Below are 288,358 nucleotides of genomic sequence, written 5' to 3' on the forward strand. Positions count from 1 at the left end.
GTTCCTGGCAGCTGCAGTTCCCAGCATGCCCTGAGGGAAGGAGAAGGCAGCATGTTCCCAAGCTTGCACAGCTTCTTGCAAGTGTCAGGCTGTTTCTCCCTCTGGATTCCTAGGCTCTGAGGGGGGAGAGGCGGGACAGGGATGGTTGTCTGGGCAAGGCAGGGTCCTGCAGCTGGGCTCTGTGAGGGAGGGGTTGCAGGTATCTGGGCTGTGGGGCGGGGGCACGGTTGGGCTCTGGAGAGGAGGTAGTTTAGGTCTATTGGCTGGGGGGCCCCTGCAGGTGAGCTTGGGAGGGGTAAAGAAACACGAACTGGGTTGTCATAGGGGTCTCTTTAAAGCTTTACTCCCTGGGGAATTTTTGTGTATCTGTATTGTTGCGGACATACTTGCTGGACAGGTATGTTGAAATAAATCACCAGAATAATTGAAACTGGCATGATTATGTAGTGTTATTTTGACAAATAAAATTTGAAGAATTTTTAATTTTTTGGCATAGAATGCCCCCAGGAGTATTCTTTGCATCCTGATTGAAGATCCTTCTCTCTCAGTATTGATTCTGAAATGGTACAAATCCGAAGGTTTGTTTCTGAGCAAAAGGCTGAAGGCCTGCCAGCAGTTCAGGGGTTTACAAGAGGTATACACATTGAAGTGGAAAATGTGTACGGCTTAAAGACCCATTTGGATTTCATTACATGTCTACAGGAAAACTGCTCGACTGACTTCATCTGTCAGTCTAGGTTACAGTATCCACATAGAGTTTATTTAGTTGCTAACTTCCAGCATTCCATGAAGCAGCTAAAGGTAAATCATGAGCTGCTTATTACATTTAAAACCTCTAATTAAAAAGCTCCATGTTTCATTGGATATGAATGTGGACATTTCACAAAACTCATGCAACCTCCTTCTGAGCCACTCTAATCTTGAGTTCAGATTTCCTGATGACCATGACTTCAGCTTCCAGAATGAGCGTCAGGATCTAGGAACACGCCCACTCTAAATTCTTTAAGAATTAGTGGTGCTCTGGCTTTGCATTTTCCTTTGTCACCTACATCCCAGACGACAGCCTTCATGCCATATCATCATTAGTTTCATAGTTCCAGTGGATGCTGGTGACTTGGATCTCCTGAGTAGGAATATATTCCTCAACAAAGTTCTTCCCCTGGCATCAGTGCCAGAGTATGATTTTCCCGTCCCCTCAGATAACAATTTTCATATTATGCTGGACCCCTTGGCAAACCTGCTCTGCATCCCTGGTTCATGGACTGCAGTCCTACAGGGATGTTCTTGTCTCTGACTGGAGCCTGGTCCAAGCCCACCAGCTTCTTTAGGGCTGGGAACATCTGCCATATCCCCCACCTTCCTGGAGGAGACAAACCTCTGTACAGCCTGTAGAAAAAGACCTGACAGAGACTCAACAGCAGCCTCGTCCAGGAGTGCTCCTGGAGGTGAGGGGACAGGTTACTGATGGAGCTGGCACATTTTTTTGTTATGGCAACGGGGTGGGGGGGGTGAATGCTGAATGTCCCAAGCAAAACACAGTCCTGTGCCCACTGAGGGAGGAATCTGCCCAAACCCAGCACCCTTGGGTTGGGCTCCCAGAACCTGCCTCCCTGCTCTGTGCTGCTAAGCAGGATGTGGGACTGCAGCGCAAGGCTTGGTCCCTCATAGCCTGAAGGGGGCAGAGGGGACTCTTCCCTGAGGGGATTCATCCTGTTCTCTTCCCAAAAGTGAGAATTCTGTCTTAACTAGTCAATCTCCCTGCCTATAACTTTTCCATATCCTTTCTGGTAATGTTCTCTTTCATAACCTTGTTGTAGAGAGGTTCCTAGTTTCTCTAGAGTAGACTAAAGATCTTTAGAACATCCATCCAGTGCTTTATTTTATAACCCTGGAGCAAAAGATCATGCTACAATCAACTGTCTTATTTTCCTTTAGCAGGCCTGCACCAGCAATATCACATTAAGATCCATTAGGTCCAAAGAATGTCTACTTACATAGCCAGCTTCAGATCAGTTCCGGTCCGGGAGATTTGTAGGGCAGCAACACAGACTGCTTACTATGCTTCTACAATATCCTTTTTTATTGCTGGGGCTCTGATATTTTGATTCCAGTTTCACTTATTACTATCACGGGGTCATTTCCTAAGTGTTTCTGAGAGTAACCGTTTACCTATTTTATTTGCATGGGCACGTCTTTGTGGGTTTTCTCCTCAACTTGTTCTTGGTAGAGGTATAATACTAACTTTGCTTAGATAATGTGGAGGGATTTTCTTTGAGACACCGAAAGACGAAGTATTGTCATCTTGAAGTTGCAGAATGTTTTAACTTCAGCCTCTGGCATCCAAGAGCTTCTTAGCAGATCCCAACTCTTGAAAACTGTGATATCCACTTCTAGAGCAAAGGAAATATTACGTGTAACTTTTGTTCTCTGGTGTATAGTCACAACAAATCTACCCACTTCCCCAAAGATTGGGAGGGTATTTTTTTAATGTTCAGATTTGATTTGCCACCTTTGACATTGCCACCTTTGACATTGAATAGGAAGTTAATTGACATTAGATATTTGTTGTCTTAATAAGAAAACCAGTCAGACTGTTAGCAGTGCAATCCCGTTTCTTTGGCCCTTACTGCTATCTTAATAAAATACGGTTTATCTATATGACAATAGCACCTAGAGGCCCCCAGGATTAGGGCCTCGTTTTGCTGGTCACTTCAGACACATAGTAAGAGACAGTCCCCTCCCCTATAGAATTTACAATCTAAACAGACATTTGGGTGGAAGAAAGGAATTACTATCCTCCATTTTACAGATGAAGAACTAAAGCGTATAGACTGAGTGACTTGCCCAAGCTCACAGACTGTCAGAGCTGGGAACAGAGTACAGATCTCCCAGTCTCCACACAGTCCTGAAGCACAAGACAGAGAGAGAAGTGCGTGTTGTCTGTGGGAACACCTCATCATCTGCTTCTTTTGTTTAGTTAGATCTGTCTGTAAAAAAAAGCAAAATCCTGTGTGTAGAGTATAGATAGTTTTTGGCAGTTTTGCAGAATGGTGAATACACACTTCTGCAAGACCTGCTTTTGAAAGCAAAGTATCACCACACAAGCTCATGCTGCAAAAACAAAAAACATGTTAGTCTGTGCCACAGGATTCTTTGTTGCTTCTTTTTGTTTGTTTTTTGAGGTGCGTAATAGCTTAATCTGGCTGTTTACTGCATGCCAGTTACTTTTCTATGAGAGGTAGTTTGGATTAGATTTGTACTGGGAAGCTTTCAAAAGAGCTGAGGTATTTGAAAGTGATGCCATATTATTTAACCTCAGCTGTACCAATACAGCCCTCCTTTAAATCTATTAAAGTTGTGCTAGATCTTTACTTAACATGCAAGTCATCTGGTATTCCGCAAACCTATTCATGTGATATGCCAGGGTGCTGTCATAATTCTGGGCCCAACCTAAAGCAAGGATGGTTATTTCCTCAGAAAAGTAGGGTGGCTTCCTGGCTGTACCAGAAGCTTCCTGCGTGACTGTGGGCAACCAGTTAACCTCTCTGTCTCAGAACATCTGAACTTGCTCTACTGATGTTAAACCAGTTAGTCCAGAGTTTCCACTGTGCCTCACACTCAGAATGCCACTCATGCTCAACCTGTGTTGTTTTGTCTCTGCCTAGGGGCTGTCAGAAACACTGTTTATAGCCTTAAAGCTTTGCCTCCCCCTCCACCCCATGTGTGTAGTCTGTAGAAATGGGCATGTTAACCTGTTCCAGCTGTGACTTGCTGCCCTCCTTTTCCAACCCTTATTCTGCGCTAGCTTCTCAGCTTCAGACTCTTGCGCTCTGTTCTTTTTTTGAGCTATGTAGTGCATTTTGTTTGCTCTGACTGATTAGGAGAGGTTGTAACTTCTCTAACTGAAATTTGTATCATTGGTACTTAAATACAATTACTAGAGAGTTCAAAACAAGCCTGAATTAGGTCTCTTTTTTCCCCGTTGCCATTTTCATTACCCTGCTGACTCAGTGTCACTTGTCACACTCTCCTGTACAAAAGAGTTCAGAAAGTGCTAGCACAAGTACAGGAGGCTTAAAAGTGAAACGTTTAGTTATTCTGTTTTTGCTTTTGTAGGCAAATGCCAGCAATTTAAAGAGCTTCCTTGCAGCAGTGAGGCTGGCTCACCGAGGCACCGATGTTGAAGCACTGCCGCTCTCAGTCTTGGTACCAGCAAAGACTTCAGAAGTTGAAAAACCTAAAACTAAGATGATCATTACATCGAGAAGAGACTATCCGCTAACCAAAAATTTCCCTTACTCCCTCGAACATCTGCAGGCCTCATACTGCAAACTCGCCCGCGTCGACATGCGAATGCTTTGTCTGAAAAAACTCCGAACACTAGATTTAAGCCACAATCATATCAAAAAGCTGCCAGAAACTATTGGTGACCTTGTCAGTCTTCAGGAGCTTAATCTGCACAACAATCACTTGGAGTCTTTCTGCGTAGCTCTGTGCAACTCCACGCTTCAGAAGTCTCTCCAGTTTTTGGACCTCAGCCAAAATAAAATCAAAGCACTTCCAGTTCAGTTTTGTCAACTGCAAGAACTCATTCACTTAAAGCTTGATGATAATGAGTTGATTAGGTTGCCATTCAAGATGGGCCAGCTAAGTCAACTACGCTTCCTGTCAGCAGCCCGTAATAAGCTTCCTTTTTTGCCCAGTGACTTCAGAAATCTCTCACTTGAGAAGTTAGATCTCTTTGGAAACCCTTTTGAACAGCCTAATCCTCTTGTGCCCAGCATACAGCTAAAAATACCATTAACTTTATTAGAATCTGCTGCAAGAGCAACAGTAAATTACAGGTAAGAATAGAATGATTGGTCTGTAGCTTTGAAAAAGAATGATAAACAACCTGGCAAGTGTTTAACTTTGACTTCTAACATGTGCAATTACAGTAAATTACAGGGTAGCAGAAAAGTTCCTTTAAACTCAATGTAAGTTCATCTCTCAAGGCTCAGTGTAATAATGGTGAGAAGCTGAGATTTTTAACTGTAACTTGAAGCTTTTGAAAGGGGAGGTCAGAGTGAAACCTGTAGACTGAAATCCTCTATCCACAGAACAGGTATAGTTTCAGTAACGAACATCTGCTCTCTCAAGTTATGAGAATACACCAGTTTCCATGAACATTGGTCTCTTCTGAAACTACCAGTGCAGGGTTTCTATTGTGGTGGAGTTTTCTCATGTGGGTATATCGCTGGTAAGTCTTGCCCACATGCTCAGGGTTTAACTGATTGCCATATTTGGGGTTGGGAAGGAATTTTCCTCCAGGGCAGATTGGCAGAAGCCCTGGGGGGTTTTCGCCTTTCTCTGCAGCATGGGGCACGGGTCACTTTTCTCTGCACCTTGAAGTCTTTAAACCATGATTTGAGGACTTCAATGGCTCAGACACAGGTTTGATACAGGAGTGGGTGGGTGAGATTCTGTGGCCTGCGTTGTGCGGGAGGTCAGACTAGATGATCATAATGGTCCCTTCTGACCTTAAAGTCTATGATTCTAAATTGGGTCCTATCCACTATGGCTTGAGGCTGCTTTCACACGTTGTTGCCACTCAACCTGTGTTCACACATCCATATTAGAAACCATGCTAAATATTTGCTAGTGGGTAGCTATTTTCTGCTGGTATGCTGATTTTTGAAAAGGACAAGAAATCCCTCCACACTGAAACTGCCAGCTGCAAGTGTGTTTGTACATTGTTCTGCTCTTTGTGTGGACAGGGCTTTAGAGACGATCTGAGCAGTGTTGGAAAGAGTTTGGGTAAATGTGAGGTGACTGCTTGGAAGGTAAATATCTAGCTGTAGCTACATCATTCCAATTGAGATCTCAATCTACCTTACCACTGGCTTTCTTGAACCACTGCAGCATCAGGATTGCTAACTGGCTTTAGGGATTAGGATGTGGAGCTTTTCACCTCTAACTTTGAAAGACCCAGCTCTGAGTAACAAAGTAATTACCATCGTATACTTGCAGGAAATAAGCAGCTTCCCTGCAAGGCCAGTGTCTGCCATCTGCACCCACCTGGGGCTACTACAATGTGCAACTCCTAAACGTTACTGCCTGTTGGTTTGTATAGAAACCAGCAGCTGTGTTAAGAGTGGAGCTGCCATGCCCAGTAACAGCTGCTAGGGGAGACAGGCAGAGGAAAAATGCGTAAGTCCCAAGCTGCAAGCCGTAAGAGCCTGCTGCTTCTGGACTACACAAGAAAATGGGGTTGGGATTAGGAGAGGTGTGAGGAAGGTGTAATATAGGATCCTGAGACAGAAGAAAAGGGAAATAAAATGTAGATTATCAAAATTCTGGAATGTTTCCCTAGTCCTTTCTCTAAAATATGAGCTGTAAAGTCCTGTCCACTTGTAACCTGTACTTCCAGACAAGTACGTACAGGTATTTGGGGCACTCTCATAATGTGAATTTATTGGCTAGCTCATATCTAGTTTATATTCTCACTGCCACTGACCGCCCCTTCTCAGGTGAGTTACTCAATACAGTCCTGATGAAGCTTTGTGAATACTTTTTTCCCCCACTTCCAAATACAAAGTACACTTGTGACAAGCTAAAAGTGCTCTCAAAGTGCTAAGCAACCTAAATATAGGGGTTGCTACCAGCTCCCTTTTAGTAGGGTATCTCTAGAGAATTTAATGCCAGTACACTAGCCAGTTAGATTTCAGGAAGGTTTATTTTAGTTAATATGCCAAGCATAATCATTTTAATACACTGCTGCTAATTGACTCCAAGGATGAGGGGAGATTGAGGGTTTGTCTACACTTACCAGGGGATGGATGCAATGGTGGTCGATTTAGTGGGTCTAGTGAAGACCTGCTAAATCAACCACAGACTGCTCTCCCGTTGACTCCTGCACTGCACCTGAACAAGAAGCACAAGAAGAGTCGGCAGGAGAGCGTCTCCCATTGACATAGCATAGTGTGGACCCGGTGGTAAGTAGATCTAAGTACATCAACTTCAGCTACATTATTCATGTAGCTGAAGTTGCGTAACTTAGATTGCTCTCCCCCCGTAGCGTAGACAAGGCCTCAGAAGGAGCCCTTCCCAAAATCCCTAAACTATATTTGGGATGTTTTTATACTTTGCAGCATTATAGTTTTCCATATGCAAAGTCAGAATTTGGATTATCTGTGGTTTCACTCCTCAAATTAGAGGGAACTAATTTGGGGGGCAGAGTCTCTTATGGTTGTTTAGAACAATAACTGCATGAGGGAGAATTCTTGGTTCTAGTTCTTGATCTGAAGTGATTCTTGAGTGTCATGACAGAGAAGGTAAGTAAGTCAGCAAGAAGCCGAGTTAAGATGTTTAGGACATGCTACCATTTTGTTTATTTCAAAGCAGTTTTTATAAATATCTAATTTATGCTATTTCCTGCTTACTCTTATAAGCATAAGTAATATCTGACATCATTGTCTCTTCTATGTCACAGGCTTTGAGATACTTTATGTATTATGAATGGATTGGAGGGAGGGATCATACAGAGCTCTTGCTCACCAGTGTTGGGGTTGGGGGGGGGAGGCAAATGTATGGTGTGATGGCTAAATTCTTGTTGCCCCTCTTTTTTTCTCCCTGCATCTGTCCTAGCACTGTAATGCTTTTTTATAACCAGCATGGCTCTCTGGCTCTTTTTCACTGTGTCTGTTTTGATCCAGGTTCCTGATCCTTAACAAAGCAACCAGGAACATGGCTGCACTTTGTTTACTTCCATCTTGGCTGGAATGCTAGTCTGGCATTGTAGATGATGAACAGACTCATTCAGACTTGTGTTTATTTCCTCTTACAAAGGGATATCTGTAGCACAATTGCTAGCAATGCATGCGTCAATCACTAAATTTGACTGGTATTGGTTACTGTTGCGGTATGTTCTCTCACACTCATCTTTTTCAACAGGATCCCTTATGGTTGTCATCTCCTTCCTTCTCACCTCTGTGAAGATCTGGAAGTAGCTAAAACATGTCAATGTGGAAGTGCCTGTCTAAGCTGCTTCATTCAGACAACAGTGACCATGAATCTCCACCATGTAGCTCATACTGTGGTCCTTGTAGATAACATGGGAGGTACAGAGGCACCCATTGTCTGTTACTTTTGCTCTCTAACTTGTTATTCCCAGTTTCTAGATAGATATCTGCAAAGTAATAGGTGATCTTAAGGGACAGCAAAGGCACTGTTGTGGGAAGTTTCATCCAGTGATGGAGGACTCCGAAATCAAATGTTGCTTGGCTGTCCTTGTCTGCTGTTATGAAATGGAGACAAACCATTGACTGTGCACTACAAATAGTTAATAATGTCAAACTTACAAAGCCTTCTCACTGTAAGCCTGATGTGGTGTGTCGGTGCTTTAAAGTTTCACTAAACTTAAGTAGCTAACAGAAAGAGAGATCGCTCCCAACTTGAGTCTTCTTAGTAAGAATGTATTTTAGCTTACTTATATTGCTGTAACTTTCTCCAAAGCTTCACTATTTTTTCTCTTTATGCTTTTTTATGGAATAGATGACCTCTTCTTGCCAGAAGGAGGGAGTTGAGTGAATTTCTGCTTGTTTCTGTTGTTAGTCTTGTACGCTGTCCCTTGCTTGATGCTCTGAATTCTATCAGCTAGAGAGTGGTAGACTTTTTTCGTAATCCAGAATCTACTATTCTCCTTCAGTAAGAGCACAGTGTGGTGCCTTTCCTGCTAGAGAGCAGGAGTCCTATGTCTATTCACTCACTTGTTTATTGTGGAGCAGCAAAGTAGTCTGCTGCCAGAGAGTATGACTAGTTCTAAAACACTCTTCAGGTATTTTCGGTTCCATAAACAATTCCATGTGTAGGGTGCTCACCTCAAACAGGAAACAGTATTATGATTTTTTTATCAGAACAAATGTTTGTGTTTTTTATAACTTTGTCATGTGAGAGAGAAATGACAGCTTCACATTCACAGCCTAAATTGTTTACTATTTCTAAGCATCATGTAAATTTTTAAGGTTCTTGGGATGTTCCTTATATGATTACTTCAGTTATTAAATGGTGAAATTCTTTTTCTTGCACATGTGAATTTATACAGATCTTGCTTTGGATTACAATTTCACTTGTCCATTATGATCATCTAATGCTTTCCGGTCACTAGTCCCAGTCTCTTATCTTGACCAAGATTCTGAAATGTTTGGAGAGCCTTTGCACTCCTAATTCATGTCTTGTCCGTGGCTTGATTATTCAGTAGAAGAGCTTCTGGGCAATCTTTAGACTGCCTGTGCCGAAGGAGCTTGGACACGTCAGAACGTGTTACAGCTTTGGAGAGGAAATGTAACATTGAAATCCCTTTTGTCTGTTTTTCTGGAGCCGCGTTACTAATTACCATAACATGGGCTGTACATTGCCCACCTTTCCAGGTTTCTGAGGCCAGGTCTACATTACAGACCTATATCGGTATAACTATGCACTCTAGGGAAAAATACTTTTCTTTAGGGAAAGGAACCTCCCAAAGCTAGTGAAAACAGTTTAGAAATGTTTAGGTACATGTTCACTAATACATTCTCTAACACTGGTAGCAAATGTCATGTGAGTTTATATACTGTGTTTTCATCATTATATAATGTTTGTGAAGCACTATATTAGTAAAGGGAACAATTGATTTTATTATTCTGTATTTATATAGCTGTTTAATTACTGAAATAATTCAAACCAGGAAGTTATATACACCTGTTTATTTAAAACTGATCTCAAGAAACCAAACAAATTAAATGTAAAACAGGTCCCACAGAAAGTCTGCTGTAAGGTGAATGAAACAGTGACTTAGCTGATTGAGGCAATCTTAACAGCTAAGGTATTGGTCACTAATTTACAAATGGAATTTTTATATGCACTGCATCATCTGTTTTCAAGACCGGGGTGGAACGGAGAGACAAAGGTATGGACTTTAAATATAGCAATAACAGTTGAGCAAGTCACTTCATGGGGAATTAATGATTGGTTGGGGGGTTAATGACCAATATATAGGGAGGAAAGTTGGTGTCGTCTTGAACAAAAGTTGGGCAGCTGACTCAAGGAGAGATTATTTTAATCTTGTTTTATATGGGGGACTCCTCCAGGATTCTTCAGTTGCCTGTCCTCACATATGCTTCCATTTTTCGCATCCAACATGTCTGCTCTTCCTGATGGGGAGGGTTGGATACAATTAATCAAATTGTCACAGAATTAACTTGGAAGGGATAGTAATTGTGACATGAAGCATCAGGAGTGAAATAGTGGGTGCCACAGATCCTCCCAAGTTGTGTGTAGGTTTTTGTACCAAGCTCATAACCATAGTATCCGAGCATCTTCCACTATTACATTAAGCATCATAACTAACATCTGTCATGTTCTCACTCTCTCCCCAGGTGAACTGTGTGCAGTGGAGTGTTTTTCAATTTATATTAGAGAAGGTGAAGGAAAAACATGTGCTATGCACGTGGAGTGGAAGGTGGGGAGGTTTGTGATGGTCTTGAATTCCTATGGGAATTGATTCCATAGGTTTGGGTGGGCCTCAGAGTTCTGTCTCCTATACAGATGAGCTTTACCCTTATTGTGGAAAATTCCATTGGGCCCAGAGGATCGAAGTTATCAACCACATCTTCATCCTGTAGCTGATCTTTTACATACCCTGGTCCTAGGCCATTGAACATCTTAAAGATAAGGACCAAGACTTTGAACTTGGTTCAGTATTCTATGGGAAGCCTGCGTAATGAGTGGCAAACAGGTCTGACGTGTTCAGTCACCAGTGGTGCTGAGGAGATGTGCTGCAGCATTCTGTGCTAGATGAAGTTTCCTAAGCACCGAGGGCTTCATGCCCAGATATGTTACGTTGCTGCAGTCCTGTCAAGAGGTAACGAAGGCATGAATAACTGAGGCCATGTCATTGTTCACCAGGATGGGAGAGCCTCCCCTAGCCAATCAGAGATGATAGCAGCATCTGTGAGTAACGCTTTCTTTGTGAGAGCTTAGTGTGAGAAACCAAGAGTCTCCTAAGCTACTTACTGAACTGACAAATTGTGGGTGTGAACCTTCAACCAAAGGAGACTGCAACTCCAAAGTCCATTCCTCTTGCCACCAGCACCACCTCTGCCTTGCTTGGGTTTAGCTTCAGCCAGCTGTTCTTTATCCATGAACTGATCTCATCCAAGCACTGGGCTATGTTGGTGGGAGTGATATGGTCGTATAGTGAAGAATAGGTAGAGCTGTGTGTCAGCCGCACATTGCTGGCACTCGAGTCCATGTCATTTGACTAGTTCACTTAGTGACCATGAAACACATGCACTTCCCAAAGGGAAGACATGAATAGGGGAAAAACTGATGTGTTTTCATAGAAGTCACTTGCATTTTTATTTAATGTGATTCTGGGAGAACTTCCTATGAACACTTATGTAATCAAAGGGAACATACAAATTAAAGTATTGGAATATTCCATGAAATACCTGATCCAACCTGAACAGAATGGGCGAGTTGACTTATTTTGGTATGTTATGGAGAGACCAACTTCTCTCTTAGAATTACGTAACTCCAATACTTTTAGCCCCAGTCCTTTTTAACTTTTGATTTGCAAATTTCCAGGTGTATTTTTAAAGCTAAAGAAAACTTTTTAACTTTTTAATACTATGAAGAAAATTGGTCAAGCTTGTTTTGGAGTTACAAATATTAAAATTTATCTTGAACATGGAAACACTCTGCATCAGCTCCTTAGTTAATGTTGTGACCAGAATTCCGTTATAAATCCCTATAATTTTGTACGGGGAAAGTATGTTGGGATTTACTCTGAATAGACTAGAATCTCTTTTGCAGATGTGAAGGCAATTGGTCAAATCATTTTAAAGTGAAGGATACTTTAACACGGGGTAGGCAACCTATGGCACGCGTGCGGAAGGCGGGACGCAAGCTGATTTTCAGTGGCACTCACACTGCTCGGGTACTGGCCATCAGTCTGGGGGACTCTGCATTTTAATTTAATTTTAAATGAAGCTTCTTAAACATTTTAAAAGTCTTATTTACTTTACATACAACAATAGTTTAGTTATATATTATATACTTATAGAAAGAGACCTTCTAAAACCGTTAAAATGTATTACCGGCACGCGAAACCTTAAATTAGAGTGAATAAATGAAGACTCGGCACACCACTTCTGAAAAGTTGCTGACCCCTGCTCTAACATGAGACTTCTTTGAAATGTAATTAGTACCCATCATTTAGCTTTCCACCTTAAAAAATAAACGAACTTGACTAGCACTGCAATTTTACATAGTTAAGTGCCATTGAAAACTAGGCTATGGGCTACCTTTTAAGTGGATTTACTTCATAAAATTAGCTTAGCGCTATCATACTCATGGTATCCATTATTGTAATATCCAAGTGACTCACTATCTTTAATGTGTTTATCGTCCCTGCACCCCATAAAAATTCCCAGAAATAGTCTCCAATTTGAATTTAAGATCGCTAATATGTAGCCTGATGAATGGTTTGTCTTCATTTAGCCACTAAACATTTACAAATATGGATATAAACAATGTTGTTAAAGTACCCTCTGATACAATAACTACAAACAACTGTACCTGTACAACTGTAAATACCACATTGCACAGAGGCAGTGACTAGGCAGCAGTAATCTGCCACAGAATTGATGAGGGCTGTGTATGTTTGTTCTAAATGGCAAGGATAGAGATTCACTTCAGGACCAGAGAAATATAAAGAAAACCAGGGAAACTGTTCATCTGAGGGAGAGATGATGAAATGCAGCACTTCCAGCATGGAAAGATGGAGACCTACAATAAAAACCTTCCTCCAGCTTCCAGAAACACGAGAGCAGTGGTTTTGTTCAACAGTAGTAATGATAGATAATGCTAGTAAAGATGGTGAAATAAAACCCTGACAAACATCTGGATTAGGTTTGTCTGCAGCTAAAGTCTTCAATTTGAAATTAACACACAGCTATTAGGTTTATAAACCTCTGAAGCATAGCTTGCACTAAAACAAAAATTCCCTTCTGTAACCACAATGTGGTGCTAGAATGCTCCAGCATTGTGTGATCCGATTTTCCTACTAATTTCTTTGAATTTATTCCCTATTGTTTAATTTCTAACATAATACCAGTAAAGTAAGCAATCCAAAGTCAATGGCTTTGTTCTGTCTGCATGCAGACAGGCTGGGTGTCCGTTGTAAGTGGGGAAAATTGTTAACAGAGGAAATGTGGTGAAGTTTTGGGCAGCCAAAAGAAATATGAATGAAAGCATGCACATGCTTGCCTGAGTTCCCTTTCCCTTCACTAGTGGTATCATCTATGCAGCTGGTGGGACTGGCATGACTTGACGGAGTTTCAAGTAGCTGGCTCGTGGCATGATTTGAGTTCCCTGGTGCTTCTTCCCCCTCTTCCTTACTATTCACAGCAGGGGACTCTGCAGCTGGCTCCTGTGAAGTGTTCACCGTCCTCTGCGGGCTCCTGGTGGGGTCACTGCCGAGTATGGCATGCAGTTTGTTGTAAAAATGGCAGGTTTGCAGAGCGGCACCAGATTTCTTGCTGCCCTCTCTCACCTGGTATCCCTGGCAAAGTTCCTTGGCTTGCATATGGCACTGCTGCTCCTCTGTGTTGTACTCCCATTTCAGCATCCCCTGTGCAATCTCTACGTAGATGTCTGTGTTTCTATGGTTGTTCTGTAGCTGGGCTTGCACAGCCTCTTGGATCCTCTTGGGCTGGGGGGAGAAGACATCTTGCCTGCTCCCAGCAGGAGCGTGTCTTGTAACTGTGTGGGTGGGGGAGGCAGTATGGTCAGATGCACGCAACAAAGGTGAGCTGGTAGGTGTGCTGGCGAAGGTGGGCATTCAGGAAAAGGCATTGATAAAACGTGATTTTTCAAAAGTAAGGAGGCGTGAGGGTTTCTGGTGTCTGTGACCCAGTGAAATTCAAGGCTGTGACTGAAGCAGCCACTGTTGTGGAGACTGGCGTTGTGGGACAGCTGCTGAAGGACTGTTAGGGTTGACTCAGTAATGTAGTGTTTGTGCTCTCACTGCATTGACCTAAGTAGATCAACAGTGGCTCTGAGTCGCTGTAATAAGGTACTTGTGTCAGCAGGAGACAAACTTTGGTGCAGACGTGCACAACTAGGTCAACTCAAGTCAACTTGTGTAGACTAGGCCTGAGAAATATTTCAGGCCCATCCTTGTAAATTCCTTCTCGGATTTTCTATCACCCTTGCTTTCAGTCAGAGTGCCTTTTACCATTTTGATAATTGCAGATACATTTAACAGTGTGATTTCCAAGTGTAGTACTCGGCTGTACACTGTCTCAGAGCATGTACATCTCACTAACTGAGGAGCTCTCAGGTAGCTGCTATGTTTATTTACGGCTAATAAGGACATATTACAAATTACAATATTGTGTTATATGTAAGGCCCTATCAAATTCATGGCCATGAAAAACGTGTCATGGACTGTGAAATCTGATCTTTGTTGTGCGTTTATCCTATACTTTACAGATTTCGCAGGGGAGACCAACATTTCTAAAATTGGGGGTCCTGACGCAAAAGGAAGTTGCAGGGGGGTCACAAGGTTATTTTATGGGGGATCGCAGTATTGCCACCCTTGCTTCTGCACTGCCTTCAGAGCTGGGCAGCTGGAGAGCGGTGGCTGTCGCCCGGGCGCCCAGCTCTGAAGGCAGCACCCTGCCAGCAGCAGCGCAGAAGTAAGGGTGGCAATACCACACCATGCCACCCTTACCTCTGGCACTGCTGCCTTCAGAGCTGGGCGGCCGGAGAGGGGTGGCTGCTGAGTGCCCAGCTCTGCAGGCAACAGCACAGAAATAAGGGTGGCAATACCATACCATGCCATCCTTACTTCTGCGCTGCTGCTGGCAGTGGGTCTCCCTTCAGAGCGAGGCTCCCGGCCAGCAGCCGCCGCTCTCCAGCTGCCCAGCTCTGAAGGCAGCGCTGCCGCCAGCAGCACTGCAGAAGTAAAGGTAGCAGTACCGCAACCCCCCCTATAATAACCTTGCGACCTCCCCCCCCAACTCCTTTTTGGGTCAGGACCCCTACAATTACAATACTGTGAAATTTAAGATTTAAATATCTGAAATCATGAAATTTATGATTTTTTAATTCCTATGACCATGACATTGCCCAAAATGGACCGTGAATTTGGTAGGGCCTTAGTTATATGGCTTATGTAACAGAACACGTGAGTGCTGTGATTTGTCCTCTCCACTGCTATTTAAAGAGCAGTGAGATCACTTGATGATTACCTGTTTTGTTCATTGGCCACTGTTGGAAGACAGGACACTGGGCTAGATGGACCTTTGATCTGACCCAGTGTGGCCGTTCTTATGTTCTTAGAATGCTTGAGGTGATCTCCTACCAGGCATGGAAGGTTAGAATCAGAAGATTCAGTGGCAATTGGAATGGAGGGAGTGTGGGAAACCTCAGGAAAGTGTTGTGGTGGGAGGAGCCTCTTGGGAGAGGGAAGGAGGACCGGAGTGGGCAAGGGGATTACTAAAAGCTGGATATTGTGTTAGGAGAAGGGTGAGGGGAATGAAGGTGGGTTGAAGAGGGAATGGGCATCACAAACAAGACCAATAGCAGCAGAGAGAAGAACAGTGAGGAAAGTACTTATATAGGTACAGCTCTCAGCAGGGAGGGTTTGAATTGCTGCCTTGCCCTGCCCTTTGTTTAAAAAAGAAGTAAAATATCTTTCCGTTGAATAAAATCTCCTCTATAACACAGCGGTACAAGCTGGTAACGGGCAGACGGGGGCGTTCAGTACTGCTCACTGGTACTGAGCTCCGCATATATTTGCTAACAAAAACACTGTTAATGCAGAGTTGAGGTGGCCTTGTGGCATCTCGTCCTTCCAGAATGTCAGGCTCTGCTGAACTCAAACTTCTGAAAACCAGGAAATACAGAGCTAGCATACACACCGCCTCTGCAACGCAACCTTAACTCTGTGTCCCTGGAGCCCCCAGAGCTGGCAATAACCACTGGGAATGGTTCAGCAAGTAGCAATGCCACAGTAAGTAGACATGAAGGACTGTGAGGTATCCTTGTGCTGTATTCCAGATTTGAATGCCACCTTTACCTACATGCACTCCAGGTGTACTCACTATTGGGGTGATGTATTGAATGGTGGAGGGATTAGTTGAAGCAGGTTGGAAGAGTTGTCACTGTGATATATTAGGAGAGGTGCACATTTACCTGGAGGGATGAAGTATGCCTCACTTCAGTCCTGAGTTCTGTAGGGTGCATCCATGCTGGTGTGCAGTGACCATGGGGATTGTCCATATGCTAGAGGTAGATACGACTGATCTCCAGGTCTCAGGAGGGGTAAGTGAAATTAATGTCTTAGAAGGAACCATAGGGGTAAGGGTGGAAGGGTGATAACATTTAGCAAGTGTAGCTCCTGACTGCTATCTGACCCTTATAGCCAAGTTTTGCCTTAGCAAAGAAGTGTTCAATTGCGTCATACAGTGTTTGTGTGCTCTATTTCCAGAGTGTTCTGCGGCATCTCTGGGTACATCTTTACTGTTTGTACAGGATCTTACCTGGGTGTTGCCCCTAAGACCCTTCCCATCCACCTACAGAAACCTCTTCTCCAGGTTAAGTGATGCTTTCAACTGGGGCTAGTTGGCCTGGTTTTGCTTTCACTTGGGCTAGTAACCCCTACACTTTGCAGTGACGATGCAGGTTAAACTACGTAGGTGCCAGTAGTCCTCCAGTGCCTTCCCACAATCCCCCATGTGCAGAAGGACATTCAGGTTCTCCCATAATTCAGCAGGAAAGAATCAAAGTGTCTCCTCATACTGCAGTACAAAGGAACCAGAGGATATGCCTTGAAGATGGGGGAAGTTCTGCAGCAGAGAGGATGTGGTGATTAGCTGCAGCAAAGAGCTATCTGCAAGGGTAGAGTAGTAGTGTGTGTGTTATGGGCATGATGGGGTACCACTCAACGAGGGCAGAATTGTGACTGTGTTGTGGGTGAGACACCACCAGGCAAGCTTAACACTCTGCATTAACTGGGTTGGTTTTTTGTTTTTTGTTTTATAGCTCTTCTGTTTAAAACACTAGGCAATTAGTAGTAGAGAGAGTTTTTAGTTAGGGAGGTATGGTTATCACAGGGGTTGGCAGCTGACCTGATGCTAGGGAAAAGATGCTACATGGTTCCTAAGTGGCTCTTCCCCTTCCTATGAACTTTGTTTATAGTCAAAGGATGCTGTGGAATTTTTGGGGTGTGAAGGTGTGAACAGAGTAAGGAGGGAAAACACAGACATGGTTATTTCATAGTATTTTGAAAGCTTTATTCCATGTAGGTTACACTAGCTCAGTGGTTTCCAAACTTTAACAACCTGTGAACCCCTTTCACTAAACTGTCAAGTCTCACGAGCCCCCCTCCTAAAAATGAATATTGCCAGGGATTTTCTCCTTTACCTGAGTATAAATTATAAAAACAGTGATCTTGGAAATATAAAATTTATTTTTATGACATGCTTATTATACACTATTAATTATTATTTATCATTACAGTATTTTTATTACATTATGAAAATGGCAACACTCTTCCAAGATCTCACTTTCATAGCTTGTATCACTTTAATTAAGCCTGTTATAAGACAAGGCTCCTATGTTTCATCAAGGAGTATCAAGTGAAACCAGCATGAAAGTACTTAAGAAGCCAACTCGAAGAGTTCCTCCTACACAAGCATTCAGGTCTTGAGCAGTCCAGGCAAACAACACATGTTACAACAAAGCTTAAACTTGTTCTTCATAATCATTTTAAAAACAATACTAGCTGCCTATTTAATTTTAAAAACAGCAAAAAATATCCACCTCCCTTTCCATTTCTTATAAGGAGTCCTGAAGTTTAAATCTCCTCAGTAGGGTGACCAGACAGCAAGTATAAAAAAATCAGGACAGGGGGTGGAGGGGTAATAGGTGCCTATGTAAGAAAAAGCCCCCAAAATCGGGACTGTCCCTATAAAATCGGGACATCTGGTCACCCTACTCCTCAGTGTGATGTGCTTGCTTTGATCTGCTTAGCTCTTGGAAGTCCAGGGGCTCTGGGCTGCTGGCCCCATGGTGCCCGGAGTTCCTAGGGACAGCTCTGTCCACCATTAGGGAATTTTTTCCTGAGAACCCCCTGTAACATTTCACGAACCCCAGTTTGGGAACCACTGCAGTAGCTTTAAACACCTAGGAGAAAACTGGTTCTCTTTCTCACCCCCTCTCATCACCCCACTATCCCCTGCAGGATATAGACCCCTCCAGCAGCACTTCCATTTTCCCCCCTCGCCCCCTTTCTTTTCCCATCTTCAGCTGACTCTTAGCAGTATAGGAGACTCAGAGAGGTGTGACATGGTCCAGTCATCTCAGTGTGCTCTTGTCAGCTGGAGAAGCCCCATGGAAATGAATGCAGCCTGAAACAATAGGTCTGAGCAGCATTCAGCTCCAGCTGAACTGTTCCAACCATCTCACTGGGTGTTCTCATTCCCCCCTGCCCCAACTCCTGCATTTACAGCAATTGTGGGCCTATTATGTGCATGGAGTATGCCTGTTCTCAGCTCCTCACCCTGCTCTCAACACTGTGGCTAAGTCTACACTATAGCAGCACAATTGCAGTTACGCTACTGTAGCATAGGCACTTTGTACTGTGCTGGAAAAGATTTTTGTGTTGCTGTAGTAAATCCACACCCTCAAGAGGCAGTAGCTAGGTTGACAGAAGAACTCTTCCATCACCTTAGTGGTATCTATACTGAGACCTAGGTCAGCTTAACTATGGCCTGACCTACCTCTAATAACTAGACTGACCTAGCTATGTCATTCAGGGCTGTGAGAAATGTCACTCCCTAAGTGCCATCGTTAAGTCAACCTACCTCCTCACTGTAGATGTAGCTAGGTTGATAGAATTCTCCTGTCAACCTAATCACTGCCTGCCAGAGAGGTGGATTAACTCCAGCAATAAAAACCCCTTCCATTGATGTAGGAAGGAGCATCTACAGTAGAGAAGCACAGCTGCAGTTCCATAGAGACACTCTCTCTTTCAGGGGTGTGCATTGTAGCGAGGTTGGCCTAAGTTTTAGGTGTGGACGACCAGGCCTGTGTGTATTGCACAGGTCGGTTCCCAGCTCCCAACTGCATTCTCCAGGCCGTATGTCAAACATCCCGATTTCACTGCTCGCTGGGGTCTCTGCTTGGTATGCCTGGACCCTGCGACAAGCATGCCTGTTCTTAGCTCCTCACCCCACCTCAGCCTGTACTATGTCCTGAATATGTTAATTCCCACCTCTCCAGCTCTCAGCACTGTGGGGACAGATTTGCACAGAGAGGTTTGAGGAAGCAGAGCTGACTCCCCCCTCCCTTGCTGCACAGCTCTGACCCACTTATTTTCTCTCCTGTTCTGACCTCCCCTTTCCCCCAGAAACTGTGTGGGGGTGGGAGGACACTGATGTTCCTTCCCCTCTGCTGGAGGCAGCATAAAGGAGGGGAATAACGGAAGGAAGGGGAGATCCTGAGCCCTCCTCTGTTGGCTTAGTAGAGCCCCGTGGAAGAATTGTGGGGATTATTTGTAGGGAAGGGCAACAGATGGCTCTATTTTCCTCTGCCCCAAAATATGTCACTGGAGGACATGCTCAGCTCCCACTTCCTCATGTTTCTGCTCTGTCAGTGCTTCTGAGCTCCCAATGAACAAAGATCCCTTTGAGGACGATCCCTTATGTAGTGAGAGACCACAGAGAAACTACTTTGTGAAAACCCAGATCTTTGTCAAAGCACTAGTCATCAAACTGGGTTTTCAGATGGAGTGTTTGGATGACCCCTTACCCTAATAAGGGTTGTTGTCCAGGGTTGTGCTGGCCCCTCACTAGCTGTGCCAGAGAACACCCATAAGCGGTGAAGGTTGACAAAGCGCCCACCCTGCACTGCTCCAACCCTCCCTCCCTGCTCTGATTCCCCCCACACATTTTCTCTAGCTCTGCACCAAACAATTATAAGAATCTGAAAATCTTATGAGCATCTTATGTTAGGGGGGGCGGGCTGTCTTTCTTTCTTTCTTTAGATCAGGCTCAGTTCTGTTCAGGAAAAGGTGAACCCTAGGAGTAGTCATTACATTACCCTAGCTGCTTAATAGTCTTTCCTTTGTTTAGTGTTAGTTTCCTTGGCACTACGTGTATAGTAAAAATCGGAGTCTGTAGGTGGATTTTAGAGCACTTTTAAAAGTACTGCTCTTAAATGAGAAATTTTGGTTTTGGGGCAAGACTTCCACAAGGAGCCCCTGCTGTGTGCAGGCAGAGAACAAGGAACTCACATAACACAGAGTATGCCTTGAACTGAGTGCATGGATGTCACTCAAGTTCAATTACTAAAAATAATAAAAAATACTGACTACAGTATGTCACCTAGAGCCATCCACTTATTGTGACACAGCCTGTCTGAAACCCTCTGGTTTCAGCAGAGCCCTTGTTTTGCTGCACACATGTACTTCACCCTTTCAGGCAGGTGCATCAGTTTAGCTTGTGCTGACCCAGACTTAGAATCTTTACTCATGATACATTTTTCTATACTGGTTCTCCAAAGGGCACTGGAAGCTGTGTGCTAACACAGCTAAATGCCGCGTGACCTGTCAGTTTGGGAAGTGTACACCTATTCTGAGCCCTAAGCATGTGAATTTTTTTTTTTTAGGAAGGCTATGTCTTGGGAATCCCTTGCTCAAATTACCCCAACTTTGGACCACTAAGTATATTCCACCTTCACATGAGGCACAGCAGTGTTCAAGGCAAACCAACTCAGGATGTAGATTTTAAAACTTAAAACTTTTCCATTTACACAGGAGGATGCTGGACGAGGATGCTCTGTGACTGTGGGGCCTATTTCCATTCCTGCCTAGTTTCACGCAGCCGGGCAGAGTTCCATGGGGCAGTGTCCACTGGCTCCCTCGACACCTTTGAGGAGCAGTGGGCGCTTTCTGGGCTACTCTGCTTGGTGTCCCCATCCAGTACCCTCGTTTTGAACCTATGACCTTCACCTCAGCCCCTGTTTTTCTCATTTGTTGTCCCCTGTATTCATTTGGTCCCTGGGTCCAAGGGTCCCTCCCGCTAGGCTGGGGGAAGGGCCTTTAGAAGTGGATGGGCTTGCGCTTGCCCACCTCCCGGGTTTTATAATAAGACTAGAAGTTGGTGTAATTTCTCCTCCTCTCTCTGATACTCTGTCTGCTCCCCCAGGGAAGGGAATGCCTCGAGCCTGGCCCTAGCCTGCAGCTGACACCCGTGGCAAAGGGCCATAATTTGAACGCAGGCAGAGGACAGTGCAAAGCCCTTGGGGGGCGGGTGTAGCAGAGGTAAAGTCCCCACCCACCCCACGGCTAGTCTGTGCAGGTGTTTGTGGTAACAGCGGCCGGGGGGCTGCAGGCCCGCGGGGCTCGCAGGGTAGCAGACGCGGGGTTAGTGAACCCTGGTTACGAACCCCGATAAGCTGCCGCCGGCTCCCCTAGGCCAGACCCGGCTTGTGTCACAGCGGCTCCGCCGACTCGTTTCCTTCGCGGCTGGCCCCGCCCGGCGCTCGCGCTGCGCTTCAGCCCCAGTCACGGGGCACGAGGCGGCGGCCCGGCTGGGCACCGGCTCCCTCTGCCCCAGGACAGGCCTGGGCCCTCGCGCCCGCCCGCCCGCGGCTGGGTTCCGCAGGCCCCGGCCCGGAGCGGGGTGCCCGGCCGCCCTATCCCCGCGGGGCTTGGCCAGCCGAGCCGCTCCCAACACGCCAGCCCTCGGGGGGCGGAAGGGGCGGGGTGCAAGGGGTGAGTGACAGCGCGTTTGACCAATGGCCCGGGCCCGCGTGCGGCGCGCGTCCTATGGCGTCCGGGGACGTGTCCGGGGTTGGGGGCGTCGCGCGCGCGCCGCCGCCGCCGTGACAGTTGGTGTCAGCCTCCCTCAGCGCCGGGCTGCGAGGAGCCGCCGGGGCCATGCGCGCGCCGCGGCGCTGATGCCGGAGGGGCGGCCCCGGCCGGGCGTCTCCTCCCCCTTCCGGGCTCGCTGCGGCCGCCGCCGCCTGGGGCCAGCGGGGAGCGCGATGAGCTAGGGGCGGGCCCGGCCCCGCCGAGCCGAGCCCGCCGAGCCCAGCCCCGCGGCAGGCCCCGCTTCCGCCCCGCGCCCCGGGACCATGCGGCTCCGCATCTACAAGCGCAAGGTGCTGCTGCTGCTGGCGCTGCTGGGGCCGCCTGCGGCCTGGCGCTCTGGGGCCGCCAGCGCAAGCCCGAGCCCGCGCGGGACCCCGGCGAGCCGCCCGCGCCCCGCGCCGCCAGCCGGGCGGCCGAGCTCGCCGCCTCCGCCGCCAGCCGCCGGGCCGCCAACGCCTCGGCGCCGCCGCCGCCCCCCGAGGCCGAGCCGGCCAACCGGACGCTGGGCTACCGCTCGCTCTTCTACCGGCGGAACTTCGACCAGCCCGTGCGCAACCTGGCGCGCTTCCCGCGCCGCCCGCCCGGCGAGCTGGTGCTGGTGGTGCAGGTGCACGAGCGGGCCGAGCACCTGCGGCTGCTGCTGGAGTCGCTGCGCCGGGCCCCGGGCGTGGAGAACGCGCTGCTGGTGCTGAGCCACGACCTGTGGTCGGAGGAGCTGAACCGGCTGGCGGCGCAGGTGGAGTTCTGCCAGGTGCTGCAGATCTTCTTCCCCTTCAGCACCCAGCTCTACCCACGCGAGTTCCCCGGCCACGACCCCCGCGACTGCCCGCGCGACATCGACAAGGCGGCGGCGCTGCGCCTGGGCTGCATCAACGCCGAGTACCCGGACTCCTTCGGCCACTACCGCGAGGCCAAGTTCTCCCAGACCAAGCACCACTGGTGGTGGAAGCTGCACTTCGTGTGGGAGCGGCTCCGGGCGCTGCGGGAGCACACGGGGCTGGTGCTCTTCCTGGAGGAGGATCACTACCTGGCCCCTGACTTCTACCACGTCCTCAAGCAGCTTTGGGCGCTGAAGCAGCAGGAGTGCCCGGAGTGCCAGGTCCTCTCCCTTGGCAGCTACAACGTGGTGCGGGGGGGCTTCTCCGGCAAAGCCGACAAGGTGGAGATGAAGACGTGGAAGTCCACCGAGCACAATATGGGCATGGCCTTCAGCAGAGACACGTACCAGCAACTGATCGAGTGCACAGATGCCTTCTGCACATACGACGACTACAACTGGGACTGGACGCTGCAGCATTTGACTATCTCTTGTCTTCCCAAATTCTGGAAAGTGCTAGTACCCGAAATCCCCAGGGTTTTTCATACAGGGGACTGTGGCATGCACCACAAGAAATCCTGCAGACCATCCACCCAGAGTGCCAAAATCGACTCACTCTTAAGCAGCAACCAACAGTACCTGTTTCCTGAAACAATGAGTGTCAGTAAAAGGTACTCCATGGCACCTCTCTCTCCTCACGTGAAAAACGGAGGGTGGGGAGATATTAGAGACCATGAACTCTGTAAAAGTTATCGCAGACTGCAGTGAAAATCAAACTCAAATAGCCTCTCTCTTGAATTATTCCATACTGTCTTATGGACAAAAGTGAATAAAAGGGTTTCTGCTTTAAGATGAATAAACATTCTTGTAAAAGGTGTCCCAAACTAGTAATCTTTCATGTTTCCCTGTTAAATTTTTTTAATGGGACAGGCTTTATGGCTGAGATCAGCTGGAAAACAAAATTTAAGCCCAGATACAGAAAGGGGCCATTATGCTGTGCTTACTGACAAGGCTAAACATTAAAATGCATCTCTTATCTATTACATTAGAGGGCTTTTCACTTTCAGAATCTCAAACTCCATGTAAAATACGTTTTGAAATGAGCAAATCCATGATACTCAAAGTACTGAGAAGAGTAAGGTGGAATGGCATAAGCTTGACTGAACACTAGTCAGTTCAGTCCAGCAGCCCTGTACTGTTTTAAATAACATTCTGATTGTTTAAATTCAGTGACATTAAAGTAAAATCATTCAGCATTTCACAAGCTTGTACTATTTTATTAGGCTTGCTTGAGATTTGGTGCATATCTGCAAGAGCATTCTCTTATTTGCTATGTATTTGATTATATGAAAAGGGACAAATCATTGCTCAGTTTAATGTAGAAATATACTTTTTTTAGTTCTGCCAAAATAAAATTCACATTTGTAATACCATGAAAGTCCTTGATTCTGAAAAAAAACAGTTTAAATCTTTCTTGCTATGACAAAATTCATTTTTTCTAATGCAAAGAGGGTTTAAAAACACACCAAATGTCATTACCCATTCAAAGAGTGTACATCTAACGTCGTTAAAAAAAAAATCAGTAATGGAGTTAAAATAGAGAAACACTATTACCTCATTTGAAAGAAAGTAATCACAACACTTAGCCTTCAAATTAGTCAGCCATATAAAAAGAATAAACATACTGTTTAATGAAAACATATGTTGAACTGGAACGGAAAGCCAGAAACAATACAAAACAATGCCATTTGTTAAAGTGAAATATGTCTATTCTAACTGTAGTGATGCATTTTTTTAAATGTCACTTACCACTGAAGTATAACAAACTTATCAATACTAGTTAAAGAAGTTTTGTGGAATAACCTTAAAACAGATTTCACTGAACGACCTAGACAAAGTACAGAGGGGGAATGTACGTGACAGCTGGAATACAGTCACTGTCTAAACATCAGCTAGTCCCCATAAACCATATCAAATACATACCAAGCTTGAAAAAATTGGGTGACAGGAATTATTCTAAAAATACTTTCATGTAGCTAGATGACTTACAGACATTAATAAAAAAAAGTGATTGGATAAATTTGTTACATTAAGGCTGAAGAAAAAACTACTGCACTTGTATTAAGATAATAGAGGGTCAGTGGCCTTTTGTTCCTGTCTAAAAATAATTATTGCTCAATGAAACTGCTTAACTTGTGTGCTGATAGATAAGACAACTTTCAACAAAACTCTGTTAATTTTCTCTCCTTTATGGGATGTGAATAAATTGCTTAAATGTATTCACTGGAGAGGAAACAACTGTTATGAAGCCATCTCAATATGTGGATGTTTATTACTTTAAAAAAAAAACAGAATGTGTGCCAAAACAAATTGTTCTCCTGGGTAATTTAACTGTCAAATTTTAGAGTTAGAGAAGATGGGTGAGGTAGTTTCTTTTACTGAACCAACTTCCTGTTGGTGAGAGAGATGCTTTCCTGCTTATGCAGAGCTCTTCTTCAGATTTGACTTGAAGAAAAGCTCCGTGTAAGTCTCTCTCACCAACAGGAAGTTGGTCCAATGAACGTTATTACCTTATCCACCTTGTGTCTCTAATATCCTGGAACCAACACAGTACGGTATATACATTTTAGAGTTGTCACAAGCAATAAAATTCAGTACTTGCGGTTGGCACAGCTATGTAAGCAACCTAATTTTATGGGAGATTTGAACTGTAAATCAAATTTAACCTAAGTTTGTTCAGAAGTACATTTTCTTCAGCATGTACAACAGTTTGTAAAGGAACTGGTTTTTGCTGTTTTTTGGAAAGTGACAGAAAAGGGATCTGAAAGTTTAATATCAAAGCTTAGAAGTCTGCTTGCTTATTGTTGCTCTTCCACTGTCATGCAATCCCAACAGGCAGCATATTTAAACCCCGGAAATTTATTTTGAGTGGTAGGAATAATTTAGACAAATTGACTCTATACTAGAAGACTATACATGAATAGATGCAGAGATGTTGGGAAATGCAGGTTTTAATACACTGGATAACAAAGAAACAAATTAGTTAAACATGGTTGCACTGGTGTATTTGGATACTGTATATCTGAAGGAAAGTAGTAGGATAAGATAGCAGTATAAACATTTATTTTAAGGAGACTAATTAAAAAGTGGGCTTCTCCCTGGAATGAAAAATTCTATTTGCCAAAAATCACTAGCAGTCTAACCTTACAATCCACAAAATGAGTATTGGCAAATATTTACTTCAAATGATGGGTATTGCTTGTCAGTAGGTTGAACAAAGATACCAAATCTGGAGAGAAGCATTACAAAAACACAGTACAGACACAAACATATAAAAAAACTTCAATAAATTAGAGAGATTACCCAACTAATCAAGATCCGAGTCCAAGTTCTTGAAGGGAAAGTAATCCACTGTTGCTGTTTATATGTTTTAATTTCTACTCAATTTAACATTTCTTTTGAAAATACTTTTATTTTAAAGAAAGTTTAAAACTTGTAAAAAATCAAAATTAACAAAAGTTGACTTGTAAACAAAACAATTAAATCAGTTCCTCTTACTGAAGCTGTCAGAATCAGGTTCAGATTTCTGGTTTCCATGCAATGATTTAAATGCCAAAAAACCCAGAAGCCTGAACTGCAGATGATAAACTGACCATTATAATTAAAATCCTGCCATAACTTAATCCAACTCATACAACAAAGAATTTTGAAAAATGAATGCACAGTGCGTTGTGTGATCTCTAACAATTTGCACACTTCCATCTTGCATATTAATTTCCTTTACAATTGGAGTACAGTTCAAATGATGTTGGTTCTCTTCTGCTGGCTCTGAAGACATGACCTCTTCATCCTTTCTTATTTTTGCCTGCTCTTCCAAATGAAGTAATTCTTGCTTTTCACAGTCTGAGGACGTGGCACTTTTGCCTGTTGTGAAAGCAAGTTCTAACTGTGGTTCATTTATCTGAGATTTCCCAGAAATTGCTAAACTAGTGTCAATAGGTTCAAGCTGCAAACAATGGCCTGGACTACAATCTACTACTCCTATTGTTTTATCAGTTGTAAAAGATCCAGAAGTCATGTCAGTTTCCATGCCATGTTCTCCAGCTGTGTCAGCTGCAATATGGTTGGCTTCTATATTTGTTTTGAAGTAGCTTCTATTCTCTTTTTCAACTTGATCTCTTCCTGAATTGTTAACTGTTTGTTCTTTTTCACCAAGTTCACACTGTTTACCCTCCTGTGACTGTTGAGAAAAAAACACAGGTAATTAATTGTACTTTGATACCTTAACACTTAATGTAGACTGAGCATTTTTGTGTGTTATCAAGGGGAGGCCTAGATACTGAATAACTCAGAATGCATTTATTTCTATGAGATCTACAATCTGTGTTAGTCTGTGCTTTCAGAAAGCTAAATCAGACCTATACTGAGGGTTTCCCAATACTGTAATCAAAATGCACATGGGAGTGTATTACAGATTGTTTTCCACCATAAGGTTTTACTCTGCTGTGGAAAGAGTTGCTGGACAGGACAGAGGCCAAATGGTAATGATGTACAACAGTTAATAGTGGAAGAAAGAGCAAATGATCACAGTTGGGTTATGCACACAGCCTTGCATTTTCCACAAATCCATGGCTGCAAAATTGGCCCTAGAATATAAACTTTCATTTGAGGAAATGCTCCTAGCCTGTAGGGTTGTGAAAACTATGTCCCTGTCACATGTGGAAAGTTTAACTAATGCAGTGTTGTCTTGAGTGTGCATAAAACAACGTCAGAGAACTGTTCTTGTTCATCTCACTAAGGTGAGTGCTCTGAAACCAGGTGACTGAATATCATAGATCAACATTCACTTTTTTGCTGTTGGTTATTTCAGCAGAAGCTTTTACATAATGTGTATCCATGGTTAGTAAATAGGGTGTGTCTGGCTGCGGTGGAGTGGCTCAATGTTGTCAAAGGCAGTTGCCTAGCTCCAGGAACTAGCAATTTCAAGATTCGTTACCCTTCCAAACCTTCTCTAGTCTACTCCCCACACCCCAAATGAGTTACTGTCACCCTGTCAACAAGAAAGTAAGAGAGATTCATTCCCTTACCAGAGACAAAAGTGTATCAACACCCCAAACTACCTTCCCTCTCTCCACTTCCTTGGTGCCAAAAGCCAAATCTGTTTATCCCAGTGGTTCTCAAACAGGGTCGGGACCACATTTTAATGGGGTCGCCAGGGCTGGCGTTAGATTTGCTGGGGCCCAGAGCTGAAGCTGAAGCCTGGCCCGAGGGCTTCAGCCCTGGGTGGTGGGGCTCAGATTACAGGCCCCTGGCATGGGGTTTGGCCCCCCTGCCTGGTGTGGTGGGGCTCACTCAGGCTTTGCGCTCCGCCCCCACCTCCCACAATGGCAGGGCTCGGGCTTGGGCTTTGGTCCCCCTGCCTGCAGCAGCGGGGCCTGGCAAGCTCAGGCTTTGCTCCCCGCTCCTGGGGCCATGTGGTCATTTCTGTTGTCAGGAGGAGGTCGCAGTGCAGTTTGAGAACCCCTGGCTTATTCAGTGTCCAAAATCTCCAGCTTTCCTCCAAAGACTTCTACAATGCACTCAGACTAGAAATGCAGAAGAGACTGGAACTTCACAGCTCTGCCGCTCGCTGACAACTAAGGGTGGGGTAAAACTGAAAAAATATAAAACCAAATTGTTGAAATTAATAGCAGGTTAAGGGATTACTGCAGTGTTTGTTTATTTAACTAAAACCTTATTATTGACATTACTTGAAGCTGCCACAAATGCCAAGGCAACACACAATTCAGTGTCATTAATCAGGGAGCCTTGCCACACAATTTAGGCCCACTGCACCGCTGTGGTGCATCTCCATTGTTAGGTACAAACAAAACTAAATATGCAAAAGGCTATATCTTATTTTGAGATCTGCACAAAACATGCATCTTAAACTAGGGCTAAATATTGAATAAATTACAAAAGTGAAGGACAAAACATTTAACAGCTAATTTGGAACGATGCAAAAATATGTAAAGGCAAATGAGATAACACCAGAGTGGGATGCAAAGTGAAACTTGGAAAAATTCTCAGTCTAATGGATAGTTTAACCATAATCAATTGAAAGAAGAGTTCATTGAAATAACAGTGGAGCAACTAGCCCTGAAGTAAGCTCTTTACTCAGCTACTTTAGTATCAAAGTCCAAATTCCACTTCTGAACTTTGGTTTCTGGATTAGCATTTAAGTGTTGGCTAGAGCTGCAACATACAGTTGTAGATGGAACTTAAACAGACCCTGTTGATTTGAAATTTAATGTGTTTAAAAAGGAGTTAAGTTTCAGGTGCTACGCCTGCCCAAATCCCCGTCAGCTTTGGTAGTTTTACCATCACATTTTCCTATCTTAAAAATGTTGTGCTCTCTATTACTCTGACAATTTCATACAAACGAGAGGAAATGTTCACTAGAGATGGGAAACAGTGAAAGTTACTATGGACAAAGTTAAACTGAAAAAGCAGAGAAAGCTTTTTCCAAACTTGTTCAGTTATTGTAAAGGGTTAAGATATAAATAAAAAAAAAATTAATTGTAAGTGTGGCTGTACCTCTGTGTATTTAGACAATGAAGGGGGCAGAAAGGATAGTTTTCTGGTTAAGGCAGGAGACTAGGAGCAAGGAGAGTTGCCTGACGCATGTATTTTTTGTAGGACTTCTGGCAAGTTACTTATCCTATGTGCCTCAGTTTTGTGTTTGATAAAATAGAGATAATGCTTAAGCTTACTGTACCCCTCAGAGGTAGGCTGCATGAGATGTCCTTTGAACTAATGGGAAAACGGAGGGAGGAGAGTCGGTTAGTTGACACCACACGAATGGCAGTGGTGAGATTAGAATTCATGAAGTCCTGCCTCCTAGTCCCATGTTAATCCTCTAGTCTCATAGACTTGCTCTTGTGTAGAAGAGAACCCTGGACTCTCACAAGAATGCCCTAACTCACAGGGAAAACTCACAAGATTCAAAGGTTTAGCTCAGATCAAATAAATAGAAAAAGTTGGGATTGTTATCCAGACAAACTTTCCAAGGTACCCTCTACCTTCCTGACAGTCCCACTGCTCCTCTTCGCTGTGACCTCTCCCTGCCCATCTCAGCATAGTCCGTCCTCATTACAATCCCCAAAACAACGAGTTTTCTGTCCTCTCCTTAAGCCTCCTGTCTGTGACCTCCACATTCCAAGGTACAAATTTTGGGCCTTGTGGGCTTCTGTCTTGAGCTGCATCCATCAGCATGAAATATTTTAAATTCAGAGGTACCTGAACCAATGGAGTATGCCAGTGGCTCTCAACCTTTCCAGACTACTCCACACTTTCCAGGAGTCTCATTTATCTTGAGTACCCCGAAGTTTCACCTCACTTAAAAACTACTTGCTTACAAAATCAGATATAAAAATACAGAAGTGTCCCAGCACACTAGTACTGAACAATTGCTGACTCTCATTTTTGCCGTATTATTATAAAATAAATCAATTGGAATATAAATATTGTACTTACATTTCAGTGTACAGCATAGAGAAATATAAACAAGTCATTGTATGAAATTGTAGTTTGTACTGACTTCACTAGCGCTTTTTATGTAGACTGTTGTAAAACTAGACAAACATCTAGATGAGTTGATGTACCCCGGAAAACCTTTGTGTACCCCTGGCCTGGGGCTGGGGGTACATCAACTCATCTAGATATTGGTTGAGAACCAGTGGAGTACTGTACACTACATCCACAGAGCTCTAAAACTTTACTCAAAATTGTGTATATGGAGGGACATGGACTCTTCACTTATTCATATTGAGCACATCCTTAAAGAAGAGTTGGAGAGTCAGGCCTTGTCTACACTGCAGAGTTTTGTCAAAAAAAATTATGCCGCTTGAATTAAAGCACTTTAATTAACCACTGTTGCACTATGCTCCTTGTGTTGAAAGAGCCCATCTACACTAGCAGCTCTTGCATCAACACAGAGAACAGTGAAGTGTGGGTAGCTATCCCACTGCGCAACTGGTCACATGGTGCTTTGGGAGGGGTTTTCAATGTCTCATGGGGTAAGAACAGTGTCACATGATGCAGGTTTCTCAATCCCATTGTTCTGTGGGCATCCTAGTAGATTGAAGTGTATGTGGGGGGAAGGTGGGAGAGTGATTGACAGGGAGTATGTGTGTTTGTTGGGGGGTGGGGGGAGGAGAGACAAACTGTGTGTTTGGGAAGTGTGTGAGAGGAGTACATATATGAGAGAGAGAGAGAGTGTGTTGGGGAAGTGTGTGGCGGCATGCTGTCTTTTTAAGTTCAGACAGCAGCCTGAGCAACCAATCCACAGCAGTTTCTCTCGCTCCCCCACAGCAGCAGCCTACTCTGCCTGCCTGCAGTTTTGCAATTCCCTTGAGTTCTCCCACAGCCTCCTCAGCTACTGGAAGCGGAATCCTCAGCTGCTGTGTGATCTCTCCAGGATGAGGAATGTGGAAGCTTCCTGGAGTTTTGAAAGGGGAGGGGTGCATGCCTGCAGGGCAGCCAAGTTCAAAAACAGTGAGCAGAGCAGTCACAGCAGGCATTGTGTGATACTGGGGGAGGTCAGTTATGTCAACATAATGAATGGCAGCATCTACACTGGCACTTTGTCGACAAAACTTTTGTGCAAAAAGCCCTATGTCTCTCATCAAGGTGGTTTTATTTTGTCACCAAAAAATGGAAGAGTTTTGTCACCAAAAGTGGCTTTGCTGTCTGTACGATTTTGCTGTTTTGCCACCAGAACTCTGCAGTGTAGACAAGCCTCAGGCTGTGGCTACACTTAGCGCTTCAAAGCGCTGCCGCGGCAGCGCTTTGAAGTGCTAAGTGTAGTCAAAGAGCCAGCGCTGGGAGAGAGCTCTCCCAGCGCTGTCCGTACTCCACCTCCCTGTGGGGAATAACGGACAGCGCTGGGAGCCGCGCTCCCAGCGCTGGGGCTTTGACCACACTGGCGCTTTGCAGCGCCGCAATTTGCAGCGCTGGAGTGTTTTCACACCCTGCTGCAGCGCTGCAAATTTGTAAGTGTAGCCAAGCCTCAGACTGGTTTTATTCCAATGAAGTCCCTACCCCTGGTTTGTCTGGAGAGTGCAGACTCCAGCACAGCTAAGTGGCTGTGAATTGGAAGCACTTTCTAGGTCTGTATTCCCTGAACACTACTGAGATATAAATCGGTGACTATTTTTGTTTTAATATGAAGGAGGGATTTATTATATAGGTATTTATACATGAGACAACACAATGTGTCACTGTCATCCCAATAAAACTGTTGCTAAGCCAGAACTGTATGTAGTTCCACTTCACCCATTCAAAATTAAATTAAATGGAGTTAAAAGTAAATCGGCCTCTCCAAAAACAGATGTTTACACTTGCAAACATCACTTCCTATACATGATTTTCAACAGAACCCAAACAAAGCATGAATGACTCCATTTGAGGGAGGTTTCACACTCTATTCTTGTTAAATTATAGAAGTACCATGTACCATTGCTAAGCAGATCCTTACCTTTAATCTGATTTGACTTTTGACCTCAGTAACATCAAGTACCTCAATTAATGGTTGGCTTTCCAGTGTTGTCTGTTTGAGGAATGAAGGGCACAAAACACTGTCCAGAAATTCATCAACATTTTCTTCACTGACAAACAACCTTTCCTAAAGGCAAAAAAAACCGAAGTTACATGTTTACATGTTCTTTTCACACTATGTGTCGGTATTTTGTACCCAGCAACCCACTAAATATATAGATACATATAAAATTTTGATTCTGAATATGCAGCTGAGACACCCACACTACTTGTGAAAACAATATCTGTTTAAATCTCTGGTTTAATGAATTCTCAATAAGACATTCAGAAGTAGTGAGATGAACATGAAGAAAATGGTTTAAATGATTTCTGTACAAAATATGGGTCTGCCTCACACAAAAGGCAATGGTTTAAAGGGAGGCATGTTTTCTACATGTAATGTGTTTGTTTTAAATTGCCATTTGAGGAACGATTACAATGAAAAAATTGTTTCAGTTGCCCTCCCTTCTCTTTTGATATTCAATTTTAAAAAGTTCTGGATCTGTGGGTTTGCTTAATTACCATTCAACAAAGTGAGTTTTAGCCCACGAAAGCATATGCCCAAATACATTTGTTAGTCTCTAAGGAGCCACAAGTACTACTTTGTTCTTTAAACATCTAATTAGTTTGTAAGTACAGCTCATTTTAGTCATCAGCTTTCAAGATTAGGCCTTCTAGAGTGGAGAGTATGAAATATATATATGACAATATCCATTTCAGATCTGTGTAACAAACTGTCTCTTTACATCTTCATTCAGGTATGAGTAAATACAAGAGGATTGGAATGAAATGCAGTTTACAGTTAAATAAGATACTCCAGGGTATATTTTTAGGGCTATTAATATGTGATTCAGGTGCACTGTAAAGCATGTTGCTACTCGTCTTATGATTCAAACCAGCTGTGGATATTAATGGTCCAAAAATACAACCAGGAATATCTTGTTGTTTAATAAAGACAATAATACTTTATAGATGTATTCATCTGTTTCTTTTTCTATTTAACAATAAATTCTTCCATTATGTAAAATACACCTCTACCTCGAAATAACACTGTCCTTGGGAGCCAAAAAATCTTACCGCGTTATAGGTGAAACCGTGTTATATTGAACTTGCTTTGATCCACCAGAGTGCACAGCCCCGCCCCCCCGCAGCGCTGCTTTACCGCGTTATATCCAAATTCATGTTATATCGGGTGGCGTTATATCAGGGTAGCGGTGTAGTTGGAAAAAGATTAAACCCCTTTTTCCAGGATTCTCAATTACTTGGGTTGGTTTAATAGACACACTTAAATCCCTCCTTTTTTTACTCCCTCATTTCATCAGCCTAATAAGAGCTAGAATACCAGAAAAGTCCAGCCATCAAGGAAGTCCTGTTGATGTTAGATGCAATGAGGCAATTTTGAGTATTTTCAGCTCTCTCATCCAACTGTGTCTGGGCTCTCAGAGATATAATTTTGATTGTTAAAAGAAGCTATAATTGGGAGCATGAAACAGTTCTATAGTCATACAACATTAAATGAAACTTTGGAGATCATGTATATACTGCCAATTTACAAAGTACAGAATTAAACCCATTTTCTGCCCAAAGAGTTTCCAATCCAAGAAATGTACACAGGCAGCAGGACAGATGGGGAGGGTGCAGAGAGGTTATTCATGAAGACAATACAGTAGGGGCCTTGTTTACACTAGCAGAATCCACCACCAATGGTAGTAATAGTGATTACATTTTGTAGAAAGGGCTTAGCCATTGATATCCCTGTCATGCTCCTGTACCAGACATGGACTAACTTCCCAGCTTGCTTCTCAGCGAGAGGAACACATCTAGTGTGTATCATAAGATCCTTTAATGCTTTGCCTGCCATGACTGAGGTTAGCTTAAAGATGGTATTTCACACAGTGCCACCTAGTGGCAGAACAATATAATAAACTTTAGCATTCTGTTACATCTCCCCCTTTAAGTTCTACATTCCTACCATTTACAGTATTTCTGCCATTACGCTGTCTGTCTGTTAAGTGTCTCTGAATGGTACTGGTTTTCGAATTACATGACCTGGCTGCATAACAACTTGGTCATTTGGTTGCCCATTAGTTACAATAACTGGCTGTCTGGAATCCTTGAGTCGTTGTCATCCTGTACTGCATCTGCCATCTGTAGAGTTTGCTCTGTTGATTGTTCTTGCTGAGGAACAAACTGTAGACATCTATGGTTTCTGTTGAAGTCTCCTCTTGATTACATACAATATGAGCACTCAATTGATTGGCCTCTTACAGTTAGTATGGCTACTCCCACCTTTTCATGTTCTCTCTATGTATAAATATCTTCTGTGTGTTCCATTCTATGCATCCGATGAAGTGGGTTTTAGCCCACGAAAGCTTATGCGCAAATAAATTTGTTAGTCTCTAAGGTGCCACAAGTACTCCTGTTCTTTTTAATATGAGCACTGAATCACAGGACGGGAAGAGACCTTGAGAGGTCATTTAGTCCAGTCCCATAATACACCTAACAATTAACAGTTATTCAGTTTGCTTTATATGATATGGAAACCTATTATTATTTGTAATGTAGTTTAGAGAAGAGATTACTTCAAAATCAAGCAATGAAGTTCTCTTTTTTTCCCTTCTGTGACCTGCCAAAAATTTGCTAAGTGTCTCAAAATCTTCAGTACAGAATTAATTGACCCCAAAATAAAACATTCATGGGAGTAATCTTGAAAGTCTTAGTTTCTAGCATCCTCTTGTAATAAGTAACCTAGTCCTAATCACAGTATATTAACTCTTTTTTAGACAGGAAAGTTAGTACTCTACAAAAACTGCAAACAACTATATCGACAAAGACAAACTTTTCAAGACTTGTAGTCACATTCAAAATTGCTTTGAAATAACAGGAAAAGTTTTGTCCAGCACTGAAGACAGGCTACCATTACTATCATAAATAAAAACAGTAAGATCCACTAGCTTTGTTTTGGTTTGCAGGGAAGCAGATTTTCTGGGCGCACTGTGCCATCCCCTCAGCTCTCATGGACAGCTTTGTTCTTGGAAGTAGGAAAGGGCTTTAAATATACATGAACCCTGCATTTCAGAACACAGCCCTCTGGGTTCATATATAGTGGATTACCACACTTGTATCCATAACGCAGCCCTGATTTTGGAAAGGCTGATAATTTTAAGTGTCAGAAGAAATGTTTATTAAAAAAAAAAAAATGGTATTTTTAAAGAGATTGTGAGATTGGCTACTTTTAGGGATTGTCAGCCTTGAGGGTCCCTTTAAAAACATTTAAATGACAGACTATATAAAAAGTTCCCATGGCCTCTCTTGTCAACACCTCTGTGACAGACAACTGTGGAGGATATTTACCTTTAACAAAATAGGATTTTCCCTACAATGTGCCTTATCACCAAAAAAGGTAAGGAGTTTAGATGTTAGAAAATACAACATTTCTGAAGTACATATCTACGCATCTGCTTACGATAATACTAGGTAGAAGTTACAGCTGTTACAGTATTATATACAGAATTGATTACTTTATTACAAAGGGGCCAGTCAGACTTACAGTTTTATAGCAAGGAAGCATTAATATATGCAGTTAGGTAAGACTATAAATTTCACATGTCCAACTCTTATAAAACTAATATAAGCATATGAGGAGCAAGGAAAAAATGCTTGCTTTATTAGGGTATGTCTACACTTACAATTTAAAGCATAAAAAGTCCCTTTTTTGCACTAAAACTGTGGGAGCGTCTACACTTGTTAATGACTCTTTGTGATGTTTCCACCGCAGAAAGAAAACCACCTTCACGAGAGGCATACAGTTCTTACCGCTGTTCTTTTTGCGCTGCTGTGAAAGCATAGGCGTGCGCACGGGGTGTGCCGGGTGTGCCCAGGCACACCCTAATGCAGGGGTGGGAAAATGGCCCCACTCTCCCGGTGTGGCAAGCCGTGGGGTCCGCGCTCCCGGGCCAGAGCATCCAGACGAGCGCAGCAAGCCGTCAGCCCCTCCCCCACCTTCCCCTCTCCTCTGGAGCCATGCTGCCGCGTGCGCAGCACTCTGGGGGCCAGGACTGCGCAATCCTGTGGGGCAGTGTTTGGCTCCATGGGGAGGCAGACACGCTCCCCGCTCATCTGGAGCCATGCTGCCGCGCACGCAGTGCTCTGAGGGGCGGGGCTGCCTGCTCCCATGGGGCAGTGTGTCTGGCTCTGCGCCAAGCAGAACATGCTACTAGGAGCCTCATGGTAAGGGGGCCAGGGCTGGGGGTTGGCTAAGGAGTGGGTGCAGTCAGGGGACAGGGAGCAGGGTGAGTTGGATCGGGGGTGGGATCCCCGGGGGTGGTTGGGGCAAGGGGTCTCTGGAGGGAGCACTCAGGGAGCAGGGGGGGTTGGATGAGGCATAGGAGTCCCGGGGTCTGTCAGGGGGCAGGGAGTGGATAGGGATCAGGGCAGTCAGGGGACAGGAAGCAAGGAGGGTCCTGGCGGGGGTCTCTGGAGGGAGTGGTCAGGGGACAAGACTTGGAGGGGTTGTATGAGTCAGGAGTTCTGGGGGGGGGCTGTCAGGAGGCAGGGGTGTGGAGAGGGGTTGGGGCAGGCAGGGAGCAGCGTGGGGTTGGATGGGTCGGGAGTTCTGGGGGTCCTGTCGGGGGCAGGAAGCTGTTGGATAGGCATGGAAGTCCCAGGGGTCTGGCTGGGGGCAGGGGTGTGGATAAAAGTCGGGGCAGTCAGGGGACAGGTAGGGGCTAGGGTACTAGGGGGGCAGTCAGGGGACAAGAAGCAGGGAGGCTTAGATAGGGGGTAGGGTCCTCGGGGGCAATTAGGGGCAGGGTTCCCAGGAGGGGGTAGTCAGGGGACAAGGCGCGAGGGGGTTGGGGGTTCTGAGGGGGACAGTCAGGGGGCAGGAAGTAGGAGGGAGTGGAAGGGGGCAGGGCGGGGCTAGGGCATGGCAGGGGCAGGGCTCCCTGGGTGCACACCCTAATGAAATGTGCTGCGCACGCCTATGTGTGAAAGTGAAGACTCGTTCTAGCAGTGTAAACACCTTTTGGCCTCCGGAGGATATCCCCCAGTTCCAAAAGCGACCACTCTGGCCAGCATCTCTGCTGCTCTGACACATGGATGTCCGAAGGTCCCTTTCCCTTTGTTTGTAGATGTGGTGGGGAAAGCAGCCCAACAGCAGGAGGTTTTAAAAAAAAGTGCCACGGAAGAAACAAGAAAGTAATGAGGCTCCTGAGACATGAAGCAGGGCAGCACAGGATACTGAGAAGGGACTCAGAATGCCTTCCCCTCACCCCCGCCTTCCCACAAGACCTATCGAGAGAGCTGCACTGTGGGATAGCTGCCCTACAGGGCTGCTCTCATCCGCGATGGAAGTGCTGGTAGTGTAAATGCTCTCCAATGCCTGAGGAATTGGATGAGTACACAAACCAGCCTTTTATTTTCACTGGTTCCCTATCACCAGTGAAACTTACAGCGCGAGAACTCTAAGTGCAGACATACCCTTAAAAGCAGCAAAGAGTCCTGTGGCACCTTATAGACTAACAGACATTTTGGAGCATGAGCTTTCGTGGGTGAACACCCACTTCGTCGGATGCATGTCATACCCTTAGACTGTCAAGTCATGAGGAGGTCCAGCTGTGTAGGATAACAGTCAATCCACAATCCTTCTGGTATCCTTGGTTGCACACAGATGTAAAATGTACTCCACAGGCGTGTCAATGTTGATACAAGGGTCCAAGAGAGCTCTCCTATCCCTGCACAATGTTCTTTCAGACATATGCCTTAATTAACTTCTCACAAACAATAAAACTTGTCATTATCTACTATAAGATCTAACCATGAATTAACACAGCATGTCTAACATTACTGAGAAAATGGGGTGTCTCTCTGTAACCAGTCCACAGGCCCAAGTTTAAGTCACTTCCCAGTATGGTAAATTATAATCTTAAATAAGAACAGTCATAAAGAGGACATTCTTGTGACCACAACTCATGAGTTAAAGTCCCAACACACATCATAATCAAGTTTGTTTGACCTTGGGTTTTTGGTACAGAGGATTGTATCCTTCAGTGATGAAAGAGTACCAGATAGTGTAGTAATGAAAAAAGTATCTTTGGAAAAAGTTAAACATTTTTTCCAGCACCACTACATCCCATGAACATTGGGCCCAATCAAAGATTTACGAGTAAGGGGATTATTCCATTTACAGGTGATACTATATACAGACCACAAAAGAAAGAGAGCACAATTCCCTGTGTAATCTTATTCCTAGTATGTTATGGAATAAACCCAATGCCAATGTCTAAAGGGAGGTCAGGCTTTAGGATTTTAAGTATTCAGTAACTTTTCCCCCAAATATGATGATTTTAGAGCACAACCACCAATGATAAAAGTATATACCCCTATGAGCATAGCCTCCCCAGCACTTGGAGGAATACCTGATGTTTCTTACACTTAACCTGGAGGAAGTTAAATACATTTCAGTTAGTACTTTAACCAATATTTCTCTAATTAAACGAAATAAGGCACTTTTGCCCCAAAAGCTGCAGGTGGCTGATCTGCCTAAATTAAATGCCTCTCTGAATCTGCTTCCCATTTCTGAATATAGTTTAAACATTATTGAAGGCAGAATATATTCTTGATTCACCCAACAAGATCAAACCTGATTTCTATTTCTGTTAAGAATTAAGTATTTCACTATATAGGCTAATGCCAAGAGGCAAGCTAGCCCTTTAAAAGGGCAGTCAGGATTTACCTATAGCCCTGTTCCTGGTTCAGCCTAGGACCACAACATTCTGGAGAATGTAATCCAGTGTGAACACAGGAGATGTAGACTGGAATACAAGTAACACTGGGAGAGATCTGGATCTGCTGTTAGGTAAATCTAGGCAAACAGCCCAGGAGGGGATTTTGGAGAGGCCTTGAGGGACAGTACCTTAAATCAGAGCCCTGTTGGGGAATATTTTTTTAATCCCACTCCCATCCCGCCCCACAATACCCTCTCTCACCCACTCCTTTCACCAGCAACTTCTCTCACAATGATATAAGGTGGCTTTCATGTAGGCATGCAAAATTAGAAGTCAAGTTTCAAAACCTTGTCCCTTTATACACTGAGAAAAAAAAAACAACCAAAAATTAAAAAGTCCCAGAATCCCTGAATGGGTCATACAATATTTTACAATCCTCAGATTTTGGCAAGAAATTGTCCATACTCCAGGCCCTCAGCCCAGTGAATATACTGAAGATACTAGTCAGCTTTAAAAATGGGCATCTCACAATGTGTGTTCCAAGTTGTAAAGGATTTCATGGTTCTAGAACATAGTGAAGTTGAACCCAAAATTCCAGACTTGAAGAATTAGTCCAGGATTCCATTTTCTTGGGCCCTTATACATGGAAAGTTTGTTTTAAGTGCTCCATGTGCAGGGAAGTCTACTTCTTTATCATGGAAATCCCAGTGAATGCTCTTCACTATTGAAGAAAAACAGTTTTGAGTATTTCCATATGTTGGAGATAGACATTTCTAGATGACTACTGAGAAAAAGTCATGTGGAATGTCCATGGCCCAGGGAATAAGGAAAAAATTAAGTGAGCGATCACATCTAGATTGCTCACATGACATTACAGGAGCTCTAATTCAAGATGGCAATCCACGGCTTTTTAAAATTTAAAGCTGCTTTTTATGTTAATCTGCTTGTTTTAGCAGTCTTCTTTCAATAGTTATAGCAGTATATAGCTATCTTGAAATCGGCTGTGTATACCAGTGACTCTCAACCTTTCCAGACTACTGTACCCCTTTGAGGAGTCTGATTTGTCGAGTACTCCCATGTTTCACCTCACTTAAAAACTACTTGCTTACAAAATCAGACATAAAAATAGAAAAGTGTCACAGTACCCTATTACTGAAAAATTGCTTTCTTATTTTTACTATACGATTATAAAATAAATCAATTGGAATATAAATATTGTACTTACATTTCAGTGTATAGTATATAGGGCAGTATAAACAAGTTATTGGCTGTATGAAATTTTAGTTTGTACTGACTTCACTAGGTCTTTTTATGTAGCCTGTTGTAAAACTAGGCAAATATCTAGATGAATTGATGCACCCCCTGAAGACCTCTGAGTATCCCTGTTTGAGAACCACTGGTGTATACTGTATTCACACACTTTCATTTCAAAATAGTTGTATGTGTGTGCAAATACATATGCTACTTTTCATGTGAATTTAGTGCTTGTGGAAGATGATAGCTTGACAGCCCTAAAAATTAAAACCAATTATTTAACCACAAAACAGGTACATTAGACCAAGCTTCCCTCACACAGTTCTGCCTACCCACCTTGACTTTACTCAGCACTAGGGATGTGCAGGGCTATTGAAAAATCATAAATGTGTAGGCAGTTCTCTCCCTCAGAGTCCACCTCACTTTTGAGCATTCCTTGGATTTTGGTCAGTGCCTTCAGGGATCCTAGGGTTGCCTTTCCTGGATCTCGCTCCTCTAGCTCAGTTTTCCGTTCCTGGTTGTGAAGTCTCTGCTGCAAACTTCTCTTCGCTTTTTCAGGTCCATTGGTCAAAAGATTCACCCTTAGAGCACGTCTACACTTACCTCCAGAGCGATCAATCCATCAGGGGTCGATTTATCGCAGCTAAAGTCAATGTGATAAATCGACCCCCGAGTGCTCTCCAGTTGACTCCAGTACTTCACCGGAACAAGAGGCGTAGGCAGAGTCAACAGGGAAGCGTCAGCAGTCGACTTACCACAGTGAAGACACCATGGTAAGTAGATCTAAGTACATCGAGTTCAGCTACGTTATTCACATAGCTGAAGTCACGTAACTTAAATCAATCCCCTCCCAGTGTAGACAAGGTCTTAGTCTGTGTGTTCCATTCTATGCATCCGAAGAAGTGAGCTGTAGCTCACGAAAGCTCATGCTGAAATAAATTTGTTAGTCTCTAAGGTGCCACAGGTACTCCTGTTCTTTTTGCGGATACAGACTAACACGGCTGCTACTCTGAAAAAAGGTCTTAGTTAGTTAGAGGGACCACCTCTGAGAGCAAGAGTAGTTTTCACTCCACCCCATTCAATGCTGGGCCTTGCTGAGTTTCTTAAGCCATGTGGACATCTGCCCACCCTGAATCATAATAGGGTCATCAAATGTAGTGGTTCAATTTACATAGGCCACTGAACAGCTGTCAGATGGTAATGGACTTGGAGGCACTACCCACCTGGTTTAAACCTGAACTAGTGGCCTAGAAGTGAAAAGCTTTATATTCCATTAACTATCCCCTGAGCCAATCATCTTTTAAAAAATAATTGATTAAGTTATGACCTTCCACAAAGCATATCTAAATTTAAGATTATTTCAGGAGCATTATATATTGGATGTGTCATTTTAAAGGTAATTTACCTGCAGAGCGTTGCTGTTTACGCCGAAGTACATCTTCCCCCAAAGTCCAGCACTCTCAGGAGATTTGGCTAGTCCTATTACAGCGTTGTTGGGGGAGACATTAATACCAGTCTCTGGGGGGGTCAGCTTGTTTTCAAGAGGAAACTGTAAGAGGAAGGAGTAGGAAGCAGCGTCCTTGGAACAAAAACCGAGCTTATAGTGATTTGTGCCGACTTCCCCCTTCAAACTCTCTGGCTGGATGTTCGGCACCTGCAAGAGCAGGGTCAGAGATTCTTCGTCTTGGGTGCACTGGAAGGGGGGACAACCCGGAGCGGCCAAGGTGCTGGGGGCCGCAGGAAGGTCTGGGTAGCCGCCTCGGCTAAGGCACTCGGTGGGCACGGCAGGGCACAGGCTGTTGCTGGGACAGGTGGGAAGATCTGTGCCGTTACTGGGTGCCAGGGGAGGATCCGCCTCGCTGCTGGTGGCGGTGCACGAGGTAAGATCCATGCTGCCGGGGCACACCGCTCTCCCGGGAGGAGTCAGGCTGCTGGGGGCCCGGCCGCTACCGCCTGGCGCACACGCTTGCTCAGTTGGAGGCAGCCCGAGCTCCTCCTCCCCGGCTGCCGGGCCTGCCTCTTCCCCCTGCTCCTGGCCCGTAGCAAGGCCGGCCTCGGGCTCTCCCGGGCTCGCTCCACTGGGCTCTGCAGGGGCCGCGAGGCTCGGGCCGGGCGGGGGCAGGACGGGCAGCGTGACCAGCAGCTGCCGCTTGGCCTTGTTGAAGGTGGCCTGGCCGCGGTTCTCGTCCACCGCGTAGGGCAGGCGGAGGCGGAGGCGGTAGGCGGGCCGCTGCGAGTCCAGGCGCAGCTCCCGCCCCCGGATCTCCAAGGCGGCCTGGCCGGCGGAGCTCAGCAGCGGCAGCTCGATGGTCACCACCAGCTCCCGGGGCACCGGGCTGGGCGCCGAGTCCCGGCAGCAGCGATAGTCCTGCAGGTCCACGTAGGAGCGGTGCCGCAGGCTCCAGCGGGGCGCGGTGGGGGACGGGGGCCGAGCCCCCTCACCCCCCTGGGGGCCGGGCGGCGCGGCGGGGGCCGGCGGCCGGGCGCTGCTGGCGGGGTAGGAGTAGGGGGAAGGGAAGGGGGGCAGTGGGGAGTCGGGCTCTTCGGCCCGCGGCGGGGCGCCCCCCGGCAGCGGAGTGCGGATGACGGAGGCCTGCGGGACCCCCTTGTAGGCGGTGCCCCGCAGCGGGGTGGCGTTGGCCCGGTCCAGCTGCACCCCGAAGCGGCTCTGCACCGCCTCCAGCGCCGTGTCGCTCACCATGCGCCTGAAGCGGGCGCTGCGGGCGGCCAGGCGCAGCGTCTCCGGGTGGAAGACCACGTCGTAGACCAGGCGCCGGCGGCCGGCGCGGCCCAGCTCCTCGCGGCCGGGGGCCAGGCTGTAGGGCAGGGCCCAGCGCTGGCCGCGGGGCTCGGCGCGGGCCTGGGGCCGGCCCAGCAGCGGGTTGCTGCAGACGTTGAGGTAGCAGCGCTGGGCGCCCCCCTGGCTGGTCCGCAGCACGTAGCCCGGCGCCGGGTGCACGAAGCGCACCTCCACCCCGCGCTCCCGCTCCAGCGCCGCCACCTCCTCCTCGTACCGCCGCCGCTGCTCCGGGTCGGCCAGCTCCGCCGCGTACTCCGCCAGCAGCGCCCGGAACCGCTCGTCGCGGAAGGCGCCCTTCAGCCGCTCCACCTCCTCGGCCGTGAGCTGCAGCTCCTCCAGGCCGGAGCGCCCCGCGGCCGCCATCGCCGCTGCTGCCCGCTCGGCCCGGCCGGACCCTCGCTGGTCTCCGTGGAAACAGCGCCAAACAAAATGGCGGCCCCGCCGCTCTGCTTGCTCCCGCCTCTAGGGGGCGCCCTGCCGCCAGGCGGGTGCTGGGTTCTAGTCCACCCCGAGACTGTGGGGCGCCCTTAGTTTCCTCTCCCCACTCAGCAGGCTGGCGGCTGACTGGCACAGGCCACCTTCCCCCAGCCAGGCAGCGGTGCAGCCAGGGCATTGATTTGGGGAGATGCTGCCTAATTTTTTCTCACTGCTTCGATCCCCCGCTCAGTGCAGTGGCAGGACTCATTCATTGGCTGCCCCGTGTGGCTCTCACCTTCCTAGCCAAAGCTGGGGCCCTGGTTGTATCAGTTAAAGACCTCCTGAGTGATTTCATAGAATCTCAGGGTTGGAAGGGACCTCAGGAGGTATCTAGGCCTACCCCCTGCTCAAATCAGGACCAACCCCAACTAAATCATCCCAGCCAGGGCTTTGTCAAGCCAGGCCTTAAAAGCCTCTAAGGATGGAGATTCCACCACCTCCCTAGGTAACCCATTCCAGTGCTTTACCACCCTCCTAGGGAAATAGTGTTTCCTAATATCCAACCCAGATCTCCCGCATTGCAACTTGAGACCATTGCTGCTTGTTCTGTCATCTGCCACCACTGAGAACAGCCAAGCTCCATCGTCTTTAGAGCCCCCCTTCAGGTAGTTGAAGGCTGCTATCAGATCCCCCTCAATCTTCTCTTCTGCAGACTAAACAAGCCCAGTTCCCTCAGCCTCTCCTTGTAAATCATGTGCCCCAGCCCCCTAATCATTTTCACTGCCCTCCGCTGGACTCGCTCCAATTTGGCCACATCCTTTCTGTAGTGGGGGCCCCAAAACACGATGCAATACTCACCGTGCCGAATACAGGAGAATAAGCACTTCCCTCGATCTGCTGGCAGTGCTCCTACTAATGCAGCCCAATATGCTGTTAGCCTTCTTGGCAAAAAGGGCACACTGCTGACTCATATCCAGCTTCTTACCCACTGTAATCCCCTGGTTCTTTTCTGCAGAACTGCTGCTTAGCCAGTCGGTTCCCAGCCTATAGCAATCATCTTACCACCAGTTGGAAATCTCTCCAGGATAGCAAAGAATTTCTGAAGTAGCAATACATTCTCCCCCAGCTCCTGCAGAGGCATGGAGCTTAAAGCCCCTGTGTCATGTTAACCTTCAGAGTCTCTTTAAACTTCTATTTTCTTTTTTAAAAAAAGGTCAGAGCTTTCAGTTAAGGTGTGAAGTCTCCCACTGAGGCTCTTTAAAATAATATGGTTAAATAAGTAACAAGGTTAAAAGCCACTGTGGGTAAGAGCTATTCAGGTTTACACAAAGAGGAGGAGAAAAGTCTAGCCTTTTTTAAGAAACATTTCTTCAAATGATTTTTTAAAAAGTTGTTTCCCATTGGAAGGGCTTTGTTAATTTTGAATGAAAATAGCTTGTTAAAGTGACTGAGACTTAGAAAGAAGCACCTCTCAGACATGGAAGGTTTTTCTCATGATGCATAAACTTCAAGTATCCACAGCACGTTAAGCATATTGATTACTGCCCAGCTTTCTACTGGAAACAACCTTGTTACTTCATTTAAGTTATTTATAACTTTTTTGTTTTTAGCCTCCAACTTTAAATGTGGGTCTAGCTTTAATAATTATAGGGTTAATTTCTTTTTTATATGTTGAGCAACATAAGAAGGGCTATACTGGGCCAGATCAATGATCCATCTAACCTAGTATCCTGTCTTCTACCAGTGCCAAATGATTCAGAGGGAAGGAACAGAATAGGTCAATTTATCAAGTGATCAACCCCCTGTGGTCCAGTCCTAGTGTACAGCTGTCACACACTTAGGGACACCCAGAGTATAGGATTGCTACCTCTGACCATCTTGGCTAATAGTAATTGATGGACCTATCCTTAATCCGTTTTTTTTAAACCCAGCTATACTTCTGGCTTTCACAACATTCCATGGAAACAAGTTCCACAGGTTGATTATGCATTGCATGTATTCCTTATGTTTGTTTTAAACTTGCAGCCTAATATCATTGGACCCTGGTTCTTGTGTTCTGTAAAGAGGTATATAATACTTCCCTATTTACTTTCTCAACATCATTCATCATTTTATAGACTTCTGTTATATTCCCCTTATCTTTTCTAAACTGAACAGTCTCATGCTTTTTAATCTCTCCTCCTGGGGAAGCTGTTCTATACCCCTAAATCACTTTTGTTGCCTTTCTCTGTATCTTTTCCAATTCTGATATATCTTTTTGGGAGAGGTAGACCAGAACTGCATGTAGTATTCAAGATGTCGGTGTATCTTGGATTTATATAGTGCAATTATGATATCTGCTATCTATCCCTTTCCTAATGGTTCCTAACATTGTGCTAGCTTTTTTGACTGCTGCTGCACATTGAGTGGATGTTTTCAGAGAACTAGCCACAATGACTCCAAGATCCCTTCCTTGAGTGGTAACAACTAGTTTAGAATATCACTTAGTATGTATAGTTAGGATGTTTTTCAATGTATCAACATTGAATTTCATGTCTTTTTGCTGCCCAGCCATCCAGTTGTATGAGATCCCTTTGTAACTCTTTAGTTAGCTTTGGATCTGAGTATCTTGAGTAATTTTTTTTTTATCTACTGCAGACTTGCCACCTTACTGTTTACCTCTCTGTCCAGATAATTTATGAATATGTTTAACAGCACAGATCCCCATACAGATTTGAGGAATCCCATTGTTTACCACATTCCATTATGAAAACTGACCATTCCTATCCTTCGCTTCCTATCTTTCAGGCAGTTATTGATCCAAGAGAGAATCTTCCCTCTTATCCCATGACTGCTTACTTTGCTTAAGAGCCTTTGGTGTGGAACTTTGTCAAAGGCTTTCTGAAGGTCCAAACACCCTATATCAACTGCTTCACTCTTGTCTACATGGTTGTTGACACCCTCAAAGAATTCTAATAGATTGGTGAGGCATGAGTTCCCTTTACAGAAGTCATATTGATCCTCCCCCAACATATCGTATCCATCTTTGGGTCTGATACTTCTGTTTTTTACTATTGTGTGAACCACTTTGCCTGGCACAGCAGTTAGGTTTACCAGTCTGTAATTGCCAAGATCACCTCTGGAGTGTGATTTATCTGTGTACCCCAAGTTTCACCTCACTTAAACTACTTGTTTACAAAATCAGACATAAAAATACAAGTCACAGCACAGTATTACTGAAAAATGGCTGACTTTCATTTAATTCCATATAATTATAAATCGATTGGAATATAAATATTGTACTTTCATTTCAGTGTGATACTTGAGCCTGTTTTTCCCTTATGAGTCTTGTCCGAAGCCAAAGCTCCACCGCCGGGGGCTGAACCATGTAACTTAGCTTTGCGGCGCCCCCTGTGGTGTAGCAGGCAACTGCCCTGCTTACCATCCCCTAATGCCAGCCTTGCAACTCCCCCACACCCATCCTGTGACCCCCCTGGGGGCTGCAACCCCCATGTTGAGAAACACTGATCTGGATGAGTTGAGTAACCCCTAGAAGACCTCTGAGTATCCCCAGAGGTACACACATGCCTGGTTTAGAGTATCCCCTTTAATAAATCCTCCCTATATTCTAGTAAAGAGGAGAGGCAGAAACAGTCAAATGAAAGAGTCCCATTCAATTACATCACATGAATGCAGACAACTAAATATTGACACATTTTGTGCTTGTATATAAATGCTAGAAGTCTAAATGCTGAGATGGGTGAACTTAAGTATCTAGTATTAAAGGAGGATATTCATACAAACAGGCATCACAGAAACTCAGTGGAACACGCTTATACAGGGTACAAAATACAAAGGAATGACAGTAGGTTGCGTTGGTGGGTAAGTGGCACTGTATGTGAAAGAAGGCATAGTCATATAGTAAAAATCTTAGATGAATCAAACAGTACCATAGAATCTCTATGGATGGAAGTTCCCTGCTTGAATAATAAGAATATAGCAGTAGGAATACATTACCAACCCCATGACCAGGATGGTGACAGTGACTGAAATGCTCTGGGAGAGTAGAGAGGCTACAAAAATGTACCTCAGGATGGGATGCAGAGATAAAATGTCTGGACACCGCTAAGGACTGCTTCTTGGAGCAGCTAATCCTGGAACCCACAAGAGGAGAGGCAATTCTTGATTTAGTCTTATGTGGAACACAGGATCTGGCCCAAAAGGTGAATATAGCTGAATCACTCGGTAACAGCAACTATAATGTAATTAAATTTAACATCCTTGTAGGGGGGGGGAAATACCACAGAAACCCACCAGAGTAGCGTTTAGCTTCAAAAAGGGGAATTACCAAAAAATGAGCTAGTTAAATGGAAATTAAAAGGAATAGGCACAAGAGTGACATGTTAAATAGTTTCCATGAAACTTGCAGGCAACATCAAAACAGAGACTTGGGGCAGGACTACACTACTGCTTAAGTTGATGTAACTAACGTTGCCTAGGAGTGTGAAAAACACACACCCTCCCGAGCAATGCAAGTTACAGCAACCCAAGTGCTGTCCACACTGGTGCGATGTCGGCGGAAGACACTCTCCCACCGACACAGCTTCTGTCTCTCACAGAGGTGAAGTAATTATGCTGATGGGAGAGTGCTCTCCTGTCCGCATAGACCATCTTCACCAGACCCAGTGCAGCTGCGCCAATGTATTGTTTCTAGTGTAGACTTGCCCTTGGACTGAATATATACCTCAAATTAAAACCAAACAAATCAGGAAGGGCCAAAAAAATGCCTCCATGGCTAGACCGCATAAAGAGACAGGCAGAGACAAAAACACATCCTTTAAAAATTGGAAGTCAAATCCTACTGAGGAGAATAGAAAGGTGCCCAAACTCTGGCAAGTCAAGTGTAAAGGTATAATGATGGAGGCCAAAAAAGAATTTGAAGCGAGCAAAAAAAAATTTAAGTACATGAGAAGCAGAAAGCCTGCCAATCAGTGGGGCACCTGGATGATCAAGGTGCCAAAAAAGCACTCAGCCAAGACAAGGCTGTTGCCAAGAAGCTAAATGAATTATTTGCACTGGTCTTCACTGCAGAGGATGTGAGGGAGATTCCCATACATAAACCATTTTTTTTTAGGTTACAAATCTGAGGACCTGTCCCAGATTGAGATGGCTGTAGAGGAGATTTTGGAACAAATGGATATTTTAAACAGTAATAAGTAACCAGGACCAGACGGTATTCACCTGAGTTCTGAAGGAACTCAAATATGAAACTGCAGAACTACTAACGGTATGTAACTGTTTGTTTAAATCAGCCTCAGTACCAGATGACTGGAGGATAGTGAATGTCACGTGACACCGTTTTTAAGAAAAAGCTGGGAATGGTAGTCTAGAAAGGTTGAGAACCGCTGCTCTAAGGGATGTCTCTGTCCAAACTGTATGCTTTTCCACAATTGTTGGCTTTCCCCTAGTTCTTAGTTTAAGAAGTCCTCTATGACCTTTTTAATTCTGCATGCCAGCAATCTGGTTCCGCTTTGGTTTAGGTCCTTCCTGTACAGACTCCTCCTTTCCCAAAAGGTTCCTCAGTTTCTAATAAACCAAAATCCCTCTTCCCAACACCGTTGTCCCATCCATGCATTGAGCCTCTGCCTGTCTAACTGGCCCTGCGTGTGGGACTGGAAGCATTTCAGAGAATGCTACTAAATTTGGCCTCCAGAACCTGTCTCCTACCTTTCCCTATGTCCTTGGTATCTACCAAAACAAGGTCAAGCAGTTAGAGACTTTAATGTTTCCAAGGCTTGTTTCCAAGGTGTCTTTATTGGATCAGGTGCAAGAATGGTGTTAGTGCAGAACTGTCAAAATTACTATAGTTTAAAATATTTTTGCAGCTGCTCTTCAAAGAAGATTCTGCCTCTCACAAATAATTTTGTCTATCATGTGATTCAGTGTCTGTCCAAATGCCTCTAACACTTACATTTCAAAGATATTTCTAATTCTGTACAGACACTACGGCATAAAATACTTCACTGAGGAAATGTTTTATGTCATACTCTTTAGCAGCCAAGCTCAAATCTTTCTGTGTATGCCAAAGGAAGCCTTTGATTGCCAGTGCTTTTTTCCCCTCACTGATATTTCACTGGATTTCATCAAACACGGCAATATAGCCAAGACAAGGTGCAGGCTACTCTATGCTGGTTTCAAAGGAGACTAAGCAAATATTTAAGGCACATACTTATTTTTAAACTGACAAATCAAGTGTAGAATAAATCATACAAAACTGCTCAAGAAAGATCTATCTGTGTGTCAGAAGCAGATCCTGACTTAAAAAAGACTAGCACAAGGTTAAAAAAAACAAAATTCTCAGAAGAGGCACATAATTTTGAATACGTACTTAATGTTTAAATATAAAATATATCCAGTTTGAGTTTCTCTTTTAATTGCATCTCCACTTCTAGTTTTCGATCTTGCAAGTTAACTCAAACACACAGTATATTATGAATCCTTCATTCTTCTAAGAAACTGACAGACATTTTTTTCCTGTAAAATTTATTTACAAAATTTAAGTCTTTTGCATTGACATTTAAATATGAATAATCTGACACACAATAAAATAAATCTATAACCATATGAAACAATCTAAAATTAGTTCTGCAGTATGTTGGAACAGAATATTTGACTTCTTCATGCAGTCTTTCAGAAATTCAGAGATCTTGAAGTTTGCTGAAAATATTAAAAATAATATTTAATTTTTATAACATGCATCGTTTCTTGAAACCAATTCACTTACTACCATTATGCTCTTTCATACCTGAAAAGTTCAATAGAGTCTCAAATATTTGAACAGATTTACTACCTTTTCGTGGGATATTTTCTATCTTCTGGTTTATATCAGCCATTAAAAAAAAACAACTCTCTCGACAGACTTATTAACTGAATCACAGAGCTCTATTTAATACAATAAATATTTTTCATAAGCTTCTATTGTAATTGATTCAAAATGAAGCTGATCTCATCACAACAGTAAACCTACTATACAAAGCTTTCTGTTTCCAATACATTTTGACTGGCCTTTTTTCCAATCACTGTCCAGACCAGATGAAGTTTACAGGTGTAAAATACTGGAAATCTAAAACTAACCCACAACCACTTGTTGACTAGATCTAGGCACAATACAGCACCACCTCCACTGAAGCTGCCAGATGTCCAGTTTTTTACCAGAAAATCCAGTCGAAAAGGGATGTGTAGTGTCTTGATTGGACACCAAAAGTCCAGATACCTGGGGGGGCGGGGGGAAGGGAGGGAGGAGGAAGAGGGGCACCAGGTCATCAACCTGCGCCAGGCCTCTGCTTAATCGGGGCTGACTCCTACCTGCATCTCATGGGCAGGCAGGTTCCCCGTCAGGGGCTGCAGTTCTCTGGCAGCCCAAGAGCAGAGGGAGCCCAGCGGGGGGGGAGGGGGGGGTAGAGGTGGGGGCAGAGGATTGAGGGATGATGAAGGGGGAGAGCAGGGGGTTGGGCAAGGGGGATGAGGCAGGACGGGGGAGGTTCTGGCCCTCCTGCAGTAGTGTCTGGTTTTCAGAAATTAGAAAGTTGGCAACCCCTAACCTCCATTTTATTATTTTATCACCTAAATTTTTACTATAATTTGTAAATTTATGGTTTGTATTGTAGGGATTCAGGACCCTGAATACACATACTTTATACATAAATATATGTCAAAAATTGTGTTAGTTACTGGAACATTTGCGTCCAGATACTGTTAAGATATTGTTGCATTTAATAAATAAATAAGCAAATACAAATTAATGTTAGTGGAAAATGGCCAGTTCCTGCCCTGAGGTTTGTGTACTTCACTCCATTAGCTTCAATGGGACCTGCATGTTTGTTTCTGAAGGCAAAATCTGACCTTCATTTCACTGTCCCAAGTACGCTAAGTATGGGTACAAGTAGACCCCAATTACTGGGGGGTAACCAGAAAAGATGTACTTTTGTCTATATCATTAGAACATAAGAACAGCTGTACTAGGTCAAACCAAAGGTCCATCTAGCCCAGTATCCTGTCTACCGACAGTGGCCAATGCCAGGTGCCCCAGAGGGAGTGAACCTAACAGGTAATGATCAAGTGATCTCTCTCCTGCCATCCATCTCACCCTCTTACAAACAGAGTCTAGGGACACCATTCCTTACCCCATCCTGGCTAATAGCCATTAATGGACTTAACCTCCATTAATTTATCCAGTTCTCTTTTAAACTCTGTTATAGTCCTAGCCTTCACAACCTCCTCAGGTAAGGAGTTCCACAAGTTGACTGTGTGCTGTGTGAAGAACTTCCTTTTATTTGTTTTAAACCTGCTGCCTATTAAGTTCATTTGGTGACCCCTAGTTCTTGTATTATGGGAATAAGTAAATAACTTTTCCTTATCTACTTTCCCCACATCACTCATGATTTTATATACCTCTATCACATCCCCCCTTAGACTCCTCTTTTCCGAGCTGAAGAGTCCTAGCCTCTTTAATCTCTCCTCATATGGGACCCGTTCCAAACCCCTAATAATTTTAATTGCCCTTCTCTGAACCTTTTCTAGTGCCAGTATATCTTTTTTGATATGAGACCATATCTGTACGCCGTATTCAAGATGTGGGCCTACCATGGATTTTTATAAGGGCAAGAATATATTCTCCTTCTTATTCTCTATCCCCTTTTTAATGATTCCTAACATCCTGTTTGCTTTTTTGACCGCCTCTGCACACTGCGTGGACATCTTCAGAGTACTTTCCACAATGACTCCAAGATCTTTTTCCTGATTTGTTGTAACTAAATTAACCCCCATCATATTGTATGTATAGTTGGGGTTATTTTTTCGAATGTGCATTACTTTACATTTATCCACATTAAATTTCATTTGCCATTTTGTTGCCCAATCACTTAGTTTTGTGAGATCTTTTTGAAGTTCTTCACAGTCTGCTTTGGTCTTAACTATCTTGAGCAGTTTAGCATCATCTGCAAACTTTGCCACCTCACTGTTTACCCCTTTCTCCAGATCATTTATGAATAAGTTGAATACGATTGGTCCTAGGACTGACCCTTGGGGAACACCACTAGTTACCCCTCTCCATTCTGAGACTTTATCATTAATTCCTACCCTTTGTTCCCTGTCTTTTAACCAGTTCTCAATCCATGAAAGGACCTTCCCTCTTATCCCATGACAACTTAATTTATGTAAGAGCCTTTGGTGAGGGACCTTGTTAAAGGCTTTCTGGAAATTTAAGTACACTATGTCCACCGGATCCCCCTTGTCCACATGTTTGTTGACCCCTTCAAAGAACTCTAATAGATTAGTAAGACACAATTTCCCTTTACAGAAACCATGTTGACTTTGCCCAACAATTTGTTTTTCTATGTGACTGACAATTTTATTCTTTACTATTGTTTTGACTAATTTGCCCGGTACTGACATTAGAGTTACCGGTCTGTAATTGCCGGGATCACCTCTAGAGCCCTTTTTAAATATTGGCGTTACATTAGCTATCTTCCTGTTGTTGGGTACAGAAACCGATTTAAAGGACAGGTTACAAACCCTAGTTAATAGTTCTGCAACTTCACATTTGAGTTCTTTCAGAACTCTTGGGTGAATGCCATCCGGTCCCGGTGACTTGTTAATGTTAAGTTTATCAATTAATTCCAAAACCTTCTCTAGTGACACTTCAGTCTGTGACAGTTCCTCAGATCTGTCACCTACAAAAGCCGGTTCAGGTTTGGGAATCTCTTAACATCCTCAGCCGTGAAGATTGAAGCAAAGAATCCATTTAGTTTCTCCGCAATGGCTTTATCGTCTTTAAGCGCTCCTTTTGTATCTCGATTGTTTAGCAGGCTTCCTGCTTCTGATGTACTTAAAAAACATTTTGTTATTATCTTTTGAGTTTTTGGCTAGTCGTTCTTCAAACTCCTCTTTGGCTTTTCTTATTACATTTTTACACTTAATTTGGCAGTGTTTATGCTCCTTTCTATTTACCTCACTAGGATCTGAATTCCACTTTTTAAAAGATGCCTTTTTTATCTCTCACTACTTCTTTTACATGCTTGTTAAGCCACGGTGGCTCTTTTTTTAGTTTTTACTGTGTTTCTTCATTTGGGGTATACATTGAAGTTGGGCCTCTATTAGGGTGTCTTTAAAAAGCGCCCATGCAGCTTGCAGGGATTTCACTTTAGTCACTGTACCTTTTAAATACTCTTGTTCATTCTGAGAAGCAAGCAAGCAGAAAGTGGTTATGTTCATCATATGTTAATAACATCAGGTCCTTAAGCTATTTACCTGTCTTCTACTGTTTTGTTGGAGGGATAGAACACCTTGAATGAAAATCCACTTCTTGGAAAAGAACCCTATAATGAAAAATACACCAAACTTGTGTCAGCAGTTTGGAGTGTTATTGTGCAAAGAACAAAGTGTAACTCCTCTCTTTTTGTCTGTTAACCATACAATGGTTTCCCTGCTATATTTGGCCTACTAAGAATACTTAAAATAATTTCATTGAATAAATTCAATTTTAAAGATATACAATTCTCTGCTTATTGGAGATGTAGCGTCCTTATTTTGGTAAAGCATAAAGAAAATCTTACAGGATTTATGCAAAGGCAGTCAGTATTAGTAACGGTGAAAGGATCATATTTATCTGCAGTGACGATCAGATCTGGCACAGGGTACACTCTCAAGGTGTAATCATATGCCCAAAATACAGGGCTGACATAAAGTGGAAGTGGAGTCAGATGTCCTTGTGATAATATAGTCTTTACAAACTGAAAGACAAAAAGAAAAGAAAAAATCAAAATGAAATATTCAACCAACCAAAATTCACGTTTGCCTTATCAGAATTATTCCATGGATCATACTGTGTTTGAAGAACCACCAGCCACTGTTAATGGATGCATTACATACATGTGACTCTATGGTTCCACTGATATTAATGAAGACTTGAATATGCCATAAAGTCAATATGATGGCAAGGTTTTCCCCTCCCATTAAATTGCTTTAATGATGCAGACTGAAAAGGAAGAGGGCACTATGCATACAAAGCAGTGCAGCTCTCAGAGGGAAAATGCTGTGGAGTCATGCAGAAAGCATCCTTGCTGACACATACAATAGAAGGGAGAGAGGTGTTTTTGTCAAAGATTTGTGGCATGCGTGCACACAAAATGAAGATTTGTAAATTTTGTTTTTGACTGGGTTGCTCTTGACACAAAAAGGCTCCACTGTTGTGTAACGCAGTAAGAGGGGAGGGATAGCTGAGTGGTTTGAGCATTGGCTTGCTAAACCCCGGGTTGAGAGTTCACTCCTTGAGGGGGCCACTTAGGGATCTGGGGCAAATCAATACTTGGTCCTGCTTGTGAAGGCAGGGGGCTGGATTTGATGACCTTTCAGTGTCTCTTCTAGCTCTATGAGATAGGTATATCTCCATATATTATAAGGAAGCCTCAGAGACAAATAGGTGCCAAGTTGTGCAAGCCTTGGGTACCCACAAACAAAACTATATAAAATCAGCCACCATTCTGACCCCTGGAATATCAAGGCACAACCGGATATATTGTGCTAAACCTTTCATTAAGAAGTCAGAATTTCTTGGCACAATGGCTATTACTGGCAACACACACGCACTCAGAACACTAGTTGCTAGAAAGTTCCAAGGTGCCTGGACCCCGGCAATGGGATCCAGAGAGACAAGGACTCAAAGAACTCTGAATGCTGCCAGTTTGTGTTAGATCTTCAGTGATTTTACTATAGAACTTGCTTCTGAAGTAATAACATACGCACTGAACTCTTTCTACAATACTGTCCTGTCATCAAACATTCTGACTATTATGAGGTTGTGTTATACTGAGGTAAGTGATACGGAACTAAAAGGTACATAAATCTTGTATAAAACACTGTAAATCAAGGAGATCTTAACAAGAAATGGGCGTTGTAGCCAATGATTATTTTTAGTATTCATATATCATGTGATGTGATAGTCAGTATGTTATATGATATATATTCATTGTATGTTAATTTGAGTTGATTTGTAGGATGATACAAGTATAAGATTAATCAGTATTTAGAGGAACCAAGAATTAGATATGAGTAAGACAAGCTGAAATGCAAGACCTGTAAGTCAAAGCCTGCAAGACTTTAGCTTAGCTATTTTAGGGTTTGGAGACAAGAAATTATTGCGCAAGACAATGACAGAGAAACAACCCAAGAGATGATAGGAAAGAGGTATTAATCGGTAACATTGCAAAAGTACAGCCTGGAAGATTAAAAATTAAATTATAAAATGCTGAAACAACAAATATTGCCTCTTAACGGGTGCCCTAACTGCAGACAAAGGTGGGACGTCAATGTTGACAAGAACCTACCCAGCCTATAGAATTTGGGGTCCCTTGTGTTTCCAGGGGACATAAACCAATAAGAAAGAGGGTTGACACTTTTATGGACATACGCAGAACGTGAGTATAGATCAGTGGTTCTCAAACTTTTGTACTGGTGATCCCTTTCACATATCAAGCCTCCAAGTGCGACCCCCCTTATAAATTAAAAAACACTTTTTTATGTATTTAACACCATTGTAAATGCTGAATGCAAAGCAGGGTTTGGGGTGCAGGCTGACAGCTCGTAACCCCCCATATAACCACCTCACAACCCCCTGAGGGATCCCGACCCCCAGTTTGAGAACCCCTGGTACAGACAGACTCACAGTATAAAAGGGGTGCCCAGAGCAGGGAAATTGGGCTTCCTATGGGAAACTCCAGCAGGAACCACTCTTGTAGTGATAGTCCAATCCATGAGAGGGCCATCAGACTCTAATACCATCTAGGAGGATGTGAGTAGGTCTGTAGGTATAACTAGTTAACTATACACATCCATAGGAACTGTATATGTTGTGACATTTACAGCTTTGTTGGTAACTTTAATAAAACTACTAAAAGATAGATGCGCTTGTTATTTGCCTATGGTTTCATGTACTCCTATGAACTCTAATTCTAGAACTAACAGAGGTGACTCCGTGGAACTTGAGACTGTAGCTGCAGAGCTGAACTCATTGAGGGATAATTACCATTAAATAGAATAAAAGGCTACAGCATACTCTTAACTTACATGGTTAGGAATATCCAAGTTGGTGCTAGGAAAGCGGACGCAATTTCTGCACATTTTATTTACTAAATCTTCACGAAAGATGATGATTTCTTGTGTGCAGTATTGAACCCTGAATAGAAAATACTGAATGAAATTTTAATTTTCCTGGCATTGGAATGAAATAATAAATGTTAAGAGAGCCTGGAAAAATATTTCAATGTCAATCTCTTCCCTATTGTTTATACCTACAAAAATTAAAGATAAATTGCAATTAAAACCACTGTCTCCAAATCCTGACAGCACACTTCCCTTCCTTTCAAATATAGAAAAGTAAACACATTGGATCTGAGCTGTCTTTGTTTATATTTCTGCTACTGAACTTTTAGATGAGGGAAGAATATAAGATAATTGCACACTATGTACAGATACTAATTTTAAGGGATACATAAACTTCTTTATTCCTCAATGAATAACAAGTAGAAAAGGTTTCAAGGTAAAATGTACCTTTACTGCTAATGTTTAAAACTAATTTACCTCTAATATATTTATTGTAGCTATCACACATTTTAAGAATGTTACTTCTACACACAAACTGGTCACTCACTAAAACGATATGAAAAATAGCAATAGGTGTTTGGCATTCTCTGGTTACTATAAAAGTCACACATTTACCTGCAAGGATTTGTAGTGAAAACTGAAAATGGCACCTGCTGTCTGAATTCACTAGTGATGTTTTCAGCTAGTGGTGGCCTACAACAAAAAGAATAACATTGCAGAAGATTTGTATGCTCTTCAGCAATATTGTACTAGAAAGTTCTTAAAATTAGAAAAACCATGTAGCAAACTTGCCTTGGCAAAATTGAACCAGGACCAGGATCTTCAGGACCAGGAACAAACACAAATCGACTGCTATAAACAATGTAATGCATAACTTATGTTTAATATAGTCAAAATTGCAATTATCTAAATTTAAGCTACATATTATGAATGGATATAAACTGGACCCTAGGAAGTTTAGACTTGAAATTAGACGAAGGTTTCTAACCATTAGAGGAGTGAAGTTCTGGAACAGCCTTCCAAGGGGAGTAGTGGGGGCAAAAGACATCTGGCTTCAAGACTAAGCTTGATAAGTTTATGGAGGGGATGGTATGATGGGATAGCCTAATTTTGGCAATTAATTGATCTTTGATTATTAGCAGGTAAATATGCCCAATGGTCTGTGATGGGATGTTAGATGGGGTGGGATCTGAGTTACTACAGAGAATTCTTTCCTAGGTGCTGGCTGGTGAGTCTTGCCCACATGCTCAGGGTTTAACTGATTGCCATATTTGGGGTCAGGGCAGATTGGCAGAGGCCCTGGAGGTTTTTTGCCTTCCTCTGCAGCATGGGGCACGGGTCACTTGCTGGAGGATTTTCTGCACCTTGAGGTCTTTAAACTATGATTTGAGGACTTCAATAACTCAGACATAGGTTAGGGTTTGTTACAGGAGTGGGTGAGTGAGATTCTGTGGCCTGCGTTGTGCAGGTCAGACTAGATGATCATAATGGTCCCTTCTGACGTTAAAGTCTATGAGTATCAAACTACACAGATGCTTAAGTAATGTTACCCACTATGGGTACCCACTTTGGTGACCAGCTCCAATAAATTGAGTGCTGTTATTACAAATTCAGAGCATCAGAAGATGGAGAGGATGAGCCTGGCTATCCCTGCCTTTCCCTCCATACCCTCAAATCCATGTAGTAGAAGTAGTATTTATTTGTATAACCATAGAAGCCTTAGTCACAGACCAGGGCTCCATTGTGTTAGGTGCTGTACAAACTCAAAACAAAACAAATCCGTGCTCAAAGAGCTTACATCAAAATATAAGACCAGACGACAGATGAACAAACAGACAAGTGAGCACAAGGAAACAATGAGAATATGGGTCGGGCATTATTGGCAATGGTGTCAGCAAAGCAGTGGCCTAACCACTGTCAAGTTTTTTGTAGGCATCACAGCAAAGGTGAATTTTGAAGAGGGTTTTGTGGGAAGGGTCAGCCCCACAGCCATGGAAGGAGGCTTTGAAAAAACAGAGAAACAGGAACAACAAAGTGTAGGGAGATCATTTACAGGTGCTCCCTTTCTACTACTTTGCTCCTAAAATAATGGCTGTGGAAAGCTGTTTGGGGGAGAGGTGGAAAAGAAGTGGGTCTTTATCAAGCCAATATTTCTGATGTAGCTTTCTGGGGCTTGCACAGCTTGAAGGCCTGCAGTTGCTTCCAGCAGTGTAAGATCTTACATTTGAATTTATAAAATCCAGCTTAGGCCCTGAGCTTGCAGCAAGCTTTGCATGGGCAGATGCCCCCACTGGGCACCAGGCAGGCACAGAAGTTCACCTGAATAGCATTCTGGTAAGATCAGGGGCTATAAATAGTGTACATGAAAACAGTTCCAGAGCTGGAGAATTGGTCTAACTTTTGTTCAACAAACTAGCTCACATTACACAGCTATCACAGGCTGGATCCAAACCTTACACACCGCCCAAAATAATATGACCTTGTTTCAACACTGTGGCATGGTACTGTGAACAGCTACACAATCATAGCTGACCCATAGTAATTAATGAAGTATTTAAAAGACATTAGCACAACTATGCTGTTAACTTTTTCACATAATAAACATAACTTTACCATTATGTAGCATTTTGATACATACCTTTTATGAATGCTGGGGTATTCACATATTATGTCAGCAAGAGCCTTGAGGGAATCTGAAGTGAGAAAAAAATGCATTTAAAGATTTCTTATGACATTATCTGTCTGGACACTAAAATTATGTACTTCATGAACTGTTCATACTTTTTAATATGTCTAAAATACTGTCTCTCCTAAAACTTTAACTTGTATTACATTTTGAATAAGTATATATTTTAATCAATATTTGTTGCCCATTTAATGTACAATAAATATCTGACTACAAAGACTTTCATACCTTTTAGGGACTGAATTTGATTTTTTCCATATGGTGCAGATGAAAAATTTCCACAAAAGAAAAAGCAAGTTGGAGGCACAGAGGAGTAACCTGGGAAAGATACATGAACATTACACTCAGTATTACTTTGTACTTTAGTATTCTTCACTGATAAACCGTTCACCCTCCAGTCTGTTTCATTAGGAACAGAAGCTGGGGCAGTGCTTCCAGCTTTATCACTGTTAATGTGGCCAAGCAATTATTTTAAAGCAGGAATTTAGGAAACAGCTTGCTTATTTATTTATAACTATTTAGAGGGGAACAGGATTGAGATGCACCATCTCATTTACAGAGAATCCTCCGTTATCTGCAGCAACAACAACACAGGGTCTGCTCCAGCTCCAGTAGGAGCAGATTAGGCCAATAGTTAGTATTTCCACACAAAAGCAATCAAATCACATCAGATTTATTCAAAATAAATACACTAATTTTAAAAATACCTACTTTCCCTTTAGAGTAGTAAAAAGGACAGATACACACATCTTACAGATACTGTAAGGGTATATATGTTCCAAAGTTTGAGTGCGCGAACACACGCCTCTCTCTCTCTCCACTAAAAGGTAATTATCCAACACACTGCAGTGTACTTACTTATTCTTTCTTTAGACTGTTAATTAGAGGTACCTCTCTAAACAGTCTAAGTCTCTCTGACAAATATTTTAAATTCAACAAATCACAAAAAGAAACAGCAACCCGATAATACAAAATACTAGTAAGTAATCCAACAAATTAAAATAACCAAAATAAACCAAATTCCCAATAAAAAGTAACAAGAACAAGTACTGAGGCTCTCTCATATGTCTCTGATTTACATCCCAATTTTTAAAATTATTCTATTCCAGGCTCAAGTTTTGTTCCACTGGCTTAAAATTCAATTGATAAATGAAGCATCTAACAAAAGATTTTATGTCAAGAAAAATTAAACTCCTAACCAATGTCTCCATTCTGATATTTCTCCCAAATATTACCGTATGTTTTTAAAAAGCATGCCATATTTATTTATCTATAAATAAAACTCTTATCTGACCTAATTTTTTATATAGTAAATCTATTACATGCATCCTAAAAAGTAGCAGAGGGGTAGCCGTGTTAGTCTGGTTCCAGTCTCTAAGGAAAAGGATAAATGGACACAAATCAGATATTAGGAATGGCAATATACAAAAACCTGTAGGAGAACACTTCAGCCTCCCTGGCCACACAATAGCAGATCTTAAGGTGGCCGTCCTGCAGCAAAAAAACTTCAGGACCAGACTTCAAAGAGAAACTGCTGAGCTCCAGTTCATCTGCAAATTTAACACCATCAGCTCAGGACTAAACAAAGACTGTGAATGGCTTGCCAATTACAGAACCAGTTTCTCCTCCCTTGGTTTTCACACCTCAGCTGCTGGAACAGGGCCTCATCCTCCCTGATTGATCTAACCTCGTTATCTCTAGCTTGCTTCTTGCTTGCTTATATATACACCTGCCCCTGGAAATTTCCAGTGCTTGCATCCGAAGAAGTGGGTATTCACCCACGAAAGCTCATGCTGCAAAGCGTCTGTTAGTCTATAAGGTGCCACAGGATTCTTTGCTGCTCCTAAAAAGTAGGATACTTAACTGATCAAGATCCCTTTATTACTTTATCATATGCAATCTTACACCAGTTTAATTATTTTGACAAATATTGACAAGAAGTGACTTAACTGGGCTCCATAATGTCTGATACTACGATAGAGTTTGATAGTTTGTTTCCAATTTTCAATAATTAACAGTAATTTCCCCCCCAGGAATTTATTTTTTCCACCTCCAAACATTTGCATTCTATCCAAAGGCAGAGAATACATTTTGTTCCAAACGTATGTTGGAACACCAAGAAGCAACTCATGGGTCACTGAGACATTTGCTGTACAAGACCTGTCAACACCACTAATGTAATGATGGGGAGGATGGGGGAGAAACAGTGCATATTTTAAGAATAATCATAGCATGTTCTTACTGCTAAAACCAGCAAGGGCACAAGAGGCAGTATTAGATTCCATAAAGGAAAAGGTTTCTTTAAAAAAAAAAAAAAAAGGCCAAGGAAGAAACAAGGCAAACATTCTTGTCACATCACATAACATGACTACAATTCAAAACAATAGTTTTACTAAAGGAAACAGAGAGAACTCTCTGAGCTCACAACTTTTTGCAAAAACACAATGCAGATCAATTTAAAAAAAACTGTTAGAGAGGGGTCCAAATAAGAAAAAGAATACAAGCCATGAATCAGAGCTGCAACCACTTAAAAGAAAGATTGACTTTTCATCAGAACTGGGTATAGATTTGGCAGGGTTCTACACTCAGTAAGATGTGCCCCATGTAACACTCTCTCTCTAATTGTAAGGTTATCCAGTCATGTGTTTATGCTGACAGTGGCATGTGGCTAGTGGCTAGTGACTATTACGCTGCTGCCCCAGCTTTTCTCAGCATCTGCTTAACAGTGACAGATTAGCTGTCATATCACAACTTGACAAAAAAACACCACAACTCCTTTTTTGGCAAAAGAACCTATTAAAAGTCATAAAGAATAAAGCCAAACCAAACTGCTGAAACATTCTTCAACATAAGGATCAGCTAAAAAAAGCAAACAACACTGCACCTACCTGAAAACATAGTGTGAAGCTTTTCTAACACTTCCACTTGGTCCAGCCAAACATCAGAAACAAAAACAAACATGGCATCTTCATTTTCATTCTCCAGTTGTTTCAGTTTTGCAGAAGCTTTTACTGAAGTTGAAGAAGGCCCTCCAAAAAAGTTTATGTTCCCATAATATGCCCTACAAAATTAAAACAATATTTTGTCATTCTTCAGGCTTTTATTTATTTTAACATGTTTACTGCCGTAGTAATTAAGGGCCACTCAAGAGTGGGACCCCTCTGTGCTAGGCATTGTACAACCAGAGCAGTAGATGGTCCCTAAATGTAAGAGTTTACAATCTAAATATACCAGGCAGACACTGGATGAGAAAGGGGTAGAACATACAAGCAGAGTGAACAATGTGGTAGCAGCAAAGAGCATCTTGGTTCCACAATTTAATTAAATTAACTTATTTATTTTGGGTGAGTTTACCTTAGGAGGGAATCAGCTAAATAGAAAGAAATGGGAAGGGGAGAAGAGGATAACGGGCAGGTGTGGAGTGAAGGTGAGGTGAAGAGACTGAAGGAGGAGTCGGGGGATCAGCACAGGGCAGAGAAAGTACCATCAAACTGTAGAAAGTTCTTTGAATGTCCAGAGATCTAAAAGGTCCCTTCTTTGGCTTCTTCCACCACCCCTGCCAGCTTGAATCTCTAGCTGGCTCCTCTTGCAGTCCACATGGGGGCATCACCTGGATCCTGGGACCTAATGTCCACCAGAGTAGGGGGGTTCTCCCCTGCACAGTTCTGAATTCAGAAGGCTGCTGGGGGAAAGGGTGGCCCCAGCTGATTTCCATTTTACCCCTTACTTCCCCCTACACGCCCTCCTACTGTGCAGCAGTCCCTGGTTTGGCTGCTTCTGCCTCTACTTGCTGAAGTTTCTGCCTGGAGTCTCTGTTAACCCCTTTTTCTTCCCAAATCATTTCTGGATATGACCCATTTTCCCGATTAATTTAAACTTTTATTATGAAAAATCTTTGCTAATTGAAAATTAGACAAGATGACATTCAGTATCTATATGGGGGGGGGAATCGAAGAGGGGTGAAGACAGAAAAGACAGTCATCCAGACATTAAGCATGGGCTTTGACTTGCTAAACTTGAACACGTTCTCATTGGTATCTTGGTCCTGGGTTCTCTTTCACATTCATCCTCAGAACAATCCTTGCATCCCATTTCCTCATTCCTATGCAGTAGTTTCCCAATCTCTATCTAACAAGGGCTTATATCATTATCAATATTAATGTACAAAAGGCCCAATCTAAAGCCCGTTAACCACTGGGACTTTTTCTACTGACACAATGGGATTTGGATCAGGCTCAAATGGACCAGCAAGATATAAAAGTCAATGCAACATTTTTAAGAAAGAAAGGAAAGCACACCATTGATATTCTACAAATAACAAACAATAGTAGTACTTTGAAAGGTATAACAAAATATGAGAAGTTGGAATGAAGTAATTAAAAGTTATTTTTATACCTAGTGGTAGCAGAAGGCTCAGTGGGTGGAAATCCAAAAGCATTCACGTGGAATATTTGATCCTCATACCAGCCTACGAAGTTTAATCCCCACCCCACAGAAATACATTTTAGTGAACTGAACATATCTTTAACACTGTATTTTATACTAACATTGTTTCAATTTAACAAACAGCAAAAGCTCAAAAATATGAAAATGACATTACTTCCGCCCTCTTATTTATTTTCCGTTTAGTTAATTATGAATTTTTTAAAACATTATGTAAAATAAGAAATTGTTGATATTATGTAGATATTATATTATGCATGTTGAAATTATTTATATTTTATAAAGTAAAGTGCTACCAATAAGAAAAATTGTCCACCTGAATTTATGCCAATAGAGACACCAAAAGCCCCAGTTCTGCACTTAGACACACGTGCTCAAATTTACTACTGTGTGTAGTCCCATCACAGTGTTTGCAGGATTAGGGCTTTACTAACAAGATAAAGCACTTTGCAATCTGAAAATATTGTATTTTCCTCATTAAATTATTTTCTAGTCCCACACAGACATTGCCTCTATTTCCTTTCCCCAGTTTAGTTAATTTTTTCTTCATTCACATCCTCTCCACACAAACTGAACACCCAGTCTTGAGAGGTGCTAAGCACTGTTGGGTCCCACTGATTTCACTGGAAAAAGAGCACTCAGAACCTCTCAAGGTTGAACCCCATAAGACAGCGATTGGCTGTGAAAGATCCAAGCTCAGGGGTGAGTTTCAATCACCCACTCAGTTCACAGACAAACCTCATTAACATAAATACTGACTTAAATCATTTGCTTCTTTATCCACCTCAAGAGGGTATATTGTTACAATAATGGTCCGAAGAGAAAGGATAACATTTTAAAAGTTAGCAAAAAATTTTTTTTTACCTTCTGCCAAAACAAAGCATGACTCAGTATATAAGCCACTGTGGAACTGGTGCAAAGCTGTTAAGTACAATGTTCTTGTTAGATGGGGATACTGAAAGAAATTCCATTAAAATCTATTTTATAGGTAGTGTAGAGAGTAAGACTGGTTGGGGGCAGTGTAAATGCATTACATGCTGAGTGAGAGTAATGCGATAAACCTGGTAGTTGGCTGCATGGATAGCATGTGAACAGGAACATCCCCCAACTCCAGACAGGTTTCCAAGAGGCAGAATACAAACCCCACTGCAACAAACCTAACCCTATTACAACAAGCCCTTTGTGTGTCTTTGAACTGAGGCAAACTCAGTTATTAGCATGGAAAAAAGTGGAGGACTGCAGTTGTGTATGTGTACTTTTAAAATGTAATCGTTCGCCTTTTTAAAGTGTGAAAAGATACAGTTCTACAGTAATTTTTCTGAAAACCTCTTAAATCCTTAAGTTGTATAGAAAGGATATTGCTTTACTAAGGTCTAGCTGAACAACTCCTGTAGGATCTTCCAAGAAAAATTTTCCCTAAAAAGTAAAATAAAAAAAAAATCAAAAGCATATCAAAACAATGTATACCTCTAGATCAGGGGTAGGCAACCTACGGCACGAGCTGATTTCCAGTGGCACACACACTGCTTGGGTTCTGGCCAGGGGGGCTCTTCATTATAATTTAATTTTAAATGAAGCTTCTTAAATATTTTAAAAACCTTATTTACTTTACATACAACAGTTTAGTTATATATTACAGACTTATAGAAAGAGACCTTCTAAAAACGTTAAAATGTATTACTGGCACGCGAAACCTTAAATTAGAGTGAATAAATGAAGACTCGGCACAGTACTGCTGAAAGGTTGCTGACCCCTGCTCTAGATCAATGGAGATTGTGCTATCACACTCCAGAGAGAAGCAATATAGAGTCCACACTATTGTCAGGGACCCTTTTGGGCTCTAAATCAGAGCTGACAACAGGGAAAAAGCATCTCATTTTCCCATCTCCAGCAAGTGCTGCATGGGGCTGCATACTGGGCAAGACATCATGGGAAAATGGGTTAACCCTTTTTCCTATATTTGTTAGGTACCTACTTATCCTTAGACACTGGTTCAGAGAATTCCTGACTCCAATGGCAATTACCCTTTGCTAGAATGTTGGCCAAAGGAGATCTCACATAAACTCCCAAACCATTCTCACAGAACGGATTACTCAGGCACCAACAGGACCTATTGCTGGTTTCTTCATAACAAAAACAAAGATTTTCATTGGGCTAGTCCATGCCAAACAAACCAATTTCCAAAACCAACCCTCAATCTAATCACCTCTGATTTTAGCCAACAACTTACATCAGTGATAGAACCAGATTATCATTATGCACACTGCATATTTTTGGCTTCAATCTTGATTTTTAACAAGTTTCAAGACATAGAAAGGGAAAGTATTTGATACACTTATTCAAGAAAAATCATGTCAGATGTTTAAATTTAGAGACTATCGTTTTACCTTTCCCAGAGACTTGAAACATATTATATTGCAAAAAAATGCTTCTAGTTTATGAATCTAGCAATGACTTAAGCAAATGTTTTTATTTCAAACATTGCAACCTTAGAGAATTAAAAACAATACAATCATCTGATAAAATATTTTACAATTTCATCCTTTAACTGCAGAAGTTGTTTTGATTTTTATATCCTCCTCCTTTACCGCAAGAGGTATAAAAAAATGCACTGGCAAGTTCAGACATAACATTTCAGGATTTCAGTGGCTGAAGTTGGAACTCTCTAGAAACTGTCTGACTAACAGTCCAGATTTACAGGAAGTTGAAGTGCTACAAAATTCTGTCCTTTGAAGAGAAAAATGCAGTTATTGATATGTTAATTAAATGATATGTTATTGACTGTTTCTAAGGGTAGGTTTACACTTACCTTCCGGGTCGTCGCGGTGAGTTCGACTTCTCGGAGTTTGAACTATCGCGTCTGATCTAGACACGTTAGTTCGAACTCCGGAAGCGCTGCGGTCGACTCCGGTACTCCACCACTGCAAACGGCAGTGGCGGAGTCGACGGGGGAGCCGCGGAGTTTGACCCCGCCGCGTCTGGACGGGTGAGTAGTTCGAACTAGGGTACTTCGAATTCAGCTACGCTATTCACGTAGCTGAATTTGCGTACCCTAGTTCGACCCCCCTTCTTAGTGTAGACCAGGCCTAAGAAAGTGTTCCATATAAAAGACTTTTCCTGCATCATTTAAGTCAATGGGGGTTTTGCCATTGACTTAAATAGAAGCAGGATCAGGCCATAATTGAGATATTTAAGCCATATCATTTTAAAAAATATTGTATTGCTGAGAGCATGACAACTAAAAGACCCCATAATAAAAATGTATCCTACCTCTTTTAGTTGTGTTATCATCCCAAGAACAATCACTTCCCCAACTTTAGCTGTATTGCCCAACAGAGTTTCTATTGTTTTAAGCTGGAATCAAAGAGTGAAGTAGGTGAGATTTTAATTATACCTTCTATAAGTCTATTCTTAAGTAAGCAAGTTAAGTAATGCACAGTACATGCTATAGTTTATATACATAAATTAGTTATAATATGATTCCGTTTTACTGCTAACTTGAGGATACATTTGTGGGTCATACGCACCAGTGTTTAGGGAAAAAAAGTTGTTAATAATGGCTACTATCTTAACATTGTTCAGTGGGTGAAAGAAAAATGGCAAAAATATGAGTAGTTTAATTTACAAATGGATTAAAATTAAACATATGGGGCCAAATTTCTGCCCTGGAATAAATTTTGTCAATGGTAGCAACACACAGTTATCAGCAGAACAGAATTTGAACCACAGAGCTAGCCCACAAGTCATTTGGTAACACCAGTTGCTTTTAGTTAAGAGTCATGGTTAGAAGGACTCATGACAACACATGATTCTCCAGAGTTCTGGAAATGTGACACAGCTGATGATAAAAGTCCTGTGCAAGGAAGATGCAGTCTGCATCACTACCAAGAAACCGTATTCTGTTGGGTCACAGATTGGCATTATACTCTAATCAGAAGAAGCAACCTTCTTAGTGTCAGCATATGGGGGGATGGATAGCTCAGTGGTTTGAGCATTGGCCTGCTAAACCCAGGGTTGTGAGTTCAATCCTTGAGGAGGCCACTTAGGAATCTGGGGCAAAAAAAATCAGTATTTGGTCCTGCTAGTGAAGGCAGGGGTCTGGACTCAATGACCTTTCGAGGTCCCTTCCAGTTCTAGGAGATGATGATGATGATGATGATGATGATGATGATGATAATAATAATAATAGATATACCTATTTATTATATATTATTATGTTCCTGGTGACAGGGGGGAGACGTAGCAGTCAAGAAAGTATAGAATTAAGAGGGATTTATCCCAACTGAATTTAGATATATTTATTTTGCTCTTTCAAAGCCTTTGCAGTGCTTTCAATATGGAGAAAAAAGAAGGGTCAGGACAGTGGATAACTGAAAGGCTACAATTTGGCACCTGAAGCTCCCATCCAACAGCACAAATAAGGATACAGAAAAAGAGAAAGAGCTTATTGGCAGTAGGCTGATGGACTTTATTAGCTCTAAATTTGTGAACTGAGTGCTTATGAAAGTGAGGGACGGGGAAAAATATCTCAAGCTTAATGGAAGCAGTGCACCTCAGCCAGACCTCTTCTCTTCCAGTTAAAAGTTGTTTTTGAGCAGGCTGCTAGTCATGCTGAATTGAGCCAGATACAAGGATTTTGTGATGCAGAAAGAGACTAAGACAATAGCAAATATCTCATGTTCATTGGTTACAAAAGTCAGGATTAACACTTAGGTATCACGTGGGGAAATATTAATGAATTAAACCACACTGAGCATACACTTCTCCCCCTCCCCAAGAAAATACTAATATTTTTACCTGGAATTTACTCCTGCTGTCATCAGGATGAGCACCAATCGCTGAAGGAGTAAACAACTCATGTCTATGAGTCCTCTAGAAAAAACAAGATTAATGTGATCTGGTTAAAAATGATCACCACCACCACCACAACAAAAAAGTCAACTCACTACATACAGACTTTATGAAATGCTATTTTTAAATTCTCTTATTCAGTTTCAGCCAACATCTTTTGATTTGGAAACCACAATATTTTTTAACAAGAATTTACTTCCAAATAATAAACCATAAATAATACCTGCAATAAAACAGAAGTTTGAGAGAGAACTTTTTAAAGCCATGCAAGATGTCTTGTTATATATTATTTATAACAACATTAGCACCTTGGCAGGGAAGAGGTCCCAGTGGTGGACCCATTGTATGAAGTGCTTTATACAAACATATAGTAAAGAGGCAGTCCCTGCCCTAAAGAGCTTACAATCTAAAAAGTTAAGCTCCTGCATTAATCTTTGACGCTGGGGCCTACATTTATCAGGCAATGCTTTAAAAGTGAATAGCAAAGAGAATGATGAAAAGTTTTCAGCTTTAAAATGGTATTTGTTTCTTTTAATGGCTTTTATTCACCCACTAACATGGCACTTGAACACCTGACCCAAAAATAAATACAACAACAAATAAAACTGAATTCCAATCGGCAACTCAAACTGCTCTAACGCCATCCCATCCCAGCATAGTGCAAGCAATAACCCAACAAGGTCCACAGGCTAATAAATCCCTGACCAAAACAAAATGTGATTGGCACCTCTATTTAAAGATTAAAAAATCCCAGCCTTCTGGAGAACCAAAAAGAGTGAGTTACATAACCAAAGCCCTCTCTACTGAAAATGCCCTGCCTCTAGCAATCAGGAATGCACTTCTGAGAGCTTTAGATGAAGTGCCTCAGTTTATCACAGATACCATGATATTGCATAGGAAAAGAGGAGGCATCTATGGTAGTCAGATTCCACATGAGCTGGAACTTCACAGATCAGAACCAACACCTTGAACTGCACCTAGTACACTTCATGGAACCCAGGGATCATGTGCTCAGACCAACAAATTCTACTAATTAGATAGATGGCTGCATCTGCACCAAATAAAGCTTCCAGGTGGTCTTCTAGGGTATCTCCCAATAGAGCGCATAGCACAAATCTAACCAGGCTATGACAAAAAAAATGGATGGCTGTGAGGAGATTCTCCATCCAAAAGGAAGAAAGCCAGAGCCTGGAATAGTACATTTTGTAAATTAAAAGATGACTAAATAAAATCTCTTAACAAACAAGAATGCCTCAAATATTAAAGGAAGTATGAGGTTTTTGGTCTTTCAACCTGTCAGAGTCCCAGCCCACACTATATTAATGACATTACACTCAGTGAAACATGGAGACAGCCAACGTGAGAATTAAAGAGTCACACTCATTCCTCCCTCACGAAAATACATTTCAATTTTTAATTGGTTTCTATTAAAAAAGGTCAGAGAAAAGTTTGGTGCATGCTACTAGTTTGCATAGTTTTTATTGTATCCATAAGGTACGTAGTAAGACTATTAATAGAAAAGCCTTTCCAAACCTGTGCAATATAAATTTATTAAGGAATAAATTCCATCTCCACCTCCTACCCTAACCCCTCCCCCCCCCGCCATCTCCAAATTCTAGTAGTTTCTATTATGCATGTGATGTTGCCAGTGCAGCACTGCCTGCAGCATCACTTGAAGCAGTAGCTTGTAGTCCACCGTTTCAGTGGACCTTAAATTTTAAGGCTAAGATAGAATCTGTTTGGTGCATTCAGCATATAGTTCAAAAGTTGGTATGTGATTCATAATGTTATTCACAGATCACCTTTCAAACACGGTAACAGATACCAAAACACATCAGAATCCATAATGCCATATAATTTCAAAGGATAATCAATTCAACCTGTAACATATCCTGATTTTATAAGTTTACAACTGTGGCTCACACTAGCTGCTCAACTATAAATGCCTTACTATACATATATCTCTCTCTCATAACAAGAGATGATAGCATTAAACAAATCAAAATCTTTCTTTCGCTCACCTGCTGCAAGATGGTGTAGCGTTCACGAAACAACTCTGCTTTATCCCTGGCAGTTCCAAATAAATTTGGTGCAGGATGGTTGGTCATTGATAGACTGGAAGAAAGTCAGTCATGATTTATTTATTTATTAAAAACAAAGACCCAATGATATTTTAATCTACATCTCTATATAAGTAGGAAGCTACAAAGTCTTCAATGCTATTTCATATTTTATTTGGTGAGGGAGTTTTCTGCTAGGAATGCTATGTCTTTATATACACACTGAAGATTGCATTCATTTTCTCCCCTTTAACACCAGCACCTCTTTGTCACATCTTTCCAGCTGAGCAGCACTGGACACAACTCTGTTTCTTAAATAAATGAAGATATTATCCTTGTTCTGGCTTAGCAGCACATCTTCACAGAACTCCCAGCTCCTGCCAACCTTGGAAGCTACAGAGTGGGATTCAGAGTTAAAAATCTACAGCAACCATGCAGGATGCTTTTGATAGGCCAGCAGAATCATGAACAAAAGTTAAGGAAGGATTCTACTCTAAAGGAAAATAGGTGTAAATTCCTTCACACATCAGTTAGCTATGAATAGATTTCTGTGTGCTGCAACATAATCAACTTGTCTATAGAGTTTACTACAAAATCAGACAAATAGGAAAAAAAAAAACAAAACACATTTTGTAAGGCATGAAAGCCACTTCATCGAAGGGGATGGATTAAGTGCTATATGGACTTCTTCTGCCCCTCATCAAATACCGTATAACAAAATGTTCAAACCAAAAACCTGACAGACAAATACATACAACTTAGGGCCAATATCATCACCAGCAGTACTGCATGTATTGTACCAATCATCACAGAACAAAGATTACCTATTTTGATTCCATGCTACTGAAAGAGAAAGACTTGACCCATGGCACAGTTGTAAATATATTTACCTGCCATTATTTACCATGACCTTTAAAACAGAGTAACCTAATGAGTTCAACGAATTTTGTATAGAAGTTGCAAACCCTATTTAACAAACAAAAAACTCTCTCTCTCTCAAGAAGAGTTTGTTATAATCAGTTTCCTAAAGGCACTGTGTCCACAACATATTCACTCTTGAATCACATATCATCCATCTTGAATCTACATATCATCCAGCACACAAACCAAGAGTGAAAGTTTGTAGATGGCAATTTTAACTATACAATAATAAAGGCTTTGATATATGGACAATTAGTAATGTCAGAAAAATAGCAGCTGAGACTTAAGAAATGGAAAGACTTACGGTAGAAACTTCTTCCTTTCTGAATTATAAACATAACGTGGAACGTCAAAGGCCCCGATAATATTGAAAATGTGTTCTCTGAAACCACAATACATTTAAAGCTTTATTTGAGAAAAGAACTATTCCAAGGAAACAGCTAACTTCAGTGCTCCACAGAAACCTCATTTTGAGTAAAAGAATGTTAACACACCCCTTTTGTTAACTCTTTCATTCTTTTCCCTTCCAGTCCCCTCCCCCGACCACTGACCGTTGTATCTGCATTTTATTTACAGAAAATATTGTTTTTAAATTCTGACTGGAAATTAAAGAGAAAATAAATTGTGTGCTTTTCTTTCTTTAACAAAAATTGCCAAATTTTTCAAACAGAATTTTTCAAGATTTATTTATTAATATGCACTGGTACCTAGTTGAAATAAAATAGTTTTGTTACGGTCAAGATAATTTTTATAAAGTGGCTACTACATATGCATGCTACTTTTCATATGCCACTGAATTTATTGTTGATTCCCTTCCAACAATTAATCTAAGTTTTTAATCCTCTTATTATAATTGTATCAGCTTCAGAGTTGATAAAAATTACAGAATTGACTTGTAATGTCAGGACGTATTGAATCTTACAGGCAGAAAACATCCATCGTTGCCTAAGGGAGAAAATGCCTTTGTTATGGAACAACATGTGTCTCTGACGGATGCTTTGTCTTTGAGTTTATCACAACAGAATTCAAGAGATACAGGAAGGGAGACACTTTGGTCCACAGAGCTCTATTGACTTCAGAGGTACTTTGCACCAGGATCTACCCACACAGATTTCTCTTCAGGATTGAGACCCAAATATGTGAGAGCAAGTATGTGAAACAAACTACTTATGTTGTTATAGTTCTAACAAACGGGCAAAAGAGAACGTATTCCAAGTCAAATGGGGATATGCCCTCTTATCTAGGAACTATGGGGTTGTACCACCTTATTGACTTAATTATTTATCTGCTTTAGTCAGTTTGTATTACAATCCCAATAAACACAATTTTAAATAAATCCTTTCATATTATCTGTGTGTGTGTATCACACAAACATACGTAATACTCTCAACAGCCCCAATAATAGGTCACAGTTTTCAAAATTCAGTAAACAGTCTAGTAAAAGCAAAACTGAATAGAAAAGAGCATCATTAAATGTTTCAAGAACAAAAGATATCTTAAGAAATGCAGAAAAATAATTTTGATGAGTAATAATGGAAAAGAGAATGTTCAACTGAAAATGCACAAAAATAAAGTTCATTCTCAAAAATGTTTATTTCTATTTTTGTTGGTGGATATTCAATATATACTATGTATAGCAATTTAATTTCAGAATGTTAGAACCATATCACAATCCCTACAGATCTATACTTGGGAAGAAAATTTCCTAAGAAAGAACATTACTCAGTTTTAAATTAAATATCAGGAGACAAAAAACACAGAACAATTATTGTGTTATTAGCATTGCAGAAAACATCTGACATTTATTCCCCAAGAAGAAATCAGTGAATGCACACTATATAGCCATAAATTTCAAATAAAAATAAATTTGTATCACCGTACATAGTTTCATCTAATGACTGGCTACATTCCTGGACAGCGGCTTCCACTGTGGCCCGTTCAATCATATTAGATGACACTGAAAAGAACATTTCATAAGATTAAAACTACAGCCTATGGAAAATGACAAGTATCAAATTAAATATGTTTCAAAAATTTTACAAAAATGGTTCAATATCCTCCTTCATAGTGTCTCTTAAATATTCTTTACAAATCATTATATTTTCAGTAAGTTACATATGGTACCCTAAATTTTCTATGGCAAATTTCTAAAGGCAGTTCATTAAATATATTTGGCAGAAAGCTACATCTCTACACAAATCTTCATACTGTATCTGTAGTTAATTCACTCAGAATTCAGAACAAGATCATTATAGTTAGTCCCCATAAGCCTGCCAGAATAGCCTACAGAAGCTTCATATACTGCAGGTTCATTGTTTCAGAAGCTTTTTATACAGGTTCACGTAATTATTCAAATAGGTTAACACAATCTGAGCATTCAACAAACTGTAGTCTTCATTGTGTCCAACTGAGATATTTTTATATTTTTGAAGTTAAATTCTATCACTAGTGATAGTGCTGTCACTTTAAGAGTGGTACCTCCTTGTGGGGAAAAGTGCATAGTTTTGCTGGGACCCAAAGAAAGCACAAAATTCCTGAAGTTGGAAGCCATGACCTGGAATTAAATCATTTCACTGCTACTGGGACAGTCAGGAGAAGCAGGGCTGCCAGACTTCTGAAGTGGCAAAATTACACTGGTTTTTGATGAAGTGATAACCCTTAATATTTAGCAAAACAGGAAGTCAATAGTAAATATATGTAACATGCATCTATGTTCAAACAGCTTGACTAGAACAAACACCTTAGTGAGCTGTCAGTAGGTTTTTCTTTTTACAGATAACAAAGGCAGGATTGGTTTAAAAAAAAATGTTACTTACAAGGCTGTTTTTCAACAGCATCAATGATATTTTCTATTACATCTTCAAGCTCTAATTCATTGACAGACTGAAGAGCTTCAGTAAGATATTTATTAGCTTCACTAATTGGAATGAAAAAATAAGTTAGCCAAGATAAGAAATTAATATTCAATAAATAAAATATATGCTTTATAGTTACTATTATAATATTGGCGCATGCACACACAACTGCTATAAGGCTTGTGGTTATTAGCGAGAAAGAGCATAGAAATAATTATCCTGATCCCATCTAAATCAAAGATGCTCTGAAATTGAAAAAGATCCAAGAATAGAAAAATTAAGTATAAAACAGCAGGCCTTGGTTATCTCAATAGATCCTAAAGGCTGGATACTCACTGAACAATCCAATGTCCTACCCTATTATGTAGGCTTTTAAGGAGAAGGCAACACAAAGTCTGATCTATCCTAGAGACACCATCATCTTTGGGAAGACTTATTATCTTGACACAGTGGAAGCATGATGCTCTGAACACTATCCGTGGAAACGTTAAAAATAAAAGGGAGAGAAGACAGACATAAAAGGAAAGGGAATGAAGGAAGAAAGGAGAGAAAACACAAGGAAAAGTATTCCTTCCATTTGGACCAGAAACTCAAATTATTATATTCAAAATACCACCGACTCGCTCCCACAGTTCTGGAGTTCCCAGTCATCTGAAGGAAGTATTGAAAAGGAAGGATAGATGCTCTCTTCTTACAAAAAAAATTGACAGAGTAGTTCTAAGGTGTGTATCTATAGACAGGGCTGTCAGATGCCTCACACTGCCAGTATAACTATTATTTTGCAATGCGGGGGGGGAGATCAATATAAGAGATATTTTAAAAAGCTATATATAATTCCACTTAAAATAAGATTTTTTTCCATCTGCAGTCCTTCCCTAAAACTCATACTAAAGGCCAGTATTTAAAGAAAAGCAATTCTGTGATTAATGTCATCTAACTGCTGATCAAAAATTACATTTTTGTCAACAGTATGAACTTCAAAATATTTCACAACATTTAACCCCTTGGTCCCAGGAGCTCTGAACTTAGAATCCTCAGAAATCTCAGTAATGAAATAACTGTAGGACATTGTCCAAAATAATTGTTTTTTAAAAAATTATTAAAAAAAGAAAAGAAAAAAAGTAATGCCCTGCATAACTGAATCCCCTGTCCAAGCCAAAAGGAAAAGAGAATCACTATTGTCATAAGATCTCTAGACAAAAAAATATGAGCAACAGAACCACATTATCGTAAATAATTGAGCACTGAAATTAGGATATTAGTGGTTGGGGGTAAGTTTCCTGTCAGGCTTTGTCTACAGTGGAACCTGAATGACAAAACTTTTGTTGTTCAGGGGTGTGAAAAAAAACACCCTGAACAACAAAAGTTTTGCAGACAAAAAGCGCCGGTGTGAATAGCGCTTTGTCAGCGGGAGAGCTCTCCTGCCGACAAAGCTATCGCTGCTCATTGGGGGTGGAAGTTCTTTGACGGTGGGAGAGCTCTCTCCTGCCGACAAACAGCGGCTACACTGCGTGCCTTTTAGCGGCACGGCTGTAGTGACACAGCTGAGTTGCTAAAAGGTGCATAGTGTAGACATAGCCTTTAGATTCTTTCTAGACTAACTCTAGGCCTACCCCCAGATCAGGCTACCAATGGTGTTGAGATGCACAGAATGCTCTACACAACCATGTTAATTCCCATGAGGAACCTATTTGAAAATAAACTCATTTCCTTTGCAACCATAGGCCCCAATCCTGACAAAATTTAGATACATGATTGACTTTATGCACTGTGGAACCCCATGGGACTACTCATAGTGTGGAAACTAAGCATGTGCCTAAGTCTTTGTAGGGCCTAATTATCTGAGATTTAAACCATAGTTGATATATTTTATACTCATGTAAAGGGATATCATAGGTCATAAATCTCACACCCAAAAGATGAACACTAATCTGTAGCATGAATCTACTCCTCTTCTCAAGGCTTTTATTTAGTAAGCCACAAGTGAGTACTCTATTATTTCTGTTTACAATACTTCTAAGTGCAAGAGAAATAAAAGCCTGCCAGCTGGGTTTCAGGAACAGAAGTGACACCAGATAGTATAAAGCTTATAAACCCCAAGCATGTCTGGGGAGTGATAGCAGGACTAGTGGTTCCATACTGAGGACTGTATTTAAAATGACAAAGGATTCCTTCAACCACTAGCAGGAAGAGTTTTAGTTCTGTTCCAGTATAACACCAACATTAAAGCCCAGAGCCTCACAGGTACTTAGGCTCCTAACTTCCACTGATTTCAAAGGAAGTCAGGAGCCTAAATACCTGTGCAGCTCTGGGCCTAAGCCCATAAGATCTGTACCAAGCTTTCTCATTATTGTGCAGAAGAGACACTACACCTTAAAGCGCCTGACTGCTGCTGTCTCTAGCCTGAAGAGAAGTATTTTCCACCTCCCCAGATTCTTATATGGGCCCATTACGTGGACTGGGAACACCACTGAGGAATATGGTTTTGAGTGTCGGTGTCTCCCACTGGTGATGGAGGACGGTGGGTCACTCGCGGGCGGGCCAGGCTCTCCGCACTTGGGGCTACCAGGGTCGGGAGGAGGAACAGGGTGTCCTTGGGACGGGGTCGGGGTCGCTGCTGTCAGCCGCTCCCGCCCCCCGGGCACGGGAAGGGAGCGCTGCATGTCCCCGCCTCTCCCCCCTGGGGGCTGCCGGGGTTTGTGTGACACAGCCGCTCTGTGCCCCCCCGAGCCCGGCCGCGGACCGGCTACTCACGCTCGGAGCAGCAAACCGTGCATCTTGAAGGCAGAGCCCACTTTGCTCCTCAGCTTCTCTGCAGCCATCTTGAACAGTTGGCGCCACACGGCGAGGGTCCCGCCTCTAGGGGCCGGGCCGGGCCTGGGCCCTGCCAATGAGGCGGGGCGGGGCGGGGCGGCGGACGCAACGGCTCAAGCTTTGCTCTAATTTCCCCTCAGCTGGGGCAGGCGCCGGGCATTGGGTAGCTCGGATGGGCAGGGCAGTGCTTGTAGGGAGCGTAACGCTGGAGACCTGTATCACCTGCCCTCAGCATCTTTGTTACAATCGCCTCCATCCCCAGTAGCAGCAGACTCAGGCCTTGGTCCTATTCCGGGCGAGGGGGATCCTACACATCATCTCTGATATTGAGCCATGGGAGAGTGGGGAGCATCTTTGTTTCGCCTCAAAACTAAAAAAAGCAGAATCAGTTTATTGAATTAATTGCAGTTTTAAGGCACATAATATTTATTAGAGCCAGTACACATCTGAGAGATTTTTACACTCCCCTGTAGGTTCTACAATATCTTTTGGTCATATAAGTGAAACGTTTATGGTGGCTAAGTCCATAAATGGCTATTAGCCAGGATGGGTAAGAATGGTGTCCCTAGCCTCTGTTCATCAGAAGATGGAGATGGATGGCAGGAGAGAGATCACTTGATCATTCCCTGTTAGGTTCACTCCCTCTGGGGCACCTGGCATTGGCCACTGTCGGTAGACAGGATACTGGGCTAGATGGACCTTTGGTCTGACCCCGTACGGCCGTTCTTATGTTCTTATGTTTCAGCAGGTCTTTTCACAATGATGATCTAAGAGTTGGAATTAAACTTATTTCTTTTTTTGGAGTTCATGGAGGGTAGAGTCCAAAAGTTAGTCTGGCCTTCTAAATGTGACGGTCTGGAAACTGCAGGGGTGCCAAAAGAATCTGTAAACCTCTGGACAGTTCTGTGCCTGCCATTGTTTCAGTTTCCCTCCTTCATTTCCTCTTCTGTACCTGAGGCCAGGGGCAGAGCCAGGCGTCGAGCACCACTGCCTGCCCCTCCCCCCCGACACTTTGGAAAGTCAGTGCCTGAAACCAAACATAATTAAAAAACCTCAAAAGTGTTTTCAGGCTGGTTTATGCAAGTAGCAACCTTCCTTTCATCTAGGCCCCAGTCTTTTGCTGTGTGTGCAACAATGTAAATAGCACTTGCAGAGAAGGGAACACCAATGAAAATAAATTCAACAGGACAAGCTGTGTTACTGGAATAGCATAATCAGTGCTCTCAATTCTTGGCAGGATAAAGTAGAGCTCCAAGTTTATGGCTTCAACCTGCTAAAGCCCATAAGTGACAGTGATCTACTAAATGTGTGAATTAAATTAATAATAGAAGACAACAAAAACTAGAGGAGAAAATTTAAATGGTGTGTAATTAAAGAACAGTTATAACATTTCCTGTGATTTTAGTTTCATATTGTAGCACTACTAATGCCTTTCAAATATACTACCACTGGTTTGAAGACACAAGCCCTATGTATTTATACCACTCCAGTTATTATGATATGCAAGTAACTTATCAGAGGTGCTGGGGCATCCCCAAATGTACTCTTTAAGATTTCCAAGGGTTTGAAATTATTCTTTCCAGATCTTGTGCACCACAGGATTTTACTATTCCATGGGATTTGTCTACATTACATGTCAGCTCAGACTAGGACAAATCATGGTCATCATCTTAAGTGGGCCATTCACTATCACCTTCAAGCACAACACAATTTTGTAATATAGACAAGCCCCTGGTGCACATGCCTCGTGACCTCATGTGATCATGTCTTCAATTTCAAAGCCAGCAGGCCTGGATGTTGGGTGCCGGAGGTCCTGCTGCCCTGGGATGGGGGCGATAATGTCCCCCATGACGAGCTAGAGCAAAAGTATGAGACGGTTCTTATTTTATTCGAAGGGGGAGCAAACCAGCACAGCAGGGGGCCCTGCGCCCTCTACATGAGGTGCAAACTACACCCACTTCGACCTGCTACCAGTAAGCCGCCCACTTGAGAAGCAGATGGGGGGGAACTAAGCCACAGATCCCCGTACCAGGCCCCGAATCCCCTCGCTGATCCCGCAGCCCCCCCACTTCCTCCCACGTGAGCGCCTGATTTGGGGCGGGGGGAGAGAAGGAGGCGCTGCTGCGCTGCTCGTTCCGCCACTCCCCATAGTTTGGACCCTCTCCGCTTCCCGTCCGCCTGAGGGTGACCGAGCGGCAGAGAGCAGGTGGCGTTCCAGAAGGTGGTGGCGGGGCACGGTCGTTGCGGTAGCCGCCTGCCTTCCTCCCCTTCATAAGATGGCGGCGTGTGCTCCTCCGTCTCAGCAGTTCTGCGTGGCCGAGGAACGGAGCGGCCACTGCGCCGTGGTGGATGGGAACTTTCTCTATGTGTGGGGGGGATACGTGGTAAGCAGGGAGGAGGCGGCCTGGGGCATCGGGGTGGGGTGGGGTGGGCTTTGTTACTACACGGCAGGGCCAACGCGCTGTGCCCCACGGCATCCTGGGCTGGGCGGGAGCAGCAGTTAGTAGCACCCGGGTTCCTCCGCTGCCCCCGGAGAAGCTACTGCTAACTGCGGGTTAAGCCTTGTTCCTCGTGACAGGGGTGCAGCCGCCACACGGCCGGGGGGAGGGGCGTGCACGTTCTTTACGTCAGTTCGGTCGCTGATTGGTGAGGCGGGACATGCCGCGCGGGAAGGGAGCGGGTGTTTCAAATCTCAGCTGTCGAACGTTCGTGTTGCTGCGCTGGATTCTCAACGACCATAACGGCCGCTTAGCCGAGGTGAAGGGGCGCGTGCGTGGTGCCTCCAGGGAGCCCAAGGCGTGGAGATGAGCGTGGGGACTTCACTCTCGTCCCAGATACATATCCCATGAGCTCCAGTGGGGTGTCCTGATAAATATCGCACACACCCCTGTGCCCTAGTCACATTTCCCATCTGCTCCAGAGGGGTGTCCTGATAAATATCGCACACACCCCTGTGCCCTAGTCACATTTCCCATCTGCTCCAGCGGGGTGTCCTGATAAAGATCACACCCCCCCCGTGCCCTAGTTACATTTCCTATCTGCTCCAGTGGGGAGTGGTTTTCTGAATAAAACACACACCCACACGTGTCTGGCCCTCTTCCTGTTTCCCATCTGCTCAGGGAAGAGTTCCTTAGCAAAAATGCTTCCATTTGTACCTATGTGCTGTCCACCCAGTCACATTTAGCAGCTGCTTTGGGAGGGGATCCCAAGTAGGGACTCCTGTCATACCCGCCTGTCCCCAGCCACCTTTTCTGTCAATGGTATTAATGTGATTGTTCACTAAGCATGGAAAGTGTGACATAAATAAACCACCCTGACACTTTAGTACACCAGACTTACAGGGTGTTAACTGTCACCAGCACAGAGGCAGCTAACAGGAGTTTCAGAGGGTATAGCTCTGGAATCTGCTTGGAGGTAGCAGGACTTGATGAGTTGTGCATTTGATCTGGCTGTGGGTTCTTTGTTTGCTCTCTTTGTAGGGGTTGCACAGCTGGGCCATGGGTACCTGAGTAAGCAGCTGAAATGGATCTGTTTGTTGGTGCCTTGGTAAAGGCCATGAGGTTTAACCCTTGGAGCTTTGATCAGCATAGCTGTTTGAAGTCTCTGAGGCTGTGGCTACACTTAGCACTTCAAAGCCCAGCTCTCCCAGCGCTGTCCGTACTCCACCTCCCTGTGGGGAATAACGGACAGCGCTGGGAGCCGCTTTGACCACACTGGCGCTTTGCAGCGCTGCAATTTGCAGCGCTCGAGAGGGTGTGTTTTCACACCCTGCTGCAGCGCTGCAAATTTGTAAGTGTAGCCAAGCCCTGAGTAGTTAATTGCTCCCTGGTGGTGGGGGGCAGAGTTGAACTGAGCTAAGCAGGGAGACTTGATCACTTGCTTGGCAAACTCAAGAGCCCTGAACAGAGGGTAGCTAATAGGAGAGTTTCAGAGGGAGTTAAGAGAAAGATTGTGAGAGGTTTTCCTTCCAGATTTGATTCTACATGCGATTTCAAGATGGCCAGTAATGAACAGTGTTGGTGACCTGTAACGGAGGTACCATTTTTCTTTACTGCCTGAAGCCAGAAGCGACTTCCTATTTATGAAATGCAAATTGGTGGCCATGCTGCAGGATTGGAGGGGCAAATAAAGATAGTATTGAGAAGCGGAGGCATTCCTAGACAATCAGGTTCAGGAAACATTGGTACCCCAGATTCAAGGAAGAACAGACCTGGCCACCAAGAAATCAGAAAGAAAGTCCGAGATGCAGCCTGGTGGTTTGTAACGACCAGAAGCAAGAGGTCATGGAAGCATCCTACATGGCTGGAAATAGACAAGGATGGTCAGGCAGTGGCCCTCAGAGAGAAGAGGAGTAGGAAGAATTCCACACAGCCAGTAGTTTCCATTCAATTTTGGAAACAAAATCCAGCTGGTGCAAGGGAATGGAGAGATGTACAGGACACATCTCTTGATGTCAGCTTGGTCCTACCTGTAAGAAAATCAGGCTTTCCCACAAAGAGTTCTACAACTATCTAAAGAAGACGGATGATCCTTGTTGGGGATTCAGTTCTCAGAAGAATTGAAAGAACATTCTGCAAGGGGCAGGTGGACCCCTCATTCCCAGCCCCACCCTGCAGCCCTCACCCCCACACCCCAACCCTCTGCCCCAGCCCTGAGCCCCTCCCACACCCAAACCCCTCATTCCCAGCTCCATTGGGTCGCAGGCATCAACAATTTTCTTCAACTGGGTCGCCAGAAAAAAAGTTTGAAAACCACTGCACTAGGGTGTGGCATTCTGTGCCTATGCTAAAATAAACCTGTTCCTTGGATTTGAATTTGGAATTAAAACTGCGATTAATTTTTTTAAATCACGATGAATTTTTTTGAGTTAATTGCATGAGTTAAGTGCGATTAATCGACAGCCCTAAAAATTACAGCACTTATTTCCAGTCTGAATTTGTCTAGATTCAATTTCTAGCCACTGGATCATATTATACCTTTCTCTACTACACTGAGGAGCCCATTATTAAATATTTGTTACCCATGTGATTGTAATCAAATCACCCCTTAACCTTCTCTTTGTTAAAATAAACAGATTGAGCTTTTTGAGTCTATCACTATCAGGCATGTTTTCTAATCCTTTAATCATTCTTGTGGCTCTTCTCTGAACCCTCTCCAATTTATCAACATCCTTCTTTAATCGTGGATACCAGATTAAAAAAATTAATCACAGTTTTAATCACACTGTTAAACAATAGAATACCAATTGAAATTTATTAAATATTTTGGATGTTTTTCTACATTTTCAAATATAATGATTTCAGTTACAACACAGAATACAAAGTGTACAGTGCTCACTTTATATTACTTTTGATTACAAATATTTGCATTGTAAAAATGACAAACAAATGGTATTTTTCAGTTCACCTCATATAAGTACTGTAGTGCAGTCTCTATCGTGAAAGTGCAACTTACAAATGTAGATTTTTTTGTTACATAACTGCACTCAATAACAAAACAATGTAAAACTTCAGATCCTACAAGTCCACTCAGTCCTACTTCTTGTTCAGCCAATTGCTAAGAGAAATAAGTGTGTTTACATTTATGGGAGATAATGCTGCCCTCTTCTTATTTACAGTGTCACCTGAAAGTGAGAAAAGGCATTCGCATGGCACTTTTGTTGCCATCATTGCAAGGTATTTACATGCCAGATATGTCAAACATTCTTATGCTTCTTCATGCTTTGGCCACCATTCCAGAGGACATGCTTCCATGCTGATGATGCTTGCTTAAAAAAATGCGTTAATTAAATTTGTAACTGAACTTCTTGGAGGAGAATTGTATGTCTCCTGCTCCATGGCTTTACCCGCATTCTGCCATATATTTTGTATTATGGTAGTCTAGAATGATGACCCAGCATATGTTGTTTGATTTAAGAACACTTTTGCTGCAGATTTGACAAAACTCAAAGAAGGTTCAAATATCAGATTTCTAAAGATAGCTACAACACTCAACCCAAGGTTTAAGAATCTGAAGTGCCTTCCAAAATCTGAGGGAGGAGGTGTGGAGTATACTTTCAGAAGTCTTAAAAGAGCAACACTCTGATGCAGAAACTAAAGAACCTGAACCACCAACAAAGAAAATCAACCTTCTGTTTGTGGCATTTGACTCAGATGATGAAAATGAACATGCGTCGGTCCGCACTGCTTGGGATTATTATCAAGCAGAATTTGTCATCAGCATGGATGCATGTCCTCTGGAATGGTGGTTGACACATGAAGGGACATAAGAATCTTTAGCACATCTGGCACGTAAATATCTTGTGACGTCGACTTCAACAATGCTATGCAATGCCTGTTCTCACTTTCAGGTGACATTGTAAACAAGAAGCAGACAGCATTATCTCCTGCAAATGTAAACAAACTTGTTTGTCTGAGTGATTGGCTGAACAAGAAGTAGGACTGAGTGGACTTGTAGTCTCTAAAGTTTTACATTGTTTTATTTTTGAATGCAGTTATTTTTTTTACATAATTCTACATTTGTAAGTTCAACTTTCATGATAAAGAGATTGCACTACATTATTTGTATTAGCAGCAAAGAATCCTGTGGCACCTTATAGACTAACAGATGTTTTGCAGCATGAGCTTTCGTGGGTGAATACCCACTTCTTCGGATGCAAGCAGTGGAAATTTCCAGGGGCAGGTGTGTATATATAAGCAAGCAAGAAGCAGGCTAGAGATGGACCTTCATGCCTCCAGCTTCCATCCCGGGCACACCACAAGATCCATTGTCTACAGCCAAGCACTGAGGTACAACCGTATCTGCTCTAACCCCGCAGACAGAGACCAACACTTAGAAAATCTCCACCAAGCATTCTCAAGACTACAGTACCCACATGAGGAAATAAGGAAACAGATCAACAGAGCCAGATGTGTACCCAGAAGCCTCCTACTGCAAGACAAGCCCAAGAAAGAAACCAACAGGACTCCACTGGCCATCACATACAGTCCCCAGCTCAAACCCCTCCACCGCATCATCAGGGATCTACAACCCATCCTGGACAATGATCCCACACTTTCACAGGCCTTGGGTGGCAGGCCAGTCCTCGCCCACAGACAACCTGCCAACCTGAAGCATATTCTCACCAGCAACTGCACACCGCACCATAGTAACTCTAGCTCAGGAACCAACCCATGCAACAAACCTCGATGCCAACTCTGCCCACATATCTACACCAGCAACACCATCACAGGACCTAACCAGATCAGCCACACCATCACCGGTTCATTCACCTGCACGTCCACCAATGTAATATATGCCATCATATGCCAGCAATGCCCCTCTGCTATGTACATCGGCCAAACTGGACAGTCTCTAAGGAAAAGGATAAATGGACACAAATCAGACATTAGGAATGGCAATATACAAAAACCTGTAGGAGAACACTTCAACCTCCCTGGCCACACAATAGCAGATTTTAAGGTGGCCATCCTCCAGCAAAAAAACTTTAGGACCAGACTCCAGAGAGAAACTGCTGAGCTCCAATTCATTTGCAAATTTAACACCATCAGTTTAGGACTAAACAAAGACTGTGAATGGCTTGCCAATTACAGAACCAGTTTCTCCTCCCTTGGTTTTCACACCTCAGCTGCTGGAACAGGGCCCCATCCTCCCTGATTGATCTAACCTCGTTATCTCTAGCCTGCTTCTTGCTTGCTTATATATACACACCTGCCCCTGGAAATTTCCACTGCTTGCATCCGAAGAAGTGGGTATTCACCCATGAAAGCTCATGCTGCAAAACATCTGTTAGTCTATAAGGTGCCACAGGATTCTTTGCTGCTTCTACAGAACCAGACTAACACGGCTACCCCTCTGTTATTTGTATTAGGTGAATTGAAAAATACTATTTCTTTTGTTTTTTCTAGTGCAAAGATTTGTAATAAAAAATATAAAGTGAGCACTGTACACTTTGTATTCTGTGTTATAATTGAAATTAATATATTTGAAAATGTAGAAAACATCCACAAATATTTAAATAAATGGTATTCTATTAACAGCATGATTAATCATGCGATTAATTGTGATTAATTTTTTTAAATCGCAGTTATTTTTTTAATTGTGTGATTAATCATGTTTTTTATCACATGACAGCCCTAGTAATTTTTTACCAGTAAGAGTAATTAACGATTGAAACAATTTACCAAGGCTAATGGTGGATTCTCCATCCCTGCCAATTTTTAAACCAAGATTGGATATTTTTCTAAAATATATGCTCTAGGAATTATTTTGGGGAAGTTGTATGGCCTGTGTAATATAGAAGGTCAGATTCGATGATCACAGTGGTCCCTTCTGGCCATGGAATCTATGAATCTGTGATACATGAATCAGTGAATTATATGCCATAATTTGCCATCCGTCCAGGGTTCCCCATCTGTAGCTCATGTTCCTGCTTCAGAGTGACAGGCCCTGATATTTTAAGTAAAACTGTTATTTATGTAAAGATCTTTCTTCCTTGCCTCCTCAAAAAAAATCCATTAATTGTAATGCAAGTCAGTAGTAAGGTGATAAGATGTGTCCATATTTTTCCATCAGAGGGCCATATTCAGTTCTGGTGTAAACAAGTGCAATATCACTGAAGTCACCGGAATCTCTCTAATTTAACCATGTCTGAATTTTGTCTGAAATATCCTTAATAGCCTTCTGTGACCGAAGTCCCAAAGGAGCCAACTGAGGTCACTCAATTAGGGTGAACTGCAAAGAATGGGGCAGACAATCCCCAAAACTGGTGGATATTCCAACACTTAGATTTACCAAGCCAGCACAAAATAGATTCTGTAATATCTTACTGATTATCCAGAAGCTAACAACACAGTTCCCTGAAAGTAACCCAGCCTCAGGCCTCCCCTAGATACCCAAGTCAAATATGATGAAGATTGATGAAAATCTTATTCATCATATAAAAAAGTTCTACCGATCCCAAAGGATCAGACACATTACCTCCCAGGTTATTGAATATTTCAGTTCTTACCCAAATACACGCTTACAGCCAATTCTTATTAACTAAACTAAAATTTATTAAAAAAGAGAAGATAGCGAGTATGGTTAAAAGATCAGTATACGTACAGATTTGAGTACAGTCTTGAAATTTAAATTCATAGCAGAGATGGAGAGCTTTGTAAATGCAGAGTTCTTTCAGAAATAGTTCATAGGTTGTAGTCCAATGTTTATATTCAGGGTCGTCCAGTCAGGACTGGGATCTCAGTCCTTATGGCTTAGGCTTCCCCTGCATGAAGCCTCAAGCAGTTCTGAGATAAACAGGATCAGGACCCAAATCATTTTTTATACAGTTTCAGGCCTTCTTTGACAGCGTGAAGTCCTTTTGCAAACAATAGGCATTCATGGGAACTTTGAAGTGGACCCATTTCCTAAGCATTACTGGTAATTACCCACACAGATTAATATCAGGCAATTGCCTGTTTTTCCACCATTCACAGATGATTTGCTATACATTTCTAGGAGATGAATACAGCAATATCTTATGTTTACAGATCATTTAAATGTGAAGATGTCCTTTTGATCTCTAAATTAACAGAGTAAGCATAGACAGGGATTGTTTGATTACATTGTTGATCACTACCAATATATATGTAAATACACAAAAACACAAACATTATCTCCCCATATGTCCTTAAGGGTTGAATTTGAGTTATTTTTTTTGCAGGATGCTTAACCCTTTCCAGCCATGCATCACACCTTCAAACATTAGCATCTATGCCCCACACAAACACAAGCATGCAGTTCATTCCACTGAAAGTTTTAATGAAGATTGATGGCAAAATATGGAGAACCACTGTCTCCCTTTCTGTTAGTCCCATGCCTGTACAAGGTGGTAACATGTTTCAAATAGCACAAGCAATATTTTGTATTTTCATTTATATCCTATTAAATAATCAAGCCTAAGTAAATATCCAAATTCCAGTAGTTTTATGTTTAAGAATTCTTTATCACAGGGCTAAGCACAGAATAGACAGCTGGGAAATCCTCAGTTTTAACACTACGTCTGCCAGTGCTGGCTGGATATCCTTGGGAAAACACATTTTCAGAGGTGTTTACTAATTTTGTGTACCTTAATTCTCTGTTCACTGACTTTGGGATTCTTCTCTCTCTTCTCCCCTTTCATCCAGACTTTTTTCTAGATCCTTCTGCTTCTTCCTCTGCTATGTTCCTATATATTTTTCCCTTGCTCTCAATTCCTACTGCCTTTTGGTGTTTCCCCAAGACCTCTTCCACTTGGTTCCCCAAGAACTCAGTCTGATTCCAGTCTCATCACTCAGGTTCGTTTATTTGGCATACAGCAAAGCCACTCTGAGTTGATCAGACTTAAGCATAGGGGGTGGATACAGTGCATACCACATATCAAAGGTTACACACCAAACCTCTTCCTTTATATACATTTACACATTACATTGCATTTACTATACTTTGTAACAGACATTTTGGAATTGTCTTGTTCACTTTGTAGGAACCAGTCCCTATGCGGCATGCTCTGCCCATGCATTGTCCATGCATGACTTACTCTACCTCATCTTATGTTCCATGCTTATCTTATCCATTTTATCTTGTCCATTGCAAGTGATTCCCTGGATGATTTCCCCTTATTTTAGCTAGTGCATATGTTCTGTTTCCAGCCTGCTAATCTCCCTAACCCTGTCTTCCAAGAAATGAGGTCTCACCCATATCCAGTTACTCATATAAAGTCAGGCCTACACTGTAAAGACACTGATTCATATTATAATTATCACCAACCTTAATACTGCAACCTCCTTCTCTCGGACTTCCTATCTCTTCCCTCCATTCATTCAAATCACTGTTGCCAAAATAATTTTCCTTTCCCAACCATTCTCCCCTATTTGAAAACCTTCCCAGGTTTTCTATCTCTGGCATTAAATTTAAGCTTCTCCTCTTCTTTATGGCATTCCATAGCTTAAGATCTTATATCTCTGCCTTCTTCTTTTCTTCCACTCTCCCCCTACTACCACACACAACCTCTTTCACTCAGATCTGTCATCAGATCTTCTCAATTATGCCTGGAAAATCCTCCCAATTAAAGATGGCTTGCAAAGCAAACAAAAAGTGTTTTTTTTTTAAATTTGGTGGTCTGTCTGCTTATCCAAAAGTTAAATTCTGGTCTCTCATTTGCTATATGTCATTACTGGAGGATACAAACATGTTGATTGAGAGATCTGGGTCCTCAACTGAAGGGCCCAAGGTATTGAAATCCCATTTGAAAAAAAAGTTTTCTTTCAAGTCTTTATTCAAGTATTTGAGTGAAAGTGGTATTTTAAAAAATGCAGTTTAAAATAAATCCCAGCCCCTCTCAATTAATAAGGTTTCACTTCATGATTTCACTGCTATCATCTTACCAGTTGTCTAGCCATCCATAGAGACTTTCAGGAAACACAGGTGAGACAAGACCTGAATTGCTATTGGGGGAAAATAAAAACATAAAACCACCTTTAAAAAAGTATTTAAGGCCATATCAGAAAGAAGCAAAAGGGTACAAACCTAATTATTTATTCCTTTGTGGGTCATCTTCAACGTTATATAGGTGTATTTGGGTAGCAAGGATTACAATACAATGAAAACTGGTTAAAGTAACCACTCAAGGGACCAGGAAAGATCAGTTATTTAATTACACTTACTAATCAGTAGTAGTATAATAAGAGCAGATAGCTGTTCTCTATTCTGTTCTCTAGACTGATTCTTGCCTGCATATTTATACCTGCCTCTGGAAACTTCCACTACATGCATCTGACAAAGTGGGTATTCACCCACGAAAGCTTATTCTCCAATACGTCTGTCAATCTATAAGGTGCTATAGGACTCTGTCACTTTTTACTCTATTTTGGAGATACTTTGGGGTAGTCTCTTAAAAAAGAAGCTTGCCTAAGGGTGGTTTCTTGTACTGGTTGTACTGTGCTTTGCTTCATGTTGCAACTACAATCCAAAATGTACTGGCTTTTAGTCATAATTACTATATTTCTTGACTGCACTTAATCATTTTTCTGAGTTGCTACTGCTTTTTACATTTCCTGCAAGATGGTCACTGTGCGTTAAACTGATATTGCTAGTTGAATATGGAACTACTCCTCTCCCTCTCTCTCATTTACTGCAAAGCCAAACTTGCTTTTTTCCCAGTCTATCCACGTGAAAGTGAGTGAGTAGAACTGGTATTAAGCAATTAATAAAACTATTGCATAGGGACACCATTCTGCATACACCTCTACCCTGATATAACGCGACCCGATATAACACGAATTTGGATATAACGCGGCAAAGCAGTGCTCTGGAGGGGCGGGGCTGTGTGCTCCGGCGGATAAAAGCAAGTTCAATATAATGCAGTTTCACCTATAACGTGGTAAGATTTTTTGGCTCCCGAGGACAGCATTATATCGGGGTAGAGGTGTATATGCTTTATTTTTTATAATGCTTCAAAAATAAAAATAAAAATAAAAACCTGTTTTGAACTTACAGTGTTAAATATAAAATATTAGAGCTATTGAGCTGTTCCAGTTAAAATTATCAGGGAGCACACATTGAGTATAAAAATTGTATGCAATCTTCGTGAATTGTCTCATTAAAAGTTGTGAAATGTTCCTAACTAGCATGTATTTTGATGATTTTTGAATTGTAATGACGTATAATACATAACTGATTAAATATTTTGCATATTTGTTTTCTTTTAGTCAATTGAAGAAAATGAAGTGTATTTGCCTAATGATGAGCTTTGGCTCTATGAAATTGATAGTGGGTTATGGTAAGCCATTTTATTTATATTTAATGAATTTGCAAAATGTGCTATTTAGACCTGAGTATTATTACCTATGGTAAAAATTATTTCAGATACATAAATGAGGTCTGTTTCATGTCTCTTGGCTGCTTAAATAGCCTGCATTCATTTAGTGTAAACATTTAATATCTGATGTATATTTTGGAATAATGTCTTCAGATAAGAATATACCTATGTAAGCACAGTCATTTTTTTCAATGGGATGTTTCCAGTGTTAACTTTTTAAACATAGTTTATGACTTGTTAAATGTAAAGAGCCACTTATGTATTTATACTGGCTAAATGAACTTTTATGTTCAAATGAATATTAATACAACAAGATTAGAGTGCTTGATCCATTTAGGATTACTTTCTTTTTGTTGTTATTACTTAATCATATCAGAAATATGTTTGCATAGATAATGTATTTTAAACATTTAAATCAGATTAAAATCTTACACATCATTAGCAATATAATATTTAAGTTTTACATCAAATTGTATTTACGCATTTTGGGGAGGTGGGTCTAGTAGCGATACCAATTATTAAGATTGCCTGATACTTCCCATTATCAGACCCTGTTTTTAGTTGCATATAATTTTGCCAAACTTTAGCCATGTGGGCTGAAATTTTCTATGCTGGGTGTCTGCGATATAATATCATATTTTAAATTTCAGCCAAAATGGCTGTTTAAGAATGAGGCTAGGGAACAATATGCAGTTTTGCCCAAGTTAAAAAGTTATTGAGCCCTTATCTTTGAAATGCTCCATGCTTTGGTGCAGGGACTTGAAATTTGGCAGGGGATGGCTTTTGCCATAACATCCACCCAAGTTTGGCCAATTTATAAGCATTTGAAAAATTGTAGTTTGCACATGCTCAGTAGAGACTTGCTAGAGCTAACAGCAAAAAGTCTCAAAAAAGATTCTGTCTTCAATGAGCACACCTGATAGTGCTGACCAGACTGTTAATGTGCCCTTCTCCCAGAGCAACTGTGTGTTCCCATCCTGTTGTATCTCCTACTAGTACTACTTTGCTTTTGATGTATTTTGGTTTGTTTGGGAGCAAAATTATGAGTTTTTAATATATTTACTAAATGCCAGGACAATGCACCTAATGGAAGGAGAGCTACCTACTTCTATGTCAGGAAGTTGTGGAGCTTGCATTAATGGGAAGCTGTATATATTTGGCGGATTTGATGATAAAGGATACAGTAATCGGGTATTGTAATCTTTTAATTCTGTAGTGTATTTTAATCGAATGACTACTAATGCAGAACTTCATTTAACAAAGCATTTAACCTTGCATTTAACTAGAGGGAAAAATCTAAGGGTGAGATTTTGGTTTTATTTTAGAAAAGGTGCACTTTAAAATACTTTAAATTGTAGATCTGATTCTTTAGTCCCTCTGCATCAGTACATCTCCTGTTGACTGCACTGGCAGTTTTGGCTGGGTTAAGACTGCAAGATAATGCCCAGTATGTTTTGTTTTTTATTTTGATTTCTCAAGTTTGCTAGTATTTCCAAAATTAATTGTATTTCTGTGAGAAAAATACATTTGCAAACATAATTAGACTTACCTCACATTTGTTGCTTTTTCTTTGCTCTTTAGTGGGCAAGTGGCATTGCATTTCTAGGATAGTCAGATAATAACTAGTTAACATTAACATATGACTGCTAGTTTCTCTGTTGATTGTAGGTAATTAAATACTAATAAGGAATGAAATGGGGAAAATAGGTTATTCAGTGGATTAATGTAATGGAAACCAGAATTTCAGTGTAGATTAGAAAACAAGTGAAATGAGTTTGATAGTTCAACTAATCTGCAGCACTTCTGCACCTAGTTAGGTTCTGTGTACACTGAATTTATAATCAATGGACAGAGCATTAGACTGAGACTAACAGGTGAAATAATGGTGCCATTGAAGTCAATGGCAAAATTCTTACTGACTTCAGCAGGGCCAGGATTTCACCCAAAGGGCATTATCAAAACTGAGAGGGGGAGATTTTGCTGCTTCTTCCTGAATTTTAGTTGTGATTAGTCAGTGAACTAATCTCTTACTATCATAAGCATTATAATTTGTCAATTGCACTCAGATTTCTTTTTTTATATAAGAAAATTATTGTTCTTTTGCTTTTTGTAATCACATCTATTGCTGATTTGTGCTCGATTCTTCAAAATCATTTATTTTATACTTAAAATATTATAATTTTTCTTTTAAGCTGTATTATGTTAATTTGCGAACAAGAAATGGAACCTATAGATGGAAAAAAATTACAGACTTTAAAGGTCAACCTCCTACACCACGTGACAAGCTTTCCTGTTGGGTGTATAAGGACAGGTAATACATCAAGAGTATTTTTAATACCTACTAATCAGAGGGAAGAAGTGTTATATTACAGGTAGAACACAAAACTGGAAGTCCAATTCAGACTGTGACTTACTCTCTGACCTTGGACAAATCTCTTAACATCTCTGTCTCTCAGTTTTACCACCTGTAAAATAGGAATAACCATACTTATTTTTATTTAGCTGATGACTTATTAAACTGGTGTTAAAGTTCATTTACTGAATTTTTAATTGCTTATGAAATTACAAAGATTATGCAATAAAACATTGTTAGATTTGGTATAATTTTAAATTATATTTGTTTGTAACAATATTGACAATAACAAAGGGTATTTCAATGAATAACTCCCTGCTACAAAGAGCAAAGTTGAGAATACACGCTACGTATTTGTATTGTAAATGCCTCTTAGCATATTTAGCCAAATTGGTTGTAAAAGTTCTTTAAGTTATTTGAACATATTAAACTAAAAAACAAATGTGTAAAATTTCTTAAGATTTTATATTAACCATTAAAGGTGGTAGAATTGGTCACTGAGAAATAAATTAATTGTATATAAGGGCTATTTGCTGTAAAAGCTATTGTAAACAAATAAGAGTTACATGATATATAATGAACAAAATAAACAGTTCATTCATTTAATCATTTATTGATTTCTGGACTCTAGGTCCACCAGGGTGTGACAAAAAAACCTCAAAAACCCAATACATTTAGTACTTAGTACTACATGTTGGTTTTGAAACTCTGAATTAGCTGCAAGATGTACAAACATGTATGCAGCCATGCATCTCTTTTTAGCTGTTGATATCAGGGTGTTCAAGAGCATGAATTAATTAATTCAAAGTAAAGTTTAATTTATGTACAGAATGAAGATCCACCCATTTCAGGTGGAAGTATGTGACTAACTGAACACTTTTGTTAAATGTATGTATTTGGGGGCAAACTACGCTCCATTTTGAAAATTTGCCATCAGTCCTCAGAAGATGTGAATCTGAAGATAAGTATTTCTTAGAAGCTTGCACAATACTGGGAAATATCTAGAGAGCTGCTGTAACTCTGCTTTCTTAGGGATGCCAGCCTTCCATCATCCCTTGTAACCTCCCTTCTGTACAAAATCATCATCAAACTGCCACCTCCCAAAACAACCAACTACAACACCAAATGTTCACAACCACTACTGATGAAAAAAATATAATCTGGTAAAGGTGTGTGTGCAGAAGGGTGAAATGGGGGCAGAGTTAAGCCTTGTTCTGTGGTGTCTAGAAGTTCGGGCAATGCTGAGGTGGGATAAACTTGTGCATGGAAGAGTAGAGCATGTAGCTTAACTTCATTTCCTTGTTTCTGTGGGTTTGTATCAGGCATGTTTATGTGTGTAGCAACATAAAGTTTGTGTAGTAATTATATACAGTATGTAATATTTTTCTTTGTTTACACATTTAAGCATTAATAGTACAGATAATTGAAATTTCTGATAATAAAATCAAATATAGTAGCTTATCAAAATATCAAATTGAACATTCATTTAAAACAAATGAAGTTCAAGTTAAATAGATTTTTGTTGTTGTTGTTGTTCTTCCAGATTAATATATTTTGGTGGTTATGGATGTAGGAAACACAATGAACTGAGTGATTGTTTTGATGTTCATGATGCATTTTGGGTAAGATTTTTTACTGTTTAAAATAAATAATGCCTTCTGATTGTTGAAAAGTTTTATTAAACACATGACTATTATTAAAGGAACCACAGCTACTAAAACAAGGGGACAGATTCAGTCCTGGAGTAAGTAGAGTTAACTCCATTGAAAGAGAGATCTCAGGATAGTATGGTGTATATATTGGGTTTAAAAACACCTAGACAGGGTATACACAATAGAAGCTGATGTCTTTCTTCTGTGTAGCAGGTAGAGTGGGCAATATTGTGAGGGTGAATGGGGTACAGTGGAGGTCCTCTTCAGGGGAGTGATGGACAGTGATTTAAGTTAATGGAACTGTACCTGTTTGCACCAGGATTGAATTTAGGAAAACTCTGGGCTATACTCCATTTTTTTTTTTTAAACTAGGGTGTGAAATTCTGGCCTCATGGAAGTGGATGTCAAATTTCCCATTGTCTTTGATGGGGCTAGGATTTCACCATGAGATGATTATTTAGAGATACTTCATAATGAAAATGTTTTGGCATATTAATATTGATTTACTTTTGTTTGAATATTTTTCTCTCTTCAGAGGAATCCTCTCATATTAGTGGAGCAAAGTTTCCAATATCTGTTATTATGGAGCTATAATAATGACTCCATAGGTGAGCAAAATGGAGCATAAAATGGAAAGTAGACTGTAAAATGCTTTCCATTTTACGCTCAATTTTGCTCACCTCAAGAAACTTCCACAAAAGGTCCCTTTGGCTTTTTATATATATATATATATATATATATATATATATAGGTCATTGGAGATTTTTAAACAATGTGTGAGGTTAATGATACAAGCTGTTTTAAATTTATGGATAATTGAAAAAAGTGGTTTTTCACTTTTTGAAAACTTTTCTAATTTTTATTGTTATGTGTGCATAAATTCAAACTAGATTTACCATAGTTCCACATCTACAGATTACAATAATCTCAGCAGACATATAAAATAATCATGTTGTAGTGCAGCCATTTGATATTAGATTGTTCTTTCATTAGTTTGTTTCTGTTAGATTGCATCAACAGTAATACAGAACTGAATCTTGAAAAATTAATTGTGATTTCAATTTATAATTTATTGGGAGTACCCAAGCCTGGACTCCCCTAGATAAAGTAAAAGCAAAGTGTTGTTAAAGTAGAAAAAGTGAAATAGCTCTATTCCAATTAGATGCTTCCACTTACAGAAAATTCTAGTATTGAGCTCTTTGAAGTAATGGCAGGGAATTTATAGCCTCACAGCTTTATCTGTCCATAAATACCTTCCCTTAATTTATTATCCAAAGTAAATACCTTTACCATAAGATGCCTGGAACAAAGTACCACTTAGATTCCCATAGTGAATTGTTACAATCAGGGCCATGCCTATGAGAGTGCGGGGCCTGGGTCATAGGTGCCGAATTTCTAATCTGCCAGGGGGTGCTCCCCCCAGGCCCCGCCCCCACTCCACCCCTTCCCCCAAGGCTCCGCCCCCGCCCTGTTTCTTCCCACCTGTGCCCCACCTCGCCTCTTCCTCACCCAGTTCCACCTCCTCCCCTGAGTACGCTGCGCCCTCACTCCTCTCCCCTACCTCCGAGCGCCTCCTGACACCATGAAACATCTGATCCACAGTAAGTGCTGAGAGGGAGGGGGAGGCACTGATCAGCGGGGCCCGCCAGCGGACTGGAGGTGCTGGGGGGAGGTTCTAGTAGGGGGGCTGCCGGTGGCTGCCGCGCTCCTCCTCGCCCCCCCCGCTCGCCCGCTGCTCTCCTCCTCGCCGTCCGCCTGCCGTTCACCTCCTCACCCGCCTCCTGCCTCACCTCCTTGCCCACCTCTTCATGATTTTATCGAAGCTCAGGGCCCCCCAAAACACAGGGTCCAGGGCAGTCGACCCAATTCACCGTACCTGAGGGATGGCTCTGGTTACAATATTCATAATTAGAAAATGACATAAGTCTGTTTAATCATTATGCATGTTCAACTGTTGTTGCCATTAACGAGAATTAGATACATCAAGGAGAGAACAGACCCCTTTCATCAAATGTTAGTATTAATCTATCAGAAAAATGTCTTACTAATGAATAAAAACTTTTGTTTATACAAAGCATATCCTACTAAACGTTTGAAGGCAATATTTTCTAAAGTGCCTAAATGTTAGGAGCTTACACCCCATTCTCAAAAGAACAGAATTATCCAATACACAGATGAACATGATTTGTTGGGGAAGAGGCAATGTAGTTTTTGTAAAGGGAAATCATGCCTCACCAGTGTACTAGAATTCTCTGAGGGGGTCGACAATGGTGATTCAGTGAATATAGTGTACTTAGATTTTGAGAACCTGTGACCCTCACCAAAGGCTCTTAAGTAAAGTAAGATGCCATGGGATAAGAAGGCAGGTCTTCTCATGGATCAATGACTGGTTAAAAGATAGGAAACAAAGGGTAGGAATAAATGGGTCAGTTTTCAGAATGGACAGAGGTAAATAGTGGTGTCCCCCAGTGGTCTGTACTGGGACCAGTACTATTAAACATATTCATAAATTATCTGGAAAAAGGGATAAACAGTGAAAATTTGCAGATGACACAGAACTACTCAAAATAGTTAAGTCTCAAGCAGACTGTGAAGAGCTCCAAAAGGATCTCACAAAACTGGGTGACTGGGCAACAAAATAGCAGATGAAATTCAGTGTTGATAGATGCAAAGTAATGCACATTGGAAAAGATAATCCCAACTATACATATAAAATGATGGGGTCTAAATTAGCTGTTACCACTCAAGAAAGAGATCTTGGAGTCATTGTGGATACTTCTCTGAAAACATCCACTTAATGTGCAGCGGCAGTCAAAAAAAAAAGCGACCAAAATGTTGGGAATCATTAAGAAAGGGATAGATATATTTTCTGTCTTATTGCCTCTATATAAATCCATGGTACGCCCACATCTTGAATACTTCATGCAGATCTGGTTTCCCCATCTCAAAAATATATATTGGAATTTTGAAAAGGTTCAGAAAAGGGCAATAAAAATGATTAGGGTTATGGAACAGCTTCCATATATAGAGAGAGAATAATAAGACTGGGACTTTTCAGCTTGAAAAAGAGATGACTAAGTGGGGATATGATAGAGGTCTATAAAATCATGACTGATGTGGAGAAAGTAAATAAGGAAGTGTTATTTACTCCCTGGGGGTTACCAAATTAAACTAATAGGCAGCAGGTTTAAAACAAACAAAAGGAAGTATTTCTTCACACAATGCACTGTCAACCTGTGGAACTCTTTTCCAGATGTTGTGAAGGCCAGAACTATAACAGGGTTCAAAAAAGAACTAGATACATTCATGGAGGATAGGTCCATCAATGGTTATTAGCCAGGTTGGTCAGGGATGGTGTCCCTAGCCTCTGTTTGCCAGAAGCTGGGAATGGGCGACTGGAGATGGATCACTCGATGATGACCTATTACGTTCGTTCCCTCTGAAGCTCCTGGCATTGGTGACTGTCAGAAGACAGGATACTGGACTAGATGGACCTTTGGTTTGACCCAGTATGGCCATTTTTAAAAGTGCCTTTGGCACAAGGGAGCCTAAATCTCATTGACATTCAATGAGACTTAGGCACCTAAATGTTTGTCACTTTTGAAAATTTTACCCCATGTGTATTTTTAAAATAAAAATTAGTGCATGCCTGTACTTACTCTGATTAAATACAGAAAATAATTTATCACTTTTATGCCTAATTCTTTTTGATAAAACGAAAGGATTATGAGATGAAGTAAATGAAAAAATATAATTTTAGATATTTCACTCTTCTTTTTAGGAAGGGCAGATATTTTGGGGATGGCATAACGATGTTCATGCTTTTGATACAAACACACAAACTTGGTTTCAACCAACAATTAGAGTGAGTATTTTTTAAAACTTTAATCATTCTGTATATTTTTGTAACTCCACCACATATTGAATAATAACTGTACTCTAGAGACTGATGTCAGGGAGAACTATTTTGAACATGTTTGGCATTTCTCAGGCTCATAACACGAGTTCATTTTTATGTTCTCCCTATCTCATAACACAAGAGAAAGGGAACATTAAATGAAACTAAAAAGTGGCAAATTCAAAACCGTTTTTCCACACAAGAAGTAATTAGACTGGAAGTAATCATGGAGCAGGTCCTCAAGGAATCAATTCTGAAGCACTTAGAGGAGAGGAAAGTGATCAGGAACAGTAAGCATGAATTCACCAAGGGCAAGTCATGCCTGACTAACCTGGTTGCCTTCTATGAGGAGATAACTGGGTCTGTGGATGAGGGGAAAGCAGTGGATGTGTTATTCCTTGACTTTAGCAAAGCTTTTGATATGGTCTCCCATAGTATTCTTGCCAGCAAGTTAAAGAAGTATGGGCTGGATGATTGGACTATAAGGTGGATTGAAAGCTGGCTAGATCGTCGGGCTCAACGGGTAGTGATCAATGGCTTCCTGTCTAGTTGGCAGCTGGTTTCAAGTGGAGTGACCCAAGGGTTGGTCTTGGGGCCAGTTTTGTTCAACATCTTCATTAATGATCTGGAGGATGGCGTGGACTGCACTCCCAGCAAGTTTGCAGATGACACTAAACTTGGAGGAGTTGTAGATACGCTGGAGGGTAAGGATAGGATACAGAGGGACCTAGACAAATTAGAGGACTGGGCCAAAAGAAACCTGATGAGGTTCAACAAAGACAAGTGCAGAGTCCTGCACTTAGGATGGGAGAATCCCATTCACTGTTACAGACTAGGGACCGAATGGCTAGGAAGCAGTTCTTCAGAAAAGGACCTAGGGGTTACAGTGGACGAGAAGCTGGATATGAGTCAACAGTGTGCCCTTGTTGCCAAGAAGGCTAATGGCATTTTGGGCTGTATAAGTAGGGGCATTGCCAGCAGATCGAGGGATGTGATCATTCCCCTTTATTCGACATTGGTGAGGCCTCATCTGGAGTACTGTATCCAGTTTTGGGCCCCACACTACAAGAAGGATGTGGAAAAATTGGAAAGAGTCCAGCGGAGGGCAACAAAAATGATTAGGGGGTTGGAGCACATGACTTATGAGGAGAGGCTGAGGGAACTGGGATTATTTAGTCTGCAGAAGAGAAGAATGAGGGGGGATTTGATAGCTGCTTTCAACTACCTGAAAGGGGGTTCGAAAGAGGATGGATCTAGACTGTTCTCAATGGTACCTGATAACAGAACAAGGAGGAATGGTCTCAAGTTGCAGTGGGGGAGGTTTAGATTGGATATTAGGAAAAACTTTTTCACTCAGAGAGTGGTGAAGCACTGGAATGGGTTACCTAGGGAGGTGGTGGAATCTCCTTCCTTAGAGGTTTTTAAGGTCAGGCTTGACAAAGCCCTGGCTGGGATGATTTAGTTGGGAATTGGTCCTGCTTTGAGCAGGGAGTTGGACTAGATGACCTCCTGAGGTCCCTTCCAACCCTGATATTCTATGATTCTATGATTAATTGCTACTGGATGTTGTTGATGCCAAGAACGTAGTAAAATTCAAAGAGGGACTGGATAACAAGAATATCCAGAGTTACAGTAGTTAATACTGACAAAAAGAGTATTGGAAGGGAGATGAACCCTGAAATGAGGGTTTAAGCCAATCTAACTATCAAGGATTAGGATCACCACATATCTACCTACCTGCATTTTCCTCTGAGTCATCTGATGTTGGAAACAGGGTGCTGGACAAGATGGACCACAAGCATGATCCATTATGGCCATTCCTATGATCTTGCAATCAGATCCCCGTTAATGGACTCCTGAACTCATGTTGCATTCCATTGACTTCAGTGGGGGATCCAGCAGGCACAGGTTCCATCCATGCAGATCCAATTGCAAAATTGGGTTTCTAGTCATTACTGTGCAGATGCAGTTGCTGTGTTTCATAACTCTGTTGCGTCAAGGGTTTAATGCTGAGAAAGACTACCATTTATTTTAACAGTGTGAACAGGTGCAGTAACTGATGTCTTGCATATAAGAAATTCTTTTATATTAATATTGTTTCAATGATGGCATATATTCTCAGTGAGCTCTCAATAAAACTGTAGTGCAAACATTTTTATATATTATTATTATAGCATAATGTAAAGCCTCATAAAATTCTGGTAAGATTACACAGACTCCATTAAGATCTCAGTGGAAGAATTATAACATAATAAGATTGTTTGACACTTTCATGTTTCTTTTATGTGACTTCCTATGATTCTATAAAATTCTTAAACCAAACATCAAGTGAAAAGTTCCATTAAAAGCTAAGGCCCCAGTCTTGCAATCCCTATTTTTAGTTTACATAGGGAAAATTCCTGCTGGCATCAAGTGATTGGATACTACATACAAAGTTTAAGAGTTTGATTTTTGTAAAGCAGTGAAATTTATGAATGAAGTGTATTATATAAGAGCTAGGTATTCATTATTATTATTTCTCAATATTACATCATGGGGATATTTTTTTTCAAACAAATAACCTACACAACATACAAGATCTTTAAGCATAAGAAGGGGACGCTACTGTCTAAAATTTATCCCCAGGAGTTACCATAAATCAGGCCTGCACAGCATGCGGCCCGCGGAGCCTCACTGTGCGGCCCACGGGGGGATTCTAAATCCCCTGCACACGGCGCTCTGCGGGCAGCCCAGAGCCCTTTGAATCCCAGCTGTGGCGGGGAGTCAGAGGGCTCTGGGCTGCCCGCAGGGGCAGGGAGCCCAGAGCCCTTTAAATCCCATCCGCGGACGGTAATCAAAGGGCTCTGGGCTACCTGCAGCGGCAGGGAGCCCAGAGCCCTTTAAATCCCATCCGCGGCCGGGAATCAAATGGCTCTGGTCTGCCCGCAGAGATTCCCAGCCGCGGCTGGGATTTAAAGGGCTCAGAGCTCCCCGCGGCTTCAGGCACCCCAGAGCCCTTTGAATCCCGGCTGCGGCTCCGGTGGCGGGGCCGTGGCTGGGATTTAAAGAGCTCAGGGCTCCTCGTAGCGACCGGCAGCCCAGAGCCCTTTGAATCCCTGCCCGCGGCCGCTGATTGCCCCCTCCCTGGAGCCCTGCCCCCCAGGACCCCCACCCCCTATCTAAGCACCGCTGCTCCTTGTCCCCCAATTGCCCTCTCCCGAGACCCTTGCCCCTAACTGCCCCTTGAGACCCCAGACCCTATTTAAGCTTCCCTTCTCCTGGTCCCCAACTGCCCCTCCTGAGACCCCCACCTTTCCCCAGGACCCCACCCCCTACCTGTCCCCTGATAAACCCCTGGGACTCCCATGCCTATCCAACTGCTGCCTGTCCCCTGACTGCCCCCCCCGAACCTCCGCCCCATCCAACCCCCCTGCTCCCTGTCCCTTGACTGCCCCGGAACCCCTACCCCTTCTCCAACCCCAGCCCCCTTACCGTGCCACTCAGACCAGCGTGTCTGGCTCCACGCAGCTCCAGACATGCTGCTGCCATGCTCCCCTGTGGAGCACAAGCCCCCCCCACACACCCCCAGCACCTGCCTTCCATAGTTGAACACCTCAAAACTCAGGAGTGCTCAAGCTCAGTTTCGGCAGCTGTTACTTCATTTCTCCCAAATCAAATATACTGATCCATTGTAACTTGCTGTAGAAAAAGTAGGATAAAATTGAGCAAGAAATGCTTATTAGGACTGGAATTGTTATTTTCAACAGCCATTGCCTTTTTGTTTGTTTAAAAGGAAGCCAGTGATATTGCATTGGCAAATTCCCCATAAAAAGAAATAATGGAACAAAAGAATAATAAAGGCACCTCAACTTTTCCTCATTTATGGAGGACAGTCTTATAATATGCATCCAGATATCCTCCAGTCACGCAAGCTGAAAATTGTTCCACTTTACTGCAGCTCTGTAACCATATGGGAACCAATCCTGTCTGTTTTGTGCACATCCAAAATTCCTGCTGAATGACCTGCCCTGGAAGCGAGTTACCAGTGACCCAGAGCTGGGGCAGCAGGAGGTGTGGGGGGGCACTGGTGGAGGGGAGCCCAGGGCTGGGGCAGCAGCAGGGTGGAGGGAGGGCACTGGTGGGGAAGCCCAGTGCTGGGGTGGCAGGGGGTGTGTGTGGGTGGGTGGGGGGAGAGCCCAGGACTGGGGCAGCAGGGAGGTGCAGGGGGGAGCCCAGGGCTGGGACAGGGGGCAGCCAATTTTTTTTGCTTGGGGCAGCAAAAAACCTAGAGCTGGCCCTGCCGGGTTCCCCCAGCCGCCAGAGCCCCGGGCCCTTTAATTTGCCCCTGAGGGCTCCGAGCCACCTCTTCAGCCCCTGGTTGATTTAAAATAAAGTATCATCTCCCCATCCCCAACCTTCCTTTTTGGCCCACAGCTGTTTTGGTGGGGCGGCGCTGGGGAAGGAGGGTTTGTTTCCACAGGGCAGGGCGGCCCTGGGGCGGGGTGTTTCTGCGGGGCCTGGAGGTTTCGGCCCTCGGCTGTTTTCTTTGGAGTAATGTGGCCCTCGTCGCTTTACGAGTTGTGCAGGCCTGCCATAAATCCTGATCATGAACCGACTCCATAGGTTTGAGTAGTCAAAGTTTTGTTAAACCCTCTACAAAATTCCTGCATTTTAAGTGCTACTGCTTCCCCCCACCCTCACAGGTGACCACATGTGGTTTGCGCCTCTGAAAAACAGGCCCTAGAGGACTCTTCCACCAGTATTACTGTAGTTTTACATTGATGAAGCTCTAGAAATCAGTGGAGCTCACTGGTGTAAAACTGGAATTAAGCATTGGTAAATCAGGTGCTGAGAGAATAAATTGAACACCAAAATGCATGGGAATTTAGTTAAGGCTGAACTGTACTATACCATGTGTCATCTAATGCTTTGGGAGTTTTGGGTGTTCCCTCAAATTGTTTTGCACATTTGCAATTTTGCCTTCATAGTGGAAGATATGGGGTACATTTCAACTTTACCATTGCATTTCATGTTTTATTGACTTGCAGTTAGACATTTACTGACACTGTATAGATTAATGTTCTAAAAAATCTTGTATTGGTACTTTCAGGGTGGAGTTCCACCTCAGCCTCGAGCAGCTCATACATGTGCTTTGCTGGGAAATAAGGGTTACATCTTTGGAGGACGAGTGCTGGTTAGTAGTTATTTAATGAATATTTTATTGGCAACAATATTTTTTGCTAATTACAGTACTTACTGAAAGCAATTTATTTATGCAGTACCAATAGAGCCCAAAATGTCTTTGCTCCTAACCCATATGTTCAGGGAGAGAAGTCCCAAGATGTCTTTTTAGCTCCTTGTGCACCTGCAAATAGGCTATGGACAATCTGCTTCTTCTATGCAACCCTAAGGGTTGAAGCACAAATTGCCCAAAAAAGAGCAGGCAAGTGGTAGGCCCTGGTCATACAACACTCCACACTGGTCTACAAAGATGGCTGGCCATAGAGCGGGGCACACCCAGAGAAGCATGTAGTATACTTTTAGGGCAGTGTGACTGTTAGGTCTGCACTACTTCCTGCTTAGAGTTGTGGCTAAATGCCATAATTTAGCCCTAAATTATGTTCATTTCTGTTTCAATGGAGTCTTTTGTCTTTAGCTCATAAAGTATTTTTTCTGTGTTTTGCATATTTATTAGTAAATTCAAAGAAGAATCCAACCAAAGAGCTTTTTGTACATATGTATTGAAACAGTATAACAGAGCTAGAGCTAAAACACCACATGGCAATTAGCCAAACTAAATATTTTTAAAAGTCTCAAATTCAAGCAATAATGTTACTTTCAGCAGTAAGATAAGTGTCACATATTGGGAGAATAACTCAGTCCATTGACGTGCAAATGGTATTGATCACATCTTCAGATGAATCCAGGACACAAGGCATATCAAAGTTAATGACAAAAATATGTATTTGTTGTCTTATAAGGATAGATAAGGTATCCATAAAATGGTCATAAACCCAATAAAATTGGCAAGCTGTGTGTAAGCTCCATTAGCTTTGCTTTTAAAGAAGTTCTGCTAAAGTATGATTTACGGTAGGTAAGCTTCAAGTAAGTGGCAGAATGTTTATTTGTATTCTGTGCTAAACACACCTTGAAGGGCTTATATGATCAAACCACTTATTTTTTCTATTTCAGTGGATGAAATAATAGCAAGTGGTACATTTTTAATTTAGTGGTTTTGATGTTTTTATGTGCTGTCTCATCTAAACAAAGAAGAAATATAGGATATTACCAATCGTTCCCCTTTCTTCTCTCTCTCTCTCTCCCCCCAATATAATGCATTCCAGGACATTCCAGAGAGCAGGAGTCAGCAAGTGCCATATTTTTAAAGGTATTTAGGCACCTTAAATCTGGGCCTAAATAGGTAGTAAATCAATAGATCTGGCCAAAATGAGAAAAAAAAAAGTAAAATTAAATTATATGCAGAATGCTACCTATATTGTAACACTTACTGCAGCTATTATGGATAATACTTAAATAATTTTTTAAATAATGAACTTAAAACACTACTCAAAGAAGTAGGAAACTGGCCCCATCTTGCTATTATCATAAAACTTTCTAGGAAGGAGGCAAGTGTCAGTAGTTTATTTTCAAATAGACTCTTTTTACAAAAGATAAATGCTGCTTCTTCAAGTAGTATCTCATATGGGTGCTCCACTTTAGGTGAGTCTACATCCCTGTGCCTGTGATCAGAGATTTTTGGTAGCTGTGCCTGTTTGGACTGCACATGCCGCATTTCGTGCTGCTTTTGGTGGCTATATAGCACCATGTGGCCAAACTGCCTTCAGTTCCTTCTTTCTCTACTGCCCTTGGCCTGAGACAGTTCTCAGCAGAGCCTATTTAGTGTTGTTCTTTAGTGTTGTTATTGTTGTAGTGATAGAGTTTGTTAGAACTATGCTCTTCCCTCATTTATTTCTTGTTTTAAAAAAAAAATTCTGCTAAGAATCTGTTATCTGTAGAGTAGTGTAGTTTTCTCCGCAGTGCTCCTTCCCATTAGCGAAAGATACCGGGAAAGAGGGACATGCCCAGATGCTCCAAATTCAGACAGTGTCTCTCTTGCCGGGAGGCTGTCCCCATCAGTGATGGGTGCTCTTGATGCATCCGCTGTCTAGGAGAGGCACACACACCACAAAAGTATATACATTGCCTCAACCTCAAGGTATGCAGCAGAAAAGTCAAAGTGTTCAAGTTAAAATTTACCATGATGGAGAGCTCGCTGCATCCAGCTTCTAATCCGGGCCCAGAGACTCCCTCTGAGCACTGGTCCCGGTTGACCCCAACGACAGGTTCAGAGAAACATTCCCTGCTTCCCTTACAGAGGAAACTGCTGCAATCCTTGCAAAAGGCCACCAAGAAGAGGACAACAACCTCTTCTACCAGGGAACTTGCTAAAAAGAAAAGATCCCCAGCATGCTTGATGACATCAGTACTGGCCAGAGCAAGGTTGAACACCTTTGAGTCGGTGGGATCCTCAGGTATCGCTGGTACCATTAAAGCCAAGGACCCTAAGAGGGTGGGCTCAGAAAGGAGTGGCAGAGATAAGCCTAGCTCTTCCATGCCGGTATTGACTGAGCCACTCAGACATGCAGCACCAAGCAGATTGGCACCACAACAATTTACCAATCCCTCAGCGGAGCACAGAGCCCCATTGGCACTGACAACCACTTCAACTAGAGTGGTACAACTGCTGATGTCTCCCTGTGGTACCACAAGAATTCTGTTTTCAGAAGGACTTTATAGCCAATTAGTTCATTTTATCATTCATTTATTGTGTGATGTTATGATTAACATGCTATGTCATATATAATCATTGTATTCTCAATAGATTTAAATTGTAGGATTATAGAAATATAAGATTGATTGGTAGCCAGAAGGGATAAGTATATAATATGTATCTGAGTAACTAGGGCTGAAACACAAGGCGCACAGGCTGAGGCCTGTAGGATTTTAGCTTAGCCATACTAGACCATAGGCTTAAGAAAGGCTTAACATAAATAAGTGACAAAAGAACGACCCAATGCTACAAGATTACAGGAAAAGATCAGTGGCGTAGCCAGGTTTTCAGTATAGGGGGAGCAAAAAACATAAAAAGGTGCCCCCCCTTGGCTCCTCCTCTGGCTACACCCCCAGACCAGATTCCCCCCCACACACACACACTCACCTTCCCTCCTGCGCTGCCGCCTGTCCCCAGCTCCTGTCCCAGCGCTCGGCTGCACGGGGCAGCAGCCCGGCGCGGAAGCGGCGCCTGCCGGCCGGCACTGACAGCCACATGGCCGGAGAAGCCGTGGGGCGGCAGGCACCTCTTCTGCGCCAGGCTGCTGCTGCCGCCCCGCGGTCCTCCAGCCGTGTGACTGGCAGCGCCGACCAGCAGGCACCGCTTCCGCGCCGGGCTGCCGCCCCGCGGCTCCTCCAGCTGTGTGGTTGGCAGTGCCGGCCGGCAGGCGCCACTTCCGCACCGGGCTGCTGCTGCCACCCCGTGGCTCCTCCAGCCCTGCGGCTGGTAGCGCCGGCTGGCAGGCACCACTTCCGCACCTGCTGGCCTGAGAGGAAGCAGCTGCTTCCACTGAACCCCGCCAGCTACGCTACTGGAAAAGATATGTGTATGGATGGTATTGCAAAAAAGTAACAATAAGAGTAATTTTTTGCTTACAAGATACCTGGTAGTCACATTTTTCTAACACGTGCCCTAATTGCAGGGTGCACTATATCCATAAATGCTAATGAGATATAGTCAGAATCACATTATAAAAAGAGGGTGCCCAAATTGGGAAAGTTGAGTTCCTTATGGGAAAACTCTAGCAGGAACCATCCTTCTACTGATAATCAATTGGCAAGGCAGCCACCAGAGCTTAAGAATATCGTTAAGGATGTATATTTGTAACTTGTGCATAGGTCTTTATAGGATTTCTATATGCTTGGATAATCATAACTTTAATAAAACTTGAAACACAGACTAAACCTTGTACTTGTAAATGTATGAGTGTCACTATCCTTGGTCTTTATGTGTTCCTAGAGACTTAAAGTCCAAAACAAGTAGCAGAGGTGACTTTCACTCTGAGCTTGAAACTGTAGCCACCAGAGCAGAATCCAGGGTGGTGTAATACCACATTACAAAATTCACTTGAAATAAAATAAAATAAAAGGCTACAACTTATTGGTATCTGAAATACCCGAATCTCCTCGGTACCGATATTGCTCTGGTACACATCGCATCCCCAGTGAGCTCGGCACTGTCACATTCAATACCACCATCCAGATCTTCTCCCTTATCTAGTGAGGAGGACGATGATGAGGAAAAGGACATTTACTTCTTTCTCATCAATACTCCTCTTCCCACCTCAGACAACTGCTAGACCAGACCCATTGGTAAAGACCAGATTTCAGCCTGAGGGTTATGTACATAGATGGTACAGACATACATGGATGCCACACATGCCATTCTGACAACAATGGCCTTATTGGGATCCATGGGTTACATACAGGCAACCTCAGGAGAAGACTTTTGAGGACCAGGGGGAGAGGATCGATCAGGAAGCCATCCGACCAATCAGCCTTGTCCGGGAGAAATACTATCATGCCTTCTCCACCAACAGCCAATGATTTTAATTAATTCCAAGAACTATTTGAGAGAATTGCAGACTCACTACACATATCTTTGGAAGAAGTTATAGAGTCTCAACATAAGTTACTGGATATACTCCAAACATCAACCTCATCAAAAATTGCACTCCCCATAAATGAGGCTCTGATGGACCCAGTTAAGGCTGTCTAGCAGACATCTGCCATAGTACCACCCACCTGCAAAAGAACAGACAAAAAGTATTATGTCTCCTCTAAGGAAACGGAGTTTCTATTTTCACATCCCTCTCCAAATTAGTTGGTGGTCAAGGCAGTGAATGAGTGGAGCAGGCAACATCCATACTAGAAGTACCCCGTATGATAAAGATTGGAAACGGTTAGACCATTTTGGGTACAAGGCCTACTTATCAGCGACTCTGCAATTTTAAATTGCCAATTATGAAGCACTGATGGCCAAATTCAGTTACACCAACTATTCAAATATGACTCAATAAATTTAGTTATCTTTGAGAAGGGGTGGAGGGGACAACAATTCTAGGCAATTATCTTGAAGGTCACCTTCTGGCTAGGATGGCCTTACAAGCTTCCTTAGACACAGCCGACAGAGCTTCCCAATAGATGTCTCCAGTTGTAGTTATGTGAAGGCTGTCATGGCTTCACTTCTCAGGATTTCCTGAAGAGATACAATCTATGGCTGAAGATCTTCCCTTTGAAGAATCGAAACCATGGACAAGATGGATGGATCCCTTCATTCCTTAAAGGATTCAGTCTTTACGTAGCTACACGCCTGCGCAAAAGAGAAGCCCAAATAAATACCATTCTGCACAGTGATAGAGACCTGCTCCATACATTCCTCCGCAGAGACCATATGATTTGCAAAGATAGAGGGTTACGAAATGTAGGCCACCTCCATCTCATCTCCACTGCTTTCCCCAGTCCCATCTGCTGCAACCACCATCAGTTTGGAGACTGCCTGACCCCGTTCTACCCCATATGGCAGAGTATCACCTCAGATAAGTGTATGTTAGAAATTATCAACACCAGGTACTCAGTTAAATTTATTTCCTTCCCTCCTTCCCACCATCTCTCCCCATCCTACTTCAGGGACCTTTCTCATTAGAACCTTTTATGGAAGGAAATAAACCACCTCCTGCACTTGGGTGCTGTTGAACCTGTTCTGATACAACACAGAGGGATAGGCTTTTATTCCAACTACTTCCTATCCCGAGAAAGAACGGTCAGTGGAGACCCATTCTAGATTTGAGAAACTCATCAAAGTACATCAATTCAGGATGGTCACATTAGCAACAATAATCCTAGCACTGGAACGGGATTGGTTTTTAACCCTCAACCTCCAATATGCGTATTTCCACATCACCATACATCCATCAAACAGGAGATTCCTCAGATTTGTTCTGGAGCAGGATCACTACCAGTACAAGGTACTTCTGTTTGGCCTTTATGTGGCACCCAGAGTGTTCTCCGTGCACTTCTGCAAACAGGGAATTATGATATTCCCATACTTGAATGTTTTGTTTATTCAAAGCCCCCTCTTGAGAAGATGTCATAGCAGCAACACAAAGGACAATGGCCCTTTCCTCACAAGCAGGCCTCCAACCAAACATTCCAAAATCAATACTGATACCTAAACAGCACCTAGAATTTATTGGGGCCTACCTCAGTGCAGTAGAGGCCAGAGCCTCATTGCCAATTGTAACAGGGTGGCACTCACTTCTTGCAAGCACCCCCCCTTGGCGGAGTGCATGTGCCCACCCTTTCTGCATGCCTTGCAGTGAGTCTTCAGCAACTGAGCTCTCCAGCCAAGTCACACATAGTCTGTATTTGAAATAAAAAGCAAACCCCTTCCGGGGTACAAGTCCAACAGGGGCCTCTCTCAGTGCCCTCTGTAACATCTCTTTACCTGCAGCCCTTTCCTTGGGCTTGCTCTTCAGTCAGTCTAGCAGGGCTAATCATAGTACTCTGGTTCAAACTCTGTCTCAGCCCCTTCTATACTCTCTCAAATTGTCCCTGCTCTGGCATAGAACCATGCCCCAGCGTTCCCTCCCTGGAGGCAACGTTTTCACCCTCTTGGGGCTCTTCTGGACCCGGCTCTCCTGCTGGAGCACTAAAATAATTCAGTTCCCCCTTCTGGGGTGCATCAACAGTCCAGGCCACTTCCCCAGTGGCTAATGGTGGTGGCAGGGGGAACATGCGGGCCCATCCACTACTCCAGATCCCAGCCCAGGGACCTTATAGATAGCAGCCATCCACTGTATTCCTTTAAATAAACTGCATCACTGCTACAATTCCCTGGGCCACTTCCCATGGCCCCAGCACATACTTCACCATTATCTCAGGGCGTTGTCCTGGTTGAGTCCCAGAAGCCAGCCCAGAATGCCGTCTTGCTCCCCTCCCACATCTTTTGATAGCACTGCTCTGTTCAAGGTCCTGTAGCTCCCTCAGCCAGCCAGGCACACCACACTTCTCCAACTCCAGGAACTGAACTCACTCTGACCCTGCAGCTCTTTTTATACTAGCCTGCTGGGCCCTGATTGGCTGCTCCCTGCAGCCCCTTCTGATTGGCTGCATCCCACACAGCCATTCTAGGCAGTTTGGAGGACTCTATCCACTGCCCTTTTTGGGGTGGGGGGAGGTGTGGCAGGACTGTGAGGCCTCCAGCAGGAGGCCTCAGGCCCTAGTCCACCCCGTCACACTCACAGATTTACCCCCCACCCCCAATCAATTTGATCTCTACAGTGCAGACCAGCCCACAGGTATCAGCCAGAACATGCTTACAACTAGGACATATGGCAGTGACCACCTTTGTTGTAAGGGACCTCAGGGTTGGGAGGGACCTCAGGAGATCATCTAGTCCAACTCCCTGCTCAAAGCAGGACCTATCCCCAGCAGATTTTTGCTCCAGATCCCTAAATGGCCCCCACAAGGATTGAACTCATAACCCTGGGTTTAGCAGGCCAATGCTCAAACCACTGAGCTATCTGTCCCCCGCCAGACTACGTATGCGCTGCCTTCACGAGTGGTTCAGGACAGTATACAGTATGCACAGACACAATTTGAACAAGTGTCTTTCAATGCCAGTCAAAAGCTCACTAGACTGGTGGACAAAGCCCCACAAAGTGTATTTGTCACAGAACCACCTCTGTCACAAATACTGACAACAGATACGTCTCTGTTGGGTTGAGGAGCACGTTTGCAAAATTACAGAGTACAGGGCAACTTCAAGTCAGCTTTATACATCACCCTACTGCAACTCCAAGAAGTCTGGAATGCATGTTCACAATTTTTATCACTGGTCAGAAACAAGGACATAAGGTTAATCACCGACAACATTGCTTCCATATTTTACATAAGCCGTCAAGGGGGAGCAAGGTCACAATCATTGTGGGTTGAAGCACTGAAATTATGAAATTGGTGCATTCACCACAACATCAGCATCTCAGTGACTTACCTACCAGGAGATTACAACACCACACTAGACACACTAAGCAAAAACTTCTCACAGGAACACGAGTAGGAGATAGATACCATGATCCTATACAAGCTATTCAGATATTGGGGATTCCCAAGTATAGACCTTTTTGCCACACCCGAGAACATCAAATGCCCACATTTCTGCTCAAGAGCAGGACTGAGCTATTGTTCTATGGGGGTTGCCTTCCTCATCAAATGTGACACACATCTGCTGTATGCCTTTCCACCGATCCCCTTACTACCCAAAGTAATATGCAAAATAAAAGAGGAACAAGCCAGAGTCATCTTGATAGCCCCAACATGGTTCAGACAAACATGGGTCCCTTACCTCCTACAGATGACAGTATACCCACCAGTCATTCTTCACCCTGTTTCACATCCCCTGTCTCAGGATGCAGGCCAGACTCACCACCCAAATCTAGAGATCCTCCACCTGAAGGCATGGCTCCTGCATGGTTCCAGAATACTGAGATGACCTGTTCTGAAGACATAAAGGAGATACTATTAAATAGCAGAGAAGATTGACTATGCAGTCTACTTACCTGCACAAATGGAAGAGATTCCACATTTGGTGCACCAGCAGACACGCCTTGGCTATCACCTCACCCTGACCACTGATACTGGACTATATCTAGGGCCCTACCAAATTCACTGTCTATTTTGGTCAATTTCATGTTCATAGGATTTTTGAAATAATAAATGTCATGATTTCAGGTATTTGAATCTGAAATTTCACAGTGTTGTAACTGTAGGGGTCCTGACCCAAAAAGGAGTTTGGGGGGCGTTGCAAGGGTATTGTAAGGGGGAGTTGCAGTATTGCTACCCTTACTTCTGCACTGCTGCTGCTGGTGGCTCTGCCTTTAGAGCTGGAATCCCAGCCAGCGGCTGACGCTCTTCAGCTGCCCAGCTGTGAAGGCAGTGCCGCCGCCAGCAGCAGCGCAGAAGTAAGGGTGGCATGGTATGGAATTGCCACCCTTACTTCTGCAATGCTGCTGGTGGGGCACTGCCTTCAGAGCTGGGTGCCTGTGAACAGCCACCGCTCTCTGGCCACCCAGCTCTAAGACAGCGCAGAAGTAAGGGTGGCAATACTGCGATCTCCCTAAAATAACCTTGCAGTGCCCTTGTAATTCCCTTTTGGGTCAGGACCCCCAATTTGAGAAACACTGGTCTCCTCGTGAAATCTGTATAGTATAGGGTAAAAACACACAAAAGACCAGATTTCATGGGGACTGACCAGATTTCACAGCGTGTGACACATTTTTCAGGGCCCTAAATTTGGTAGGGCCCTAACTATATCCTAGGACTAAAAAAATCAGGACTATCCTCAAGTTCAATCAGAGTTCATCTCACAGCTGTTATGGCTTTCCACCGCAAGATTAGCAGACATTCAGTATTTACCCAGCCTGTAACAAAACGGTTCCTCACAAGTATTTGGAACCTCTACCCTTGACAAGATCCCACTCCACCTTGGGACCTTAATCTGGTGCTACGATGCCTTACTCTTTGAGCCCATGGCAACCTGCTCAATCATACATCTGTCTGTGAAGATAACCTCTCTCATAGCCATCACATCCGCTTGAAGAGTGGGGGAAATAGTGGCTCTCATGATGTACCCGCTATATACAATTTTCTTCAAAGATAAAGACACATGATCACATGCAAAGTTCCTACCTAAAATACCTTCCTCATTCCACTTGAATCAGGCTATTTACCTCCCATCATTCTTCCCCAAGCCACATGGGAATAAAAAGGAGTCCATGCTCCACATGTTACTTATAAGCCAAAATTATTCCTTTCTATTACTGAAAGATCAAAAGGTTCAGCTATATCTAAACAAAGGCTTTCAAAATGGATTTCCAGTTGCACTCACCTCTGCTATAGTCAGTATGATTTGCAAACCCTCCCCCTTCCCAGGAACTCGAACACACTCCACGAGATAAATTTCCACCTCTATAGCCTTCCTGAACAATGTACCAATTACAGAAATTTGTAAAGCAGCCACCTGGGCATCAGCCCATACATTCACAGAGCACTATGCAATTGTGCAGGACTCGACATCGGATGCTCTCTTATGACTGACTGTCTTATCTCGCTCACGAATCCAACTCCAAAGCCCCATCCTTCCAACGAGGGGCACAGCTCTCCAGTCACCTAAAGTGGAGCACCCATAGGGGACACTACTTGAAGAAGAAAGGGGTATTCACCCTTTACAGTAACTGAGGTTCTTCAAGATGTGTCTCCCTATGGGTGTTCCACTACTCACCCTCCTCCCCATTACTTCAGAGTTCAGACATGAACTCTGCGGTAGAGAAGAAACTGAAGGTGGTTTGGCCGCAGAGCACTATATAATCTCCAAAAGCAGTGCGAGATGGGGGAGCGCATGTGCAAGCCAAATGGGCACTGCTACTGAAAATCTCCAATCACAGGCACAGAGAAGCAGACTCACATGAAGTGGAGCACTCACAGGGACACACATCTCAAAGAACCTCAGTTACTACACAGGGTGAGTAACCCTCTCTTCTGATCTGGGGAATTTTCAGACTGTTGTGCTGAGCTACATGGGTACAAATTTCTTTTAATAGAATGTTACTTAAATACATAGTATCTAGGAAGATCTCTGAAATACTCTACTTTATCATATGCCTAATTTAAAACATCTATTTTTGAGCAGTTTTTTGTTTGTTGTTTTGTTTTAGCAAACTAGAATGAATGATTTGCACTGTCTGAATTTAGACACTTGGATTTGGTCTGGAAGGTAAGTTTGGCCATGTGCCACTTAGTTATAAATAACAGATTGGAACTATTTAACAGTAGGTGTTAATGGTATTATAGTAGCTTTTCTGGGAAGAGAACAGGAGGTTTTGAACTATTTCAACAGCTGTTACATTATTATTTCAATTTAATTTAATTTGTAGTGGCTACTAAACTGTTCTCTGTTGTGCTCCAAGGACCACTGATGCTATCAGGCAAATTTTCAGCACAGCTTAGTGATTTAGTTGCCTCATTTTTAGATATGGGCAAATTATCACAGATTATACTGAAATTTTACTTCGATATGGCTTTTTAACATTACAGTCCCTATAGGTCTTATGTTATGTAGATGAGACTCTTCATTATAGTCTAGATTGGGGAAAGGTTTTAATGTATATCAAGACAAACATTTAAGAAAACCCCCAAAGAGGAGAATTTACAAGGGAAGAATCTTTCATAAATATTTACTTTTTGATAAAGTTTGTCAAATTTTTTTTTGCTTCCTATTTTTACGCTTGGTAGGGAGCATTTATGATAGAACCCACTAGAGAAGAGGAGTCACTGTTTCTATATTGATTTTCATGTAGCTGTTTTAGACAAATAGGAAACATTTGATGGCCATTGTGTCTGTTCTTCCCTACGTTGCCTAACTGTCATTTCATGCAAGGGAGGGAAATACAGTGTTTTCAAGTGTGTGTCTATGTGGATCCCACTCTAAGTGCACGTGTCTTTTGCACAAGATCAGAATCTTTGAACAACAGTGTCCTTTGGGCCACTACTGCACCTGCATGGTTTTGCGCCCCTCACCACCATCCAATGCAGAGCAGCTGTGATCACCCCTCAGTTCCTTCTTGTCCATTGCAGCGAGACAAAACAACCAGTGCCTGCTGCTACCACTTAGTGGAAATTTCTTTTCCTTTGATATTTGTCATCTAGTTAGTCAGTTTGGGTTAATTTCCCAATCAAATCATCTTTTTTCTTTAATTTTATTTTAAACATTTAATTTTTCTCTGGTGCTTTGCACCACTATTGTAACCTACAGTAGCAAATTCTAAGCCTTTGGGCTTCTTGTGATGGACTCATTCCTCTTACAGTTGACAGGAGACGATCCACAACAGAGAGAATTTGACGTTCAGCCAGTCAGTGCAGAGACACAGTCAACAAAAGCCCAAACGCCGTCCTTTTGAGCAAGGCGCACTCACTCAGCTGGAGACAGTCAGTCTTGCTCCAGTCCTCACCACCTTTTTATTTACTCCCTTTTACAGCCTTTTATTGCTTTAACTTCACACTTCTTGCACAAAGCAAACCCCTTTTCTTTTTTTTTAAAGACTAAACTTTACACTTTTTACAACCACACTTTTTTTAAACCTTTCAACACGTTTAAATTAATTACTTAAAGAGTTTTTTTAAACAAAAAAAACACTCAACCTTATTAGTTTTAACTACAAACTAAAAGGCAGACAAAAGCAAAGCTCTAAACCACTACCAGCCTTTTAATCAAACCTATAACTCAGCCTCCCACCTGCCTATCCAGAATTGCAATCCCTAATTTATCTCAGGTCTTTCTCTCGTTCTCATCAACTCGCTTTCTCAGTGCTCTCATGCAATTCCAATTTTTTTATCATCTCAATCTTCTTTTATTTTGCTAACTTAGTAACTTTTGTATTTTGTCCCTGTTTTATCTGCTATATTTTCATTCAGGCCTTTTAATCCCCTTTGTCCACAAGCATTAGCACCATTTCTCTTTCATTTTCATTCAAACGGCTGGCTGGGCTTACAACTTCATACGTTTTCTTTGGTTGCAGGCGCTAGTATTAATGCCTATCAAGTTTAAGTTCATTGGTTTGGGGGTAAGTTTATAAATTTTAATGGTTCATGGTATGGGTTCTCAAATGTCCCAGTGAGTAATTCTCCCCCACATGCATCCTCCCCATGGTCCGAGCCCACACTCACTATGACGAGGCACACCACCACACAGAGTCACCACAAGTATGTTTCCCTGACCACAGATCCAGATGGTACCATAGATTGTGGTGGTACTCAGTCTGTGTCTGATTCAGTCTCCATCCATCAGTGGATGTCACCCTCAGTGGGCCACCACCTGTCCCTCTCATCCCAATGACGTCCAGGTCACAGAGTCTGTCAGTAAAATCTCTTAATGTAACGTCAGGCCAGTAACCTCTTTAAGACAGGTGAGCTTTAAATTAAGCTAGCAGCTGACAGCCTTTTGTAGACAGGCTAGCTTAAAAAATACTAGTGGTGGCCTTATATTTGGCATTTTTTAAAATGTATTATAAGTGTAAGGCTATCTTAAATGGCTTCCATTCTAAATTCCTGAAACAACCTGACTCTAGTTGGCTGCTTTTCTATCTGATGCCCAGACCTGAGCAGCCCTGTGTGCAAATCATCTTAAAGAATTACTCCAAAGAACCAACCTGGAAAAATATCAAAAACCCCAAAATACTACAACACCACAAAACAAAAAATCTAAATCAAACATTCTTCACAGTAGTGTATAAAATCTCTTTTTTGTCCAGTCAAATCAGGGTTTTTTACACCAGGTTCAAAAATCTTCCTTTTTTCCAGCAAATGGTCTGTTGCTGACACTGCACAACGCTGTTGGTGGTCACCTGGTTTAATAAAGGGATTCCTCCAGTTTCAGAGCCAAAAGAGTCTTTAGCTGGTGTTCCTCAGTCTCTTTCCTGTCTCCAGTTTTTCAGTCTTCCACCTAACACATTTCATTAGTGCCTGTCAGTGATTTGCAGACTTTAGCTCCCTTCGATTTGCAGACTTTATTTTTGTGTCCTAACATTATTTGTGTCTCTTTTTTTCTTTAGTGCTTAAATGTTGTTAGAAGAGGCCAGCCTGAAATAGGGCTAATGCAGCTCTTTTCACTTTTTCTCTCAGTTTTATTTTCTCTTTCTTGTTTTTTTTTTTCCCTTTCTTTTCTTTTTTTCTTCTTTCCCTCACTTTTCTTTTTCTTTTTCCTCTTATTTTTCAACAATGAACACATTTTTTTAGCCTTATTCTTTTATTATACTTTTTTATTTTTATTTTTAGTCATATAGTCTTTTTTTTTTTTCTTTTTTTTTTTAATTTTGTTTTTTTTTAACTTTTGGCATTTTTTTACAAGTTTTGAGTTAAGTTTTTACCAACTGTAGATAAATACAAACTGTAGTCCAATAGCTTTCCACCATCCCCAGCCCCCTAACAAGAAATCTGGTAGTATCAGAGGGGATCCCATTCAATCCCAGCCAAGTCCACAGACATTTACAATGCAAATTTAAATCCCTGTTAAAACTTTCAATTCAAATACAATTGCAAAAGTTTATCCACTTCAAAATATCATGTAACTTTAGTCAACTTAATTATTAAGACTTTTAATATGCTAATTTTAATCCTTATTATCAAAACAACTTTCACTAATTATTATCTTTAAATTTCTGCAAAAATATCAATTTTAAATATTAAACAACACACCTTTGGCCACAGGAAATTTTAAACACATCCAAACAACAAACACAAACAACACAGACCACAACACACCAACACACAGAAACAAATACATAAACTGTTAAATGAGCTACAATTGAAAACATACAAACTGAAACTGTTCAACAAACAGAAACTGAATCTCTACAAAACAGAAAATCTGATATCACTGAACAGTTACAATCATCTGAAAAAAATCAATCACCTGCACAGAATATATATAAAAAAAATGTGATTCTTAGCTTTTTCAGGAATATAACTCATCACTTCATAGACTTTCATTCTCAACTTTTCTTACATTGAACTAGACTTACTTTGTCTTGCAAAATTTCATCACTTATTACTTTTTTCAACTAACTTTTTTAAAACTTACTTTACTAATAAGATTTAACCACATTATCACTAACTATAACTTTTTAAGATACAACTACTAATAATTTTTATATATTTAGATTTAAATTTTTAATAACTCAACTAATTAAAATAATTCACAAAATTCTTTAATTAATTTTTTTTTTATTTTCAACATTTTTAAGAATTACACATTTCCAATTTTAGCATTTTTAACTTTAGTTTTTTCTTTCAACTCCAACAAGTATTTTCAACTTTTTCACTTTTCTTCACTTTTCAACTCAAATCACTACTCTCTTTTTCTCTCATCCTTATTTTTATTATCCACTTCTTTTTTATCCCATGTGTTTCCCTTCTTTTACCCCTTTCTTCCACTCTTACCTCCTGTTCTCCACCAACTTGTTCTATTTTTTCTTTCTTTTTTTTTTTTTTGTTGTTTTTTTTTTGTTTACTTTTTTTTTTTTTTTTTTTTTATTTTTTTTATAACAATTCTTTTTTTTTGTTTTTTTTTTTTTTTTTTTTTTTATATTTTTTTTCCTTAAGGTTTTCTTTTTAACCCCTTCCCTTCCTTTTTTCTTTTAAAAAACACCTTTTAAAAAACAAAGACCCTTCCCACCTTAAAATTTAATTTTGCTCCCAAGCCACCCCACAAACATTTATTTTTATTAGTTGTTCAAACACAAACGCACTTAATATGCTAACAACAATAGTTAAATTGTAACCTTAACCAGTTTAACTATTTTAAAGCTTTAAGGCTTCCTTTTAAGGTCTAACCTTGGCCTCTGTTGCTGTTCCTGCCAGGGCCTGCAACTCTACTTATGTTGTCTGAGAGTTCCTCTGACTTATCTTCTAATTTCTTAATTGCTCAGTTCTACTACTCAAATACATATTTGTTTTTTTTCCTGCTGTCCTTCTTTCCCTGCCCTTTGCACTTTTCAGAGAACCCTTAGCTGTTCTCAGACTCTGCAGCTGGGCAATCATGCCTTTCAACCCATACACACACAACAACAACAAACAAACAAAAACAAAAAAACAAACACAAAAACTAAAAAAAATAAAGGTGGTAAAACACAAAAATACAACACCCTCCAATCCATGACAAAAACCATCACAAATCTGTACCTACCTCAAGGATTCAGGACCTAAGATATGACTAACACCAACCAAACCCCAAACCTTCCCAAAACTTAAGCTACTTCCCCACAGCTCAATATCACACATATCCAGTTATATCTTGTACATAATACAGGATTCCAGATACAGATTAGTATACATACAGCTTATATTTTATCCTGTATATTCCATCTATTTTCTTCTATCCCTCTCTCCAGAGCTTTTTCCCCCTGAATCTCCTTCAGTGTCTCTTGTTTTTTTTCACCTCCTGAGACCAGCTCCCAGATCCATTTCACTACTAACTGTTAAATCTCAAACAGCTCAGCTTTTGCATGCAAAATCTTAGTTTCAGTTCACTCTATTTATTTCATAATCTGTTTACCTCTGTCTATATTTCTTTACAGCCTTAATTTTTCTTTGTTCTTTTTCTTTACAGCAGAGCTAGCTTTACAGTTTTCTTTTCTCTCTCAGCTAGCTCTCTTTTATTCTTCTAGCTTTATTTCGACTGTGTCAGCATTCCACACTGATCATTCAATTCCTTAATTAAGAGTAATATGATCTTATCTAGATGATCTTATCTAGATTGAAGACTAGATAATTGACATTATTTAGATTTTATTTCATTTTAAATATATTAAATATTCCAAAAATATGCAGGTTTTAGGAACATACATGTCATATTAGGTACATGTACATACATGTATAACAGGAGGTATACCTTAGGACACTGCTTCTTCTTTCCACACACACACACACACACACCACACACACACACCACACACACCCATACCATCTATCACCATTATGCTGCACATAATAATGCATTATATCTGAAACAGACACAGAGACAGACATGATGGACAGACGTCACCAGTGTGGCTCTGGGGCATATGCTGGGATTTTTTTTTTTTTTTTTTTTTTTTTTTTTTTTTTTTTTTTTTTTTTACAAGCGCTGCAACCAGCTAAAAACATTTTTCTTTTTTTTTTAATTAGAGACAAATTTTCTTTTTGGGGGCACCCACCCAACACCCCCTGCTTTCCCAGGGCCCTCTACTCCCTCTAGGTTGCCCCTAGTAAAGCCCTCTTTTCCCCCTCGAGGTAGCCCCCTCCTCCCTCCCTCACCTCTCCTACTCCAGGGGACTCCAGACTGGACTGGGGCTGGGACTGGGACCCTGAGACAACCTGACCTACTCTGGACTGGACTGGGACCTGTACTGGGACTGGACTCTGACCTAACCCAGACTGGACTTGACAGACCAGAACCTAAGTTGTCAGGACTGGAGATCTGCTCTGGGACACCTGAACCACCCAACCCCCTAGGTGGTGTTACTGGACGGATGATCAGCTGGGCTCTTGATTTCTTCAGCTCATCACCGACACAGAACTCGAGCTCGCGACGCAGGATCAGGCAACAGCCAGAGGAGGCTGCTGACCAGCCTGCAGAGGATGAGTCTGATCCCCGCAGAGTCAGAGAAAGTCGGTCGGAGCCGTCAAGAGCCAGAGACTTTAACCCCCACTTTAAAATTCGTTTGTCTGTTTTAAGAGAGGTTCAGCTAGAGAGACAGTCCAGCGTTCAAAGTCCTTTCAAGCCAAATTAGCAACAGCACAACAAATCATCGGTCTCAAAAGGCACCACCACCCTTTTTACAGGCCCTTAGCTTTTTTTATAGATTTTATTTATATTTCATTTCACATCACATCACTTGACACTCACCCACCCCTTTAAACAACTTTAAACAAAACACTTTACACATTTAACACACACACATGCCTAACTTTTATACTTTAGATTTTTAATTATTTATTATTTCTTAACAAGAAAAAAAAGTTAAAAATAGTTTTTTTTTAAAAAAAACTAAACAACCACCAAAGAAAAAGAATAGACCGTGGGATGCTAGAGTATCTTATCTCAATCTTCAAACAACACTAGCACAGCAGCTAATGGTGCCAGCCATGCAATCCTTGGTTCAGGCTTCTCTCTTCTTTTTTTTTCCAGGGCTTAAAACAATGCTGCATTCAAATACTTTTTTTTCTCTGGGGATATCCCAAACCTTTGCTAGCCTGATTTCAGTCAAGTTAGCATAACTGTTTTATCTGCTATATTTTCATTCAGGCCTAACACAGTCAGCCATAACCACTACCATTTTTGTCTTAACAAGAACCAGGTGCCAGACCACTGTTTGGTTTGCTATTTTTTTTTTTTTTTACCAGAACAAGGAAATCCAGGGACACTTGGTTAAAGTTGTATCTTCTTGAGATCTCAGTGAGAGAAATTTCAGACCTTGAAAAAAGGGCATTAACATCTAAAATGGGATTGGTCACAGCTAGGCAGTGCCCCTATTAGCTGGCATGCAACACCTAACTTCCAAAGAAAAAAGGGGGTCTTCATCCTATCCTAGATCTGAGAAGAGTGAACAAATATATACACCGTCTAAGATTCAGAATGGTAACATTCTCCATCATCCGTTCTCTTCAGGCTGAAGACTGGTTTGTGGCTCTTGATCTTCAAGACATGTACTTCCATATTGCAATCCATCCAACCCACAGGAATTATCTTTGATATACAGTAGAGCCCAGTCATTACCAATATAAGATTGTACTATTCAGCCTGTCCACAACACCGAGAGTCTTCACAAAATGCCTAGCTGTTGTGGTGGCCCATCTGAGGAGACGTGCCATTCACGTCTATCCATATCTAGACAATTGGCTGATCAGGAAGTCTCATCAGGAAGTTACCACAGCCCTGAACTATGTCTTTCACTTCTTCAGATAGCTGGGCCTCGTGATGAATTACAAAAAATCCTCCCTCAACCCATTATAGACAATAGAGTTTACAGAAGCCTTAATCAACTCCAAATTGACAAAAACATACGGTCATAGGGAGACTGGCCCCTTTAAGAGGCAGCAGGCCCATCCACCTGTGCCAGGTAAATTGCCTTCTAATGGGACTGAAGAGAAGACACCAGTCATATATAAAGGGTCAAGCAGCAATCAGGAAGGGGGAGACAAGAAAGGGCCGTTTGGATTTGGTGGAAGGTCCCAAGAGAGCAAGGTGCTAGAATTCTTCCAGAGAGCAATAGTGGAGAGCTGTTGCAGGAAGAGAGTCGGTAAAAGCACAGAGCCAGGACAGCAGCAGAGGAAGTTTGCCCACTGACGTCTTTTGAACCAATGGAGAAGGAATATCCTGGTAAACAATCATATGGGCTGGTGTTCCAGACAAGTAACAGGGAGCTGGGAAGTATCCAGGATAGCCTAAGATCTTAAGAGTCGAGAAAGCTCAGAACCAGGACAGCAGTGGAGGGAAGTTTGCCGGCTGACATCTTTGAGCTTGTCTCCTGCAGGGAGATGGAAGTCCAAGAGAATAATTCTGATTTGTGGGAGAACCCAGGGAGGACTAAGAACATAAGCCCAGCGTGGGCAGACTTTGGTTACTTTTGCATTTTTCTTAAATGCAAGGCAGGCAGACTGTTTGTTTTGCACTTTTCATTTGGGCTTCAAGTTTGGCTAGGGTACACCAGGAAGAAATGTTGGTACCCGCCAATCAGATTAAAAAAGGGAGACTGATGAAGAGCCTGGCTTTTGTATTATGATGATGGACTATACATTGGAGAGTTATTTTGAAGCATTTATGTTAATAAAGTAGCCCATAGTAAAGGCATTATTGAACAAAAACATGAAGATGGAGTTTATGAAGACCTGTATGTTGGAGACACTGAGGCTGTGGCACCTCTAGCCAGAGGGGACACTCCAGGAGGACCTGCCTTGTTACACATGCCTTTCTGAGGACAGATTTCACCCTCACTAGATGACCACCAGCATCAAAATGAATCCACCAATCACAGTAAGAATCTGCCTCAGACTCCTAAATCACATCAGTATGCATGTATGTGACACCAGTAGCCAAACGTAATCTACATGCAATACAAGACTGGCTAAGCTTCATGTTTCACTCTTTGGATCATCAAATGAGCGTGCACATTCTGATTCCCACTTACATTCTGTCACTGAATTGTTGGTCCCACCCAAGAATGCTCAGAATGGGGTCCCCGTCTCTACACCACCTCCTTAAAAGACACTGATACAGATCCATCAGGAACAGGTTGGGGCATACCCCTGGACCATCTCCAAATACAAGGAATTTGGGTTCAAAAGAACATGATCCTACACATAAATATTCTAGAATTACAAGCGATAAGATTAATTTGCACAGCATTCCTACCTGTTTTAAAGAATTCTGCTATGCAGGATCTCACGGATAACACATCTGAAATGTTTTATGTAAATAAGCAAGTAGGTGCCCGCTCACCACCCCTTTGCCAGGACAGAATCAAGTTGTGGACATGGTGTCAAAAACATGGGATAACCCCAATAAATCTCCATCTCGCAGGAGCCAACAATGATTTAGCAGACTTTGTAAGTAGACAATCTTGTCATCAACCCAGAATGGTGGTATGCCAACATCCGAGATGCCAACCCTTCCTAATTTTCCATAATCCTCCTGATTTTTATATGTAATTACAAAATTGCTAATTCAGGCTTAAGTCTACTAATTTTGCAAGTACACACATTATTCACATACACACAAATATCTGTTCGTCACTCTCAACCACTCAGTTCCGACAAACACAGCAAATAGCGCCTCGGCCACAGGGAGCATTTTTCTCCACCATCCCTATGGCACATGCACAGAGTAAACAGTGAGGTTCTGATGGGAGGCAAGCTATGGCGATTTTGAATGTGTTGGATTCACTGTCCAGATCACAGGCTGCATATTGCATTCTGACTGCCCCGTGTGGACCCTGATGGACTATGTTAATGCACTGTATGTATGACAGATAAGGTAATTCCTGCCATATCCATTAGAGACCTTATTGAATTAAGTTTAAGTAGCTTTGGGGGTCCATTGTATTAAATGAATAGCTTATATACATTCTTGTGAGCTGGGATTGTATGTAACATTTCTAGGGAGAGGTGAATGCAAATTTCCTTCCTCTGGTTATGCAGAATCTCAGCCTTTTGAAGCTATTCCCAGAGGGGAGGACCATTGTCTCCTAATTATCTGTTGCCGGAATCTGAAGACCAAAGGCCCAAAGCTATTCATGGGGATGCTTGTTCTGAGCTAAGGCTGTTATGAACTTGTAACCACAGGGAAACCCCTTTGTGGAGTTGAAGGACAGACTCCTACAAAAGCTCTTGTTGGAGTTGGGGGTGATCTCTGGTAAGCTTTTTAGCATGTTTGTAGGTTCTTTTATTGCTTTAATATGTTTTCTCTGTAATGCTTTCCCTTTGAGAATAATGTGCTGGCTTATAAAGAGCTGTGTGGTAACTTATAACTGCCAGCAGTTACCCTACATTCAGGCTTTAATATAGAAAATAAAGCACAGACTGGCCTGGTTGGTCAGTCTGGCTTGCCGGGGCTATCACAGTGTACCCGGGGAACTGTGCAGCCTGGAAAAACCCCGGTCGGGAGGGAGAGAGGTGCAGGTGTCTGTCCAAGAGACGTGATGGCTGAGGAGCTAGGAGTCTAGAATGGGGTGCCCTCAGGGGACCATAGAATGGGACTACAGGAGCAGTTGTCCTGAACTATGATGCTAGGTATGTAGAGTGCACCAGCAGGGTCTACACAGGATAGATGGAGCTCAACATGCAGCTTGGGCAATGAATCCAGTGCCCCAGACCTCTCTGACATTTGCCGTGGCTTGCCGTCTGTAAGACCCTCACTGCACTGTCTGTGGGGAAGGAGAAGCCAGAGGTGCAACGAAGGCAGCAGTGGAGGTGGAGAGAGGGAATGCAACAGAAGAGGTAGAAGAGAAGGAGGATCATCCTGGGAAGGTCATCCAGGCCTGGGACTGACCAAGCCCTAAACTTGATAGGAGGGCAGATTTCCTAGGGCCAATCCTCCCCATCTTCCTCTTTGGGGGATGGGGCTCAAGGATGCAATGAGGGTGGGGCCCAGGGGCTAAGATCCCTCTAAGCTGCACAGCTGCGAAGCAGGCTATAAAGGGCCACACAGCCACAGGGGCCTGGAGAGGAGAGAGGTAGGGCATGGGCGGGGCCTGGGGAGAAGAGCAAGTTGGGGCTTGCAGGGCTGCTGCAGGCTCCTCCCCCGGAGTTCCGTGCTGCCAGTAGGGAGAGAGGGTAGGGGCCCCTCTCCCAGAGCTCCGTGCTGCTGGCGGGGAGAGGCCAGGGGCCCTTCCCCCAGAGCTCCATGCTTCCGGCGGGGAGAAGGCTGCGGGGAGTCCTCTGGCCCCGGCCCTGGGGCAGCTTGCACCCCAAACTCCTCATCCCCAGCCCCAACCCAGAGCCTGCACCCCACCCCCCTGAACCAGCCTGGAATCTCCTCCCGCACCCTGAACTCCTCATGCTTGGCCCCACCCCAGAGAATCATAGAATCATAGAATTCAAGATCAGAAGGGACCATTATGATCATCTAGTCTGACCTCCTGCAAGATGCAGGCCACATAAGCCGATCCACCCACTCCTTAAGCAAGCGACCCCTGCCCCATGCTTCGGAGGAAGGCGAAAAACCTCCAGGGCCACTGCCAATCTACCCTGGAGGAAAATTCCTTCCCGACCCCAAATATGGTGGTCAGCTGAACCCCGAGCATGCGGGCAAGACTCTCCAGCCAGACCCTCTGGAAAAAGGCTAACAATATCCTATCATTGACCCATTGTACTAATTACCAGTGTGGCACTTTATTGACCTATTGACTAAGCCAGTTATCCTATCATACCATCCCCTCCATAAACTTATCTAGCTTAATCTTAAAGTCATGGAGGTCCTTCGCCCCCACTGTTTCCTTTGGTAGGCTGTTCCAGAATTGCACTCCTCTGATGGTTAGAAACCTTCGTCTAATTTCAAGCCTAAATTTCCTGACTGACAATTTATATCCGTTTGTCCTCGTGTCCACATTAGCACTGAGCTGAAATAATTCTTCTCCTTCCCTGGTATTTATCCCTCTGATATATTTAAAGAGTGCAATCATATCTCCTCTTATCCTTCTTTTGGTTAAGGAAAACAAACCGAGCTCCTCAAGTCTCCTTTCATACGACAGGCTTTCCATTCCTCGGATCATTCTAGTGGCCCTTCTTTATACCCGTTCCAGTTTGAATTCATCCTTCTTAAACATGGGAGACCAAAACTGCACACAATACTCCAAATGAGGTCTTACCAACGCCTTATATAACGGGACTAGCACCTCCTTATCCCTACTAGAAATACCTCGCCTAATGCATCCCAAGACCGCATTAGCTTTTAACGCCACATCACATTGCCTACTCATAGTCATCCTACGATCAACCAGGACTCCTAGGTCCTTCTCCTCCTCCGTTACTTCCAACTGGTGCGTCCCCAGCTTATAACTAAAGTTCTTGTTAGTCATCCCTAAATGCATAACCTTACACTTCTCACTATTGAATTTCATCCTGTTACTAATACTCCAGTTTACAAGGTCATCCAAATCTCCCTGGAGGATATCCCCATCCTTTTCCGAATTTGCAATACCTCCCAACTTGGTGTCATCTGCAAACTTTATCAGCCCACTCCTACTCTTGGTTCCCAGGTCAGCGATAAATAGATTGAATAAAATCGGACCCAAAACCGAACCTTGAGGAACTCCACTGGTAACCCCCCTCCAACCCGACAGTTCCTCCTTCAATACGACCCCCTGCAGTCTCCCCTTTAACCAGCTCCTTATCCACCTCTGGATTTTCATTTCGATCCCCATCTTTTCCAATTTAACCAGTAATTCTTCATGCGGTACCGTATCAAATGCCTTACTGAAATCAAGATATATTAGATCCACCGCATTTCCCTTGTCTACAAAATCTGTTACTTTCTCAAAGAAGGAGATCAGGTTGGTTTGGCATGATCTACCTTTCGTAAATCCATGCTGTAATTTGTCCCAGTTGCCATCGGCCTCAAGGTCCGTAACCACTCTCTCCTTTAAAAATTTTTCCATGACTTTGCATACTACAGATGTTAAACTAACAGGCCTATAGTTACCCGGGTCACTTTTTTTTCCCCTTCTTGAATATAGGAACTATATTAGCTAATCTCCAGTCAAACGGTACAACCCCCGAGTTTAGAGATTTATTAAAAATCATCGCTAACGGGCTTGCAATTTCACTCGCCAATTCCCTTAATATTCTAGGATGAAGATTGTCCGGGCCCCCCGATTTACTTCCGTTTAGCTGTTCAAGTTTGGCTTCTACCTCAGATACCGTAATGTCTACCCCCATATCTTCATTCCCATCAGTCCCTCTATCACTATTCCTTAGCCCTTCATTAGCCTCATTAAAGACCGAGGCAAAATATCTGCTCAGATATTGTGCCATTCCAAGATTATCCCTAATCTCCACTCCGTTTAAAGTTTTAAGCAGTCCCACTTCTTCCTTCTTGGTTTTCTTCCTATTTATATGGCTAAAAACCTTTTGCTATTGGTTTTAATCCTTCGCTAGGTCCATCTCCACCCGGCTCTTTGCCTTTCTCACTGCTTCCCTACACCCTCTGACCTCAATAAGGTAGGTTTCTTTGCTGATCCCTCCCATTTTCCACTCCTTGCGCTTTCTGTTTTCTTAATCACCCCTCTAAGACGCTTGCTCATCCAGCTCGGTCTAAAACTGCTACCTACGAGCCGTTTTCCCTTTCTCGGGATACATGCCTCTGACAACTCCTGCAACTTCAACCTGAAGTAACCCCAGGCATCATCTGCCTTTAGATCCCTAAATATGTTAGTCCAATCCACTTCCCTAACTAGTCGCCTTAATTTCGTAAAGTTAGCCCTTTTGAAATTGTATACCTTAGTCTCAGATGCAATTTTGATTATCCTCCCATTTATTTTGAAACGAATTAGCTCATGATCACTCGAGCCAAGGTTGTCCCCTACAACTATTTCCTCAACAAGGTCCTCGTTACTCACCAAAATCAGATCTAAAATGGCATCCCCCCTCGTCGGTTCAGCAACTACTTGATGAAGGAATTCATCAGCTATCACGTCTAGGAAAAGCTGAGCCCTATTATTATTATTACTAGCATTTGTTTCCCAATCTATATCCGGGTAGTTAAAATCCCCCATGATCAAACAGTTCCTATTAGTATTTACCTCCTTAAAAACATTAAAGAGCTCTCTATCCATATCCAGGCTAGATCCCGGCGGTCTATAGCACACCCCAATTACTATCCCAGGGGAGGCTCTAGTAGTTCTACTAGAGCCTTCACCCCCAGCTGGATCCCTCACTCCCTGTACCCCAACCCTCTGCCCCAAGCCTGAGCCCCCTTTCACACTCCAAACCCCTCATCCCCAGCCCCACCCCAGAGCCCACACCCCCAGCTCAGAGTCCGCACTCCAACCCTCTGCCCCAGCCCTGAGCCCCCTCCCACTCTCCGAACCCCTTGGCCAAACCCCTGCCACACATCACCTCTATATTGGTGCACATAACACCATTCCACACATGAACTTAAAAAATTAGAGGGAACACTGCCCAGGGGTCCAACTCCGTCCCTTCTTGGCCACAGACATGGAGAGGAGGGGATGGCAGGGGAGAAGGCAGTCCTGTTGATTGAATGAGCCGCTGAAGCCTTGGGTCTGTTAGCATTTCACTATGTTAAATGTTCCAATGTTCCCCTTCCACAGGAAGCAGGGCCGGTATCAGGTTCAGTACAAGGGACCTCTGTACTGAGAATCTCGTCAGCACCGCAGATGCTTCGGTGGCAGCTTTCAGTGCCCTTAACATCAGTATAGCCAGACACTCTGGTACTGCTTTCTGGTACTGCTGTTGACTTTGGGACTGACACTGCTTCCAGCATTAGCATACTTGGTATCAACAGTACAGCTTCCCTTGGCAGCACCGCTTCCTGCCTCGTCCTGGGCGAATAAAGAGTCGGACTGGGTACTCCCTCCCTCTGGTCTCACTCTGTCTTTATCTCCTAGGTCCCTAGATTCCTCAGCATCTGAGTTGGGGTTGTCATCCTCCCACTCTCAAATGCCAGACCAGCATCAGGGACCACTGATGGACCATTACCAATATTGGCGCTCATCTCTTGGTCAGGATGGAGGCATTGGTGACCAGTAGGCACCAGGTCAGGGGCCTCCATCCTGACCAAGAGATGAGCGCCAATATTGGTAATGGTCCATCAGTGGTCCCTGATGCTGGTCAGGCATTTGAGAGTGGGAGGATGACAACCCCAACTCAGATGCCTATGTCAGTGGCGTCCATAGAATCTGTCAGATGCTCCTCAGTCACGAAGGTCCCTCTCTTCATCTCGCTCAAAGGTGACCACAGGCACCAGCGGTCCTTCTGTCCACACTGGAACAGTATCTTGCTTTCACTCAGTTAAGGGCCTTGTCTTTGTCTCCAGACAGTTCTGCGCTGCCTGGCCCATCTTTCCCTTCAGTACCAGAGAAATTTAAGATGTACCAAGACCTTCTGCAGTGTGTAGCTGCTTCCCTCAGTATCTCAGTGGTGTTCTCTTACACAAATTAGTGGATATCCTGCAGCCATCTGCCCCTGGGAGAGTCACCCTCCCTATCAGTGATGTGCTCCTTGAACTGACTACAGCCCTATGGAGCACACTGGCTTCAGTACTGCCTGCAGCTGAGCATACGGAAAAGTGCTATTTTGGTCCTCTGCAGGGATTTTTGAGAGGATTTACTCCCATCCACCCCCAAATTCCCTAGTTGTAACTACAGTGAACAAGAGAGCTTGGCAGGGCATGCCCAAAGATATCTCCCCCCGCTTTGGGGACAGGCTGTCCCAATTTCACAATGCTTGGGACTTGATCACCACCAACAGCTGGTTCCTAAGCACCTTCAGATCAGGTTATGCCATCCAGTTCCTCCCCCACCTCCTCCCCACCCATCCCTCTTCAGGGACCCCTCTCATGAGATACTTCTCCTCTGCTCTCTGCTGGCTTTGGGAGTGGTGGAAGAGGTTCTGCTGGAACTCCGGGTCATGGCTTCTACTCCTGGCACTTCCTGGTACCCAAATCCAAGGGCGGGGTAAGACCCATTCTAGACCTTCGCAAGCCTCAACAAATATATCAGACCTGTGAGGTTCCAAATGGTCACTGTTGATTAGTCTCAGTCTGCTATCGCAGAACGACTGCGTTTTTGCTCTGGACTTTCAGGATGTGTACTTTCATCTGATTTTGCTGAGCCACAGAAAGTTTCTTCATTTTGTTATGGCAGAATGCCACCTTCAGTACACAGTGCTTCCATTTGGCCTCTCTTCTGCCCCCCACCCCTCAGGGTTTTAACCAAATACATGACTGTTGTTATGGCATATCTCAAGAAGAAAGGAATTCATATCTACCTGTATCCGGACAACTGGTTACTGAGGTGCAGATCTAGAGAGAAAGTTCTTGCTCATATTGGCACCACACTGCTTTTACTCGCACCTGGGGCTCAGCCTAAACACTGGGAAGTCAACCTTGGCTCCCACTCAAAAAATGGAGTTCAGTGGGACCCTGTTAGATTCCACAACATTGAAAACATTTCTGCTGACTGACCGTTTTCAGACTATTGCCTCAGTCTGCAGTCTCAGCTTTCCATGGCAGTTCAAATGTGTCTGAGGCTCTTGGGCCACATGTCCACTTGCATGCAGGTGGTGTAGTTTGCAAGGTTGTGCCTTCTCCCCCTTCAGACGTGGCTCAAGATGATTTACCATCCTACTCTTCACTCTCTAGACAGACTGGTTCATCTGTCTCCTCTGAACTCCTTGCAGCGGTGAATGCATCTAGAGAACATTTGGCAACGTTTCCTTTGTCTGGTCCTCGCCAACCAGGTCAATTGTTACTGATGCCTCCCTGATGGGATGGGGGCACACTTGGGGTCACTGAAAGTGTAGGGACTGTGGTAGGAGCAGGAGGCCTTACTCCATATCAATATGCTGGAGCTTCAGGCCATCTATAATGAATGTCACACTTTTCAGTCCATAGCAGAGACTCAGTGGTTCACATACTTACCGACAATACCACCGTGATGTGTTTTGTGAATGAACAAAGGGAAGCACACTCCAGGTTGCTCTGCCTAGAAACAATCAGGCTTTGGCAGTTCTGCATTGAGGAAACCATTACTCTGATAGCTATTCACTTATCCAAGGTTCATAATCATCTCATGGGCCATCTCAGTGGGTATTTTTGCCTGAGTCACAAATGGTCCCTGAAGACAAGTGCCCTCAGGGTCATCTTCACAGCTTGGGGCATCCCAACAATCGACCTGTTTGCTACAAGGGACAACAGGAAATGTTGTCTGTTCTGCTGTTGAGGGGGCGTCAGTCCAGGCTCCCTATCCAAGGCTTTCCACCTCAGCTGGCAGTGGGCTCTCCTCTATGCCTATCCGCTGGTCCCAATCATCCCTCAGGTCATCCTTGGATCCTTGCATTCACTCCTTGAATCTCATGGCATGGCTGCTGCATGGCTGAATGAGGAGGAAGAACTGTGTTCAGTGGCTCTCCAACAAGTCCTCCTTAACAATAGAAAACCCTCCACCAGGATGTCCCTATTCAACTCAATGAAAGTGATTTTTCGGTGTGGTCTTTAGCCCATGGAATCCAACCAACACTGGTCTCTATCCAGGACATTTTGGAGTACCTGCTGCACCTTCAGGTGTTGGTGCTTGTGTTTAGTTCACTGGAAGTGCATTTGTCAGCATTATCGGCACTTCATCTCCCCATTCCAGGAAGATCAATCTTCTCCAGTGCCATGGTAGCAAGATTCTTAAAAGGGCTCCTTCATCTACATCCCCCAGACTGAGAGCTTGTTCCTGTGTGGGGCTTTAACTCAGTCCTAATGGTCTTAATGGAACCTTCACTCAAGCACCTGGCATTTGTCCCTTTCTGCTTTTGTGTCAGAAAACTGCATTCCTGTTAGTGATAACATCTGCAAGGAGAGCGTGTGAGTTGCAGGCTCTGATGGCAGAGCCTTCTTATACACAGTTCTCCAAAGACAAAGTGACCTTACAACCTCATCCAAAATTTTTGTCTAAAGTGGTTTCTCAGTTTCATTTGAACCAGGTGGTACCTGTGTTCTTTCCTCTCCAGAGGAACGGTGTCTCTGTACCTTAGAAGTCAGGCGATGTCTGGACATGACTAAACAGGTTTATGCTTTGCCTCGTTTGTTTGTGTCATATGCAGATCGCATGAAGGGTTAAACCGTCTTTTCACAGACAGTCTCCAAATGGATAACATCCTGCATCAAGACTGCATATGAAATAGCTCTGGCTAAGCTCCCTCAGTGAGTGCGAGCTCTTTGTACGAGGGTGCAAGCAACGTCCATAGCATTCCTCAGTGACATTTCCATATTGGACATTTGCAGGGCTGCTATGTAGTCATTGATGCATACATTCACAAACCATTATGCCATAACTGCATATTCCAGGGTGGATGCACCCTTTGATGGAGTGGTCCTGCAGTCCTTGTTTAAGTAGGCGCCGAGCCCTGTGTCCTGGGGGAGGTACTGCGTGTGAGTCACCTAAATAGAATACACATCTGCATCTACTCGAAGAAGAAGAAATGGTTATTTACTTTAACTGGTTCTTCGAGATGTGATGCAGATGTGTATTCCACAACCCACCCTCCGTCCCCTCTGCATCAGAGTCTCGTTCCTGGGTGTTCAGTGCGAAGGAACTGAGGGAGGGTTGGGGAAGCACCACCTCATGTAGCTAGGTGAGGGGCTATGACCACCAGGCATGAGAACCACCTCACTGTGGATACTGCTAGGCAAATTTCTCCAGCTCTGGTGCGCTGGGTATGCACACATCTAAGTGGAATACATGTCTGCATCACAAATCGAAGAACCACAGTTCCAGTAAATAATCGTTTCTTTTCTGAGATGTCATATGGGGGATCGCACAACCTGCCCTCCGTCCACGCTTTTTTTTAGTGAGGAAACTGAGGGATAGTTGCGGCCACTCTGCCATTTCTGCCATAGGGTGGGGAAGTATGAGGATATGCACAGCACAATGGACACTGCTATTCAGCGATTCCTATCTCACATGCATGAGGCATATGCACATCTAGAATTGGATCTACATGGACAACATGTTGAAGAACATGGTTAATATAAAGTAAGTAACTGGCTTTTTTTCAATAAGTATCACAGATCCTGTTCTGTGATTCTCTCAGGTCTCGCAAGCTAAGCATCAAGTTCTTGGGAGAGTCCCCAGAAGCACCTAGCTGTTGCAGGAAATAGTTAAAATCGCTCAGATAATGTGTAAAGTGGCTCAGAAGGTGGCACTCTTCACCCAAGTCTGTATGCACCTGTGTCCCGCCATTCTGTTAGAGGACACTGTGTCTGTGGAAGTGTGGTATCTTGAGCATAAGAAGTAAAGCGAAACTCCCAGCCATTTGTAGTCATTAAAGATCTATTTCTTTTCTCAGGAGCAAGAGAACTATAACTCCACTATCCTGGTTACATTTTAGCTTGAGCAACTGCAATATATCTACTTAAATATTCTATTCAGTTTCAGTTGGACACATTATTCTTCACTTCCCATCCTAAAGTTGTTCTTGTGTGTTAAATAATCAATTCAGTGGTTTAAAAAAGCAGTCACTGTGTTTGGTACATAAGTTTAAGATTTGTAAAATATCTTGGGGGATGAAAACGTTATATAAGTGTAAGATCATTATCATAAGGGCTACTTTCAAAGAGCAGTTGATATAAGAAATTTCTTGTTTCAGTTTTGAACACCTGTGTTATTGAGTGCAGCTGAGGTTTGCTCTGATTACACTGTAACCTGTTTAATCAGGACAGAGCCCCTTCTTATTCTAGAAAATGATGAGCTGCGAGTCCAGTTCAGTTTAAGCATTCTTCTTAACTTGTTCTCTTCTTATTTTTTGTTTTACCAAGAATTCATATTAGTGGAGAGAAACCAAAAGATCGATCGTGGCACACTTTGACTCCTATAGCAGATGATAAACTTTTCCTATTTGGTGGACTGAGTTCAGATAATGTTCCTCTAAGTAAGTAATTCAAAAGATACAGAATCCATCAGACATTTTAGTGCTAACCATGATGTTATATACATTCAACTTCATCATGAAGCTGTTTGGTCCAGATCTTGTTATATGACTCTCACTCTATGTGAATATTTATTCAGACACTTTTTATTATTGTTGTTTTATGTAGCACTGTTGATGGACATAGCACACTATGATGAGTATATGTGTTGAACAAATCGTCTCTTCGCCAAACAGCTTAGCCTCTGATAAAATAAGAGCTAGAGTCTCATTCATGCCAGTCTAAATCAGGAATAACTCCATCAAGACAATAAAATTGCACCAGTGCAAAACTAGTAACAAAATATAATTCCAACACAATATGTGAATAAACATAACATTAATCACATTCTGCTCCAATCTGACCTACAAAACCTTCAAGTAAAAAGTGAGAGAACCTGAAACAAAGCTCTTTTTCTAATAAAGGCAGCCTGTATAACTGATAAAATGCACAGTTGGTGGTAATGGTGGAGCTTCAGGTTTCACAAATATTCAGGGCCAGATTTTCAAAGGTGTGTATTTAATGTGTGCACATATAATGTACACATATACAAAATACATAGTTAAATGGCTGATTACTTGATTTACTTATGCAAATGGAAGGGCATATCAAATGTCCCGCAGGGATCAGTACTGGGTCCAGTTCTATTCAGTATCTTCATCGGTGATTTAGATAATAGCATAGAGAGTACACATGAAGTTTGTAAATGATACCAAGCTGGGAAGCGTTGCAAGTGCTTTGGAGGATAGGATTAAAATTCAAAATGATCTGGACAAACTGGAGAAATGGTCTGAAGTAAATAGGATGAGATCCAAGAAGGACAAATGCAAAGTACTCTACTTAGGAAGGAACAATCAGTTGCACACATATAAAATGGGACATGATTGTGCCTAGGAAGGAGTACCGTGGAAAGAGATCTGGGGGTCATAGTGGATCACAAGCGAAATATGAGTCAACAGTGTAACACTGTTGCAAAAAAAGCGAACATCATTCTGGGATGTATTTGCAGGAATGTTGTAAGCAATGCGGAAGAAGTAATTCTTCTGCTGTAGTCGGTGCTGATTAGGCCTCAACTGGAGTATTGTGTCCAGTTCTGGGTGCTACATTTCAGCAAAAATGTGGACAAATTGGAGAAAGTCCAGAGAAGAGCAACAAAAATTATTAAAGGTCTAGAAAACATGACGTATGAGGGAAGATTGAAAAAAAATGGGTTTGTTTAGTCTGGAGAAGAGAAAACTGAGAGGGGACGTAACAGTTTTCAAGTACATAAATGGTTGTTACAAGGAGGGAGAAAAATTGTTCTTGTTAACCTCTGAAGATAGGACAAGAAGCAATGGGGGCTTAAATTGCAGCAAGGATGATTTAGGTTGGACATTAGGAAAAACTTCCTAACTGTCAGGCTAGTTAAGCACCGGAATAAATTGCCTAGGGAGGTTGTGACATCTCCATCATCAGAAATTTTTAAGAGCAGGTTGAACAAACACCTGTCAGGGATGGTCTAGAATCTAGACTCTAGATCAGGGGTGGGCAAACTATGGCCCATGGGTCGGCTCTGGCCCCTCAGGGCTTTGGATCCGGCCCACAGGATTGTCCCCTGTGGCGCCGTGGGCACCGCCCGGCTCTCAGAAGCGGCCGGCACCACGTCCCTGCAGCCCCCGGACGGGGGGGGGGCAGAGGGCTCTATGCGTTGCCCTTGCCTCCAGGCATCACTCCCCGCAGCTCCCATTGGCTGGGAATGGGGAACCGCGGCTAATGGGAGCTTCGGGGGAGGTACCTGGAGGTGCAGCAAGGGCAGCACACACAGAGCCCTCTGCCCTCCCTCCCCCAGAGACCACAGTGCTTCCTGGAGCAATGCGGGGCTGGGGACAGGGCAGGTATGCAGGGAGCCTGCCCTGGCCCCGGTGCGTGCCGTTGCCACCCCGGTGCCACTTTAGATAAGCGGCGCCGGGCCAGAGCCCGAACCCCGCCTGCGCCCTGCCCCCCAACAACTTGCCCTAAGTCCCCTGTCTGCACCTCGCACCCCTCCTGCACCACAACTCCCTGCCCTGAGCCGCCTTGTACACCCTGCACACCTCCTGCACCCCAATTCCCTGCCCTGAGCCCCCTTGTACACCCCGCACCCCTCCTGCACCCCAGTCCCCTGCCCTGAGGTCCCTGCTGCACCCTGCACCACCGTGCACCCCAACCCCCTGCCCTGAGCCCCCTCTCGCAGTCCACACCCCTCCTGCTCCCCTGCCCTGAGCCCCCTCCTGCACTCCTCCTGTACCCCAACCCCCTTCCCTGAGCCCCCTCATACACTCTGCACCCCTCCTCTGCCCCAATCTTTAAACTACGATTTGAGGACTTCAGTAACTCAGACATAGGTTAGGGGTTTGTTACAGGAGTGGGTGGGTGAGATTCTGTGGCCTGCATTGTGCAGGAGATCAGACTAGATGATCATAATGGTCCCTTCTGACCTTAAAGTATATGAGTCAATCCCTTGCCCTGAGCCCCTTCCTGCACACCACACCTCCTCCCACACCCCACATTCCCTCCTGCACCCCAACCCCCTGTCCCAGACCTGCATACAGTTTCCCCACCCAGATGTGGGCCTCAACCCAAAAAGTTTGCCCACCCCTGCTCTAGATAGTACTTAGTCCTGCCATGATTACAGGGGACTGGACTAGATGACCTCTTGAGGTCCCTTCCAGTCTTATGATTCTATGATTTGCACAGACAAATCCTGGATCTGACACTGCACTCTTTTATTCAGGCAACACTCCCATTCATTTTAAGAGTTTTGCCTGGATAATGATTTGGACTGTAAGATTGTGTCTTCTGTCTTTTACAGATATGAGTGATTGTCCATGTAAGCACTTTTTCGCAACCATTTTTTAAAAGCCTGTCACTTAACATTTATTTTGCATTAATCAAATAATCAAAAAATTACTACTGTCCTTGCAAATTAAGGAATTTTATTTTTATTAAGGTATAAGATCATTTATATATTTAATTATGGAAATCATGGTTGTAGTCAATGTTACTCTTGCTGTTGCTGCATGTAAATATCTACTATGCAAAATAAAGTCCTTACTTAATTCCTTCTTCATTGTCTGGCACCTTGGAGATCAAGCAAAAAGGAGACTTGGAAGAAGGAGGAAGAGAAAAAAAGAAAGAAAGAAAATGAGATAAAGAAAGTGAGGGAATATTGTGGGAAGACTTTAAGATTTGTAGAGTCCCTGAGACACAGCAGTCTTCATTCTGATGAATATAGTCCTGTCATTTCAAAATAGTCTCTGATTTGATTTGTATATTTTACATTGTGTTTTTAACTCCAGATTTCAGTGTAGCTAACTTCTTCTTTTGTGACAAAAAAGAACTCACAAGTTAAGTCATGAAGACTCTGAAATTATAGTAGTTAATTCATTAATATGGTAGCCATTCTTTTTGAAGTTAGACATTTTAGACTGTAGAGCTCTTTGTACAAAACAAAAGGTAATATCTTATTCACCAAGAAAGAATTCTAAGATACATATTTTCCTTATTTGCAGGTGATGGTTGGATTCATAGTGTCACAACAAATGGATGGAAACAACTTACCCACTTACCTAAGAGTAGGCCTAGGTATAAAAAAATAAGACAGCATTTGCTGAAATTTTTGAATATTTTGAAATATGATTAAGTAAGGCATTAAATCAGAACACCTGCCTTTAAAATAATGTATTAAAATATTTTACAAAATGAGCTCAACATAATTGAACAGTATTTTTATTCTTTTTCATTATTAGGCATAGTCTTTTTATTTTCAAGATTTATTATTTAAAATGCTTGCCAGCACTGAAAGGGTATTTGTAATGAAAGGGGTGCAGACTAAATTCACTTGATGTTTTACTGCCAAATAAGTAGATATAAGAAATATGTAAAAGTAAAATGTGTAACACTTTTACTAATTAACATTAGAAGTATTTAATAATATACAACTACAGGAACCATGGAAGTTCATTATTTTTAGAAGAGACAGAACCAGGGAAATGATGCTGCACCCTTTTAGGATTCAAAGGATGTTTAAATAATAGTTCTTTTTGTTTTTTTCATGAACAGAAATAGCTTATGACACTTACTGTTTTGCATAAAAAGGGCCCAGTTCAAACATCCGGTGTCTACATCTTTTAGATTTGCACAAGTACACTTTTTTTCAGAGCTTGTGTAGAACAAAAACATAATTTAATTTTACGGAACTAAGAGCAAAGGAAATGTGTGATTCTTTCTATGTCTGACTGAAGGAAGTAAGTCTCATGTTCTGAACATGGACGTTATATAGATAGTGCCATTGAAAATGGGTACTTACTGCATCAGGGTACACTTTTTTATTTTTACCAACATTAGCAGCATTCCCTATATTTAGAATCCAAAATACTGTAAATACCTAGGTAAATTTAATTACTGCAGGTGGTACATAGTCAGTTTTAAAAGGACTTTATATGTTCATCAGGGTGTTTCCAGGTTTCTTCCTGAATTATTTATCTGGTTGAAATTTAGGAAAACACCTTAAAGCACAAGTATTAATAATCATACTTAGCTTTTGACATCACTTTCCATCTATAGATCTCAAAGTGCTTTAGGCAAGAAGGTGAGTATCATTGTCCATGTTTTACTGATGAGGAAACTGAGGCACAGAGAGATGGTGTGACTTGTCCTGGGTAACATAACAAGTCAGTAGCAGAGTCAGAATTAAAACAGTTGTCCTCTGACTACCAGTACAGTCCCCTCTCTACATTACCTCATATAAAGTTACTTCTAGGCCACACTGCCTCCCATAGAGTAATCAAGCTGTGGATGAGTGTCTGGTGTGAGAACAGATGGGCAGGCCAAAGGGCTACAGCTCACCGTTCCAGACTGTAGGTTAGAATAGTGTCTGTGGCCCCTGTGCACAGGTTCTTGGCCAGTAGCTCTATATGGGCCTGATGCAGAACCTGTTGAAATCAATGGAAGTTTTTCTGTTGACTTCAATGGGCTTTGCATCAGGCCTTATAAACCCAGATCTACCGGCCTCTAATCTGGCCCACTCTGGAAACCCCCTTACATGCTGGCCTATTTGGAGTTGGTTCAGAGCACATTTTCAGTACTGTATCTGCCCTATCTCCTCATACATGCATAGGGTTATTTCAGGGCCTTAGAACACAGGTGGCTGTATGCAGGCTTTCTGCAGTCAGATGAATTTGAGAACAGGGGCTTAAAATTGGGGTTGTCAACTCTGACTGAATCTATTCTGGGAGATTTTTTTTTTCCAAGGTGACATAATGTCATTTTCTTAAAATATCCTATTAAAATCTCCTGCACTGCTTTCAATAGCCATCGGGAGATGGATGCCGTTTCCGGGTGACTCCAGGCCAATCCTGGAGTTTGGCAACCATGTGCTTAAAATGTGTTGGCAAAAAAATGTATACATGTATATATCCCTATATAAATATATAGCTTATATCTCATGCATAAGTGCATTAATGTATTTTCTTGAGTTTTCTACAAAACTTTTTTATTTATGACAACCCCCCAAAATCATTTATGTAAGAGACTGTTTTTCTGTTTCTAATTATGCATAATAAACTCTGATTATAGACCTACAGTATTGAATTAATCTTGTGTGTCTTGCTGGAAAAAGTGTTTTGTTTTTTTGTTTTTGTTTTTAATTGCACCTAGGCTAAGACTTTGTATGCCAAGTTTCTTTCCAGCATGAATTTTTTGTTTGTTATAAACTCCCAGTGTTTAACTAAAGGATAAACTGTCATCGCTATAATTCTAGGTAGAGAGTCTGTGTAAAAAGGCTACATTAATTCAGCTTATGTACTATGTAAATAACATGCTTTATTAGAATGTTTAGGTGATAAGTTAGAGCAGCTGTGAGAGGACATAAACTCTATCAGTCTATAGAAAAAAGCATCAGGTTTCAAGCTAGAATGTCAAGAAAGTCAAGGCAGGAAAGGCTTTCCAGTGTTCTTCGATGATCAAGTCCAGGCCAGAGTTTTCCTAATGCAGATAGGACAGAGACAGATCTATCTACAGGTATGAGGAAGAGAAAAGGTGGGATAGTTTAGTGTAAGGAGAACAGTGAATAATTGCTGAAATGAATGACGTAAGAAAATGTGAGTGAATTTAGTTTTGCATGAAAATTCCATTTATGCATACTTTTTAGTAGTTAAAACATAACAGAAGGGGCCAGATTCTACATTGACTTACACCAATGCTATCCTGTTTACCTGAGTGGGGTTACACTTGGCACAAGACAGTGCAGAATTCGGTCAGTTAATTCTAATAAATAATAATAACAATAATTAAATGCAGCATAGTGAAAATTTATTTATATGAATCGTTGATAAAATAATAAGTTTATAAGAATCACTTTTCTCCAAAACATTTTATATACACAACACAAACAAAACTTCTCTTGCTGAGCATGAATGTGGAAATTGTCACAATCAGAAAGTGATCTGCAAGAATTAGAATGAGGCAGAAAAAGGATAGATGGGAACTGACAGAGAAGAAACTGTGTTCTGAGACTCAATCCTAAAATTCAGGAATAAGAGTCAACACAAAAGAGCTCATAATCCCAATTTGCTAGTACTTGTTAATTAAAAAATAAAAGTGGAAAACTGATATAAAAAATAAAATACTTATTATATGTAAACATTTACCAAGATACTTACGAGTTTTCCACTGTAGTGTTCTGTGTAAAATAACGATAGGTAAGACAATATATGTATGTGTGTGTGCGCATGTGTGTGTATGTGTGTGTATATATATATATATATAATGAAAAAACTATACTACGGATCAGCCAGACAGCCACATTAATATGTCGGACTGTAAGTTCTCTTAAGGTAAAATGGCTAGTCATACTGCTTTCCGTTACTTTTTAATCCTCTCATGCAAGTATCGAAGTGAATAATTTGATCTTTCAGGCATGGTTCCTGAGTGTTGAAGCCTCCTGAAATATTTTTTATACAATAAGAGTTTAATAAAATTCCTCTTGGTAAGTAGTATAAGACCAGCAAGAATTCAATTTGTCTGTTCGTAAGTAGTGGATTCATAGCATTTATAAAATTGACTGCTCCATTTAACCAAATTTATCATGTCATTATTCAATTTTCTTTTCAAATGAATCTTTTGAGATATGAGAAATGAGGGGGAAATCATGTGATGTGGATGAGGTTATAGTCATTCAGGTAAAGGTTCTGCTTCCCTGAATCCCATATTAAAACATTTAAAATTAGCTAATTTAGATTTGTTTATCTGATAATATGCAAATAAAGCATTATATTATTATTTATTTATTATTTAGCTATTCATTTTATTTTTAACTTTGTTTGTAGGTTGTGGCACACAGCCTGTCTTGGCACAGAAGGAGAAGTGATGATCTTTGGTGGGAGCAAAGATGACTTGCATTTCTTGGACACAGTCAGTAAATTTAATAATGAAGTCTTAGTATAATTTAATTTAAAAAACGTTAATTCAGCATTATTGCTGAGAATTTAAATGCATGAAGATCAGGACATGCAAGGCCAACTGTTCAGCTGGTATAAATCAGTATAATGTCTTTGACTTAGATTCCTAGATTCTGTGGCCAAAAGGGATCATTGTGATCATCTAGGCTGACCCCATGTATAGCACAGGCCATAACTTCCCCAAAATAATTCATAGAGCAAAATATTGTGTAGAGCAGATCTTTTGGAAAAAATCTTGATTTTAAAAATTGTAAGGAATGGAGAATCCACCATGACCCTTGGTAAATTATTCCAATGGTTAATTACTCTTACCATTAAAAGTGTATGCCTTATTTCCAGTCTGAATTTCTCTAGCTTCGACTTTGAGCCATTGCCTCCTGTTATACCTTTTCCTGGTAAATTAAAGAGCCCTTTTGTAAGTACCTACGTGGGAAACAAATATTTACTGGACTATAATCAAGTCACCCCTTCACCTTCTCTTTGATAAGCTAAATAGATTGAGCTCCTTAAGTCTATCATTATAAAGCATGTTTTCTAATCCTTTAATCATTCTTGTGACTCCTCTCTTCAGTGGCACAATCTTGATTTACACTATAAAGTTTTGGTTCCTACAAGAACTACAATTCATCATCATTCATGAATTGTTTGACATTACTATATAGTGTGTTAATTTTTGTACCTTAATGCCTATAACCAGAGCATAGCACCTGGCCCAATTAGTGGGACTGGGTGCTTTGTAGATGTGCAGGGGAAAAGCCAGAGAGGCACACTCCATATCCCAGCCCTCCAAATGCATGGTACAACTCTGCTGAGCCTGCTTCAGCCACTCCTGCAGGAACTGACACTAAAGCAGCTACATAGCTACAGATCACCCACTCCCTATGCTGCTATATAGGGGCATATGTAGATCTGAGTTCCACACAGCACAGAACATGTACTTGTGTGCATAACTCCTGTGAGTAGTCCCACTGAAGTCATGTGAATACTTATGGACATGTGTGAGTGTCTGCATATCTTAACCTAAAAAATAAATAAAACAAGACTCCACAAGTAAGTGTAACAAACAATAAGAGGGGAAGGGGAAGGAGAATTACGGAAAAAGTAATAGTTATCATCTGGTTACATAAGCTAAGAGTGTGTACACCTTCATTGTTCTGACTTATTTAAGCTATTTTTTAATTTTACTCTTCAATTACCATTTTAAACATTTGCTATCAAACCGTAGCCCCCATTATTTGTATATTATTTATTGTAATTGTTTGTTTCACTGTATTCTACTGACTATTCCCAAACATCTTTCTACCTACCATTATTAGTTCCATTTAAAATATAAACTATCCCCACAACTCCTAAGCTTCTCTCCCCTTAGAAGTCCTGCCTCACATAGGGCTGGAAGGCTGTCAAAGCTCTTCTGTAGTGCAGGGACCAGAGGTGGGTCCCTGAAGGTGCCAGATGGCAGGCACATACTCCATTGATCCACAGTACAACATATATTCTGACATCACTGTTGTCCAGGGCTGTGAAGATGCCACTAGGGTCTGCCCATTACCTAAATCCCTTCTTACATCTTTCCAATTCAAAAATCTACCTTCCAGCCCCACAAAGCAGTTCTCAGGGGCACTTGATGCTGTAAAGATGTGGCTCTTCAATTTTGGTGAGAGGGGAAGTTGAAGAAGACATGTGTCCCCAAAGTCCTGCCTCTGTAGGCATGTAGGTGGGGGTTCAGAAGTATTCAGTTGGCTATTTTTAATCTTTATAAGATAATAGTTAATCTAAATATTCATAGACTTTAATTTTATTTATGGTAATCCATTTTATATCATCCTGTTGAAACAAATATAAAGCTATTCCTGAGATAACTTTTAAATTAACAGTTAATCTTGATCATCCTCCTGATTGTTGCTATTCTTCTTCATTAGGGTCACTGCAGTGATTTATTGATTTTTCAAACTCAACCTTACTCACTTCTCAGGTGAGTTTAGATTATATAGTGGCACAAAGAGTCTAGCACAGATAATTATGGTACTGCTTTTTATAACTGAATAGTTTTTTTAGCATAAGGCACTTTGAACTATTCTTACCTGGATCCGTAGGTAAGAAACAAAATTATTAATCTAGTTAATAATGTAAATATGCTGTGTAAATATGTTTCAAAACAGTTTTAAAGCATTGGTATTATTATGGAATGGACTATACATAAATTATATACATTTTTAATTTAACATTTTTTGTAAAAGTTTGTTTGATGTTTCATGTGTTTTATCTTTAGGTTATAAGACCTTAGTAAATTCTGACATTCTTTTTAGATTGTGCCTTGACTGCATTGGTAAAAATGCCAGCCTTTTAAAGAATCAAATATCCTGGTTACCATCCAAAATTTTGCCACAAGTGTTGAAAAAAATAACCTTTTGGGCTGCAGCTAACCATCGGCAAGAGAAAAAAGCTGAAATTGAAAGACAAGAGCAAATAAATGTCACCTGAACAAGGACAAAAAAGATATTGACCACTATATGTATTTATAGTGAACAGCAAAGATTTTTGTTAGTGATTGTTTACTAGCAGTATACATAAGGTATTTGGTAGGCTGAGTTTCTACAAAAAAATCCTTTTTGTTTCCTGAGGTATTGAAAAGAGTGAAAACTAAATATTCTATGTTGTAATAACACCACTTGAGGTTGCAGAAATTAACTTCTGCTCTTATGGTCTTGGTAAGTGACTTCATAAAAAGTACTCTTTTGGAAAGGAACAGAAGACACAGAACTTTTTCAGATGCATAAAAATTTCTCTTTCTGATTTAAAATCTTATTTCCAGTTTTGTCACATCAGCACTTGCTGATGAAGACAAAATGAGTTTGACACAGTATCCCTGTTAATTTAACTCTTGTTAATATGATTATAATTGCAAATCCTTTTGTTTGATTTATTTCCTTTAACAGCAGCATATGAAAGTTTGATTATTGATATTGGGAGGTAACCATCCTACACAAAAGCAGAACAACCAACACGCTGGCTAACTGTGGAACTTTAAAAGTAAAAAAAAAAAAAAAAGATATTAAGCTAAATAATTTTGTATGTGAAAATTCAAATGCAGTTCATAACATTGTTTTACTGTAATTCTCTAATCAATGACATTTTTTCAAAATAGATTTTATATATATTTTATTTTGAATGTATAAAGTTTATATTTAATTTTGGTTCAAAATATTTTGTTTATTTATTGTAAAAAGCTTATATAGAATTACTATTTTCCTATCTGTTTCAGGTATTTAGTTAGTTGGGACCCAGTCATTAAATTTTTATGTAAACAGTATATTTGAATGTAGACCTATTCTGATTAGTTTTTACTATTTTTTACAATCTCACTACAAAATCCTATGTAATTAGGAAAGGAGATTTTGTAGTGAATGTGTATCTTAGAAGAAAATATATTATGACTGAGTATCACAGTTGAGCCATATTTTCCTATTTTCTTCAACTAAGGAGACATTTGATATTAGCAAAAAAATTGTGAAGTGGGGATGTAAATTGTCCAGGTATGTGGCCTTTATGTTAAAAGGGATTTCCCCACACAAGGAAATGGTTCAAATGATTAAACTGGTCCCAACGACTGTAAAATTTTCTTAGGTAAAGCATCCCCTTCTTCCACTTCTTAACATATAGCTGGATTTGCAGCTCTTACCCTGCAGAACATGGGGCAGTTTCAAATACATCCTACCACAATGTGTATATTAATTACTTCGATTTTATTATGACCCTCATCCTGCAAAGACTTATGTGCATGCTTGACTTCAAGCACGTGAATAGTCCTATTGAGTTCAGTGGGATTACTCACATGCTTAAAGTTATGCACATATATGAGTCTTTGAAGGATCAGGGCCTATAAGAGCTCTTTAGACCATCATTTGAACTGATCTGATCAAATTTGAAGATATCACCTCCAGGCTCCACCTCTATCCTCCAGCTTTTATGACTGAGTTCAGAAGTGTTGCAAGTCCTTTTCAAATTGGTTCTTTCACATACGGAATTATATTTTCCTCAGATAGGAGTTACGGTTAAGGATAGATATAATCATTTTGGAATTAATTATACATCCTTAAAAGACAGCTTTTTCCATGAGTATCTATATTAATGATACTAGGGACAATCCCCCCTCAAATCCACATGGTGTTCTGCTTCCCCATATGTACAGAATTCACAATGACATCATTGAGAGATCTACATGCATAGAGGAATACTGAAGTATTATTCCTACTGTACAGATGTGAGAGGAGAATTTTGTCCATTGACTTACAGAGGAAATAGGATCAAAATGTTTTGTGGCAATATGTAATCCTTAATCCGTTTGCTATAGTTTTGCCACTGCACATATGCTGCTGTCAACATTTAAAATCAGTGGAATGTTAGATGTACATGGGACATTCAACAGAACAGCAAGTGCACTTTATAGGAATGTTCCTGGGGAACATTTAGCACTAGGAGAAGTCAAAATGACTAATTTCAGACTGTATGCAGCAGTGGAAAATTTGTGATAATTATCTTAATACAAGCAGTTTCGTTTTTATTACACTTGGGTAAATGTTCTTATGTAAAGAAGTTAATTTAAAAAAAAAAGGTAAAATACCAGCAATTTTTTTTATGGAGACTGTGTTCAGATTCAGTTATAGATATTATCAAAAGTGCCTTTAGCACCATGTTATGTTTTCATTAATGTTTCAGAATATCTGCCGTTACTACTTTGTTTACTGTTATAAACTAGAATAAAAATGTGCGTTTTTGACAGACTACATTGTAAATCAGTTATGATCACAGACTGCAAAATATTTTACAATTCTATCATAAGTAACATGTTTCCATTAAAATATGTGACTGTGCCACACTTTAAAGTACTATCTGTAATATTTAATTTCTAAAAGCATAATATTTTAGGACAAAAGGATCATTACACTCCCATTGACATCAGTGTCACGTATCAGAGGGGTAGCCATGTTAGTCTGGATCTGTAAAAAGTGACAATGTCCTGTGGCACTGATGCGTCTGATGAAGTGGGTATTCACCCACAAAAGCTTATGCTCCAATACGTCTGTTAGTCTATAAGGTGCCACAGGACTCTTTGTCACTATTGACATCAGTGTGTCCCATATTTTGAATTAGTTGTACCAGTATTTCACAATTTTCTTCCACCCACTACTTCTAACTTTTATCTAAAACTTTGCTAATTCTTCTTCTTCAGGTGATTACACATGTCCATTCTACTGTAGGTGTGTGTGCACATCAAAGTTTTTTCTCTTAACAGTACAGGTGGAGGAAGCATGAGCGCCCTCTGGTGCCTCGCATCACTGGATGCAGGTATAAAGGGCTGCACTGCGCTCAACTCCCCTCAGTTCCTTCCTAGTGCCAGTGATAGTTATTGTTGCAGCTACGGTCTTTGTTTCTTCATATCTTCCCTCCTTTAGTGTAAATAGTACCTCTAGTGTTTGTTTTTAATCTTGTACAGAATATCTGTAAATAGTTAGTATTCTAAATTTATTCCTGAAGCTATCTTTTTAGTGTATGGATACCGTTGGCTTGGTTGGGTTCCAGGGTCGGTACTGGACTGATGCCCCATTCACATGGCTTCAAGGCCTGTCCATTCATGTAACAGGTCTGTGCCAGTGAGCAACCCAAACTCCATCTACCTTAAGTGTCTGGGAAGGCACATGTGACAAACACCACACTTGTAGAGGGTTAAAAAAGGTCACAAAGTTGCCAGATTCAAGTACATGCTCATGGAGTCTGCACTTCATTTGCTGTCGGAACGAATACTGAGAAGTCCAAGTCTGTTAGGTGTGCTCATCATGTTCTAATAGAATCCTAAGAAGAGACTGTGATAAGTCTCTTAAAGCCTGGGTACTGGACTCTCCAAGAAGGGGGCACAAAGTGTTTGTAAGGACTCAGTGGGGCACTCAAAAAAGTCATACCCCCAGGAACAATCTGTGAGCCAGGAGGGATTGTTGACTCCAGAACCCAGGAAGGGTCCATTCAGACCAATCCCTGAAGGATCAGCGTACCTCTTGGTACTGCCGTTTCAGGAGCCCTTTCTGGTACCGCTGACACCTGAGGCTTTTGAGGCAGCTAAAGAGTTGCTTAGCTTGTTGGTACCAGCTTTTTCCATGATTCAAGAGTCTTGCCCAGTACCAGTATTGGAACCACATGCTCCTGTGTCCCAGTTTCAGCCCCGAGTACCACTCAGTCCTGGCCACTTCCACTTTTGTGGCACCTCTATGTAGGATTGCACCTAGAGGCAAATCAGCAATGATTTCAGTTATTCCCTTCTCCAGATCCAGAACCTCTCTCCCCAGTATCGACGGGTTCAGCTCCCTCATGGTCGGAGGAAGTGGACTCATCAGACTTGGAAGTCAGGTCCTTTGTGTCCCAACCTGAGCATGCCCAATAGCTCCAATGGGGTGCCTGCCCGCCATGGTTCTGTTCACAGCCTCAGCATTCTAAGAGCTAGTGTCCCTAAACCCAGCTCGCTCCGACCTCTGTACCAATGGCACTTCTGGATCCCTTGGGGCTTCCTTCGATGTTCCAGAACCTCTGTGCTCCCTTTACACATTTCTATGTCAGCCAGATGCCAGGAGCTTCTGCAGGAAGGTCACTATCTTTCTTCCCACAGTATCGGGATTGGTACGTGCAGTGGAGCTGCATGCTCAGGACTCTCCCATAGAGGAATTGGAGGGACCTCCTTCGTCACCTCAGAGGCAGCAGTGACTGAATCTATGTCAAGAGCTCATCAAGACTTGAGGAGGATGGGTACAGTTCTAGGTATACAGCCAGAAGAGGTACAAGAAAAGTCACTCAGACTTGTGGACATTTTAGCCTCCATAGGACACTTTAAGGCAGCTCTTCCTATTAATGAGGGTAACCTGAAGCCTGTCAAGATTTTATGACAGACTCCTTCTTCTCTGCTTCCCAATGCCAAAATGATAGAGTAGAAATATTATGTCCCTTCACAAAAACGAGATCTGTTCCACAGGAAACTTTTGGATTTACAGCTCAGGATTGCGAACCAGCAAGCTTTGCTGGTTTGATACAATTTCAACCTATGGGATGATATCCTGAAGTTGAAAGATAAGCTTCCTGATAAGGCAAAGCAGGAGTTCTCTGCTTTGGTGGAGGAAGGTAAATTAGTTATCCCAACTGCACTTCGGGCAAGCTTGGATGCATCAGACTCTACAGCTCAAGCTATGGCTTTCTGCCATAATGATGCAACATTCATCTTGGCTTCTGGCATCAGGCCTCCCACCAGAGCTACAACAAACAATTTAAGACCTCCCATTTGAAGGCCTCTTGCTGTTTTCCAGTAAAGTTGAAGAGAGGCTTCATAGCCTTAAGGATTCAAGGGCGACCCCTAAGTCTCTGGAGATCTGTATAGTGGCGGCAAAAAGAAAGCCATTCCAACCACAGCATTCCCAGCAGTTTAAGTCCTGTTTTGCTGCATTCCCAGGACATGTCCAAAAAGAGAGGCAGGGGTTGCAAGAGGTGTCCTCCTCCACCACCCTCCTCCGCAGCTGCCAGCTCTTCTAGGTAACCTGGATCATCTAAGAAATCCTTTTGACCTGTTGGGCAAGAATAGTATACAAATTCCCATCATGCCATCTTTCTCTACCCCTATTTTTGCCAGCTGCTTATCCCACTTTCTAAGTGCTTGGACCCGCATCACCACACATCAATGGGTCTTAAGTATGGTGGAACTGGGATACACTTTTCAATTTATTTCTACCCCACCTTACCCGTCCCTCTTCAGGGATCACTCTTACGAGAGTGTGCTACTTCAGGAGGTCCAGTCTCTGCTCCTCATGGGAGCCATACAAGAAGTTCCCAAGTCATTCAAAGGGGAGGTATTTTATTCCTGCTCCTTCCTAATCTCAAGGCAAACATGGACAGTGTGGGGTCTATTTTAGATCTAAGGCAATTAAACAAGTACCTAAAGAAAAGGAAATTCCAGATCTATTGTCTCTTCCTTAGATCCTGGGGACTGATATGCTACTATTGACTTAAAAGATGCTCATTTTCATATGGTAATTCACCAGAGCCACCAAAAATTTCTCAGGTTCATGGACAATGGATTCCACTACCAATTCACAGCGCTGCCTTTTAGACTGTCACAAAATGCATGGCTGTAGAAGCAGCATGCTTGCGAAAGTCCTTTTCCTTACCTGGACAACTAGCTAGTAAGAGGCCAGTTCAGGTCTTAGATACTCCCCAGCATAGCCACTATTTGGTCCACTTTTGACACACTGGGGCTACTAATCAGAATGGAGAAATCCATCCTCTCTTTTGTTTAAATAACAGAATTCACTAGAGCAGTCCTGGACTCTACAAAGGCTAGGGTTTCCCTCCAAGAAGAGGTTCCAAACAAGGCTGCTCTAGATCTAAAGATGTACCCTGTCACCACAGTTCAGAACTGCCTCTAACATCTAGGACAAATGGCAGCATGCACCTATGTGGTGCTGCATGCCAGACTACCCCTCAGAAATGTACAGGGTTGGATAGCTTCGGTGTACTCACCAGCCTGTCACATGATATAGTATTCCTGGGGGAATTCTGCACCAAAACATTAAAAATTCTGCACACGCTATTTTAAAATTCTGCAAATTTTATTTGTCAAAATAATCCTATATAATTATGCCAGTTTCAATTATTTTGGTAATTTATTTCAAAATACCTGTCAGTAAGTATGTCTGTAACAATACAGACACACACAAAAATTCCCCCCGGAGTAGAGAATTAAAGAAACCCCTATGACAACCCAGGAATCCTGCTTCTCTGCTTCATCCCCCAGAGCCCAGCCAGGGAGCCAGACACTCACACCCCCTTTATCCCCCACCCCACCCCCTGACACTCACAGACCCTACCCTCTTAGAGCCCAGGGATCCAGAGGGAGAAACAGCCTGATGCTGGGTCCCAAACTTGCATGGAATTTCCTGCATGCCACTGCTTCCTTCCTTCACGACAGGCTGGGAACTGCAACTGCTAGGAATCCTCCAGCTCCCTCCTCCTCTTCCCCACCTTGTCTTCTGTTCACGAACTGAACTCTGCTGGGTCCAGTGGCCCATAGTGGCAGCCAACATCTCTACAGCCCATTTCTGTGCGGGGGGAAGGAAATTTTGTGTGCAGTGCGCACATCATTAATTTCTGCAAAATTCTCCACTGTGTAGTGGCGCAGAATTCCCCCAGGAGTAATACAGACAGTGTTTGCGAGGAGTTCCCTTTGCCCCTCCACAACAGGCTGTTACTCTAGTTACAGAGGCATCAGATCTAGGATGGGGAGCTCACTTAGGTCACCTTCAGACTCATGTCCTTTGATCTTCCCAGGATCTGAGTATCCATATAAATATCAGGGAGCTCCAGGCCATTTGTCTGACTTACATAGCGTTCCTTCTGCACAACAGGAGGTAGAACTTATTGGTGCTCACAGACAACACAACAGCTATATTTTATGTAAACAACCAGGGAGGTGCCAGATCCACAAAGTTATCCCAGGAGGTGATCCTCCTGTGGAAATTCTGCATCCCCAGTTCTATCAACCTGAAAGCTGGTTACTTTCTGGGAGCTAAAAAGACTCCGGCAGACCACCTGAGCAGGTCCTTCGCATGGCACCAAGAGCGATCTTTTTGACTGGACATTTCCAGGTCAATTTTCCAGTAGTGGAGAACTCCCCAAGTGGACTTGTTTGCAACAAGAGAAAACAAAAAAGTCATCTTTTTTGTTTCCAAGCAGGCCTCAACTTGGGTTCACCAGTTTCCACTCATAGGATCGCTGCCTGAATTTCCAGCTGTTTTTGTTTATATTAGAAATTGGCTGATGTTGCACCTCCAAATAATGTGATGGCTCACTCAACCAAGTTGCAGGCAGCTTCCGTGGCCTTTCTGGCTAGGGTTCCAATTGTGGATATTTGTAGGGTAATAGCCTGGTCATTGCTCCATATGTTTGCCTCTCACTATGCCATCTCTCATCAAGCCAGAGACAATGCCAGATTCGGATGATAAATCTTTCAAACCTTGTTCAAGTAGACTCTTGAGCCCACTGCCAATTCGAATTCCTCGAAGAAAAAACGGTTACCTACCTATCCGCAATGGTTGTTCTTTGAGATGTGTTGTCTATTTCCATTCCACAACCTACCCTCCTTTTCTCTATTGGAGGCTTTCGGCTAGGAAGGATCTAAGCAGGATCTGGAGCAGCATGGCCCTTTATATCTATGTGCAGTGGCACAAAGAACCCAAGAGTGCTCATGCTGCCCCGACAGGTACTGGTAAGGCAAAAATCTCTGACAAATGTGCACGAGGCACACACGCACCTACAGTGGAATGGACATGTGCAACACATCTCAAAAAACAACACGGCAAGTCAGGTAACTGTTTTTTCCTGTTACTACTCCAGTTAGTTTATTCAGCATCTCAGTGGTGTCAAATTCCCTGGAAGATTGAGATGTAGACAATTAGGCATTCATCTTTCTCCCAAAACCTTGTCCAGAGAGATCAGTGGACACATGTAACATGATCTGCCAACGATCAGCCAAAGATTTGGGATAATAGTCAAACAAGCTTTCTAATGCCATCCACCAGAATCTTAGATGGTGGAATTTGAGTGGCACTTTTTCCACAAGTCCCTCAGACTTTTTTTGATCATTCATCTTTTTCCTTCCCCGGGAGTCCAGCTGCTCAAAGGAACCACCATATGTATGTGCAAGAGAGGCTGTGCCCTTTGGTTGATGTGGCTTTTGGGCAATTTTCTGTTTACTCCTGTTGGTCGTAGGTCTAGAGACCTGAGACCAGATGATAACTTCCTGTGCAGTCTCCAGGGATGTTACTGCTTCAAGAGCTTTGCTTGTAGATTTCCAACTCCATTTTTATCCCTTGATCTGCCACATGGCTTCACTCCAACCTTTCTTTGAAGTCACTCTAGAAAAATCACAATTGCTTCTATGGCTGCCCACGCAATTTATTCAGTATATATTAATTAACTCAAAAATAATTGTCTTGATTCTAAGGGCCATTTTTCCCCTTTGATTTGAGCACTGCCACCTGTGTTGGTATCTTTGAATCACCCAGAAAAGACAATGTAAGGTCCCAGTCCTGCAAATGACTCTGCAGGGATAGACCTATTCTTGTATAGGACAACACATCTCAAAGAACAACCATTGCGGATAGGTAGGTAACCGTTTTTTCTTCGAGTAATTCGAACTGGCAGTGGGCTCAAGAGTCTACTTGAACAAGGTTTGAAAGATTTCTCATCCGAATCTGGCATTGTCTCTGGCTTGATGAGAGATGGCATAGTGAGAGGCAAACATATGGAGCAATGACCAGGCTATCACCCTACAAATATCCACAATTGGAACCCTAGCCAGAAAGGCCACGGAAGCTGCCTGCAACTTGGTTGAGTGAGCCATCATATTATTTGGAGGTGCAATATCAGCCAATTTCTAATATAAACAAAAACAGCTGGAAATTCAGGCAGCGATCCTATGAGTGGAAACTAGTGAACCCAAGTTGAGGCCTGCTTGGAAACAACAAAGGTAGTATAATTAAGGTAAAAGAAAAATGTCTTTTTGCTAGAAGTAGAATAAGATCTTCCCCCTACTTTGTAATCAATTGGCCTGTTGAATGAATGAGGTGTGAATGAGGAAGGCAGCACCTCCAGACAGCTGCAACCCTTGGAGAGGGGATGGGAGCCAGACCAGATCAGTAGAACAGGTCAGCCACTGACTCCTCACTCGCCTCCTCAGCCCCCCACCCTCTGGCTCACCTTCTCACCCCCCGCCACTGCCCACCCACCTCTTCAGCCCCCACTCCCTCACCCGCCACTTGTCTACTCACCCCCCCATGGGCTGCACAGTGAGCCCACCTACTCACCTGTGGGCCGTATGTTGTGCAGGCCTGCCCTATCCCATTCCTGGGGGATGGCACCAGCCCCTGCAGGCACCTGCTGCCAGGGCTTCCCTGGCCACTGACCTTGGCAAACAAGATATGGCACCAGCTGATCCATAATATTCCCACGTGGCGGTAACCCCATAGCCAGTACCTGCTCTGCAAGGGCGGCTCTAGGGATTTTGCCGCCCCAAACACGGCAGGCAGGCTGCCTCTGGCGGTTTGCCTGCGCAGGGTCCGCTGGTCCCGCAGCTTCGGACCAGCGGACCCTCCACAGGCGCGCCCGCGGGAGATCCACCAAAGCCGCGGGACCAGCAGACCCTCCACAGGCAAACCGCTGAAGGCAGCCTGCCTGCTGCCCTCGCAGCGCTGGCAGAGCGCCCCCCGTGGCATGCTGCCCCAAGCACGTGCTTGGCGTGCTGGGGCCTGGAGCCGCCCCTGCTGCTCTGCCTGTTCCACTTGCTGCTCCCGAGCCACCCCATCCCGGCATGTCCCAAATACTCGGGAGCCAGAGCATCCTGTGCGCAGGCACTGCTGCCCTCAGGCTCCCAGTAGGGGCTGCCTGGCAAAACCCGGGACTTCTCATGCGCTGGGCTGGGAAGGTTTCCAGCTGCCAGGACAGCGGGCAGCCCTACTTTGTACAGCACCTAGCGCAGTGGTGATAGGAACACACCATCATAACTAGCCACGGACTGGAACCAGGACCCGGGGGTCTGGCCTGCGGCCTGGCGGCCTCGCTCGGGCGGGGCCAACGCCTGCCCCTCCCCCCTCGGGTTTTCGTGAGGGGAAGGGGAGGCGCGCGCGAGCGACGGTCTCTGGGGGCGGAGCCGGCGCTGCGCGCGGAGGCTGCCGGGAGCGGAACTCGGCCGCGGCGGATGTTGACAGTGGTGACCCACAACAGGCTGGGTGGCCCGCTGAGGTGAGTGAGTCAGGGGGTGGCGCGAGCCGCCTGCCCCCGCCCTGCGGCGGCGTTGGGGGAGGGGCCCGGCGGGTTCGGGGCCCGGGGCAGCCCTGGGGCGGGGGGCCCGTCCGCTGCGCGCGAGGGGCCGGGCGGCGAGTGCCCCGCCAGGCTCGGGGGCCCCGCTCGGCGGCTGCTGTCCCTCCGGCACCGAGCGGGGTGGGCGGGGCCCCCGGCTGTCAGTGAGGAGCGCACCCCTCCTGCGTGTCTCTGCGGGGCAGCCGCGCTTGGCCCTGTCTCCAGCGGGGTGGGTTTTGCTGCCCCTTGCTGGGGGGGAGGCGCTGCCGGGGGCTGCGGTAGCAGCAGCTTGTGCCAAGGGTCCTTACGCGAGGCCTTTAAATCCCGCTGTGTGTTTGTGCCCGTGGAAGGGACACAGAAGAAACACGCAGCGGAGACTTCTGCTCCAAGTGGCAACCCACGGGAGTGTGGAGCACAAGGAAACTCCAGCACCCCCGGGCGAAACTTTCTCCCACCATGTTTCCATTTTGCCTATTTCACCTGGGTGAAGGCAGCAGCTCTGTGGAGTTTCTTTACTCTTTGTTTCACCCAGTGGTTATTAAAAGTCCCACATGTCTGTTTTAGGAAGATAGCACTGTATCAAAATGGCTGATGATAATGAAGAGCTGCAGGCAGATGAAGAGCTCCCAGCTCCAGCTGAGGACAACTTTGAGCAGCTGGAGAACAGCAGCCCCGCAGAGCGCAGTGGGCACGTAGCAGTCACTGATGGACACTGCATGTTTGTTTGGGGAGGCTATAAGGTACCATTCTCAAGCAGTTATTCTTTTAAAATATTACTACAGATAAGGCCTCCTTATCTAACAAAACAGTTTCTCTTTGCACTGACCCAGGCATCTGTCACTGGGGATGCTGCTGAGGTTGACTGGCCTCACTCAGTATTTCAACAAGACTCTAAATACATAATGTAACCGCTCAAAAAAAGTTTGACATGCCAAGTACTGAACTATAACTTTAAGATGACATGTAAGTCGTTAGAAATGGTGTGACCCTTGTAAAATGATGTTAAATAAATGCTCTGAAGACTAATCAGTGGCTATTTGTAGGAGATGGGGGTTCTTTTCTCTCTTTCTTGTGAGATATTTAATCCTCTGGAAGATAAGGAAATACTGTTAGTTGGTTGACCAAGACATGGCACAGATCAGCACTTAACAATTTTATCCACACAGCTTTTCCAGCACACTCCTACTCAGCGATACATTAGAGTTCAGAGTTTCTGAGTAGACTGCTAATCATGTTGGTGTATGTATAGTTTAAACAAAAAATAAAACCATATTATGATCTAGTTCTTGTTTGTCCGAGTCACAACGGTAAGGTCACCAAATTTATTTTCATTTGACAGCAAACTAAATTTTTTGCAGATATCTGGAAACAAGGTGCCTAATATCAGAGAGGTAGCCGTGTTAGTCTGGTTCTGTAAAAGCAGCAAAGAATCCTGTGGCACCTTATAGACTAACAGACGTTTTGCAGCATGAGCTTTCATGGGTGAATGCCCACTTCGTCGGATGCAAGAGTGGAAGCTCATGCTGCAAAACGTCTGTTAGTCTATAAGGTGCCACAGGATTCTTTGCTGCTTTTTAAGGTGCCTAATGTATTCCACTAACATCTGGCAAAATCATTTAAAAAAAAAAAAAGTCTGGTCGCAGATCCTCATGCTAGAGCTTTAGTGTGCCAGAGGGAGGAGGTTGCAAAGGTGTCTTTAACCCATGTTAATACTCTTCTGATCCTGGAGTCTGCTGTGAGCTGGTGCAGTCCCCAACACAAGCTAAAGTAGCCCTGAGACTGCTTGAATTTGTCACAGTGTGTAACTGCTTCCTGAGGGCTGTTACACAAGTGGGAGTCACTGAAGTGCAGCCTGCACTGGTCACACTCATCATCCCTCCTCTGACTCCTGTTTCATAAATATTTACAAATAGGTTGAATTGTTTCTGAGGGGGAAGAAGGGCAGGCCTGAAAACATTTGACTGTACATGATATAAAATGTCAAGCCTTTTGTAATAGTGCCTTTTCTCTTCTCTGCTGTCCCTGCAGAATGCTCAAGTTAGGGGATTTTATGACTTCTATCTGCCTAGAGATGAAATATGGATCTACAGCATGGAAACTGGAAGATGGTACAGTACATGAGTGACTTTAAAATAAAGACATTGACTTAAGAAAGGAAAAATAAAGAGGTTCTCAAACTGATCTATAAATCATACTGATGATCCATGGAGGACTTGCTGGTGACCTGCAGAAAACTGTCTGGTCAACATGGCACTGCCTTTCCTCATTTCCAGATGACAAACTGCCACACCAGGGTCCTTTGATTTAAATATAAGCAATTTAAATCACTGACTTTAATCAGCAAGCAGGGAACTTTGATTTAAATCCATTTTAATCGTGTTTTGCATTTGTACCTTTTAATTATATTTCTAAAGAAAGGTTGATTTGATTTGCTAGTAAATATAGCTTGTACACTAAATTTGGTGGTACTTTTTGCTAACCAGGAGCATACACTATATCTATACACATTTATTTAAGCAGTTATACAGTTCCACATACACTTACTTAGATTCTTAATTTTTACCTTTTTTTTAATTTTAGAAAATGATGCATTACTTATTTGCTAGAGTATGATTATTTTTTACTTGTGATCTGTGTCAAGCTCTACTTGGATGGAAACAAAAATTAAAAATGCACAAAAATGGCATTTTAATATTTTTAAAATAAAACTATCCTAAATGTGCTGGAAACATAAGAAAAAAACATCAAAGTATGTTTTGCATTCAGAACTAACTTGTTTATTAAACAAAGGCAGTATTAACTATAGTTAGTGAATTGAACTGAGGTTTCTGGTCACCATGTTCTTCATGATTTTAGAACGAATAGATCTCATCCTCTGATCCCTGGTTTTTATTCTTAAACGGGAAGTGGAAAACAAGCTTTCTTGGTGTTTCAACTCCCAATTGGTTTCTTAACTTGGAATTAAATTAGTAACTGAGCTGAACTAGTAGAATAAAGTGAAATGAAGAAAATATTTTCTCTGCATCTGCAGGAGAGGCTACTACTGTCAAAGGTTGGGTTAGCACTTCAACAGACTCTAGTTCAAGGAGCTTAGGCAGTGGCTTCCACCAGTTCAGTGGTTTGACCTTTAAAATTTGGCAGCAAATACTGTATATACTATTAGGTATTATTTTTTTGTATAATTGAAATATTTGAATAATTATTTAAACCTTAACATGGGTTGTCAATTTCAAATTTTTAATTTTAAAAGTGCATTTATTTTTTAGAAATCCATATTTAATTAAAATTGAAACTGATTTTGTGGGTGTTTTTTTTTTTTTTTTAAATCACTGATTTGTATTCACCCTGCAAACTGCATTATAAAAGTTTAAATATTAAGTTTTTGCTTTAGTTGCCAGAGGGAGGTCAGTTGACCCTAAATGGGAGAGGAGGTGGCTCCCAAGACAGTTTCTCCATTAAGGTGTGACAAACACTGTGGAATATTTGAGAACCCCTGATATCAAATATAGTTTCTGTAGATTGTATATATTTGTAACATACTACAGCAAATAACCTAATGAAATAAACTTACGTTCAGATAGCATTTTCTTCATCGTGTTGTGAAGGTACACTATCTTTTTTTAAATTAAAAACATCTGTTCAACTACATATACTATTTTTGCCTCCTTGTCCAACAAAAAAACCTGAAAGTTGTTCAGAAGCTGCATACCTGTTGTTTGTTGGTGGGGGTTATGTGTTGCTTCACCTCTCTAGACAACTAGGGACTTATCCTGCAAAGTGCCCTAAACTCTTTAAGGAACAGTATTAACTGGTTCAGAAGGGAGTCCCATCCAGTCTTGGCAGTTGCTGTCCTTGTGGTCATGTGGAGCCTTGAGTTTGGAAATGCATCCTTGTGATTACAGCACTTTGAAAACATTAAAAAATCCTCCTTTTTTTTTTTATCAAGATGTGTTTTTTAAAGGAGGATTCTGTGTGTCTGAGAATCTCCATTTCAAAAAGGTGGAAGGAGGGAGGAGGATCCTTAGTCCTCTGAATTGGACATAGAGAATCCCCCAAAATATATATCTTTGTAAAAGGAGGGTTTTTCAGTGTGTTTGAAGTGCTTTTACTACAAGGATCCAAATGACTCAAAACTGGAGTCCTTAATATCCCACAAACACCTGTTGTCGTTAATAACTCAGCCAGTCAGATTGAATGCTTTGACTTCAGACATAATAATCTTTTCCTTTTTATCAGTTTTTAAATGCTTTTGTGCATCTTTCCAGGAATAAAAAAAAAACAGAGGGGGATGTTCCACCTTCCATGTCAGGCAGTTGTGCTGTGTGTGTAGACAAAGTATTGTATTTATTTGGAGGGCATCATGCACGTGGCAATACAAACAAGGTAAGTGTCTGAAGATGAATTATACCCTTTCTGTTAAAGAGGTTCCAATAGACAATATTTGTATCCCCATTCTGTACTAAAGATAAGACTGACTTCTAAGCACATTAAAATGCATCCAAAGCATGAAAATATCACTCTTCATAAACTACAAAAGCTCTTCCTTCTGAACAGATATAGTATGTCTGCTAGACTGTGTTAACCAAGCCTTGATATTGTCATGTTAATGACTGGGGAATGCTGAACAGGTAGCAAGTCATTAGGTCCTTCACATCCTCTCCTACAACATACCTTCATCTTCTGTCTGGATGTTCATTGCTTGGAACAGAGACACTAGTTTTCTTTCCTGCAATTGCTTCCTCAAACTTGAAGTAATCCAAACAAATGTTACTTTTTTACACTTGCCAAAGAGGCAACGACTTACAATAGTAGTTTTACCAGTCTGAGTTTTTCATCCAGATGGCTGACACAGTGACTTCCTCCAGTTCAATTTCTCTGTAACTGTATTGGCTGATACAGGTTTTGGGAATGGATTAGGTCAGTCTAGATATCCAGTCTAGATAGTTTGGCGTGACTGAAGGAGTAGATTGCAATGCTGTAAAACATCCTCCTCTCCAGTAGTTGTAGTTACCGCAAAATAACTGGTGTTAATCCTAGTGTACTGGCCAAATTCACCCTGTAATCATATTACGTAGATTCTTTAAGTCTACGTAATTTTGAAGGCTGGGAGCTTCAAAAATCCACTGAATCTTAAACTTGCAAATGGATAGAAATGGCGATGAATTGAGCTGGTTTGTGGTAGTTTGGTGAAATGTTTCTCTCTCTCTCTCTCTCTCTCTCTTTTCCTTCCATGCGTCTCATGCTTGGAGAATCTAAGCTTTCACTTAAAAAAAAGATACCCTTAAAACATAAACTGAGTGTAAACTGATGAAATGATGATGCAGGCAGGCTGGTGAGACATCTGACCAGCTTTATATTCATGTCACTGTTAGACTTCGTCATTAGCATAATGACAAGTTAAATTCAACATCAGCTGTCCCTCGGCACAGCAAAGTGTACAAGAAAAGAGAGAGGATTATATAAAAAAATCTGCTGAGTGAACTATTTTACATTCAAATGGCAGGAGCTTGGGAGATTACTACTGCTTTCCATCCTAGGATGGGAGTAAACGAAGTTCAGCGCTAATACTTCTTTCACAGGTGTAGAACAGCATTAAGGGCCTACTTCGGAGGGTTGTTGGATCCTTACGTGTGACCTCGGAATATTTCATCATAGTATTCTGAGCTTGGAAAAGAACTATACGCTTTTATGCTGACGCATGCTAATCAATATACTGAAACATTTGTTAGTCTCTAATTGTGTGGGTTAAAAAAACTCTTATTGTCTTGCAGTTCTACATGTTAAACTCCAGATCCAAGGACAAAGTGTTGCAGTGGGTTAGAGTAGAATGTCAAGGTGTTCCCCCCTCATCGAAGGACAAACTTGGAGTTTGGGTTTATAAAAATAAGTAAGCAAGCATGAACAAAAGTTTTGCAGTTCTCTTTGTGACTTTTTTTTAATAAGATTGTCATTCTTGTTGATGTATTGTATCTAAGCCGAACAAAACTGGGAAGGGAATACATTTTATACATTGAATCTTGTGCTGGGTTTGATTCTAAATAAACATTTAAAAAGTGCTCAACCCTAAACATGTTTGAAAATAAGAAAAACCTTACTTGTAATTTGGTAACAAAGTTAAGGGAGCATAGTGGGTTTTCCCATATGCTGTGTGTGAAAAGCCTTTACTGAGCATTACGCTGTAATAGTAGAGATTGCCGTACAATGGTACTTGCTTTTGATAATCTTGATGTAATTTCTATTGAACAGGCTAATATTTTTTGGAGGTTATGGTTATTCGCCTGAAGGGATACCAATAGGAACTTTTGAATTTGATGAAACCTCTTTTTGGGTAAGTAACCTTCTTTCTCCACCTAGGAGTAATTTTCAGCAGAAAACATTCTGGTGCTAGTGCATAATATGTTCATTAAAATGGAAATGTAATAGTTTTTTCATCAATTTTCTAAAGAACTCAGGTCAGCCTAGAGGATGGAATGATCACGTACATGTTCTGGACACTGAAACCTTTTCTTGGAGCCAGCCCATAACCACGGTAATTTTTAAAAGCATTTTGACACTGAGTTAAACATAAATCTTTAGCAGAAATGGCAGCTTTTTCTAGGATTGACACTGGAAGGGACATAAAGATAAAGAGTAGCAATACTATGCAAAGTATCATCACTTGCTAGGCCTGTATGGTTTTTTTAGTTTTGTTCTGATACTCATTAAGAAAGAGGAAGTCTACAGATCAAAAGGCTGCTCTACATAGGTGCCTCCATGGGCTTCCAGCAGTGACTTGCCTCAGTAGCAGTGGCTTTGAGCAATTGACTTGCATTGAAGTACCACTTCTATATTGTAGTCATATAACTTCAGTAGTTATTTTATTGGCAGATCTGCTTCCCCCCCCACATGTCCTCGCCTCATATTAAGAGTTTACTTGTATGGTCCAACCTCACATTTTTTCTCTAGCTCTGGTCTGTCTTCCCCTGATACAATGGTAGAAGGTGTGGTACTGGCAATTACTGTTCCCTGGTATGAATAGTACAAGACCTAGGACAGACCCCTACGGGACCCCACTACATAGGTCCTCCCAGTTTGACAGCGAACCTTTCATAGCTACCCTTTGAGTACGGTCCTTCAACCTGTTGTGCACCCACTTTATAGTAATCCAATCTAGACCACCTTTCCCTAGTCATCTTATGAGAATGTCATGTGGGACAGTGTCAAAAGCCTTATTAAAGTCCAGATATATCACAGCTACGGCTTCGTCCAATCCACTAAGCCAGTAATCCTGTCATAAAGAAAATTAGATTGGATTGGCATGATTTGTTCTTGACAAATCCATGTTGACTATTACGTCTTACTCTCTTATCCTCTAGGTGTTTACAAATTGATTGTTAATTATTTGTTCCAGTAGCTTTTGAAGTATCAAAGTTAGGCTGACAGGTCAATAATTCCTTGTCCTCTTTTCCCCGTTTTCTCTGTTTACCCTTCTCCAGCCCTTTGGGACTTTACCCATTCTCCATGAGTTCTGGAGTTAATCATCAATGGTTCTGAGATTGCTTCTGCTAGTTCCTTAAGTACCTTGGGATGAATTTGATCAGGCTCTGTTGACTTGAATATATATAACTTATTTAAATAGTCTTCAAGTGTAGACTGTACTTCTCTCCCAAACATGGGTTTGGTGAGGCTGCATTCATATGTTTATAATTGGCTTTGAAGTCCTCACATGCAAAGAACTATAGAAGTGAAAAATATTGTATGTTTTGAGGCATCATCTGTTAAAAGTCTGCTTTGAATAAATATATGCTTGCTTGCTTATATTAGTGTTCTTCAGAACATTGGAAGGGGGTTGACATTAATTGTGGTAAAGCAGGCATATACCTCAGGTCTCTTCCACTTCCAGGAAATGGGCTGCTTGCATTCTGTTTGTGCCTGCTTGTAAATTTGGTGGTGTACTTCCGTGTCTCAATTCTTTCAGTGATCGGCTTCTTCTCATGCTCCAGTGTCCTAGTCCTAGGGCCCCACCAAATTCACAGCCCTGAAAAACGCATCACGGAGCATGAAATCTGTGTGCTTTCACCCTATACAAACAGATTTCACGGGGGAGACAAGCATTTCTCAATTTGGGGGTCCTGACCCAAAAGGGAGTTGCAAGGGGCCCACAAGGTAATTTTGGGGGTAGGGGGGATCATAGTATTGCCACCCTTACTTCTGTGCTGCCTTCAGAGCTAAGCAGCAGCTGTTGGCCAGGCGCTTAGCTCTGAAGACAGTGCTCCGCCAGCAGCAGCGCAGAAGTAAGGGTGGCAGTACCATACCATGTCACCCTTACTTCTGTGCTGCCGCCTTCAGAGATGGGCGGCCGGAGAGGGGTGGCTGCTGACTGAGGGCCCAGCCCTGCAGGCAGCAGGGCAGAAGTAAGGGTGATAATACCATGCCATGCTTGCTTCTGCACTGCTGCAGGTGATGGCTCTACCTTCAGAGCTGGGCTCCCAGCCAGCAGCCACCACTCTCCAGCTGTTGAGCTATGAAGGCAGCACCGCCACCAGCTGAAGTAAGGGTAGCGGTATCACAACCTCCCTTACAATAACCTTGCGACACCACCACCACCACCCCCACACACAACTCCTTTTTGGGTCAAGACCCCTACAGTTACAAGACTGAAATTTCATATTTAAATAGCTGAAATCATTAAATTTATTATTTTTAAAATCCTATGACCATTAAATGGACCATGAATTTGGTAGGAACCTACCTATTCCCTAGTTGCTGCTTTTATAGGGAAATCAGCAAAGTGAAATTTACAGCCTAACTCCTACCTGTTGTTGACAGACTGACAGCTCTTGAGGTTGCAGTGTTATTGTAGCCCTTTTGGTCCCCAAGATGTAGGAGATAATACCTTTTTATTGGACCAGCTGCTGTTGGTGAAAGCTTGTCTCTTTCACCAATAGCAGTTGGTCCAATAAAAGATATTAACTCACCCACCTCAGCTCTTGAGTTTGGCAATCTTAAACTCACTTGGCTGCTGAATGAAGGATCAAAATAAAGAAAAATGACTGCGTGCTGTAGTGCTACACATTGGACACTAAAGCTGTCTCAATTGTTCAGAAACTAATAGGATTATATTGCCATGGATACCAAGGAAGTAAAATCTGATGGGAAGTGACATTTTATTCAGATAGTTAAGACAAAGAGTTTGAAACAGCTGATCTCATGCCCTGGAATCAGCTGTAAGAAAAATATTTATCGCTTCCCCACCTCATCTTTTCAGTTAAGGTCTGAGAGAGTTCCTTATATACATCTATGTCCGTCTTAAGTCCTCCACCAAAACCAGACTTGATATTCTGAAGGATAAGGGTTTTTTTTGTTTTTTTTTTAATTGAAACCTTTCCTTCCTTTCTTCTTAGATGGCTTCCCAACCCACCTCCCACCCAAACAAGTAAAACCTGGGTCTCCTGGGTCTCCCTTACATAGATGAATGCAACCCCATTTTCTCCCCTGTCCTCACCTGCTGCCAGTCACCTTAAATCAGACTGTTGATCCAGGGTTTCTCCCCCTTAGCTGATCATGAGTTTCTGGGGGAAAATAGTATTTGGTTTTATCTTGAATATAACATCTGTGTAATTATGGAGTTGTTAAAGATCTCTGACCAGATTTCCTTTCTTAGTTTCCAGCCTCTGCTCAATACCATTATCTGAATAACACTATTAAACAAGTCTTCCTTGTAATTTTAATATTTTCTTATCTCAGGGTAAATCCCCCTCACCCCGAGCAGCCCATGCCTGCGCTACAGTTGGGAACAGAGGCTATGTGTTTGGAGGCAGATACCGAGTAAGTGTAAGAACAGTTTTACAGTGTCGCTGCTGAATCTCTAAAGTGAATATTTCATTCAACTTTTATCTATTTTATTTTAGGATTCTAGAATGAATGATCTTTATCATCTTAATTTGGACACATGGGAGTGGACTGAAATGTAGGTATCAAAGCTCTTTAGTCTTTTTTTTTTTTTTTTTTTAGGCAGTACATAATTGTATTTGTAGATGTGCTTTTTCACCTGCAAATCATGCTAACAACTTCAAAGTATTTACCATCAAGTGCACTGCTTTTAGAGAGGAACGACTGAACGTTTATGTTCTAGTACCTTGTTTCACTGGCCATCACTAATTTTAAAGTGTCTGGAGATTAGTAAAATGCCTTCTACCATTCAGACTGCCATTATTTGAGACTATTCTGTCTTCACTGGATTAGTCTGTCTGCAATAACTCTTTCCAGGAAGTCTGACCTGTAATTGTTGAGAAATGAACTGTGCCTTCCTCAAGAAGAAACTGAATTGGTGCTAATAGTTGGTCAAAGTTAGTATCCAGTACTCAAGTGTATGGATTTAATATCTGAAAAATCATTGGGCCCAAAAAAGTCTGCATTGTGTTTTAGCTGGTCTGTAACTTGGGGTGCTTTTTTGTTTATATGCAGAATTACACAAGGCATTTGCCCAGTAGGCCGATCTTGGCATTCCTTAACTCCAGTTTCATCAGATCACCTATTTCTCTTTGGAGGGTTTACCACCGATAAGCAGCCACTGAGTAAGTAATTCCAAGGAAACTTTACACTCTCCAAATTCTATACAATTGCATGCTCAAGTGTCCAAGTAAACTCTCTACTAGCAGTGTCTCAGTAATACCCTTGTGCTTTCCACCCATAAAACTCAAAATGCTTTATAAAGGTCAGTATCACGGTCTCCATTTTACAGATGGGGAAACTGAGGCACGGGTTAAGTGAATTGCCCAAGATCATCTAGCAAACCAGTAGCAGAGCTGGGAATTGAACCCAGGTCTCCTGAGTCCCTCTCTAGTGTCCTAGCCATTGACTATTCCCATGAGTAACATTTTGCAGTGCTCATTGTTCATGTCTCGTAGCAGCAATGCCATTTTTTTAAAATAGAGCATTCCAAGTCCAATCAGAAGCTGAGAGCTCATTTCTTAATCTTTTCAGCAATGTGAAAATCTGTGTAGTTAGGTGACCTGCTGTAGACTTGTTCAGCCTCGTCAGTACTGAAGGTATTAGGCTTATCTTTGAAAAGTGCTATTTGATTATAGTCAACTACCTTGTGTAGTGTAAAATCCATTCAGACGAATGGAACATGTGATGGCAAACTACTCCCAGAGTGGTAAGATGGCTATACCAGTCCCCCAACCTGTATGAGTTACACTAGCCCCCGGGGAAAACAAGAATTGCATCATCAGACTGGCCATCATGTGACTGATTTCTTATGATGATTAAAAAAGCAACACTACTCTTGTCTAATTCAACATGTAATCAGATTTGTTTTGTAAACTTTATCAAGATCAAATGCACATTTAGAGAGGCTTATGAAAACTTCATTAATAATATTACATCATATGAAATGACATCTAGTTTTCATAGGTAAGCTGTTTTCCATGAGGAAAAGCGTTCCATCATTTCAGTCTGGTCTGTGTGTTTTAGAAGGAATTTAAAATGACAAGACATTTATCTCTTCCTTCCATAAATGGAAAGATGTAAAGAGGACTATATACCTACACATGTGTACACAATGTATAATTTCACTTGGTGATTGAAGGACTTAACAGCACATATATTAAAAAACATAAATAAGGATTTCAGTGTTTGTGTGTAATGGCCGCCTGTACATGTAGTCATGTGGAATGGGAGCCAGAGAGGAGGAGGAGGAGATTAGTAATTTATATTCAACTTTGTGGCTGTATTTTTCTTTTCTACAAAACCACTACACTCCCAGCTCTGAATGAGAAGTAACAGTTTACAATTTTTGAAGTTTGTACAGACTTAGATTTCATTCCCTAATGAAAGTTTTGCTACTGGTATGAGCAAGGGATAAAAGCATAGGTTCCCCACCTGCCTCTCTTTACTCTGTCCTAGCCACAGAAAACCACCAGTGAGAGCAAGTTTTCACACAGCTAGACACAAATTGCAAATTTCAGTCCTGAAGAATTGGGGACACACATGGCTAAACACTGTATTCTTATGTTATACCAGAACATACTTGTTCTGGCAACAGTGACAAGGGTTAATATATCTTTGTATTTATAGGTGATGCTTGGATTTATTGTATCAGTAAGAATGAGTGGAAACAGTTTGAGCATAATTATTCTGAAAAACCAAGGTAAGGTGTACACACATTCTTGGAAATGTATAAAAACCACTAATAGTGTCTAGGAAATCTTAGGGGGCAGTCTGTAGCATTGGTATGGCACACACAAGACTTGGATCGCTTTTTCACTAATACTGCATCTTTTTTTAATGTTAAAGTAGTGATAAATCAGATTGGTTGCTCTTAACCCACTATGATAATCCTGTTTTATGAAGGTGCAGGACTAAGGTAGCTATATGTCTGTGTGCTGATAGACACCTGCATCTCTCTCTGTGACTACATTGTTTGGAACTCAAAACTATATTACTGTTCTGCGTAACTATTAGCCTATAAAACGGCAGAGAACTAACTAGAATGTCCATTTTAGTGATGTTAGTACACAAAGCTCTAGTACTTGACAGGCAAAGTAGACCTTCACGTGCCAGACTTGGAAATCCATGCTCAGTTTATTAGCAGAATGTTTGTTTAAAACTGCTGCTCTGGACATAAGGAGAATCGCAAAGCTTTGATTGTCCTGGCTGACAGCTGGCTCTGCGTCAGAGTACTTTGCTTGATGGACTTTGTCTAAATAGAGACCATTGCTTTTTAAGTGAAGTCATAAAATTAGCAGTGTTAGTTAGGGTGCATAAAATGGGATGGAAAACATTGTAATGTCACCATAACAGTATTCCAAGTGAAGATGATTTAAGTTCTGGTCACTCAATGTCAAGCTGTACTAGAGGGAGTTCAGAGATGTTTGTCAAAAGATAATTAAAGGAATGGAAAGATTCACACAATTGGGATTGTTTAGAGAAAGATACAAGATAACAATATAGGGAAGGCATAGGGGTACTCTTACGCTTTATTGTACTAAAAACAAAGGGACATTGAATAGAAGTGAAAGGTAACAAACTTAGAAAAGGAAATACTCTTTTGCATAAGTGGTCTGTGGAACTTGTTGGTACAAGTTGCAACTGAGACAGAGATCCCAGGATTGCACTCATGGATTAGACTAAGCACAGTCACATTTGATAAAATATTTTAGAATGATGATAAATCTCAATGCTTCTAGGCGTAAGCCAGCTTCAACTGATGGACAGGTGTAGGATAACCTGCTTGGTATGGCACTACTTGTACCTTTTACTGAAGTGTCTAGTACTAACCATAGCAGCAAGATACCAGACTGAATGGACCACTGGTCTGATTCAGTATCATAATTCTTATGTAGCTAGTTAACTTAAGGCTAATCTTTTAGAAAAGACAATATGGGAAAGTACTCGTTCCTTATTGGGCAAAAATCTGTAGGAAGATTGTAGTAATCTACTAGAGCTAACCTTTATCTGACCCCAAGCACCCTTCCTACAGTTGATCTTCCTGCAGGGTTCAGAAACCTGCCTTAAATAGTATGTTGAAATTTAAATAACATTTTTCAGATGCTTGATAAAAACAGTGAAATTTGACATAAGTACTATAAGGCAGCTAAGGTGTATCGGTAATAACCTGAGTTAAACAGCAGGTGGACAGTGATAGTGTGGATGGTGAGGGTTCACCTTGTTTCATTGTTTGGATAATCTTATTGTAACTGGTTCCTTCAGCTCTCAAAAACTGGAAGCCTCTGATATGATTGGCTTGATTGAAAAAAATAGAATGTTCTACCATCAAACAATATTTCTTCACAAACCCTTCAGCTACCAAAACTAGGATTACCGTAAATTTTATATCAGAGGGGTAGCTGTGTTAGTCTGGATCTGTAAAAGCAGCAAAGAGTCCTGTGGCATCTTATAGACCAACAGACGTATTGGAGCACGAGCTTTTGTGGGTGAATGACTACGTACATCCGACGAAGTGGGTATTCACCCACAAAAGCTCGTGCTCCAATACGTCTGTTAATCTATAAGGTGCCACAGGACTCTTTGCCATAAATTTTAGTTTACCTTCAAAAGGTGAACTTCATGAGTGCCTGTCATCAGACTACAGAACCACTCAGCACTACTTTGCTTTGCCACACAGACAGCTTACAAAGTGGATATCTGTAATATGTATCAGAGGGGTAGCCGTGTTAGTCTGGATCTGTAAAAACAGCAAAGAGTCCTGTAGCATGTATCCGACGAAGTGGGTATTCACCCACGAAAGCTCATGCTCCAAAACGTCTGTTAGTCTATAAGGTGCCACAGGACCCCTTATCTGTAGTGTGGTTTGTGTACAGGGAATGATAACTCATCCACTGAAGTCATTCTTTATTGTTGCTAGAAATTATTACATGCTGAAGCTAACCTGTCTGCATATAAATATTACATCTTATTTCACAGCATTACTCTGTAATGGTATTAATGCTGTACTTGGACTCTTCCCCGCTGTACTTAATAAATGTGTGGCTTGTTCATTTTCTAGGCTGTGGCATACAGCTTGTGCTAGTGAAGAAGGAGAGGTGATTGTTTTTGGTGGCTGTGCCAACAACTTGCTTGCCCATCACAAAGCAGTAAGTCTGTTTTTAAGCATTTCACGTATGTAGTATGTACCTTCTAGTGCTGCAGTGTGGAAAAAAGTTTTTTAAAAAGTGACCACCCCCACTCCCCCTTAGCATCTGTCACTTCAACTGCAACCTACAACTGTGAAACGCCTTTCTCTGCCATCAGTGACTAAGACTTTCAATGCCATAAGAAAATTTTGATGTTTAAGGGAGAAACTTCTGGTGCATTTTAAGGAATTAACTTATCAATGCATTTAACAATAAAGGCTTCAAATATTAATTTAACATCTCTCTTTCCAGGCTCATAGTAATGAGATACTTGTGTTTTCTCTGCAACCAAAATCTCTTGTAAGGTAAAAAAAAAATACACTTTTGAATCTTACACCCCTGTTCTTTCCGTCTCATTTACTAACACCTGGTACTTAAAATACATAGACTTTAGTACCAGAGCATGGTTCCTAGGCATACTTGGCAGACTGAGTTAATAACATTCCCGTAGGAAAGCTGAAGTAGCATTCAGCAATGGAAGGAGTCTTGCTGCTTCCATTCTTTTGTAAAGACTTCATAATCCTCTGACAATGAAAACAGTTAATACTTTGGAGGGAACAGGTCAACTAAATGGCCTTAAGAAAAACAGAATTCTTACCTTTGGTGCTATTTCACTTATGTTTTTAATAGTAACTGAAATATTCATTCTTTTTCCAAGGCTGTGCCTAGAAGCAGTCATTTGCTTCAAAGAGATATTAGCCAACTCATGGACCTGCCTCCCAAAGCACTTGCTTCACAGTGTCAATCAGCGGTTTGGAAGTAACAATACATCTGGCTCTTAAGACTTCTGCTATCAGTTACTTCTGTGAACAACCTGTGCATGGATGAGCAATTCTAAAGGATGTAATAATTTTACCAACCATGTGTGGCAGATGTGAGACTTGTATAAATATCTGCATTGTCCTTGGTAGTAGCTTGTTGGTTGTAAGTTGCATGTGAATGGCTTAGAGAGAACTTATTTTTGTGTAAAGATGTTTGCAATAAATGTATTTAATGCAAGTTGAAATGTATCAGTGCCTAAGCTAAGTTAAACTAGTAATGGTTTGTTCATCTTTATCATCACGTAATGAAGTGAGTGGCATTGAGTAGTTTTCCTATCCTAAATTACTTCAGTGTGTGTCAATGCAGGGAAACACGGTTTAAGGAGTTACCATTCAAGGATTTGTGGGTAGTTGCTGAATTTCTGGGCCTTAAAGTTTGGCAAATGCTAGAAGTATTTTCAGACACTAATGTTCTTTGGGACACCATTAATATGAAAGAACTGACTCTCTAGCATTATTCAACATGATAGAGTAGTTTTAGTCTGTATTAGCATCTCACTGATAGGAATAAGACAGGGTCCTAACGTGTTTGGCCACATGAGTTTAAGGTTAGAGAAACTATTTTTATTTAGTGCTGGGAATAGCTCACCAACTTAAAGTTTAGAACTTTTAAGAAGTTTGACTTGTTTAAAAACAAACATAGAGGGATGGTGATTAAGTTATTTAAGAGCTGTAAGTGTGAGTGATAAGTAGATATTGTATTTTGTCTTAATCCTGTAGTGAGTGTGAAAATGCTTTAGTCAATCAGTAGTTAAGTGTCAAACTGGACCATGCATGTCTAGGAGTAGCCAAAAGCACAAACTGCCAGTTTGCCAGGAATGGCTTGATTATTAATGTGCTGTTTCCTTCAGCAGCTTCCATATTCAGAGCTTCATGCATATTGTGAAGCTGATGATTAACAGCTGCCAGGCTCTGCTCAGCTTCACTAGTTTAAAAACTACTGAAAGTACATTGTATGTATGTGAGCAGCAACCAGCACGAAGGCCTTTCTGGCTCTGCTGTCTCTCCCAGGAATCAGGAGACACAGGCCACCACTGATATAGTGGAGGGGTTGAGAAATTAATAAATGGCTTGTGATTTAAATATTGGAAAAAAGTGACTTCAGCACTCCACTTACTGTCTCATTTCTTTTCATAGCACTGAACTGAATATTCTTACTGTAATTCAATTAGCTGTCTCTACGCTCACCATTGGAGTGAATAGTATTGGGGCATTGTATTAGATCTGTGATTTTTAAGCTACAGCTCACCAGTCATCTGTTTTACTCTGGCCTTTGCTTTCTGTCTGCTCACAGGTATTGTACATATTTTTTGGACTTATAAATCCCCACATTATGGGCAAAGTATTATACTATCCCCCATTCATTCATAATGTTGCATTGTTACCAGGTTGTGGTGCTCCATGGCCAGTAAACAACTGCAGCTGATTAGTCAGAAGCAAGACTTAGATTTATGTCCTTGCAGGACTTTTCTTATCATATGACAGATTGATAATGTTTACCAAAAGCCTGTACAGTCAAATCTATCTTCATTCCCAAACATGATACTGTTAAGTAGAAGCAGATTAATACGGTCAATGTCCTGACTAGAAAGAGGGCTCCAAACAGGGTAGTATGTTTAAAACCCAGCCTTTGCCAAAGGAGAGCTGGAAAGAACAAGCAGCAGGACTTTGCTACAGCGTAAGCAATGAGAGAATGGACGGGGTCTGTGCCCATCCTCACAGTATTAGAAAAAGGATCAGTCCAAAATCAGTCTTGCCTTTGACAACTGAGGCCAGTAGTACTTTACTTGTGCACTTTAGAGGAGTCACATGCTACATGTAATTTAAAGTCCATACAAATAGATCTAGGCCAGGGTCAGATGCAGGAAACTGTTCATCTCTGCCTCTCAATTTAGTCCAACTGATTGTAACTATTTTACTTTATTAGCAAAATTTGAAGTGGTCCAGGTGGTAGGTTTGTCAGTGTCCTCTTCTGAAGTAGTAGTGGCAGTTTAAACACGTATGCGTGATTTTCGACCACCACTCACTTCTTTTTCATGTTCAGGAGCTTAGGTGCAGACACTTTCACTTTACCAGGAATATTTCTTGATAAGTCAGTATCCTACAAAACAAAATCAGGGGTCAAAATCAAGTAGGAAGTGTTCAACAATCACTCCTTCCCAGCCTCTGACTACCAGCTGCAAAGTAGTAATGCCACATGAATCAGTGATAACCGTGTGTCACTGTCACTCCATTACAGCCTCTCGCTGCCTGTTTCTCCAAAGCAAGTGGCCAGGTGACAGTTCAGCAAATGCAGGTGTGCTCTGAGTAAAGAACTATTAACTTTTGCTGCACCTCTCCCCCTCCCATTCCATGGAAAACAATAGCTCAGCAGGTCATAGATATGCTCAACACTCCAGCTCTCTATCTGAACATAACTAGTTTGTTCAGTGGCATTCAATATAAATAGTTATCACAGGGGTGCATTCCTAACAAGAGTCCACCACAACTAGTGGTAGGCCAGATTATTCAACATTTTTATCAGGGATCTAAAAGAAAATAAGATAACTGATAATAAAATTTTCAGAATAGTAAATGAGGACAGGGCAGTTAGTGTGATCTGGATCACTTGGCATATGTATTTTAATACAGCAAAGTGAGGTCATGCATCTAGGAACAAATCATGCAGGCCCTGCAGACAATAGGAGACCTCGCTTAGAAAGCAGTCACTCAGAAGAGGATTTAGGGATCACAGACAAGCAACTGAAGATGAGCCCTAGTGTGACTGCCAAAAGGGCAATGCAATCCTTAGCTATAGAAACGAGGATAGTAAGTATGAGCAGGAAGGTGATTTTACCTCTGTACAGGGCATTGGTGAGACACTAGAATACTGTATACAGTTTGGATGTTGAAAATTGGAGACAATACACAGAGCCACAGAAATGATTCGTGGTCTGGAGCAAGTGCCTTACAGTGAGACTCTAAGCTCGATCTGTAGTTTATCAAAAAGACGATTGAGATGACTTGATTCCAGTGTGTATGTACCTTCTTGTACAGAAGATACCCAGTTCTAAAGCATTCCTGAATCTAGCAGAGAAAGGCAGAAAAAGAACCAATGCCAGGAATCGGACAAATTCGAAACAGCACAAAACTGTAACAGTGATTAACCACTGGAAAGGAAGTGGTGGATTCTCCAGCTCTTGCTGTCTTTAAATCAAGACTGGATGATTTTCTGGAAGGTATTCTTAGTCAAATACAAGTTACTGGACTCAAGACAGGGGTAACTGAGTAAATCTTGCTGGCATGTGATGAGGGGGTTGGGACTAGATGATTTAATGGTCCCTTCTGGCCTTAAAAGTCTATTCATCTTCTATTCCCAATAGGGAGAAACAAAGTGTGGGTGAGATATTTTTACTGGACCAACTTCTGTTGGAGAGAGAGACAAACTTTCCCAGAGCTCTTCCTCGTGTCTGGGAAAGGTACTCAATGTCACAGCTAAATACAAGATCGAAGAGATCATTTAGCATAAGTAGTTAGTAATGCAAGGACAAAACCGAAAGCAATAGCACTAAACGCTGCTTTCATTCTTGCTGTAGTACAGTTTGAACAAGCCAAGGAGATGGCTCTTTACCTTAACACTGCGAAATAAATCTTTTTCTCTTGCTGTAGCTTCTTTGTAATGCATGAAATTATGCAAAGCAGTCTTGGCAGCTGTAAAAAGTACATGAAAGAAGTTGTTAAATGGCATGTGCCAGCTTAAAAAGCTGCTGGGTTGAAAAGGACGACTATGCTGTATACAGTACCTTTTCCTTTCTTCTGGGTGCCTGGAGTGAGCTTCACTTTATATCTTTCAAAAGAGAAAAAAAAAAGACACCATTTACACAGGTATTAAGTAACTAATTCAAAGTGCTGCCAATCTGTCAAATTAAAGTTCATTACTTCAGATAAATCACTGCTACTTACTTATAGTTTGTCATGGTAGTGTAAGGTGCACATATTGGTATAGCAAAGAGGAGGATATCCTCCGAGTGAGGCTGGCCTGTCAAAGAACTTAGCAGTCTCTCTCCTTCCTAAAATAGCAAAGACAATCCTTGCTGTGAAACTAGAAAACAACATTTAAACAAAAAGCAACAATGAAAGTAATAAAAATAAACCCATCTTTTACTACCGAAGAGGTTGGAATTTGGTCCTTCTCCCTCACAGCCCAAGTGCAGAGAAGTCATAACCCCCATGTGTATATCATACCATAATCTGTTGTCACAGTATTACTGAAATGTACTCAATTTATCAAGAGATGATGGGCTACTGGAGAAGCCCTAGTTTAAAAAAAATCTGATAAGTAAAATCTGAATGTCCAAGGTGACATGGCTTTTAGTCTTAAATGAGGTAAAGGGGAGTTTCCAAATTTGGTTTATATTTTAGCATAGTCAATTAAGACTTGTTAATACAGAAATAAAGTACATACTTTTCCTCTTAGAGAAATCCATTTCTTCAAATTCTCTAAGTGTGGAATACATCTACTGAAAGCTTTTGAGAAAATATATGCTTTGTACATTGAATATAAAGTGCTTTTTAAAGAGTCCAGTAAACAATTTTGTAAAGTAAACTGGAACTTTTAGTGTAAAGAACTGTTTTCATCAGAGTTAGAGTTTACTTATTGTGTCAGCCTATAGGGGATGTGGGATCATCCACTATTCTGAAGTCTTCATGGAGTTAATCAGGTGAAGACAAAGGGAAAACTACTTAATGGGTTTGTCAAATCCTTGTTATTTTAACCAAGTTTTGTTGGAACTTGAGTATTTATTACCTTAATACTATGCACTAATATAGCCATACAACTGAGAGACTAGGAAGGTCACATTTAAACTCTCCACTAGAAAAACATTAACTGATTTGATCCTTATAATAAAGAAACATTTATACCTAGATTGACCATTCACATCCTAACTATGACTGAAAAAGCCAAAGTTATAATGCAGGGATGATACATCTGAACTCATGGGGTCTATAGCAAAGTCATAATCAATAAACCTCAGCTGTCATTACGCATAGTGACTGGCTCCCATCTGGAAGGCCAAGTGCCTCACCTCTGTGACGTGCCTAATCTTCTCCAAGTTAGGAACTGTAAGCCTCACTGACACGCCTCAAACTGGGTTAGCAGATAGGACCTTGGGGTCCAGGCCATTCGCAGTGTTGAGCAGAGACACTTTTAAAAACTTGTTCTAAGCACTTTTATTCTAGCACTTTATTAGAAGTGTGAAGGTGATCAAATTTACCTCATTTTCCTGTTGATCTTGATCCTGTTCCTCCTGCACCACAGATGTAAATAAAAGGGAACATTAAGACTTGTAGAACATCAGAATACTTCTCCCCGAAAAGGTCACATTCCCAGCAAACAGAAAGCCATGTGTGGGTACAGTCTCCTCAATGCGTATGGAACTCCATTTTAAGGGAGAGTATGTCTGGTACTGCTGCATTTTTATATAGGGTTTTTCTTTCTATCCCCAAACTTCCTTGGCACATGCAAAGGTGGAAGGAGATAGATTTGGGTGGAAATATTGAAATTCAAGCTGCCAACCTACAAAACCCTTTATTGTTTTTTAACTGCACAATTGATATAGCATGACAGTAAGAGATCCTCAACTCAGCTCAGCCCAGCCACACACCGTACCCCTCAGACTTCTAGTTTTGGCAGGTCTGTGCTCCAGCGAAGGCCAAGGAGCACTCTCCTGGTTTCCTGGGTTGGTGCCTCTTACAACTATTAAAAATTAGTCCTGACATTATATACACTGTTCTCAAAAAACACTGATCTAAGAAAAGTGGCAACTACACGAATGCAGCAGAGTAAGCAGTTCTGCAAGCACTACACAGATTCAGTTTAATATTTATAGGACAATAAAGTAATGATTTAACAGCCTGAGCAGCCAGATGCTGCAAAGTGTGGAGAATGAAACAGGTCTACAGTGTTTACCTTCTCCTCCTGCTGATCTTCCAGGGCCATGTCCTGTAACTCATGTGTTAATACTTCTACCGGGGGGCGGGTTTCTTTACAACCTGCATTAACCTGATGGCCACTCTTTGGTTTCTGGGCTTGTTTCTTTACTGATTCTTCTTTTATTTTTCCTTTTTTACCTTTCTTCACTTTTTCTTCTTTGCTTGACCCTGCAGACTAGATTTCACATAAATAATTTAAACCTACACTCAAGCACAGAACAAACAATACAAAGGAAAAGCCATAGTTATTTTGGCTTACACCCAATAGCTTCATTATGAGCTCTCGATCTTCTTCATCCTGGTCCTTGTACTTCTCTTTCATTTTTTTCATCTTACTCTGCAGAGAAGAAAAATGGGGCTTAATAGTTTAGCAAATAACAAAAAGGAATTTCTGCAAATATCGACCTAGAGCTCAATTCTTCACTGGCATATGGTCTCTCTCTGTTCTTTTTAGTTTAAGCACTGTGTTAACCCAACAGATGTCATTTCTATTCAGAGAAGTATCAAGTGCTGAATGTTAGTCAATCAACAACTGTTATTAAACACAGACAACTATTCAATTGAGTCTAAATTTGTCAGCTGCCTGGAGATGTTTGAATATGCAAATTGAATACTGGGCAAATGCAAAAAAAATTAAAAATATGATGCGTCTTTAAGAGGGCCCTTTTCATTGGGTAAATCTAATCAATTCTGCAACTTCATCCATTCTACCTTCTGTCCTCGTTTCATGGGCTGAGGGGCTGACATGCTCTTGTTTGAAACAGGAGAAGACGGGAGCTGCGTGCTGGTCTCTCTTTCCTTTCCTTCAGGTGATTCTAAATCCTCTATGTCATGTTGCTGCTTCTTTTTCTTCATTTCCCTAAGAGAAAAATAATCATTGGGATGCGCCCTCCTACAGGGTTCTGTGGCATGAAACGACAATGATCTTACATTAACATAGCACCTGTCTTCCCAAAGGATACATCTCTACAAATTCAGTCAATAGACCAATTAAGAACAAGAACATGGGAAAATAAGTCACATCTATAATAAAAAATTCAAAATTTAAACACAGAAGCCAATGATAAAGTGATTCAACACCACATGAGAAACTGCTTACTTGGCACTACTGGTCCCATAAGATATACACTGGGATACCAGGCTACTTCTGGGTCTGTGTTCCCAGAGGAGGCCAAGGTAGGAACTCGCCAAGCTCAAAGTTCTTGGTTTTCCCTCCCCTCAGACCATGGAACTACAGGCAGCCCTGCTGCTTCAGCCAGTGTCTTTCATTCTTATCAAAATAAGTAACGTTTTGTCCAAAAAACACAGAACTCTTCTTTCTGCGGGGAGGCCCATCTTTCCCCAGAGAACAGAATCCACTAAGCAGTGAGCACCTCCTGGCACATTGGAAAGTTGGTGCCTGTAGCTCCAGCCCCAGAGCCTATACAAGGAGTCGCATATTAACTTCTGAAGAGCCACAAGTTGGCCACCCCTGACCTAAAGGTTCCTGGTTCAAGCCTTGGCTTTGACGAATGTAACCAGAGTGAAAGGGAGGATACCTAGAAGAAGACATAGTCAGATTAGCTGATGTCAATGTGGGTCAGGCAGGCACCTAGCTGGAAACTGGGAAGCTCTTTAAGCAACTGCATCCAGAAAGGAAATTGGTGCCCCTTTGGCTCCAACTCCTATCTCCACCTCAAGGGCCGGCAAGAGAGGCTGCTGGGCTTAGAACTGAGTTTGGATTCAGTTCCTGCCTTTTTCACACACAAGCATGGGACCATCACCACAGCATCTTTGCGGGAAATAGTATTCTGTGGCATAGAAACCTGAACTAGATCACAAGCCCTTACTAATTCATTTCCACAGTGCGGAAGTGATCCTTTATATTCTGAACCAGACCTTTGAAATTACCCAGTATCCCATCAAAAAAAAACAATTCTTCCAGCTAATAAAAACCAACTCCTTTGTGTTCACAGTGTCTGTTATATCCATATCATTAATTTCAAGTGGCAAGAAACACACTGCAAGTAACTTCCTCCAAAAAGGTTAACTCCTCCTTAAGAAATGAGGACTTTCATACACAGAGAGATTTAGATCTTTCCTTCCCTCAAATGAAGACATTCTTACCTTCTCTCCTTGGCTGACAAGTGTCTTCGCCCATGTGACTTACTGTCACTCTAAAAAAATTTTAAAAAGTTATATTTCATTATTTCCACTCATAGAAATCACACGCTGTGCTACTTGTTTGAAGATCTTATCAGGAAGCTTACCAGGTTAGATGCTTCCTCTTTTGTAACCATTTTCTGGTGGGATCTGTGAAGACTGAAAGGTGCAGCATGTCGTTAGAGAAATAACAGTCTGATAACACAGTTCATTCTTATGCCCATTCATTTCTTGCCCGTGAAGCTGCTAAGTTGTGCCGTTTGTGAGGACAGCGGGGTAAGTGGTAGGAATATTAGCCACTGGCACTAACTGGAGATCACCATCTCATTTCAGGTGGCAATAATTTTCAGTCACTACCATCTTGAATAAAAACAGAAGTGATCTTAGGCTTCCCATTTCCTAGGTCCTGGTAGAACACTTGAGTTGAAGAAGGTTGGTCTCCCCAAGGAGGAAAAATTGTAAAATGCCCTGTGCTTGAAGCACCCCTAGCAACCAATACATCTTGATTTTTTAGAGAGTCCCACATGGCATTCTCATAAGCAGACTAGGGAAATGTGAGCTAGATGAAGTTACTCTGAGGGAGGTGCACAACTGGGTGAAAGACCGTACTGAGAGAGCAGTGATCAATGGTTTACTGTCAAACTGGGCGGGTGTATCTAGTGGGGTCCCACAGGGGTCAGTCTTGGGTCCGGTACTATTCATTATCTTCATTAATGATTTGAATGATAGGATAACAGGTTTAGTCAATAGGTCAATAACGTGCCACAATGGTAATTAGTACAAAGGGTCAATGTTGGGATATTGTTAGCCTTTTTCCAGAGGGTCTGGCTGGAGAGTCTTGCCCGCATGCTCGGGGTTCAGCTGATCGCCATATTTGGGGTCGGGAAGGAATTTTCCTCCAGGGTAGATTGGCAGTGGCCCTGGAGGTTTTTCGCCTTCCTCCGAAGCATGGGACAGGGGTCGCTTGCTGGTGGATTATCTGCTACTAGAAGTCTTTAAATCATGATTTGGAGCATTCAACAGCAGAGTCAAGGGAGAGAATTATTTCAGGAGTGGGTGGATCGGCTTATGTGGCCTGCATCTTGCAGGAGGTCAGACTAGATGATCATAATGGTCCCTTCTGATCTTGAATTCTATGATTCTATGAATAATGAGTGAGAGTATGTTTATTACATCTGCAGATGACGCCAAGTTGGGAGGGGTTGCAAGCACTTTGGAGGACAGGATTAGAATTCAAAATGACCTCCGCAAATTGAAGAATTGGGCTGAATTCAACAAGATGAAATTCAATAAAGATAAGTGAAGTACTCTGCACTTAGGAAGGAAAAATCAAATACAAAACGGGGAATAACTAGTTAGGCGGTAGTGCTGCTGAAATGGACCTGGGGGCTATCGTTGATCACAAATTGAATGAGAGTCCACAATGTGATGCAGTTGCGAAAATGGCTAATTTCATTCTGGGGGTGTATTAACAGGAGTGTTGTATATAAGACACAGGAAGTAACTGTCCCACTCCACTTGGCACTAGTGAGGCCTCAGCTGGAATACTGGGTCCAATGCTGGGCACCATGCTTTAGGGAAGATGTGGACAAATTGGAGAGACTCCAGAGGAGAGCAACAAAAACAATACAAGGTTTAGAAAACTTGACCTATGAGGAAAGGTTAAAAAACCCGGGCATGTTTAGTCTTGAGAAAAGAAGATTGAGGAGGGACCTGGTAAGTCTTCAAGTATGTTAAGGGCTGTTACAAAAAGAGGGATGTGATCAGTTGTTCTCCATGTTCACTGAAGATAGGAGAAGTAGTAATGGGCTTAATCTGCAACAAGGGAGATTTAGGTTAAATAGTAGGAAAAACTTTCTAACTCTAAGGGTAGTTAAGCTCTGGAACAGGCTTCCAAGGGAGGTCATGGAACTCCCATTGTTGAGATATTTAAGAACCAGTTGGGCAAACACCTGTCAGAGATGGTCTAGGTTTACTTGGGTCCCGCCTCAAGGAAGGGGGCTGGACTTGATGACTTCAAGGTTCCATCCAGCCCTACATTTCTATGCTTCTATAACAGCATTGACAATGGCCAGAATACCACACATGCCCCAGCCAGAGAATGCATTAGTTCAGTGGTTGCTACCGTCAGGAGAAGGGGGACTAGGATAACCCAAAATGAAGAACTGTGTAGAGAAGACCATCTAGGAAGGGAGGGACAGCACTACCAAACATGTATACATTTGTTTTACTTGTTATTCAGGCAGCCTGCACCTTTGAACACTAGGATTAGTCCTATGTACTCATTGCAATCCCTCTTATCACATAAACATAGTTTTAAGGCACTGACATTCATAGAATGGCTCATATTGCTGACAAATGTGGAGGCTCTTTTGTTTACCTTTGTGGCTGAAGATGTGATAGGTCGATTGCAGTGTCTGGATAATTTATCTCCTCCTCCTTCACTTCACTCATCAGCTCCTGACCTTCAGCCTCTTCTTCAGATTCTACATCATCATCTTCAGAGGTTTCCTCTTGTGCTGGTGGCTTGTTTATTCCATCCTTGTCTGTGTGAGCAACATCCCCTTCGAGGTTACTGTCAGCCCTGACTTCAATACCATCAGGCATTTCTTGAGGCAGTGCCTTCTCATCATCAGTGCTGCTATCATCTCCTTCTGGTGCTTCTTCTAAATGAGTTAGGGGAAAAGACATTTCAGTTTAAAGACACTTGACTAACATATTATTAATTCAGGGAGCTGAATGCACATCCCAATGTATTTTTAAGAGTTCCCAGTGTGCCCACAGTAAAATATATTAAACCCTCCATAATACCTAGTAGCTCCACTTCTTCTGACACCAGTTCATTGGTACTACTGGTCACAGACTCCATATCCTCATCCTGTACTTTGACCTTTCGTTCGTCTCTGTGTCTCCAAACACAAGATTCTTCCACCTAAATGACAGAAGCAGCTCCTTTTTATTGAGCAAAAGGATTTCCAAGGAAACTGGCTTATACCAAACCCAATGAGAAACTGTAGTGAATGAACACCTGGAACTTCAAATTTTAATACTGATTCTTAGGAGCCCAACACCAATATTCAGCATGGGCTCCATTCACCTACTCTTAAAGTCAATGGAAAGAATCTCATTGATTTCATGAGGACTGGATCTGGCCAAGAGATTGAAAACAACTACATTAATGCAAGCTCTTGTGCGGAAACCATTTGGCAAATCTTAAGTGTCCCTTGTTTGTCTTGACATCATCTTCCTGTTTTTTCAGCATGCCCTTCAATCTCATTCCTCTCCAGAAACAAATTCTTCGTGTCCCTTGAACTCATTTACACATTCCTGAAACTGCCTTCCCTGGTGATTAATACCAGACCTTTACTACCCTTTACATGCAATAACTGACTTGCCTACTTCAATTTATTTTCCTTATTTTTAGGTAAAGACTCCTAAGTTTTTGAGCTCCTTTACCAGTGGAGAGGAAAAGGGGGGGGAGGGAAGGGAAGTGTCAATTATCGAAAACTAGTTTTGAAAGCACGTCCCTAAAAGATGAAGGCTAGTGAGAGCCCACTGGAGCTAGTCACACACCCATCCAACTGCACACAAAAAGGGAGCTTCAACAACTCCTGCTAACACTTTAAACACTTGTTATTAAAAACAGTATCTGGAGGCGCCGTGCTCACAGGATTGGTTTGTTCTAAATAAATAATTAAAACAACAGGAATCCCACTCCAAGGGGAAAAATATTTAAAGAGCGGCAGCTTCTTTGGTAAGCTTAGCCCATTGTACCCAGTTTGTTTCTTCAGCTGGCTGTTTCTGAGCTGCATGCCCACCCTCATGGACTAGAGTAAAGGTTTCTCTTCCATTCAGAGCAAACAGAATGAGAGTGACCTGCTGGAAGGGAAGGTGCTTATGGGAATTGAGGATTGTTGTGAACAATTACATTTTTATGTTTATGTAAGAAAAAAAGAAGACAAATGTAACCAATGAATGGGACAGTACCTTAAATAAGAAGCTAAACCCCATCATAAGATATGAAGGTGGAAGAAAGTTTTTTTTCCCTGGGGGGGGAAAAAGGAAAACATAAGGTGGTTTAAATATATAAACATTTTTTGCCAACTTCTTGCAGTGATCCTTGTCACTGTAGAAGATACAGATTTTCCAGATAATTGTGGTTTACAAATTGATGGTCTCTTTTCAAGTTCTCACCTCTTATCATGAAGCTTCCTGTAGTCAGATATTCTCCAGTTGGTGCTGTTTTAGACACCTAAGAAGAGTACCACATATTGTATACTTAATAAAGTACTGTAGAAAACTGTGCCTCACTGAGTAGTAATAATAATAAAAATGAGCATTTAGGCTAACTGTGTTTCTGATTTCTAAGGACAGCTTTGTAACTTCACAAAGTGAAGAGTATTATAGGGAGGATTTTCTGAGGAACAACCTCCCATCACCTGAAGCCTTTAAATCATCACTGGATGTTTTTCTAAAAGATGCTCTGGTTCAACCATAAGTTACTGGGCTTGATGTCGAAATCGCTGGATAACATTTTATAGACTGTGTTATGCAGGGGATCAGATTTGAGCATAACAGTCGCCTCTGGCCATAAAAATCTATGAATCTGAGGGCTTGTTTTCACTACCGGGGTAAGTCAACCTAAGATATGCCACTCCAGCTACGTGAATAACATACCTGGAGTCGATGTAGCTTAAGTTGACTTATCCCAGTGTCTTCATTGCGCTGCATTGATGGGAGACGCTCTCCAGTCGATTTACCTTAATCTTCTTGAGGAGCTGGAGTACAGGGATCAACCGGAGAGTGCTCTGCCACCAATTTAGCAGGCCTTCACTAGACCCGCTAAATCGACACCCGTAACAGTGTTGATCTCCCTGGTAGTGAAGACAAAGCCCTCAGTTTTTTCCCCAGAGCTGACTTAAGTGGGCTCTGCAATGGAAGACTCCCCATTCCACTGCTCCCAGGGCAATACTGGTGCTCTGCTTGCAGGAGGTTCCTTTGAGACCAGCCTTCTTCGCCAGAGAGAAAGTCCTTAATCAGTCTTGAGATTAAAGGTTCAAAGCAAAGCAGAAAGAAATTGTTTTCCCAGTAGGGAAGCAATGAGAGATTCCAAAACTTTTTGGGAACTAGTCTTTCATTGTTAGTGCCCAAGACAGCAACCAAAACCACACACAGATACTTAAGTAGAGATACAACAAATGTCTACATGAGCTAGCCTCAGTTACAATACAGTGCCATAAAGAAAGAACATATTGGAAAGGGTAAACCACAGCAAGCTTGGTGAAATTACGTCAAGTGACTGACTAGAAAACAGATCAGCTCTTCATGTTGCCTGCCCATTCTAATGTTCTAGGTGTTTTACAACAAAAACAAACCAACCCTTATTTAATATGTGAATTAAAATTCTAACAGAAAATTAAAAACTGATCACACTTTTTAAAAATCATTCCCAAACAATATGACCTTGTGCTGGGGTGCACCACGCCCTCTGAGGAGACCTGCTGGAGGCCTTGCAGTCCTACCACACCCGCTCCAGAAAAGGCACAGTAAAGGTAGGTCCTCCAGGCCTGCGCTGAAAGGCTGCAGGGGAGCAGCCAATCAGAGCCTAGCAGGCTCAGTTAAAAAGAGCAGCAGGGCCACCTGAGCAAGTCAGTCCCTGATTGGGACTGAAAAGGATAAGATAGACTCTCCAGGCAAAGAGGCCTGGACGAGACCCTGCGCAAACAGGGAACAAGAAAGTAGAACCCAAGGACTATAACCCAAGGTAATGGGTGAAAGTGATGGAACCAAGTGGGAAGCCATCCAGGAATAGCAGCAGCAACCAAGTAGCAGAAACAGTATGTGGCTGTTGTCTATAGGGTCCCTGGGTTGGGATCTAGAATAGTGGGTGGGCCTGGGTTCCTCCACCGGCCACAGGAGAAGTGGCTTAAGCCTCAAGGAGGGGATGAGACTCTGCATTAAAAGCCCAAGAAAGGGGCTGGGAGTTTAAACAGGACCAGGGATGGGGCTGAAGACCCTGAAGAGGGCCAACCATTCTTTCAACTTTGTTACCCCCAGAAGGGGACTGAAGTTAAGGAGTAACATGGCTGGAGAGCTGGGATGCTAGAGAAATGCTAATGACAAAGTCTCCAGGGAGAATGCCTTGAGGGCAGTGTTCCATAACAGGGCCGGGACAGACTGAAAGCTAGCACAGAAGGGACTGAGAACTGAGCCCAAAGGCGGGGCCACAGTGACAGTCTGTGTTGGAACTTTGTCACCCAGAAGGGATTCTCTCATGCATTTAGACTATGGCTATGTCTACACTACAGCTTATGTTGGCATAACTTATATCTCCCAGGGGGGTGAATAAATCACCCTCCTGAGAGAGACAAGTTACACCAACATAAGCGCTGGCATGAACAGCACTATATCAGCAGAAGAGCTTCTCCCACGACATAGCTACTGCCACTCGTGGAGGCTGAAGTAGTTAAGACAACAGAACACTCTCCTGTTGGCTTCGAGCAGCTGCTGCGCCACGGTAAACTCTGTAGTGTAGCCGTGCCCTATGTGTGACTTAGCCAGAGGGCTGAGCCACTGAAGATCGACTTGATGAGGGCACCAGCCAACGGGCACCGTGAACCGAGAGAGTGCAGGTTTGCACCCAGCCCACCGGAGGTGCTCACAAGAGATGAGTGCAGCGCATCACTGACCTTTAACCTCTTTTTAAAAGATGCCGAACCCACAGCATTTCTTGGGTCATGGGCCCATTATACCAAAGATTCACAAACCAAGGCCACTGTGGTAGAGCCAGGGAGAACTTGTAAGGACCATCACATATTATACACAGCTGTGTTTCTTTTAGTCTTTAATTTCATCTGTGGTGACATTTACATCTACAGTTCTTCACTCCTTCTTTCAGAGATTAACTTCTCAGAACTAACAAGCAAGATCTCATTACCTGATGATGATAAACCCACCAGGCACTAGTGATGATACGAGCATCCCAGGCAGCACTGTAACATAATGCCATGGTGCCTGCCTCAGTCAGGGTACGGGGAGGGATCGGCTCACCTGTAATGGCAACACCACAACATTTGGGTTATCTGAGCACACATTTAAAAAGTAACCAAACATTGTAAAAAAGGATCTCAGAGTGGGGATCTACAGAGGCAGTTCCTGAAGGCAATTTTCCTGCACAAAGAAGCACTGTGCTATTATGGCTTCATCACTGGGTTGCACATTAATAAGGAATGAATTCAGACTAAAACTTGTCAACCTAAAAGCCGAAGTGAAATGGAGAGTGGACAAAGATGTAAGAGTACATTTTTACTAAAGTCAGTTATATTTCAAAGTGTTTATTTTTAACAGATTATAAATCACAGTCAACCACAGAAGAATTACCTGTAGGATTCTTGATTACACAGCTAGTTGCACCATGTAGGTCAGCGTGCACATATATATCTCCTGAAACAGAAAAGAGACGATTGGGACACATCATTGAGCACACTTAGTTCCTGCACTGATTATTAAGAGAGGGTTCCAAGCTTTAATTAGAAACTGATTTCCTTGGATCACTGCCAAAACGTTCACATATTCAGGGAAAGTAAGTATGTCTCTTGTCCATAATACCCCATGCTAGTCATTATTTATTCTGACACCAGTATCATGGTGAACTAAGACCTTTGGTATGTTAATATATTGCAGTACTTCTGAATTCTGTACTGTGCTGTAGAACAAGGGTTCTCAACTTTTTTCTTTCTGGGGGCCCCCCTGCAACATCCTATAAAAACTCCACAGCCCACGTGTGCCACAACAACCGTTGTTCTGCATATAAATGGCAGGACCCTGTGTTAGGGGGTATCAAGTAGGGCAACTGCCTGGGGCCCCACGCCACAGGGGACCCTATGAAACAAAGTTGCTCAGGCTTCAGCACGCAGTGGCTGGTCTCAGGGCCCCAGGCTTCAAGCCCGTGAAGTGGGGCTTCAGCTTTCTGTCCTAGGCCCCAACAAGTCTAATGCCAACCCTGCTTGACGGCCCCCCACAATCTGCTTGCAGCCCCACAAGGGGTCCAGGACCCTTAGTTGACAACCACTGCTGTAGGAAAATACTAGCTATAACTTATGTCCATAACTTATGCTCCTCCACATGGAACGATGTACAGCTGCAAAAGGTAAAGTCTGTTAGTTCAGGCAATTTCAAAACTATTGGGTGAAGAAGCTGCATTCCATATCACACCTCACACATGGACATAATTATAAAGCTCCGAAGAACTTCACAGTCTGAAATTCCAGACAATGGAGAAAAATGAGAATGCCTACAAGCAAGCTGAATTTTATACACAAGCTAATAAAGATCTAACAGTGTTCCTCAGTTTTGGATGTATAATACAAGCATTTATAACAATCAGCAAAGAAAACAAAAACTATGCTGACATGCTTGATTTAATCTTACTAACCTGATTTCAAATATCGCTTCACAATCATTTCATTCTGCTGTTGATCTCTTCCAGCAATAATGAGGTAATTTTCAGAGCTAATAAACCACAGGAACTTCTCAAACCTGTCAAATTACATCAAACCACGCAGTATAAAATAACTGGAACTGTTTGCCTATTACAGAAGGTATGTTTTTGCCAGGGTCTCAGTACTTTAATGTATTATAGGTGGAAAGACAGGTATTCTCAAAGATACTTCGTTTTGTTGACCAGCTACAGTTTCATACATATATATATAGGGCATAAATTCAAGGTATTGTACAAATGTGATTGTGCTGTCAATCATATTCTTTAAAAGCACACATCAAGCAAATTACAGTCTATTTTTTGAACTATAATTGCTACTTTTAAAACAGCTGTTTATAAAAAGGGAGAAAGTATTTCTTTTATTTTCTATGTTTACTCTGTGTGTACTTGATATAACTTTGTGTACAGTCCATCACCCCAGTTGTTTGTGTGGATCTTTTATATAGCAGAGAAGAGAAAATGTTTAAATTTTTAGGAAAACATGGCTCCAATCCCACAAGAGGATCTACACAGGCAAATCCGCATACCCATGCAGAGCAGTCTTGGATCGACCGGCAGGACTGGGGCTTATAACTAAAACCACAACATCTGACAAGGGATGTAGAGGTGGGTGTAGAACCAAACACTACTTATAACCCTTTTTAAAAAAAAAAAATAGATTTCCTGTCAACAATGTCCTTTTAAGTTTGCACGGAATCACACACACATCTGAGAGGGTAACTATCTAAAGTTTACTTGCCAATAAACTTTTCTTGCTTTCTGAATGGTGGTAACTGTTTGAACTTCTTTCAATGTTTGCTTTGTCTTCTTTTCTGCTGATTTGAATGCCTGTTTAGGAAATATGGACATTCCCAATTCTACAAATGCAGTGATCATACAAGCAATAAACAAACAGTAAGACAATATGAAGAAAAATACCCCCAAAGCGTAGTTTGAGACAGTACAGCCACTCATTTGGCACATATTCAGTTTGCAGGCCTAAAAACCATTTCTGCCCAAAATTAGAGGCACTTCATTAAATGCTGTCTTAAAATCTTCATAATTTTGAAAAGGCATGTCTCCATTATCCTGTCATGTAGTTTCTCTAAAATGTGTGCTCTGAAAACAACATCAGATACCTGATCATAATGGTTCCTGTTAATGCTGCCTCAGCTACTGGTCTGTCAGCATTTCCATTATAAACCCTTTTAAGGAGTTCAAAGTAAATGATTCAAGGTTGCAACTTGTCAGCCCTACACGTAGATTAAATTGTTTTGGCAAGCTTGATGGGAGGGAGCTGAAACATTAAATCAGCATAACTGTATTAACCACACAAAAAGGTACATTTGAAAGTTCGGTTTTAGGCTGTAGCAATAAAACAACATCTTTGCTTTTAACTACATTCAAAACAAACAATAAATACCTTCTCTGCAGCTTCTACTGTCTTCTGTGTTTTTCTGGCAGCATGTCTCTTATGATCATAATATCTGTGAAACATAAATCCATTTACATCTCAGATCCCAGCATATTAATTCATTTTTATAGCTATTTCTTCCCATGGTACTTCATGCCAGCAGTAAATACTCCATTCTGATAATGAAAATGTTATGTTTGGCTTAGTTTTTTTGCTTATTGCCTATCACTGTTCATCTGAAAATTGTATCAGTTGAAATTAAGTTACTAATTTATTATCCTCACTAGAAATGTAGAACCCTGCCTTTATATTTGCTTTGCAGAGAAAGTAGCCATTATGTCCTGTGTCTGTTTCTATGCTTGATGTAATTAACATTAAATTAAAATGGTTGTCAGAGACTGGTTAACACAGAAATAGCAAGACGACATTCTGGGGCAGAGGAATGGACAGTCTATAACTAAGGTAAGGCCATACACTAAATATTTCTGTAGGAAAAGGACTAATTTCTTTGATAGTAGCAGAGTCTACTGAAATTAAGCTGATAAGGTGCAGACTACTAAAAATATACACACTTTAAATCTTACTTTTTAGCATTGGCATATGCAGACAAACTGAGATCAACATCAACCAACAATGGCTTGTTTTTCTGAGGTTTCTTCAGCTGTTTATTTTTATGCTTTTTCTTCTTCCCCTTTGGTTCTTCAACTTCTTTCCAATGATCAGCTTCGTCATCTTCCTCCTCCTCCTCCTCTGATAATACATACGGGTTTCTACCAAAATATAAAAGTAATTGATGTCTTTAAAAGTACTCCAGACTTTTTAATTGTAAAAGTTAGCAAGATGCATTCCTCCTTCCATTAATTTTGTAAATAATAATACAAAAGATACACATTCTTTTTTTCAATCTGAAGAAGGCTCTATGGTTATGAATCAAGATAAATGTGTAATTATAACAGTTTTGATTATGCACTTTCAGACGGAAGGAGAAGAACAAAGATTAAACAAATATAGGACATTTTACCCTTCATCTTTGTGCAAAATGAAGAGTAGATTGTGGCTCATTATGTTTAATCAAAGCAAATGCAAGATAGGTAACGGTCTGAGATTTTGTGAAATATCTGATCCATTGTCATGAAGCTATTCTGAGCATGTATTACTTTGAGTTGCCTTTGCTACTCATCAACACAGTGAACTCTGCCTTCTCTTGCGATGTTTGGCATGCGTAGCCTTAAGGAGGTAGAGGAGCATACAGCACAATAATGTTTTCTCTGCATCACACAGCAAAGTATACTAGTGTTTCCATTATCTTCTGCAGATTCAACTATCTTTAGATGATGTGTATGATTAGCTGTGACCTTAATTCATATTGCAAAATAAACTGAAATAGCGGAGAGACTGACAGATTGCAAGGCCAGAAGTGACCATTGTGATCATCTAGTCCAGTGGTAGCCAAACTTTTCCTCTTGCACCCTCCCCAACCAGTAACGGAATGTGTGCATGCCCCCTGAATCCCTGGGCCAGGAGTGGAATCGTGGCCAAGCTAGGGCCCAGGACCCAGGAGTGGAGCTGTGGCTGGGAGCCAAGAGTAGGGACCAGAGCTGGAAAGGGGTCTGAACCATGTCCGGGAGCAGGAGTGCGGCTGGAGCTGAACTGGAGGCAAAGTGGGGCTGGGTGGTGCTCCCTCCCCACAGGGGCTGGCCCAGGCCCCACTGCGTCCCTCTCCCCCACGGACATTCCTACGCACACCCTACAGTTTGGGGACCACTGATCTAGTCTGATCTCCTGCATAACACAGACCATAGAACTTCCTCAAAATAACACAGGAAGCAAATTGTGACAGTGAGCAGAAGCAAGATTATTTCAGCCCCACATTCTGCTCAGAAGCTGGAATATATATCTGGAAACCCACTTACAGGTCTGTCACATCTTAGGCACATTTAACATGTGCAATTTCAGCTTTACGCGGTCGGCAAAAACAAAAAAAAGAGAAAAATAATTTAAATACTGTTTCTGTAGTGCAGGCGATTCCACCCGCCATTACACTCAATGTAATTTTGACTATACGCGATTTTCACTTTACGCGCTGATTGCGGAACGTAACCCTAGCGTAAGATGAGACTGACCTGTATTCACTTTTTGCTTATCAGTACAGTTCTCATATCCTTCTTTTCCATTCTGACTTAAGATATTTTCCACTATCAGTTTTTTATTCTCTATTAGGCTTCCTAATAAGGGTCTCTATATATCAGCTCAAACGAAGTTCTCTTGTATTTGGTTTTAGGATCATGGGATTTCCAGTGAATTTACACAGTTAAATATATTTCTAGTTTGATGCCAATACCTGCAGGACTGTTATGTTTTATACCTCATTAAGTTTTTTTATTTTTAAGTGTCCTCAAGGGCAAGGCACTGATCCGATATCAAGCTTCTTGCGATGATTTTCCTGGAGGGAGCAGAATGATCTAAATCACAGCTCATACCAGTTTGAATTTTGAACTCTAACTTGATTACTGGGGCATTTTGTCCAGCCAGCCTGCAGCATGCTAAACTTCCAGCTAGATTCCCCTTTTTTTGGCATCAAGGAATGTCAAGATTCTCTAAGTTACTGACTTTTTAAATGTATTTGTTTTGTATAATATGCTTGGTGTTGCCTATTGCATCAAACCAAATGAGAGGCATGTTTCCTGGAACTGCCTAGGACGTGCAGGTAAAAGTGCTTTTGCTCACTACTGCCCTTTCCTCTTAGACATTTCCCACCACTTTTTAAATGTGATCAGTTAGCTCTTGCTTTTATATGGTTGAAGAGTTTATTTCAGTTACTGAACTAAAGGAAAACCAAGAAAGGAAGGTGCATATTGAATCAGTGCCTCTCTGTCTGTTCACAAAGCCCTCACACTCACGCTTTAATGCTGCTATAACCTAGCACCATGAATACATTTGACATCTATTAACTGAGAAAATAATGTAAACTCAAATGAAGATGCACTTTTCCTGGTTAACTTGCTAGTTGTGGGATTAGTCCCTCTTAATGTCTTGTTGATCTACAACATACTTACTTTAGTAGCATTGTGATATGATTTGTCTGAAGCTTTAATTCTTTGATTGCACTCGCAACAGGGTCTCCCTGAGCCTGAGCTTCTTTTACAATTGCTCCAATTTCAGTCCAGTCTATCTGGTTGGCTAACGCACTGCGAACCACCTGGATAGCTCGGTCCACTATGTCCAGGTTCATTTCTACGAGTTCTCCTTTTACCTTATCAACTTCCTTCAGGAAAGAAAAAGCTTTCTTACAATTCAGACTAAAAACCAATTCAATTTTATAAAAGTGATGATTAAAGAAACAAATACATACAATTAATACAGCTGCACTAAAATTAAACACCATATTGTTCAAAAGGCGACCTCTTGCAAGGGCGTGCAAAGCATTGACAAGAAGCAGTGTGTCATCACTACAGTTCACACTTCACCAAAAAGGGAGAGAAGTTAGAGGGAACTTGTTAGTGAATAAATACTCCAGTTTGTTATCTCAACTGAACACTAAGGAACACAACTTATGGTGAAGGTGATACTGCATGGAATATTAAAAATATTTTCTCCTTAAAACTTATCTTATGAAAACACATAGTTCTACCTGAGCTTGATGAAGAGATTCAAGTCTATGCTCATGATCTTTACGAACATTTTCCAGCTTCTTCAGTGCTTGTTTTTCCTTTCAACAGCCAAAGAGAAGAAAGGAAAAATATTATTAAAAGGTAATGTTTAAAATCAAATGTACAAAAGTTAAGAAGGAAGGTACTGTACATCTGGGGTCAGGCTTGAGTTATGAGAGATTACAAGTATCGGTTACAAGGTTCACAAGATACATACATAGTACATAACCAGCATAGACCCAGATTGGAATGTGGGAGTTTTTAAAGCTTCAATGAATAAGTGATCTCGGATATGCCACCCATAGAATGTAGTTAGAGTCCAAGTCAGTATTGGTGTAGCGAATAGGTACATGTGTGTGGTGCATCCCTTGGTTCGTCAGGGGAGGAAGTGAGTTATTTCCCTGACCAGCGGTCTTGTTTACTCATCCTAGTACTGACGGTGTCCCATGATGTGCTCTGTGTCGATGTCTCTGGACCATCAAATAGTGTCGGACACCATGAGCTGTCTCATGAGCTGGGCGTAGCACCTATCGACTCTGCATATTACAAATTTTACAGTGTTGGATATTCAACACCCAACTGTGTCCTATTACAGTACAGAGAAGAAAGATGTGGAAACAGGATTCTGATGAGCACTGTCATTCGGCTGAGCCACTGTAGCGAAAGCCACTTCAGTGATTTTTGCACAGGCACTCCCTTGTTGATTAGCTATTCAATGCTGTGTGCACAGTTTAAGAGGAATCCATGGAAGCATCATAACACTAATGATAGTAGCAGTCATAGTGATCGTAATTTCCCCAATAAGAACTGCCCTGGTGCACAAAGCTTCACACCTGCCCCTACAAGTCAACTCGTTATCTTTAATTGAACAAGACCACACCCACCCACCAAACTATAAAGAGCCCCTAAATCAGGCAAGTGTCTAGCACCCTGAAACGCTAAAGGAGTTAGATCAGCTGTTCTGCTCGTGAATGAGACTGTACCTGTTGTAAAGCTTTTAAATCGATCTTCTGACCTTCTAGCTTGGAGTAAAATTCATCCACTGCCTTCAAGAGAAAAAGTCAGTTTAAAGAATCTCAAAAGATGCAATAACCTAGATCAGGAAAGAGTAAGCAGCCAGGGGGAGGTCCTGTTCCTAAGAGGAGACTGCAGAGATTGCAAACAGGAGTCTGATCCTAAAATAGGTTTCAACAATTTCCCCGGCTCTACCTAGTCAAGGGCCAGTTCCGCAGGGTACTTAAGCACAGGCCTAGCTTTAACCATAGGACTGAACTGGAGCCAAATTCTATATTAGCAAATGATGTAGTGAAGGAAGGAACACATTCCTTACTGTAAGTATGTGAAAATACTCTACGTACAGCCATCTCTGCAATGAGCCATCATAATAATCAACTGGTTAATAAGAACAGAATTGCCAATTCAAGCACATGAAGTTCAATACAGTTCTTTGTGGTTGGTTTCAATAGGCAGAAACTGCTTCCGATAAAGTTTCTGCGTTTATTTATGCTACAGAAATTACCAGCGCTGTGAGGTAGGTGGTACAAACATGACAGGGAGGCATGGCAGGAGAGTGCAAAGTGGGGAATCTAGCCATCAGATTTAGTATAAAATAATTATCTATAGGTTATGTTAACCAAGCACCAGAAACAGTAGATTACATTTTTAGTGAAAATCCATGTCAAACATTCACCATGTTTATATTTTTGCTGTTACCCTCAGCTATAAACCATCTGTCTATAAACACCTATATAACCACCAGCAAAATATGTTTAAGCAAGTGAAGACAGAGAGTAGCTAGTTTCTGAACACAAACACGTCTTTCACCAATGCCACATGCTATGTTTCAGCTACTGGACATTTGAGAGACAAGATGGGTGAGGAAATATCTTTTATTGGACCAACTTCTATTGGTGAGAGACACAAATTTGGTCCAATAAAGATATTTCCTCATCCACCTAGTCTCTCTAACGTCCTGGGACCAACACAGTTACAACACCACAATTCCTGGATCATGACAGACAAACTGGGAACATAAATGGGTCAACTGTAGTCCCCAAGAAGTATTTTATTTACCTATATCTTTGTATGATACTTACTGATTTTACACACCAAACTAACTAGTCATAAAACATGAAAAGGTAATAGTTTCAGCACCATATTTTCTTTCATGTTTTTAGTATCAATCATTTAAACTACTTAGTACAGTATAAGCAAAACCACTATACCTTATCAAATGATTCAAATTCCATGTACGGACACTTTAAATGTTGAGAAAACAAGAAAGGATGAAATTCCTCATATCTGTAAAATATACATTTGATAGTATCACTTGAGTGCTTAATATAAACTAGTTTTCTAGTAAGAAAGGGAGTTAATACTTCAAATATTTACGTGAGAATTTCTTCTGCAGGTTTATCTGGCTCCAGGCTTGGCTTTTTCTCACATTTCTGGATGATATAACCCTTTAAAAAAAAAAAAAAACCATAAGACACCACATTCATACTCATTTCTTTCCAGAAATCTTAAAAGTTATTTTCCCTTTCTTGCCCAGGGAGGAACAGTTTAACACCTTGCAAACATCTGACACTAAATCCATTGGTAAGAACTTTTTTCGTAGAGACTTTATGGTGCTAACTGACTTTGCAGTAAAATTTTGGCCACTCACCTTTATTCCAAAATATTCCAAATGAAAGCTGAACTTCTGTAACAACCCCAAGTCTACAATGCATCACACAAACTTTGTACCTTACATTTTAAACAATCCTTGTTTGTTTGGGATGCAACAATGGGCAAGTCAGAATCAAACTGAAGTGTACCATAAACTGAGCAATCCTTTCCTCCTTGAAGTTAGAGAAGAACTTGTTATAAGGCCGCAGACTCAGAACATGGAAGAGAGAGGAGTGGATGTGAAAATGATCCGAAACACTGACACAGGCCCACAGAGAATATACAATAGTTATTATTGCAATAAATAAATAGATGTTTGAAAATTAGGCCTACATTCCCAGGGTTAAAGACTGATCTCTATTACCTACTCATAACTGGCAGTCTTTCTACCCAGGCCTTATTCCTGAGTTGCATTAAGATCAATGTAGAAGGATAAATTAGTCATGTTGCTCACCAGGCACATGAATACCTTGAAGACATACGACTGCAAAATTAAATGTTGGTTCCTCATTGAACTACAGACTGAGATTATTTTGATATACCTGAACACTTCATATGTTAAAATTACTATCAGTGTTTAAATACAACGGTGACACACAAGTCAGATAGGTCCCTTCTACTCCATTAGCTCATTTACAGGCTGCATGCCCAAGACAAGGGTCATATATATATTCCTTATTAGTATCTGGAGTGCATCATAGCAGCAAAAATAGAAAGACAACATGAAAAGATGCGATAGGAATGCTAAACCAACAGCAAATGTCTGACATGACAGAACAACAATAATGCATGTTCATTTTCTATTAGATGGTTTAACTTTGAACCATGCAGGTATCAGTTAAGGTTTACCTTCCCACTAAAGTTGTTAGTTATCTTCATATATTCTTCTGCCTTCTGTAAAGCAGCAAGTACCCTTTCAATATTTTCTAAAGGAAAAAAAATGGATCTTGAAGAGACAAGAATTTTGGGATATTTTACATAAACACATAGTGCACTACTTCACCAATAAAGGGTAAAGCTTGACAGACCCAAAACTAACCTATGCCACTAACTGCATTTCTAGTCAGGGGTACGGAGGAATTTTTTCCAAGGTACAGTTCTTGTGGGAAGTCTGGATTATGAGATTTTCAAGAATCCTACTCTCTGAAATACTCTAAAACCTTGTAAATTTCAAAAAAGTCTGCATTTTAATAAGCATCTTTAACCATCAACTCCTCGCATTAGAAACAAGTGTCCATTTTGAAGAAAGACTCATTTTGTGTCCTTTTTAAACTTTGAGATATTTCTTTTAAAAAAATACGTATTGCAGCTACATATATAAAATGTAAGAGTGCTGGCACAAATCCATAATCGCACATAAAAAGCAAGGACTGGATGCCTGAAATTACCTGTCTTGGCAAGGGTGTACAATGAAAGTCCCTATTTTTGAAATGTTAGCCATAAAGCTCTCTTCTTTATTACAGCAACTCACATAAAAACAGATATCAGGTATTATATTATTTTAATTCATTAGAGATCACCATATTAACAGAGTCCTCCCCCTCCGAAAAACACTCATAGCAAAGTACGATACAGAACTAATCATTCTGACCTAACCACCTCAACCCATAATTGTATATTCCAAACATATCAAAAGCAACTGTTCTAATTCATTCTAAATCCACCATCTTGCTTTCTAATCAATATATCATTTTTTTCATGATTAACACTTTGGCACATGACTCTTGTATAGTAAGTCCCTTATTACTCCTTCCAATATCACAATTAACTTTATGCCATATGATGAAGTGCTACTGTAACTATTCAGAATTAAGGCTAAAAGGGATGGAAAAATACTGGCGTGTAAGCAATGCTAGGGCTTTAAGAGAATAGAGCCTGTAAAAACTTACACTGCATATCCATTGTGATGCTCCCCAAGGTACCCTGGGCTGTGAAGTGCCTCACCACTATCTGCTCTTAGTGTGAAGCAGTCTTGTCTGTGCCTGCTGTGGGTCAGCTCCCTGAAACCACCAGCCTCTGGCAACACAAGCCCTGTCTTCCAGGCATCGCTTTCTCTGGACAGGTAGCAATTAGCAAACACCAGTCTCCAAATCCTCGGACTTTTCCCTGCAGCATCCAGCCCCTTATCCACTGAACGCTCACAGAATTACCAGGCCTACACTTCCCAAAGGAACACTACATACCAGCTTTTAAGATTCAACTGAGGACCACCACTTTGCTTAACACCATAGCACTTAGATATATTTATAATGAAAACAAGAATAAGGGGTGAATAGAGATTCAAGGAGTAGTGAGTATGAATACTGGAAACCAATGGTTACATATAAATAAATCATGACACACTTTTAGAGACCAAACTTAACTAACAAATTAACCTTCCATCAAAGTTCTCTTCAGCATTTTCAACCAATCCAGGCTGAGACCCTTTTTCATAAAACAAAGCCACTGTTCTTTTACTTCCTCAGTGAAGGGTGCCTAGGTGTCTTCTCTGCCCCTCCAAATATAGTCAAGCAAACTTTGAAGTGCACAAATATTATACTCCTACATACCTTTGCTTCCCATCTGTTGATCTACTTTGGCATTACCAGACAATCCAGCTTCTATAAGGCAGTGCTCAATGAGTGTGGCTCCATAAGCTACAAAAGTAGAGAGAACCAACTTTAGAAAGCAGTTTAAACATTCAGGTTGAAATCTGTATTAAGAATGATTAATTTCCAAAACTGAATATGAGATTCTGGCCACCACGGAGAAAATTCAACAAAGGTCCTGATACTATAAGTGCTTCATGGACAAATCCCTACACCCATATAAAGCACATTAAAGGATTGCAGCCAAGTCCCTATACCTTTTTATTAAAATTCTAGTCTTTTAACAAATAATTTTGCATTTTATATATAGGAGACTGTCTTGAACCTTCTGAGACACAGTTGTGTGTTTTTTATTTTAATTTTCAGATTACATCTAATATGAACGCAAACAGTTTGCACATTTCATTTTGTAATAATGTCATTACTTACGAAGATGTGGGTTAAGGACCCTCTTTAGCAGTTCCCCGTTAGGTGCATTTGATATTGTTTCAGTCAACCTAAGAAACATAATAAGCAGAATAGCTGCTATTCAAAAGATTAAATGCACGATGTTGAATTGATTTTCCATGTTTTCCGAATTAAAGAAGAAAGCAAACAATTTCAATTCCGTGAGAGCTACATCACCTACACAAAATTCAAAGCTTAAAACAGACTATTTAGACTCAAAATGTTTATATGTAAAAGTGGTCTTTACTTTATTTACAATATGCATGTTGCACAGAATAAAGTTACCTTTCCAAGGTAGGTAATGGTGCAGGTGCTTTAGCGTTATCAACTGGGTACCGTTCCCGAACTGCAAATTTGACATCATCTGCCTCATCTGTGCGAAACCTCAGGATGTTTAAAATTAAGTATTCATAGTCTGTCAGAACAATGTTTCCCTGCAATAGCATCAAAACTGACCATTATTAGAGTCCATATTAAATACTAATTTATAGACTAAACAGTTTTATGACTTACTCTGTCGTAAAGCTCAACAATGAGATGATAGGCTGCTTCATCACTTCCAAATTGTAAGTCTACAATTCTGTCTATCCCCAGCTGTTTTACACTGACAAGTCTTCTACTCCTTAAATGCTTACGACACTGATGATGGGGAAGAAAGAAATATTAAAATATGCATATGTATATAAGGTGTAAACAGAAAGGTCCTACTCATAGTATTTTAAACTGAAATATTTAAAAAATTGTGTGCCCCTCCCCCCCCCCGTGACAATCTGAACATTTCTTGTTTATCTTTATTCCACTTATTATAGACAAATACAAGAACTGGTATAAACTTACAAACCTGAATATTATTTACATGAGCTGCTCAAACTTTGACAACCATCAAGCTCTGATCTATTCTTGCTCGTTAAAGACAAATAGTAGCTCCAAATTGCAAAAAATTAAACATTTTTGTTAAGCATTCAGCATTTACAGTAATAAAAACAGCTGTACTATTTGAAACTTGCACATCTCTGCCATGCCAAGGAGGGAAAGAGCTAGTGCAACCTAAGGACCCAATCCTGCAATGACCTCCACTCAGCATTACTCCTGCATCCACCACAAGACTCCCACTGACTTCAGGGGGGGATTTGCAGAAAGGCATTTCAATGAAGCTCCTCATGGGCTCTCTTGTACTCCTGTCTGTTCGGGCTCTTTGCAGGAGTGGGGAGCTAACCAGATCTGTAATCTGATTCTGCAATCAGATTGCATCCACAACAGATCCATTTGCCAACCTGGAGCCTAATACTTCACTTCAAGACCTGACACGTCAGAGAGTCTAATCCTGAAGTCTTTACTCATGCAAGACTCCCATTCACTCTGGGTTTTGCCTACACAGAGACTTCAGAATCTGGCCTATAAAATAATATTAATAATAATGTGTTCACTTAGCCAAAGTAAAATTCCAACAGGCATGGCTAGTCCAGTGAACATTTACGAGTTTGAGTATCAAAGTCTTAAAAACTACACTTTGACTGTTGTCAGGTACCAAGCACCAGTTCTGTGTCCCCCACCATTCTGCAGTTGCCCTTCCTTTCAGCCAGTCCCCACATCATCATCATCTGCTTGACCAAGACCCACTCAGCTAGTTGTAAATTAACTATTAAAGTATTGCCATCTCAGAGGTGAAACTGCAGCACTACTCTCTCTTCTGAAGGAAATTTCAGAAAGAGAAAGATTAATTTACCTTCATTGCAAACCCAGATGGCATCATATTCTTTGGCCATTCAAACTCTGTTGTGTGAATCCGTATACCAGATTCAACTAGAAGTGTAGCTTTACAGTCTGGCCTGTTGACAAAATAAAGAATAGTTTGACAGTTTAAAAGTCACCAGTTTGTCATTATACCGATGACATTTCATTACATTAGAGCTGTAAACCAAAGTACCACAGATAGCCCTTCAACTTCAACTACAAGTCAAAGAAATCTTTCAGACAAAGTTCTAGTCAAAAATATTAGAACGTTGAGATATACTGAGGCCAGATCGGTAGCAAAAAAACAAAGTTAAAAACTAGATAAACTAAACTAAGGGCTAGATATACTGAGGTAACTTGATTATTCCAAAAATATCCGGGATTACCATACCTTTTGCAGGAAGTTATTTTGAAAAGTCTCCCACCCGGAGCACTGTCCAGTTCAGGGGTCTCAAACATGCGGCCGCCAAGCTTCCCGTCTCCGTAGAGTTATTTCCTGTGGCCGCCAAGCTCCCTCTCCTCCCCAGCACGCTGCATCCCCACTCCTCTGCCTACCTCCAGGCGTTTCCTGCCGCCAAACAGCTGTTTGGCAGCACCTAGCGCTTTCCAGGAGGGAGCTGCGCGCTCAGGGGAGGAGATGGAGAAGAGGCGGGGCAGGGGCGGGGATTTGGGGAAGGGGTTGGACTAGGGGCAGGGAGGTGGCAGAGTTGGGGTGGGGACTTTGGGGAAGGGGTTGGAATGGGGCCAAGGAAGGGGTGGGAAGAGGCAGGGCCTCGTGGAAGGGGTGGAGTGGGGGCAGGGCCGGGGCAGAAGCGGGGGCTTTTGTATCTTTATATGAAAAGGTGTCAGTGGTGCGGCCCTCGGGCCAACATACTAGTCCTCATGTGGCCCTCATAGTGATTTGAGTTTGGGATCCCTGGTCCAGTTGGTCAGGTGTATTACAATTGGGAAAAGAGAAAGCTAACACAGAAACTAGGTGACCAAAAGGGACTCTTCTGGCTCTATGTAAAAAGCACCTGATTACACAGACGAATTGCTTCAGAACAGCAACTCCTGTGGTCATAGCTGCTTATCATTACCACAGCATATGCACTGTTCTTGGTATTTACGAGAAAAAAAATGTAGGCACAAAACACACCTGCTCTTCCACTTATTTTCTGTATTTTGTTTGTAAAAAGGGCAAAAACAATTATCTTCCTGTGATATTTCCTAAGAACTCCCATGATAAAAATATTTCTCTTCTTCCAGGGAACATCACAAAACTATTTTTTAGCAAACTGGTTATAAAGGCTTGATGAGCAGCTGTTAATACAAAACAAATAGGTTCAAATTTAAGGAGGAATAAAACAGTTCACAAATGTTAAGAAGTTCTTACTTTTGAAGGCGAATAAGATATGTCTTATTATCCACATCATAGACATTGTTTACTCTCATTCCCAATAAGCTGTTAAATAAAAAATAAACACATTTTGTGAATCCAGTATAGAATTCATACAAGCCTGTCAGAAAGATTCAGTGACAACTGAATCTATATGTACACAAATAAGTTTCCTAGGTTACAATATATTATACAAATAGCATTTGAAGAGGTGATAGGGCATAAGAAGTAAAATGGACACGCTCCAGGGAAAATTATGATACAATCAGAAGATACGAGGAGCACTATTAATTAAATAAATGCAAAATGGAAACAGAATAGCCACTTGAACAAGACTCTAATACAACTCCAGAATTTCAGTGACAAATTGCGTTATGAGACACTAATGCGTATGCATATCTCTGCATCACCAATTTATCACTGAAGCCCCACTTACATTAGCAAACTAGCCCCCTGGCTGGTGACTGTCAGCAATACATCTGGTTGAACGGGTGCTGAGAATGCTTGAGGAACTAGTCTGGATGGGACTAAAGCATTTTCAGCATCACCACAGAAAGCACAACTGAGATTTGATCCCATTGCTCTTTCATTCACAGTTATTCAAGCCAGCATAACATGGATGATAAAATCTCATGTAAATCACATCTTGAGGGGTATCTGTGTCCCCCTGGCGGAAGTGGGATAGGATGGGGGTAGAGGGACTATATGAGTTCCAGGGGGTAGTGGGATGGGGTCTCAGGACTTCCATGAGGGACAGCAGAATGGGGGTGGAGGTGCAGTTTGTCTGGGCTCCAGTGGGGTGAAATGGATTGTTTGCGCACAGAAGTCAAGACACCCCTAGTCTCTTACACAGGGCAATGAGTGTGTGTGCAGAGGAATCAGGGCTCCCATGCAAGGCAATGGGGTTGGAGATGTTAGGGCTTCCCTGGGGACAGTGGGGTAGGATGGTCAGGGCTCTCCTGCCCTCTCACACAAGGCAATGGGATGTTATGGAGCATCAGAGTTCCCATAAGGACCAATGGGGTAGGGGGGTTCCCAGGTCCCTAACATGAGGCAATAGGGTTCCTGTGGGAGGGCTGCAGGTGGGGGGTTCCCAGGTCTCTCACACCAGGCGGTGAGGTGGGAGGTTCCTGGGGGGAACTGGACAAGAGGGCTCCCACGAGGGCAGTTCCCAGTTTCTCACATGGGGTGGTGGGCAGGGGTGTTCCCATGGGGGCATTTCCCTGGTCTCTCACCCAGAGAGATGGGGTGGGGGTTCCCCAGTCTCTCACACAGGGCAGCGGTGGGGCAGGGGTTCCCCTGGGGGGTTCTCATGTGCGGGGGCAGTGGGGATCCCCAGTCTCTCACACAGGGCGGCGGGGCAGAGGTTCCCCTGGGGGTCTCATGTGCGGGGAGGCAGTGGGAGATCCCTAGTTTCTCACACAGGGCGGCAGGGGGCAGGGGTTCCCTGGGGTTCTCATGTGTGGGGGCAGTGGGGATCCCCAGTTTCTCACGGGGTGGCGGGGGCAGGGGTTCCCTGGGGGTCTCATGTGCAGGGAGGCAGTGGGGGGATCCCCAGTCTCTCACACAGGGCGGCGGGGGCAAGGGTTCCCCTGGGGGTTCTCATGTGCAGGGGGCAGTGGGGATCCCCAGTTTCTCACACAGGGCGGCGGGGCAGGGGTTCCCCTGGGGGTCTCATGTGCGGGGGCAGTGGGGATCCCCAGTCTCTCACACAGGGCGGCGGGGGCAGGGGTTCCCCTGGGGGTTCTCATGTGCGGGGAGGCAGTGGGGTTCCCCAGTCTCTCACACAGGGCGCGGGGGGGCCGGGGTTCCCCTGGGGGGTTCTCATGTGCGGGGAGGCAGTGGGGTTCCCCAGTCTCTCACACAGGGCGGCGGGGGCAGGGGTTCCCTGGGGGTCTCATGTGCGGGGGCAGTGGGGGGATCCCCAGTCTCTCACACAGGGCGGCGGGGGGGCAGGGGTTCCCCTGGGGGTTCTCATGTGCGGGGAGGCAGTGGGGATCCCCAGTTTCTCACACGGGGTGGCGGGGGCAGGGGTTCCCTGGGGGTCTCATGCAGGAGGCAGTGGGGATCCCCAGTCTCTCACACAGGGCGGGGGCAAGGGTTCCCCTGGGGGTTCTCATGTGCAGGGGGCAGTGGGGATCCCCAGTTTCTCACACAGGGCGCGGGGGGCAGGGGTTCCCTGGGGGTCTCATGTGCGGGGCAGTGGGGATCCCAGTCTCTCACACAGGGCGGCGGGGGGGCAGGGGTTCCCCTGGGGGGTTCTCATGTGCGGGGGAGGCAGTGGGGGGTTCCCCAGTCTCTCACACAGGGCGGCGGGGGGGCAGGGGTTCCCCTGGGGGGTCTCATGTGCGGGGGCAGTGGGGATCCCCAGTTTCTCACACGGGTGGCGGGGGCAGGGTTCCTGGGGTCTCATGTGCAGGGAGGCAGTGGGGGGATCCCCAGTCTCTCACACAGGGCGGCGGGGGGCAGGGTTCCCCTGGGGGTTCTCATGTGCAGGGGGCAGTGGGGATCCCCAGTTTCTCACACAGGGCGGCGGGGGCAGGGGTTCCCCTGGGGGTCTCATGTGCGGGGGCAGTGGGGATCCCCAGTCTCTCACACAGGGCGGCGGGGGCAGGGGTTCCCCTGGGGGGGTCTCATGTGCAGGGAGGCAGTGGGGGTTCCCCAGTCTCTCACACAGGGCGGGGGCAGGGGTTCCCCTGGGGGTTCTCATGTGCGGGGAGGCAGTGGGGTTCCCCAGTCTCTCACACAGGGCGGCGGGGCAGGGGTTCCCCTGGGGGTCTCATGTGCGGGGGCAGTGGGGATCCCCAGTCTCTCACACAGGGCGGCGGGGGCAGGGGTTCCCCTGGGGGGTTCTCATGTGCGGGGGAGGCAGTGGGGGGATCCCCAGTTTCTCACACGGGGTGGCGGGGGGGCAGGGGTTCCCCTGGGGGGGTCTCATGTGCAGGGAGGCAGTGGGGGGATCCCCAGTCTCTCACACAGGGCGGCGGGGCAAGGGTTCCCCTGGGGGTTCTCATGTGCAGGGGGCAGTGGGGATCCCCAGTTTCTCACACAGGGCGGCGGGGGCAGGGGTTCCCCTGGGGTCTCATGTGCGGGGGCAGTGGGGATCCCCAGTCTCTCACACAGGGCGGCGGGGGCAGGGGTTCCCCTGGGGTTCTCATGTGCGGGGAGGCAGTGGGGTTCCCCAGTCTCTCACACAGGGCGGCGGGGCAGGGGTTCCCCTGGGGGTCTCATGTGCGGGGGCCGTGGGGTTCCCAGTCTCTCGCACAGGGTGGCGGGGGCAGGGGTTCCCCTGGGGGTTCTCATGTGCGGGGGCAGTGGGGATCCCCAGTTTCTCACACGGGGTGGCGGGGGCAGGGGTTCCCCTGGGTCTCATGTGCGGGGGCCGTGGGGTTCCCAGTCTCTCACACAGGGTGGCGGGGGCAGGGGTTCCCCTGGGGGTTCTCATGTGCGGGAGGCAGTGGGGGGTTCCCCAGTCTCTCACACAGGGCGGCGGGGGGGCAGGGGTTCCCCTGGGGGGGTTCTCATGTGCGGGGAGGGCAGTGGGGGGATCCCCAGTCTCTCACACAGGGCGGCGGGGGGGCAGGGGTTCCCCTGGGGGTCTCATGTGCGGGGGCCGTGGGGGTTCCCAGTCTCTCGCACAGGGTGGCGGGGGCAGGGGTTCCCCTGGGGTTCTCATGTGCGGGGGCAGTGGGGATCCCAGTTTCTCACACGGGGTGGCGGGGGCAGGGGTTCCCCTGGGGGTCTCATGTGCGGGGGCCGTGGGGTTCCCCAGTCTCTCACACAGGGTGGCGGGGGCAGGGGTTCCCCTGGGGTTCTCATGTGCGGGGAGGCAGTGGGGTTCCCAGTCTCTCACACAGGGCGGCGGGGGCAGGGGTTCCCCTGGGGTTCTCATGTGCGGGGGCAGTGGGGGGTTCCCCAGTCTCTCACACGGGGCGGCGGGGGGGTCTCAGGAGGGTGGCAGAGTCGGGGGGGCACTGGGGGAGGAGGGTCCCGGCGCGGGCAGTTCCCGTGCAGGGGGTTCCAGCGCGCGGGAGCATCCCGGGGGGGGGGCGGGTCACTGGACACCCCCGGACCCAGGCCTGGCCGGGCGCTGACGCTACCTGTCCCTGAGCTCGGCCAGCACCGCCCGGATGTCGATGGTGTTGAAGCGGGACTTCATGGCGGGGCGGGGCGGGGCGGGGCGCGGCGCCCCTCACACACAGCGACCCCCACCCGCTGCCTCCTCACACCCTCCGCCACCACCGGGTGCACATGCGCAGTGCGCGTCCCTATGGCAAGCCCCGGCAGACACACTTGTGCGGCGCGTTTGAGGCGGGCGCTGTCCTGTGCTGAGAGTCCCGCGGGGCCGGGGCGGGAGGCCGCTGCCGGGGGCGGGGCGCTCCGCGCTCCCCTTCGCGCCGGGCCTGGCGGGGGCCATCGCAACGGCTCCAAACTGCACTTTCAGCCGGCAGGAGGCGCTGAGCCCCTTCCCCGCCGGCCGGTGACATCGCCGCCCCCAGCCCGGTGTGGGGGTCCCCATGTCCCCGGTCAGGATCCGGGGGAGGGGCGGTGCCCCTGGCCCTCCACACAAAGTGTCCCGGGTTTGGAGTTTCCTGCATTAAAGATCCTGGGGTGTGGGAGGCCCCATGCGCCCTCCAGGCTCTGCGGGGGGATCCCCTGTCTGCCCCCTCCAGGCTCTGCGGGGGGATCCCCTGTCTCCCCCCCTCTGGGCTCTGTGGGGGGTGTGTATGTGTGGGGGGGTGTCCCCTGTCTCCCCCCTCCAGGCTCTGCGGGGGGTGGGTGCATAAAAAGAGACCGTGTCTCACTGTCTTGCCCAGGCTACGCTGCAGTGGCTATTCACAGGCGCGATCCCACTACTGATCGGCACGGGAGTTTTGACCTGCTCCGTTTCCGACCTGGGCCGGTTCACCCCTCCTTAGGCAACCTGGGGACCCCAAGCTTCCCCAGGATCACCATATTGATGCCAAGCTTAGTGCGGACACCCGATCGGCATAGCCCACTGCAGCCCAGAACTCCTGAGCTCAAGCGATCCGCCAGCCTCAGCCTCCCCAGGCGCTGGGATCACAGGCACCAGCCACGGTGCTCGGCTGGTTTTGTAGCCTGGCAGCTGGAGCTTTAAACTCTGCTTGTGAGCTCTGTGCCTTGGCCAGACGGGGACAGCCTGGGACTGGGAAATGCTCCTGCTTCCACCGCCCCCGTCTCATGTCGGGGTGCAGGCGCCTCTGTCCTCTCATGTAAGATCCCGGATGTTTCGGTGCCCCCATCCCCAGTCCAGAAGCCCAGGTGTCCGGGTACCTCTGCCCCCCATACAGGATCCTGGATGTGTGGGTGTCCGTCCCTGTGCAGAGGATCCTGGAGTGTGGATGCCCTTGTCCCCCCCTACAAGATCCTGGGTGTGTGGGTGCCACTCTCCCCCCATAGAAGAACTCAGGTGGGTGGCTGGGTGCCCCTGTTCACCCTTACAGCCTCCCTGGTGCACGGGGGCCTCCCCCCGCCCCAACTCAGGGTCCCCAGGGTGTGAGTGCTCCCATCCCCCGATACAGGCGGGGGGGTGGGTATAACTGGCTCTCCCTGTCCTGCCCAGGCGGTGCTACAGCCGCTGTTCACAGGGGCAGCAACCCCACTGTCAATCTGCAGCTTTAACCTGCTCCAGGGGTGACCTGCTTCACCCTCCTTTGGGAGCCTGGGGACCCCGAACTTCCCAGAATCACCTGATTGATGCCAAACTTAGCACAGACACCGGCTCAGCATGGCAGGGTGCTGCCCTGAGCCCTGACAATCAGCTTCCCTCCGCCTCCTGCTGCACAGCGAGGGTCCCACGCGAGAGCCTTTGTGCCCCGCGTGTCCAGCCAGGTACCTCCCAGCTCCAGCTTTCAACTCTGCTTCTGAGCTCCCCTCTCCGGCCACACGGGGGCAGCACTAACGGCCTCATCTAAATTTGACGCTTCAGACTGCAGATTATAACCCAGTGGGCAGATTATAACCCAGGAAGCCAAATCCTTCCCCAAACTGACAGTTGAAGCAGAAGTTCCCCTTGGAAAGATCAGGATTTTTGCCTTTAAAAACAAGGAAAATGTGCATTGTTCTCTTCTGTCTACAGCGAGAGATTGAAGAAGCTCAATTGATTTCATTGACTGGAGGTTAAGAGTGGATTTAATCACTGATTTAAATACGTTTTACAAATTCCCAGAGGGGGGGAATATGTGATTTAAAGGGTTCTTTAATTCCCCAGACAAAGGTTGAACAAGACCCCATTGGTTTGCAGTCAATGTCAGAAAATCCCAACCGGAAATGACCATTTTTTAACCGTGAGGCTAATTATCTAGTGGAACAATCTCCGCGAGGGAGGTAGTAAATTCCCCAGTAGTAAATATATATATATTTCCTACTGTCTTTTCCACTGCATGCATCTGATGAAGTGGGTTTTAGCCCACAAAAGCTTATGCGCAAATAAATTTCTTAGTCTCTAAGGTGTCACAAGTACTCCTGTTCTTTTTGCTGATCTTCATGTAGAGACTGCAAGTGATGCGGAGAGAGATACCTACAGGAGGCTAAACTGGGTACCAGAGGCAGAGAACAAGGTGCCCCCAAGGCAATGGCATGAACTCATTAGTTGAAATATGCCCAGATGATCACAGCAGGGGATCCGCTCCCAGAGGTGGGTGTCCCTATTCCTCCTATCTTTAAAAATACCTGGTATGTGGGTGCCCACAATTCCTCCTGCCCTTAAGAATACCTGGTAAGTGGGTGGCCCCCTCCAGCTAAGAATCCTCCATGTGGTTTCCTTCCCTTCACCACCAAATAAGAACATTGTGTGGAGGGAGTGGGAGGAGGATTGTCTGGCAGGATTGTAAAGTGGGACTGTGTCTCCCTGTCTGGCCCAGGCTCCTTGGAGGAAGTGATCTCAGTGTGTCTGGCTGTCTCCATTCCTCCCACCCATAAGAATCCCTGGTGTGTGGGTGCACCCCAGCCCATTAAGGATCTCTGGGGGGTGGGTGTCTCTCTCCCCCTAGTCAGGATCTCTGGGGCGTGGCTGTATAAAAAGAGACTTTGACTCACCTAGGCTGGGCTGCCATCATGGAACAGACCAGGTCCTTCAGTGGGGTGTTTGGATTCCTTCAAGGACATGATCTCAGTATGTGTGGGTGTCCCTGTCCCTTCAACTCTTAACAATCCCTGGTGTGTGGGTGCCTCTGTTTTACCCAGGAGGGATCCGGTGGATGTGGGTGTTCTCCATGCTACTGGGGGTCTCTGGTGCCCCTGTCCCTCCTGGTTAATAGTGGAGTGTGTGGGTGTCCCCCAGCCCGCTAAGGATCCGTGTTGTGTGGATGCCCCCATTCTTCTCATTAAGAATGGTGCAATGGAGCATACGGGTGTGTCCCCCACCCCATGAACTAGCTCCCGTGTGTGGTTCCCCTGCCCCCATCCAGGCTCTGTGGTGTGTGGATGTTGCTGTTCCTCTTTTCAAGATCCGTGTCGCAGGGGGGCGTCCCTCCACCCAAGTAGGAATCCCCACCGTGTGGGTGCTCCCATCCCCCAACTCCAGGCTCTGCGGGGGGTGTCTGTATAAAAAGAGACCGTGTCTCACTGTCTGCCCAGGCTACGCTGCAGGGGCTATTTACAGGCGCAATCCCACTACTGATCGGCACGGGAGTTTTGACCTGCTCTGTTTCCAACCTGGGCTGGTTCACTTCTCCTTAGGCAACCTGGGAACCCAAAGCTGCCCAGGGATCACCATATTGATGCCAAACTTAGTGCGGACACCCGATCGGCATAGCCCACTGCAGCCCAGAACTCCTGAGCTCAAGCGATCTGCCGGCCTCAGCCTCCCCAGGTGCTGGGATCACAGGCACCAGCCACAGGGCCCAGCTGGTTACAGCCTCTCCCGCTTCCAACTTCAGCCCCCAGTACAGGATCCCAGCTATGTGGGTGTCTGTTTTTCCCCTTTTCAAGATCCCTGTTGCATGGGTGCATCCCTCCCCCACAATTCAGGATCCTCATGGCGTGTGGGGGGCTGGGGCTGGGCCTGGGGCAGGACTAGTGCAAGGGTGTTTGTGTGATTTCTGTTATTTCTACATTGTCTTTCAGGTAGACCCTGGATTGCGCTTAAATTGAAAAAGTGACCTGAAAATCTTTGCGCACCACTGATGTAGCTATTACTGCTTCAATAGTGTAGGGAACTTGGCATTTAGCCATGAAAGCAACAGGCTGGTTTGCCCATTAGGTCCCCAGGCTCCCAAAGGAGGGTGAAGTAGGTCACCCCTGGAGCAGGTTAAAGCTGCAGGTTGACAGTGGGGTTGCTGCCCCTGTGAACAGCTGCTGTAGCACTGCCGGGGCAGGACAGGGAGAGCCAGTTATACCCCCCCCCCCGCCTGTATCGGGGGCTGGGAGCACTCACACCCTGGGGACCCACCCACCAGAGATCTACTGGGGGGGAGAGTGGCACCCACAGACCCAGGATCTTGTAGGGGGGGACCAGGGCATCCACACTCCGGGATCCTCTGCACAGGGATGGACACCCACACACCCAGGATTCTGTATGGAGGGCAGAGGAAGCTGGGCTCCTGGGCGGGGGATGGGGGCACCGGCACATCCGGGATCTTACATGAGAGGACAGAGGCGCCTGCACCCCGACATGAGACGGGGGCGGTGGAAGCAGGAGCATTTCCCAGTTCCAGGGTGTCCCCGTCTCACAAGCAGAGTTTAAAGCTTGAGCTGCCAGGCAGCAAAAGCAACTAGGCCCCGTGGCTAGTGCCTGTGATCCCAGCACCTGGGGAGGCTGAGGCTGGCGGATCGCTTGAGCTCAGGAGTTCTAGGCTGCAGGGGGCTATGCCGATTGGGTGTCCGCACTAAGTTCGGCATCAATATGGTGAAGCTTGGGGTCCCCAGGTTGCCTAAGGAGGGGTGAACCAGCCCAGGTCAGAAATGGAGCAGGTCAAAACTCCCACGCCAATCAGTAGTGGGATCGCGCCTGTGAATAGCCACTGCAGCATAGCCTAGGCAAGACAGTGAGATACAGTGTCTTTTTATACGGACACCCCTCCCCCGCAGACCCGGGATGGCAGCACCCACACGATGAGGGTCCGGACTTGGGGGGAGGGACGCCCCCCTGCCACACGGATCTTGAAAAGAGGAACAGCGACACCCGCAGAGCCTGGATGGGGGCAGGGGAACCACACACTGGAGCTAGTTCATGGGGTGGGGGACACACCCATATGCTCCATTGCACCATTCTTAATGAGAAGAACGGGGGCATCCACACAACACGGATCCTTAACAGGCTGGGGGACACCCATACACTCCACTATTAACCAGGAGGGACAGGGGCACCAGACACCCCAGTAGCGTGGAGAACACCCACATCCACAGAATCCCTCATGGGTAAGTCAGAGGGGATTGTAATGGGGCCCCGCGCACCCACGCACCAGGGATTGTTAAGGTTTGAAGGGACAGGGACACCCACACACAGTGAGATCACGGCCTTGAAGGAATCCAAACACCCCACAGAAGGACCTGGTCTGTTCCATGATGGCAGCCCAGCTTGGCTGAGTCAAAGTCTCTTTTTAATGCAGCCACGCCCCAGAGATCCTGACTAGGGGGAGAGACACCCACCCCCCAGAGATCTAATGGGCTGGGGTGCACCCACACACCAGGGATTCTTATGGGTGGGAGGAATGGAGACAGCCAGACACACTGAGATCATTTCCTCCAAGAAGCCTGTGCCAGACAGGGAGACACAGTCCCCCCTTTACATATCTGCCAAACAACCTTCCTCCCACTCCCTCCACACAATGTTCTTATTTGGCGGTGAAGGGAAGGAAACCACATAGAGGATTCTTAGCTGGAGGGGGCCACCCACTTACCAGGTATTCTTAAGGGCAGGAGGAATTGTGGGCACCCACATACCAGGTATTTTTAAAGGTAGGAGGAATAGGGACACCCACCTCTGGGAGTGGATCTCCTGCTGTGATCATCTGGGCATATTTCAACTAATGAGTTCATGCCAAATTGATTAAGGGTGGCTATTATCAGCAGGAGAAAAAAAACTTTTGTAGTGATAGTCAGGATGGCCCATTTGAAACAGTTGACAAGAAGGTGTGAGTAACAGTAGGGGGGAAATTAACATGGGGAAATAGTTTTTAGTCTGTGTAATGACCCATCCACTCCCAGTCTTTATTCAAGCGTAATTTAATGGTGTCCAGTTTGCAAATTAATAGCAGTTCTGCGGTTTCTCATTGGAGTCTGTTTTTCAAGGGTTTTTTGTTGAATAATTGCGACTTTTAGGTCTGTACTTGAGTGACCAGGGCGGTTGAAGTGTTTGCTGCATGATATCTGGTGTGTGGGTGTCCCGGTCCCCCTTTTATGAGCCCTGATACATAGGTGCTTTCCTCCGCTGCAATTCAGGATCCCCACCCTGTGGGTGCTCCCATCCCCCCATCCAGGCTCTGCGGGGGGGGGGGTGTCTAAAAAGAGACCACGTCTCACTGTCTTGCCCAGGCTACGCTGCAGTGGCTATTCACAGGCACGATCCCACTACTGATCAGCACGGGAGTTTTGACCTGCTCCATTTCTGACCTGGGCCGGTTCACCCCTCCTTAGGCAACCTGGGGACCCCAAGCTTCCCTGGGATCACCATATTGGTGCCGAACTTAGTGCGGACACCCGATCGGCATAGCCCCCTGCAGCCTAGAACTCCTGAGCTCAAGTGATCCACTGGCCTCAGCCTCCCCAGATGCTGGGATCACAGGCTCCAGCCACAGAGCCCGGCTGCTTTTGTTGCTTGGCAGCTGGAGCTTTAAACTCTGCTTGTGAGCTCTGTGCCTTGGCCAGACGGGGACAGCCTGGAACTGGGAAATGCTCCTGCTTCCCCCGCCCCCGTCTCATGTCGGGCTGCAGGCTCCTCTGTCCTCTCATGTAAGATCCAGGATGTTCCGGTGCCCCCATCCCCAGTCCAGAAGCCGAGGTGTCCGGGTACCTCTGCCCCCCATACAGGATCCTGGATGTGTGGGTGTCCGTCCCTGTGCAGAGGATTCCGGAGTGTGGATGCCCTGGTCCCCCCCTACAAGATCCTGGATGTGTGGCTGCCACTCTCCCCCCTAGAAGATCTCGGGTGGGTGGCTGGGTGCCCCTGTTCGCCCTTACCGCCTCCCTGGTGCACGGGGTCCCCCCCCCCCACCCCAGCTCAGGGTCCCCAGGGTGTGAGTGCTCCCAGCCCCCGATAGAGGCGGCAGTGGGGGGGGGGGTGTATAACTGGCTCTCACTGTCCTGCCCAGGTGGTGCTACAGCCGCTGTTCACAGGGGCAGCAACCCCACTGTCAACCTGCAGCTTTAACCTGCTCCAGGGGTGACCTACTTCACCCTCCTTTGGGAGCCTGGGGACCCTGAACTTCCCACAATCACCTTATTGACTCCAGCCTTAGCACAGATACCGGCTCAGCCTGGCAGGGTGCAGCCCTGAGCCCTGACAATCAGCTTCCCTCAGCCTCCTACTGCACAGCGAGGATCCCACGCGAGAGCCTTTGTGCCCCGCGTGTCCAGCCAGGTCCCTCCCAGCTCCAGCTTTCAACTCTGCTTGTGAGCTCCCCGCTCCGGCCACACGGGGGCAGCACTAACGGCCTCATCTAAATTTGACGCTTCAGACTGCAGATTATAACCCAGCGGGCAGATTATAACCCAGGAAGCCAAATCCTTCCCCAAACTGACAGTTGAAGCAGAAGTTCCCCTTGGAAAGATCAGGATTTTTGCCTTTAAAAACAAGGAAAATGTGCATTGTTCTCTTCTGTCTACAGCGAGAGACTGAAGAAGCTCAATTGATTTCATTGAATGGAGGTTAAGAGGGGATTTAATCACTGTTTTAAATACGCTGTTTTAAAAATTCCCAGAGGGGAAATATTTGATTTTAAAGGGTTCTTTAATTCACCAGACAAAGGTTGAACACGACCCCATTGGTTTGCAGTCAATGTCACAAAATCCCAACTGGAAATGACCATTTTTTAACCATGAGGCTAATTATCTAGTGGAACAAGCTCTGCAAGGGAGGTGGTTAATTCCCCATCACTGCCGTGTGTAAATCAAGACTGCAGCTCTTGCTGCAAGACACCTGGTGTGTGGGTGTCTCTGTTCCCCCTTCAGAACCTCTGGTACATGGTGCTTCCCTCCTCCCAGTTCAAGATCCCCATCATGTGGGTGCTCCCATCCAGGATCTCTGGGGGGTGTCTCTGTCAGGGGCGGCTCTACCTTTTTGGCCGCCCCAAGCAGTCATGTGCGGGAGGCGCCCCGGAGCCGTGGGAGCAGCGGACCTCCCGCGGGCATGACTGCAGAGGGTTCGCAGGTCCGGCGGCTCCGCTTGAGCTGCTGCAGGCATGACTGCGGCAGGTCCGCCGGCCCAATCTGCGCGGGACGAGCGCCCCCTCTGCAGTCTTGCCTGCGGCAGGTCTGGTCCTCCCGGGGCTCCGGTGGACCTCCCGCAGGCATGACTGCGGCAGGTCCGCCGGCCCAATCTGCCACCCCCCCGGGAAAGGGCCGCCCCATGCGCGTGCTTGCCGCGCTGGCGTCTGGAGCCGGCCCTGGTCTCTCTCCCCACCCCATGAACTAGCTTCAGTGTGTGGTTTCCCTGCCTGCCCCCAGCTGGGATCTGTGGGTGTCTCTGTTCCCCTTTTCAAGATGCATGTTGCTTGGGTGCGTCCCTCCCCCCCAATTCAGGATCCCCACCGTGTTGGCGCTCCCATCCCCCGTGCAGACTCTGCAGTGGGTGTGTGTATAAAAAGAGACTGTGTCTCACTGTCTTGCCCAGGCTACGCTGCAGTGGCTATTCACAGGCGCGATCCCACTACTGATCGGCACAGGAGTTTTGACCTGCTCCGTTTCCGACCTGGGCCGGTTCACCCCTCCTTAGGCAACCTGGGGACCCCAAGCTTCCCCAGGATCACCATATTGATGCCAAGCTTAGTGCGGACACCCAATCAGCATAGCCCACTGCAGCCTAGAACTCCTGAGCTCAAGCGATCCGCCAGCCTCAGCCTCCCCAGGAGCTGGGATCACAGGCACCAGCCACAGTGCTCGGCTGGTTTTGTAGCCTAGCAGCTGGAGCTTTAAACTCTGCTTGTGAGCTCTGTGCCTTGGCCAGACGGGGACAGCCTGGAACTGGGAAATGCTCCTGCTTCCACCGCCCCCGTCTCATGTCGGGGTGCAGGCGCCTCTGTCCTCTCATGTAAGATCCCGGATGTTTCGGTGCCCCCATCCCCAGTCCAGAAGCCCAGGTGTCCGGGTACCTCTGTCCCCCATACAGAATCCTGGATGTGTGGGTGTCCGTCCCTGTGCAGAGGATCCCGGAGTGTGGATGCCCTTGTCCCCCCCTACAAGATCCTGGGTGTGTGGGTGCCACTCTCCCCCCATAGAAGAACTCAGGTGGGTGGGTGGGTGCCCCTGTTCACCCTTACAGCCTCCCTGGTGCACGGGGGCCTCCCCCCGCCCCAACTCAGGGTCCCCAGGGTGTGAGTGCTCCCAGCCCCCGATACAGGCTGGGGGGGAGGGTATAACTGGCTCTCCCTGTCCTGCCCAGGCGGTGCTACAGCCGCTGTTCACAGGGGCAGCAACCCCACTGTCAACCTGCAGCTTTAACCTGCTCCAGGGGTGACCTGCTTCACCCTCCTTTGGGAGCCTGGGGACCCCGAACTTCCCAGAATCACCTGATTGATGCCAAACTTAGCACAGACACCAGCTCAGCATGGCAGGGTGCTGCCCTGAGCCCTGACAATGAGCTTCCCTCCGCCTCCTACTGCACAGCGAGGATCCCACGCGAGAGCCTTTGTGCCCCGCGTGTCCAGCCAGGTACCTCCCAGCTCCAGCTTTCAACTCTGCTTGTGAGCTCCCCTCTCCGGCCACACGGGGGCAGCACTAACGGCCTCATCTAAATTGACCCTTCAGACTGCAGATTATAACCTAGTGGGCAGATTATAACCCAGTTTATTCCCCCGAATTCAGGATCCCCATCATATGGCTGCTCCCTTCTTCCCCCAATCCAGGCTCTGCAGGGGGGCGGGGGTGTGCATAAAAAGAGAGCCTGTCTCACTGTCTGCCAGACTATGCTGCAGTGGCTATTCACAGGTGCAATCCCACTACTGATCAGCACAGGAGTTTTGACCTGCTCCATTTCCAGCCTGGGCCAGTTCACCCCTCCTTAGGTAACCTTGGGACCCAAAGCTTCCCAGGAATCACCATATTGATGCCAAACTTAGTGCGGATACCTGATCGGCACAGCCCCCTGCAGTCCAGAACTCCTGAGCTCAAGCAATCCGCCAGCCTCAGCCTCCCCAGGAGCTGGGATCACAGGCACCAGCCATGAGGCCCAGCTGATTCTAGGTCTCTCGCACTTACAATTTCAGGCTCAGCCTGGGAGCTCTGCACTCTGCAGGGGTGGAACTGGAGCCTGGAACTGAGCTGATGCGCTGAGTGTTATTTGCACTGTGCGCTTCACATGGGCGCAACACACGGTGCGCTTCCAAGTTCACCCACTCCCAGCTCCAGCTTTAAACTCTGCTTGTGATTTCTGTGCACTGGCCAGACAGGGGCAGCCTGGAACTGGCCCAGTTCCCCCACCCCCGCAAGCTGTAATTAGAGTGATGAAAGAAGCGAGCAGAATTAGATTGTTTACAACAAATCACAAAATGGAACTAGCCCTTCACCCTTGTCTTTCTCCTGAGTTAGTTTTCCTGAGCTCCCACTGATGTTCTCTCTCTACTGTGTATTGTATTTGCTCGCACTTGCTCAGTTTCTCAACTGGTGAGCTACAAAAGTCAATTGGGGCGTGGAGGGAGGAGTGTTGTGAGGCTTTGAAAATAGTATTACTACCTAAAGCAAAATCAATCGATCAATCAGTCTTGCTCTTCCACTCCTTGAGCACTGTTACCCTTCAAGGTCCACACTCTCTTGTCAACTTCCTGAAACACCCACACATCTTATTGTTATCACTGATACCTTTTTACTCTTTTATATTAAGTGTAAAGAGGGCATGAAATTTTTAACTTCGAGTAGTATCAGAGGCGTAGCCGTATTAGTCTGGATCTGTAAAAGCAGCAAAGAGTGTTGTGGCACCTTATACATTTTGGAGCATGAGCTTTCATGGGTGAATCCCCACTTCATGCATCCGACAAAGTGGGTATTCACCCATGAAAGCTCATGCTCATGCTCCATGTTAGTCTATAAGGTGCCACAGGGCTCTTTGCTGCTTTAACTTCGAATAAGGGGTCATCGATCTGAAAATGTTGAGAAAAACGGCTCTATATTATTAGCACCAGGTATCCAATGAGACTGATTCTCTATGATCCTCTGCAGAGAGCGTTTGAATGGTTTGTTCTCTATGTCCGGTCCATGCTTATTTATACATTACTTGAAATCTTGCCCATTTGCTGAATTGAGCACTAGGCACTAGGAAGCTATAGGGGAGGTGCACCTTGGGGACAAGATTTTTACTTCTAGTTTTAGATTAAATGGGGGGAGAAGCAACATTATTAGTCTCAGAATAGGGTGCCCAAAAGAGTTAATCTATGACTGGTACCAGTCACAGCCATGCACTTTTCACTGCCTCCAAGAATCCACTCAGAAGCACCAGTTCATCCTAATTGTACAATCAGGATTAGGTTTAAGCTTTCTAGGCCACTTCATCCTATGTAAAGTCAGTCTTGGGTGCCCCATGCAATCTAAGTCACTGCTTTCGGTGTGCACTGTTTATGTTATGACATTGTGACACATTATAAAATAGAGACACAGTGTCACTAAATCATAACACACCCAGAAAGTCATAGGTGCTGGAACTAGGGGTGCTGGGGTTCTGCAGCACCCCCTGGCTTGAAGTGGTTTCCATTATATCCAGGGTTTACAGTTTGGTTCAGTGGCTCTCAGAACTCCCACTATAAAAGTTGTTCCAGCTCCCCAACAGAAAGTTCTGATTTGTTATTTTGTAGCTTTGCAGAAGACAGGCCCAAGCAAATTGTGATTGCCTTGTAAATTTTGAAACAGTGTAACAAATCCATTTGCTACTGAAAACAGATACAAAATCACAGATTCCCACAGGATGAGAAACTTTGAAAAAAAGAGCCATTCATCATTTGAACTAAAGGAGACCTTCCTCTGCTGAAACACATACACCCCCCTTACTCCCCCCCACTTTGTCAGTATTTCACAACTAGTTTTCAGATGTTAGGGTATGGACTTTACTATCCTTTTGTACTGACCACTATATACCAGAAATCTCATTTGGGCTCTGATCCAACTCTCCCACACTCTGAAGTCAGTAGCAACTTTGCCATGGATGCAGTTTCAGACCCACACACTCCGAGCAGAAGTCCAGGGCTGAGAAACACACCATAGCATTCTCCATATTCTCTTGCTTTGTCAAAGAAAAAAGCTTCATTCTAAACTTATTTCCTTACCAATAATACTTATGCAGGCTAAAAAAATCTTTTTTATTTTGCACTGAAAAGAGCAAGCAACTTTCTTTTGCCTTTCCAAGGGGGCTTCTTTGCATGCTCCATATAGCAGCTATAAAGTGGTTGCAATAAATATTAAAAGTTCTGGTATTTTTGAAATAATATTATAAGGATACAACAAAATGTCATACACATGTAATTTTAAGTGAAGCATGCAATTTGTCTCTTTTTTAGCTGTGCAATGACGAAGGCAGCCCATGGTGGGATTTTGTCATGTGATCTGGACTCAGCCTGAAGGCTGTCCAGTAAGAGACCCCTGGTATTTTTCTACGTTTGTATTCTGGAGTTACCTTACTCACAGTTCCTCTCACATGCAGCTATCAACACAGTCCAGGGCTTGAATTACTTCTGGTTCCCTCCCCAGAGGATTTGCCAAAGTGGGCAGATTTATATTTCCAATCAGGGCATCACAGGAGCCCAGGCTGGCAGAGGCTGCACTGGAAATGTGCTGCTGAACCAGTGCACTCTTGTACGAGGGCCCCCTGCTTTGGACCGCTTCCTCAGCTGTTCTAGGCAGCTGCAGGCAGGGCTGGCTCCAGCGTTTTTGCCACCCCAAGTGGCAGGAAAAAAAAGAAGCCGCGATCAGCACTTCTACAGCCGAATTGATGCTGAAGAGCTGGATGCGCCACCCCTTTCCATTGGCCGCCCCAAGCACCTGCTTGCTGCACTGGTGCCTGGAGCCGGCCCTGGCTGCAGGGTCCCCCAGGGAGTGAACATAAGAATGGCCACAGACCAAAGGTCCATCTAGCCCAGTATCCTGTCTTCTGACAGTGGCCAATACCAGGTGTCCCAGAGGGAATGAACTGAACAGGGAATCATCAAGTGATCCATCCCCTGTCGCTCATTCCCAGCTTCTGGCAAACAGAGGCTATGGACACCATTCCTGCTAATAGCCATTGATGGACCTATCCTCCTTTTGACTTATCTAGATATTTTTTGAATCCTGTTCTAGCCTTGGCCTTCACAACATCCTCTGGCAAGGAGTTCCACAGGTTGACTGTGTGTTGTGTGAAACAATACTTCCTTTTGTTTGTTTTAAACCTGCTGCCTATTAATTTAATTTGGTGGCCCCTAGTTCTTGTGTTATGAGAAGGAGTAAATAACACTTCCTTATTTACTTTCTCCACACCCGTCATGATTTTATAGACCTCAATCATATCCCCCCTTAGTAATCTCTTTTCCAAGCTGAAAAGTCCCAGTTTTATTACTCTCTCCTCATACGGCAGCCGTTCCATACCCCTGATCATTTTTTTGCCCTTTTCTAAATCTTTTCCAAGTCCAATATATCTTTTTTGAGATGGGGCGACCACATCTGTACACAGTATTCAAGATATGGATGTACCATGGATTTATATAGAGGCAATGTGACAATTTCTGTCTTCTTATCTATCCCTTTCTTAATTATTCCCAACATTCTGTTCCCTTTTTTGACTGCTGCTGCACATTGAGTGGATGTTTCAGAGAACTATCCACAATGAGTGTAAGATCTCTTTCTTGAGTGGTAACAGATAATTTGGATGCCATCGTTTTATATGTATAGTTGGGATTATGTTTACCAATGTGCATTACTTTGCATTTATCAACACTGAATTTCATATGCGATTTTGTTGCCTAGCCACCCAGTTTTGAGAGATCCTTTTGTAGCTCTTCACAGGCTGCCTGGGGCTTAACTATCTTGATTAGTTTTGTATCATCTAAAATTTTGCCACCTCACTGGTCACCCCTTTTTCCAGATCATTATGTTGAATAGGACTGGACCCCATACAGACCCGGCAGGGACACCACTATTTATCTCTCTCCATTCTGAAAACTGACCATTTATTCCTACCCTTTGTTTCCTATCTTTTAACCAGTTACTGATCCATGAGATAACTTTCCCTCTTATCCCATAACTGTTTAGTTTTCTTAAGAGCCTTTGGTGGAGGACCTTGTCAAAGGCTTTCTGAAAATCTAAATACACTATATCCACTGGATCCCCCTTGCCCACGTGCTTGTTGACCCCCTCAAAGAATTCTAGTAGTTTTGTGAGGCATGATTTCCCTTTACAAAAACCATGTTGACTCTTCTCCAACAAATTATGTTCATCTATGTGTCCAACAATTTTGTTCTTTACTATAATTTCAACCAGTTTGTCCAGTACTGAAGTCAGGCTTACCGGCCTGTAATTGCCAGGGTCACCTCTGGAGCCCTTTTTAAAAATTGGCATCACATTAGCCATCCTCCAGTTATTTGGTACAGAAGCTGATTTAAATGATAGGTTACAGACGACAGTTCTTAGTCCTGCAGTTTCACATTTAAGCCCTTTCAGAACTCTTGGGTGAATCCCCTCTGGTCCTGGTGACATATTACTGTTTAGTAATAAACAGTAATAAGTGTGATTTGCAAACCCCTTCTGCCAATGCCATGCCTCTCCAGTTCTTCTCCATGTACATCTTCAGCCACAGGTGGGTAGTCAATGAGTGTGTGTTGGGAGTGGGGTGAGGGGCTGGTACAGCTTCCTATGGGGCTACCTGTGTCTGGTAACCAGGGCTTTCATCCTGCAAAGCGACACTAAACCTCACTCTGCACAGCGGTGCCAGGCTCCGGGAATCAGGGACCCACCCTAGTGAGGAGGAGACCAGGCCTCATGAATCAGCACTATCAGGCTCAGGCAAGCCCTCCTGCCCAGGAGGGACACCCCACGCTTCACAGTGCAGCCCTCTCACCGCAGGGGTCCCTGGCTCTGGTACCCCCCCCAGGCCCCAGGCCCCATCATGCCCAGTTTCCCATGCAGCTGTGCCAGATGCTCATTACCCCCCCCCCCATGTTACAGGGCCCCCCCTTAGGCAATACGCCCTGTAGCGCCCAGGCTGCGGGAAGGGGCCAGAGGCCGCTCAGGCGCCCCCTGCCTGCACCCTAGGGAACAGCTCCCTGCCCCGCAGACACGCCCACTGCTGGCACTGCCTGGCCCTTTAAGAGGGAGCCTTGGCCTTCTACCCGCGTGCCTGTGCTGACGTGTGATCGCCCGGCGCCTCTCCATATACAAGACACGCCCCTTGGCCACCCGCATGCGCAGTTCCTGCCCGGGGGTTTTCACATAGATCATTCCCCTTACGTGCTGGGCGGGGGATGTTATTGGGCATGCGCACCCGTTGGAAGGCGGAAGTAAGGCTCCATGGTTTACACGATAGCGCATGCGCAAGTCTTGTCCCGGACAAATTAGGCGGGATTCTTCAGAGGCTGTTCCCTTATGGTCCTGTTGTGCTATGACGGCGCCTTCGCAACATCAGTGAGAGGGAGACTCTTAATGAGTATGTGCATGCGCGATATCACTGCGCATGCGCAGCTGTGGCAGGAAAAAGCGCATTTGTTCAAAAACCGAAGCGTTTGGTGGGGTTGCCCTGCGCATGCGTGATAGCGGGACGGCGGTAGGGGAGGTAGATTTCCTTAGAGACGGGTTTGTTTTTGCACATGCGCAGTGGACCATGGGGGAGGCGACTCCTTCGTGAGGCCCTTCCTCCCCGGCGGATGGGTCCGGTTGTGCACATGCGTGGTTCGTTCGCACTTCCTAAGGGGCGGGGTTTGTCGCGCAGAGGCCTCGCCTCCGGGCCGGTGGGCTGTGCGCAGGCGCGCGCCCGGCCGAGGGGAAGTGAAGGTGGGTTCGCGCGGCACCTTTTCCGGCGGCGGCGGCGGCTGGGCTGGGCGCGCGAGGAGCGGAGCGGCGCGAGCCGGGCGCGAGGCACCGCGGCTCCGGGGCGGCTCGCGGCAGCCAGCGCCGGGCAGTCACCGCCTCTCTCCGCCCCCCCCTTTGCAGGCACCGATGCGCTGAGGAGCCGCTGCCGGGGCCGCTCGGAGCGGAGCGAAGGAAGGAAGGAGCCGGGCGCGGGGCCGCCCTGGGCCCGGCGGCGAAGGGCAGGAGGGCGGATGGTCCGGAGCTGACGCTTCCCGGCTCTCCCTGAGGCGGGCTGGCGGCCTCTCTGCTGGGCTTGGCGGGGGATCGGCTCGCCCCGGCCCCGGCCCCGCTGGGACCCCGCCCCGGCCCCGCTGGGGCGGGATAGGCCCGCGGGCCTCCCCCGGTAACCCGCCTCCCGGCCGGTGAGCCTCGTCTTCCCCCGGCCCAGCGCCTCGCGCTTCCGCCCGGCTCCCCGGGGCGAGGACACCGCGGCCTCCCGCAGCACGTGTGCCGGCGGCCGCCGGGTTCTGCGCTGCCCGCAGCGGGCCCCGTGGATGCCGCCGAGATGGGCAAGGTGCTGTCCAAGATCTTCGGCAACAAGGAGATGCGGATCCTGATGCTGGGGCTGGACGCGGCCGGGAAAACCACCATCCTGTACAAACTGAAGCTGGGCCAGTCCGTCACCACCATCCCCACCGTGGGCTTCAACGTGGAGACGGTGACTTACAAAAACGTCAAGTTCAACGTGTGGGATGTCGGGGGCCAGGACAAGATCCGCCCCCTGTGGCGGCACTACTACACGGGCACGCAGGGGTTAATCTTCGTGGTGGACTGCGCCGACCGCGACCGCATCGACGAGGCCCGCCAGGAGCTGCACCGCATCATCAACGACCGGGAGATGCGGGACGCCATCATCCTGATCTTCGCCAACAAGCAGGACCTGCCCGATGCTATGAAACCCCATGAAATCCAGGAGAAACTGGGCCTCACCCGAATCAGGGATAGGAATTGGTACGTGCAGCCCTCCTGTGCTACCACAGGGGATGGACTCTATGAAGGGCTGACATGGTTAACGTCCAATTATAAATCCTAATGATGATAACTACTTAGTCTGCAGATAATTAAAAAAAAAATATAGCCCGCCTGGTTTCCTAGAAGAATGATTCTCTACCGAAAAAGTAAAACCAAGCATCCATAGGATTATGATCACTTCTTCTCCAGTTACCACCCTTTCCTTCTACACGCTGTCTGGATTCCTGTTTTAACTCTTCTTGCTTGGCGTTAGGATGCTGTAACCTCCAAATGTGACACGAACACAAGCACTAGATGCTATGGCAGACTTCCAGCAAACGGGGGAAAGACACACTGTAGATTTGCTAAGTAATTTTTTTCCTATCTTGATTAGCCCTTATAATGGTTTGATTCCTTTTTTTTTTGGTGGTGGTGGGGGGAGGAAGAGAAGGGGTAAACATTTTCAATGTATGCTTTCTGGTTCTACTTTTTTGATTTTTTTTTTCTTTGATCACTTGCTGTAGATTGCTTCTTTTTGCATTCATGCAGAATATGTTGCTAGGTCTGTTTCATCAGTAAACTGAAAATTATTGCTTAAAATCAAACTGCAGTCTGTCTTTTTATATTGAGGGCTTCTTTTTAAAAAGAAGCCCTTAATCTGTAACTAAATAGTAACTTTAAATTTGTCTTTTCATATCTAAGACTAACATGGTAAATAAAACCTTGCCTACAGTGGTAGATAGTGAGAATACCATTGTAATATGTTCAAAGTGCATATCTGAGGTAATGTAAGAACTGCATTGAAATGTCAGCTGTGAAGTTCTGAACCATACATCATGCATGAGTAGGGATGCAAATAAGTTCCCCATATTACATAGCAACCATATAATGAATAAAATGTGAATGATGTAATAGTTTCAAGTTATACTCTACTCACAGTTCCTATGTCTTGCATTGCAAAGTTTAATGATGTTTAGCTGCAGTCTTAACTAGTTATGTATGTCTCCTCACGGTGCGGGATATCTTCTTTCTAGAAAGTGTAGCAGTAATGTGTAAGCATTACTGTTCGTTTTACTTTAACTTACCATTAGGCATAAATCAAGTAGTGTCTTGCATCTTTCCTATATTGTAAGAGAGGCATTTGTTAATCTTGAGACTTTTGGAGACATTTCCTTTTCCAAAGTTTGAAAATCTAATTTTTTCTGAAAAGCATGCATCTTTATCAGCTGCAAGCCCCCCCATTTGTTTCTATATCATAATCATTTGAATAAGCAAGCTCAGTTCTAAACTTTAACAGAAATTAATCATTTTAACATTTGAGTAACTGGCATTTGAAGAAGTCATTTATATCACAATTTAGTTTTTGCAAGACCACAGTCTAACTCATGAAAGTAGTTCTAAACATTTTTGTCCCTCTGTTTCAGTAACGTTACTATACTTATTTATGAAAGGAACTGTATTGAATGTTTGAATTTAAATCCATTGAGTAATTAGTAATGAGGGTGGGGTGTAGAGAGTGAGCATATGACTATGAATGTAAACTTCCATATATAGTTTTTAAAGGGCAAGCAGCTCACTTGCCATAACACAGTTTTCAGATGTCTCTGACTGGCAAGTTATGGTAAAAACAAACCAACCAAACCCACCCAGATTGAGAGTTCAAATCAGTGTATCGTTTCAATCAAGTATTAATACTGGGTGCAAAAAATGTAAAGCAGCTAGGTTTTATTCAGCCTTAAGGATTAATTTCAGATTTCCTCAAGGAGTTAAACTCAACTGGGGAATTCTAGGAATGTAACTCTACAAAACTAGAAGAAGAATTTCTTTTTTTGAGGGTGTAAGTTTTACATTAGATTGGGGCATTACACTACATTTCTGCAGTGTTGACTCTGTATGTTAAATACAGTGTATTATGGAGCTCTTACCAAAGATCTATGGGGAGATAAAAATATTGAAGTTTATTTCCTAAAAATTTAATGCTTAGGATCCCTTGAAGAAAAATGCTTAGTTTAGAATATGGTTCCAAAAGAGGGACACTCTTAATGTGGGTTGCAATGGCAATGAAAGGATTCTGGACGATACTAGAAAATATAGCAATGATTCAGAAATACTTGTAAAGGAAAAAGTTCATTAGAAAAGCAAGTCAAGTTTAGTTGCTTTAAACCATAATTCTGAAGGAGAAACGAGACGTCTTCATTTTAGAAGTCCTTTCAAGTCCTTCTTGAATTGTTGCTCCATTTTCTGGTTTTTATAAATTCAAGAAATTCTTCATTTCAGTTTAATGTAATTGGTCAAATAGTGTGGTGTAGTGTAAAGGAGTATAAACCAAACACCAGGGTACATTTTTTTTTTCCTTCTGGAACAAAAATTAAAAAAAAGCCAAGCACAAGGTAAATGCCTAAACTGGAAGACTTGAAGCTCTATTAATAGTTTTCAAACTTTCTTAAACATATCTCAATCAAAATGAAAAGTTGGATTTTCACTTTCAGTCTAAAGTGTTTACTGTATTCTTTCTCTTCAAACACTGTTTGGGGCAGGTTTAAATTTCACTAGGTTTTTACATTAAATTGAATTCACAATTTTGTATTTCTTTGGTAATTTTGTTACTTTAGATATTCTGTTGTGTGGGTAAAATGATAAATTTAATTATACTCTTGAATTTTTAAATGTTTTATTCTGGGGGGAAAGACTCTAAAGTTACTGAAACTTGTGTGGCAGATAATTAAAAAATAAATGACCTTTGTTACTGAACGAAATATAAAGGCTTCATTTTCAAAATGTCTTTATGAAGGAAGCGGAGGGTGGGGGAACAATGCAAGTAATTGCAGCCTGCAGGTTAAAGTGTCTTTTTTTTATCAGAATTCTTACAATCTGAATTTTAAGTGCATCAACTTCTCTGTTCATATGAATTCATGAAGTAAATTGGAGTACCTTTTTTTTTTTTTTTTTTTTTTTGGGAGGTGGCATTGTTCTTGTCTGGTAAGTGAACGAGTCTGTAGATTTTCATCTCCCTGACTACAGTAAACAGGAATTTTGTGTTCTCAATATGGTTGTAGTGTTGATAAAGAATTAAGAAGCAGAAAATAAAGCAATTATACAGTGCAGCTCTCCTGGTATGTTACTTATATGTGAATATGGTAAAAACAGAAAGGGTCTATATAATACACTGGAGCAGTGCCTTCTGCTTACATAGAGGCCTAGGTTCTGTTTAACCTGGTCTTGAAACATTGTAATGCTATTAGTTTCTCTTTTGAGGAATCTTTAAGTCACATAATTAAAATTGAAAAGTTGGAAAGAGGAGACAAGCTTCTTTTAAAAATACTCCCACTTCCGATTACAGCCTCTTTTATTTCAGTAAACTTAATGTTTAATATTATGCTTTGTAAAATACTTCAATACAAGATCTCTGCCCTAAGGAACTTACGTTGTCACTTGGACAAATATAATGCACAGAACAATTTACCTGCCAGAAAGCATAGAGGTGCTGATGATGAGGTGGTCAGTCCTGGAAAGTTTCATGAAGAAAATGGCCTTGAAGGAATAGAGGGAAGGAAAGGTGCTTTTTAGATTAAGGGGTAAAATGGAAAAATTGTCATAAGAAATCGAGAGCTACAGAGGCATGCAAGGAGCTACAGCTAGAGATGTAAAGGAGTGAAGTTGTGTGGAGCTCCGAGGTTGAGAATGAAGCAGCTAGTTAAGCAGTAAGGCAGTTAAGGAGTTTGGAAGGGGAGTAGGGATGAGGCTAGAACAGTATACACATTGAAGCTGCTAAAGTAATTTTTCGGAGTGGAGGGTAGAGACAGGGCTGGCTCCAGGCATTCCAAGCTGGTGCTTGGGGCGGCAGTCCGCAAAGGGCGGCAATCCCTGTTGTTTTGCCCCCAAGCAGTGCGCCGAATTGCCACCGCGGGCGGGGGGCAGTCCCTGCGCCCTTAGGGTGGCAGGTGCGTTTCTGCGGCGACGGCAATTCGGCAGCAGCTTCTATATTTAGCTGTCCGGGGCGGCTTCAGCTAAACATAGAAGCTGCCACCAAATTGCTGCCATGGCGGAAACGCGCCTGCTGCCTTAAGGGCACAGGGACTGTCGTTCCCCCTCCCCCCCCCCCCCCCGTGGCAATTCGGTGTGCTGCTTGGGGCAGCGAAAACTGTAGAGCCGGCCCTGGGTAGAGATGTGATGTAACAGGAAAAGCTAAGCAGACTCTAGAGTCTGGATGTGGAGTGACAGTCTTGACATGCTTGAAGATGGTTGAGTTGACATTGAGAAGGGATAGAAGAGATATTGGCCTTGAAATGGATATGAGACATCAAGGAAAAAGGCAACACTATTTGGTCGCCTTTCGTCACTTATGCCGAAAGATCAGGAGTAGACAGATGACTTGGGAGACATTAATATCGTCCCGGTGCCTTAAGCTAATCCTAAAAATCAATTTTCAAGTTCTCAGGTGTATCCAGGTGGTGTTGGTGCTGTGGTCCTACAGTGGCAGCAATGTTTAAAAAAAGAATTACCCTTCAGTATCTAGCTCAGGGGTTCTCACAACAAATTTTTTGGTGGCCTGAGTGCGGCCACCAACTCTTGTTGGTAGCTGCACTGACAATTTTTCCTAAAATAATTAACTTTTGGACATGTGTATATATGCATATTTATTTTTCCTAATCGTACTTTATTTATGTAGGGATTTTTTCAGACTCAGTAATAAAAAATAATGTACAGTGGTCTCTCTACTGGACATAAACAGAATAGAAACACAAATAAGGTGTTTGTGCATGTTCTTGTCTTTTTATTGTTGCTTTTTTGGTTGCTTTTTTTTTTAACTTGCTATCTAGTAAGTCTGCTGCTGTGAAACCTGATATTTGTATGTTTAATATCACGTTTCACAGCACACATACTCAGCCCCGGCAAGCCCTGGGACAAATTAAACCCTGGATCGGGAGGAGGGCAGGGAGGCCGTGGGGCCTAGGAATGATGGTGTGGGTGGTGAACCTGGGACCAGCGCCTGGAACCAGAGCCTGCTGTTGCATGGATGAAACCTGAAGCCCAGTGGCCAAAGTCTGCCCCCCCCCGCCCTTGGGAAAGTGGGGCATTCACCAGCTGCCTGCACCTCCAGCATTTGTCTCCCGGGGCGGGGGCAGGGCCAACCCCCCCTAGTTGCCCTGGGAGAGGGGCCACTGCTTCTCTTCCCCCCCATCACCCCCGATTACAGCCCAGGAGGGTGTGGCCACAAGAAAAGCCTTTGGTGGCCACATGCGGCCACGGTGGCTGCATTCGAGAAATGCGGCTCTAGCTTGTCTTATCTACACACAAACTTGAGCCACCTTCCGAAGAAGTGGGTATTCACCCACGAAAGCTCATGCTGCAAAACGTCTGTTAGTCTATAAGGTGCCACAGGATTCTTTGCTGCTTTTACAGATCCAGACTAACACGGCTACCCCTCTGATACTTAGCTAGGGATGTGGCTTTAAAAACTGATTTAGTTAAACCAGAGCAAGTGTGCATAGACACAACCTCAGAAAAATAAACTTGTAACTCTGATAACATGATGTTGTAGCTGTTAGTAAAAGTTAACTTTGTAAGGGTGACCATTTGTGGGTTAGACCTCTGTAACTGTGTGTTCAGCTTTAGCTTAATTTCTTAATTAGAATACCATTCTTGAATTACTATTTTTCATGAGTCAGAGAAGGCTTCAGCAATCTCTTTTCCAGTCACAGGAGAAAATTAATAGTTATGGATAAAGCTTGGAAGAACTTTCCTGCCATCTACTAGCCTGAATGAAGACTCAGCCTACAAACAAAAACACTTGTTCCCTAGAGGCAGGCAGTGCCCCTCAAATTAAAGCCACGTTTCCATCAATTTAAAAAATGTACTGTTCTACTGTATTTAAATAGCACACTGCTGGTCAATCAACTTTCTATATACATATTGTATAAAAGGTAATATTGTCAGGGCTGGTCAAATGAAAATATATTAATTGAATATCTGACAAATTGACCTGACTGGCAGTTTCACTGTTTCCAGCAGAATTGTGAAAAAATGTAGTCAAAACTGACAAGATTGGTCAACTTTCACTTTGTAGTTTGTGGGAAGATCTTAGCATTTGCCGAGGCACCAGAACTGTTAGGAACAGCATTGCACTGGTATAATCTTGGTTTGGGTTTGTAATGTTTGCAACCTTAATGGCTAAAATAAAAAAGAAAAATCTTATATTACCCAGAAAATATTGGTACTTTGTGGGAAAACTTCCACTGTCCCTAGGCAAGTGTAAACTCCCAAGTGCTATTTGTACAAAGTATTAGAATTTTATTCTAAATCCAGTGACAGGTGGGGGAAGAATTACTATTCTGATATTTTAGCACTTAAGTCTCGCGTTGACCTTTAACTCTTTAAAAAAAAAAAAAAAAAAAAAAAGAAAACCCCTAGGATTTCATACTGTGTAGTTCTTTGATACTTAAGAGTGAAGCAAATTATTTAAACGAACATCAAACGTCAGGAGGATCATTTGAAGTATCATAAAAAGCGGGATAATTTTGGCAGCGGCATTTTTGAAGGCATAAAATAGGTGACCCGAATGTAGTAATCCTACTTTTGATACTTAGTGTCTGTCCACGTGAGGTGATGCTGGTCAATAAATGCAATGTCAGTGCAAGAGCGCAGCATGGTGGATTTAATGCATGTGGTCTGCAGAGGAAGTGGTTCCATAAAAGTTTGAGACGGCTGTGATGGCACCTACTTTTGTAAAAGATGGAAGGAAAATAAAGGATAATGAGCTTGCATATGTTTGTAGTACTATAACTTCGGGGGGGAGGGGGAAATAAGAACTGGATGCCTTTACCTATGCTGTTGGGTTATTGCCTCCAAATGCAAACTGTAGATCAGGCCTGCACAACATATGGCCCGCAGGCGCCATGTGGCCCATGTGGGCTCACTGCGTGGCCTGCTGGGGGTGAGTAGGCAAGCAGCAGGGTGGGGCAAGCCAACGGCTGGTTGGCTGGCCGGCTGGCAGGTGGGTGGGGTGGTGAAGAGGCCAGTGGCAGGCTGGAGAGTGAGCGTGAGCCAGCGGCAGAAGATAAGAGGCCAGCAGCGGGTAGGCCGGTGAGCTGGCGGCGGTGGTGGGTGTGAGTAGGCAAGCTGGGGGTGGGTTTGGGCAGGTGAGCTGGCAGCAGCGGGGGGGACTAAGGAGGTGAGCAGGGGTTGAGTTGACGAGCCGAGCGGACGGGCAGTGGTGGTGGGGCTTTATACTTGGGAGGGGGTGAGGAGGCGAGCAGCGAGTCGGTGACTGACCTGTTCTACTGATCTTGTCTCATAAAAATTGGTCCTTTTTGCTGCTTTTCTCTGTGCTGGGGGTTGTCCCAATGCTGCAAAGAGGATGTTCCCAAAGGAAGGTGCTTGCTTCTAACCCCCCAGCCCGTCAGTATGTCTGCTCTTCTCTAGTCAGCCCACTTGACAAGTTGCATTGTCCTTGGTCTGGTTCCCATCCCCTCTCCAAGGGTTGCAGCTGTCTGGAGGTGCTGCCTTCCTCAGTCACACCTCATCCATTCAACAGGGCAGTTGATTACCAAGTGGGGGGAAGATCTTATTCTACTTCTAGCAAAAAGACATTTTTCTTTTACCTTAATTATACTACCTTAGGGGCCTGCTATAACGTATTACCAAGGTTCAATACCGCTGTTTCGCCGGGGCGGCGCTGGGGAAGGAGGGTTTGTTTCCACGGGGCCGGGTGGCGCTGGGGTGTGTGTGTTTTGGGGGGAGGGGGGTGCGGTGGGTTTCAGCCCTAAGCTGTTTTCTTTGGAATAGCATGGCCCCTGCTGCTTTATGAGTTGTGCAGGCCTGCTGTAGATATTCTAATAGAAAAATGGTTTCACTTCACTGGTAGCATCAGAACTATTGGTACCATTCTTCCTTGCCCATTTATGGAACTAACTACCTCCTCCTCAGAGCATGTAATCAAATCTACAATGCTGTGCTTCTACATGGGTTCCCAGCTGCCTTTTTTGTGGCTTTGTCGAACAAAAGAGCCGGAAGTCTTTTGGCGTGTGTTCAGAGACATCAAAAGTGGTCTCATACGTAGGCACATTTTTGTTAATTTAGATCTTTATTCAAGGGAAGTATTTGAATCTTAAAAGCTTCCTTCGGTTTCTCTGTCTCAAGTTAAACATACAAATAACAAAGCTTTTAAAATAGTCTGAATAAAAATCGCTTTCCTTTTCAGTAAGGTTTCACTTCCGATGTCATCCAGCAAGTGCTCCAGATCTTTATGGAATTGCCTAAGGCAGTGTTCTCAACGGACTGGCACTGGTCCCTGAGATCTCTCTGACACAATTTAGGAAGGCAGCAAACTGGTCCCCGGTATCAAAAAGGTTGAGAAACACTGATCAAACATACACAACCTGATTTCCTAACTTTTAAAAAGCAACTTTTTAATTCATCTCAGGCCTGTTGTGTAATCATGAAACAAACAAAAAAAACCAAAACACATATTCAAATTTTTCCCCCTTTGCGGGTCATATTTTAAGTATCTCTATCTTCTGTAATCATAGAATCGTAGGACTGGAAGGGACCTTGAGAGGTCTTCTTGTCCAGTCCCCTGCTGCACTCAAGGGAGGACCAATGTAACTCCTAGAGCTGCACTAACTGAACCAAAATTGGTTGTAGACACAGTACTTGGGCAAAACTCAGGGGTTGTCATTTCTTCAAAATAGTAGATAGCTGCATTGTTAATAGTGGAAATATTTTTATAGAAATATTTCGGTTTACCAAAAAAAGCAAATGCTGAATCACACTGCATTATTTCTAGTTCTAGAGATGAGTCCTACAGTTACATTGGTAATGGAAATGACAGCAAAAGGAGTGGGAATTTTGTATAGACACACCTAACTCCACCCCCCCAAATCCTCCTTTAATTCCAAAGCCGAGTGGGAGCAGTGGAGTGTCCCATGTACAGTATTGTCAATGACCAGGAAAAAAGCAGATCTGGAAAATGTGGCCGTTGTGCCATACCTGTGATACAGGCAATTATGCTTATTTCATAGAGATGCATTTCACATTCAGGTTAGCTAGTTTAATATTGCAACACTTCAGAGTTCCTAAGATACGAAGGTAATTTGAGGGTAGGGTGGATATCTCTTGCGTTGCCCCCTCTAGTAAAAACAAGACTAGGAAGTAAGTGAGTGTGTGTGAGATGTAGTGTTACTTTCTCATTTCTAGAAAGGCCGTAGTGTTGTGGATAACGGCTTCCGGATGTTTAGCTTGGGTTCTTCCATAGGAAGGGAACAATATTATTTCTATGCTGTTGTCCATTAAGACCTTTATCTTTTGATATCTAAATCTGGTGGGTTTTTGAGCTGTAATGACATCCTACTCATGTATAGTATGAAATTTTGATACTTATACAGGTGTTTAAATGAAGGTTCATGCATGTCCTGGGGGCGGGGGGGTGTGGCGGAGGGGGACTTGCGCTGAGATTAGTCTGTATGAATACCTCTCCTGGTATTACCAGCTGTTAGAGGGAAAATCAGCTTTGGCACTGACACTATCAATGCTCAGAATACAGGCAAAAACATTCCAGACACCATGTTTACATGAATGCAATAAAGAGGCAAATAATAGGGTGGAACTCCATATTATATAAATGTTTTAAATTCTATTGGTTTGCAGTGTTGTTGGGTAACACTGCAAGGTGTAATTGAAACTGTTTATAGTGTTGACAGCTTCTAAACTTGAAAATAACATTTGCTTGTCGGTCTGGGTTCCTCAGAAGTAGGTCTGACACTTTATAGTGTAAGGAATGTGGGGTTACTCAGCCCTTATACTATTAGTATTTTTGCTATTTTACCCTGAGGAACTTCCTTTAACATTTCTCTTGGAAACTGGGAATATTGTTCTAGAACGCAGCCATTAACTCTATGGCTGCTTCAACTTTTCAGTTACCACCTATAGGTGTACTGCAATATGTTCATACAGTGTTAGTTAAACATGCCTTCTCCTCACAGGGGTTGGATTAGTTTGGAACTGCCTCAGCTCTTGTGGAGGCTTTCTTCCCCATCATATAGGGATGGTTTTCAATCAGTTGTCTTAGCAGTAATTGAATCCAATGTGAGCCCAGTAGCGTATGCTATTATACTAAGAGGAAGCGTTTGCTTGCGAACTCACAAGATTAGACTAAATGGCTTGGTTCTGGATGAGCTCCCCCATCAAAACAAAGTCTGATGGCATGCAAGGTTCAGATATAGGGAATAGACTTGTATTGCCTGTTTTTCCTCATCTCAAGAGTTTGTCAAACACTAGGAACAACTTTTTTTTCTTAATCTAGCTAGGAGGGACAAACAGTTATCTGCCTTATTTTCAGCACTGTATTTATAATACAAATAAAATTACCTCATTAAAAAGAGTTGGGGACAACCTTTGTCAACTGTATTGCGAATTCTTTGTTTCTTTGCGATACCCAGGGCTTGCAAAAATTCACCTGCTAGCCTGAGGACTAACCAGACTTGTCAAAGGCAGATATAAAAGCTGCTGGATGAAGGTGAGGGATGCTTGGATCCCTGCCAAGGTTCTGTGCTTGGACCTTGCTCTGAGGCTCATTTTACCAACCTTCTGCTAGCGGAGACAGTTTTCTATTCACCTACTGCTTATCCTCAAGCCTCCTGATTGATTGGAGAGGGTCTCTTTTCCTAGCTGATTCCTGGGGAGGGCCAGCAGGATGCCTGCTGTTCTGCCCTCCTTCAGACTTAGGTTTTTTGTATAATTTTCTCCTGCGAATAGCTTTTAGAACCTGCCTTGGCTGCTGTTCATAGCTTTGCTTAGCGGCTGCAGCAGAAGGAAGCTGATACATTGTAATCAATTTCAGTGGTCATAGGGTACCGAGTAGCAGCAGTGAAGCTGAGCCAGTCGTCTTAGCTTTCTCAAGCAGCAGAAGGAAGTTTTGAGCAGCGTTAGAACTGTCCACTGACTCAAGCCTTGTCTACACTACAGATGCTTTGCTGGTGTAGTGCTCTTCTGCTGTGATTCCTGCATCTATGCTGGAGGTTTTGCTGGCATTGCTATGTTGGCTGGGTGCGTGTGTGGTTTTTTTTTTTTTTTTGGTTTTGTTTTACACCCCAACTGATATAGCTATGCCCAAAAAATGTTGTAGTGTAGACCTGGCCTTAGAAAAATGGTGCTGCATCTCTGAGCATTTGGAAGACTTTGGTATCAACAAGGGTTAGGGATTTTTTTTAAATTAAAGCTTAAATTTTTCAGAACTTGATTGTTCAATCCCCCATTGCCACAAAGGGGCAAGTTTGCCGCTCCTGGTTGGTGAAGTCCGGTCAACCTTCTCAAACGAAAAATGGAATTGGGTATTGTCTGCATCTAAGCACTTAGTGTTTTATAAACTAGTAAGGCACTTGCATTATATAACCACCTGCAGTTTTGGCCATACTTGTGATTCATAGACTCTAAGGACAGACAGGACTATACTGATAATCTAGTCTGATCTCATGCACAATGAAGGCCACAGAACCTCACCCACCCGCCCCTGTAATAGATCCATTACAATAGAACCTCCGAGTTATGAACACTTTGGGAATGGAGGTTGTTCGTAATTGAACACAATGGTCTGGTGGTTCTAAACATTTACAACTGAACATTGACTTAATACAGCTTTGAAACTTTAGTATGCAGAAGAAAAATGCTGCTTTCCCTTGATTTTTTTTTTTTTTTTTTTTAGTGGTTTGTTTAACACAGAACTGTACTGTATTTGCTCTTTTTTCCTCTCTGCTCATGCCTGATTGTGTACTTCTGGTTCCAAATCAGGGCCGGCTCCAGGCACCAGCTGAGCAAGTTCGTGCTTGAGGCGGCAGGTTCTAAGGGGTGGCTTCCCTCCAATCCTTTTTTTTTTTTTTGCTTTGCCGCTTTGGCAGGTTTTTTTCTTTTTTCTTTTTGGTTTGCCGCTCCGGCCGCCCTGTAGGGGGCAGCGGCATGGAGGAGGGGAGCGCCCTGCTGGGAGGGGGCTGCGCACTCTGTCTGCCCCAGCCCGTGCCAGGTCTGTAGCAAGCCTGGCAGGGCAGCCCGCGTCCCTCGGAGCGGCGCGTCGGAAGCCCTGGCCGCCCCCCTTCTCTCTCTCCCTCCCCCTCTCCCCCGCTGCCTGGGGCATGTCTGCAGTGCCGGGAGTCCCCCCCCTGCACCCGTGCACTGGCCGCCCTGCACAGTTTTTTTTGCTTCAGCGCTCCGGCCGCCCCGCAGGTTTTTGGTTTTTGTTTTTTTGCTTGGGGAGGCAAAAAAGGCAGAGCCAGCCCTGGGGAGAGGCTGACCAAACTGGAGAGAAGATGGATGTCAACTTCATTATGAGACAGGAGGAGGAATAGCTCGGAGGGCCTTGAAAGCTTGAACAAGAGTTTGTGTGATAGAGGGGACGCCCATGCAGGGCTTGAGGGATTTGGTATGGCCAGAGCCATGACCCAGGACAATGATTTTAGCAGCAGCATTTTGAGTGGACTTGTCTCCCTCAAAGAATAGTAGGCTGAAAAGAGGGGTGATTTTTCCCCTCCCTCCCCCCGCCCTTACTGCAGCTGGGCTGCCTGGGTCCCTATTGCAGTGGGGTAACTAAAACATGAACACCTTAAACATTTTTAATGAGAAGCTTTTACAATGTTTGGTCTCCTGACTGTAATCCACCATTTTTTGTTACTGAGGGTGGAGCTGGTTGTACTGATGAGTGTCTGTTCCCTATATGGGGGAAACCATAATTTTAATCACAAGGAATTATAAATTCTACATCAGGGGTTCTCAAACTGGGGGTCAGGATCCCTCAGGGGGTCATGAGGTTATTAAATGGGGGTCGCGAGCTGTCAGCCTCCACCCCAAACCCCGCTTTACCTCCAGCATTGATAATGGTGGTGTACATTAAAAACACTTTTTTATATATTTAAGCGGGGGTTGCCCTGAGAGGCTTGTTGTGTGAAAGGGGTCATCAGTACCAAAGTCTGAGAACCGCTGTTCTACATCTGTTTGTAGAAGGAAAATTATTCCTGCAACCACATGAGGCCTACCCTGAAATGGGGCCCATCCAGTGTACTGTGTGTGCCTCATTTATTTAGAAAACATTTCTTGCCCTTCTAAACTATGAAAAATAACAATTTCATATAATGCAATGGGCTGTATGTGAATGTAATCGGTACCGGCTTAGAGAAATTTCCCCAAACTGTACTTCCTTACATCAGTAACTTCATGAAGGAGTCATGGTATCTAAATTGAGGTGTCTGTGCAGCTTACATCAGTCTTCTTAAATGTGACTTAAGTTTTGAAAAAAATGAAGTAAATAATATGGTGCATTGGATGCACCAGCTAACCGGGGCAGGAGGGGGCATTCAATAAGCTGATTTTTTTTTTTAAAGCATGTTATAGAAGGCCAAAACATTGAACCAGCTAATATCTCCTATCAATGGTCCTTATGTGGAAAACTGAGCATATGCTAGTTCTCAGTTTTTTCCTGTGTGAAGTCATATGCAGTGCTGATGCACAACAATTCTGCACACTTGCGAATTCTGATTGGCCAGGGTTTAATATGCTGTCTCAAATTGCCTTTGGATCAGTACTAGGAACTGTGGTATTAAATTACATAATGATATGAAAGATGGAGTGAAATGAAGTAGTGAAATCTGTGGACAACACAAATTTTAGATTCGTCAGGATGATGGCGCCCTATGGTAGAATGTGGAGTAATTTAACAAAACCAAATTAGGCCTAAGCGGCTCCGACAATCGGTTCAGAACTTTTCATGTGAAGGCACCACTTTAAATCCAGCCAGGCCACTCATGATCAGACATGATCAGACAGCTGGTAAGTGGGGTGTGTATGAAACGAGCTCAGTCCAGTTCCTAGTGCACAAGCATCCACATTACAGACCCCCACAACCACAGTTAGCACTAAGTGTCTGTCTGGTAGGCTGAGGAATTGAGGACTAAGTGAACATAGACGTTACTATCCTTCCTCATGTACAGCTGGAGCACTGTGAGGGGAAGCTGGAACCGCTGCCACACCTTTTGTCTGACTTAAGCCTTGTCTACACTCGAGTTTTGTCATCAAAAGTCAGCTTTTTTGTCAGTGCTCCTCCCGCCAACAAAACTCTTTTGCTTTGCCGACAAAATAAAGCCACCTTGATGAGAGGCGTAGAGATTTTTGCGGCAAAGTTATATCGACAAAGTGTCAGTATAGACACTGCATTTGGTTATGTTGCTGTAAATAGCCTCCAGGTGTCCCACAATGCCCATCCTGACCGCTCTGGTCAGTAGTTTGAACTCCACTGCCCTGCATCCAGGTACATAGATATCAGTCTCCCCAACCCTCCCATTTAAAGGCTAGGGAATTTTTCAAATTCCACTTCCTCTTTGCTCGGCATGGACGGCTCACATCACATTTTCCCAGCTGACCAGGGCGGCTCCATGCAGTAAATGATCTCCCTGAGTTGTTGCATCTGCTGGCAGTGTGGGGAGAGGAGGCTGCACAGACCCAGCTCTGCTCCAGCCGTAGAGACATTGATACCTATGGTCAGATTTCTCGTGGCGTGTTGGAGAAGGGCTACGAACGGGACACACAGCAGTGCCATGTGAAGATGAAGGAGCTGAGGCAGGTGTACCAGAAGGCAAGGGAGTCAAACCGTCACTCTGGTGCTGTGCCGAAGAGCTGCTGCTTCTATAAGGAGCTGGACGCCATCCTCAGCAGCGACCCTGCTCCCACCGCCAGGATACTTCGGCGGGGCTGGTGATGGTGGAGAGCGGACTCAACCCTGAGGACAAAGTCGTGGAGGTCGAGTTGGAGGATGATGTGTCGTCTGCTGGCGCGGCGAGCCAGGACATCTTTTCCACTCCAGATGGGTCTAGCCAGTCCCAGCATTCCGTCTCTGGCGTGCGTGATGCAGGAGAGGAGAGCTGTGGTAAGTGATCTTTTTGAGCTGATGATACTCAGTTATGAGGTAGAGCTGTCCTTTGCTTTTGTATATTCTAGAAGTGGGTGAAGGGATGGAAATGTACAAGACTAGCTGTGTTTGCGTGTGCTTCACATTCCCCTGTGTCGCTAAGCAGGGCAGTGGAACTGTGTTAACGTGCACCGCGATTTCATGGGACTCCTCCAGAGAGATCTCTAGGAAAATTTCCTGCAGGTACCTGCCAATCCTCTACCAAAGGTTGCTAGGCAGAGCTGCTTTGTTCCTTTCCCCTGTTGTAGGAAACTTTCCTGCACCAATCGGCAATCACTTGTGCAGTGACCAATCTGGCGCACGGGCGAGCAACAGCAGGACCCGGTCTGAATCCACATGCATACAGGAGATGCACCCTTGCCTCCTTGCTTACCCTTCAGAGTGAGATATTGGCTTTAATGACCCCTGCCTGTGGAAAATGGTGGTAGAATTTAAAATATTGTCCCAGATCACCTGCAGTGATCCCCTTAAAAAAACCACAAAGATGCTTAGCTCCATCTTGAGTGCTCCCTCCCCTTTCTTCCCTGGCCCCGGGCTGAACTCACCATGTTTAGGGCGTTCATCAAGCTGTGTTCTTGCCAAGGGACATTGAGAAACTGATTTGTATTTTAAAAAGGGTGCACTTTATTATAATGATTCGATGCTGTGTATCATCATGCTTCTCTTTGTTTGTTGTGTTTCTGCAGATGTGGCCTTCAGGGGGAACCCCCTACATGCTGGCGGAGTGCCTCCGCCTTATAAGGAAGTGACCAAGGAGGATGTGTTTTGAGAGGTGCTCCAATCCTCAGAGGCCAAAAAACAAGAATGCAAGGTGTGAAGAGAGACTTTAAAAGAAAATTCTAAAATTGAGAGGCGGGACAGATAGCTATCTGCAGTGTGCTGCTCTCTCTGCCAGTGTTAGAGCACCAACTGTGGACCTGCTCTGCCGACAGAAGGAACGTTGTGTGAACATGCACAAACCATGTAATTATACTGGCATTTGATCGGTGGCGTAACTTGCGTTGACATAACTCTGTAGTGTAGACAAGGCCTTAATCTTCAATGCTGCTAGCCCAGAACTTCCCACGAGCAATGAAACTCCCACTATTACTTAAAAATTGGCAACAGAGCTGCAGATGTGCTTGTCATCTTTCCCAAGATAACAAATATAGGGAAAAACAGAACTGAATGACATAAGGGAATCTGAGCTCGCTTTAACTCCTGCAGGAAAAAGATGGCTCCTGACAGCTAAGCCATATCTGCTTATTGTGCTGCAATAGTTGAAGCAAATAAGATTGGAAACTTTATTAGTATAAAGTATAAAATGCAATGAATGGCAGTGTAGAAAGGGATGGTACATCCCTGATTGGTTCCAGGTTTGGTGTTCTAACAATAGCTTTTCCCTTGTATTAACAGAAGATAGAGGGAGTGAGTAAGTGAGGTCTGAACTTCTGGCAAAAGATACATCTATCAATCCTGCCTTATGATCATTCTTCAGGGAGAATTACTTTGTGTTGCAGATTTGAAGGGGGTAATGGGGAGGTGGAGATCTTGCTCAAATGTAACATTATACCTTTGCTTTTTTGTCCCTAACTCTTCCGGTATATGTACACTTATCTTGAGTTTGTTTAATTTCACAGTTTCTCAGGCAAAAGTTACCTTTACTTCAATTTTTCCTGGAAAACTGTTGGTGGTCTCTTGACTACTAAGTTTGTTGGTGTGAAGTTTTTCTGCTTTCTCCATGCCCCGTTTCACCAGTGAAGTCATCTTGTCTCTTCAGCTTTGGTTACGTGTCCAAAGTATGCGTGTAGAGATACAGTAATGGAAGGTGTCTGGAATAAGTTAAATTCCAGTCTTGATATTGGTGTGAAGAGCAGCCGAGTCCGAACTTGGTCTGTCATCAATTAAATATGTTCTTTCTTATGAAGACTTGTTTCTTTTGCATTTCAGAGCAGGAGAAATACTTCAGTAGCTGGTGCAGATGTAATTGTATCACAATAAGAACTGCCTTCCGAAGGGGAGAGCTCCTTTTAACTTCCTGACTCAAGAGCATCACTTCCATTGTTACCATGCTCTGTTCTCTTGCTCCTGTCTAAGTGGGCAATTCTTTTGAGGATACAAAAGAGATCTCTAAAATGCTAAGTTGGAAACCTAATGCCACATAAGCAAGAAAAGAATACAGAGTTGCAGGCCTGACTCATCAAGCAAAAGTTTTGCTGAATATGAACTTGTAAGATTCCAGAGGGGTGGGGAGTACATGGCTACTAATGAAAAAAAAATAATTAACATCATACTTTGTTTCCTCCCTAAGATCCTGAGCAATTGAAGCTACAGATGTTTTGGCAGAGAAATCACACAAACTGAAAACAAAGGGAAAAAAGAGGGATTTAGACTGGAATAGTTCTTTCCTCTATCTATTTAGGGTACTTCTGATTCACTCCCTTTGGCAGAGAAATAGGGAAGTCTGCAGCTCAGATTTCTCAGGCGCTTAAGAAGATTCTACATCTCCATTAATGTGACGTAGGGCATGTCTCTATGTACAGCGCTGCATTGGTGCAGCTGTACTGGTATAGTTGTGTTGCTGCAGCACATCTGGTGAAAACACTCTGCCGACAGGGGAGAGCTCTCCTGTTGGCATAAAAACCCCCATCTCCACAAGCAGCATAAGCTAGGTTGGCAGGAGAAGCTCTCCCACAGACATAGCACTGTGCACACTACAGCCTATGTCAGTGTAACTTATATCGCTCGGGGGATGGAATATTCACACTCCTGAGCGAAAAAAGTTTTGCTCACATAGGCAATAGACACATAGGTAGACATAGCCGAATACTCTATTTACATCTATATAGTTTTCCTTCTCTGCAACCTTGCAAAAGGCTATTGAAGCTTTTTAAAAAGAAAATTTTCTAATCAATTAATAGGAGACTTAAGATAATCTACTGATGTGAGATTTCCCATAAACAACCAGGCTGTGTGTGTGTATATGGTGAGCTAAGGAAGCAATGGTAACTATTTGGACATTTTCCTATATCTTAAATGAGTTTTAAATTAGTACTGAGAAAACACAAAGTCTTTTCCTGTAAACTTCTCCCCTTAGAACTGAATTAGAACTCTTGCTATGATGGATTTTGTGCAATTGAGGCTACAGATGTCCTGGCATGGAAATCACAAACCAAAGGGAGAGAATAGGGGTTTAGAATGGAATAGTTTATAGTGATGAATTTTACCACGTAACGGCATTGTAAGAAGGTTGCTGTGAGATCTCTCAGCTATTATGGAAGTGTTTGTATTACAGAAATACACTTAACCAATAAGCCAAAATAAGGCACACTTTACTTGAGCACTGGTGCAGGTGTTGGGGGTGTGCTAAGACATCAGCTCAAATGCAGAATGCCTTAAAATCTGAAGCGTGCGCTAAGGATAAAATAATGCACATCCTGGTACATCTTAGTATAGTTCAATAAACTGGTTAAATCACAGCAGTTTGGAACACTTAATTTTTCCGAGATGAGTTACATTTTGTGCTTATCGCTTTTACTGGAAAAATGGATTATAAGTGTCTAAAATGCAGAAACACTGTAAATTGCATCTAACTATGGACACAGAAGGTTAGGGTGGGAGGAGGACTGAGGCTTATCCAGGCTAGAAATAGTAAGGAGAAGTAGATTTCAGGCATAAATTGCTTGGTGTGGATTCTAACAGCATTACAGAAACTCTGTACAGAAGCTGGTTCTCTCAACAGGGAGTGTAATGTGAGGAGTACAAAGGTTAAAGTCAAGGTCAGGGAGCGAGGTTTTCACTCTTTCAATGGCCTCTTGAAAGTTGAAATAATTAGGTATATTTTTAAAGGATAAGACCACCCTTTAGCTGTCCAATAAGGAATATTAGCACATTCTTTCCTGCTCTAACTGGATAGTTAAAGGAAAGGGATTGTGTGTGTGTGTGTGTGTGTGGGCAGGGGGAGGGGGGGTAGAATCATTCTTGCTAAACTTGTTTTTGTGCAGGGAAAGTTTGTGTATTTTAGCTAAGCTATTACCAAGGGGCGGAATTGTTCAAGCGGTGATCTCAGCAGCTCCCTGGGTAGATTGGACCCCACTTGGTGTTCTTGAAATAAATACTTAGCTCTTCTCATCCATACATCTCCAGGTGCCTTACAAAGCAAGCATCATTCTTTCCACGCTACAGATGAGAAAGCTGAGGCCAGAGGTGGACTTGCACAGCATCACACAGCAGGCCAATGGCAGGTGATGATTGCAGCATAAGAGCCTATATAGTTTATTTTTGCATGTGAGAGGGAGAAAATCTGACGGCTTCAGATGAGGTTGCCTGATTCAACAGGGCTTTATAAAGACCCCTTGCCCTTCTTTCTTTTGGAGGGATGAATAGCTCAGTGGTTTGAGCATTGACCTGCTAAACCCAGGGTTGTGAGTTCAATCATTGAGAGAGCCACTTAGGGATCTGGGGCAAAAATCTGTCTGGGGATTGGTCCTGCAGGGGGTTGGACTAGAAGACCTCCTGAGGTCCCTTCCAACCCTGATATTCTATGATTCTTTTTCCAGCCAGGAAATTGTTGTCTGAGAGCTGTCACTGTCTCTGGTGTTCTTAGATGCATATACTAGCAGCCCCTAGCTCTGAGCTAAAGACCCCAATTGCTCAGTGATAAAAATGGGAATCGTGTCAGTTTTCAACAGGACTGTACAATCAGCAACTCCTATTCTGAGGGATGCCAGATACTAAATGTCATGGTCTGAAATGAAATTAAAGTCTGAAACGTGTCTGCAAAGATGGCACCGCTTTTTCTCAACAGCTCCATTACCTGGGTATTCTCAATCAGATCTGCTCCCTTTAGTGATAAGATTCTGATCCCGGTGGGCCTGCAGAGAGTTAATGCTGCTCCATGAGGGGGAGGTAGATATTGCTCAGCGTCAAATGGGGCATCAGTGTTCATGGTGCAGCAGAGGGTGGAATTTGGAACACAAGTGTAAGTGTTCCTGCCCCGTGAGTTTGCCAAGTCATGACTGAGGTCAGAGCTTGGGCTGCATAATTTTTGTTTTTGGTGATAACCTGGAATCTCTCTCAGCTAAATTTGCAGGACTGGCCGTTAAAGCAACCATGTTTACTCTTAAACTGAGAGAGTTTGATTTGAAAATCACTGTGGGGGGCGGGGGAAGCCATTTTCAGTCACTTTTCAGCGCTGAATCACTTATTTTTTAAATGTTCACATTCATTTCATACCAATGAACCAATTAATACTTATTAGTAATAAAATGAGAACGTCAAGACCACAAAACAATTGGTCTTTTATTCTTACATGTAATAAGTGAAAACTGCAAACCATTTTAAGGCTAACTTTTTATAGTCTGTTACAGAAATTGATATTCGTGTTAGAATTCTGAATACCCAAGGTGAGTTTCTCAGCAACTTTGACTTGCCTGGAAAGCACAGTTTTGCCTGCAGATAGAGGTGTATCTGCCATTGAAGTCAATAGACGTATGTGCTTACAGACTGGATTAAGCCTGTTGTGTGTTTAAACTATAAACTCAGCAAAGTTACGGATTCAGAATAGTCTGTACAAGGTGGTGTGAACTAAGACTGCTATAAAAAACAACTTTTGCAGTTTGTTCAGATGTAGGGTTTTACCTGAGGGCCATTTAAATATCAGCATGTAGGAGCCTGGTTCTCATTTAGACTAAGGTCCCTTTCCACTGCTAGCGCAGGGCTTCCCAAACTTGTGCTAGCCACATGTTCATCTGCCGAGCTTGGGGTATGACGTTCCTGCACAAAGTGCTAGTCTCGTCTTTTAAAGTAACTTAAACAACTTAACTGCCCTGTGAAATTCTGTGGCTGTCTGATACCTCTGTATCAGGTATGGTCCAGGACATAAAATCTAACGTTAATGGTACTGTACCACTGTTACCAAAACTGTGGATGTATTCCCTCCAAAAACCTGTGGTGGTTAAATACAGCCTTCGGTGGGAATGTGATGTTCACAAAGGCTGTTTTTACAGGGTCACCTGCAGACCTTCCCTGTATCTAACACTTCTTTTAAAACTAAATTAGTGGTGAGAAGTCTAGCTGTATCCACCATGTCCATCTAGAAAATACAAATAAAAATGCTTGACTTGTGCTGCATATTTGGCTGATATCAATGATTCAAAGTTAAAAAAATAAAAGTTCTGGCTTTCTGTTTTGCACAATAACTTTTTAAAGTGCTTGTAAAAGCTATAACAAAGGGCAAATACTCTGCTCCTGATACCATGGCACTGTTTGAAGAGTTCTGACAAATTGAAATGAGCACCTAGTGAGCTCTAGAATGAGGACAAGAGCTTTATTATTATTATTTATTATTATTTTATGATATTGCTTCCAACATGTCCTATACTGGTGGAATATTCTTCCAAAATTTCCAGTACAAATTTTCTGCATGAAGGTGCAGGCACCCCCTGGAATAAGCCCCACCCTAGAGGGAGATAACAAAATAAATAACCCCCTGTGTACAGTTCAGTATGAATACAGTGTAATTTGGCTTTCAAAATCAGAGCACTACAAAAGGATACAGTTAACATCTGCAATCATCATCCCTTTACTGTTCAATAAATCAAAGGTATGTGACACCACAGGGTACATATTAACAAGAAAGTAAATATTGATGTAAGTTCTGCACATGTAGCTCTTAGCAGCTTTCCTGTGCTGTGTTTTTTTTAAATCATTAAGCAGCATTTGAAAACACTTGTGGGAAGGAAACACTCATTAAAATCTCTTGGTCTGGACCGGCCTTCAGTCATATTTGGCACTGCTCTTGGGAGTGTTAGCAGCCAGTCCAGCTGTGAACGGACAGGGAGGACTGTGTAGTCCCTCCAGTGCGGGGGTTAAGCACACTCCAGGACTGCTGTGAGGGAAGCAGTCAGGGCAGCCATCTGTTCTGTGAATGAATAGACCACAAATCTCCAGAGAGATCAATTCAGCAGCTTTCATGAGCCACTAAAATTCACTTAATTATTTTTGTCTAACAGCTAATCTAAAATAAATAAGGGGCCTCCTAAGTCTTGCTTCGATACATGGGTTTGGGGAAAAATCAGTCCTCTTGCACAAGCAGAATACATCCAGTAAGAATACGTAACCAATTCTGCAACTCTCTCTCAAACCCATCTTCTATATACTCAGTTTGAAACAGCTGTCTAGCCATCCATGTGCATAGTTAAGGCGTAACTAAGAAGCTTATTCAAAGTAGAGAAGTTAGATAAAAAAATTGGGCACCAGTGTATATACCCCCAAAATGCCTTTTAGTGCACTTTATAGAATAAAGTCCTAGAATGATCACCTTTGAAAGGCAATAGGCTAGCCCTAATGCTACGCAATTCTACAGGAATATTCAGAAACTGCTGCATCTTATAGTAATGTTACTGCGATGGTTCAGGCTGCTGTGGAAGCTTCATTTCTGTTCTGCCCAAATGTTCTGAAATGGTTCAGCCCATCTCTACAAGATTGTTCAATTTTGGTAAAACTCACTGAAGTATAACTCTCTTGACCAAGAAAAGATCAGTGTCATGTCAACTGCTTTAAACTCATCATCTTTATAAACCACACCTCTGTATATTAAACTCTGTTTCATTTTTAAAGTTGCTTGCTGTTTTTGCTGGAGGCTGTCTCAGCTAGAGGGCTGGTAGGTAGTGTTTTACCAGCAAAACAGCCTGAGTATGCACTAAAACAAGAGTGTGCAAACCCGGCTACTTAAAATTAGGGTCCTAAATACATATTTAAGAACTGAAAAAAGTGTCCTGATTTGCAAAGCTGTCACTGCTCAGCAGTTTTCACTCATTTCAAACTAATGGAAGCTGTGGGTGTTCAGAACCTGTGAGAAATTGGGCAACTTTCATGTAGGCGTCTATATATACATTTAGGAGCTTAATTCTAGGCAAGCAGGTTTCCAAATTTTGTTTTAAACGTATAGTAAGCTAGTCAAGTGATGGATCAAATATATTTTTGGCTTAGGTTTTTGATTTTTAAAAAGAAAATGAAAATGCTTTAAAGTTGTTCTGCAAAGCAAAGGCTCTTCATCTGCAATGACAGTCACCGTTTGAATGATATGCCTGGCAGTAATAGTCATGTATATTACTGGGTAACTGTTCACTGATTCAACAAGGAGTCTGGTGGCACCTTAAAGACTAACAGGTTTATTTGGGCATAAGCTTTTGTGGGTAAAAAAACCTCACTTCTTCAGAGGCATGGAGTGAGGTTTTTTACCCACGAAAGCTTATGCCCAAATAAATCTGTTAGTCTTTAAGGTGCAACTGGATTCCTTGTTGTTTTTGTGGATACAAAGTAACTTGGCTACCCCCTGATACTTGTTCACTGATTAAGGAAGGGGAAAGGAGGGAAGCAGACCTGCTTAACTCCTTATAGTAGCTGAAAACCATGTCACCATCTGTTTCTAACACCCCGAGGCCCGAATTCTCCAAAGACTTCAGTACATGCTTAACTTCCTGCACTATGAGTAAGTGGCTCATCGACTTCATTGGGGACTTCTCAGGGTGTGAAGTTAAATGTTCATTTAAGAGAGAGAGGTGTGTGAAATATAAATGTCATTTTGAGATACTATAGCCTACGGCAGTGCTGTAGTTTTCAAAACACCTCCTCTTTTGCCAAGGCGGCAGGACAGAGGCATAGTGGTCACATTTACCGTCTGGACCACACCTTCCTACCAAGTGCCATCTCGCCGCTGGGCTCTACATCTGGACAAACACTCCAGCAAATTACCGTAAGGCACCCCTGTAAATTCCATCTTGGTGACTAAGGCCCATATCCTCAAAGGTATTTAGGTGCCTAACTCTCTGGGGCCAAAGTGACTTGGCAACACAACCCCCGCTGACTTTCTGCAAGACTTGTGCTTCCTTGACACGTAGGTGCTCTTGAAAATCCCCTCGTTAGACATATTTTAACCAGCAACGGGCATCAGCCTCTTCCTGGACAAACTTTTGATCGTGACTTACTTAGGAACTGAAACCACTATTTAGATTCCGTGTAGCATTGACGGTTAAACCCTCGCATTCTGCGTATACAATGTGAGGACACAAACTGTAGGTAAACTGATCTTCATCCTTCATATTCTAATTGTAGGCAGTCGTGATGGGCTCGGAGTCAGAGATTCTCTCTGTCACACACAGGAACGGACATTGGGACAGATGATGAACTTAACCCTGTGAATGGAGTCTGTGAACAACTCTGTGTTTATGCTGTGTAAGCTGGGCCATAAAGTTGTCTGTAATTAACTGCAGGAGCCTGGATGTAACACTGATTTGTAGAAAACCTAAATTTAAGAAAATTATAATTGGTTCCAATTAGAACAGGTAGGAAAATGAGGTGGTGGTTCCCTCCCCCCAAAGAAAATTTTGAGGACAAAATAAAAACATATTTTAATCAGATTGTTCCTTTTTTTTATATACTTTGTCTAGAACAAAAACAAACCTCTCACATCTCCAGAGTTTCTGCTGAGAAAATTGAAACAAAATACATCATTTTGGGTCAAGAGGAACTGCCACTGTGCATCATAGGGGTCGTCTTAACGCCACCCATCATGTACTCCTGCTAGAATTCAGCGCTACTGTGCATCACAGAATTTGCACCAAATTTAATGTTCCCTGCAGAATTTTATTTTTTTCATGCAGAATTTATTTCCACCAAAGTGCTTCCTTTTCTCAGGTTTGCTCATTTCAAATGTATTAGTTACGTACATACATAACATCTTTGCGCGCATGACTCAAATACTGCCTTGCTCCTCTTATATTCCCTGCTAGCCTGAACCCACCCCGCTCCACTCCCACTCTCACTGCACCTCTTCAGCCCTTCTGCTCACACCTGGCACTGGGGCATGTATACCACCTCCGCAGGTGAAGGGGGTGTTGGCTGGCGAACCATGTACATGACCCAAGCTACTCAAACAGATACAAGCGTCCTGACACACGCACTACCCTGGGTCTCCCTTCTCCATGCTAAGTACCTGCTATTGCAGGTTGTGGGCAATAAACAAAAATTCATGGGAGCCCGTGACCTGTCTGTGACTTCTACTAAAAATAATGGGAGTTCAGGGGGCTGACGGGGATGACTGAAGCCCTAACCCAGCGGGTGTGGATGTGTGTGGCATGTCCAGCACCTGCATCCCAATGGCTGACTGTTCCAGGACTCTTGCCACAGCTGCTCGGAGCTATGGGGCCCTCACTGCACAGGGCGGCTGATGGCCCCGAGGTCACCACCGCACGTGGCGGCTCATGGCTCTGGGGTTCCCCCACTGCCCACGGCAGCTGGGAGCTCCGGGTCCATCTGCAACAGGCAGAATTTTCAATTTTTTGGTGCCGAATTCTCCTTGAAGTAATAATTGAAGTTGTAGTCCAGCTGCAAAGCCCAGCCTCTAGAAGAGAATGGGGACAAAAGGCACCTGAACTACAACTCCCATGAGGCACTGCAGCAGCATAAGTGGACTCAGTTCAATGTCTGTCAGAGCCAAAATGAAACATCCTGACATTTACATAACATCTTGATTCAAAACCTTCTTCTCCATGACAATTGTTGTTATTTTGATTTTTGGCCTAATTCAGATGAAAACTGATGTCAAAATATTGGAACTTTCCTTAGGACAGAAACCAGCTCTCCCGCCCCAATGTGTCATTTCCTATGCCATACATACAACATACATGTCAGGTGTCATTCCAGATAAGAATAACCTAGGCTCCTATGTACTTTGGAAATGGGTAGATTGAATTACTGGAATATTCTGGGTAAATAGACTGTTTAATGATAAACTATTAAATTGATTGGACGTCTGAAAGGATATAAAGGGTTTTTTCAGCTGTTTAACCAGCTAATGAAAGTCATTAAGACATGTTTTCCTCATTCACGCCCATTATATTTTCCGGTCATAGTTTGCCAAGTTTAAAACAAAATATTGATTCCATATCTCAACCAAAAGATCACTTATCTTCCTCTCACTGAGACATGCTTTGATTTTAATAATTTAAGTGATGGTTTGCAGCAGCCTTTCCATTGATAGGAAAATTGTTAGCCACTTCTTATCACTGGCACAGGCCTCTCTTCCTAGACATAACAAAGATATGGCCAGGCTCCAGTCTGAAACCACCTAGAAATCATGGAAGTGCACATTTTTCTTCAAGATTACCTGCCTCTATGCATTCCCAACTTCTGGGATGTGCCAAAGAGGCAAAGTTTGCAGATGATAAAAATTATTCAAGATAGTTAAGTCCAAAGCAGACTACAAAAGGATCTCTCAAGACTGGGTGACTGGGCAACAAAATGGCAGATGAAATTCAGTGTTGATAAATGCAAAGTAATGCACACACAAAAAAAGTAAAATCCAACTATACACACAAAATGGATTCCAAATTAGCTGTTACCACCAAAAAAAGAGACGGTGGAGTCTCTGTGGATAACTCTATGAAAACTTCTGCTCCATGCACAGCAACGGTCAAAAAGGCTAACAGTATTTTAGACTATTGGGAAAAGGATAGAAAATAGGACAGAAAATATATTGCCACTACATAAAGCCTTGAATACTGTGCCCAGTTCTGGTCACCCCATCTCAAAAAGGACATAGTGGAACTGGAAAAGGTTCAGAGAATGGCATCAAAGATGATCAAGGGTATGAAACAGCTTCCGTGCAAGGAAAGACGAAAAAGATTAGGGCTGTTCAGCTGAGAAAGTATATGACTAAGAGGCAATATGGTAGAGGGCTATGAAGTCATGAATGGTGTGGAGAAAGTGACTAGAGAGGTGTTATTTACCCTTTTGCACAATATAAAAACCAGGAGTCACCTGATGAAATTAATAGGTAGACGGTTTAATGAAAATAAGAGGAAGCACTTTTTCACACAATGCACAATTAACCTGCGGAATTCATTGCCATGGAAAGGCCAAAAGAATAACAGTTCAAAAAAGAACTGGATGAGTTCATGGAGGACAGATCCATCAATGGCTGTTAGCCAACATGGTTGGGGATGCAACTCCATGCTCCGTGTGACCCTAAATCTTTGACTACCAGAAACTGTGAGTGTAAGACTGGGGAGGCTCATTCAATAATTGCCTGGTTCTGTACACTCCTCGGGAAGTTCTGGTATGGGCCACAGTGGGAGACCTGATACTGGGCAAGATGGATCATGCTCTGAGCCAGTATGGCAGCTCTTGTGTGTGTAAAACTTATCTTGAAGAATTACTGTTACAATAAATATTTATTTGAGAAATATATTGTACTTAATCTGGTATCATTCATGCAGCTGTGGTGACTTCTGTAAAGTCAATTATCAAATTTAAATCAGTTCTCAAACGTGGACGTTGAACTGCTGTATAGAATGATTAAAAGATTAGGAAACATGCTTTATACCAGGAGTTGGCAACCTTCAGTGTGTGACCCATCAGGGTAATCTGCTGGCAGGCCATGAGGCATTTTGTTTACATTGACCGTCCACAGGCATAGCCCCCCGCAGCTCCCAGTGGCTGCGATTCGCTGTCCATGGCCAGGATTGAGCTGCAGAAAGCTGCGGGCTGCAGGGATGTTCTGGTTGTGGCTTCCTGCAGCTCCCACTGGCTGGGAACGGTGAACTGTGGCCACTGGAAGCTGTGGGGGGGCTGTGCCTGCGGACAGTCAATGTAAACAAAATGCCTCATGGCCTGCCAGTGAATTACGCTGATGGTGGGATTGATTCCACACTCTTTTTAATGAAGAAAATTTGGAAAAATAGAAATTTCCAAAACTGACTTTCTGTCAAACTGCAAAAATCCTTCTTTTGAAGCAGGAGTAAGAGCAAGAAATACTGGGAGAGGCTGATGTGGGTTTCACTCGGGTATAAATTAGGAGTGATTTAATAAAAGCTAATGGAGTTACATTGATGTTAACTGAGATCAGAAATTGGGCTCACACTCAAAGAAGCATTTAGGCTTGATGATGAGTGCATCACACTGAAAAGAACACAAGCTTTTAGAATGTGGTGTTCCCGTTCAGTCTCTCTAGATAAATTCCAGAGATTTCCTGCTACATCAAGCTAGATCCTGCATACAGATCTTTTCTCTAATCAGCATCTAGCTCATTAATAGTATGCCACTGTTTGCCCTTGCTTCGAGAGGTCTAGTAAGGGTTTCCCATTAGCATCAGTACATTTTTTTCTGCTGTTTTATCTTTTAGTTTCATAATACAAAGTATAAAGTTAAAAAAAGTGTCTCAAATTTCAATAACTCTTAGGAGGTGTGGGGGTGTGACAATTCTATTGTTAACTAGGTCACACTGACTCTGAAAATGAAAACCTACTCAAATAGCATATGCAGTTCTCTAGCTGATGATCTTTGATCAAAAAATATATTCAGCCAAGGAGCTAATCCAAACATTAGTTTAACTATTAAACTTTGAAAACTATTTTTGCATAGTTTAGCTGTATCTAAATATGTGAAAGTAGGAAGAAGTGCATAAGTGAAAATAGTGTGGAGTGGGTGGGTGAGAAGGGAGGTTGGAGGCTTGCATAATCTTGTTGCAAATTCCCTTGGAGTTGGTGACCTACTTAGATTAGGATACTCGTCTTAATATGACTTTCATTGTCACACTTTTTTCCTGCTGTGGCAACATGCTGTATTAATATGGGCTAGTGACAGGTTTTAAGCGTACAAGTAAAAAAGGAAAATATAATTTAAAAAAAAGTCTCAGAAATTGGATTAGAGCATTAGGCTGTGCACATGGAGAGAGACGTACTTCTCTCCTTGTATTACTTTACCGGTACTAGCGTGGTGCAGTTTTGTCAACAACTGCCAGTCTATGCAAACTGCTATGCAGGGGAGTATCTTAACCGTGAACAAACTCCAAGAGCAATCCTGGGCAATATTAAGTGGCTCACTAATACACAGGGTTTTCTAAAACAGTTCAGTTATACAGGGTGCATCATACATCTGTGAAGTGTGTAACTAACTTGGCCATTCTTCAAAACCTACCTTTAAATCAAAATTTAACTCAGTGCCCCAAAGCAACTAGTCGGATAAAAGAGCAAGTTCCTTTAAATCTGCAGCAGGGAGATGAGGCTGGGAAGGGCCTGGGCCGAAGCGCTACAGTGAAACAGGAGCTTGAGAGATAATGCAGCTTTCCTTAGTCTAATAAGGTTCCTTGTTCAGTGTTAGAAGAAAGCAACTCTGTGATTCTTTGTCACTGTCACATGACAGGATGAAGAGCCATCGCAAGCTTAAAATCAAGAGTTACCATATGATCCAATTATGTTAGTCATGCCAGTGTTTGAGAAGAGTGTTGTATCCACTCAGCAATGCCGTTTCCTATGGCTGGAGTAGGCCAGCACTGCACATTAGCCGGTCCTCCAGGACCTTTTCTGTTTTGCCTTTGTGGCCATATATCTCTTGTAGAAATGATGTTTTTTTTTCAACTTAGTGGACTAAGAGACAAATTCTTGGTCCAGCAACTGGCACAAGGGTTGTGTTGGGTCTGTGCTGTGCAGTCACACAGGGTTCTGGACTGCAAAGTGCCTAGAGACTCCAGTCAAGGGGAACAAGGTGGAGGAGCCATGCACCTTGCTTATCAGTCCCACAGACATGCTGGAGGGTCAGGTGCTATAATACCCACCATTTATTATCACCATTAATTTTCCTAAACAGCAAAAGGAAGTGGTAACACGTAACAGCAAGCTCCTCTTTGGCACAGCAATGATCTTGTCTTGGCAGGTGGGCGATGCCACGTCCCCCCTGAGCCTTGTGAGCTCAGCTGTCCTTGTTAAATGAAACCAACAGGCTTTTGGTTGTTTCTGCATTAATGGCCCATTGCCTTGAAAATAAACACAGCATTCCTTGTATATGTTGTGTCATACCGCCAGGGGCTACATCGTGTTAGCCTGCGTGAGCGCCCGGTTTGGTGTAAACTGGGGTTTTAGTCCTTCCGTGTTGTCAAACTCTGGCCATTTTCTTGCGAGTCTTGTGGTATTTGGAGTTTTTCCTCAAAGTCCCAACCCCCAGCGTGATGTTGTCATGTGAGAATCATTTAGAAACAAAATATAAATTGCTGTGGAGAAAAGCTTTTTTTAAGGTGACCCCTATAGGTTCAAAACCCAGAAGACAAATAAAAGGGAGCACAAATATATTACTTAGCAATCTTGTGATGTTTAAGTCAAACTTGCTGGTTTTTAATTCATAGATTCATGGATTTTAAGGCCAGAAGGGACTATTCCATCACCAAGTCTTGACTTCTTGTATATCACACGGCATTACATTTCCTGGATTGAGCCCAATATCTTGTTTGACTAAAGCATATCTTCCAGAAAGGCATCCAGTCTCGATTTTAAAGACATCAGGGGATTGAGAATCCATCGCTTGCCTCTGTAGTTGGTTCCAATGGTTAATCACTCAGTGGTTTTTTAAAAAAAAAAAATTATCTAATTTGAATTGGTCTGGCTCCAGGTTCCAGCCATGGGTTCTTGTTCTGCCTTTCTCTGCTAGATTGAAGAGCCATTTAGTGCCTGGTGTTTTCTCCCCGGGAGGGTCCTTACACACTGGAATCAAGTACACATGCATCCGACGAAGTGGGGATTCACCCACGAAAGCTCGTGCCCCAGTATGTCTGTTAGTCTATAAGGTGCCACAGGACCCTGTGCTGTTTTTACAGATCCAGACTAACATGGCTGCCCCTCTGATACTTGTAATCAACTCATCTGTCACTGTTCTTTTTGACTGGGGATTTTAAGTCTTTTACTGTAAGGCATTTACTCTAGTGCTTAAACCATTTCTGTGGCTCTTTCCTCCAATTTCTCAACAACCTGCTCAAAATGTGGATACCAGAAGGGAACACAATGTTCTAGTACCAGTCTCACCGATGTAGCATACAGTGGTCAAATCCCCTCACTACTTCCCTGTGTTTGTACATTCAAGGATCCCATTAGCCCTTTTTGCCACAGCATCACACTGGGAGCTCATGTCGAGTTGCTTGTCTTCTATGTCTCTTAAATCCTTTTCAGAGTCCTGCTTTCCAGGACACGGTCTCCCATTCTGTAAGTGTGGCTTGCATTCTTTCTTCCTAGATGTATGTCTTGCATTTGGCTGCATTAATACACATTCTGTTTGCGTGGGCCCAAGCTATCCGGCTCGCGCTGAACAACTGCCCTGTCATTCATTATTTCCCACTCTGCCAATTTTTGTGTCATCCGTCAGTTTCATCAGCAGTGATTGTATATTTACTTCCAGATTACCGATAAGTGCTGAATGGAAGCACCCCCATTTACTGATGATTCCCCAGAGACAACTGCGTTTTGAGATCTATCAGCCTGAAGTGGGTTAGGCTGCACCCATAACAAATAGACAAATACACAGGTCAAAGGACAAGCTCGGGCTCCAGCCCTGAAACGTGTTGGGTGCTTCCTCTGAGGTGCCGTGCACCCTGGACTTCCACTTTGCTGGCAGATGAAAGCACTTAACTCCTTACAGGGAGACTGTAGACAGTCGCTAGCGATTGGGTTTATGCAGTGCCTTCATTTATAAAACGTAATGTCTAAAATAGCCATAAACTTCCTAGTGCTGTGGGGTTTGTGTGGGTATTTCCCCAGGATGTTCACTTTCCTTTAATTTCCAAATAACGTTTTCTGTCTGGGATATTTTTGAAGAGAGCACAGGGGAAGCAAAGAAGTAAGTGAGTAATGGGACAGACTTCAGCTGTGCGTAGTCTGGGCAGGTGTGGGCTTCCCCACAGAGCTCTGCAAATGCATTTCAGCCCTGACCTGCAGCAACATGAGTTCCTACTGTGACAATTCTTTCTCTTGAGCAGATTCCTTGGATTGCGGCCCTCTGTTATGGACAAGGACACTGCCATTTGCAAATAACTCAGCTGCATTGAGGGTAGATCTGATGCTGCCACATCACCTAGTTCCTTTAAAGGTGTGAAACTATCTATAGATTAGACCCCATTAGGAATTAATGTGGCCTCAATAGCAGTCTGAGCTAGTTACAAAATGCTTCCTTGAAGCTGAATTTCTCTAAAACCAAACAGAGAATCCCAGCAAACTCAGTTAAGTGCTTCCCTCTCCCCAATTCTTTCTAATGTGGTGGCCACCATTTTGGTCAACATCCTTTTGGCTTGCAAAAACGTATCTTTGGTGGAATGTATTTTAATGGAACCTGTTTGATTTGGACATGTAGTGTTGGCGAGAATAACCCTGAATACCTTTGTAAAGTGGTGGCTAAAATAATACCCTAGTTTGAAATTAATCAGATGGGTCAGATTTGAAACAACATGTAGTTGTGCTTCTGAAGGAACTTCTGAAACAATCCTACTTCTGGGTTGCCTTGTGAAGCCTTCAGAAACTGCTATGCTGCGTAACATACAGCACCTTCTAGATTGCTTTGGAAGACCTTATATAACAGTTTACTGTGTCTGACGTCCCACTATTTAAAGACACAGTTGCACCTACCCATCTCCTCTCAGGGCCTGATATAAGGCCCATTGAAGTCAACGGGAGTCTTTTCATTGCCTCTTCAGTGGCATGGTCTCACTATGTGGACCTGATTGAAGTCAACTGAAAGACTCCAATTGATGTTGATGGGAGCTGGAGCAAAGCCCATATCCTAAGTAGAGCAGATGGACATTTTTGATGGGAAAATGTTGAATTGTTTTGATTTTATTTTTACTTATTTATTATAACAATTGTATTGTTTTATTTTATATATGTTGCTTTGACTTATCAAAATGATTTGATGTTTCTGAATAAAAGTTTTCAGAATTTCTGTTCTGCAAAAAAAATGTAAACTTTTCATTCCTATTTGGAGTTGGACAGAAATTCTGTTTTTAGGATATCCTGACAGAAAATCAGCTGACATTTCTCCGGGGTATTTTCTAAATAGAGTTCCATCAGAATATCTGAAAGCTTCGTTTATTGCTACTTCATGCTTGAACAGTGAAGCTGCTTTAATTTCATGCTTTTAAGTATTTCTCTGTTCCCAGAGAATGAAACCTCACAAGTTGTTTATATTGTGATACTAAAAATACAGGTACTGGTCAAGACATAGCAGTCACTATTTGCAGTTTGGTTTGCAAGCCCTGGTGCTTTGAAGAACTCTGAGAGAGTTATTCATTATGAGCTGAAAAATCAAATACACTGATTCCTGCTTTAAGTCACAGATCCACTGATAGAGAAGTGGTGTGTAACTCTGAAGTCCCACGTATGAAATGACACACTTTCTCCCTTCCCAGGCAAGTCACTCGGCATTAATACTGGCTCTAAACTTAAGTATCTGCTTATATGTAACTTATATGAGCCTGATTCAAAGCCCGTTGAGGTCAATGGGAGTCTTTCCATTGACTTCAGTGGAGTTTGGACCAGGGCCTAAATGCCTTGTGACCAACTATTCATAAAGTTTTGGAATCAGGCCAGAGTATTGCCTCGTCATTGTCTTCTGTGAACCACAGCTGTGAGCAACGGTAGTTGGCTCAGGGCTTGTATGTGCTGACTCCGATCTGCCTGTGTGGCAGAGGGCTAACACAACCTACAAAAATGTACGAAACCTACAAAACAAAACTCAAACTACTGTTTGATGACAAATGCATCTGAGGCCAGTAACCTTGCAGGTCTGGTTTGGCTGAGTCTTGCCAGTTTCAGAAGTGCAAAGAAAGAGACTTTCTTTCATATCTGGAAAAAATTGCTTTCAGTTCTGATTGCATGTGCCAAATTTCAGACTGAAGTGAATATTTTACAGCTGAGTGCATTCAGTAACGTTTGGGGCATACAGCATTTGGGGCATTTAAAAAGAAAGGAAGTCAAAAGGAATTTGACCTCTATTTTGGCTGGACTGCTAGCACTGCCTTTGTCAGATGTTTGCAATGGCATCCCACGCTGCTCACACTCCCTGGGCAATTTATCACGAGAGCAGAAAAGCCGGACCGATGCAGTGACTTGTACCTTCTTTCTGTGGTGTGAAGCCCAGTGGTGTGGCTTTCCAAGTGCTCTGTGGTTTCGTGTCCAATAGCTGGTTGTGTGAGGGGACAGATCTTGGCTCTCTGGATCTCCAAGAGGTCTTATCCATCCCCAGACTAACAAAGAAAGGGAACAGAGGAGCCAAGAATGTTAGAGGCCAGAAGCTTTCCCTAAATTGTGCATTAAGCCTAAGTTTTGGTGGGCAGGCTGCCTGGCCTGGCTTTGAGGGGTCGTCAGGGGCATGGACAGGCCGTAGAGTAGCGACCTATTGTTCTCCATCCCTAAGCATGCAGTAGCCTCCCCTGTTCCTGTGCCTGGGCAAAGTGGGCAATGGCTGGTGAAACCACGCAGCGACAGGACTGCTCTCCCCTTCCCTCCTCCTCCCACTGCTCTACGGCCCCCTTGGCATGGGCTCCCCACACATGCTCACTCTGAGCAGCATGAGCAGACGTATGCCAGTGCAGCCGCGGCCTTGCACAGCCATGAAGGTAGAGTCAAGATCCCGCCACCATTAGATATTTTCCAGATTCTCTCTCTTTTTGGAACAGCATGTTCAGGAAACAGTTTACAGTATATTAACAACTAGGGCAGCCTGTGTGCTCCGACTGCTGTTTATTACACTAATTCGGGTCTCATTCTTACCCTGTGTTTCCACCCTCCCCCCTTTATCTGTCTGCATCCACCTGTTTTTGTAAGCCTGTTGGCACAGGGCCTCTCTTTTTGCTATCTAGCCCAATCTCGTCTAGCCCAGTGGGGCCCCGAATGCTGCGAATAAATAATAACAAGCCAATAATAATCTCTCCAAATGATCGCCCTTGTGTCTCTCAAGCTTGGATTTCCAGTTCTCAACAGCAGTGCCTGGAGCAGTCCAGTGGGACTCTAGTGCTCTAGTATGGACCATTCAGCTTGACGGGAATTTTGTCCCAGTGAGTCGAATTTAAAGTTCAGCGATATACAAGTGCACGACTGAAAACAGCCTGGTAAATTCTACACCCCCCTTTGCCCCATCTGAGAACCTTTGTTTGGAGGAGTGAGCAAAATATCATTTGTTTTCTTTTGCCGTGGGAAGGGTGGGAGAGAAGATTTTGTGCGGGGCCCGGTAAATTATCATGACAGTTCTGCATGGCTGATTTACCATCCAATTAAAACATTTTAATTTCCCCTTGCAATTAGCATGAAGCCAACTAATTAACATGGGTAGTGTATATTTTGAGGACCTCATACTTACTGTACATAGAAATGCCGGTTGTTGTAATAAAATTGTCGTTAGTGCAGAAATATAAATGGCTTGATAAATATAACTGTAAACTTTAAAAAAAAGTAACTGTTACCTCTTAATAATAAGTAAGTTATTAGCTCTTGTACTGCCTACTGCCCACATCCTGCAAATATTTATGCTTGTGCTTAACCATACACAGGTTCTTGTCCCTGCTCTTGATTTCACTAGGCCTACTCACTCGTGGAAAACTCAGTGTGCATAAGTGTTCTGGGGACCAGGGCATGTCTGTGGCTATGTCCCCCTCACACCCTTTGTCTGCCTAGTCTAGCCTATAGATTGTGCCGTGTATGTGTGTGTGTGTGTCCATTCGTACGTACAGCAGACAGCGCAATGGAATCCCAACTGGGAGATTCTGGGCACTCTTGGAATCCAAATAAAGTCTCACGTAGACCTGGGGGTTGGCCCTTTATATCACTAACACTGCATTGGTTTAAAACAGTGTAATGTGGTAGGGTTTCTCTGAGCATGTACTTCTGGTCTGGATTTATTTTTTGTGGTTCTTCAGACTTTGCTGAGTGTGTCGTTGAGAAAAGAGTTCTGGGACATTTGCCTAGGGGGAAATCAACATTATTATTGTATCTGGACTCCAACTGGGAGAAGATACTCTCTGTTTGACTCATTCATGCCCGCCATAGAAGCTAACAGTGTGTGAGTGGGTGAATTCAAATGCAGCCCATGCAAGGGAAAATACAGAGAAACACTTATTTTGCTGCAGCCTAGGTATTGAAGTTTGAGGTAGTGGTCATCTGCTGCAGAAACTAACCTGATGATTGAAGCACATGTAGATTTGGTGTATACTATAGTGCTGGAAAGTGGCGTCGATTATTGGAATCTAGATTTCCAGTTGCCGAATTCTCATCTGACCAGCGATAGCCTCTGGTGATGTAATGCTGTTGGTGGGTGAAGGGCAGTTGAATCAGAGCCCAGATGTGAGTTTTAAAGATGAATTTTGCCTAACAAAAATTGCAGCACTAGAAGACTGTAATGGGTAGACCAGATTTGGGTACATTTTAACTAAGGGGTTTGATAAGGTTTTTATGTGAAAAAATATAGTAGTTGCCAAGCAGAATATCCTTAAGGGCAATATTTGCATAACTGTGTGCTGAGATAACGTAGATCAATGCAAATAGCACTTCTGCTTCCCTTTAAATGACATTTCTAGCTTTCTCTCCTGTTTTCATAGCTATAACAAACGCTTTATTGGCCCCCAAATTTACACTTTTATTATCATCCCAGGGTGCGTATCTGGTGTAGTTTCACCCATAATGCTGTTCATTAGACATATCAAATCTTACCTACCTTCTGTACTGCCCAAGCCCTTGCCCTCCTTAGCTGCAGTGGCTCAGGTCTACATAACTGATCTAAACTCCCCCTCCTCTTTTCCAAAGGCCACCAATAGAAAGAGCATCTTCATGCCTGGGAATTAAAAGCTGGAATCCCATTGCTAATTAATGTGATTGTAGTTCTTACTCCAGCTGGCATGGAATGCGTCTCTCACAAATGAATTAAGATTCCACAATCCAACTTCTTGCTGAACCAATGCGCCAGCTGCTTCTTTTAATAGTATCATCTTATTACCACAAGCTTTACGACCTTGAATAGTGGGACATCTTAGGTGAGCTCTCTCCTGTAGGCAGAGGGGAACAGAGCTGTCTCTCTTTGTTCACTAAAAATAAACAAACACTGAAATCCATCTTTGGGGAAGAGTCCATTTTCCTGGCTGAGATAAGGGGTATATCTAAGCCATGACAAGCGATACGATCAGCTTGAGAAATGTATTATAGATATAACCGAATGGCTGAATGTCAGTCTTCACTTTCTCTAGCTTTGGCCACAGACATTCTGTAGTATTTTGGGAAAATATGAATCTTGCTGTTGGTTTAGACCGTGAGTCATTAAACCCAAATGGAGACTTTATTTTCATTGCAAACTTTTTTTAAGGCCCTAAAGTTTTCAAACCAAACGTAAAGTTAAATTTAGTTCATAGATAATTAAATATTCATTTTATGGGCTGGGCAAATTTTTTCCCCCCAATATTCACTCGCTACTTGAAATGAATTTGCTCTGGCAGTGCTCATGTCTCTTGTGCTCCTTCCTGCACGGGTTTGTCTGAAGTGCGTTTCACTGGCAGGGATTCACAGAAAGAGAATTGCAAAGGTGTCTGTCTGAGCATGTGCAGACACTAAATTTTAGCTTCTCACATGCAAATGTTTCAGCAGGAAGAGCTTTTGCGCGCTTACCCAATCTGACAAAAAGACATGTTGACGTGAACGTTTGGCCAGTGCTGCGAACGCTCAAAGGGCTATTAATGCTGAGAATCATTTGAAAGTTCTCGTCTCTTTGAATTTCCAGCATTTAATGTATTGCTGTATTCTGGGACAGAAAGGATGTGGAAACTAATAGCACTTCAAAAGCACGCCTATATGTGGTGCTCGCTATTAAAAATATTTGCGTTACACGCATGTGAGACGCCTGCCTTTTTGTACAAGAAATAGCTAAGTCACTGCATGACTGGCTGGCATCATTAAAGGTTATTTTAACATAGGCGTTTTATGATGCTCATCGCTGTGGTATTATCCATCAGTTATATTGTGGTAGAGCCTAGAGATCTCAGCCAGGACCAAGCTTTATTGTGCTGTATAAATACACAATAAACGATAGTCACTTCCCCAAACAGTGTACGGTTTACAAAGCAAGACAAAGCATCTGTGCCAGCGAGCTGCAACGAGGTGCCTCTTCACTAATTACAAATCTTTCCTCAGTATCCCAGGAAAACGCGTGTGGCTGAGCAAACCGATTGCATGTTGCATTGTGTGTGAGACACTGGGCTGAATTCAGATTTGTTGCATGCACAAGGTTTTGTGTTTGTTTTTTCCACACAAGGCTTTTCAGCTCAACGAGAGACCATGAGACCCCGGAATACCAATGTAAAGGGGGTGAGATGTTTTCAGTTGATAAATGGCTAATATATGTGAGGAACCAGAGTGTCAAAGGGGGTCTGGCCCCTGTAAATGAAGCAGGCCTGGTGTCTCTTTGCCAGAAACTCAGGTTGGCCAGTGAAGAGGCCAGGGTGGCACCAGACCATAAAGGATCAAGGAGCGTCTGAGGGTGACGTAGACCCGGCAAGAGAGAGACCTGGAGGCCAGGAGACAGGAGGCCATCTCTGAGGAAAGCTTCAGAGAGCACGACGAGGGAGAATTTATTGGGAAGCCAATAGAAGATCTGGCCAGTTGATTCTCAAGAGCCAGTACCTGTGGCCAGGAGTCTGAAAAGGGCTAGAAGCCAGTGGAGAGGCTAGATGGCTGACTCCCAGCCAGAGGGTGAGAAGAGCCAATGGGGAGAAGGAGTCAGTAGAAGGGCAAGCCATAGCCAGCTGCCCTTCCAGAGGCAGAAAGCCATGGCTGAAGAGGGCTGAAGGCTGAAAGCAGTAGAGGGAGATGCCTGGTGGTGCTCAGCACCTGAGAGCTGAAGCCAGCGGCCTAGGAAGGGCTGAAGACTGGGATTGAGGCGTGGCGAGGGATGCCAGAGCCGTATCGGAGAGCTGGGGCATGGTGAGGGACACCAGAGCAGTACTGGAGAGCTGGGTTGTGGCAAGGGACACCAGGGCTGTAACCAGGGCCAGATTAAACTTTTGTGGGTCTGGCCCCAAACATATTTGTGGCCCCCATGGGGTACGACTGTAAGTGACGGGAGATCGACACAGAAGTTGTCTTTGACACAGCACACAGCTGCGTAGGTTTTATTTACAATATTTACAAGTTTAAGTTGCAGATGGAGGTGGCTGCCACCAGGGAACCAGCAATGGGAGCCCCAGGGCAAAAACAACACACACACGTGTACATCAGACAGTATAAAAGAAAAAACACAAAATAAAACACAGTGGGTTAAAAACAGCTAATGAAAGCCAAAGCAGCCAAAACACCGGCCATGTGCTGCTCCCACTGGAAAGGAACCGTCACACTAGCTGCCGTCCCATTTCGCAGAGCAACTTCCAGGGATTGAATTCATTGTTTTATGAAAATGGGGCAGATTTAAAAAACTCTTTCAAAATAAAAAATATGAAAAACTTTAATACATTTTATTTACAGCCAGGGGCGGCTCTAGAAAATAGGCTGCCCCAGGCAGCAGTGTGTGTGTGCGCGCTCCGTCCCCGCCGTTCCCGGGTCCCCCCCCCTTCCCGGCTCGCGTTGCTCAGCAGCGGTCCCGCGTCCGGGGGCCGGAGCGGACGCGCGCGCAGGCAGGCGGGAGGAGAGCTCCCACCGAGAACAGCAACAGCGGACCTCCCGCGGGCACGGCTGCGGACGGTTCGCGGGCCCAGCCTGCCGCCCCCTAGATTTGGCCGCCCCAGGCAACAGCTTGGTTTGCTGGTGCCTAGAGCCGCCCCTGTTTACAGCGCCATTATTCACACTAGTCTTGCTAGTCCTTCCCTCCAGGCAGAGAGGCACAGAGACTAGGATCAGAACCAGCTTTGCCCCAAAAGATGGGGCCAACCCTCCAAATCAGATCAGACCCGCATCCCTCCCCAGACCGAACCAGACCCACATCCCTCCCCAGACCAAACCCCCTGACTGAACCAGACCTGCATCCTTCCCCAGACCAAACCAGACCCACATCCCTCCCCACACCAGACCCATGACTGAACCAGACCCACATCTCTCCCCAGACCGAACCCCCCAACTGAACCAGACCCACATCCCTCCCCAGACTGAACCCCCTGAACTGGACCAGACCCACATCCCTTCCCAGACCGAATCCCCCCGACTGAACCAGACCCACATCCCTCCCCAGACCGAACCCCCCAACTGAACCAGACCCACATCCCTCCCCAGACTGAACCCCCTCAACTGGACCAGACCCACATCCCTCCCCAGACCGAACCCCCCGACAGAACCAGACCCACATCCCTCCCCAGACTGAACCCCCTGAACTGGACCAGATCCCCTTCCAGCCTGAACAAGAACAGACCCCTCTCTGAACTGACCCCGCTCAACCTGAACCACCCCTGCCCACGAATCCCCAGCCAGACTGCTCTCAGGTCCCCGACTCCAGAGCCACCCCCTGCTGTCAATCCACCCCTGGTCTCCTCTGAACTGACCCGAGCCGGGCCACAGCTGGCTGCATCTTGGCCAGGTGCAGCTCCCCGCTGGGTCCGGAGCACAGGAGGGCAGGGGGGGGCTCAAGTCTCCCCCAGGGGTGCTGGTGGGGGGGATGGGTTGCTGGGGTCCAGCTGCCCCATGGAGCCCAGGCTGAGGGGGGTTTCCTGGTGCAACGAGCACCCACTGGCCGGGGTGCGTGTCCGGCAGATGCCGCCTCGTGCCTAGGGTTGCCAGGTGTCTGATTTTCGGTCAGAAAATCTGGTAAAAAACAGCACCTGATGGTGTCCAGTCACAAACACTGACCGGACAGCTGCCTGCAGGGGGTGGGGTAGGGGATTGGCTGCCTATTTTAACACCTATGTTAAAATAACCTATAATGATGCCAGCCAGTCATGCAGTGACTTAGCTATTTCTTGTACAAAAAGGCATGCTGGGGCTGGGGAGAGGGGCTGTGTCCTTCTCCCACTGCCATTGCCGCCTCCCGCAGCCAGGTGCCCTCTCTCGTAGGCAGCCACCGCGCTGGCTGCTCTGCTCTGGGTCGGCGTGAGAGCCCAGCACAGTGGCTGGGCTGCCCAAGGGAGAGCCTGGCTGGGGGTAGTGGCTGTGACAGGCTGCCCCCTGCCTGGGACCGGCTGCTGGGGATAGGGACAGCTCAGTGCTTTGAGCATTAGCCTGCTAAACCCAGGGATGTGAGTTCAATCCTTAAGGGGGCCACTTAGGGATCTGGGGCAAAAATTGGTCCTGCTAGTGAAGGCAGGGGGCTGGACTCAATGACCTTTTAGGGTCCCTTCCAGCTCTATGAGACAGGTCTATTTCAAATTATTATTAAATGCTTGTGGGGGGGGAGCTGCAGCAGAAGAAAAGAGCCTCCCCCCATCCCCAGCAGGTACCTGGTGAGGTGGGGACAGTGTGGTGGTCCTGGGCTGGGCAGTGAGCAGGGGGCAGGGCCGCAGGGGATGGGGTGGAGCAGGGGAAGGGCTGCAGGGGATGGGTTGGAGGAGGGGACTAGGGCCTATGGAGATGGGGTGAAGCAGGGACATCCACTTTCCAGAAATTGGAAAGTTGGCAACCCTACACCTGCCCAGCCTGGGCTGGGCTCCCGGTGCTCCCTGCCACTCAGCTCTCAGACTCTGTATTTGAACTCTGGTGGGGCCGGGGTGAGCGCATGTGGGTGGGAAGCTGGGTGCACAGCGCCCTCCTGCCCGCACTGCCCCAGGCCCGGTGGGGGCCCGAGAGCTGGGGCGTGGCGAGGGACACCGGGGCAGTACCGGAGAGCTGGGGTGGGCGAGGGACACCGGGGCCATACTGCAGAGCTGGAGTGGGCAAGGGACACCGGGGCCATATACCATAGAGCTGGGACGGGTAAGGGACACCGGGGCCGTGCTGGGGAGTGGGGACGGACACCGGGGCCATACCATAGAGCTGGGGCAGGCGAGGGACACCGGGGCCATACCATAGAGCTGGGGCAGGCGAGGGACACCGGGGCCGTACCCGAGAGTTGGGGCGGGCGAGGGATGCCGGGGCCGTACCGGAGAGCTGGGGTGGGCGAGGGACACCGGGGCCGTACCGGAGAGCTGGGGCGGGCGAGGGACACCGGGGCCATACCGGAGAGCTGGGGCAGGTGAGGGACATCGGGGCAGTGCCATAGAGCTGGGGTGTGGTGAGGGACCCCGGGGCCATACTGGAGAGCTGGGGTGTGGCGAGGGAGGCCGGGGCCGTACCATAGACTGGGGCGTGGCGAGGGACACTGGGGTTGTACCGGAGAGCTGGAGCGGGTGAGGGACACTGGGACCGTACCGGAGAGCTGGGGCAGGCGAGGGACACCAGGGCCATACCGGAGAACTGGGTTGTGGCGAGGGATGCCGGGGCCGTACCATAGACTGGGGTGTGGCGAGGGACATGGGGGCCATACTGGAGAGCTGGGGCGGGCGAGGGACACGGGGGGCCGTACCGGAGAGCTGGGGCCTGGTGAGGGACACCGGGGCCATACCGGAGAACTGGGGTATGGCGAGGGACACCGGGGCTCTACTTGATGTACTGTCTGGACTATGGTTGTTGTGGGACTTGGTGCACATGCACAGGGCTCTCTCATTTAATAATAACCCCACAGGGGCCTTTGTGCTCAGCAACCTGCTTGGATTATTTCTGGGGACTGTGAAGGGGGGAAAGGAGGCAGGTTTGCTGGCCCTGCTGGGCTGTGAGCAGCTCCAGGCAGGGCTGCCTGTGCCACATCACTTAAAAGGAAAAATCTTACTCTCTGGGCTGGCTCTGAATCCACTGTGGGGTGTGACTTGGGCTGTGAAGTGGATCAATAGCTGTAGCATCCGTCTTTAGCTCAAGGACAGACCCCAGGACACGAGCTGATGCTGTGGAGGCAGAGGAGGGGTGAGGCTGTCGCACTGGGTGCCATGGGTCTCTGCTAGGCTCGTAGTCCAGGTGTGTCTCCCTGAACAAACAGAACATGACTCATCAGGAAGATGATCAAGGGGATGATGCTCACGCTAGAATTGGACTGTACAATCTGCCCCATCTTCGCCCAGATAGTCCAGCATTATCACGCCCCCACGTCACATGGGGCTAGTGCTGTGCTGCATTCCGTTGCCTCTTAGCGGTGCGCAGCAAAGGCTTTCCACCAACGGGCTCTGTCCCGGCCTCCCCGCCTCACTCGCTGAGCCACCTGGGCAGCAGAGATGCACTCAGGGAGCCGCTCTGACAGGCGAGAGCGTCTCTTGTGTCAGCGGCCGCCCGTTCCAGTTGGTGCTGCTCTCTCCTCTTGTTGTGACTTGTTAGGGGTGTGACCCTGCCACAAGCACAGGTTGAAATAACGTGCTGCTTCATTGCAGCAAGCGCTTCCCCCTCCCTTTTTGCACTGCAAGAGTCTCGTGTCCCCGGAGAGCTAAATATAAGACTCTTATTTCAGTGCCTGCTTACAGGGCTTAAAGCTGGTGTCAAAAGCAGTTCGTGGACTGGAGTGAAATTACGGAGTGTAATTCCTAAGTGCTGATTAGGCATTTCTCTGGGTTCCTAGTCATGTGGGTGGACCTATTGCTGCTGCAGCGTTCACGTAATCAAAGTACAAACACATAAGAACGGCCCTACTGGGTCAGACCAAAGGCCCATCTAGCCCAGTATCCTGTCTACCGACAGTGGCCAGTGCCAGGTGCCCCAGAGGGAGTGAACAGAACAGGGAATCATCAAGTGATCCAACCAGTCAGATGGAGCCAGGAGTTAGCAGTGACACACAGAGAGGCAAAGTGCCAGGTAAGCTAGTGGTGAGCAGGTCCTGTGGCACTCAGACCTCAAACCTTCCTGCTTCCAGGCCAAGTCCCACCACCTCATTAGAAAAAGTCATCCCAGACCTATGATTTGAGCCTATGAAGGAGTATGGCCAGTACTCGGGTCTCAGGAGTATCATAAATGCCTCTGCTTGGGAACTGTTAATAGCGGTACAGTTACCTTGGAGGGAGCCGAGACACTGAACGGTCAAGTGACTTCCCTGAGGTCACACAGCAGGGTGATGGCAGAGTCAGGAATCCAGATTTCCAGCCTCCTGCTTTACCCTCTCAATCAGCCTGGAGAAAACCTCTTCACCGCCCCATTCCCTGCAAAAAAACCACCCTTCCGTCATTGTTCACCTGTTACATTGCACGCAGAGACTTGAATCCGCTCCCTGGCTCTCTCCCGCGGTGCTGCAGTTCCAAGCCTCCACTTACATTGAAATCCTGGTACAGCCCTGCTCTGGCTTTTTGAACTATGCCCTTATTTCCTCATAAGCTTCTTCCAACCTCCATCAATGTAACTCTACATACCAGCCCCTGCCGCTGGAGCTGCCTCCCATCCAAGATTAATCAAGTGGTTAGAGGGGACTGGACGTGAATAGATCCAGTAGTATCCCCTTGACTATTTACCAGCTGTGTGACTTCGGGCACATCCCACAACCTCTCTCGCCCTCAATTTCTCTGTAAAATGGGTATAATACTTCAGCACCTTCCGTAAAGTGCATGGCGCTCCTCTGATGGAAAGTGCTGGGTAAGCATGAATTTTTCATTTGATTGCTTCTCTGTTGAGCCCCTCCTTAAAATACACGTCTCCATCTGCAGAGCTGCCCAGGCCCTGCTCCTCACCAGCAACAGCGGCACTGCGAGTTAGAGTTTGGGTTGCTGGGTTTAGTGTGCAGGCGCTGGGTGGTCTGTGCTATACAGGAGGTCAGCCCAGGTGAGCTGGTGCTTCTCTTCTGGCCGTGAACTCGATGATGCTGTTGTGTGCATCTCAGCTACTGTAAGCGCCAAGGTAAACGTTTTGAAAAGCACCCAAGTGACTTGGGAGCCTTCGTCTCATTTTCCAAAGTGACGTCTACACTTATGGCCCCGGTCCTCAGAGACAGTTAGGTGCCCAACTCCCATTGAAATCAGTTGACGTTAGGCAGCTAAATACCTTTGATAACGTGGGCTAAGTGCTTAAGTCACTTTGGAAAATGGGGCTGTAGGCCCGTTTCAAACCCGTTCCCTTGTCGTGTGTGTGTGTGTGTGTGTGTGTGTGTGTGTGTGTGTGTGTGTGTGTGTGTGTGTGTGTGTGTGTGTGTGTGTGTGTGTGTGTGTGTGTGTGTGTGTGTGTGTGTGTGTGTGTGTGTGAAGCACTATATAAAGTAACAGGTAATCTCCCAACTCCTATTCCTTGAGTGGTTTCAAAATGAGCTTTCCCGGGTTTGCCCAGGATCTTCCGTGTCGAAGCATTTTCCTGGCACTGGCACTGTCAGCCACCTCGGTTAGCACGATTGAGGTTTTCCTGCTGAAAGCCTAGTTCAGTGTGTGCGGCGCACACTGAGGCAGGGACAGAGGGAGACAATGTTACCGAAGCAGCAGAGAGTCCTGTGGCACCTTATAGACTAACAGACGAAATCTGTCTCCCCATTGGTCTTACCATAATGACTCAGGGCTGTCAGACCTGCTGTCACTGTTCAGAAGTTCTTTGTCAGCCTTGTTCTGCTGCCTCCGAGGAAATACTCCTGTCATATGTTACAATATGCTGTGTAACTAACTGGTACATTTTTCCAGGGGCTGTTTTATCTCCTCCTGTGTCTAATACAGAACAAAAGCTGCTGTATACAAAAGTTTCCTTAGCATTTGCTCGAGAGGACATGAAACAATGGCTTTTTTATGGGGTATATAAATGCTCTTCTGAGTTATGGGCCAACAGGCTGCCAGTTGAGCCATTTCTCTCTCAGGGAAAAATAAAAATTGCACTTCTGAGGGTCATATATAATAAATGGCCAGTCCTTCATTACTAGAATCATTGCTACAGGAATAGGCCTGCTTGGTGACTTACAAACACACCACTGAAGCCTACCTTTGACTCTGAACCACCGTGACGAGCAAAGGCTGCATATTAGTGCTCTTTTAATTTAAATACAACATCTGCTGACTAGCAGAGCGAGAGCTTTAGATGAAGGTTGAAAAAAATCTGAGAGCTGTTTTTAATGCTGCGCCTTAAGATGGAGGGCTGCCCATTACGGGGGGCAGGAGGGGGGGCTGTTCTCAAGCAGCTGTCACTGAAAATTATCATGTCACCTGCCTTATAAGCTGAAACTAAAGCTTGTTAAGAGCATGCCTGTTCGAAGGAAGGATGGCCTGGTGGTTAGAGCATTGAACTGGGATGTGGGCAGTTTGGGTTCATTTCCTGGTCCTGCCACAGGCTCCCTGGGCAAGTCATCAGGCTGCGTCTCAGTTCTCTTTCTGCACCATGGGCTGATAATACTCACACCATGCACAGACAAGACAGTGGTAAAATGGGAGAAGCTAGAACCGTACTTGAACTGAAGCAGGCCATGCTGGAAACGCCCCTATTTCTCCGTTGTAAAGGCACACATTTCCGTAATGAGACTGCGCAGGGCATGTAGCCAATCACTGCACCTGTGTCACAAAGGCAGCGGTTCACTTTCAATGTAATAGGTTAAACTGCCCCTCTGGGTGAGGCGGGAAATCCCGGGTGGATTCAAACCTGTGTGGAGAGATGCTGTTGATTGGCGCCGAGCTGTGGCTGTCACAGAAATGTTAGTGTGTTCAGCGGGTGGTTAAGAGGGCCAGACGCAGGAGTCTGTTCAGCGTCTGAGGAAAGCTATGTGCCATGCCAGCACCTAAAGCAGTGAACAGTCCGAGTTATAGTCCATAGCCTCTTCCGGCTTCACTAATAATGGACTCGGAGAAAACTAATTACCCAGGGGGCTCGGCTCTGAATCTTTGCCTCCCTAGTTGGTGGCTGGGTCATTAAGGGTTTGCTTTGGCCCGGAGCTGGCTTGGTGTGGGGGCACTGGTCAGACCAAGGCGATGATTTTCTGAGGCCACACAGGCTAGTACCTGGTCCGTGTTCACAGCCATTGGATACCACTAGCCTGTGGCTACATTAAACCTTTGTGTAATTGTTTCACAAAGCCACTGTCTGCGCTCAGCTTTGCCTGGCGTGGGTTATACAGAGATAAAACCTTTGGAAGCTAGCAGACTGCTCTGCAGCTCTGTCGATTTCAGGAATGTATGTCTGCATGCTGCTTTGAAACTATAAAGGCAAACCCTTGGGATGCTGTCACTATGTCAGTCCCTGGTTGGGCTGTCAGCAAGGGCATGGTCCCATCGCCTCCTGATGGACGCCAGGTGCAGTCTCTTTGGATGAAGGCGCCTGGCCTATGTCTGGGGAGCACCACTCTGGGCATAGGTGAGAGTGTACCAGACACGTGCATGGGAGATGCTTAGGGAGTGGGTAGAATTGCTTAAGTACAGGCAGGAGAGTCTGGTTCTGTTGTGCTGGGAATGGAATGGGACCCCAAGGCACTGGTTAAGTGCGGGCGGGACTGTTTGCTTGTTCACCACTGGAAGGGGAGGTTTGCCCTTTGAGGGACCTCAGCAATAACGTGATAACGGTCAAGTGGGTTGCATGCATCATGAAGGTGGAATCGTTCCTTTTAGTACTGCTACAGGGCTGGTTTCAGTTTGTAAGGAACTCACCTGCCCTGGGTCGGAGAGTGTGAACACAACTAGAAACGGGTACGTGGTTGGGTTAAAATGCCTGCAACTCAGCGACAGCTGCTGAATAAGCTCAGAGTGGCTTGCACAGAGCCAGCCATCGGCTGCTGTCATAAAAACATTTCAAAACCTGGAGTCGTTCTAATTCACACCTGGCTAGGGCCTCAGTGAGTCAGCCAGTGAGTTACTGCACTGGCCTGAATTCAAATGTGGCTTTTAGGTCACAAACAGGGAGGAGGCTGCTGTTCTAATTTGAGTCTAAAGAGATGCTTGGGCATATCACAACCCCTCCTCCCCCAACCAATTTACCACCTCTCGCAGCTTCTGCTCAGAAGTAGTTCAGGTCGGGGAGCTAGCACACAGTGTCCCAAAGCTGCTGTCTGCAATGCACCTGCCTCGTGTGACAACGGACTCCAAAACACAGCACCAAGCTGCGTTTTCCCCCCCTCCCTTTGAATTTATTAAACTATGTTCTGACGAAACGTGCGAGTAGCAAACCCGTGGGCGTGCTACGCCGCCACTAGCCACGCCTGCTGTATACGTTGGCTGAGCAGCATTGTCCCACCTTCGCACTATACGCTGAGCCAAGGAATCATCTTACAGGGCCAACAGGGGCTGCTACAGACCAGTGTTTTTTAACGACTGGTCCGTGGACCGGCGCCAGCCCCTGAGATCTCCCTGACACATTTTAGGAAGGCAGCAAGCCGGTCCCTGGCATCAAAAAGGTTGAGAAACACTGCTATAGACAACAGCAGCATTGTCATTCCCCTTCCCTGTGGTGACCTGCTTGGAGAGAGCCATGTTCTCATGAATTGGTGCTAGGCATCAAAAATGTTTAAAGAACTATTTTAAAACCTACAGTGGCGTGGGAAAAAGAACCTCAGCTGATCTCTGACAGGCCAGCTCCATTGTCCTGGTGGAGTTAGCGGGAGCCAGCAATCTCTGACCATGGAGGGGCCCAGAGGTGTGAATTGTAGTGGGGCTGAAATTTCCAAAGCCCCCTGGAGGATTTGAAGGCCCAAACCCCATGATTTTTTATGTGCCTAAATCCCTTAGATAGCATTGAAACTACACTTTTAAACGGAGATTTTCCCAAGAGTCCTGTGGCTCACATTCGTCTGCCTCCTGGGAGCTGGGACTGTCAGTCCATAGCAAGATACATGTACTTGCTGAGGGCTGGGGTTGGGAATGGGGTGGATTATGATGCCTCTGGCCTGGGCAAGCTCTCGTACTCATGACATGCAGGTACAGCAGTTTGTCAGAGCAAGGAGCCTCTTCCCCTTCCACCCCATGTGACTCTCAAGAGACTTGGGGGCCTCTTTAAAGGGAAGCCCCTCAGATTGCTTTAGTCAGTGGGTGGGGTTGTTTTCAGGAGAGGGCTGCAGGCATTGAGAAGCAGTTGTGGGGGAAGGCCCAGGGGGAGGCCGAAGGCTCTGCATTGCTTGGGAAGAGGGATCGTGGCAGAAAAGTTGGAGTAAATGCAGCAGAACCAGCAAATGTTTCCGTTTTTCCAAGCCAACCCCCTTGAACCTACCTATACTTCATGTTAAACTCCGCTGATCCTTCAGCCTGGCTAATCCCCCAGTCAAATCCTAAATAGTAGCACACAGACAAGGAGCCATTTTGCAGCAGTTTCCCAGCGCAGCCAATGCAAAGCAAGGATGTCGTCCCTCCTTTTGCGCTCCTCCCAAGAGTGCCAGGGCCCGGAACCTCCCCGTCGCAGAGAACAAAAGTGTGCCACCAGTTTGTGACGGCAGCGGTGGTTTTGCCGATTGAAACTATAGAAGCTGAGCATATCCTGTAAGTCTGTGGGTGGAGTTCAGCAAGCTTTTCTAGCCTTTTCTTCTCGGCATAAAGAACACGACGATTCTCTAACGAGAGCTAATCTGAGACTGCCTGCGCTATGTGAAAACAGCTCGCACTAAAAGCTGGTCTTTGTAGGCAAGGAACGAAGGCAACGTTTTCTATACGCTTATGAAAGACACACGTTCAGCCTGGCCTAGCGGGCAGGGCGCCAGACTGGGACTTGGGATAGCTGGGTTCTCATTCCAATTCTGCTGATGACCTTGGGGAAGTAGCTTCCATGCTCTGTTTCCCCTCCCTCTGTCCCGCTTGTCTATTTAGAGTGGAAGCTCCTTAGGGCGGGAACTGTCGCTTTTTATGTATGAGTCCAGTGGGACCCTGATCTCCGCTGGGGACTCTAGCCATGACTGTGATACCAATAATAATAAAAGCCAGCCCAGCAGAGCACTGTGGTATGGGACCTAATGCTGAATGGCATCCACAATCTCTGCTGCATGGTCTCAGGGTAGCCCAGAAAGCACCATACAGCCATCTGATAACATCTGGGAATGCCGATGGGGACTTTGATGTACAGAACTTGGATTGCACTTGTTTAAAATTAGTTTCTGCCCCTCATTACAGGAGCACTGCTTGTTCCACGGGGCAGCCGGCTGTTGCTGAACGGGATAATGAAGCCACCCAGCAGCTGGGAGCTTCAGCCCCACTCATGGTAAGGGAGCCCTGCCCAGGTTGCAGGCGTCACCACTTATGCTAAAGAGCTGGTGTCCAACGCCAGGCTCTGCTATAGGCAACGGTGGTGGAGGAAGATGTTGTTAGCCTGCTTCCCTGCCCCCCTCGGAAGACAGATGGACCATGGTGGGGGAGGGTCGCTTGGAGAGCTGCCCTCCTCTGTAAAGTAACGTCCCCCTTGCTCCCCCTTCTCAAGTGCTGTCCACTGTGGGGACACAGACCCACTGTCTGCACTCCTCTCCCCTCTCTTGGTGCATTCCTCACTAGGCCACACTCTCCATGCAGCTGCGGGACCCTCTTCTGGGCCCCCCCTGCCCCTCAATGCACCTGGTCCCCCCACTGCCTCGCTGAGTGACACCCCTCTCCAAACCACGTGGAAAATGGGGGTGGCTTCTTGTTGCCCGGTCTCGCCTCTGAGGGACCGAGCCCTACAGCGTGTGTTTGTATCCCCATCTGTCCCACTCTGAGCTGGCCAGGGAGACCATGTTAGCTCCAGTGCTTTGAGGGAAGCTCTCCTGGCATCAGCCGAGGATGAAGGGGGTGTATGTGTGTGTGGAAGTGCTCCCAGGCCAGGCAGAGAAGAGGGACTCTGCTCCCCCCGCACTTGCTTTGACCCCGGACCAGCACCGGGCTAGCCAAACCCACGTCTACTCTCAGGAGTGTGTAGTGCGGATAGGGCCAGTGTGGCTCCAGGCTGTCTTTGTATAGACATGCAGAACAAGAGAGGAAGGGTACTTCCGGGGTTGGGGTGCTGACTGGTTCAATTCCTGCTCCACTGCAGGGTTCCTGGGCAAGTCACTTCCCAGACCCAGCTCCTCAAAGGTCTAACGTCCATGGAAGTTAAAAATCTAAATACCTTTAAGGATCTGGGCCTTAGCCTCTCTGTGCCTCAATTCCCCATCTGGCACATGGAGGTAGTAGCACTGCCCTACTCACAAGGGGGTTGTAAGGATAAATACCTCACAGACAGTGAGGTGCTCCGCTACGTCCTCTGGGGGCTGCACAAGTACCTGGGATAGCTGCAGCCTCACTTCACTCAGGGTTCGTCTACACAAACATTTAGCTCAGGGGTAGGCAACCTATGGCACGCATGAGCTGTTGTTCAGTGGCACTCACACTGCCCAGGTCCTGGCCAGCGGTCTGGAGGGATCTGCATTTAAATTTAATTTTAAATTAAGTTTCTTAAACATTTTAAAAACCTTATTTACTTTACATACAATAGTTTAGTTATATATTATAGACTTATAGAAAGAGACCTTCTAAAAACGTTAAAATGTATGACTGGCACGCGGAACCTTAGATTAGCGTGAATAAATGAAGACTCGGCACAGCACTTCTGAAAGGTTGCTGACCCCTGATTTAGCTCACGGCAAGCTGGAGTATGAATCGATTGTGTGTTAGCCTGCTGCACACTAACCATCTGTGTAGACCCTGCTGCCGCATACTAACAGTTCCTAGTCAAGTGCACTTTGATCTACTCCTGATTCAAAGTGGACCGATCACCACGGAACTGTTAGTACATGTCAGCAGGGTCCACACAGACCCTTAGTGCACATGAGGCCGGTGTGGGGTAGATTCACACCCCAGCCTGCTCTGACGAAATGTTTGCGCAGACAAGCCCTCGGTACAGCTACCTGAGAAACCTAGAAGCAGAGCCAAAGTCTTACTGAACCAAACTGAAGCCGGAGGGAGCATTCCTGGGCCCCAAGTTATCAGGGGATAACGAAACCTAATCAGGAACAATTTCCCCACTCATTGGAATAAACCTAAACAGATAAGATTTCACTAATTTTGAGCTCAGAGGAGCATTAGCATTCCCAGAATGGCCAATGGGGAAAGCAATCCTCATTAAAACTTAACCCAGAAGCAGCACTGTATGCCCTGAAATGATCTGGAGAAAATGTGAGTAAGTAATCAAAAATGTCTGGGAGGGAAGCAGTGCATTTCTGGGCGATTACAGCCGGCTGTGTGGCTGCATTGTATAATAGGGACAAAGGTGAAGTGTCTGGAACCACTAGAGAAGTATATTCAGTTCTTTACTAGAAACTGGAGCTGTGAGAAAGTCAGGCGAGAGAGAGAGAACGTGAACATTTTTGTCATTTGATTTTTTGTTCCATTAAAAAATAAACCAGAACTTTTGTTTTTCAGGCAATCTCAGCAAGAATGGCTATTTCCCCATCACATTTCACAGTTTCATAGGTTTTGAATACAAATCAATTTCTATTGAACGTCTCCCTTCTGAAATTACAGAATTGCCCTTGTTTTCCTTGAAGACAGGGCCATTTTGAGTGAAATGATCTATGTAAACCCTCTGCAGACTGTCACGGTGTTTCTCGTGAAAATGGACCATTTTTTCCTATTCCAACCACAAGATAAAACCTTTCATTTTCAAGGATTTTTAACTTAACCCCTCTGTCCCACCCCTCCAATGCCACACATCTCTATTAGAAATGCATTGCCTGGAGTGCTTAGTGCTGTCATCAGGTAGAATGAATAAATACAGTCAGATTAGGAACATCCTGTGTGTATATTTAAGGTGGTACTGAGGTGGATATATGTAAGCACAAAACCCAATGAAAAAGCCATTTCAGTGCAGGATTCTAATGTCATTCCTGCTGCAAGAACTGATCCTACAAATTTACCCCAATTGTGAGCTCAAGTGTAAAACGTGAGTGAACTTTATAAATTGTCACAATGACCTTGCTTAAAAAACCAAAAAGATGTAAGAAAGAGACAGATTAAATTAGCCCAGAAAAAAAGAAAAGACCTAATGATGTAATTCAAGCCCTGTGTCAAGATCATACCCGGTAAACAAGAACAGCGTGAGAGTGGAAATCATTGAACCAAAATGGGTGTGTTGGAAATTAGGCCTAATTCACGGACAAAATAATGAAGGGCTGGGCTAGTCCACCCCTCACCGCTTTCTGGGGTCCTTAAGGAAAGAGACTTGCGGAGAAAATTGGCTCCTAACTCAAGCTTCACCATTCTGGCTGCCATCCCCACTGCCTCATGGGACTCCGGACTGCCTGTATTCCAGTCCTGAGCGATGGCCTGGCCAGACCGGGCCAGAGAGAGGGAAACACTTCCAATGGCTTTGGCTAAATCCCAGCGACCACCTGGGATGTGAGTTCTTTTCCTCCCCGTCCTTAGGTCATCTCTTTCCCATTCCTTTCCTTTCCCCCTCTACCCATGAGAGTCTGGCTTAGCCGGCCAAAACGGCACCTTTTGCAACACAGCAAAACCATCTCAGCTAACTTCTCTCTTCCTCAACAGGACCATTCTTACCTTCTTTGATGCCGTGTAAGAGACTGTTAAACAAGGGGATTTTTTCCTTCTAAAAGTCTCTCCAGCTAAAGAGAAAGGGAACGAGGGAGGTTGTTAAAATAAAAGCCGTCCTTAGTACTTTACATTTCAAATACTTTACCTGCTTTTCTGTATCTTTAATTCAAGGTAAACAGGGTTTTGAATGGTGTGTTTGCCATGGTGCTACGCGGCTGAGGTTTCAGTGTGCCAAACCCTGAACCTTGTGTAATGTGGGACAGTTTCAGGGTTATGTTAACACCTTTGACTCCTTGGGCCCTTTTATCCTACAACATTCGTCATCCGCTCCCTCTCTTCTGACCATTATTCTGTGTGTTTGCCTAAACCCTCCTGAGGCTGGTTCGTGGGTCACTTCCATGAATGAGAAATGAAACCTGTAGGTTCCTGAGCTGCTATGTTATGCCAACAGAATTTTTTCTCTTACATTCCTGCAAGCTTTGGGGTCACACTTTACAGAAGGTGATGGAGGACAGGGTTGTGTTTCCATTTAGAGCAGTGGTTCTCACTTTTTTTTTTTCACAGACCACTTGAATATTGCTGAGGGTCTCGGCGGATCACTTAATGATCTTTCCAAATGTTGTTTGTGCCGATAGCTAACTATTGTAAAGTGCTTTGGATGAAAGCGCTATATAAAAAACACCTTAATAATAAAAAACTTTTTTTGTTCTACAAATAAAAGCCCACAACTCATATTTTAATATCAGTCGTCTTACCTTCCTAATGCAATGGATGTGCCCTCTCTCCCCCACCACGGCAGCCCCCAGGCTGGGGTTGGGAAGGAGGGGAGTCTCTCTCTCTCCCCCACCACAGCAGCCCCCAGGCTGGGTCTGGGAAGGAGGGGGATCTCTCCCCAACAGTCGCAGCCCTGGAGCTGGGGAAAGTCATCTCTTTCTCTGGCTGCCACAGCCCTGCATGTTCCATATTCCCCCTACCCCCTCTTCTCACCCCACTGCCCCCTCCCGTCTACCCCTTATCCCCCCCAAGGCCACCATCTCACCTTACATGTACGTTGGGTCCAGGCACCTAATTAGTGGAGCCACACCTGCATGGCTCCACTAATTAGGTGGATGGCCCTTCATTCTCTCATGTGTGGCCGATCAGGTGCCTTAGAGGGAACTATCCGCTGGCCACCTGACCAGAGGTCACACACCACTGGTGGTCTGTGGACCACAGTTTGAGAACCTCAGGCTTAGTGGAAGGATGGTCTTGTGATTGAGACCTGAGTCTTGTACCTGTCTCTACCACAAACTTTCCATGTGATCTTGGGCAAATCCATCAACTCCCTCGGTAAAATGGAACAAATATTTCTCTACCTCGCAAGCATGTTTGTGAAGAGCTTGTATACTCCAGTAGCGGAAATAGAGAAATGTCTGTAAATAAAATGTATGAACAATTGTATTGAATGTTCAGTAAGTGCCAACTGGGTGCTTAAAGTTAAGCTCCTAAATCTATATTTAGTGGGAGATTTTCATGGTGCTTAATGGTCTCTGAATGAGAGTTTAGCATCCAAATGCCCCTTTGTGCCTTTGAAATCTCCCACCTAAGATCCTACATAGGTTTGGCACCAACTGACTTCAGTGGATGCTACTGGGAGCTCAGCTTGTTTGAAAATCAGGCCACATATTTAAATGCCTAAAAATGGACATAGGCTTTTATTTTTGAAAATCTTGGCTCCATTGAATAGCTCCCAATTGTGTCACTATGAGAATAACACTTAAGTTCTTGCAGGTGACAAGTGCCGATTGTGTGAATAGCTGCACTTTTTACTGCAATTCTCGGCTGCAGAAATAAATAGAACTTTTGCGTAGATAGCAAGTCAGCGACAGGGAAGTTACATTTGAAAGACCATTAGATCGTGCAACTTTGCTTGCTTGGGTCCTTATTCCCAGGGCAAGAGAGTCTCTTCTAAAAGCTTTTCTAAAGGTCATACCATGTTGCAAACATTTCTGCCTTCAATTTAACTGCAGCACATTTCTGAAAACTTTATCTAATTGTAATAATACTTAGCTCTGAAATAGCACAGTACAATTTCTTTATGCTGCATTACAGGCCCTAATTCGTTATTATGAGCATTTACTCACAGGAGTATTCCCACTGGAGTACATGGGACTACTTGCATGAGTAAATGCCTGGCAGACCAAATGAGCATTCATTTTAACTGAGGCCTTCACTAATTAATACGTGTCATATGTTGTTAGTTTTGTGGAAGGACTCAGTTCCTTAGAGGCTGTGAATTGGATTTCAAAGTCTCAAGATGTTTTTTAAAATAATATTCTGTGTGAGGAGGAGGAGAGGGGTGCAGTGTGTGAAAAGCCAAAGGCCCAACTTTCAGAAAGATCTTCTAATCTGGGGTGTTTCCGTTTTGGGGCATCCAATGGGAGACATTCAGGGTCTGATTTGCAAGGGCACCCCAGAACGCCAGAAAGTCAGGGGGTGTTGCAAGGACTCATCGCCTCTGAAACCAGACCCCAGATGGCTCAAACTGGGCACCCAAAGAGGGAAACATCCAGTACATTGACTGCTTTTGACAACCGGAGCCTAAGCAAATCTGTCGATCAACATGAAAACTTTCCCCAAGGCCTTAAAAGACTTGTCCACCACCAAAAAATAAAGACTTATCTTCCAGACCCCTCGAAAGTGTGTAGTGTCTGGACAACAAAGTTATCCGTTTATTTTGTTTGGCACCAATCTTCAATGCTGCAGAAAGGAGCCTAAGCTTAGAATGACAGTTGTGATGATATGCTTTATTCACCCAGGAAGGACAATCTATCTGAGACAAGAGCCTTGGTCCAGGTTCCAGCCAAGAGAGTGCTTGGATACATTTTACCCTACACATTTTTACAATGCACCACGTGGGTCTATAGTTCAACAACAACAATAAAGCATAACATTAAGTTACAGCAACAGATTAAACCAAACAATGGAAACGACATCAAATCTCTTTAATGCACAAGAACAATCCTCAGCAACAAAAGAGTCCAAGGTCGACGTCAGGCTTCTACCAGTAATTCCTTTCAAACTCTCTAATCTCAAATCCTTGTGTTGCAAATTCTAAATCCAATTATTCCCCTCCCCCCTAAATTCTAGGCTAAGCCTGTGACTGTGAAAATGGAATACAGCTGGGAGCTGAAAGCACACCTGGAAATCCTCCAGGTTAGCTCCTCAACCCCATCCATCAGTGAACAGTGACTCACACTGAAGGAAATGGGACTGCTCCGGTGCTTAGCTGTTCTCCAATGTGAGTAGACGCACAAGCGGACCTGGTTGCTGGGAATCTGCTCTCTGCATGGAGCTTTGGTTGAACCCCCTTGGCATTCATTGCATGTGGATGTAGCAGGATTTCACAGTCAAGCTCCACTGTGAGTTCAGAGAGGGGAATTTTGCCCTGTTATGTACAGCAGGGGCACTGGAACGGAATTGGGGCGGGGGGGAAGAGGGCAGGGCCCCATCACTTTTTACCAGCCGTAATGGCGAGGGGGAGGGAGGGGATGGAGAGGAGCAAGTGGGCAGGCGGGTTTTGAGGGGAAGCAGCAGCGCAGGTGGGGGTCCTTGGGGGAAGGGGAAGGGGGAGTTTTCATGTTGATTGACAGATTTGCTTAGGCTCCCTTTGTCAAAAGCAGTCGAGTTAGGGAACTTCCACCACTCCTGTGTTTAAACATGAGGACTTTCAGCTAATCCATCTCTGACAATAAATGGCCTGTGATGTCACCCAAGGGCAGGTGACCCTTCAGAGGTTCACAGGCATTTCTTGCTTTTGGCTTTCTCTGTGAGGGATGCCCCAAATTCACCCTCCATTTTCAGGCCATCGACTTTCCATAGGCTTGACCTGAGAAGAGCTCTGTTTAGCTCGTAAGCGTGTCCCAGTCACTGACAGAAGTTGGTTCAATAAAAGATATTACCTCACCCACCGTGTCTCTCGTCTTTATAGTGTCATTATAGATGTTCACTGTAAAATTCCAAACAATACAGAGACGGCAAATCATCCAGAAAGGTCTGAGGGGATATTAGACATCTTTGCACAGCTAGGCCAGGATTTTCAAAAATGGATGCATACATTTTAGCTCCGAAGTCGAGTCAGGCACTTAGATGACCTGATTTTCCAAAGTGCTGTGCATCTAGCAGCGCTCATGGGCTTTAGTAGGAGTTGGTGAGTGGAGGAGAGAGAATGATTCTTTTTTTTGGTTTGGTGCCTAACAATTGGTCCCCAAAATGGAAATTCTAAATTCTTAGTCCCCAAAACAAAAAATAATCAAAATCTTTTTGTTTCAGGTTAAACAAAACATCTTGTTTGACCTGAAAGAAGCTGTTTTCAGCTTTTCGTTTTTAGATGTCTGGGTGTTTTTGACCCTTTTCCCCCCCTAATTAAAGCGGGCTAAATTTTTAAACAAAACATCATTGCAAAGTGAAAGATCCAAACATTTCATTTTGAATTTCTCATTTTTTCATCTGAAACTACTGGCCAAATTTGATCCAAATTCATGAATGATTTTGGTCAACTCAAAACTGCTCTTTTCAGCAAATAAACTGGTCATCTGAAAATATGCACTCAGTTCTGCTGGTGAGTGCCAGGGCCGGCTCTACCATTTTTGCTGCCCCAAGCAAAAAAAAAAAAAAAAAGCCCCTCGGACTGTGCCACCCCAAGAATGGCCGGAATGCCGCCCCTTAGCATGTGCCGCCCCAGGCATGTGCTGCCTCCGCTGGGGCCTGGCGTCAGCCCTGGTGATTGCTCAGCACTTTTGAAAGCCATGTAATTTTGGTGCCTAAAGACAGACTTTAGGAGGCTAACTTCAGTGACAGAATAATTAGCTTAACATGCCATACTCTTATCCACTGATGTATCTGACGACACACGCATTGAGAACAAATCTGGGAGATTTATTCAGCTAGCCAATAACCTGGCATTTTGGTTAACCAGCCTTTGGGTAATTAAGGTTTGAATGCATTTGTGACAGTCCGTACCCTTATATTCACCACTTTTATGAGCCTATGATAAATTCTGTACAAAGGACACCTTGTGAGGTATCATTTGAAAACTCATAATTCGCTGATCATTATTGTCCTGATAAAAGATGTGTGGCAACATTGTATGTAAAGTTATAAGAGTCTATTGTATGAGGCATATTTCAAATCTGGGAAAGCAGCCCAAGCCAGTTCCTCAGAGACAAAAGGCAAACTGACGCCTCAGCCAGGTGTCAACAAAATCAAATAAACTATCAAATGGCAGGAAAAAGGGTGAGAGCAAGAAATTTACATCTTGGCAATGAAACAGCTTGAAATTCCCACTACCTCTCATGCAAACAGACTATCTCCTGAACTCATTTTGAGATTATTTTCAAAGAGGAAAATGACTATAAGAAGTGAGAACAGAGGACACAAATGATCTCTCCCTTCATCTCTACTCATGGCACTGACAATGCTTGAAAGACAAAGGAACCATCATTGAACTTCAACTAACATTGAAGGAGTGTCAAAGGCCTCCGAGACTGGATAATTGAGGGGACGCAGCTGTCCATCAGTCCAGATTGTGCCCTGGGTAATGTCACAGCATTGCACATGGAAAAGTAAAACATAAATAGTTCAAACATGACTACAGACATGTGGGTCTGACTGTGGTCACATTGCTTACCTCTGGATATCATGTCATCTTGGCTAAATCATGGAAATAACATGGGTCACCACTAATTAAAATTAATAAAGTGACTCGCCCAGACACATTCCTGGCATTGTAATGAATGAATGCAGGGAGATCCAGTTCATTTTACAAAGTGTCTAAGGTTGTGTAATTAATGTAATATTTAACAGAAATCTCCCTGCAGAAAATTGCATTGGATTCTGTTTTTTAGAGACACTGGTATGAAGGTGTGTGTGTCCTCATTGCCAACTGGCTTTATGACAAATTTGTGTCCTCATTGCCAACTGGCTTTATGACAAATTTGTTCATTTCATAATGCCTCTGCAGAGAAAATTCCATCTATATCTATGTGCAGTCATCATCTCATTTATGTCTCCCTATCGTGATCGGATAATTCAATGTGACTTTCCAAAATTCATGTAGGGCTTCATACTGCTTGATGCTGGGGGCAGGGGGAAGATCCATATGGGGGATGAGAAACTGCCGACTGATAGGGCTCACCCCTGCCCAACGCCAGGCCATGCCGTCCCCTGCCCACCCCCCTCAGCTGAGCACTTGGCCAGTGGCAGGCTGTGAATGGAAGAGATTGCCTGCTCCTGACTCCACCGGCCCCTTCAGAACTTTTCAATGGCAATACAGGACAGCGGGACTACTGTAAAAATCAGGTCCCGCTTTGGGATGTCCCACACAATGCAGCACATGTGAGAGAAATCAGTGGGAGGAGCCCTTAATACTAACAACCTCGCTATTCACTGTCATTATTATTTATTAATTTATTTGTATTGCGGCAGCACCTAGGATCCCGGTCGTGGACCATTGCGCTAGGTGCTGTACAAACACAAGCTGTATTATTATTCATTCTTTCTGTTGGAACAGGTTTCAGTCACATGGTTGTTTTGCCTCTGCCCAATCAGAAAAAAAATCAGCCCCGCTCAATAATGTTTTCAATGTTAAAAGAAAGGGGGAAAATGTTTATTTTTCATGTTTGTAATACAAAAATTAAATATCTATAAAAATTGTGACATATGAAAATATGTGCCAGTGTAGACAAATATTCTATGAAAAATTTCTGTTTTGAAAGCAAAGGCCATTTTTGATTTTTTTTAAAAAATTGGTTGCAAAAAATCTGGGCCAGCTCGTGCCAACACAAGGCCGCATTTAACTCTCACTTCCACTCTGTTCTGAGGGCCTCCGTGGTGACTCTGAGTATGTCTACACTGCAGCTAGAAACCCAGGACTGGCCCATGCCAGCTGACTCGGGCTGGAGCCCAGGACTTAGGCCCGTGCGAGGAGGGCGGGATCCAGAGCCGGGACTGCAGCCCAAGCCTGAATGCAGAGCCCCACATGCCCAGGTGCAGGATGTATAGTTGCAGCGTAGATGTACCCTTCATCTTGCGCTGCCTCTCTGCACAGGGGCAAATTTCCACCCACAGCAAATGATATTTTCTTCTGTTAAGAATCCCAATGAATAATGGACTTAATATAGACCTTTATGAGATCCTCATTACTGGTCCTTATTGTATTATGAGATAATAGACACTTCCATTTTGAGACCAATCTGTGTAGTTTGGACTCCAGTTCAGCAAAGCACTTGAGTACATGCTTAAAGTTAAATTGCATAGGCTTAAGTCAGGGGAGGGAAAACTTTTTGGCTTGAGGGCCGCATCAGGTTTCCAAAATTGTATGGAGGGCCGGTTAGGGAGGCTGTGCCTCCCTAAACAGCCAGGCATGGCATGGCCTGGCCCCCACCCCCTATCTGACCCCCCCCTACTTCTCACCCCTGATGGCCCCCAGGACTCCTGCCCCATCCAACCCCGTTCCCTGATGGCCCCCGCGGGATCCCTGCCCCATCCACCCCGTTCCCTGTCCCTGACTGCCCCCACCCCCATCAACCCCCTTACTGACTGCCCCCTGGGACCCCTGCCCCATTCAACACCCCTGTTCTCTGCCCTCTGACCGCCCTGACCCCTATCCACACCCCCGCCCCCTGACCACCACCCCGAACTCCCCTGCCCTCTATCCAACCCTCCTGCTCCCTGCCCCCTTACCGCGCTGCCTGGAGCACCGGTGGTGCTACAGCCGCGCCGCCCGGCTGGAGCCAGCCACGCCACCACGCAGCACAGAGGCTAAGGGGGGGGGGGGAACCTTATAACAGTCTGCCAGTACATTAAGGGCTGTTATAAAGAGGACAGTGACCAATTGTTCTCCATGTCCACTGAAGGTAGGACAAGAAGTCATGGGCTTAATCTGCAGACAGGGTGACTCAGGTTAGATATTAGGAAAAACTTTCTAAGTTTATGTCTTCACTAGAAACGCTGCCACAGCACGGCTGGAATGCTACAGTGTAGATACTACCTCCGCCGACAGGAAGGGTTCCCCCATCAGCGTAGGCCAGGGGTTCTCAAACTTCACTGCACTCCGATCCCCTTCTGACAACAACAATTACTACACGGTCCCAGGAGGGGAGACCGAAGCCTGAGCCCGCCCAAGTCCCGCAGCCCCAGGCATGAGGGCCAAAGCCAAAGCCTGACCCCCTACCGCCCCGGGCAGGGGGACCAAAGCAGAAACCCAAGGGATTCACCCCAGGCGGGAGTGGGGTGGGGCCTGTAAGATGAGCCCTGCCACCCAGGGCTGAAGCCCTCAGGCGATGGGGCTCGGGCTTTGGCCCTGGGCAGTGAGAATTGGGCTTTGGGCCCCAGCAAGTTTAACGCTAGCCCTGGTGACCCCATTAAAAAGGGGTTGTGACACACTTTGGGGTCCCGACCCAGTTTGAGAACCACTGGTGTAGGCAATCCACCTCCCCAAGAGGTGGTAGTTAGGTGGATGGAAGAAAGCTTCCGTTAACTTAGCTCTGTCTACACTGGGGGTTAGGTCACCTTAACTACCCCACTCAGGGGTGTGGATTTAGTTTTCTTGTGTAGACCAGGCCTAAGTGTAGTTAAGCTCTGAAACAGGCTTCAGAGGAAGGTTGTGGATTCCTCTTCACTGGGGATTTTTAAAAATCAGGTGGACAAACAGCCGTCAGAGCTGGTCTCATAGACTCATAGACTTAAGGTCAGAAGGGACCATTATGATCATCTAGTCTGACCTCCTGCACAACACAGGCCACAGAATCTCACCCACCCACTCCTGTAACAAACCCTTAACCTGTGTCGGAGTTATCGAAGTCCTCAAATCGTGGTTTAAAGACCTTAAGGTGCAGAGAATCCTCCAGCAAGTGACCCATGCCCCATGCTGCAGAGGAAGGTGAAAAACATCCAGGGCCTCTGCCTATCTGCCCTGGAGGAAAATTCCTTCCCGACCCCAAATATGGCCATCAGCTAAACCCTGAGTATGTGGGCAAGACTCACCAGCCAGCACCCAGGAAAGAATTCTCTGTAGTAACTCAGATCCCAACCCATCTAACATCCCATCACAGACCACTGGGCATATTTACCTGCTAATAATCAAAGATCAATTAATTGCCAAAATTAGGCTATCCCATCATACCATCCCCTCCATAAACTTATCAAGCTTAGTCTTGAAGCCAGATATGTCTTTTGCTCCCACTACTCCCCTTGGAAGGCTGTTCCAGAACTTCACTCCTCTAATGGTTAAAAACCTTCGTCTAATTTCAAGTCTAAACTTCCTAGTGTCCGGTTTATATCCATTTGTCCTTGTGTCCACATTGGTACTGAGCTTAAGTAATTCCTCTCCCTCCCTGATATTTATCCCTCTGAGATATTTATAAAGAGCAATCAGATCTCCCCTCAGCTTTCTATTGGTTCGGCTAAACAAGCCAAGCTCTTTCAGTCTCCTTTCATAAGGCAGGTTTTCCATTCCTTGGATCATCCTAGTAGCCCTTCTCTGTACCTGTTCCAGTTTGAATTCATCCTTCTTAAACATGGGAGACCAGAACTGCACACAGTATTCCAGATGAGGTCTCACCAGTGCCTTGTATAATGGTACTAACACCTCCTTATCTTTACTGGAAATACCTTGCCTAATGCATCCTAAAACCGCATTCGCTTTTTTAACGGCTATATCACATTGGTGGCTCATAGTCATCCTGCGATCAACCAATCCTTCTCCTTCTCTGTTACTTCCAGCTGATGTGTCCCCAATTTATAACCAAAATTTTTGTTATTAATCCTTAAATGCATGACCTTTCACTTTTCACTATTAAATTTCATCTTATTACTATTACTGCAGTTTACAAGGTCATCCAGATCTTCCTGTAGGATATCCCAGTCCTTCTCTGTGTTAGCAATACCTCCCAGCTTTGTGTCATCCGCAAACTTTATTAGCACATTCCCACTTTTTGTGCCAAGTTCAGTAATAAAAAGATTAAATAAGATTGGTCCCAGAAACCGATCCTGAGGAACTCCACTAGCAACCTCCTTCCAGCCTGACAGTTCACCTTTCAGTATGACCTGTTGTAGTCTCCTCTTTAACCAGTTCCTTATCCACCTTTCAATTTTCATATTGATCCCCATCTTTTCCAATTTAACTAATAATTCCCCATGTGGAACCGTATCAAATGCCTTACTGAAATCGAGGTAAATTAGATCCACTGCGTTTCCTTTGTCTAAAAATCTGTTACCTTCTCAAAGAAGGAGATCAGGTTGGTTTGGTACGATCTACCTTTTGTAAAACCATGTTGTACTTGGTCCCAATTACCATTGACCTCAATGTCCTTAACTACTTTCTCCTTCGAAATTTTTTCCAAAACCTTGCATACTACAGATGTCAAAGTAACAGGCCTATAGTTACTGGGATCACTTTTTTTTCCCTTTCTTAAAAATAAGAACTATGTTAGCAATTCTCCAGTCATACGGTACAACCTCTGAGTTAACTGATTCATTAAAAATGAATTGGTTTACTTGGCCCTGTCTCAGGGAAGGGGTCTGGACTAGATAATCTCTCACGGTCCCATCCAGCCCTACAGCTCTATGATTCTCCAGCCCAGGCAGGAGAATCCTTCCCCTGGTGCTTTAGGGGATCCTTCCTATGGATGCTGGGTGAACCTGCCCATAGTCAATTGCAAAGTTAGAGCCGTAGCAGGGGAATCGTTTATTCAGGAGAGCAGTTGCTGCTTTTATGCTTTAGGCCTCAATCCTACAAGGAGCTCCAGTCAGGTGAGCCTCCGCCCCGCATGCAGCCCATTGGCCTAGTCTGTGATGGCCTTTGGACACAGACACCTGACCCAAACACGGCCCCAAACAGAGAGGGCTCTTGATACATCAGCAGCTGGCAGCAGCCCTGGGCTAGAGATGCTGTTGGACTATATACTCCAAGGACCAGAGGTTTCTTAATTATTGTCAATTTTTTATGGATCCGTTATTCTTCCCTCAATCACTCAGGAACAAGGGCCCCCAGCCCAGATAACTCGTACTGACACACTCACTGTCTATAGCTAAAAATCTCTCTCCTGGCGCCTTATTAACAGCATACACATTAAATTACGCCGCGTTGCACAATCGTTTCTTGTTCTATTTCCATGGTTAATTTTGGCAGCCACTGTAGGTCAAGTGGTCCCAGCGATGAGGGCTCTATTAACCTCGCCACTGAAAAGCAAATTACATCGCTATCGCCGACCGTTCCCATGACACTTAACGCAGATGTCGGCTGCATCAATAAACAGCCAATTTGGGAAGCGCTGGGCAACCGCCACGTTAAATGTCAAGCTCCCGAGCTGGCTTTGCATAAGTGTGTCTCTCATCGCCCAGACCCTTCGCTGCGCACATACAGAAGCTACACAAGCGCTGGGATGTGCCACAGAAAGGGGCAAAATACCTTTCTCAGTAGAGCAAGCGACGTTGCTAGATGGCGAGGGCTTGCATAAGCATATCACTATGCTGCCAGCAATAAGACTACTTGGGTGAGTGAAAGCTCATATCCGTGCATACGGTGTGCAGGTGCCGCTTTTATACATTTATCCCTGGAGGTGTGAACCATGGTAAGAGCCGGGTGCACAAGTGAAGTAGAACACAAGGTGGTTATTACAGTCAGAGACTTCAGAAGCACCAGGACATGACCCCCTGCACCGACAAGGATTTGTGATACACGCTGTATATGGAACAGGCATGGAAATAGCATAAGGGCAGATGGGAATTTGATCTGAACTCAGCCTGGAAAGCCCTGGTTGGACAGCATGGATAATGACTGACAGAATGGAAGAGCCCCAAATCCCAGTGCTGCACTGGCAGACCCCTGTGCTCCGAGGAAGGGAACTTGAGTGACTCTAAGGGGACTCTGGATGGAGTGAGGTTCATTGTGAACAGGGCCGGCTCCAGGCACCAGCCCAGCAAGCAGGTGCTTGGGGCGGCCAAGGGGAAGGGGCAGCAAGTCGGGCTCTTAGGCGGCGGGTCCCTCGGTCCCGCTCGGAAGGATCTGCTGCCAAATTGCTGCCAAAGAAGAAAGCGGCGCAGTGGAGCTGCCGCCGATCACGACTTTTTTTTTTTTTCCCCCTGCGCCGCTTGGGGCGGCAAAAACCCTGGAGCCGGCCCTGATTGTGAATAAGGGTATTGGCATCTGGCCCCAGATCTGTAAATTATAATTCAGTGATGTAGGTAAACGCAACTAAACTGCAATTGCAAGCAAAATGGCCACTGTTACACAGTATATTTTCTTAGCAAATGTTATATATTGGGCTGGGTTTTAAGTGTGTGTGTGTGTGTGAGAGAGAGAGAGAGTGCACGCTTCCTGTGCTTGTGTAAATATCCTAGGGTAGACGTTACATTTACAATGGCGATTCCAAGTTTCCTTCTCTGGGTCAGAGCCCCTTATGGCCATTGTGAAGTTGCCTGGCACGCAGGATACACCTGCCCTGGGTCAAATGGAAAGAGTCAGAAGCCCGCCAATGCTGGGTTGGCTGCTCAGAGCAGAATGCCCTGCACACCCGGTTTGATCTCCGGCTGTGAAACAGAGGGATTTTGCCAAGAGCTCTGCAAAGGGAGCCCGCTTACCCCTCGTTCTGCTGGCCTAGCGCTCCAGAGGCCTGGCTCACCTCACTCCAGAGAGTGCGTTGTCAGTTAATTGCCCTGACTAGCAAACTGGAAGCGGAAGGCAAAGGGGAACGCTGAGACCGCTCGTTCCAGGATGTGCTCTGCAGGCGACACCACCAGGCCGTGCTCTTTGTGACAGTCCGTGATGAGGAGCCTGCGACGCGAACACATTGGGCTTCCCATGCACACAGGGGCATGGCCTAGGGGGCCACGTTCGTGTCTCACCATTACAAAGCAGCATCTGCACTTGATCCCCCGGCGTTTCTCCAGCGTCACACACCCGCCAGCGACATCAATCCCTGCAGCCAATAGGCTGCATTTTAATTTGACCCCCCCACCCATGTGCCTTGACAGAGAAGGCCTGAGTTCTAATCCCAGCTCGGATAGTGGCTTGAGCAAATCAGTGAATTCTGCCTCTGTTTTCTCTGTTGGAAAAATGGGGAGAATAATCCCTACCTGCCTTCTGAGGGGTGGGGGAAGGGTTAACTAATTATTGCTTTTAAGTGCTTTGATGCTGCTGCTATGTCCTCATTATAATGACTACTCCTCTGGCCCCTGAGTAACCATATGAGGACCCCTCAAATAGCTGTACTGGTGCTTTTCACCCTGACTGAAAAGTTGGAGGTTTTCCAGTTGCCCTTAGAGATGGGTGCTTTGGGCTTGGCTAGAGAGGCAGGAGGGGCTTTTAGTTAAGGCAATAGACTGGGGGGGTCTGGAATCAGTTCTTGTTTCTGCCACCGACTTCTTCTGTGCCCTTGGGTATGTCACCTCATCACTCTGGGCCTCAGTGCCACATCTGTAAAATGGGGATAATAATGCTGCTGTGGTGTTTAGACTGTAAGCGCCTCAGGGCAGGGACGGCCTCCTCTTGCGGGTATGTTCAGCACAATGGCATTGATATTATATAGCTCTAATTTTGGCTGGGAGGTCTCTAGGTGCTACCGTAAGATAAATAGTGCTCTACCGCCTGCTAGCCTCTGTGCTCTTCAATTTGTACTGCGCGCTAGAAGTATTAGCAAGTGCTTTTCCCTGCCCAGCCGGGGAGCGTCTCGTGGGTGCACTCAGAGAGCCCCGGGCACTCTGAGCACATGCCAATGTTTACCTTAAACCTAGGAAGTGATGTCCTGAAAGCTGAATACTAAAAAGATGGCAGTTCCCCAGGAGGAAACAATGGATTTCCCCCCCTCCACCCCCTTGTTGAGCACAGTGCAGCCATTCAGCCCACTGCTGCATTGTTTTAATTAAACCCTGCGGTTATTGTAACCCGCTGAGCAGCATTTACAGTAATAATAACCGCCACAGAATGGGTCTTGCCACTGCAGTTAATGGTGGGCTTGCCTTCGCTGAAAGCAGTTATCAACAGCTGGCAGCAGTGGCTTTCCTGGAGCGCTT

At 44.0% G+C, this 288,358-nt stretch overlaps 8 protein-coding genes and 1 long non-coding RNA gene across 25 annotated transcripts in view; 5 read left to right on the forward strand and 4 right to left on the reverse strand.

Moving 5' to 3' along the window:
• The window catches only part of LRR1 (leucine rich repeat protein 1), a 15,065-nt gene extending 5,408 nt beyond the window's left edge, over window positions 1–9,657 (forward strand). The window contains exons 3-4 of the mRNA XM_039538357.1: window positions 4,117–4,844; window positions 7,933–9,657. Of these exons, the coding sequence (XP_039394291.1) occupies window positions 4,117–4,844; window positions 7,933–8,185 (981 nt within the window). The 3' untranslated portion in view covers window positions 8,186–9,657. The remainder of the gene's footprint in view (window positions 1–4,116; window positions 4,845–7,932) is intronic.
• Window positions 9,658–21,921: 12,264 nt separating this feature from the next.
• Window positions 21,922–23,598, forward strand: MGAT2 (alpha-1,6-mannosyl-glycoprotein 2-beta-N-acetylglucosaminyltransferase). Its single transcript, XM_039534994.1, is given in 2 exon segments — window positions 21,922–22,218; window positions 22,221–23,598. Coding segments are annotated over 2 exon segments (1,320 nt in total). The 5' UTR covers window positions 21,922–22,167; the 3' UTR covers window positions 23,490–23,598.
• Window positions 23,599–24,288: 690 nt separating this feature from the next.
• DNAAF2 (dynein axonemal assembly factor 2) lies at window positions 24,289–43,525 on the reverse strand. 6 transcript variants are annotated; one of them, XR_005597638.1, is made up of 4 exons: window positions 41,685–43,506; window positions 32,239–32,385; window positions 25,292–26,961; window positions 24,289–25,168 (listed from the first exon to the last, which is right to left on the reverse strand). XR_005597638.1 is itself a non-coding variant. In XM_039534989.1 (4 exons), exons 1-4 carry the CDS (start codon window positions 43,440–43,442, stop codon window positions 26,853–26,855), a joined length of 2,049 nt encoding a protein of 682 aa, XP_039390923.1. In that variant the 5' UTR covers window positions 43,443–43,521; the 3' UTR covers window positions 26,717–26,852. The 6 variants fall into 6 exon arrangements, 4 of the variants coding, with proteins under 4 accessions (XP_039390922.1, XP_039390921.1, XP_039390923.1 ...); XR_005597637.1 differs by having other exon boundaries at window positions 24,289–25,172; XM_039534989.1 differs by lacking the exon at window positions 24,289–25,168 and adding an exon at window positions 29,479–29,513 and having other exon boundaries at window positions 26,717–26,961; window positions 41,685–43,521.
• A 5,745-nt stretch (window positions 43,526–49,270) lies between these two features.
• Window positions 49,271–77,891, reverse strand: POLE2 (DNA polymerase epsilon 2, accessory subunit). 3 transcript variants are annotated; one of them, XM_039534991.1, is made up of 19 exons: window positions 77,204–77,389; window positions 74,411–74,511; window positions 73,476–73,551; window positions 71,899–71,976; window positions 70,635–70,728; window positions 68,560–68,634; window positions 67,033–67,116; window positions 65,122–65,178; window positions 64,627–64,675; window positions 63,715–63,787; window positions 62,208–62,380; window positions 59,548–59,637; window positions 59,272–59,326; window positions 57,426–57,485; window positions 57,249–57,326; window positions 56,598–56,706; window positions 54,089–54,265; window positions 53,784–53,851; window positions 49,271–50,192 (listed from the first exon to the last, which is right to left on the reverse strand). In XM_039534991.1, the coding sequence occupies exons 1-19, from the start codon at window positions 77,269–77,271 to the stop codon at window positions 50,174–50,176; spliced, it is 1,584 nt and encodes a 527-aa protein (XP_039390925.1). In that variant the 5' UTR covers window positions 77,272–77,389; the 3' UTR covers window positions 49,271–50,173. The 3 variants fall into 3 exon arrangements, with proteins under 3 accessions (XP_039390925.1, XP_039390926.1, XP_039390927.1); XM_039534993.1 differs by lacking the exon at window positions 77,204–77,389 and adding an exon at window positions 77,486–77,891 and having other exon boundaries at window positions 49,536–50,192; XM_039534992.1 differs by lacking the exon at window positions 57,426–57,485 and having other exon boundaries at window positions 77,204–77,390.
• Window positions 75,141–146,148, forward strand: KLHDC1 (kelch domain containing 1). 7 transcript variants are annotated; one of them, XM_039535000.1, is made up of 13 exons: window positions 75,141–75,171; window positions 89,992–90,062; window positions 91,175–91,292; window positions 92,294–92,412; window positions 93,998–94,076; window positions 97,888–97,971; window positions 103,094–103,177; window positions 113,808–113,866; window positions 133,667–133,779; window positions 137,347–137,419; window positions 141,163–141,247; window positions 143,214–143,266; window positions 143,601–146,148. In XM_039535000.1, exons 3-13 carry the CDS (start codon window positions 91,179–91,181, stop codon window positions 143,773–143,775), a joined length of 1,038 nt encoding a protein of 345 aa, XP_039390934.1. In that variant the 5' UTR covers window positions 75,141–75,171; window positions 89,992–90,062; window positions 91,175–91,178; the 3' UTR covers window positions 143,776–146,148. The 7 variants fall into 7 exon arrangements, 5 of the variants coding, with proteins under 5 accessions (XP_039390934.1, XP_039390933.1, XP_039390935.1 ...); XM_039534999.1 differs by lacking the exon at window positions 75,141–75,171 and adding an exon at window positions 79,000–79,129; XM_039535001.1 differs by lacking the exon at window positions 75,141–75,171 and adding an exon at window positions 79,191–79,236.
• Window positions 104,982–153,971, reverse strand: LOC120403650. 3 transcript variants are annotated; one of them, XR_005597643.1, is made up of 4 exons: window positions 109,961–110,097; window positions 108,178–108,406; window positions 107,211–107,838; window positions 104,982–105,148 (listed from the first exon to the last, which is right to left on the reverse strand). It is a non-coding gene; the product is annotated as an uncharacterized LOC120403650 (long non-coding RNA). The 3 variants fall into 3 exon arrangements; XR_005597644.1 differs by lacking the exons at window positions 104,982–105,148; window positions 109,961–110,097 and adding exons at window positions 111,440–111,592; window positions 153,877–153,971 and having other exon boundaries at window positions 106,708–107,838; XR_005597642.1 differs by lacking the exon at window positions 104,982–105,148 and having other exon boundaries at window positions 106,708–107,838.
• Window positions 153,972–153,975: 4 nt separating this feature from the next.
• Window positions 153,976–173,265, forward strand: KLHDC2 (kelch domain containing 2). 2 transcript variants are annotated; one of them, XM_039534995.1, is made up of 14 exons: window positions 153,976–154,122; window positions 154,744–154,919; window positions 156,208–156,287; window positions 158,445–158,562; window positions 159,951–160,066; window positions 160,426–160,507; window positions 160,625–160,708; window positions 163,906–163,986; window positions 164,070–164,128; window positions 164,626–164,735; window positions 166,240–166,312; window positions 168,671–168,758; window positions 169,050–169,102; window positions 169,456–173,265. In XM_039534995.1, exons 2-14 carry the CDS (start codon window positions 154,764–154,766, stop codon window positions 169,577–169,579), a joined length of 1,224 nt encoding a protein of 407 aa, XP_039390929.1. In that variant the 5' UTR covers window positions 153,976–154,122; window positions 154,744–154,763; the 3' UTR covers window positions 169,580–173,265. The 2 variants fall into 2 exon arrangements, with proteins under 2 accessions (XP_039390929.1, XP_039390930.1); XM_039534996.1 differs by lacking the exon at window positions 153,976–154,122 and adding an exon at window positions 154,255–154,408.
• Window positions 171,633–204,345, reverse strand: NEMF (nuclear export mediator factor). The gene is made up of 33 exons (XM_039534986.1): window positions 204,191–204,345; window positions 200,088–200,156; window positions 198,705–198,807; window positions 197,492–197,617; window positions 197,264–197,412; window positions 196,961–197,028; window positions 196,493–196,579; window positions 194,793–194,869; window positions 193,668–193,738; window positions 193,502–193,577; window positions 192,260–192,322; window positions 191,258–191,335; window positions 190,683–190,891; window positions 188,211–188,396; window positions 187,636–187,699; window positions 186,973–187,061; window positions 186,168–186,271; window positions 185,114–185,176; window positions 184,671–184,783; window positions 181,928–181,985; window positions 181,721–181,779; window positions 180,545–180,665; window positions 180,114–180,399; window positions 177,841–177,892; window positions 177,698–177,747; window positions 176,303–176,450; window positions 175,851–175,928; window positions 175,569–175,766; window positions 174,874–174,906; window positions 173,561–173,667; window positions 173,401–173,444; window positions 173,229–173,308; window positions 171,633–171,719 (listed from the first exon to the last, which is right to left on the reverse strand). Exons 1-33 carry the CDS (start codon window positions 204,247–204,249, stop codon window positions 171,642–171,644), a joined length of 3,246 nt encoding a protein of 1,081 aa, XP_039390920.1. The 5' UTR covers window positions 204,250–204,345; the 3' UTR covers window positions 171,633–171,641.
• A 15,720-nt stretch (window positions 204,346–220,065) lies between these two features.
• On the forward strand, window positions 220,066–223,896 carry ARF6 (ADP ribosylation factor 6). Its single transcript, XM_039537808.1, has 2 exons — window positions 220,066–220,211; window positions 220,371–223,896. Exon 2 carries the CDS (start codon window positions 220,795–220,797, stop codon window positions 221,320–221,322), a length of 528 nt encoding a protein of 175 aa, XP_039393742.1. The 5' UTR covers window positions 220,066–220,211; window positions 220,371–220,794; the 3' UTR covers window positions 221,323–223,896.
• The last annotated feature ends 64,462 nt before the right edge of the window (window positions 223,897–288,358 follow it).

This window comes from Mauremys reevesii, linkage group 4 (assembly GCF_016161935.1).
Source record: "Mauremys reevesii isolate NIE-2019 linkage group 4, ASM1616193v1, whole genome shotgun sequence".
NCBI classification, from domain to species: Eukaryota; Metazoa; Chordata; order Testudines; family Geoemydidae; genus Mauremys; species Mauremys reevesii.

Bases quoted from the DNA above. Each gene is read 5' to 3' on its own strand.
- KLHDC1 (XM_039534997.1), top strand. From the start codon at position 79,540: ATGGCGGCGTGTGCTCCTCCGTCTCAGCAGTTCTGCGTGGCCGAGGAA. The intron at 97,972-103,093 runs GTGAGTATTTTT...TGGTACTTTCAG, and splicing joins GGTTTCAACCAACAATTAGA to GGTGGAGTTCCACCTCAGCC. The intron at 141,248-143,213 runs GTCAGTAAATTT...CTTCTTCATTAG, and splicing joins ACTTGCATTTCTTGGACACA to GGTCACTGCAGTGATTTATT.
- DNAAF2 (XM_039534987.1), bottom strand. From the start codon at position 43,442: ATGGCGGCCGCGGGGCGCTCCGGCCTGGAGGAGCTGCAGCTCACGGCC. The intron at 32,386-41,684 runs GTAAATTACCTT...TTTTGCCTTTAG, and splicing joins TAAACAGCAACGCTCTGCAG to GAAAGGTTGTTTGTCAGTGA. The intron at 26,962-32,238 runs GTAAGGATCTGC...TTTTCTCAACAG, and splicing joins AAAGTCAAATCAGATTAAAG to TCACAGGAGGGTAAACAGTG.
- NEMF (XM_039534986.1), bottom strand. From the start codon at position 204,249: ATGAAGTCCCGCTTCAACACCATCGACATCCGGGCGGTGCTGGCCGAG. The intron at 197,618-198,704 runs GTAAATTAATCT...CCCCATCATCAG, and splicing joins CATCTGGGTTTGCAATGAAG to TGTCGTAAGCATTTAAGGAG. The intron at 173,668-174,873 runs GTAAATTTGATC...TTGCTATTTTAG, and splicing joins AAGATCAACAGGAAAATGAG to GAAGGAGAGAGACTGCTAAG.
- POLE2 (XM_039534991.1), bottom strand. From the start codon at position 77,271: ATGGCTGCAGAGAAGCTGAGGAGCAAAGTGGGCTCTGCCTTCAAGATG. The intron at 74,512-77,203 runs GTGAGTAGCCGG...CATTCCAATTAG, and splicing joins CACGGTTTGCTGCTCCGAGC to TGAAGCTAATAAATATCTTA. The intron at 71,977-73,475 runs GTACGGTGATAC...TTGTGGTTTCAG, and splicing joins CAGTCATTAGATGAAACTAT to AGAACACATTTTCAATATTA.
- KLHDC2 (XM_039534995.1), top strand. From the start codon at position 154,764: ATGGCTGATGATAATGAAGAGCTGCAGGCAGATGAAGAGCTCCCAGCT. The intron at 158,563-159,950 runs GTAAGTGTCTGA...ATTGTCTTGCAG, and splicing joins CACGTGGCAATACAAACAAG to TTCTACATGTTAAACTCCAG. The intron at 163,987-164,069 runs GTAAGTGTAAGA...ATTTTATTTTAG, and splicing joins TGTTTGGAGGCAGATACCGA to GATTCTAGAATGAATGATCT.
- ARF6 (XM_039537808.1), top strand. From the start codon at position 220,795: ATGGGCAAGGTGCTGTCCAAGATCTTCGGCAACAAGGAGATGCGGATC.